Consider the following 281,860-nt stretch of genomic DNA (forward strand, 5'->3'; position numbering starts at 1 on the left):
GGAAGAACTTTTAACTATAGTATGACAAAGACAGAAATAAGTACTCAAAAGGAGAATCCTGCCCTAAAAAAAAAAAAAAAAAACGCAACTTGTCACATTTCCTTCTTTGGGTTAAAAACCAGGTTTTTCAGGACTTAAGCTTTGCTGCTGCATGCCTTGACTGTAGCCTCCGTTGGTATTTAAACACAAAAGCTCTGCCAATTTTGTAAATCCATTGTCACAAGGCTGCAAAATCAGACATTTCATTCTGTATAAAATTTAAACAGGCTAATGTCTGCCAACTTACACACGTCACCTTTTGACACTGACAGTAGCTACACACAGTACTGGCTAAGTCTCCAGAGGCACATGTCAAGGTTTCAGTGACCTATGAAAAATTAAGCAGTAAATCAGCACAGGCAGCAGCAACTGGGATTTTCTCTTGCTTGGAAGACAAGTCAGATCATCCCTCTAGGAAAAGGGAAAGAGACAAGTGTTAATCCAACAATTTGTAAATCAGCAACATCATTAACAAATACCATTGTGTTCTTCAGATACACGGAAGACCAACCTTGTTAAGTCTTCACTTCTTTTAAGAACTAAAGCTACCACTGTCCATGACCAACAAGTAATCAGATTTAATAAAGATTATATCATTTTCTTGATATACGGAGCTCATTCTGGGTAGCAGTCTTACCTTTCTCCCTGCAAGGTAACACTTATTAACACACATGCCTCACATAAAACAATCTTCTGATCAAAGACCAGAAGCATTCACATGCCTATAACATAAAAATTGGTCAAAGACCCTAGAGACCCTCAGATGTACGTCTGAACTCCACAGATGGTATGAAGAGTAATAAGTCACCCTGTCCTGAATTATGAAGGCATCAAACGAACACAACAGAAAAAAGAGCTCATTGAGAAACACTCATGCTTTTTGGCTCTCTGAAAGTGCCATAAGCAATGCTAGGCAAAAAGTAGCCTCTTAACTAGTGAATTTTATATATTCATAGATTCAAATTACAAAGTAAACTTTCATATTCATCATCCCCATGGCTCAGGTCTGCCAAGTCTGTTTGGGCTTCACCTGAGAATACTTGAACTCACTGCAAGTGTTTTGTGTTTCTGACCACATGAATATAATGAAGTTTTCTCTTAACTTTTTAAGGAGCATTTTGTCTCTTGTTTCACTTACTAATATGGGGATGAGGTGGGGAAATAAGTCTTTTTTGTCATTGTAGTAGTGTACTTAAGCACAACATTGTGCTTGTTTCTTTTCAAAATAGGATGGAACAATAACATTGGATCTAGACTCCTATCCATGCAGTTTAAGAATGGAACAGCTGTATCCACACTGGTGAAGCAGGAGAAAAAAGGATAGCAAGGTAAGCCTTTTGAAGAAGGGACAGCACAAAATGCACTTTGTGGACAGACATTGGAGGGACTCTCATCTGAAAAGCACAATTCTGCCTAAGGGCAGAAAGACCACACCACATTGACAGGACTCACTCAAAGAAACTTCAAATTATAAACAAATTTTTGTCACGTACCTGTTAAGAAAGGTTTCTGACATCCAGTCCTTCTTCCCCCGTTTCCCTGACAGCTGACATCCTGCACAGGCAGTCAGCCCAAAAGCTGAGCCTCTCCTAACTGGGCACTACCATCCCTTCTTAGTCCTGGATAGCTCTCAGCAGCTGCACACAGCACAATGATGGTCTGATCCTTGCAGTTAGGACACCCTCACACATTTAGAGCATTGAGACTTCATAGCCTCTCAGAACTAGCTATATTTTCAGACTGCTCTGCAGGCACTGCTGCTTCCATTCAACTCCAAAAGCCTCCTAGTATTTCTTATTCTTACCTGAACTCCCTTTTACCTCTTCCACATTATCTATCATCACTCTGACCACATCCAGCCAGCAACCACTCTCACCTCAGTTTACCCCTCATAACATCTCCCTGCTCTTTTCCACAGCCCCTGTGCAGTGGTTCCCTACATACGGTATTTCCAACACAGATTCTTCAGCTGTGGCTGAAGGAAAGCACTCAGATCCTGACTTACCTGGATCAGACACACTTGAGACCAAAGAACCTTCAGCAATTTAAAACATTCAGGTACGAACTCCCCTTAGGCTTCTCCCCTTGGCCACAATCCTCCCCCCAGGGTCAGCTGCTGAAGAGCACCCTGTGGGAAGCCAGTGCTGGGGCAGCTAACAGCCTCCCACCAAGGAGAGCCTGTGCCAACATTTACAGCCATTTACACCAGCTGGGCAGAGCTCTCCAGGCCCAGAAGGAAGTGAGCTGGGACTGAGGAGCCTGGTGGGTGTGAGAGCCCCAGCAGCCTTCCCAGGACACAGACCTGTGGAGCCAGGCTCTGCTGCTGCCCTGTCTGCCAGCAGAGGCACATCACCAACTCCTGGCTCTCCATCCTCATCCCTGGAGCTACAAAAGCAGCCACAGCTGTGCAGGACAGGCTGGCCATGCTGTCTGGCTGGGGAGAGGGGATCCTGCTGCATCATCCTGCTTTTCTCATCGCTGCCACCACCACAGGCTAGGCAGGGCTGTCTGGTTTGGCCCCAGTGTGGTCACAGACCTTTCCCCATGTCCCTTCCCAACAAAACGCTGTGGTCCCCAATCTACAATGGGAAATGGGCATGGGGTTGGATGTACAGCACCTTTTTCTGAGGTCAAACACACACAGCTCTTTCCTAGGAACTGAAAGGATGATCTGATGCACTGACCAAGAGAAACTGGGATGTTTCTGAATGCAGTCTAAGAACCCCAGCACACAAAGCACTAAGATATTACTGTCCCAGGAGATTTGTTCCTGTAACAGAGCATTACAGCACAACATCATGGGCGTCACAACATCACGGAGCCATTAAGGGTGGAAAAGACACCCCCCGGGTCACCTGGCCCACCCTTGGCCCAGCCCGGCCGCCTGGGTTCAGCTCGCTCCCTGCTGTCCCCAGCTGGCAGCAGCTCTGTCCCCTGCGGTGTCCCCCTGCACTCAGATCCGCTGCGGGTGGGTTCAGCGAAAACGTGCCAGGAGCAGTGACAACTATGGAAATGGTGCAGCTGCTGGGTGTCGGTGTAATCTGGATGTGTTTCTGCCCATGGGCACCAATTCCTAGTTCCCCATCCACCTGGATCTCTGGATTAATGCTTGCTTTTTGCCACGAGAGGGAACCCTTCGCCTCACAACACTGCATTTCCCCAAGGCAAAGCTGGTCTTGAAATTACACGCATTAAAGGAGCTCGCAGGGAGAGGAGCCGTGAAGGCAGAGCCGTCTGGCAAAGGTCAATCACAGCTGCCCGTGAAAGGCACAGGGCAGCAGAGCACAGGATGCACCGAGTGTGGATAGGGGTGGAAGCAGCACAAATACTGACTTTTCAGATTTTTTGTTGGTGCAATTCCTAAGGCACAAGACCGAGAGGCTCACAGAAGAAGCATGCAATGCTGCTTGGCTTTTATTTTCCATTCACATTTTGGGCTATTTTCAAAGCTCTTGCCCTGTGTTGTGCCAAATGCTGGCTGATGGGGGCAGCTGGACTCCTGAGGGAACCGTTTATTCTAAGAGTGCTAGATATTCACTTTCCTACTACGAAGTGTCCAGCAAATTTGTAAAAAAAAAAAAAAAAAAACCACAAACTATTTAAATATTTATATCCTGGTCATGTTTATATCCTACTTGGATATTAGGTGAAATTTCCTTATTGTAAGGGTTGTGCAGCATTGCAATATGCTGCCCAGGGAAGTGATCACCATCCCTGGAGATCTTCAAGAAATGTGTAGATGTAGAACTTAGTAGCATGGTTTAACGGTGGACTCGTCCCTATTAGGTTGAAGGTTGGATGAGATCATCTTAGGGAGCTTTTACAATCGGAATGATTCTATAGTTCTGTGAGATGTGGTAGACAAGGAAATGAGACACTTTAAAAGGGAGGTTTTTAACCTAATTTTATGATCTATAGCACTGTTTTGGTATCTTGCTTGGCATTTTTCCTCACTGACGATGTTCCCATTTCCCAGTGAGAATCTCACTGGAGCTGTGCTCACTGTTTGCTATACACATGTGGCAGGAATATCACAAAGGCAGTGAAGAAGCTGCCTTGGTCTGTTCCTGAGTCACCAATACAGGCAGCCTGCAGGTTGCAGAGTCCGAGGAACCCATGCAAACTGGCTGTCACAGCTGGTGGCTGTGCAGTAAAACAGGAGCTAAACTGCAGCAGCTGTTTGTACAAGCTGCTGAATGGGCATCGCCTTGCCTCCAATCAATTTAAACAGTTTGTTTGACATTCAGTCCTAGTAAAGGCAGAGGAATACGTTCCACTGAATTTAATGAAGGATGGAGTGAGACCACATTCAGCTGCTTTTGTTTCCCTGCCTCACTGCAAGCTAGCTGCAGGTTTCCAGCATAGCTAAGTCTGTGGAGAGTGTTAACAGCTATACACTGCTGAAGAGGGAGCAGACTATGAGCACTTCAGGCTGTGCACTTCAAGCTAGTACTACTTAGCAGTATCAAAAAGCAGATTTTCTTTTTGGGGACTAGATGAACACTAAACATTATATATATGCATGGGCACACACATCTCACAGCAATTGTTGTTATAAGCCACCCTCCAAAAAAAAACCCCAAAACACGTCCCATCATTTTGATAGTATTTTTTTATTTATAAACTTTTCCCATTTTATGCATAAGTACTTAAATAGGTTTTAAATGCAGAAAGAAAACCAATATGATAGATTTAAGGAAGTCAGCAATTAGATAAATTTATATGTAGAATTTCAGTTGCTTACAAAGCAATTATACAAGTTCTTTAACTCAGAGTTTAGATAAATAAACTGACAGTTCAATACATTCTCTTCTTATAATGACATTCCTTACAGCAGTCCAGATTCTTCATTCTGAATTGTACTTGTTGTCCACATGTTTCAGAAGAGACAGAGAAGAGGGGCTATCCGTGGGACAGAGCCACTTTTCGTGCAGCTCAGTCTCTTGCTCAGATACACTACAGCAAAATCTATGCATTTGCTGCTGAATATTTTTCTCAAATCTTTTCCAATTTATACAGGGCCCACATACTTCAGCTCATTTCATTTCTAGGGCTGTATGCACAGGACCTGTAAGTTGAAGAAAAAGAAGAAGCTGAGTCGATGCAACATAAACATTTTTTGAACTAAGTCAAAATGTCTTTAATACAGAAGTACTTCAGACACCAGCTCAGAGTCAATGAAGTTACACTGTCATAAAAAAGAGAAACAAAGGCTGGGGGGGGGCTTAACAGTGTGCCAGAAATGGCAAGAGATTGGAAGGAGTCAGTTAAGATCATTACACTGTGCTTAGTGCTGCAAATTGCACTTTATTATTATTATTATTTTTATTTGGGGTCAGTAGAAAATGGGTTTTGACATTCATTTTTTGGGTCTGCTACAGATTTCTAGTTACTATCTCTTTGAATTCATTCTCTCCTCAACATTCCTGTACACCATTTGTACACCATTCTTCCCCTTACCACAGGGCACTAACAACAACCCCCCCCCCCTTTTTTTTTTTTGGTGCAGGACAAAACTCTACTTTTGCCACTAGAGAACTCATCCAGGGCTGGGTAGATGGAAGTGCCTTTCCCCATCTCCCACACGAGAGCAGAGATACAGGTAAGCACTCAGGACACGCAGACAGCAGAGTGAAAGAGAAAATCGTGAGGTGTCTGCTACTTACATCTAGTTTTCTGCGCAAGTGATGAATTTTCATCACAGCCTCACAGCTGCCCCTTCAGGCCTTGTGGAGAAGCAGGACACTGGCTACTAAGTTGTCATACAGCCCAGGTACTGCCCTCATTTGGTTGGCATCCCTGCAAGGAGTTTGGCATTTCTGTTCGGATTTTTCTTAGTCACTCCTTTTCAGCCTCCACCAGCTTTACTCACTTCCTTTGCCATTATATTTATCAGTGCCAGCACCGACCTTGTCTGCAGCATGCAAGGAGGTGGAACAGATGCCTCAGACAACACTCACCCTGCCTTCTCCTATGAGAAGGACCAGGAAACAGGGGCTAAATATCTCCCCCAGTGTGTGGGGAACAGACACAGAAGTGACCCAGCACAGGCTCTCTGAGAAGCATCTTGTTTTCTTTCTCCCCAACTCCAGGCATAAATGTGGCTGGATGACTTCAGAAAAAAACTTCTCTTGGGCCTCAGAACTAAATTCTGCTTCTATTAAAAGAATCTGGGCAGTGTTTGGGAAGAAGCTTGTCACTGTTTAAGAACTGCTGACTAAGAAAACACCTGTACTGGCCTTGATAAGTGAAAGAGATAAGGGTACCTTTGCACAGTGAATTTCTCTACCACGGGGCTCACTGATGACTGAGTAATCTGGAAGCTGAATTGTTGAGGCTAGTCACATTTATTTAACAAATTGAATTTAGTATGAATTTCCTGCATCACCTGGTAATCAGAATCAGCTGTTGGAGGGAGAATTAACCTCGGTGCATCAGAGTTTTGAGTTCATACATTTGGGTGGATGCAGGGTAAATGTGCAAGATTCTCACACTGAATGAGAAAACAGACAGACTGATACGTACAGAATCCCAGGGATTTCAGGCAGGTCAGATTCAGCCAAAGCTCTCATCCTTTCCCCTTGCCTTGAGCGCAGTTGAGTCTTGTAGTGAGTGATAAAAGAGCAAAGGCCAGAGAACAGCCGGAGCCTTGCAAGTGGCCAAACTTACAGCCTTAGAATGAGGGTGTTTGTAGTCCAGTTCTGAACCTGATGAGTTTGGCCTCTTTTCCCCTGTGCCTGTTTGCATTAAAAACACTGCTCAGGGCTGTCGAGGTCACTCTTACACTAACCTGGCCTCAGAGTCACTCTGACTGGGCAGACAGGGTGTTTCCCTGCCCAGCAGGGGCTGTCTGTCTCCTGAGGCTGTCTGTTCCTTCTGGAGGTGACAGCAGGATCCTGGCAACCTACTCCTGACTGGGGGAAGCAGCACCAAGCAGATGTGCATGCTGTGCTCTGCTGTGCATGAAATGGGATTGGGTTTCTGGTACAACCCTCTCTCCGTGACTCTCACCCAGATACTGGGGTTGTGTGAGGAAACATTCCCTTCCTCACTCCCAAATTAGTCCCCATCTGTCAAGCCTAAGGTCAGGTCTGCATCTTGGCAAGGAAATGGACTAGGATGGGTTCTTCTGTCCTTACATTCAGGATTTCACAGGTCCCATACGCAGTGAAAACCAGCCGAGCTCCTCTTTTTCTCGCACTACTCAATAAGCTGCCTCTGAACAGCCGTGGCTTTCCCCCGCTGCACTCCCCACGGGCTTTGTGGCAGAGTGAAGGATTTTTATCTTTATTTGACGCTCAGTTAGAGCTCAAGTCTTGAGAGATTTAAGGCCCCTGGAGAATTTTGCATTCTCTCAAGAGACTTGTGTATAGGTTTGTGTTTAGACACCTCTGACAGTTCAATGATTTGCCTTCTTTCAGACAGCAGAAAGTGAGGGAAAGCTCAGAAAATTGAAGCCAGTCTTCTCGGCTGCATGGAAGCATGCTGCCATAAATTCATCCTTCTTTCTCATTTCTTGCAAGGTGGCACAACAATGGCACTTTGTATCCTTGAGTTCTCTATGGCTGAGTGCTGTAGGGCAACTATCTTTCTTCCTGGCATGGCAACGAGCATTTGTGATTTGCTTCTTCACTTCTTAAACTAGGGCTAAATGAGCAGGAATAAATCAAGAGCCTCAGATGCACACACCTGAGTGTGTCTGCTGTTGAACATACAGTTTCATTTTTCACTGCTTAAGTGGCTGCACGGCCGTGCTCAGATAAATGGTTTAAATGGTTGTGGTGCTTTCTAAGTGTGTAAGATCTTTTGAGATTAAAAGCCAAGGAAAATGGATTGACACTACATTATGGTTAACATTTTCTGCATGGTACAGTTTTAGGGACAGAGGGGAGGCAGTAATCATGACATGGAATGCAGCGTGAGTAAAATGAGACAATTCCTTCCAAAGGTGGAAAGGAAGGAGGAGGTTGTGCAGAGGGCAGACATGAAGAGGTGAAATTAATGACAAAAATTTAACGTTGTGGAAAGCTTAAAAAACCTGTTTTTAAATTAGATCCAGCTCTCTATTCACTATCATGTTTCCAGTTCCCCTGGAAATTGGGATAACCTGGGGCTTACTAAAAAGTCTCATTTATGAGAAAGGGATTCTCTGATCTGTGTTGCAGTAAAAGAACCTCAAAGTGAAATACGATGCTGAAAAGAGGGAAGCATCTTTTCATAAAGACCTCATGAAAATTCCACATGGCAAGAAAAAAGTGATATTTTCTCCAAGCTTCATACATCAAAGTCCTATTTCTCTGCATCCTTTGAAACGCGTCACCTTCTCGCAAGAGGTAAGATCAAAATTAACTTTATGGGTAAAAGACTGCCTCTTGAAAGTAAGCAGATAAAAGACATGAGCTTTGCTCAAAAGGAGAAAGTGTATTTAAATGGAAAACTTGATTTGTGAAGACAACCCCATGCTTGGGCACTCTCACGTGCAAGAATGCTTTCTTTTTGTTCCATGTCGTGATGGAGTTGGATTTAACTAGGAGCCTTCGGCCTCTCCTCAGTAATAACTAACATCCCTCTAGCAGGCAGTGATCAAAACCCAAGGGAAGCCTGGAGCAGCTCCCTGTGCTGCAGATGAGGCGCACCTGCAAAGCTCGGACACAAATACTAATCCTTAAGGCCCCGAGCACCTGCCTGCGTGCAGATTGTGGGCTAACTGGGAAGGATGTGCAGTGTGGCCGTGCCTGAGGCAAATTCTCCTTCAGGCTTATGTTGTGAGCACATGCATTTGTAATCCTGAAAGTCAAAACCCATCTTTCTTGAACTATCATGTCCTTATGGTATGTGGACCTTGGTCACCTTGAGGTGGGAGACCTTTAGACCATGCAGAGTTTCTGGAGGGACTGGGCCAGTGGGGAAGCAGTCAAAAGCATCTTTTCACTTTGTAAGTCAGAGTCCCCTTTCTTGTTTCCTTCTTGTAATCAGAGGTTAGAGATAAGAGCCTGATTGTGTGCATTGTGTGCAAATTCACACCAGACAGAGAGTTGCGGTTTCAGAGTAAACTAGCCTGCACAGCAGCCACAAGGTGGCTAATTATGTTCTTCCAAGTCTGTGATTCCTTGTTTGCCCCACTAATGTTGCATGACAATCTGTTTTGGGGATAGTGAGACATCAGTAAGATTTCCCTCAGTGTTCAGGTGCATCCTTTTGCAGAACTCCTCAGTGTTAGATCACTGTGACTTCTGATACAGGGGGACTTCGGGCTGGTTGGTGGGAGCTGGCACAAAGCTACTGAAATAAGGTGAGCTCCTGGTCCACACAAGTCAAGGGTAAACTGTGGCTGACCTCCCTTAGCCAGTATTTCATTGATGCACAGCAGCTGAGAAGTGGCAAATGTAATTTTTTTAAAGCTTATCTGATGTTCTTTGCAGAGCCAAAAGCCATTACCCTTACCAAGGCTGCTGGCCAACTGCATCAAAAGCCAGAATGAATATTCCAATTAAATTATTGGGCTGATAGCAGCAGGCATGGCTGCTTAATTATCTAGTAAGTCACTAGGGAAGTAAATTACCGAATCACAGCATGGTTTGGGCTGGAAGGGACATTAAAGCCCATCCAGCTCCACCTTGCTTGCCATGGGCAGGAACACCTCCCACCAGACCAGGTTGCTCAAAGCCCCATCCAGCCTGGCCTTGAACATTTCCAGGGATGGGGCATCCACAGCTCTTTGGGGCAGCCTGTGCCAAGTGCCTCACCACCCTCAAGGGGAAGAATTTTTCTTATATCTAATCTGGAGGTACCTCCCCCTTCCCAGGAGAGGGCAAGAGGCCAAGCGTGGCCCTTGGTGCACCTGCCCTGAAGCATTTAGAGCGGGGTGCTCTTGCTAGGCCAAGTTGTGCTGTGCAGGGAGTTGTACTGTGCGTACCGTGGTTTTGGTTTCTTTCCAGAGTTTCTTTTCCATAGTTTTGTAGTAAAACATTTCTATAACTGAAGCCAAATGTCTTGTATTGGAGTGGACATGTGGGTTCTTCTGTTACCCTAACCTGGGGACACCTCCCAGCTGCCCAGAGAACAGAACTGGTGACAAGAAAACTCTCCTTGTTTCCTGGGGACAGAGCAGACCGGAGCCCTTGCTTCCCTTTGCATGCATTCCCAGGGGGGCAGTGGTCAGCTGTCTGCTCTCATTTGCTTTTGTGGAACCACTGAGCCTCCCCCAACTTTCTGTAACTTCATTCAGTAGGAGAGGCAGAGACAGGCATCTGCACAGTGGGTATAGCCCATGAGCTTCTCAGCTGCTGCCTCCTATGTGGCCAACTCAAGAAGGACAACGCTGTAGCTAGCCCACCACCACCATCCTTCTCTGGGGAAAGTCAGAAGCGCATCCTGCTGGGACCTCCCGACTTCCTTTCGTAGCTGTGTGCTGTATGCAGTTACAGGAATTGCTTCCCTCCGTGGTTTTAACACAACAGCCTCAGGTTCTGTCCACACCAAGAAAGCAATTAGGGTGGCCTCATTCTTCTGAGGAACTGCAGGGTGTCACCACAATTTCTGCACTATTTTTGTAGGCTGGAGTCAAAACTCGGTGAAACCAATGGACAGAAACCCACTGACACCTTTGGGCCTTGGATCAGGTCCAATAACCTTTGCAGCTTATTACTGTCATACTAGCTAACCTTTAACTGAATCCATAGTACCCACTCCCCAGCCACTGTGTACTTTGCTCTATAAACACAATCTCTGTTTGGATTGCCTTTGCAAACGAGCACTTGAGACGTACATGTATGCATATCTGGAGTGCTGAACACAGAATGCAAAGAAAACTTCAAGGTTCTTAGAAAGACCTGGGTACAACACAGAACAAAGGAGTTTTCATGTAAAAAGTGATTTTATTTTATATTTTCTCCAGAGTTCATAGTGAAAGTTTCCCATTACTGAAAGGAAACAAATACAAATTAGGCAAGCTTATACATCAGTAGTGAAACATGCCCTTCACAGTGTTGCTGCAACCTGTCCTTGTGAACTTGCCCACAGTCCCAGCATTTCATCTTCGCAACGACAGTGAAAAATGCATTGTTTGAAGAGCGTTGGGAGGAAAATATGAAAAGGACAGGATGGCCACAGATATAAAATAAATTAAAAGTATCTGTAAAGTTTCTTTCCATATACAAAATAACTTTTCTTTTTTTTTTGTACTTTTAATTTTTTTTTTTAAATTGACATTGTCTGTACAAACATTAACTTTTAAACAAAAATCATTTACAAAGGCTGTTTTTACAAGGAGAAATGGGTTGCTAAACAAAATGTCAGTCTCCTGCAAACCACTGAGCATCTCCTCGAAGATGAGCATCCTATAAGCTTTTGGACCGGTCCAGCACTGGAGCAGAGGGATTCACAACCCCAGGGGTGCATGGCACATCACGAAATGTACTCGGCTCCTGGCAAGCTCAGGGTCCCCGAACAAATGAAAGAACGTTGCCCACTTTGTAACCCTGTGTCACTGATTCCAATGGACAACTCTCCTGGGTCCAGGTATCCGCACTGCAGGGTGAATACGTTTTATTTTGCAGCCCGTTTTTTGCACACTTACTGCCAGATTCTGTATTCAGCCTGAAAGAAGGGGATTTTCAAGAGCTTTCTGCAGAGGCTTGCTCACAGTCTGCTCCTCACAGGGGACTTTGCTCCCAGAGTCCTTGGCAGACTGAGGCAGTGCTGAATCTTTCAGGACAGCCTATCTGAGGAGAGTGTTTGAGGAGCTTGAGACATTCTCTTGGCATCTTTTGAGCCAGCCATAAAAATAACGCGCAGGCATTAGATACTATATAATTAGATGGGAAGCAGAGCCATTTATCAATTAATACTATTTAAAAAAACAACAGGTGGCAAAAGCCCCCCATGCTGATTTAAGACTAAAATGGTGATTAATAACATTAGCTGGAAGTTATTCTGAAGACCCTAGTAATACAAAGTTATATACAGAAATCATTGCTTATGTGATTAATACATTACTGATGCTAGACATGGCTTTACTTAGAAAGTTGCATGTAAAAATAAAAATGCAAAAACAAATCCTGTGCATAAAATGTCTCACGTACATAGTTAATTGAAGGTAACACTCAGTACAAAGTTGGAAAAGGCAGATCAAATTTTACTTGGAAGATTGTACTTGTTCAAACATGACAAGGTTAATGACAAAGACCGGCTTTATCGCAGTGAAAACCGAGCATAGCATATTGATGCTCCAAAAAGAAAACAGGTGATGCTTTTCAGGTTAACTCCAGGCTGCCTCATAACAGCAGTGTAAAGCATTGCCTATAGTCTTGAACTCATCTTCAGTCCCAGAGAGTGACTCAGAGCACTGCTGCGCAGGAGAAACTCCTATATTTAGGTTGCGCCTCTGTTTTGGAGTGCAGAAGCCAGGAAGCTTGGCTGCCAACACCCTCTTCTGTTCTGGGAAACTCCTGCCATCCAAGGGGCGGGCCCAGGTGCGTCTGATCTCTGCGGAGCCCAGTTCCTGGCACTGCTTGTGCCAGGCACTGTTCACACACCCAGCTGAGCCCAGCCCTGGCCTTCTGCCCAAGAGCCAGCAGCTCCAAATCCTCCCTCCCCCTTGCAAACAGGACACTGGGGCTTGGACAGCATTCCCTGGGGGACTGACTGCCACTCTCAGAGGCAGTGGTCTCTTTTGCAGTGTGAGGACCCATCCCATGAGGATTTAGAAGGCTGCAAGGTACTTTTTCTGCTGCGTTTGGGACGATGTAGACTGGTGCTGTTCTGAGACAGGAACATGCTGTCATCCTAAAGCAAGGTGATGTGAGAAATCCAGCCCTCAAGTGCTGCTGAGCTGCACCCACCTTTCTATGGAAAACAAGACATGCACCTTGAGAGCCTTCAGCCTGTACTGAACAGCAAAAATTACTGTAAAGGAAAGGATTTTGGCAATAAACTATTACTCATCACCAGCTACCTCACCCTGGACAAAGAAATGGGACATTCTGGCACAAAGCCGAGGTTGCCTTGTCAAGCTGCATGAAATCTGTTTTGCAACAAGCTCTCTACAAATAGAAGATTCGATTGGGTTAGGTTTATTGCTTGAGCTTGCGCACTGTTTAGCAGTAGCCATCACCGTGCAGAGCCACATAAACAAGGCATTTATCCATGCAGCTATTGCAGAAGGCAGCTAGGGGAAGCCCCTAACTCTGCTCGTGCTTGCAGGGCCTGCTGTCTGAGGGCCGGAGCCACCTTCCAGCTTAGCACCCCATGTGCCCTGGTGACAGTGGGCCCTGCAGCAGAGCGGGGGGTTCACAGGTGAGCCCCGCAGGACGGGCAGCCTGGTGCACATCGCTGCTCCTGACCATCCTGAAAGCCACCACCAGAGTCCCCACAGCTCAGCAGCACAGACAGGCTCATTTTCACCACCGAGACACAGCAGTGAAAAGCTCTGCTGTCTGCACCTGTCTGTCATTTCAGCCAGAAGAAAAGCACAGCTTTTTTACTCCAGTTTTTAAGTCAAGCTGATTCGCACACTGAATGTCTAACTTTTTCTCCAACATATGGAAGTGGATCAAAAGAGCCTTGATCTAAATGCACACAGCTGCACACTTACGGCTTACTTTTGATGGAAATTTTGCTCCTATATGATGAAGATGGCACTTTAAAAATGGAGACTTTTTTCTTGCAGTTCCAGGGAACTAATTCTTCAAGGCAATATCCTGCTACAGAGCTCTTGGAATCCTAACATAGGACAATTGAATCTGATAGCTGTGCTAATTACTGTTGCTTAATTGCAGACAGTAAGAAGGTATCAGATTGTGATTTGGGGAAATCTGACTGCATGGGTATGCTGTTGAAGCAAGATAAGGGAAGGACTGAAAACCTAACTTGCATCTGGGACTCATCTTTTTCTTCCACCCCGCCCTTTTTTTTTTTTTTTTTTTTTTTGAAGCAAAACTCCTGTCAGCTTCCACTGAGACTCTGTGCACTAAAAAGTCATTGCTGAAAGGATCCCTAAGTTGTGTGTTCCACACCTCTCACACCTACGCACATGCAAATTACTCAGGTTGGTAAGCATGATAGCACTGCTGACCAAATACAAAAATCAATCATTGACTGTTTAAATTAGCTTCAAATAGTCAAGAAACTGCAAGAAGGTATTTACATAGGAAAACTGTTATCACCTTCAATACACCAAGGAATCACTGACTCCAAAGTAGAGAACTGAACTCTCTTGACCATGGGGAATTAATTTATTCCCTATGAATATTTGCCCTGTAAGTACACTACTTCACACAGGCAGTTATGTAGATTACTTATCAAAAAGGTGGTTCAATGTTTACTCTTAGCACAAACTACAACATTGTTCTTGACAGTCAGAAGTGCTTTAAAAAGCTTCATCTCCTACAGAGGATATTGCTAGAAACAAAGCCTGAAGTTTCTCTGACATTGACCCAATAACAGATACAACTTTTCGCTGATGTGTATATGATTCATTAAATCACTTCTTTCCTGCTTGTAGTTTTGCACAAAAATTTTCCAGGTGGAATGCATGCTTTGTATTTTTGTTGTGCAAAACCTGCTAGCAATAAACCTTAAACTGACAGAACAGGTACAGCAAACTTGATTTTCCGAGTAGAAGCATAGAGAAAATAAAAGCTGCTATTTGATTAACGTGACAATCAAACCTCACCAACCAGAGCTGGTTTTGATAAAATAACTCTAGTGAAGGTCTACGGGTAATAATTTCACGTTTGGAATCAACTACAATAATTTACTCATAGATTATTTGCAAATATGTTCTCGAATATTTGTTATCAACAAGTCACTCAGCCACTTCACTGAGCATGATACTTTCAAACCCTTAGCCTGCTGAGTTTCTACAGTGGCAAGAAAGAAAAGTCTTTGCTTTTGAGATACCACAATTTCCCATGCAGCAGTAATGTGTTTTGTGTTCTTCACACCAAGGGCACTGACATCTAGTAATATGTTAACAAAAATGAGTACACACATGCAGTCAGTGACATGTCATACCAAGGGAATATATGTTTAAGTTGGATTATCTAAGGCTCTTAGAATGTCAGATATTTTTTTTTTTTCTTGCTGCACTACTCAGTAACCTAAGGCAGAAAGCTTAGCTTTAAAATGATTAATAGTATGTTTCTAATCTCCCTCCCCATTAGTCACCAGAAGAACGGAGACAAAAATTAACAGCTACTGCTGTTTCCAGAATCATGTACAAAAATAGATTAGTATGTCCTTGTGACAGTTTAAGAAATCTTGAAGAGTCTTCGGTAAATTCCTCTTTCATCTCTGTATTTCTACAGAAACAGTCAGTCCCCATTGCTGTGAGTTACGTCTTGGTCAAATTCAAAGATTTATGAAGTTCATGTTCCCTTTCATTGGGACTGCTCTTCAGAATCCATGTCATTTCCATCCTTTTAGTTTGGATAGATTCATTTTTTTTTTTTTTCCTTCTCCCCTCTTCCCCCTCCCCCCCAAAGGAAATGCATTGGCAGTGCAAACAAAAAGTAGAAATCATAAAAAGAACCTCACAGAATAGCAAGTGATCACCTTAGCACTTCAAAAGGGTCTTCTGAGATGTTATCTGCATGCACAGGATTCCACTGTCATGTTGGGGTACACCTTAAGAACCACATTCTTATTTTCATCGAAGAACAAGATGCTGAGAGAAGACATTTTGTCCGGAACACAGCAAGGCTCAGGAATGCCCGGGACTACTCCAACTGCTCTCACTATACTCTGGATGGTGGCATGGTTGGATGGCTTCAAGGCCTGCAAGAGAAAGATAAAAGCAGAAAATATAATTTCACGTATGTTAAAAGGGACCTGTATACTCCAGAACAAAGCTTGTTTCTTTAAGAAGGGCCCTGTGGCCGACACACTGTAAAATCTGTCTTTTACTCGACTATTCCCAGTTGTCACCGCACACGCCCCGAGCCAGAAGCAGGGAATATGACTCCGGCCTGGTTCTGCTGGCCACTGGATGTCACTGCTGCTCCACTGCTTTCAGCTAGAGCATCCTGCTCAGGACAGGGGCCTCTTGCTCTCGGTGGGACATCCTTCCCAGGAAAATGCCCAGGCAGCAGACTTTGCACCAAGGTCAAGGTCAAGGCAGTCTCTTCTGATGTAAATTAAGTTTCATGTGGGCTGCAATTTAGTCATAAACTTGTACAGCTGGGAGTGAGGCAGTCAACACGTTAGCAGGCTGATTCATTAGGGGAGCAAAATAAATACACCTTCTATGATAGGAAGTCAGGCTGGTAGAATATGAGTACATCAGGGGAAAAAAAAAAAAAAAAAAAAAAAAGGATAAAACATATACAGAGAAGAGTATGGAAATACTTCAGGTCACAATGCTAACTGCTCCAGTTTGCTGTCTTCCAAGCTTAGGTTGTTTTGCTAATTCTTCCATGCCAAATCACTTCTCATCTGTAATATACATCATCGGTGACACTGCTGAATAACTGAGCCTTCAAATCCCATGTCACTTGTGCCTTATATTATGGGGACATATTGCTCTAAAGGACTAAATTACCTGGATTAATACTCATACAATTTGAAACAAATTTTGGTTTAATACAAATGAAAAGCAAATCTGAGCAGTGAAATAGTTATTTCGCTACATTTGTACAAAACAAACAAACAAAAACAAACAAAAAACCAACCACCCCAACAATCCAACCAACCAAATAAAATATGAGTTCATTCACAAAATGAAAAGTCAATATATTCAGAAAAGTGAAAACTAAATATCCTAAATTTTACTTCCAATGCCCTCAAACCCTTCCAGATCCAAATAGCTGTAGCAGATGAGCATGAAACATGCACAAGACAGATTTTAGCCAGAGACTTATTTTTGTAATAGAGAAATTTTAACAATGCATCTTAGAGCTCATCTTGCATCCAGAATCTGGGAATCACATGGTTAAGTTCGCTCAGTCAGGTGTCACTGAGAAATATATGGAACAAGATCAGGCGGGCCAAATTTGCAGTTTGCGGTTTTGTTGGGATAAGAGATGATTTGTGTTGCGATAAATCAGTCTTGAGGCTTAGATATCTACCTACCTCATCTGCAAGTCCTAATGACCTTTCACGCAAAAATCAGAGGAATAGCTGTGAGGTAGCGGCTCGTCAAATCGCTTGTGCATAACGTTTGTACATTTAGAGGTATCTGCTTCCAGTTCAGCTGGCTATGGATGCCTAACCTGTCCCTTTTAAGGAAGGGATAGCTCATGACTCTGCATTTTTCCTCTATTCTCACAGGGACAGATGTTCCTTGAATTCCAATAGAAGTGAATCAGAACGGACTTTTTCCATACCCCATCGCTGAAAGCAATCTCAAGTGAGAACTGGAACCACTTGACAGAGAATTGGAAAGGATTCACTGGGGAGCACTCAGCCTTTCTTTAGGTACATGTTAAACATAATCTTTTTTTTTTTTTTTTTTTTTTTTTTTTCCTTCTATTGAGGAGCCTATTTTGCATGCAGAAAGGCGGAGCAACAAATGATCCCAGTCCTGCATGCCTCTTGCTTCTGTTTACAGTCTGACACTCCAAATTTTCTCATGTATACTCAGGATCCAAGTCCATTTTAAACACAAAGGTTGTATAAACCCTGATCTTTTTTTCCCTTTGCTGTTTCAGTCAAAGTTTATCAGGTGAGTGAGATGGAGACATGCAATGATGCTCTGCTTAAAATACAAAAGCAAAACTTCTTGAAGCATCCTCTTATTGGCTACAGATCTCCCAGCATTGTTACAAACACATTGCTCTCAATCTAGCTGGCAGATCTTAAGAAAGACATTTTTGTTCATGTTTGCTTTTAATTCAAGGGCACCTATGTTCCTCAGCAGTAGTTTAAGTATATAATTCACATTTTTCTATAATTTCTCTCTGCAAGAGGATGTGAAAGCTCCAGAAGCATCCAGGCCTGGTCCTTTACTCAGCTCCAGTGCAGCATTCTCCACAAACGTCACTGGGAGCCCAACACATTTCCTAGGCCTGCTGATCAGATGCAAAGAGGTAAAATATCTAAATATTTTAGTGAGTGCTTTTCAGAAAACTGAAACGCCCCTCTGGGTACTGAACAGGCATTACGCCCTGCACAAGAAGGGGTATTTTGGCCACTGCCTGTGGGCTGCTGGCGCTCTGTCCAGCTCATGCTAATGAAAAGCAGGCAAAGATTTTCTTTTAGGAGGTGAGGCCATAAGGAGCAGTGGGAGGGAAAAATGCTGAGCCAACTCCTCACTGCCAAATCTGTGAATAAGTACAGCTGTGGCTAAGGCTGCACCTGCTAAGCTGCTTGCATCCTTGGGAGACTCGGTGCCCTGTTGAATTTCATTAGAGATGTATTAGGAGCGGGGCGCATGATGTCAGTTACGAGCTTTCATTCCTGACCTGGGAGAGGGTCTCCCTGGCCTGCACACTCGGTGGTGTTCTGCAAGCCCAACACACGTGGGGTTGAGAGCAGTCAAGCCAGCTAATTGAAATCAGGGAAAGGGTAGGGCCAGAAAGTTTGGAGGTGGAGAAGGAAGGGGGGGGGGGGGGGGGGGGAAGAAACACATCTGTTCTTAATTACCAAACAGGTTGTCAACTTTAGGAGTTCACCCTCAGCAAGGGAACATTATATACCCATAGGCACAGATTAGTTTGTTATTGCCTGATGGTTACAGTATCACTTTGCAAACACAGTCTTATTAGCAACACCAGATATTAGGTATGCCCAAGAATAACACATGGCTCTAGAAGATGCTTGCTTCACCTTTATATTAATTCTGCTTTTCATTTGCCTTGGAAAACAAGGTCATTTTGTTTTATGTGATTAAAAAAAAATGCACAAGAGGAACTATTTGATATCTAATACAGACAGATGTCTGCCAGTTGCTCCCAGGGAATCAGTCTCAGCATGAGGTTTCAGTTACCTGCTCTCTCAACAAACGCTCTCTCTGCAGTACATGGCAGCAAACACTCATAGTCACGGTGTCCGTGTACCTAAAATGCTCTGATTCTATATTCCTCACCCAACTGAGTCTAGGCAGTTTTGCACAGATAAGCCAGATCAGGCCTTTTGTTAGAATTTGGGGAAGAAAACTGATGTCCTGATTACGGTGGTGTAGGCTTGAACTACATGGCTAGCTCATGGCAATCAGACCCACTTCGCGTCAGAGAAGTCATTCAAACGCCGCTTTACTTGCCCACTCACCTCTCCTGTTTATTTCTCACCTTTCTTCTACTGTAAGATTTTTGAGGACAAGGACCACTTCTGATTTTGGGTACATGCCTGTCCCAGGTGGACTGCAGAGGTGAAGAGGAGGGGGAAGAATACGCCCTTGAGACTGCTGGACTTAGCTATGGCGACAGTAGTAGCTGCAAGTCTACTTATTTGGGTGGATGGGGTTAAAACACAACATACCAGAGGCCAATGCTATTATTTGCTGGAAAGTAGATCCTGATTTTGGCTAAAATACTTTTGGCTCTGTATGACAGAAAATCTTTTTATATGAAGTGCAATACGTCAGGGGAATTAGCTGAAGACAGACGACTCGTAGATAAAGATGGAACTCATCTTTCACCCAGGCCATATCTGTTAACTTCCCTTCAGTGGTGCGCACTGTTAATACCTCCCTGTCATGCCCCAGAGTGCCAAACAGAAGTTCAAATAACAATTAAACTTCACTTTGTCTCTTCAGAACCGTTGGTTACTAAACTCATCTCAGGCATTTTACTTGCCAGGAGCATTCTTATAGCTTTTTTTTTTTTTTTTTTTTTTCCTCTCTCCTTTTTCTTCTTCTCCCCAGAGGTTTGCAGTTACTCTGGGTATTAAGCCCTGAGTTTGTGAAGCATGTCTGGGATTTTCTGGTTGCAGGTATTAAAAGAGGCTCTGCATACAGAAAATGAACCTTTTTATTATGTTGCTTCTTTATTATTACTCTGCTTTTTGTTTCTGGTGGTTTATGTATCTATCTGAAGATAGCTGGTGCTTCTTTGCTACTGCTCTCCATGTTCTCCAAGTCTGATCTTGACTCTTTCTTGTATTCTTGTCTTAAATTAGTATTTAGTATGAAATTAGTATTTAGACTTGTATTCTGTCTTAAATTAGGTATTTCCCATCAACCCGAGGTAGGATTAGATTTCAGTAGGAGCACAGAATCACAGAATCACAGAATTTTCTAGGTTGGAAGAGACCTCAAGGTCATCGAGTCCAACCTCCAACCTAACGCTAACAGCCCTCCACTAAACCATATCCCTAAGCTCTACATCTAAGCGTCTTTTGAAGACTTCCAGGGATGGTGACTCCACCACTTCCCTGGGCAGCCTGTTCCAGTGCCTCACAACCCTTTCAGTGAAGAAGTTCTTCCTAACATCTAACCTAAAACTCCCCTGGCTCAACTTAAACCCATTCCCCCTCGTCCTGTCACCAGGCACGTGGGAGAACAGGCCAACCCCCACCTCGCTACAGCCTCCCTTGAGGTACCTAAAAGGAGCGATAAGGTCGCCCCTGAGCCTCCTTTTCTCCAGGCTGAACAAGCCCAGCTCCCTCAGCCGCTCCTCGTAGGACTTGTTCTCCAGGCCCCTCACCAGCTTCGTCGCCCTTCTCTGCACCCGCTCAAGCACCTCGATGTCCTTCTTGTAGCGAGGGGCCCAAAACTGAACACAGTACTCGAGGTGCGGCCTCACCAGAGCTGAGTACAGGGGGATGATCACCTCCCTAGCCCTGCTGGTCACGCTGTTCCTGATACAAGCCAGGATGCCGTTGGCCTTCTTGGCCACCTGAGCACACTGCTGGCTCCTATTCAGCTGACTGTCCACCATCACTCCCAGGTCCTTCTCTGCCTGGCAGCTTTCCAACCATTCCTCTCCCAGCCTGTAGCTCTGCTTGGGGTTATTGCGCCCCAGGTGCAGGACCCGGCACTTGGCCTTGTTAAACTTCATGCAGTTGACCTCAGCCCATCGGTGCAGCCTATCCAGATCCTCCTGCAGAGCTTTCCTACCCTCAAGCAGATCAACACACGCACCTAACTTGGTGTCATCTGCGAACTTACTGAGGGTGCACTCGATGCCCTCGTCCAGATCATCGATGAAGATATTAAAGAGGACCGGCCCCAGCACCAAGCCCTGGGGGACGCCACTAGTGACTGGCCTCCAACTGGACTTGGCTCCATTCACCACGACTCTTTGGGCCCGGCTATCCAGCCAGTTTCTAACCCAACGAAGCGTGCGCCAGTCCAAGCCAAGAGCAGCCAGTTTCCCGAGGAGAATGCTGTGGGAGACGGTGTCAAAAGCCTTGCTGAAGTCAAGGTAGACCACATCCACAGCCTTTCCCTCATCCACCCAGCGCGTCACTCTGTCATAGAAGGAGATCAGGTTCGTCAGGCATGACCTGCCTTTCATAAAGCCATGCTGACTGGGCCTGATCGCCTGCTTCCCCTGCAAGTGCTGCATGATGACTCTCAGGAGGATCTGCTCCATGAGCTTTCCTGGCACTGAGGTCAAACTGACAGGCCTGTAGTTTCCCGGGTCTGCCCTCCGGCCCTTCTTGTAGATGGGCGTCACGTTTGCTAGCCGCCAGTCGATTGGGACCTCCCCCGATAGCCAGGACTGTTGATAAATGATGGACAGTGGCTTGGCCAGTTCCTCTGCCAGTTCCCTCAGTACCCTTGGGTGGATCCCATCCGGCCCCATCGACTTGTGCACATCTAAGTGCCGTAGCAGGTCACCAACCAGTTCTTCATGGATAATGAGGGCCACATCCTGCTCCCCATCCCCTTCCACCAGCTCAGGGTACTGAGTATCCAGAGAACATCCGGTATTGCCGCTAAAGACTGAGGCAAAGAAGGCATTGAGCACCTCCGCCTTTTTCCTCATCTCTTGTAACTAAGTTTCCCCCCGCATCCAGTAAAGGATGGAGATTCTCCTTAGTCCTCCTTTTTGTGTGATGTATTTATAGAAACGTTTTTTTGTTATCTTTAACGGCAGTAGCCAGATTGAGCTCCAGATGAGCTTTGGCCTTCCTAATTTTATCCCTGCACAGCCTCGCTACTTCTTTAAAGTCCTCCTTAGTGGCCTGCCCACTTTTCCAAAGCTTATAAACTCTCTTTTTCCTCCTAAGATCAAGCCACAATTCTCTGTTGAGCCAGGCCGGTCTTCTTCCCCGCCAGCTCGTCTTTGGGCACGTGGGTACAGACCGTTCCTGCACCATTAAGACTTCCCTCTTGAAGAGCGCCCAGCCTTCCTGGACCCCTCTGCCCTTCAGAACCACCTCCCAAGGGACTCCACCAACTAGTGTCCTGAGCAGCTCAAAGTCAGCCCTCCGAAAGTCCAATACAGCGGTTTTACTGGTCCCCTTCCTGGCCTCGCCAAGAATAGTGAACTCCACCATTGCATGGTCACTCTGCCCAAGACAGCTCCCGACGATCACGTCCTCCACCAGTCCTTCTCTGTTTGTGAAGAGAAGGTCTAGCGGGGCACCACCCCTGGTAGGTGAGCAGGGAGAGACCAGTAACAAATTCTTCTAAAACCACTACCTTCAGAACTGTTTCGGTGAAAGCCTTGTTTGTTTTTGAACATGCACGTTATCGAGCATTCTTAGGTTTGATCTATACCTCATAGAGACAGAAGAGGCACTAACCCTGAAATATATGGTATGTATTGACTATTGAAAGAAAGCTTTTCTTAAGGCCATTGCTGCCTCAGGAGGTAGAAGCCTATTTTATGTCTGCCAAATGAAAAAAATAAATACACACACACAAAATCTAATGAGTGGGCTGAAATGGTTATTCTCTAACAAATGCTAGATCATGGGTGTTCATAAGCATCTCAGCTATGATTTACTCGCCTGAAAATGGAAAGAGCCAGAGCTGATAACTTTATGGAACAGGAACCTAAATACTTTTGGGCTTAACGTGAGACAACTTCAGGCCTTTCTAAGAGGCTACTGAACATTCTTGTCCTAAATTATCATCAGAAATAGAAGAACTTGACTGAAAGTGACCTCCAGTAGAATCACTAACTCTCTGAACCATACTTCACGTTTGCTTTGTGTCTTTGCAACTCTGATGGTAGCCCACAGCAAGTAGCTCATTTTAAGTGAAGAATATTTTAGAGGCCAGGATCAGCTGAAGACTTTGTGTTTGTGTGAACTCTTTTGAATTAAAATACTTTAGCTTTTCTGGTTTAACTGTCATGTACCATTTTCTGCTAAACGGAAGACCACACAGCACTCTTTTACGGTTGGGATAAAGTTCTTATAACAAAAGCTGCATCTGGAAATGTTAACCCACTTTTAAGTAGATGGTTACAGTGGACAGTGAAAAATTTGTCTGTCCTCTAGAAGTTCAAGACCACTGATTTTAAAATTTCTAACCTGTATATTGAGTAAAGCACGGTTCCCATCAACAATAAGTTAAAGGCACAATGCCATTGATGCACAGGTAGTGACTGTATCTCTTCCTATTCCCTTTCATTTTTTCCCCTTAGATCCAAAACCTGAAAGTTTGCCATTGCAGTTTGAGGTAGTCAGACAAATCATCTCCTTCAAACAGAGACTCCTTCCTCAGCTTGTTTTATTTGGGCTCCATCATCTTTGGTAAAATTCGCCACCTGTCATTTTCAAAAGGTGGCTCCCTTGACTCCTTAAGCCTCTGAGATTCCACATGAATTTTGAAGCAGACTGCCAAGGTTTCATAGCATCAGGAATAGGCACTCTTGAACATGAGGTTTCAGTGAGACCAGATGTCCTACCTTCACTGAAATTTCCTGTAGGTGTTATTTGAGTGTACCCCTCATTTTATGCCAGCCTTCAATACTGCATCTCACTTTTAGGTCTTGGTAGACTTCAGGGGGAAGCACACTGCTAATAATGACATTGGGCATTTGATTTTCAGGAGCTGACTTCATCTACCAAAGTCATGGCGCTTCTTGCTACCCACATGCAATCTCATCAAAAGCAAAGGATACTGCAAAAGGCAGTCTGTTGGGAACCATTTCTTCTGGATCCACTCTGTCACAGAAGTGAGTCATTGGGATCTTTGGCTTACATGCAGAGCATCCCAACTGCTCCTGTAGCTCCACATACTCTCTGTCACTCTGACAGTAATGCCTCATGAGGCACACATTTTTCCTAGAGGATGCTGTAATGACTGACCCCACTGCAGGCCTGGCAGCAGAGACTTCTGCATGGTATAACTCCTACTGTCTAATAAGTGATTTTCTGTGTCTGGCCTGTATTATGTTTATTAAACAGGTTAATAACAAGTTCACACATCATTAGCACTATTCAGGAAATGTTTTATGTCAATTTGGGCTCTGGACAAAAAAACTAATACCATGTAATATTTTTTTAATTATCTTTACAAGCCTGTTTTTTTACTAGCTGTTTTAACCACTACTCCTAGCAGTACAAGACAAAGATATCAGTTATTTACTGTATCCCAATACATAATAGGTGACCAGCTGCATTCTACTCATAGAGAAAAAAGAAAAAAAAAAAGAAGTGCATAGTTTACAATAACAGAAAGTGCAAAAAGATCAGTAAAAACAGTACCTTAGGAATTGGGAACTGACATTCCCCAGAGCAGTAATAGGCATCAAAGGATTTAGGGGAAATAATCCACTCGCTCCAGCCAATATCTGCAAAATCCACCTTGAGATAGCGCCGGGCGCAATACCTTGGCTCATTCCATTGCTTCCTCCTCGCCTTCTTCAAGGTTTGCTCATCGAACTGCAGAGTCTGGCTCTTCTGGTGATGATTCTTCCTCTGCTTTTTCTTACTCTTTGCCCTCTCTGCCAAACGTGGCTGGAATGTTTTGTATGATTTTCTGTCTTCCCATCTCTCATCCTCATTGTACTGGTACTCAGCTCCTGGAAGCTCATTGTTCTGCAATGGCAACAGGACATTTGTAGAGCGTTTCCGCCGCCGCTTCCCACTGCTGCTCCTTACATGGCTTTCTGGCCTAGGAAAGACCCTTGTCAGAGGATTACGGTGCCCTTGCAAACTAGAGACAACGCTCTCTGGCTCTGAAATAGCAGAGTCGTTGGCATATATCAGAATGTAAGGTTCGTAGTAAGAAGGTGCCCTTTTCCATGGGTGATGGCTTGTCAAATCCATTTTGACACCAATCAGAAGTTCATTGTTTTGTTTTGCTTTGTGCAGGACCTGAGTGATATCCTTCCACTGCCAGGAAAGGACATCCCCGTAAGCACTGGAGACATTTATTAGGAAACGTCCCAGACTCTGGGTCTGGTTCCCAATAGAAGGAAAGGTCCACACTGAAAGATGTACTTGAATTTCAGGTTTTCTGTGCCCATGAGAACAGCCTCTGGATTGTGAACAGTTCCACTTAGCGTTCAGCAGATCACCAATATAGTAATACACCGAAGCTGACAAGATATTTTCAGACTTGGTGAGTGAAGTCAAGTTAAAAACATATGGCTCCTGGCTTTCAGGGCTCCCTAGAAAAAACAAATATTTAGATAAGAATATGAGCAATTCCAAATGTTATGGAAACCAAAAGGACCAAACCATATTACCTTCTAGGTTATACATTAAGTTCGTGGAAAATTTTTATGCAGTGCTTTGGGAAAAGGTTAAGGCCACTGTTCAGAATAATGACCAGCTGGTAAACTGGTGACCTTAACGTCACATACTTTCTGTCTGGCTTCCTCGTAATGTGTATCTCAGTCCAGAAAAACTCATACATGTGCTACCACTCCTTTGATTCCAGGAAACAAACCAGGTCATAGGAACACAGGTGATAAGAGATGCACTGAAGGCTGTATCTATCATCCAGAAACTTGAGCAATATCATAGTAAGGTTTTGCTCTCCCTCCCTCCCTCCCTCCCTCTCTCTCTCTAAACATTCTTCCCTCCTTGTAAAAACACCTTAGGTAACATTGCTCTGTCCTGCCTACAAGTCTGTCTTTCTCTCTCCAAGACAAATGGGACATCAACAGCACTGAGCCGTGCCTTAACCAAGACACAGCTGAAGCTGGAGAATGGCTCCACTGGCTTCACCAGGCACTGGATTGTCTGTACTCTTCAATCATACTGATGAGCCAAAGCCCCCTTGCTAGAAAGACAAGATTTGCTTCCTTCGTGATAGAGGCTGAATGTGGCTGTGAGGAAGACAAAAATCCTGGATTGAAATGGGGCAATGATTCTCATTGCTGCCCCAGGCTTTAAAGTATGCTTCTAAGTAAGCCATTTGAGCTTTGATCACTGAGCTGTTCAGTGCCAAAAAGCCTAGCTGGTTCCCTTACACCTCCCACTCTGCCCCTCTGTGATCTGGGCTTCACCTACAAAATGGGAACTTTGGGACCTGGGTGGCAGCTTCTAAATTGTCAGTGGCTATTAAAGAGGGACTCAAATACATGTAATGTTTGGTACAGCTACATATAGGATGCTAAACTGCCAGGCAGAAGTACTACATATTTCAAAAACTAAACCAAAAGACAAGTTGAAATCCTGTGCTACAAAGGATGCTTCCTCTCAACGTTAACCATTCCTCCATGACCAATTTAGTGGCCTCTTTGTATGTATAAATGACACAGAGCCCTTCACAACTACAAGGGTAGAACTGAGCACAGAAGCAAGCATTAACACCAGTCTTGCACACAAAGAAGGAATGCAGCTTGCCTCTAAAGACGTGGCAGGGAGAAACACCAGGCTAGAAGCACTGTTTTCATTTTTAAGGCTCAGAAGTCAACTGTGGAGACACAGGCAATTCACAATTTGTAAAGGGCTAAAAATACTCAAGCTTGTATGACTTCCTTTTGGCTAAGTCGGACACTAATCACAACAAAAATTTCCCTCTAGAATAATCTGGATCAGGGTCACTTCAATTACACGGATAAATTCAGTCATTCCCCCTAGGACATTTCATCAATTTCATGAGAAACCAAGTAACAAATATTTACTATGTAGCTGGAGCTAAGTGGACAGTACTTGAGCAACCCTAATAACCAAATGAAGCCAAACCAAGCTGTCTTTCTGTGCAGGGTGGGAGGAGGATGGGCAGTGGTGGCAAAATGCACCCACTAGCCTCTGTGCAGACAGAAACAAGCTAAGGACAATACATCTTCATGGTCAGGGTATTACTGTGTCATTTAGGAGGGATGTGGTGCAAAGCGGGGTTTCCACATTTCCACATGTGAAATTAGAGAAGTCAATTTAACCACAGGTATCTTGCACAAACCCAGAGACACACTCCTAACACAGGAGTGAAAACATATAGCTGACTACTTTAATCTCCTGCAGGGTGTGACAGAAAGGCTTGGAGGTGAGCTTAATTTTTGTTACAAGATTCCTGGTTGACGTGCTGTTATGTCTGTCCTTCAGAGTGGGAGAAATATAGATCCAAACGTTAAAGTGTTATCGAGACCTGTAAAAACAAGCTGTATCGAAAAGTCAAATATAGTCATGCAAAGGTATGCTCTACAGCCCCCCAGAGGGCTGGAAACAACCCAATACGTAAGGAAAATGAGGCAACATGGAGTTAAATGCTTCTTTGACACCATAGCATGTCAAAACCCTCTCTAGTGGCTGGAGAGAAGTTTTAAACTCCAGAGTTTTTCCAAGAGTTGTGTTTTATCCTAGAAAAGAGAAGCACAGAGGACGCGCCTGTGGAGTAGGGAGGAACAGCCTCTCTGCTTCCACCCTCAAAACACTGTATTAAGCCCTCTGCCAAAGCAGTGAGACCAAATAATTTCCAATACTGAACTTTCAAAAATTTTGGCAGCTTTATGCTCCGGGTGATGTTTTGGGTGACAATCTGCGCTTCCAGGCACAGATATCATAACTGCTATTGTCATTCAGAGTCCAGGGCATGACAGTATTTTCCCTCTGTCTGCCCATCCCAACCAGATAAGTGGCCTCTTTTTCTAACTTTTTTTTTTTTTTTTCCTAATCAATATTTAAAGAAGATATTAAAAGAGGAGAAATCAGCCTCAGTAGAAAGACAGAGACTTTCTCCCCAGTATGTCACATGTATTGCTTCAAGAAATTAGGGGAAAAAAATTCTCAGTGAAACAGGGGGAAAAAATGCCAAATCATTTGTGGAAGACACCATAGATTACACACTCAGCCCAACCTGACAGTGGATCACATAAGGTTCTGGTAGGTAAATTCTTAATATCTGAAAACTAATGTACCAAATCCATCCAATTTCTGGCTATCACTTATGCCTGGGATTTTCCTTGATTTTGATAATTTTTTTTTAAATTCCTGAAGGCCAAACCCAGCTACTCATTATGTTTGTACTAAGCTCACATGTGCACTTGACCTCTGCGTGGTTTGTAATCACTAATATTATAAGCTTAATATGTAATCTGGCAGAGGACTATGCATATCAGTCTTAGGATACAGAATTTATGGTGTCTCATGCATGTTTGTTAAAGAAGTTATTATTTGAACCCCTGTTTAATGTTAAATGACAAGTTTTGATTTTATTTTTTAATAAGAATTCCGTTTAACAAATACTGCTTGTTCTAAATTGGCATATTGTAGCAAAACACAAAACAAGCTGCTTTTGTTTATAAAGAAACTCTATCTGGTGTGAAACAGACACAGGAGGAACATATACTTTGATTAAAAGCAAAGCCTAAGAAGCCACTCTTAACTCTAGACCAAAGACTTGCAGTAGGTGGTGCTATTTTCTCACTGAACGACCTCTGAGCTCAAGCTATTAAGAGGTTTCAGATAATTCAGTTCACAAAATCATCTACAAGCAGGTTATTAGCATCCAGCACAGATGCCTATGGCTTTGCTGGCTCTCAGCTCAAAAAAACTCAGCTGTGTGGCCCAGGTTTCTGTCACAACTTAGGAACACCGTGTCAAATCCATCCTTTGTGTGACAATGATACCTGAGTGCGATGTGAGCACTGCACTCAAATAAGCATACTGCAGGCCAGTAATTACCCTTATGAGTGACAGATATATAAAGGAAGATTCAGCTTTAAAGTATCTACAAATGCACCTTTTCCTCAGGAAAATTAAATTTGCCTTAAATGAAACTTCATCCTCCATCCCAGACAACAGAAACCTCTGAGGATCTGTCCCCACAATAACATAATTTCAACTACTAACCAAGGACAGGAGGTACTGAATAGCATCTAACAACATTTTACTGTGAGGCATGAACCTTTCTGAAAGCCTCAGCCAGCTTGCTTTAGTTATGCTGTCTGATGTGAGCTGAAGCTTAGGTTTTATAATTAATATTTTTAAGCCCCCAAACTTAAACCAAACCTACCTAGGGCTTCAGCAACTCCAATAACTTATAGATGTTCATTATAACCAATATCTCCTAGGACGCTAGTATCCATTTAAAACAGAGAGGGGAAGGGAGCCAAACCATAGGGCCCAGCACCAACAGATTAGCAGCCAGCGGGGAAACACGGACTGTCTTAGCCCAGTAGAGGTCTCTGGCCAGTTTATCTGCTATAAAAAGAGCTTTAAGGTCTCAAAGATAACAAAATCTAGTAAGACTAACAGAGAGCTTTGTTGCTAGAAGCATGAAGTCAGCTTTGCAAGTTGAAGGAAGAAAAGCAGGCCCAGAAACCTATGCCCTGGGAGGTCATGACATTGCAATAGCTTTTTTCTTATGTTTTCAGTATCAGACAAAAATGAAAACACCAAACATTTGGAGAAACTAGTTGCCCAGAAGTGAAATGGTCTGTTGCAGCAATCGATGTTCTCCTTGAAGTATCTCATACTGAAACATGACACTTGAGAGAGATGCTGGTACCAGGTCTCCCTCCAGCAGATGGCTGCTGGAGCAAGCCCACAGCAGGGACCACCACCTTGCTGCCTGGCAAGGTTCTGCCACACATCTCTGAGCAGCTGTACTTGGTAACCTCGCACTCATACACAGCAGCACACAATGTGATGCAATTACAACTCAGTCATTATTACTTGAACAGCAGTAACTTGGGGGGCTCACTTCTACTTCCCAGCACTGCAAGCAGCAGAATTCTATCAGAGCAGTATTAGCTGAGCTAGTCTTTTGTCTAAGTCTTCTAGGACTTACTTGAAGAGAGTTGTACTAACTCAGCTTTGCTCTTCTGTAGTACCACACAGGAAGCACAGACAACTTCCCTGCAATAAAGTCAACAGCGAAGATTTAAGAGGAAAGGAGCAGAGGAAAAAATATGGGGAATGAAAAGAACTCCATGCAAGGAATACCCTGCTACCTTCCAGATACTCTGAGGCTAGGCTTTAATGGCAATCTCTGCTCCCCTTAAAGGGATTACCATGTTGCTGGCAGCCTGATGAGGAATTTCTGAAGACCAAGCTCTGCATGACATAGCTCTTCCAAACTGCAGCAGGTAAGACACAGCATCAGTGCACTTTCAGTATCTTATCAGATACTTATCGGATACTTATCAGATACTTTCAGTATCATTTGCATGTACCATGTAGAGCTTTGGAACAGCAGCCATGAGCTGGGCAGGAAAGTACTTCACAGCGAGAACACCTCATTGCTTGTATTCCTGTGGAATATAACTCCTGAGGTAAAGGCAGGTACATGGATAGGCTACAAAGTTATTGGCCTCCTCAGCCCAACTGCAAATCACTACTCACCTCTATGTTCTTCTGTTTCGAAAGAAACCCAGAACCCAGAGAAAGCTCCCCATGGCAGGGGAAAAGGGGAGATACATTATCTCCAGGCCTAAAGCAGAAATGCCTTAACATTTTCATACAGGTGGCTGTCATACAAGTCAGGCTGTGCTCACTCACTGGGCTGCCAATAGTTACTGGCAGCTAAAACCAGCAAGCAACCCACCTCCTAGTGCTACAGCTGAAGTACTTGTAGCCACTCAATCTTCAGAGGCATGGCCTGTGCTTCCTCACCTTGCAATAACCCGCAGCTGTTTGTATTGCCTGTTACTGTTACTGGCATTAAAAAGGTATTTTAAGAAAGAGCAGTAGGTCTGTGGAGACTGACATCACCAGCAGAAACATATTCATGTTACAAGGGGCATTTGCAGGCATCAATAAGCTGGAACAAATCCACCAACATGTGGTGTGTTTACCTTTATAGAGGATGCACTGACATTTTTATGGACTGCCAAATCTATCCCATGGGTGAAAAAGGATGCAATAATGAGGGCTGTTTAGTTATATAGTCGTCATTAGCCATCATTTAAATGAGATATTAAAGTGGTGCCCTTGTGCCAGTGCACAGTTAAGAACATATCAGTGTTTCCGTTGTAAAACCTTGTTTTCATGGGTTCATAGGCCAGCTACGAAAGTTCACTCAGAGCTGGAAATGGGAAAAAGTTTCACACAGATTTGGAAGCCAGATTTCTTCTTGTCTCCAACCTTTTGCTGTTACTTGATTGCCATTTCCCCCCTTACTGGTTTGCGTATTTTGCAAAGGAAAAATAGAGGATCCCATTCTGCTTTTTTAAAGGGCGTACAGCTTGGTGCCAAACTGGCTTAATTATTTCTATCAAAGCAGGCAAGGTTGTAGCAGCTAGGAACTTGACACACAAAAGTAAAAAAACCATCACTCTGATTAAAGCTAAATAATCCCATTTAAGTTTAATCATTTTGATTAAACTTAAAGAACGTTGAGATGCAGTAATGGTACAATAATTAGGATCTAACTTACATGCCTATTTTGTGATATGAAGTGCATGAATATGCACATTGCACATCACAAATGTGCTGCACAGCATGTGAATCGTCTCCCTACTACATGTTTTGAGCAGAAAGACCAGGTCTGTAAACTAAACATAACAACAAATCCCAAACTAGCACATAATAAACAAGCAAGCAGGTAGCATCAATAAAACACAAAAAGCTGTGAAGGAGAATGCAAAAGGCTGGTTCTCCTCCTTCTCAGTCATAATTCACTTCAGTTGGTAGAAGTAGGTCTGCTGTATGAAAACAAAGGTGCACGCACCGTCTCCTCAAGGCTGTAAATCTTCACGTTGGAACTTAGGTGCTCTAGAAACTGTGCCTGACTGAGGACTGGAGGCTAGTTCATCCACTCGGACGACAGCACAGTGAGACAGGTGGTAACAGAAGCCAGAAAACCCAGATCCCAGGTCTGGTCCTGACAGGCCAAATCTACCGATCCTGCCCATTTGCCTCAGCAAATTTGCAGATTTGGGCCCAGTTCCTTCTGCCTAAGAAGTATCACAGTGCTAAGAAGAATGCTGTTGATTGCATTTTATTTATAGGGGCACAGAACCTCTCTCCCTCTAACCCACAAAAAAAAACCAAACAAACAAACAAACAAAAAACTTCAACAAAAAACAACCCCCAGCCCCCCTGCCATGGTCTTCTGCCTGAATGTTTTTAAAGCTCTTATCAGAGACGACCTTACTGTTACCAGCGCTGCAGAGGCTAGCATTGGGCCCCTGCTGATTTTCCCAGTCTGACAGCAGCCGGTGGCTCGCTGGCTTCCCCGTGCAGTACTTGGTTTCCCTCTTTGCGTGGGCATTTCACACCGCAACAAAGGAAAGAAAAGCATTTGAAAGAGGAGGAGAACATAGTTCTTAAACCACAAGAATTGGCCCAGGGGCAGGTGTAATACCTAAAATTACTTGAAATTCAGTCAATAAAAAAGAGTTTAAAGTAATTTCTGCCTGTATAGCTTTACTATAACATCATTACAGGGACCCTCCAATTAAAGTTAGAGTTTTTCAAATGACTCATTTGCAAGACATGTTCCTTTAGCGATGCTATGATTACAAATACTTTCAAAAGCAAACTGAACGCCTTGTGTTCAAGGCTTTTATCTTTCCACTCTCTGCATTTATTCCAGGTTGTGACTTTCCTCCAGGTCCAAAGCCTCAGAAGCTGCAGATCAGCACAGCTCTGTGGAAAGCACTGGGGGCAAACAGATTTGTATCAGCCCAAGGGCTGGTCACTTGGTGGTTTTGCTAAGGGGCAGGAGAAAAGAAGATTTGTGTGCAGAAACTGATGCACAGACAGTTTAAGATTACGCTCACCCTAACTGTTAAAGCATTCACCTGTAGCTCACATATCACCCTGTCCTCCCCACAGCTTCCAGTTTAGTCCCAAGGGATGGAAAACCACCCACTGCTGTGAGACCTGCAGAGAACTGGGGAAGGCTCTGGCTCAGGATTTCTGTTTAGGCAGAGCTTGCCATGCTGCCTGGTCTAAGTAAGATGAGGGCCACTAGCACCATCCCATAAATATCCCACAACACTGCACTTGTAGCCTGACAGCTTCCCAGAAATCATGGGCTGACCATCCTTTGACTGAATATGTAAAGGTAAACAAGGGCAGTTCAATCCACAAAAAATGGTGCTGGGATGGGACTGCATGTTCTGTAGATGATGTAAATCCTTACTGCTCCGAAAATGGATTTGGGGCTTGGGGCTTTTTCAGCTTTGTCACGGGCATCACAGGTTATTTTTCTGAGCAACTCAAACTGGACAATTCTGTTCTGAGATAACTTGGTGGGAGAGATGAAAACCAAATTTGCCAGAATACAAGAGCACGTGAACAGTCATCAAAATTAAAGGCCCAGAATCACAGAGCGAGCAACAAACCACCAATTATCCAGCCTGGCTGTGCAATCTGGTGTGTGGAGGATTGCGGGGCAGCATCAGATGGACCCTTGAGAGGTGACCACACAGGGTAGAAGCTCTCACCCTGTCCCCTTGGAGGACTGAACCACATAAAGGAAAACTTGCATTGTGCTGTTGTTAAGGCGTTTTTTTTCAGTAACCACATATTGGGTTTTCTTTGGGCCTGTCTCCTGCAAGACTGCAGCTCTGACAGACAGCACCACTTTTCTTGGACTAGAAACAGGGAAGAGTTTCAACAGATCCTACCAGTTCTTGATCTCATTGCGCACCACGCTATCTTTTAGGGTCCCCAAAATTTGCCTGGTGGGTTACCTGCAGGAGCTGGGAAAGGCTTTCCTCATGCTGCCAAAGACCCAGAAGTCCTTTAGGGGAAAAACATGGACAGAAAGGTTTCTTAGCTCTATTCGAGCGGCGTGTTTTTGAAAAGGAGTTGTTTATCTCCTGAAAATACATGGTTAAATTGCCAAATATATGCTCAAAATGCACATGAAGTCACCAAAGTTTTCCTTCACGGCCTCTTGCTGCAAATGCAGGAGAAAACAGTGGATTCTTAGGGGAGTTCTGCTCATCGTATATCAAAAGCTGTCTCCTGAAGGGGTTAGCAGCAGGGAGGGTCTAATGTGTGAAGGAGTAAGGGCAACAGAACTGACTAACAACTGGTACAGCCACGTTATGGCCGGGGGAAGCCACTGGGAGACTGAAATCTGCAGCTGAGGAGCCCGGCGGTCAAAGCAGAGATCTGGAAACGAACTGTCTGCAGAAGGAAATACTGTGGAGGTGCCGTTTGCATCGCAGGGCTGGCCAGGCAGTCGGGTGCAAGGAAGAAGCCAGAAACCAGAAGTCTTTTAATGTTCCCCCAATGCCACCCCAAAGAACATTTGATCTAAGGTTTTTTTACGGAAATGCACTCGGATGCCATCAATAACCATACAAACGAGCTGCTGCTGCCTACGGGGAGAGACAGACAACAGCCAATTGGTTAAATATTTTGCATAAATACTTATAAAAGTGTCAAAAAACTTATAACCACTTCCAATTTATTGCTTTGGCACTTGAACTGTGAAAGTATTGGAGGAGGAGGAAAGGGATTAGTGAATAGTGTGTTTATAGGACTGCTGCCACCCAACGTCAAGTGAGAGTATAAATATAATCAGAAAGACCACAGAGATGGGATTTCAACCAAAGGCCTTCTAGGTTTAGAACAATAAATATCTTTAATCAGATATGCTTAAAGGAGAAAATACACTCTGTTTGGATTATACCTTTCCCCCTTTTTTTGTTTTGGATTATACCTTACTCTTTTTCAGTGAGGGCAACACTTAACTCAGAACAAAGGAACATATATTGGATTTATATTTCAAAAACTGGTTACTTTATAAAGACAAGAGAGTACCTTCTACATAAGATCTCCATGGGGACAGCAAACCAAGAGTCCCACCTATCCATCCTCTAAAATGAACATATTTAAGTCTCTAGCCTCTAAATCCTCTCTTGCGGACAGAAACACTTGCGGTAACATATGACGGAGAGTGTTTGTAGCACAGAATCCTAACATGCCAAAGCCATTCAATTATTCACGGTATTTGATCTCTGTGCAGAGCTATCCTGTAATAGACATTGTTGCCTTTGAAGAATCAGCAGTAATGACTCCCAAATAAACCTTAGCAAAGTCTGGCACCCAGCTCTCAGCAAGTTTTCTGGGAGACAAAGGAATCAGTGTAGGTCACAAACTCCCAGACAGAACTCGGTTTTACAGCTGGGTCAACCCTTCAGTGTGATGAAAACCAAGAGACTGTCAAAGCAGGCTGCTCTGGATGGCCCAACAGTTGTCAAACAGCAAGTTTCCAGGATTCAGTGGATTTGGGAAGTTTGTTACAGTGAGAGTCACATTAGGGTTGTGGCATTTCCATTGAGCCCTGACAGAGGTCAGATGCATTATGGAGCAGAGCAGTGGAGTCCAGAGATGCAGTGCTAAGACAGTGCTGCCTTCTCTTTCTGCTAGGACATGGTTCCTCTGCAATACTGCTATGTTATACACGTCTCCCCCACCAGAAATATCCTTTTGTGAAAAGTGACTTCACATTTTCAGAAATCTACCTGTGCACAGCAGTCTGTAATCAGGACAGAGATCTACCTGCCGCTGCCAAAGATGCTGAAGTACAGCACTTGCCACGCACAGACTATCCTTGAGCTCAACTCATTCCCTATTGCCCCAAACTGCCGCTACTGTCAGCAACATCTCAAACTGTTCTGTGGATAGTCTAAAGGACCGCCAGCACATGCTACTGCTCTCTCACATGCAAATCAACCCGTGATTTCAACAGAAGCTATGCATGCAAAATACTGATAAAAGGAGGCTCCGGAGAGGATATATTAATTAGTCCACTTCCCTCATATGGTACTCAGATATCATCCAGCAGAGACACCGCGTACCGAGCTGAGCAGATAACCCGGTAATTAAAACACACGGGACAATGTAAGCACCGTGTCCCAAACCACAAGCGTGGCTGCAGGCAGCGCTGCTTTCCTCATCTCTCTTCTCGCCCCCTCCCCTCCACGCTGGGGCTCCCCTGGGAGGGCGCTGGGGTCTCACCTGCAGCCAGCGGCCGAAAGCCGCGCACGGTGTTGCCCCGGCGGAGGGACGGAGCCGGCAGCCCCGGCGGGTCCTGGGGCCGCGCTGCTGCCGCCTGCCCACCGCTGTACTGGTCGTAGAGCCGCAGCATGTGCTCCGACACCTTGTCCCCTGGCTGCAGCCGCTCTGCCCGCCGCTGTCCCGGGCTGTAGTCACCTGCCACGGCTCTGGCTCGGCCGCCCTGAGCTCCTGCCAGGGCAGCTCGTCGCCGCAGCCCAAGCCGGCGAGCCTTGGGCACGTCCCCCAGCGCCAGGCACAGGCAGCCCCAGCCCAGGCACAGGCACAGGCACAGCACCCAGCGGGCCGATGCTGCCATCCCGCTGCCGAGTCGCCCTTCTGGCCGGCACCGGGCGACACGGCACCGGCACCCCCGCTGAAGTTGGCTTCGGACAGATGCAGCCCCCGACAGCGGGAGGAGAAGCGGGGCTGTGCTCAAAACCGGAGACGGGGTTTCCTCTTGTTGGTAAAAAGAAAAAGAAAAAAAAAAAAAAAAAAGAAAAAGAAAAATAAGTGGGGTGGAGGAAAGCGCTGCCGTGTAAACTGCCCGTCCTTCCCAGTGCTGGCAGTGAAGGTGTTTATTTCCCTCGCTGTGCAGGTTGATTTTTGGCGAGAGGTGGAGGTGTTGCTCTCCGTGCGGCCGGATGCTCCTTCCCCACTTGGACTGGTGCGGGCGCAGCCCGGGTGAGTTTTTGTGGGGTGTGTGTGGTGTGCGGGTGTGTGTGTGTGTGTGTGTGTGTGAGTGAGTGAGTGAGTGAGGGTGTGCGAGCGTGAGCCCCGGCTCTCGGGGCTGATCTGTGTAATCAGCAGCCAATCGCACCGCCTTCTGCTTCGGCTCTGGCTGCAAGCGAGAGGCAAAGCAAAGGGGAAACCACCACCCAAAGAAAAACGCGCACACACACACACACGCAGAGACAGAGGTGACTGGAAATTCAATCACTAGTACTAACTGTGTCCCTGAGGGCAGCGGGGGAATAGGCTGGTGGGATGTTCCCTTTTCACCTCCACCCAGCTTCTCCCAAAGGCAGAAAAACAACATGATTGCAACAAAACAAAAATCCTGAGTCAAAGTGTACTCAGCCATCTCCCCTCAGATATCTCAGGGCTTGGCTGGGCTCTGCACCCTCCGGGGCAGGCAGGTGGAAAGGACTGTAACCGGATTGTGTAGCCCCCCTCTCCCAGAGGTCACCCAGACTTGCTGGCATCCTGCTTCCTCCTCTGTCACCCTCAAACCCAGACAGGGCTGCCCAAAGTGTCCCCAGCAGCCTGGAGCTGGGAAGGGACGTGTACTATGCCTAGGTGAAGGCAGACGAGTGCTCTCATGCATGGGAAGCCTTCTGCAGGCTGCATGGGCTCAGGCAGGGAAACTGCACATCAGGACTCGTCCAGCACAGCAGGGTGCAGCAAGGTGTTCTATGCACAGCTGAGAGAATTTCACATACCTCCTGCCTGGGCTGCTTTTCACAACCAAAAGGACATAAAGCTTTCACCCCCTTGCCAGCGCCACAGCATCAGACAGGACCCCAGATGTGTAACACTGTCCTTTCCAAAATATGCTCTGCAACACAAAGATTGTCTTACCTCATCCACCCGGTGGGGGAAAGCACAGCAGGTGGAAGAGAAGCTTCTTGACATTTTCATGGTGTGTAAATATATGGGTTTACCTTTGGAGAATGACTTGGTTTCTAACCTGAAGAAGGGGAATAAGAAAAATGAGCTTACACTTTACTATATAGAGCTTAGCACACATTATTTCCAGCATGGGGCATTCACATTTTCAGTGGGTGACAGTCAAGTGTGTGATTATCACAATGTAAATGTATCAACTAAAATACATCATGTACTGGAAAGTGAGTTTGCTTTTCAAATTCCAATGAATTTAGGACCTAGATACTAAACATCCCTAAGCAGCTTTAAACAGCTTGTCTGTAACTACAAGAAGCAAGTGCCTGCTGGCAGGTAAGAAGGAAAGAATGACTTTTAAAAGCAGACTAATGATTTTTGTATGCATCTATATTTAAGTGCTCAAATACAAGATAAGTCAGTGTCTTATTTTCAAAGAGGTTTGAGACATCCAATTTGCCATGCATATCTAAAAATATTGTACATAAATGTACACACACACAATTTCAGTATTAATGCCAATACTAACTATACTTTTCATTTCATTCTCTATATAAGAAACTTACATTACTGCAACATGAAAATTGTGCATTTGAGCACAGCTAAGAAATTCAGAGCAAACAGCAATTTCTGGCTTATACCCATGGCAAAACTGTGCATCTCAAGGAGGAATTCTTAGGCAACTGAAACGCTGGAAGTGGTATTGTAACTTCAGCAATGTTACAGGTACCTTAAAGGAGGCTGTAGGGGTACCTTAAAAGTGGGGGTTGGTCTATTCTCCCATGTGCCTGGTAACAGGACAAGGGGGAATGTTGCACCAGGGGAGGTTTAGGTTGGATATTAGGAAAAACTTCTTTACTGAAAGGGTTGTGAGGCATTGGAATGGGCTGCCCAGGGAAGTGGTGGAGGCACCATCCCTGGAGGTCTTTAAAAAACGTTTAGATGTAGAGCTTAGTGATATGGTTTAGTGGAGGACTTTTTAGTGTTAGGTCAGAGGTTGGACTTGGTGATTTTGGAGGTCTCTTCCAACCTAAATGATTCTTTGATTCTGTATACCTGCTGATGGCAAGAGATGTGAGTTAAAAACAAACAAACAAACAAACAAACAAAACCAAATCAAACATAACTAAACTCTCTTTTAAACCTACAGTGCCAAACCACTGGCCATATGACTGCATGACTGTGATCTTTTGCATAACCAACACATCTTCCAAACTGTGGCCTGACTGTTGAGATTGGACCACTGTAAATCAAGAATTATTTCAGTCAAAACGAAATACTCCAAGACAGTATACTTCTCATGCACACTCTACTCAAGCAAAGGAGGATTTGACAATAACTAACTGAGGTTCAGCATAGAAGCTCAAGCACCCTATTGCTTAGCCCTTATTTAAAATCGCTTAAGTGTTAGCAAAAGCACTGTTTATGCAAAATTAATTCAGAATCTGGCTCCCAGAGCCTTGCACCTCCACTTGACTGCAGTTGTTTAAACTAGGTGTCTAAAATAGAAAGTTTGCCCTATACAATCATATTACAGTGAGCGAAGAGAGAGAAAGAGGACACCTGGTGTGAGGCAGAAAGGAAAAAATGACTTCTCGGGCCATTAAGTACTTTCTCTGATTCCTCTTTTTAGACTGCTGTTGCATTTTTTTGAGAATGCTGCAGATGCACATACTCATTTCAAGCACCACTCCCTTTATAGACCGTCCCTGTAATGTGGTGGGACATGCAGTTCCTGAGCTCCTGAAGTTACAAAAGTTATCCTTAGCTCAAGCTGGACACGTGATTTTAAATGCCTGAGCACTGTGACTGCACAAACCAAACTGACCTAGCACATATAAGCAGTTACTCCTCATTAGTAAATAATGGCTGGCAAACTCTCAGACCTGACTTTTGAGATATAACTCCTTTGCGTCTCTCTACTAATTCTCTTCCATTCCTTCCGTGCAAGTATTGTGAATCACTAGCCAGTTGTTCAGAGAACAAAACTCTGACCGTGTCCCAGACACCTTATAGTTCAACCTCATGGGTTTCAGTAGAGTTATGCTGATTGAAGAGAGAAGAGGCCCTCCGAGCTTTGTAACTGTACTGGTAGTGTGTGCAGTGGTGACGCTGTGCTCCTAGCCTTGACAGAGAGGCATAGTGCTTCCATCATGAATATCATGGAGGTAAAGGCACCCACAGGTTCATCCTCAAAACAGCGGTTCTGACAACGAACCTTTTTAATTGCCAACATGACCGCGTGCCACTGAAAACACCCTTTCCTCTTACAGATGCACTATTTCCAACCAGGAAGTGCACTCTGCTTTGGTAAAATAATCTCACAGATCAAATTCAATGGGTTATTTAGACAACGGTCAGTTTCCAGCTGCTTCTACAACTGTATAATAATGTGTTTTCATATAGCATTTATGGGACGGGAGGAGAAGTGGAAAGAAGTAATTTACAAGTGGATTGGGACAGTGATGTAACAGGCAAAGGATATACTATGATTAACGTCCATGCTCACCCAGCACAGTTAGGCTAAAGGCTCAGGTGAAAGGACCGTGCAAGCAGTACTGCAAAATGAGTGTGTGTGACACTGCAGGCATGCCAAATCTGAGTAGATTTGAGAGAGAACGGAAAGAGACGGAAAAAGACCCAACAGCAGTTAAAATGGACCACAAACATTAAGAATGAGACACAACTTCCAACTCGATCTTTCTCCAAATTCACCATTAATGAGTGATAGCTCAATGACTCCTGATCTCTGCATGGTTTTGGGTGGGGATATACTAATATACTTGACCTTGCTTTGCATCTTTTGGTTATGCCCCACTCCTAACTGACAGCACGACAGCCCTGAGTCAGCATTGACTTGCTGAGGCTCTGGTAGGAGGGGAGGGGGCAGGGAAGTCCCCTGAGGCACCATACAAGCAGGGGAGCTGCTCCTCCCAGCCCTGCCAGCTGCCCTTCCTGCAGGCAATCCTCCACCTGCTGCCTGAGCTCCACCGCTCAATGCTGCTTTTGGGGTGTGCTGAGGGGCAGATGAAGAACTTGCCTTCACTATGGTCTTCTGAAGGCCAGACCTGAGGTACAGATGTGCTGGGGGCAGTGGTTAACACACCTGCAGCCTGTCACAGAAGTGTTTTCATAGTGGATGAGATACTCCCTTGAGCAGTATTCCTGTCCCCATGAAACCCAGCAGGATGGTTTAACACTAATATCAGTATAAGCAGACTCCAGGCTTGTAATTCCATCATACTGCCTCATGCGTGCTAAAATTACTCTATAATTCTACTAATAATAAATATCAGGCTTACTGTACAGTACTTCAGCAATGTACTATGCCAAACCAGAGCTTACTCTGAATTGAAAGGACCATCTCTCTGGGATGGTTTCTTCTTCGTGGCCTCTCCAGTCAGTGAGCTTTCTGCCATGGCTGACCAGCAAGAAACCAGCTCATCCCAGCTGTCAAGGTCACTTTGCTGGCATGATTGCCTCAGAACTGGGAACAGTCTCAGTATTACTGTTTCTTACAGGACAGCATGCTACAGATGTCAGCTTGCACAGTGATGCTGCACTGAAAGGACCCTGTCTACGCAATGCCCTCAGCCCACACCAGTCTGCCCAAAAGGCTAGGAAGCATGTGGCCTACCGGTCCTCATCTAGCAAGTAAATCAAGTCTTGGCAGGAAAAAGCTGTGTTTAATTTAAAACTAAACAGCTCAGAACCACTGAGAGTGATTTCCTATCCATCTTGTTGCATTTTTTAAGCATGCATTAAACATGCACTCAGCACTCAACAGAAAATATTCATGGCTAGAAGCTCGCATTGCATACTCTTAGTTCACACAGCCGGTACAGTGCAAAGATACCGGGAAGTGCCAGCCTTCAGCGTAAGTCCAGGCATTGCACGAGTGGGATTAGATGGTTTTTCAAAGCTCCCCTGAACTGCGAAAGCAGAAGTGTGGGGTGACGTGCCAAAATCAGTCAGTGAACCTGCTACTTTCAGCCACTTAGGTACATCTGAAATTCAAATGGGGGACCATTGCAAATATATGCTATTATGAAGGGTGCATACTGGTGGAGACTGACACCTAACTGCAGGTGGCTGGTCTAGCTGGGTGTCCCCTTCTAACCGATGGAGGGAGAGGAACCTGAAGAGATGCTTCAGCTCACCCAACAGCAGACACTTGGTCAGCTGGTTTGCTGTCCATGCCAACGTGAAGATACTCTTGGAGTTTCACTGCTGTGACTTTCAACTTCAAAGCCATATTATTGAGCTAGATCGTGAGCCCCCTGGATAATTCTGTACCTTTTCCCTTCAGTGACAGCCATGTGGATACTTGGAAAAGACGCTCCGCAGATCAGTGCGCACTTTTGAAAAATATAGATCTTGGCACACAAACAACAGTCTCTGCATCTGAAAGCAGCATCCGAATTTGCTGATTGTGGGGGGAAATTCTTCTTTCATCAATTGATGAATATTCATCACTGCTGGTTTGCACACTTAATGGCCTTTGATGAGCTGGCAGAAGCTACCGTGCTATCCTGTCAGCCATGGTTTGTTTTCTTTCTCTCTATCAATGTTTATTGCTAAGATATGGATGTATTAAAACATTGAGAGGTAGGCAAAGGGATCTGGCAAAGTGGGAAAATGGTTTCCTTTAAAATGAAATATTTTGGTTTAAATAAATTGTGGTTGGTTAGTTTGGATTCTGACTACCTCCCATCTGAAATTCTCCACGGGCATCTTTTCAGCTCAGTTTCTTAAATAACATTTTACAAACAGCAATGAGGGCCATGGAAAGAACCTGTGGTTTGGTTTTCAGTAGATATTTTGACACTGGCGCTACTTCCAGAATGGAAATGTAGTTCTGCAGTTTTTCTTAATATATTTTGTGGCCTGAGTTCTGCTCCAAGTGAAGCAGATGGGTCTCTAGCCTGGTTGCACTGATGGGCCAAGTTTCATAGGGCCAATATACTATACTTAATTACACAATGATTACACATGTCAGCATTTACTGATATGGTTTTGCTACATTTCATTCTCTGACACAATTAGTACTAATTTTTAATTAAGGCAGCAATTTCTCCTGCTTCCAGATTAGCTCGCAGTTAAAAAAAGAACAAGTTAAATGTCTATCTTCCAAAAAGCAAACGGCGAGCCCCTTGAAAGAAACTCTGCTAGCTCTGCTTTGGAAAGAAGGAAGAAATATGAAGGCCATGGTGCTGCTCTGACATTTTAAACTTTTCTATAAAAAAGGCCAAATGAAAAGTTCAGATCTGAATCTCTTCCCAGAAAAATGGGCAAGTCCTGGCTCAGTTTCACCCTATGATGACCTCTAAGCAACCGATCCCCAAGTACTAGAAGCTAAGCACTGTTGCCTATCAGCATAAAGAAGCTCTCTAACAGCTGAACTGTGCTCTTGTATAGGAAAGACAGGGGACTGTCGGGGTGTGGGAGACAGAAGTCTCCTCCAGTACACCTGTCAGAACTCCATTGTCAAGAGGAGGTGCACCAACAGGTACTTTTTTGTTGACTGAACTGACAGTCTCAATTCAGTGTCTGGGGAAACATGGAACACGTCCTCTTGGGACATGTTTCTGGGCACATGAGGGAGAAAAACATGTCTGGGAACGGTCAGCATTGGATTTGCCGAGGGTGAGTCATGCCTGACCCACCTGATTGCTTTTTGTGATAAATTGACTGGATAAGGGGCACCAGTGGACAACATTTAGCTGACTTCAGCCAGGATTCTGCCACTGTCTCACAACAGTACTGTATTCAAGTTAGCGTACTACCACCTGGATGGGTGATAAAAACATTTGAACAACTGGGCTCAAGGGTCAGTGTTAATTGGACATACTCTACCTGGAGGTCAGTAATAGGTGGAGTACTGCAGAAGTCCACCTTAGGGCTCGATCCTGTGCTTCTCTGACACATCTCTTGGCAACGCATATGAGCCAAAAGCTGTTGTTTGCTTTGTGTCAATACACAAGCAAATCCTGAGGCCTTTTCTCTGGGCCAGATCCTCAGTGGACACAAACTACAGTGATTCACTCATTTCCACAATATATAGCCAAGATTCACTGTATTTTAGTAGCCATGCTTGAAAGACTGGCAGTTTTGTGCATGTGTGTTTTTTTTTTCCCTCCGAGACTCAACTGCTATTCCTTCACTGATTTAAGCTGCAATGATTTTCATCAAGTAAGCCTTTGACCTAGGAAGGGCAACAACTGTCAATAAGTTCTTCAGTTTAACACCTCCACTCTGCTCTCAGCTTTTCAGCTGCCTGCAGAACTGATCCCAGTTATGCCTGAAGAGAAGAAACTCAGAGTAATGGAGCACCTTAACTTGTCTGTCAATCTGGGTCCACCCGGCTAACAGGCACACTGATCGGCTCTTCACATTTTCTACTGATAGAGGCTCATCCATAGAGGCTCATTCAGAAGGCTAAGAAGGGTTAAAGAATGCTTTGGGCCTTGACGTTGATGCAACAGCAGTAAAAATGATTTGTGCAGAATGAGTCTGAACTTGGTGCAGAAACACTACGTATTTTGCATTTTTAATGGAGATGACTAAATGTGGTGTTAATTTCTTATTTTTCTCCCTCCCCCTTTTTTTCTGTCTTGGTTTGCCAAACGTAGCAGCTCAATGGCATAATCATCAAAGCAACAGAGTGGAATAAAAGCTTACCTGCCTTTCCTGTGTTTATAAAAACAAGGCAAACATTTCAGTATGATATACTGACAGGCTCCAAATCTCAAAACACTGTCCAACTTCCTAAATCACTTCTTCTGGAATATCCAAATAAACTCATCTGCCTTTCTGCACAGAACACAAATCATTCTGGTACAAATGTACAGATCAGGTCTTAGTCAGTCTGGAGGGCAGGTCTCTACAAAAAACAGCTGTAGGGGCATGAAAAGCTACAGAACATGCAGGCAGACAAAAAGAATAACCATCACCACATGGGACAAATTCTGCGCACACACTGGTGTGATTATGAAGTGACTCCATCCTATCCAGCATGGTCACTCTAGACTTCCATCTGTGGAGCTGAGATAGCCATTTGGACAGCTACAGGTAATCTAGTACTATTTTTTTTTCTTACCCTGCTCCCCAGTCAGAAAAAACTGGGAAGACGTGAAGGGGTCAAATAATGCTGCTCCAGAAGTAGGCACCGAACGCCAGCTGGTGCGTGTAAGCTTGCGTCTACAGATGCACTTGCAGACAGACATCTGAGGCAGAATCGAGTTGAAACTATGTGAAATGCTGGCTATGCATAAGACAGCCTGACTTCCTTTTTCTTCCCTTTAGTAATTACAGAAGTTACTTGCCTTTCAGTTGGGCAGGACTGGACTTTCCAAGCTGATCACCCACTTGTGCTTGTTCTACCTATGGTACTACAGAAAGGGAGGGTCAGTGCATGCTTCTCATTTGCTCTCTCCTGCATTGCTGAGGACTACAGCAGGTTATCTACAGCAGGTTATCTACATGTGTCAATCAGCCTTCCGAGCTACAGCTCTGTTCCAGTGTGCAGATCCTGCTCCTTCCCTGCTGGGCCTTGGCAGCTCTTTGCTACCGCAACTCCAATCTGATCCACCATGGAGACTCTGGTGTGCGCTTCATACACATTACTGTACAGTAGCTGAACTTGTAAGCAACCTAGCCTATTTATTCCTTAGCCCCAGGCACCTCGTAGGCCTCAATCTTAATTAACTTTATTTAAATGATGAGCAACTTTTGTGCCACTGTCAGAGCCAACCTCACCATCCCCCAGCAGCCCCTTTCAAAAGTGCTGTTTAAAACCTCCACCAAAAACGTCCAGGTTCCCACCTTTTCAGAGCTTGCCATGTAACGCACATACCTGGTAACTTCACAGTTATTTGTTCCCTCCGCACAAGCATTCGGAAGTCCCGGGGAAGAGGAAACCACAAATACTCTTTCTGGGGGAAATGAAATAATTACATATTTGCATAACAAAGTGATATTAGCAAAATCTGTTCTGCATGTGAAGGCCAATCCCACATTTGCGTTTATTAGTTGCCTGGCTTTCAGGCTTCCCAGAATTTACTTACAAAAGCAGTTTCCACTGCTGTGGCTCCTACATCCACTTCTCCTCAGTGTCATCTGGTGAATAGCCCCTGCAGCTTCACCTCAGCTTGCTCACACCAGCCCTCTGCACCATCTGTTTGCCTCTCTCAGGTGGGCTCCTGCCACCACGTCCGTGGGTCAGTGACACCAGCTTTGCTCCCAGCAGCATGTGTCCAACCCCCCTAAGCCAGCCCCACTCTTAATAAACCCAGAAGGTCTGACTAAGGTGCTCCCTCTGTGCCCCAAAAGCCATCACTCTGCAGCAGCCTTGTCTCTTTTCACTGGATTTGGTCCATGACCCAGTCAGCAGACTCCACTGCTGTCAGCTCTGATGGACTCACTGATCCCAAGCCAAATCATTCCCCTACATCCCCTATACGCACGTTTCCATGTGCAATGCCATAAAGTTCGTAACCAGCGCAGGAGAACACTAAACAGCACATCAGCAAGCTGTGTTTGGAACTGCACTACACCAACTGCAAAATGACAAACTGTCTCTCCTTTCTTTAACTGGGGAACAACGTGGTGCTCTCTCCCATTACGCCTCCTAGCTCTTGGTCTTAGAGATGCGTACCAAAGAAATCATCTTTCTCTAGGCAGTGTCATTGGGAGAAACTTTAACCAAAGCACTCCTGTGTACAGCCATTACATATATCCATTTTGCTCGCTTTTTTATGCTCTCTAGGCTGGGTGTTTGCTCAGGTGGCCAGCATCAGCCTTCCCGTTGGAGGTGCCTTCCCAGCATAATTTCTTCTCTAGGGCCCGGAGATCACATGTTTCTCTCATCACAGAGAACTTCTGCTGTGGGATCTATAATAACTCTGCTTGGAGTCGAGCTGAAATAAAACATGCCTCAAGCGAACAATAGCCAAATAACAAGAATGATGTTTTTTCTTCTTGTAAAGAGCATGTACTGCACACAGGGCTAATCTGCATGGCTTCAGTACATTCAGCACCTGTGTTTTTGTTTTCTTTGCAGTGGGAACAGTGGCTTGGCCTGCACTGCTTGTCCCTGCCTGCCTCGCAGAGAATTGCCCAAAGGTTTTATTCATTTTTAATCTGATTTCTTTTCTGTACGTGGGGAGTTGGAGTTAATGGAGGATTTTCCCCTACAACTTCTTTCACTGATGGCCAAAAGGAGAACAGCTAACAAACAAGTTGTATGCTCCTTGGAGGTCTTGTTGTTCTTTACGTGAGATAGGGGTCAGCTACTGAGGTGGTACTGGCATCATCTGTTTCCTTCTTTCAGCTGTGAAGAGACAACTGGATTGGCAAGACTGCAGCTGGAATCACGAATTTCAGAGTTCAGGCAGTGCCACTGCATTTTCAGATACCTTATTAAATAGCCATAAAATTTAAGTGTGGGGCTTAACTACCTGCATTGCTTGGGTTCCTCATACAGTTGGCCTTCCATGAAACCACTTTTGGTCTGAGAATGAAAAGCTGCTGAGGCCTCTCCACACCAAACTCAACAGACTTTCATTTAACGTAATACAAGACATTTCCAACTATGTCAAACCATGCTGTTGTTATAGTTTAAGGGCAACAAACTTCAGATCTTGGTTTAAAATGACATTTCAAAGCACAGTATTTAATACTAAATAATAGCCCTTCCTGCGATTCTGTCTGTAGCTCAGGATGGAGCTGTTCATCACCAATCTCTATTTTTCAGCTTCACTTTAATATCCAGAATAACAACAACAAAAATGTTACGAACCTGCAAAGAAGACCAAAGATCCATGCTCTACATAAAAAGAACAGGGCTACAATTTTGGCAGGGGGGATAAAGCAATATAAAAGAATCCAAAACATATACAGGCTAATAGTATCTGTTGTCCATTAACTCATTTATGGAGTTTAAACATGCTTGAAAAAAAACACACATTGGTATAAAGCCCTGAGTTCAGTGGGTCCTTTGCAAGGATGCACTTTCTCATCAATGCCTAAAATCAGTTATCTTATGGCAGCGTGCCCACTCTGTCCCTGCAGTAAATGTCATGATCAGCAATGATACAGGGTTTCTTTTCAGAACAAAATACAGAAATTTCCAGTCCCCTTGCATTTATAGCAGGCAATAATTTCAGGCTGGACAGTTTGTATTTGTTTCTGCTGAAGAGTCACAGAGCATAGGAGCATATTCAGGGAGCTTTCATGTGGTTATCAGTCCTTGGAAAGCTTTCCTCTTGATTACCATGTGTTTGGCATGTCCACTTTGCAATGTGTCTACCCAAAGTTGAACAGTGACAAGATGCTGGGAAAACCACCACTGTCATTTTAGGGAAACTGCACTTAGCTGGTTTTAGGCACTATTCTGTTTGTCTAAGGAAATGAACCTTTTCTTTAAAAACACAAGCCAGACTACAGAAGTGTTTGGGGACACATTTTCACTTACAGCAGAGGCTAGGTTCAGTCCTTCGGACTGGCAAAGGACTATGACACGTAATTCACGAGCTTTCATTTGTGATAATGCTCTGGGGTCCTGTGTTTTGAACATCAGAAGAGACAGGACACCAGGAGGTTAGCTCACAGGCAAGGATGGCTGGGAAGAAATCTAATGAGTTTACCGAGCAGTTGGTAATTCTGTAAGCTCAATGAGTGTTATTCTTCTTTATCAGACACTACAGTTTAACTTTTGTCTCAAAAGAGGTTTATCACTCCAGTCAGAAATTGCATGAAATTACAATTCCAAAGCACCAATCGCAAAAGATGAGGCTTCATATATCTTTACAGCCTTCCAGTTACCCATCTTTAAGGATATACAGTCCACTGCTGTATTCACTGGCCTGAAAACACATAAAGCCCATTTGGTCGTAATTCCCTTCCTTTTTCCTACAGATGTACACAGCACTCTGTTAGACTCCTGGTTCTTCAACAGGATCAATAATATTAACCAATAAGATACAAACAAAGGAAGTTTAATACATGGAAACAACTTCTAAAGTCAAAAAAATTCTTCTGCTATGTTTTACGTCACTAATTCTTTCCCCCTTTTTTTATATTACTACTATTATGACACTGAGATAATGCTCTCGAAACTCCAGGGACCACTTTCCAACTGAGGTTTTTAAAAATCATGTTGAAAACTGATTAGATTGAGGAAAATAATGGCAGTTCATTTGTTGAGAAGAATTAAAAATATAATTTTCTACCAATTGTCCCTTCTATCAGTCTTCACAATGAGCATTTCTTCCTCTCCAGTGTTCAAGAAAGGCAAAAACTAATATTTTCAGAATGACTCAGGCTCTCTAATTTAGTCTCGTGAAAAACAGATCCCAAATTCTAAGCCGTGCTATCAAGGCAATTTTGCTTTAATGCTATGAAAATATTTAGTAAGTCAATCTCTAGCCCTTCCCTTGAGCTGCCTCAAGATACAGGGGCTGCAAATCAAGACTGAGGCAACCACAGAGCCTAGTTTTCCGATGCAATGCAAGGAATGATGGACATCTTCATGTTTGGTACTGTTAAATGAAGAAAACACCTAGAAGCACCAAGGTCAGAAGTCTGCCCTAACAGAGCATGGTATTCCCTCTAAAGATGTACGTCTCCCATACACAGTCCTCCCCAAAACCAGAGTTACCCAAGTCTTGGATTTTTGTCTTTCCATCACCAGCGCTGGGAAGAGACACAATTTGTCTTTGCCTGTTTGCTCTCCCAGCAGCCTTTTCCCTTGGTGTATTTCCAGTGCCTCTGATGTGTAGGGCTGCAGTGGGTGCCCGCCGCGGGCAGGGAACCTTCTCCTGCTGGCATCTGCTTCGTCTACACTAGGGGGCTCTGCTGACCCGGCGATGGAGGCAGAGGCCGAGGCCCCGTGGTGGAGGCGAGGCCCAAAACCTTGAGCAGCCTCGCCATGCTCCCGGAGCTTCGTCTGCAACCCCACTGCGGTTCAGAGACGAGCACACCAACCTCCAGCCTGTCCGGGTGCTACGGGACGGAGCGCTCTGTGTAAAAGCAAGACGTTACAGTAAAAGATTTTATTATATTTGGGAAATGGCAGAAGTTCATAACATTGAAAGTTTTATGGGAACGAAAACAAGGCTTCTAAGTCTCTCCCAAATTATTGCAGCTTTGAAGTAACAACTTTCACTTTGTAATTGTTGGAACACTCCCTTCTCCTTGCAGTAAAGGGATATTTAATGCGCCAACTGCTAAGACCAAGGCTCTCAGCCTTTTCCAAAGGGAACATGCTTGTGATGAGGCTGGTAGATAAACCCCACCCTATGGTAAGCCTAGCAGCATTGCTACCATCTTTTTTTCTTGTCTGATTCCCTCCCTTGTCCTTTTCACAAAAAGTGAAAAGTGCTAAGGCCAGCAAAGATGATGAAAATCATCCAGTCCCTCAAACAACGTCCAGGGAATTTTATCCAGCCCCTTTCTGCCTTTGTTTCCTCTGCTTTCACCTCCACATCCTTCTTCTTTTCTCTGTAATTATTTCTTTTGTTTCCTGCAAGTTCTTTCTGCCACTTAGCTTTGTGCCATTTTCCAGTAAGAAGACTTGAACCACATTGGTGGTTCTACCAGCTGGGTCATGTAAGTATGGGCAACGTACCCAAGTGCCCTGGGAAGGTAGGAGAGTCCCTTGGGCCATTACACTGCTGCCTGAACTTCTGGCAAGCTGGTACTAGAACAGTAGCAAGAGCAGGAATGGATGAAAAGTGGCCTTCAAGGAACCACTCATCAAAGTGCTGCAGATTTCTTTATATTTACCAGTCCAGTGGAGTGATTTCCCTCCACTACCATGTGAATGACTTGGTCCATATTTAATGGTGTTAGCTGCTCGACACAAATCCAGGTCTGCCTGAAAAAGAGACTCCCAGGAGGAATTTAAAATACCTTATTGTTGGAGAACTACAGGACAGTAGCTTCTTCTTTACTCCAGGAAAGAATGCAGCACCTCCATCTGTCCTGGTCACCCTGCAGCCTCAGTAGCAGTGGGAACGTTGGCTCCAAATCTATCTTCCCTCTAGGTGATTCTGCAATTCACACACCCTGTGGGACTTCACACAGGGCAAGCAAGGGAGCCAGATACATGGACTATACAGCAGTGTGGAGTCTTCTTTCCATGTTACTTCCCTTGAGCTAGGCAAAAAACAACACTAAACCAGCACAAAAATCCCATTCCTTCCCCTAAACACAAGGCAAAGGTCTTTCTGTTTATTTTTATTTTTTTTTAACCTGTTTATTTTTCTTCCAAATGACTTTAAAGTAGCTAAAGGAATCACTGGGAGGAAAAGAGACCTTAGGGTTCTCTTCCAACGATATGGTCGTAGATAACCATGTGGAGATAGAGATTTGTTTTAACAGGTGTCCGTGTTGTGTTGTCTCCTGGGTAGACCTGAAACAGAGAATATTACAGAGAGGCAGTCAGAAGAGTCAAGGCATATTTCTGTCATTTCATCAGTCTGCTTGTTCCCTTGGAACATAAAGTTCAATAAGTGCAACTAGGCTTGAGGATGGGGATTTCTCAATGGAAATTGATGTTCAGGTGCTAGACAGTCTTATTTCTCTCTCTTGCACTGGCTTGCATCAGAAGCAGTGTGGCCAGCAGGGCTAGGGAAGTGATTGTCCCCCTGTACTCAGCTCTGGTGAGGCCGCACCTCGAGTACTGTGTTCAGTTTTGGGCCCCTCGCTACAAGAAGGACATCGAGGTGCTTGAGCGGGTGCAGAGAAGGGCGACGAAGCTGGTGAGGGGCCTGGAGAACAAGTCCTACGAGGAGCGGCTGAGGGAGCTGGGCTTGTTCAGCCTGGAGAAAAGGAGGCTCAGGGGTGACCTTATCGCTCTTTTTAGGTACCTCAAGGGAGGCTGTAGCGAGGTGGGGGTTGGCCTGTTCTCCCACGTGCCTGGTGACAGGACGAGGGGGAATGGGCTGAAGTTGCGCTAGGGGAGGTTTAGGTTGGATGTTAGGAAGAACTTATTTACTGAAAGGGTTGTGAGGCATTGGGATGGGCTGCCCAGGGAAGTGGTTGGGTCACCATCCCTGGAGGTCTTCACAAGACATTAAAAGACATTTAGATGTAGAGCTTAGTGATATGGTTTAGTGGAGGACTTTTTAGTGTTAGGTCAGAGGTTGGTCTAGATGATCTTGGAGGTCTCCTCCAACCTAGATGATTCTGTGAAAGAGAGTAATAGAGTTCTTTTAGCTACGTGCAACTAGGAACAACTGGACCATCATCTGTTTGGTCAAAGAGAAAGTCCAGTTGCAAAGATCAGGCAGCTGGCACTAAGTCTGGTCAAGCTGAAACCAGCACAAGAGAGAAGTCCTACTCATTTCAGTTTGTCCTGCACTTTGTCAAAAGCTTTGTCTGCTTAAGCAAGTACTAAAGAAGCGCCAAAACCAGATGGATCTCTAAGGCAGTCACAGGTTCGTGCCATGCAACCTGTGGGGGACACAATGTACACACACAAATGCTTCCTAGCCTGGCTGTTGGCATGCGAGGATCTTTCACATAGACAGTCAAGAGCTGCTTATTTGTTACAGATGTTCTGCAGCTGCAGGAAGTTAGATTGGTGGCCCACTTTCAATGCAACCAAACACATTTTTAGGTATGCATTTTTGAATTTCTAGCAAACCAATGCACTTATTCTGAAATGCATATAATTTGATATTTTGTACTGTTACTATTCATATGCGACCATCTTTCATGGGAAGCACATCAAAGAAACCATCATCCTAGGATCTGTTCTGTACAAACCCAAACAAATTATTGCCCAGCTTAGTTCATGTTGGTTTTGAGAGTAACCAAATCCTGGGTGTGTTTGTCACATTCAATCTACAGTCCAAAAACTTCAGTTGTAAAGTTTAAAGAAGTGCAGTTAGCACCAAAGAACACAGACGGTTTCTTACAGAAGGAAGTTGTCTATAGTGATACTACCCATTCAGCTCTCAACAGAAAAGATACAAGTAAGTGTCATGATTTGATCAGTTTTCACCTATGGCTGAGAAAGGGATGTCTGGGTATGACTTCAGCATGTGAGAGCATTTGCTTTGTTTGTATTCAACTGTGACAATCTCAGTCTGCTACAAGAACAAAATAAATGGGACCACTTTCCTCAGGACTTCCCAAATCTTTTGTATTAAGGAAGAAGAGTAATGATGGTTCATACTGGGAATTCTGCTGGCTTCCATTCACCTCTGTGAAAGTGCTGGTGTGCAAGATGGCCCGTGCTTCAACTGATTCTGCTTTCTGGATTTGCTGGTGTTCAGAGGGCCCTGCCAGGATTTGGGATATTACAGGTGCTGCAAGCTGCAGCTTTTGTTTCAGAGCAGCTCCATTTTTATTTACTTTTACCCGCCTGCAGGCACTCTTCATAACAGAGGTTTGATTTTTAAGAGGAGGTTAATATAGGGACCACCAGCCCCAGTTTGCTTTGCCAACATTTTAACAGCTTTTCCCTTCAGCTAGAGGCATGTGTGACCCTCTGAGTAAAACACAGTGTCTTCTCACACCAGACGTACCTGCTGATATAATTCCATGCTCCAGTCCTCACATCTTCCAACCAGTCCTGCTTTTCCTCCTCTGTCTGCTCACTCTCCCAATGTTTCCCCCCTCCGTAGCACTTCCAGGCAAGGCACTTAATAGAACACAGCCCCAGTGTGCAGCCTACCCTGGCAGTGATGGCAACACTTTGTAGTTCTGATTGGAAGAAAGGCCAAGGTAAGGGAGAAGGTAGAAGAGAAACCCAGCTTTGAAGACATTTCACTTGTACAAGTCAGTTTAACTTCTGGTTTCCTTTACAAGGGAAAGACCTACTCAGTCATAAACACGGTAAGTGGAGGTTATCCTTACAGGGACCAAAGCAGCTGTGTTAACAAGGGGAATAGCATGTCTGGGTAAGCCTGAAATATTAGCTGCATATTGATAAAGAAACTATTTGCAATCAGACTCAACAGTTTAGCAGTCAAACTCCATTGCATAAGGGAAATCCAGAATACTGCAAAAAAAGACATTTACCTTGGGATTTACATTTATTATTTTCCCATCCATTTTGTTCTTGAAGAGTAGTCCACAGGCATTTTCTGCAATCACTTCGTAATTTGGGCTGGGGTTTGAAGAGACGACATTTTTATTCCAGTTGTAAAAGCTGTGAAAATGCGAAATAGAAATGCTGTAGTTTTAAGGGATGTCATTCTTCCCACTTAAAGGACAGATTCTGACCTCCTCATTCACGTTGAGTAGTTACTGATTCCACAACAGCCCCTCTGAAAGCCAAACAGATTTACTGAGGAGTACAAGTCTACTGAATATTAGAAAACCTGTCCAAATGTTGCCCTATGTATCTGATCTCTGGCAAACCAAAACTGAGGCCCCTAGCTGTCTCCTCATCTATTCAGTACTAGTGTTACTAAAAGATTCAGCGCCTGGGTTATACCTAGAGGGAAGTGGTAGTGCTTGAGAACTACTACTGTGACGGAAACAGCTCTGGAGACCACCTGAAAGTGCTTCCCGGACCACCACAGATCTGCAAACCAGATGTGGAAACCGACAGTTTCCCCTTTGGATCTCGCTGTAACTCTCTTGCTGCCTTACTGTTTTTCTTTCTCTTGTTTTTAATGTAATTCTGGTAGTCAAGTTTGTGGATGTCTCCTCATGGGCCAGATATGGCAGGATGAGCTGACCTGCAGTTCCCCAGGGAAAATCCCTGCTCCCCAAAGAGCTGTGGGTGTCAGTCTGTGATTGATTCCAGAGCAAACCACTCCATCAGAAGGACTGGGTCTCTAGCTTCTGACATGTCCAGTGCTAAACACAGAGTAGGAAGGAAACATCAGTTCACTATGTCAAATACAAAACGGACACGAAATTACTTCAGCAGCTAATTGGCCTTAGTTATAGGTTGGAGGTGCTGGAAGTCCACAGGACTTCTCTCAGTTTTGAGTGCTGACTTCTCCAACTTTTTATCTCCTGGCCTCAGCCCTTTTGAGTTTTGTACTTGGCACCCACCCAACTAACAGGCTGAAATTCACACATTCATTGCTATTGCTTATTTCTATATATATTTTTTTAAATCTCAGATGTAACTGCAGATTGCATGATGTGATGCTGCTGCTACTCATCCCTCACTGAGATACCCATTTGATCACTGAAATGGCACATTACCTTTCTGCTAGTGGTCAGAGACGTGTGTCTTTCGCAAAAGGAGGTGGAGATGGGAATAAATCAGGAAATCTCTCTGGGTATAGGGAGGATTTAAAAAACTTAGAATATTCAGTGCCTTTTATTCTAGTGCCTTCTGCAAGAATATTCCATTCCAGCTAGAGAGAGCTTTAAAAGTGCCTTGAATTCTTCCTCACTCTGAAAGACTGTAAAAAGGTAGGCCTCACTGTTACATATAACGCTGAGCCTTTTTACATCCTGAATACCTCGGGTAGGAACAGACCAATGTACAATGACATGGAGAGGAATTTACAGCACCCTTGTGGAATTCATCCTGGCATCAGTGAAGTCAGGGGTTGATTTGCCACTGAAGTCAATGGCCCTGGATTACAGCCAGGTAATGTAAAATGGACTTTGAGGTGTGCTCAGCACAAAGCTATGTCCTTGAGGCAGTAGGTTAATGCAAGTAGGAGCTGCCCTCTGGAACTCTGTGCAGCCTAACACTTGGATGTCTGCAAAAAATGAACAAAAGGTGGGTGGATGTAATTCGTGTTCAGCTTGGTGGTAATAACTGTTTTGCTTTAACACAGTAGTTGGTCAAATTAGTTCATTCTCTATATAATTATTTTATGTTCTCGAGTCCCCACGTTAAGTAGTTAGATTTTTTCACTGTGTAAATCTAAGATTATGGAAAGAATTATATACAAATTATTTGTGAAAATTCTTTTCTCTCTCTACTCAGTTACATCATTTCATCCATGCATCTTTTCCCTGTCTCCCCCAGGACACAACTCTGTTAATAAGACCAATTGCACAAATAGAGATTGTTCTGCTGGAAAACCACTACCAGATTAGGAAGGATTTGCTGTACATTAGCTAAGGAGGTGGGGGGAAATGTCTCTCTGCAAAGACTTCCCCACAGTCATTAAAATGAAATTAAATGTCTGAAGGAGGAAATAGTCAATTAGCTACCAGATAATAACTTCCTGCATTTTGCCAAGTTTCCAACACTACTCCTACAATACTTCCACATTTAAGTCACTGGGAACTTTGGATGTCCACTGAAAACAAGGTCAGGGCTCAGACAGGCTGTGTGCTGGGGAATAAATGTCTAACACAAACAGTTTTGTTGGGGACTTTTGCACAATGATGAATTAGTTTCTGTCATGTGCTTAGATGTTCAAGAGGAACCCACTGGCCATCGGCAAAGTGAGGTGGAACCCCCAGAACTCGGTACTGATGAGAAAGAGAATGGGGCAATGCCCTGCAAAACTCTCTGGCTGCCCCTCCCACACATACGCATGTGGCAGTGCTGCACCCTGCACCGCCTGGCATTCCTGTGTCCTCTAAAACAAAGAGCAACAGATAACCTGGAGGCTGCTGCTATGAGGAAGACTTTGGAGATGTCTGGCCACAGACAGGAATTTCCCCCTACATTCCTTTACTCAGGTTCTTCACTGAGAAGTGACGCAAGTGATGACATCAAGATTCAAGTAATCCTTGCACCCAGCTTCAGCTGGAAAGATGTTAAGGGCTACTGCTGCTAGAGGGCAGCATTGCAGGAAGGTCAAAGCAATACGTGAAAGATGGAAATGCATCTAGCCAGGAGATCAGAAGAATTTTGATCAGAGGAACAAGGGATTGGAGAAGGCTCCTCTGGAGCAGCCTCTCCCCTGCCAGTTAATGTTGTGGCGAAATTTGGTCGTCAGAATCAATGCATTCTACCAGGAGGATGTTGCAATAAAAGGAGAGTGGAAATAGGGAGCTAGGCAATCTCATCTCATCCTTATTTCTTTCTGTAGAATAAATTCTAAACAAGCTTCAGTAGGAAGCTCTATTTATGAGTTGCTATAATTCCAATCTAACCAAACTGATTTTAGTAGCAGAACTACATGTGGCTTTAAATATTTAAATTATCCTCAGATGAAAACATGGTATCAGATGAACAGGATCAAATGCCAAAGACAAAATTTGCAGTGTGCATTTTTTCTATTACTATTTTGTTTGATTTCCATGTGTTTTGGAACAAATGTAGCAGTTCTCAGCACGGTACTTAAGCATGTGGAGTATGAAAGACTTAACAGTGCCCACAGTCCAGCTGCAAGAAGAATGTATCTTTTTTTTTCTTTTTTTTTTTTTAAACAATGACTTGTCAGTGCAGTGGTATAGAACAAGTAGCACACTGTTTGGGAATACAGACAAATATGCAAGCCTTTTTTTGTTTTGTTTTGTTTTTTTCATTCATCAGCTAATTTCTGGTCTGAGCAGATTTTCATTCTGCAGACAGGCAAATGCCCTCCCAAAACACAAGAATATGAATACAGGTTTTTGTATCCTTAAAGTTATCCTTCGGGTACCAAGATGGCAGCACATCAAACCACATGGTGCTTACACAATGTCTTTCATCCAAAAATCTCTGGGTCCTTCTGTAAACACGCATTAAACCACTTGACATTCTTGCGAGATGTAAGGCAGGCTTTATTACAGCTCATCAGTGGCTGGGGGAGCCAGGGCACAGCAAACAGCGGAGATTCTTCCCTGGGACACGTGTGCTGAAGGCAGAGCGGTGAGGAACCTCAGGTGCCAGCCCTAGCCAGGAGATGGGATGCTTTGGTGGGAGTCCTGTGGCCGCTCACATTCAGGGAGCTGCCCAACTGCTTTCCTACAGCCAAATCCCAGGCAAGAAAAGGTTCCCTTTTTCTCCCCTTAGTCTGTAGTGGGAAACCAGCTGTGATGTTAAAAGGACTTACACAGCCTTATTCTAGGGGTGGAAGTGCAATGCTTGGTGCATCAGGCCTGGACAGACTGGAGAGGGTTTTAGACACAGAACAGAGTGAGGGTTGCCAATCACCATCTGACCAAAAGAAGAGGTGTGTATCTCCAGGGTAAGTGCTTTGTTGTCCCAGCTTAGTATTTACTATTTAAATCAGCAAACTCAGGGAGCGAGAACATAGTGCAAAGGTGTTTATGTCTGTGTTGGCCCACCTTTGATCCCATGGGGTTAAGTTATACTACCCAGCTCTTTCTTCCCCTCAGGATAAGGATTGGTTCCTTGATTCAGTTCTCTACTTTTCTCTTCCCACCCACACATACACTAAGATAAAACCATTCCCTATAGCAGACTGGGACTTCAGTCAAAAACTAATTATAAACAATGATGGCTCAACAGCTTTTTTCAGTTTGTGGTTCTACGAATTTGCGATGCAAACTATCTGGCTCCAGACCCCCTCCTGGTAATTTACAGACCAGCTCTCTGTAGTTGGGCAGCAGCAGAAGGCTGCAGACAAGGGTGATAGGGGGATGCAGGACAACAAAGAAGAGCAGAAATAGAAATAAAACAAGGCAGCAGCTCCTTTATCCTGACATCCTCCTCCTTTCTGCCCTCCAGAAGGAGTGCACTGCTAATCTTCCCAGTAAGGCTGAAAACTGGCATCCTGCATGGTGCTAAACACGACAAAATAGCAACATACTTGGATAGGACTTGGGCTGTCCGTCCTTCCAGAGCTTTCTGGTGTGAACAAGGTCAATGCCTCAGTGGGACATGACTCCACACCAACCATGGTTTTGTAATAAGATGCATGTCACAGACCCCTGGTTACACAAGAACAAGCTACTTTTTCCACCTAAGAAATTTTAAGATGCCCAATATTGCTTTCCCTTTTCATCTCGAAGCAGCTTGGATTGAAATAATTGCATTTACCAAACAATTGCTGAGGTAGGGTGAAATTTATTATAGTACTTTGGGAAACCAAGGCAGTTTGATTTGTCCACAGCTACTGTGCACAGCAGCTAGTTTTGGTGGTTTCTTTTCCTGCTGACATGCTATATTGTCAGTACTGGATTAAAACCTGCTAACACTTAGCTAAACTCACATGGCCAATCTTCCAACCTGGTTGTATGTCCGGAGTTACTCCAGTGAACTCTTGTATTCAATTGGAGAAACAAAGGTCTGGTCTGTAGGACCTGTTCATGCCTTGGTTTCCTTCTGCTCTGCCTGCAGTTACAAAGCAGCAGTCACCACAGCAGATACTGTCTGACAAGTCCTGTTTATGCTACTGGCACAGGAGGTAACGGGGTCCTCTGCCTCTAATCTGTGACAGGCTCCCCTGCTCAGAACTGCTATGCCAGAAAGAATCCTTTTGGCCTTGCCTTTAGCCATGCAGTTCCCTGCATCTCATTACTGGCCTTGGCAAACAGCCCCATCAGCACTGGGGGCAGCAGGTATCTTGGTTCCAGGGGTGAGCACCGTGCCAGTCGGCGCTGACCTAGCAGAGGTGCAGCTTCTGGACAGCTCCTGCAGCAGCGCTCTGCTGCCAGCGCCAGCACCTTCTCCCTGCAGGTCCCAAACACATCCTCACCCTCCAACCTTTCCCAGGCAGCAGCAGCAACCCTGCAATCCCACTCAGCAGAGGCCAGCGGCTCACCCGGTGTGTTCAACCATCCAGTGCACCCCTGTGGGTCACTGGGATCACATCTACTCCATGTCAAGGAAGCTTATGAATAGCAAGAGTTTGAAAATGTCTCACAGAGCTTGACTCCCCTTTTCTACCGCATGGCGTAAAAAACATGATTTCTTTCCTGATCCTGACCTGATGCCGCGAAATCAGTGCTGTGAGGACATGCAGCCAGCCAAGCACTCTGCACAGGAGACCCTGCCATATGAGCGATGATGAACATTAAGCACAGGGAATATGAGGAGGTTTCCATGGGGCACACAGACTGGCTTTGGGGCTGCTTTCATTTAACACTGTCGGTGGTATGCTGGAGCAGCTTTGAGATCTCAAGGCTTCAGAGCTCCTCTTGGCCCTGTAACCCCTAGATCCTACCCGCTCCTTCTGATAAGCCATCTGGCTGCTCCACCTCCCATATGGGATCTGCCCCTAAAACTGCTCAATTTTCCCTGCATAAGGGGGGAAGGAGTGTGATATGCACGACAATGAGCACCTGCAGCTTCCACTGATCCCATTTGTAAGAACTGCCTCTCAGCAGCCTGTCAGTCATCTCTGATGAGCCGATGAGCATACCATGAAAAGCAATGGACTGAAGGGAGGTGGAGATAAATGCAAGGTGGATACTAAGAGGTGTGCACTGTTGGCAAGATTCACTGAACTATAAACCTGCTTTGCCCTGGAAACCTACACCCAGGCTGGACTAGAGCATAATACAAATCTTAACCCAAGAGTTATGCTGGATGCAGTTCAGAGTTGCACAGGAATTGGCAATTCAAAGCTGTGCCGTTAGAGACTGGCAAGTAAAGAGCTCACAAAAGCATTGGGCAAAAGGATTCTAGAAGAGAAACCTCTCCAAAGTCATGAGTTTTCTTGACTTGAAACAACTGAAGCCCTGTATGAGATGATTCTGCAACAAGCAGGCTAAATCCACTTCCCTACAAAAAAAGGCAGACACTTTTGAGGAGGGAGGAAAGAGGGAGAAAGGCCTTTCAAACACTTTTGACTGGCAAACCAACTCAACTAAGATGGCACATTATCACGTACGCCAAGGCCATACTATGGCTTATCATGGCTTGGCATGTTTCTCAGTCAGAAGAGCAGCAACATAAAGAGGACTTGGAAAGCAATTCTGTTACACAAGAGTTAGATGCCAAAAGCCAAAAAGATACCACAGCCAAAAGATGCTATCATCCCACAATTCAAATTTTCAGCCTTTTTCTTGACAGAATAAGAAGAACCCCTAATCTTCATATGAAATAGTCATTTTATATTGGAGAACACAACTATGTTCTCAGCTACAGCCAGTACATACCTCTTCTGCCTGTGCTCCTCAGCAGCTGCTGCACAGTCCATCTTGTTAGTCTGTCTGCCAGCATCTAAGGCAGTTACATTTTCATCTTCTGTTTCACACACGTGCACGTACTCACAGCCACAAATGCTGAACACTGTGCTGCACAAAGCCTGCTCATCAGATAAGTTTTCTTCTGCTCATGAATTATCTATGAATCAAAGATGATTTCAAATATGTGTAACACGGATGGAACACATGATACATCTACTCTATCTACAAACACTCCCCCCCCACCATGGGTATCGTACATACAGCAATGGGATCCAGATGATATTCCCGTGCATCTCTGCTATCTTGCAACCTGCCCACTCTATCCTGTCATCCTGTTATGCCGCAAGCCATTGCACTTCACCTTCTATCAAATGTAGAGGTTTGATAAATTTCAGTCCTTATAGTTTGCATGCATCAGGTTTGCTCCCTCAGAAGGATGTCATTAAAGTCACCAAAATCCTGACTGGTACATGAACTTTTCATTTCCAAATTCTTCCCAAACACTCCTCATCTCTGGGTACAACTGTTCTTTCTGGGACCTGAACAAGTGCAAAGAAATGTTTCTACATTCAGCTGTGAACACAAGGACACTATGTTTGCTTCCAGGACAAGAAATACGGATTTTAACAATTTGTCATTGATAAGACAGAGCATATCATTGCCTAAATGTACTTCTGAGTGCAAAATATTTCCTTTCCTTTGTTGAGTTTGGACTGACAAGTAGAAGTAGGAAATGAAACGAGAGATCACTACCTACATTTTAAAAGTCATGAAAATAACCCAGAGACTATGTCACTGCCTTTCTGGGATGACCTGTGGAATTCAGATGCTGTTTCAGAACTCGGAAATGGTTTCCTCAAACTCTGGCAGAACTTCCACTGACAACTGTTCCTGCATGTATCTATAACATACCTCCAGACACTGGACTGCTGCCATACACTGGAGTTTAAAGAAGTGATTCTCCCAGGCTGTATACTGCTATATTCTTCTGTGCAAATAGGTAACATAACCAAACCAAAAACCAACCAAAAAGTCTTTCCTCAGACAGAAAACATGAGCTGCATTGGAACCCATTAGCTGTGTAGCTCCATCTCTTAAACTCATTCCCAATTCTGAGAGTCCTGAGTCTCACAAGTCCAAGCAGAGGCTTGCAAGGCTGATATCTTTTTCTTCACCACTGACAACAGGGGCTTTTTCTACCTCTGTGTCCCAAGTATGCAATGCCCCACCTCCAGCAGCAGCCTACAGCAGGGCCATAGCCATCAGCCTGCTCAGCTTACAATAAGCAGCCTTTAGTGCTGGCAGGAAGGCACAGGTGGCTGTGGGGCACGATGGTCCAAACCGAAGCATGCCTGGTGCCTGAGCTGCACTCAGGTCATCCTTTCTGTAACGCACCCTGGCTCGCTGTCACTGGCATCACACTCCAACGTGTAGGTCCAGGAGCTATCGCTTTCAGTAGATGTTAGCAGACATCCCCAGCATTGGAGCACTTCAAAATATTTCTGGTAGCCAAGATGTTTTACAAGAAATCTGCTCAGTACTCACAGCATTGTTTGAACTTCAGCTGCATATGGATTTTGCATTTCAGGATGAAGGCTAGGAAAAAGAAAAGAAATAAAAGCAATGAAAGGAGAAGAAATTCAAGTCCTCAGGGTTATAGGCTCAATCCCAAGAAATGATGAAACTACTGTCAGATCCAGAAGCTGTGCAGTAATCACTCGGAATTTATTATCTTATTAGTTTTCTCCATCTTTAAAAGAATAAAACCTCCCAACACATTAGGATTTATGGCCAAAGAAAAGAAAAAGCTTTATCTTGAAGCTACAACGAAGAAGATAAAAAAGAGGCATGTAATTGTTGAAAGAACAACAGGATGAATAGCTTATACATATTGTGCAATTAATAATCACTGAAGGCCTGTTGGAAGTTGCATATAACTGACAGATCAACATACAAAACCCAAGTCCTTGTTCTTCTGTGTACCAGTAACAGTGATTGCATTAAAGTCAGCCACCCAGGAAAGTTTTTTTTTCTTCTTTTTTTTTTTCCTAATATGCCTTTTCAAAACATTTTGAGATGGGAGCAAAAAAGACACCAAGCACCACCATATAAGAATATCTGTCATAAAAGTTTCTCTCGTAGACAGTCCTTAGTGTCAAACAGAACACAAACAAAAAAACAACGTATGCAAAACATGCACGCATGGGTCACTCTGTCCCACTTCCTCACCATGTGCTGTGGCCAGCTGAGGTTCTGAAGGTGGCTCTGGAGAACAAGGGACTTCAATTTCATTCACTATGGACTTCGTGAATCCAGTTCCTCACCACGGTAGACACAGGAGTACCTAATTACCAGCAGTGAGATGGCAGAAGTGATAACAATCTTTCTCAGCAAATAATCAAGTTTAAGGGAAAGGTTTGGACTAATTATCTGAGGTGAATTTCTAAGGCTGACATAGAAATGATGAACGTTTCACAGTTGAACATTTGTCTGATTGTCACGTAGGTTCACTTACAAGCTTTCATCTTCCCTTAACGAAAAGCCGGAGTATGATGAACAACTGAAGCCTTGTTCCATCATTCAGCTAGTTTCTTCAGGTGCCAAAGATGCAGGTAAATGCCAAGACAGATTTCCAAAGCCTGACAATTTCTTGCCTGATGGTTTCTTGTAGTAGGTGGTGTGCACCGCAGGGAGCTTCCATGGGGTTTTGAAAATCCCCCATGGCACCTGTCTTCCTCAATAACACTTCTAAGAACAGCACCTTTAGATGTATGCCCAAATTGCACCGAAAACAATACTTAAGTGCTTTGTAGAATCAGAGTCATGATAAGCCAAGATGCGCAGGAAAGTCTGGAGGAACTAAATAACAACTAGACAGGAAGGCGAGCTAGAGAAGTAAATGTCAAATTATTATTGCATATCGATTCGGATACATGCATTTGTGGAGCTGGGCCAGCTACTCCAACGTTTTCCCTTTTGAAGGAAGCAGGTTTAACATCCATAAATTACCTTCTTGATCAAAGTTTGATTAAGCATCTGAGAAGAAATGATGGATTTTTCGAAAGGCATGTATTCAAAGCATGCTTAATATATGCATGTATCTCTGTCTTTCTTCCTGTGGTTTCTTTCAAAGGGTCTTCTTCCTTTCCAACTGTAATCTCCTTAGGCAAAAAGTTGAGTCCCGAAAGAATTCATCTATAAAACCATGTGCTAAAACTTCTAATTATCAGCCGAACTGATGAAAAATAATACTCTTATGAAAAATCAATGCTTTTTCCACCCCCCTAGTATTTTAGTTTAGTGGTGTGAGGTAAAGCCAGGGGAGACAGCCAACCTTCAAGGCTTGGGAAGCATTCTTTCCTCCTTCCCAGGCCTCACTAATACAAACCCTTTGAAATCCCAGTGGCCTGGGGACCAAAGGAAACCTCAGAGCAACTCATCTGATGAATGAGGCTGCAGTTTCCAAGTGACCTGGTGACATCCAGATGCACCTTCACTGCCAGCACTGGACAACGGCATGCTGAAGATCCCAGCCCTCAAGGAGAGTTCGGTTCCCCTCACACCTCAGTCCAGAAGACTGAAATCGCTGGGGGCAGCTCAGGCACTGGGGAGGTGGGGCACCGGCTGTGCTGCTGCTTTCTGCAAGCTGCTGCATAACAAGTCTCATATCTTCCAAACTTGGACAACTACATACACATTCTGAATACAGTTCTTTAGGCACCTTTTCAAAATATTGCTCTACAATTGCCTTCTGCATCCCCTTCTACCTTTCTGCCATTCCCTCAGGACTTTATCTGCATCCCAGTGACCTCAGCTTTTAAACACGCAGCAACAGGAGAGCTTAGAATGCATCACTAATTTCAATCATAATGAGTAGCAAAAATGCCAGCTTTTCAGGAAAGGGCAAACCTGCCTTGAGGAAAAAGCTCTTTGGGAGAGTCACTCCTAAGCTGATGAGATCCAAAGGGCTGTTATGAAACACAGCCTGAGAAAAGCTCTGGATTACAAACCCTGGCTTCAGGATGCAAAAATTGCTGCAGATTGCTGGGACGTGGGTTTTGCAGTTTCCAGCTCGCCAATACTAGTTAAGTGATGATTTTTGCCAGGATTCAGTTGGACAAAAGCACCCAGGGTGCTGCTAAATCTGGGGACAGTTACTAACAGCCAGTAATGTAAAAACTTTTTTTTTTTTTTTTTTTAAAGCACTACTTATTTAGTTACCTAAAAAACAAGGTTTAACTTCAGGCACCTCACTCTTGCCAACGCCAGCTGTTGTATGATCAGTTAAGTCTCTTACAGTTGAATGTTTGGTACAGAAAAAGGCACTGTCTGGTTTATTTGCTGCTAAAGGTTTAATAAAACTCATTACTAAATGAGTTTTCACTCATTTCCACTATTGGTGTGATACACATCAACATACAGTTTGAGTGGCTCAAATCAGCTTAATGATTGAGAACAGATTTTTTTTTTTTTTAAGCGTTTACAAAACACATTACTATTGATCTGGGAATCTGACACAATTAATTTAAATGTACGTTTAGCAACAGAGCAAAGAGATGACAGGGCATCAGGCAGATCAGGCAGGCAACCTTTATATTTCAGTGCAAACAAGGCGGCAGAGCTGTGATACGAATAAAGCAAAATGGCATACAGAGTATTCACATTCCTTATCTCTTCTCCACAATAGAGCCATAGCTTGTAATCTGACTGCAAAGCCCAAGCACATGAGACACACATGTAGAACTAGATAGTCAAATGCTGTCATCTACTGTCACATTAAAATGAGAAACAGTCTATAACCAGAACCTCTTTGAAATCTGGAGGGATAAAAAGGATGTAGGCCCCAGTTCCCAAAACTACATTAAACACATTGAATACAATGGGACTACACAGCGCACTGCAAGCTGTGCATATGCTTGGGTCAGAAAAACCATTCCAGGAAGAGGCTGTATGAATTGGAAGAGGGTGTACGTGTTCCAATAGGCAGCGAGAGAAGGAAAAAGAGGCTCAAGCTGCAAGAGAACTTCATGTGTTTGAAGGCTGCCGGGTACGTGAATAAACAGGGCAAGCAGTCTGAAAGCATCTGCTGGGTCTTGCAGGTGAGGGGACAGATCACGGATCTGATGTGATGGAGGGAGGGAGCCAATAAAAAGAGCCACAGAGTGAGTGAGCTGGCCTTGGTAACTGTTACTCACATTAGCTGCAAACCACCCGAGGTTATTTGAATCACAGGAAACGAACAAAGAAAGTACAAGTCCTTACAAAGAATGAGAGCACATTCTCCCAACAGGATAAAACCAATACTTTTGACTACTGAGGCTAAACTTTTCAAATCTGTTCCAAAAAAGACATCTTAGATAAACACCTGACAGCATGAATGTTACACATTTCTCTAAGGTTTGAGGAATCAGATACCCAGAAGGTGTATGCTTAACAAGGTAGTTTCAAAGACTGCATAATCCTCAGCTCCTTAAAAAACAGGCCTACTGAACAAGCTAAAGCAGTGAGAATCACTCCTTGCTCACCTTCAATATGCAGATGTAGAGAGGATATTACTGCCATACTACAGGTAAAGAAGAACCACAACAACCTCCTCAGAAAGCTACATCTTAGAAGCAATGTTTTTCTTGCTTATATTCACAAACAGCTTACCTTTCTACTCACAGAGCACAGAAGGGGTGTGCTTGACTCTTTTTGCATACATCCATCAAAATGTAGGAATACACAGGATTGAGAGTATCATAATACTGAAAGTCTGAAACTACAGAAATCATTCAATACAAAAAGAACAGTGGCGCTAGATGGCTAAGATGCCCTAAATCCTACACAACTTTAATTGGACATTGCTATATGACTGTGTTGACTTTCAAAATCATTTACTGCTTAATTTCACTACATTTCTGACAGAGCATCAGCTTGGAACTCTGTAAAATCATATCTTTTACAGGAGATATTCACCCTAGAATAAGACATCAGAAGATAATCACAAGTTATAACAAAAAAAATCAACTTCAGTTTCCAGTTTTGCTTCAGTTTGAAGCAATTTGCTTCAAAAACCTGCTGTGGCTGATAGCATCAAGTTGGCTTGTGTTGAGGCTGTACACCTAATCCCCCTGAAATCAAGGGGACATCTTCTCCCAGGGCTGCTGTGCTGCACAGCTCCTCATTAAGGTCTGACACAACTTCAAGAGATGATGGAGAGTTCTTTCCCTACAGTCTCTTGCATACTGCTGATGCTTACAGTTTCCTGAAACACAAAACTTTAAACATATTTTTTTGAAAAATAAAATGGCAATTATCATCATAAATGGCTACTAATGCTCATAAAAAAAAAAAAAAAAGAAAAAAAAAAGAACAATTTAACTGATGGATATGGGAGACTAGCTCTGTTTCCTCATCAGTTTGATAATACAAAGAGATTGATATTTATAATTTTTGTCCCATGTTTATCACTTTTCCATTTTTCAATAAACACTCTAAAGGCCAGAGTGGATTGGTTTTGCACCATTCAGAGAACAGGAGTGAATCCCATCTCCTGTGAGTCCTCCAACACCAAGATGCTTTCACGTTTGGAAAAGACTGCAATTCTAAGAGAAAGAAAATCAAAAATGAAACAACCTTGGTCTCTGTCAGGTCGAGGACAAAGCTCCAGCAAGAGCAGCCTCAAATGCTGCTTACAAGTCTGCACCTAACATGCACAAAACTCTCCTCTTTGCCTTTTTGACCAAAGCATTTTTCTTCCTTTATAAAAGAATATTCAGAATGGCCTTTTTGCAAATCTGGGAAGTTCTCTCTCACGTGGAAGCAATGCAAGAAGTCTCATGCAAGTATTTGTTGTTCCACAGCATAAAAACAGACAGCAAAGTCTTTTCTGTAATTCACAAAAGAACACATCCATAAAGTTCCTTGAGAGCTACAGTAAGATTATTTTGTTTTTAACTAACCGGTAGGTAACGACATTCGTAAGGCTGCAAGAAAACACAAAAACTGTCATCCAACACAAAAGGGGATTAAGCAACAAGGAGAATAGCCAAAAGGTTACAATGATGTTGCATTCTCCTGCCAAGCAGAACAGGCAGCTACGTTACAAACTGTGATAGACAAAAGAGAGAGACCAGAACTTGGCAAAACAATGATTAAAAAAAAAAAAAAAAAAAAAAAAAAAGAAAAAGTTTTCAAGGAACATCTCTCTTTGAAGACAGTATATGTGGGGTGTACACATGGAAAAAAAAAAAGATTAATTGTTCCCTAAAACACCGCAATAGCACAATGGTTTTACAGTGGAAAAATTTGATTTATAGCAGATTAATTACCTTCTAGCAGTTTAAAATTAAAAAGGATAGATAAGTTGTTCCCCTCCTTAATGTTTTGAGCTAGATTCTCAAATATTATGATTTATAACTGATGTAATCATTGTTTTTCCACATCTGCTCTGCGGAGTTGAATATCTTAGAGTACTGGAATTATGTTTGTGCTGCATATAGAACAGAATATTGTCATGTCCAACAGCAAGAAAAAGGATTACTCTCAACTGCAGTTTGACAATACATTCAGGTTCCTATGCACTCAACCAGATCTATATGCTACCACAGCTCCTGCCTCTTACACATGTTTTAAGAATTTTTACCAGTCCTCTTCAAGACAGAATTTCACAAGTCCAGTGCACAAAGAAATCCATGCTATGCTTCACTTTTTTTTTTGTTCTGTAAAACTTTCATTTTACAATAACCACTGCCACACGCATCTCTTGACGTGCATGCCTTTCCAGGCATGTATCCATATTTAAATGCAAATGCAAGCATAGTGGAAAATCACCGTACAATTACAGACAGAATCCTACCAACACCCACCCACTGAACACACGCAAAGGCTCTCAGGGGAAACTGCAGGCGCCCTGGCTAATTGCAGCCCGGAGCAGCAGCAGCCTCAGCTGACTGCAACCAAACCCTGTCCCAGCCCCAAGTGTCCCCATGTCCCACTGCTGGCTCAAGGATGTCCCTGTTCCCCTGCCTGCTGATTAGGGAAGGGACTTCCATGGCTAAGGCCCCCACCACAGTGCTCTGCCCGTCCTTCCCTGTCTGTCCACAGGGTCATCGTAGGCAATGCCCGTGAGACAAATGCAGCAGCGGCACGTGCAGACTGTGCCTCTCCTCTCAAACATGTAGGTCTGAAGCCACACAGGAAATCACAGATCAAAACTAGCACTCCCACCCTTTATCCCTGCCTCGCTACTCATTATCAAGACATTGTCTGCTTACCTGAGAGGTCTGATTAATCATTTGTGGGTTTGCCATATGAAGTATCAATTGTGAAAATTCTGACTTTTCTCTATGAGTTTCAGGCTGAAAACATCAGGATTATATGTTGTAACATCATATGATGTGGGATTGTATGATGTGAGAAATCTTTTGAACGTTCCCTTCCAACAGAATGTGTCTCTCCTTATCTAACTCTACTACGTGTTTTGAGCAGTTTTGATTAGCTCCTGGGAGCATTAAGAACAGAAGAATTACCTTTCCTTCCCCACCTTAACTGCTGGCCCATGTTTCTCCCAGCCCTTCTCCTGCTGTTCTTCAGGAAATATTTTCAGTGTGGTTACAACATGTGTGATCTGCCTGTGCGGAGAAGGCCATAAATCCATATTACCAAATGTTTATCCGAGCTTTTGAACATCTTGGAGAGTGTGGTATCAGTATACCGCAAACCTCAGGGTATACCAGCGCAGGAGAGCGAGCTGGCCAGATACCATGTCATTACAAAGAACATTTTGATCTGGGGATGTAATGAGAAGCAGGTCTGCAGGAAGGTTTCCTCGGTGGCAGCTCCAGTGTGTAGGCGCAGGTGCACTACCCAGACAGAGCGCTGAAACAATGCATTTCTGGCATAGCAAGGACTCCAGCTTGGCTCGACGCTTGCAGCTTTCACATCCAAACCTTGTTACTAGATCAGCCTGGAATGTCATTCTAAATCCATGGTCTCCAGGCATTAATCAAGAAAGGAGGCCGGCAGGAGGGGGGATAGCCTATTTAAGGCTTGTAGTAAGGGAAAAACATGTCCTCCAAAAATGCCGTATCAGTGAAAGGAATTAAGTCACTTTCCTAGCTCGTGGTCATTTTCAGAGACATAATAAATATAACCTGGGGGACCCATACAGTACCTGCAGTTAAGTTGTCATCATGTGCAGATGGATGGTATCTTTGCTATAGCAGTGCATTACATTATTTCCTTAAATTGCTCTCACACTGCAGCCCCTGGAAAAGCACCAAAAGAATTTACTGGGGCTGGGAGACTCAGATTGCACTCAACAAGCCCCAGTGGGCTCACTTGGAAAAAGCATGGGAACTCCCTGCCACTTGGCCATTAAGCCCAGGATAAAAGGGAAGGAGAAAAGCTGTGAGCACTGCGCCGGGCGGCCGCCGCGACCCAAGCCGCAAGCTCTGCAGCCAGGGAGGGCTGCACCGAAAGGACACCGCAGCACCCCTGCTGCGGTTCGGCATCAGGGAGCGCATGAGGGGGCCTTGACCTTGGAGGGTCTGGTTCCCGTGGAAAGCACGATGCAAGGAGGTGTTACAGGGCTTCCCGGGGGAATGACCAGTTCTGAGAGCTCCTGGGAAGCATCTGGGAGAGAGAGGGGAAAAGGAGACAGGGAGATGCCAGGAAATTCAGAGAGCACCAAGACTGGGATGAGATTTAAACAAAACTAAAAAGGAGGACAACAAAGTCAGACACTTCCTACATGGAGGAACAGACAGGAGGTGCACTGGATGATAGAAAAAAATAATAATAAAATAAAAAGCTTGCCACAAAGGACATGACACTCCTTTTAGTGCCCACAGCTCTCTGCATCTGAGGCCTGTTATTCCTCCTTAGAATATCCCCTGCTGGCACAAAGCAAGCTGCCCTGTCTCAAAGCGGATGAGGCCTGAGCACAGCACTCGAGCTTTCTCGTGAAGGCTGGTGGACTCATCAACCAGACTTCCATCTGCTCTCTGTAAACACCGGTGCCTTAGGGATATTTTGAAAATACAGTCACTATTGTGTGCCCTATAAAGATTTTCACAGACATAAATATGGACCCTGTAGTGCAAACAAACAAAAAAAGATTGTTCCCCCCCTTATTTATTTTTTTGAAAGAAATCAACAGACCCACAGAGAAATACAATATTTATCCACACAAATGTCTGCTACAGGCCAGAAATTTGGTTTCTTTACCTTCCCAATACCCCTCGAGAGATAACAGCTTTAAAGCTAAGAAGTGCTGCAATTCAATGGCAAGCCAAGTGGTACAGGCAGTGTGTGCTGCTTTTTATGTATTCCTTTTTAAGAATAGTTGCAGAAGCAAAAAGATTAACTGGCATCTTGCAGGAGAAAAGACAGGTATGTTGCATCTTGGTAATCCAGAAATAAGGGAGAACATAGTGACACTGAACAACAACTTTTAACTGGAAATACTTTTTTGTACGCGATAAAATTACTTGCAGACCTCAGCCGCAGCACAGGAGATAAGTAGGTTCAGTGTAGGGTACTGAGGAATTTTTCAGCCAAATGTTTATTTCAAGACCCTGATTGCTCCGACCTCACCAAGGATGTGGGAAATCCAGTTGCATATCCATCCTTCATCAGATATTTAATTACTGGCATAACTCTGACAGGAGAGCTTGAAAAACGCAGCCGCAAAAGCCAATAATGACTGAGTTATTCGGAGCTCGTTAGGGGTTGTCTCTCCCTGTTCCTTTCCCCCTCTCTTTTTCCCTCCTGAACATTTTAAATACACTAGGTCTTTCCCAAAGCAGAGTTTTGGAAGTTTTAGGGCAAGCTTTTTCCAAGGAGGTAAAATAGGTGCTTCGACAGATCCCCCCTTTGGTATTAGTTCTGGTTCCTGGAGATGACCATTAAGAAATGACCTCAGGTCTCCTAGGCCTAGGCACAGGTATGGGCTGTCCATCACAGGCTGAGGATTCATGCCACTGAGCAGCAGGAGAAACAGTGCTTATGGTGAGACTCAGCAAGCAGCAAGCTGGACTTTGCCCTTGCCAGCCACAAATGCTCAGCTTTACCTACAGCAGCTAGCAGCCCCGGCGATACCTGTTAGTTATTAATGCAGCACAGAAGGGTTTTACCGTACTTTTCACTAGGGCATAGGTGGCAAAGAAAGCACTAAAGAAAGTACAAGTTATTCCTTACAACCACCCATTAAGAAATCTGGACATACCAACTTCAGCCACAGCTATTTCCTTGTCTAACTAAAAGGAAAAAGTGGTTTCTCAGACACCGATGCATGGCAAAAATCACACACTGCCTCATGATCGCTGCATGGTGCTTGGGTTGACATTTACAGGACATCTGGCCGAAAGCACCAGGTTTCCAGAAGAGTACTCACAGAACGTGAAGGCCCAACCTGTTGCTTTGGGTTGGTGAAATGCTGCGCTTCTTTCTGGGCTGCCTGACTCTTCTCCCTCTCCCACTACGCTTCATGTAATCTGCTTTCATGCATAATTTTCCAATAAGCGATACAACTAATGGCACACACAGCAGTTATCTTAAACGCTTCCTAATATTTTACGTGCAAACACATTCAGTAATAATTGCAGCCCCAACAGAGATGCCTTAGTCAGTTTTCCTTCTTACGAAAACATGTAAATGTATTCTTTAAAAGTTTTTCTAATAAGTACCGAAGTGAATGCCTGATCGTGCCCTTTACTCAGGACCTAACCCACCAGCTGTTATTGTTCCTACAATTACTAATTACACCGCTGTCATGCCAGGGAACCCATTCTGGTGGGCACCTTGGAGGGGCCCTTTGAAAGGCAGCCCGAAAGGGCTAGGCACGTTTCCATGCATGAGACGTGGTTGGGTTGCGGCACGCTGGCTGGCAGATTTTAAGCAAACAACGGAACGATTTAGAAGAGCTTGATAAAAACCAGCCCGACAGCACCAGCACATATCTATTGTCAGCATCGCAAAGATTAATTCAGTATCATTTCTGGTCCACATTAAGAGAGAACTGAGGCTTGTGGGAAGATACATGGCTATCTGGTGAGGCAAGATATATGGTATTGGATCTCGTGACCTACAGAGCTCCCTTTGAATGAGTGAATACACAGAGGAGTGCTGCAAGATTGTTCCCTTCATTTTCAGAAAATCAGCAAGAGGCAAAGAGCTATCGTGTTTAGGTCTGATCTCCTTATGCATCTGTCTGTGCATCATAACACTGTCTTCATGCAAGTAAACAGCCGTGAATCATTTCTGCCTCTCAGATTACACACGGAAGCTTTAACCCAAATCACTTTCCAAACAAGCACGTGGCCAATTTTTGTTTTCCAAGTGAGTTTTCCTACTCTTCCCTTCTTTCGGGTGATAGGATGACTGCATGGACAAAGAAAGCAAGACAGCCCTTCCCAACCACTGAAAATTTTTCTTTCCAAGATTTTATTAATTTGCATTTTCCATTTCCTATTTCAAAGGAAAGGTAACCTGCTCAAAGCTGTAAAAAGCCAACCTTTCCCTTAAGAGACTTCATCTTTCTTAAGGGACTAAAATTTCAACTGAAAAAAAAGAAAAAGGGGGAGAAATTAAAAGTGAAAGAAGCAATATTTGGCAATATTTGATGTATTTAAGTATAAGCCAGATGTGGAAGTATATATCTCCAAATTAAACATTTACTGAGTTGGCAGTGATAGAATTTTCTTCTCACACATGCAAACGTCAAGTGTGAATGTAGTCTAATTTATACCTGTGTGTCCACCTGCCACTTGCTACCCAATGCCTCGTATCGCTAAGCAGCAGTTAAGATTTGCCCCCTATACTTCTGCACAGCCCCCTCTCCTCTTGGCACAATAGCATCATTTTATCTCTAAACGGTTTAAGGCTGTGATGAAACATCCTAACTGTGAGACAGCAACATGCATGAATTGGATTCAATGGGGTGACTGGTTTTCTGAAGCCCTGGGAGGAACATAAAGACTACTAAAAGCAACAATAGTTGTAGGTACTGAAAATCTTGGGAAAAAAAATCAGACCATGCAATTTGTGAGTCATAATATAAAGACACAAACATGATGAACACTGTTACACAAGGAAAGGACTCAAGAGTTGCAGATAAACACTGGGGCGAACACTTTTCCCCCATGTGGCTAGAGGGCTCCAGCTGCCATGTCTGTGGTGACGAGTTCATTTTGATTTGGTCTCCCTACTTTCACACCCCTTGCCATTCATTTTCCCATAATATCAACAGCATTTGGCTTAGTATTACCTAGAAAGTGGGCAATCAACACAGAAAGCAGTTGTAACCAAAGAAGTAGATGGGTCTGTAAGAATGAAGTACGGTGACGAAGAGCTGAACCCCCCCCCAATTATCTACTTTTTATGAAGGACAAAACAAAGTATTGCTCTCATCAAATTCTTTAAGATGAGTGTCTCTTTTCTAAGGGATCCAGCAGAATTTATTCTATCAGTCAGCAACGTCCTTACAAAAATGGAATGCCAAAGTGATTTTTTTTTCCAACCTTGAGTTATTTTACACTCTAAAATCACTAGCAGTATGGTAATCCCTGCTAATCAGGGGCCTAATTCTAATCCTTTTTGAGATTGGTGACTGTACATTTTGGAAACTCAGGATGTTTTCACCTGTTTTCCCCAAACAAAATTTGGATTTAACTCGTGGTCAATATCCATGGCACTCAATCATTAGTGACACTAACGAGCTTCTGATTTGCAGGCTTCCAACACTATTGAGAACCTGACATCTTTTGTGTTATCTATGATAGCTGGAGAGTGGCATGCCAAATGCAATGAATGGGGCCAGCAGACATACACCAGGAATGGGTTACCAAAAGGCTTCCCTTTCAGAGCCACCTGAAGTAAAAACACCACGGGGCAATCATAGACATGTCTGACTGTGGATCTTTAAATTCAAGGACAACCTCCTGTTTTATTTGGAAAACAAAACAAAAAGCACCAAAACAAACATACTCAAGCCCTCACCAAGAAAACACCCAAATAAATACAGCCTGTTTTCCTCCTGTATCCATTCAACATCCTGCTCCCCAAAGGTGGAAGGATATGCACAAGAAGAGGTGTCACCAAGGACAGTGCCCACTACCTGCTGTATGTGACCTGCTCCTAACTCAAGCTGCTTTAATCAATCATTTTGCAGGCAGCCTGAGACTGCAGCCTCAGAGCACGTCCTGGCTGGGGAGAAACAACAGCCAGCGGCATCAGGCTGTATTCTGGGATTACCACAGCCCCTGCATGCAGGTCCCCAACTGGGGTGCAGCAGGAGTTTGGCTCTGCCTTGCCACCTGCTCCCCAAGGCAGGAGAAGCTTTAAACATCTTCTGCCTGGCACCACAGGACTGCCCATGGTGGAAGGTGTGAAGTGCACCTCCCTCCCTCTCCGCTCTTGCCAGGGTAAGAAGGGTTGAAGCTGCACTCCTCTGTAAACTGCACTCAGATCTGTGGGGTATGGCAGCGAAGGGAGACGTTGCCTCATGCCCCGTGCTTGGGAACGTCTTGCTGGCCATGATCTGGCTTACAGGTCTTTACAGATTAACAGATGGTATCTTGGTATATACCTGACAATAAAATGGGAGGGAATTCCAACCCCAGCTAATGTTTGGCTGCCAAATGCTACGCCTACTCGTAGCCAAAACAGACCACAGTTGAACTGCAAGAAAAGAAGGGCAGAAGCTGATGGGATGGTTCTTGCCAATAGCAAAGAACAACACGCCGTGTCTGAAAGTACCGGTGTGTCATGATGCACTCCTATCGCAGGCGAGGTGTATCACCACAAAGCCCTGAATGCCGGACCTCCCAGGCTCAGGCTGGTGCGTGCTGGGGCCAAAACCAAACAAGTTTCACTTCTGATGAGATAAGTAAGTGATTTCAGACCATTACTTCAGGGAAAAATCTAGGACCCTTGTTCTACAATAAATGGCTCCTTACTCGGATCTGTTTTAGAAAAGACTGAGTGAACTAGCAAGAAGAAATGAAAACACTGCAACCACAAGCTAGACGTGAAGATAAAACACTAGAGAATACAGTACCATACATACCATATTTATCACACCGCCACAGAAAATTAACAAAAACCCAGGGCAGAAGTTCACACAAAATCAGAATAGCACAACTCTACTGCAAGACATGAATTTCATCCTCCTTCACAAACAGAACTGAGAGGGATGCTCAAAGTACAGTTGAACAGACAAAAGGCAGCTCAAACTTTGTCTTTTGCTGTGCTTCTTCATTCAGCAGACTTTTTTTGGTACTGTTCCATGGAGCGAACATTCTCCATTTTCTTTGAACAAATTGTATTACACTTGTTTCTCATCAGATTACATAAATTAGCTGAGAAGGAATGGATTCAATTACAGTGCAGATTCCAGACCTCTTAAGAACTTACTGCCTAACACATTCCTTTCATTTAATAAACTGGAACCAAATGAGGATTATATCATATAAATAATACTCCCTTGATAGGGCAATGCAATAAAATGGCAAAAATACTCGGAGGAACCACGTAGATCAAATACAAGAGCCTCTGATATTACCCACCGGATTTAAAATATGAACCTCACATAAACCTAATTGTTCAGTATTTTTAAGCTGTATTGCGAGCAAGAACCTGATTCAGGGGATACCTAAGACTGAGCTTAATATCTTCTGACAGTTAATATCTTCTGACAGCATCAAACAGCTAATTAAAAAACGTGTTGCAGCAAAGTATTGATTTCTGTATTTAAAAGATAATTTGATAGCTTTGCACAAGGTACTAGCCTCTCCTGCAAAATCCAAGATTTACATGTCAATCTCCCAAGTGACTAAAAGTAAATACAACCAAGAGCAAGGGCTTTGGAAAGGTCTGAGTGAGGCAATTTCCCAAACTGAATCATTCTTTAAGAAGGAAGGCAGCATTTTGGAACAACTTAAGCTGATACAATGAATTTAGGAACAACCCTTCTCAACTGAAACACTCATCCATTCTTTCAGCTTGGGAAATAAATGTGCCCTCTACACTAGGACATTTTTATATCTGCCTAAATGTGTAAGTATCTGGGGAAGGAAAATGTGATGAAAAGAGCTAGATTTGAAGCTCGTTAAGAGACTCAAAGGCTGAGGTCACAGAGTATGCATACAGTCAAATTATCTCCATCCACAAACAGCATCTGACACATTTTGAAGAAGCATGGAGGAAAATAAAGAGGCAGAGGAACAAGGCTGCCAAGACAAGAATAACCATTAAATGTACAATTAGCTGCAAGAAAATTCTTTATAGATCATTGAAGAATGGCTGAAGACAGTTTTGATGACAGCCTATGTAATCACAGCTTGTCTAACCCTAAAGCTGTATTTAATCTGGCATACAAGTACAAATACAGCACCCAGCAGGTGAAGTTCCAATTTAGACTTATAGCAAGAAACAAGACATATTTATCTATTCAGTAAAAAGTTTTACAGGGGACATGGTAAATTCTCTGCCAACAGGAATTTTTAAATCATAACCATATACCTTTCTAAACTAGGTGTCAATTATCCAGCTATGTAGTGTATTCAAGACTTGCTAAACTTTATGGCATAAGTTCTGCAGGAGACCAGCTTGCAGAGTCCTTGCAGTTCTTCCTGGGCTTAAAATCTAGAAAACTTTAGACTGAGAAGAATTATAGGCTGTGCAATACACCGAATGGATAATGCAGAACATATCAGTCACACAACAAAATATAAAGTCTGTTAACTAAAAAACAATATTCCAACCAGAAAGAAAAGATTATAGAGAAGGCATGGGAATAGAAGGCACTGTTTGTGAAGAAATTTTTACCATTTTGCTTCAGAGAATGCATGCAAATTTAGGCCCTTCTCTGTTGCTGTGGTTTGGAAAACAATCCAAACTTTTTATTTAAATTTTAGAGGGATCCAGGTTGGCATGCACTTTCATTACTATTACCACGGACAGCCTTGCATTTCAAAGCCTAGGTCAAAAATTGACCAATTTTTATATGGCATGCACAACACAGGCTAACAAACGAGAATAGCCTGCAGCATAGAGCTCAAGTTCAGCAAAGTTTAATCTTCTATTTAAACTTTTTCAGGGTCAAGTCAAAGTTAGAGGCCTCCACTTCTTCTGCCCATTGTTCTTCCAAAGGAAGCTGCTGGCCACCTAATGGCTAGGTGGGCCTCAACATACCCACATGGATCCCTGCCTCTGCCTACCATCTTTGTCAATGAGGAATGAACGAGAAACAAGACAATATGCCAGCACCCTCAGCCTGCCCATTTCAGCTTATTTGACACCTCCAGAAAAGCCATCATCAAAATGTGTCTTGTAATACACAAATTACAAATTAGCAGGAGACTTCAGCTTGGTGGCCAGGGAAGGTGGGCCTTTTGTCACATTCTGTACCACCCGCTGGGACCCTCCTGAGTTTGTGGACCTAAGAACTCTCCTCACATGCGTGCTGAACTGTGACAGGCCAGGGGCACTCGTTCACAAGGGTTTGCAAATGTCTCTGACAAGAGCTCTGCACTCATTAGTTGAGTTTACGTCAACTAGGTGGGGAATAGTGCTTAAAGGGAATTCACCTGTTTCAAACTTCTACAGTACCAGCTAAATCTTTTGTCCTGGGCTTCCTGATACCTGTTCTCTGTCTGGCTGATAACATTCACAATGATAATCACAAGAGACATGGCAGGAAAAAAGGTCCTACTCTGAAGATACTGAACTGGTGCAAAATGGGATGCTCAACAACACCTGTGAGCTACAGAAATGCATATCACTGTTTGAGATGTTCTCTGACAGGGCGAGGCCTGTATGAAAAGCCATGTGTAGGATGCATCTAGAATCACATTGTCTAACCATAAAGGTTTTTTCTTTGGCCAGTGTACCAATGTGCCAACACGTCGTGATCTGTGGGTATACTTATATGTAGAGTTACACATTTGTATATGAACCTTGTTAACTAGGTTTCATACATTCATATCAATATATAAATTAAACAAAGTGGTCTTCCTGGCAATGTGCATGCTTTATCTGAACTTCCCTCTACCTTCAACTGGTAAATTCAGATGCAGTTTTCCACATGTTATATATAAGGCTGTTCAACTAGAATATAAGTTATGCCTTAACCTCCCCACCCCCAGCACACGCTTTATTTTTTTTTTTTAACAGTAAAGTAAAATGAAGCTATATTCTACCCTTAGAGGGAATGAAAATACAAAACTGTCTATGAAGAGTTTGTAGTAGTTTTGACACAAGGGAGGAAAAAAGAGGTTGAAGCTTATATCAAAAGAGACTTTTTCAATATAGAATAAACAGGACTAAGCACAGCTCCTGGATATCACTGACATCTCTTTTTGCGTATGGTGATAACTTAAAATGCTTATTTATGAGCCTCTAATAATATCCTAATATGTAGACAGGTCATAACATGCAAAGCAGACACAACGGTGTGTTCACTCTTGTTCTTAACTCGGTTATGAACACCAACCGACTGTTCATCTCTGTGATTTAGAAGTGTAAAATTTGGAATTTTGCTTCACATCTCAGGCAATGCTGAGAAATTTGTGTGCTTCTTTGCCTCATTACTGACATCTGCTGTACTTTAAATGAATGGCACAACCTCACCAATCCACTTGTTCCCTCCAACACTCTATCCTGAACACCAGAATTTGACTTGAACAGCATGCGCAGTGATTTGCATTGCTTCCAAAGAAATAATTTGCATTACAGAAAACCACTCTCAGAAATTTGAGAAAATGCAGTAATTCCTTCGTACTGGGCACCTTTTCACCAGGAGATAAGTAACAGCATATGGCATGGCAGCGAGCTGTTCACAGGTCTTACATTCTAGCACATGGGAAGAGAAGACTTCCATACTAATTCACAGCACCAGCTGAAATTTTTACGATTTCTTCCCCCGTTGCCAATGACACCTGCTGCCTCACACACAGCTTTGGTGCCCAGGCCCCAGGCAGACCTCAGCTTTGCCACACCTCTTAAAATTGGCCTTCACGTACAGACGCATGCAAGCATCTCTCACGCGTATATCTCTTGGCACAATGTCACAGGATATATCTTAAAGAAAATATATTCTTCTGTTTAACAGCTTACTGATGGACTTTATCACTGATCATAGGCAACACCACCATAAGACTTGTGCACGTGACCCGCTTTCAAAGCGAAGCATCCTCCCAAAGACCTCATGGAGAGCGGGGAAAGCTAGAGATGGCTACTGCCACATCTCAAGAAGTATGCTCTTACCCATTAAAGCACATCACTATTTATAGGCTCCTCAGGGTACTGAAAGATGCAGAGACAGGCAATGGCTGTATCGTCCTTTTTAAGTTTTATTCTCTGAACTAAACAAATCTGACAGTATCCTTCCTTTAAGCTGTTCTCTATAACTGATTCTGATCCAGTGCAAAACACTTTCACAGGCTCTCTTCTCACCCAAAATCATTTAAATCTCTCTCTTTCTCTCGCCTAAAAGCAAGTAAGTGGAAACAAAGTCAAGACAAATACCTCAAATCTGTTTTCCGAGGCAAAAGTCTCTTCTTTCCACTGAAGTAAGCTTCAAAATCATCTGTTGTCAGTCTGTATGCATAGTCGATGTATGCAGACACCTCCTGGTGATGAGAATTATAGTCACGAATGTAGATTATGGACTGAAAAATACAAAGAAGGCCACAAATGAAGGGTGGAGACATACATATGCATTCAGATTTCTGTGTAAAAACACTTAGAAATGATATAAATATTTTCAGTTTCACCTGGGCCAGACTTCTGTTGAGACACTCCTGTTACAACATATTATGGCATATTCTTAAGAGAAGCCAAGCAGTGTTGAAATAAAAATAAACAGAGATGCAGTATCATGCAATGTGCCCTTGTGTGTTCCCAGTGCCTTCTGCTGCCACTCTGTGAGGGTGAAGATTTTCCATAGGTCCCTGGGCCACATCTGCCAGCCCTATGCAGGCAACCCTAACACAGCTGAATGCCACAGGACACCTACTTTTCAGCAACAGAACTGAACGAAGGGTGTTTTTGTGTGACCACACTTCGGTGCTACTGTGCATGCCCTAATTACAGGATCAAAGCAGGTGAGAATGGTACTTATTTTGGGTTGTGACTCTACAGCCATGAAAAGGCTTTGCTTATTCAACTTAATATTCACAATGGATTTGTAGCTTTTCAGAAAGACAACAGACTGGAAACAGGTTACCACACATACACCTCTCCCACGGTATGATCAGGGAACAGAGCAGATCCCGTCAGCCCCCTCTCCTGCAAGACCACGCCTGTGCCGTTTCACTCTTGACAACTGATGAGTAGCAGAGCAAAAATGTGAGCATTCAAATACATGCAAACAAACAGCGCTGCAAAATCCATGCCTAGAAATACAGCCAACCAAAGCAGGATGGCTACAAGTAGGAGAACACAAAAAGAACAGATTTACCAGTCATAAAGTCACGCCTCTGTAAATTACCCAATTAGCTTTTGCACCTACACATGTCACCGCTGAATTAAAGGTGGCAGTAGGGCACCTGGAAGACAGCAACACATTCAGCAGCAGTTCTGGCGTGTTAGGGTCATAACACGTGGAAGAATATAGTACATCGGCTCTCATGCTGCTGCTGAAATGCATGTCACGGGCAGAGGCACTGATGGGACGGCTTTCCACTGGCGGAAAACCTTGTTTCCTATTTTCTCTGCACTCCTTCTGTGCTCCTTTACCTTTTAATTGCATTATTTTCCAGTGAAACTGAGAACAGCTTGGTAGAAGGCAATTCTTCTTTGCACACGTCCACAATGCAAAAAGCAAAGAAATGATAGGATGAGTGCGGACTTGAAAGACAGAAGAGTTCATGCATCCTGGGACCCACATAAGAAAAAGTAAATGCTGAGAGGAAAGGTTAGTAGGTAGGTGTACAATAAAAGTATTTCTTAGCTCTGTGCCTGTTTGTTTTTACTCAGCTGAAATCAGGTGATATTTCTTTTTTGAATACAGGGGAAATGGAAACAATACCACATGGAACTCTTTCAAAAAGCATTCTTTATTTTAACAGCAGCAGATTTCTAGAGTGTAATGGTTTATCTGGCAAGCTGTTGTTATACTAAGACATACTTCCTTTTCCAATTTCACATTTAATTCCATCAAAACATGTGTTACTCATTTTGCAGTTTTGTACCATCGATGTTGTTGATATAAAGAGCCAGAAGAATCTCCTGCAATACATCTGACCATCTTGAAACATGTCTCCTCCCCTATTCTCAGCACGCCCCATTTTGAACAACCAATTTGTGTGTCTGGACAGCCTGGTAAGGACAGAGATAAGGCAATGAGAAAAAAAGACTGTCTACCACACCGCAAGGTGACCGCACGTTGTACCCACGTTTCTGTAACAAAACTAGGGGCATGCTGTACATCTAAAGAACAGGATTCATCATCCTTCAGAAAAGTTAGTTTTATATGAATACCTTGACTTGCATAGTATGATCCAATCATTTGAAGAGCTGACAGATGTTACAGTATTTTTTGCAATATTAAAAACAGGGTTATCTTTCAAGGCTCTTCTGCTTATAAAATTTATCTCCTGAAGTAATGTTCACATATTATCAGCTATAAATCAACACCAAACTACAGGCAAGCATACAGACTATCATCAAAATTGCTTTATGAACTCTAAGAAACCAACCAAAATATCTAAACAAAAATGTTTTATGTTAAAGGTATGCTTTTGAGGCCTCTTTCTTAGAACTAAAGGCCTTTGATCCTTCTCATCCATCAACATGGTTTCTCTTCTTTCCTCATCCATGATTCATTTCTAACCACCTATAAGCATTCATTCATTAAACTATGAATCAGCTTGAATTTTCTTAAGATACTCTAAACTTGTCACGTCACACCTTTTTGCCCCAGAGAAGACTTGCACAAATTCACACTCTTCTCCCAAAATGATAAAGCTCTTAACTTAAAAATAACTCAAAGAGAAAATAAAAAGTAACATTAAATCCATGAAGAGGAAAATCTTCTAAAAGTCATACCGATCCTCTTCTGATTTGTCTCTAACACAACAAGCTAAGTGTGGAGCTTGTGCTTTACATCCATCTGTAAGCTTTCAAGAACATATTGTATGGTGAAAGGTGGAACAGCTTTAATTTAAGATGAGGTTTGAAAGCTACACTTACGTATAGCTTTTGGGCCTAAAAGCAGAACGTGTTTACAACTGGGGTAAACTGACTTATGATTACAACAGTTTGGAACAAATTAGCAACACAGAGTTCCTTTTACTGCTTTTCTGACGAGAAACTAGAGGGGTACAGAAGTGCTGTTTCTAGTTGCACAAAGGACCAAGGAGTTCCTGTAGTTTCAATGGGCTGGGGAGCAGACCTAATGCTGCCTTCAGCACTAGCACACAGGTGGGACTTTGCTCAAAGCCACACAGTTGTGCCTAATTCAGCCATAAATTTGGCTGGCAAGAGCCTGCACATCCCTACAGGAAACAATCAGTGCTACTGATGCTTTTGAGAGAGCCACAGATAATTCTGGACACAGATAATGCTGGACACGAATGAAACCTGCATTTCACTAGTGAGGAAATGCACATGAGGGCATGTTCCTTTGCCATATGCAAGGGGGACACAAACCAATGGATTCAGAAAGCTTTGTCAGTATTCAGGGACTGTGACTCTGCCAGGAGAACAAACAATACATATTTCCTTCCGAAATTTAGGCATGTCTCAAAAATGTTGCCACTCCACATAGAGTGAGTTCAGATGTTACACTCCCTCCAGTGCTGATGCTGGAAGAGGCAGCGGGAGAAGGGCTACTGGAAAGGCTCTGACAGCTGCCTCTCACCAGCGAGGGTTTTACCATGGAAAGGGAAATGCAATTTGCATCCTGCATATCTAAGTTCAAGGAGATTGTAAGAAAAAAAGCTCTGACCTTTTTCAGGTGACATGAAGAGAAGTCTAAACCCATAGAAAAGGGAGATGCAATATTTACAGAGGATAAGTATAAATCTCTCCATACATTTATATAAATATACTTGTAATAATTTTCCATATTCATTTATTATACTTCATACATGTATATAAATATAACCCTCTCCCTGGTAGAGATGCTGAGGAGGTAGACAAAGTTCAGGATTGGGAAACCATGATTTGGAACAAAATAGCACCTTACATTTCTTTGCTTATCCTTTTTGCTTCTATCTTCAGTTGTGTATTTTTACACTAAACAAATACTCTGTGATGCCAATGCTCTGATTATTCCAAAACCTCTTGCATCTGCTGCTTCCTATTGACAAAGGCTGAAAATTCACAAGGCTAATTCACTTGGCTATGCTAAATACAGGGCCACATTCTTCAGGAGCATAGGTATGTGATCCTTGGAAAAGGCTAATACCAACTTGTCATATTTCAAACCAGTTTAACAAACAAACAAACAACAAGCCACTGTGAATAACCAGTTCATTCAAGTATTTATTGATCTTTTCAACTACATGGACCATTTTTCCAATGCTATCTCCAATTAGGAGATAGCATTGGAAATTGGGGAACTGATTCCAGTTCCCCTGGCCTGAAATCAGGTCCTGTGCTGCCAGTTCAAAGCACTGCAAGTAGAGCCATTAGATGGGGATAAAGATGTAATTAAAATCTACTTCTGGGTATTTCAAGCACAGGCGGAAACTCCAAGTAGTACAAATCCTACAGTGTTTAATTTTCAGTTCCATGTCTGTTCGTTTCCCCCCAAATTCTAGAGACTCAGTTCATTTCAATAATTCTTTTGGATTTTTTTTCTGTACCAAACCTAAACTACAAAACTTTTGCAAGTTGTACACTGTGGTACACACTGCTTCCTATAAATCCGTATACTGACAACTATTGCACGTACTGGGCAGGCCGCCTTGCTCATGGCACGCACCTGATTAATCACAAAGATCCTCTCCAGCCTCCTGCACACACTTTAATTTGAATAGCACCCTCAGGGCTGTTTCATCCAACTCATTTAAACCAATGAAACAGAACTGTGTGATCTTTGTGTCATGCTCCAGGTTCATGAAAGAAAAAAGGAAGAATAGAAAAACTGTCCAGGCAAGAAAAATAAAAGAAAAATTTCCTTTGGCTGCCATATCGATAAACACTGGGGACTCAATTCTCACATACATTAATATCATTACATACTGTTCAGGGAGTATAAAAGCATTTCGAAAAAGGCACAGACTACATTTACCCCTTGCTTACAGTTGGCTTATGCTTTGCTAGCACTCGTGTGGTTAAGAGTCAGGCCCACAACTGTGATGACTTCTGTGCCGAGTTTTTCTGGGTTTTGAAGCATGTTCTTCAAACTGCTTCAAAAGCTACTGAAATGTTCTGGTTAAAAGGCAGGATCATGCAGCCATGAAGGCCTTCTGCCTTTGTCTCTAGAGGAAACAAACTGCTCCATGCAGAATTTCCATGCAAAATCTGAGAAAATATTGTATGCTTGGGTCCAGTACCATTTGCAAGTTTTCAAGTTATAAGAAAAAAAATAATAAAAAAACACCTGCCAATGATTCATTCCTATATACATTACTTCATGCACTGGAACGTGTCTCCTGAAACTGGTTTTGATTCCCAGCAAGACTTCATCATGGACACCGAAATGCCAGGACTTGCCCATTATTTGGGGTATATTTATATGCACTAGGAGACAGGTTCAATGTTCAGAAAAGACAGCACACCTGCTTCCACTGACATCTGCGAGCACTGATCAGACTTGCAGGGTCTGAGGAGAGTTTGTTTGCATTTTTTCCTACCTTGTAAACACTGCCAGTAAGAATTACATTCCTCAGACTAGGCTAAATCTTGGCTCTTTAAGATGTTCCAAACCTGAAGGATTATTTCTCCCTGGTTAGAACATCAGGCTGGGACCTGTGAGGAACAGGTACGAGTACCTGCCCCGGACTGCCATGCTGCAGGGACAGTCCAACCTGTGGTCTCAGTCCACTTTTAAGTAATGCTGCATATCAAAGAAGAGCTGAAAACCTCCTGAAAAGGGCCTCACCCCTGTGAGCGCTGCCCATGGACAAGAAAGCTGTCCATCACTGTTTTAAAGGTGAAGCAGCAAACGAGCTCTTTGTGCTAGCAAAGGTTATAGAAAGCGCCAACACTGTTCAGAAGACCAACTAAATTCCCAAGGAGGGGAGAAAAACGACAGGCAATTTTTAGGAATTAGAGCTAAAAGACAGACATTGGTTATCTTACAAGAACTTTTAGCTCTCCCTAAACCTTTCCTGTGTCCTTAAGGCAGAACACTGCTGCTCTTTAAGAGAACATTTTAATACAAGCTTTCTTTAAGCACTTCTCTAGCACATCCTAAAGGCTAACAACAGCAGGTTTCTAACTGCATCCCAGGGCTTTGCTGGCCTGGGACCTACAAGATGGCAAATTAAATGGAGCGTGCCATGATTCACCTTACTTTGGAACTTTTGCAATACAAATCCACTCACGCTGGAGTTCAATGTAGCTGAGCAGACAGAATATGTGGGAATATAAAGAGACCAGCCTGCTGTCTGGTGAAACAGTCTTGTAAGTGCTTTAAAAGCACGCCAACCTGAAGGTAGCTGACGGGAAAGTAAAGACAGACAATATTTAGGAGTCAATTACTAAGCCACTGAGGAAGCACTTTTCATGGGGACAATATAACAGGTGGGGACCCAGGGGCCCGAGCACAATTAGGCTGGAGGGGACAGGCATAAAACACATTACCAGTTAAAATATATTTTTAACGAGCAGCAATTTATTTTTGTTGTATCGTGTTTGGCCTTATTTGCCACCCGCAGATCATGTTACGTCTAATAGAAATACCAGCGGGCAACAGTAGTCGGAGAAAGGACCTCACCTCTGTATCTTTAAAACAGATGCTATTCTCATTTCTGCTTTGCAAGTAGGAATAAATTGCTGACCTGGTCTCTGGGCCAGCCGGGAGTGAAAACAGTGTAAAACATAAGCTTGTAGGTTGGGACTTTATCTCTTGCACAATTTGATTTTGGGTGGAGAGAAAGGGAGGGGGACTAGCGCAGAAATGTGTTTTCCTTTTAGCAGAGACATTGAGCCACCCCTAAAGCAAGCCTAGAATGTGCTGTGTGCACATTCCCACGTTTTCAGCTGGGAATACCATTGTCTTGCTGATGCTAATTTTGAAACGTTTCTAGAGCTTGCAATACATCTGAAATTACTTCAGTTTCCTTCTCCACTGCTCAAACACACCAAGCAGACTTTTGGAATACATGCACCTTTTACCTACCTGTTCCTGCAAAGAAAAAAATGTGCTTAAGAGAAAGCACTGAATCACAGCAGCCTTTAGTCTGCTTTCTCCTCATCTACCTAAAACAAGCATGATGTAGACTAAAGGTGAAAGTAAATAAATAAATAAATAAATAAGAAGTGATTTTAACAGACAGTCAATTGTCCTGGGACACCAGGACATGCAAAAGTACTCTTTGATATTTTATTTTGTTAGCAGAAACACTCAGACAACAACTTAGCTGTAATTGAAAGCAACTTGTACTCTACCTTGTGTCAAATGACAAAACTCTTGTGGTTCACAGGGACCTATTTCATACTGGTGTTGCAGGAGTAAGACAGAGAGCAGGCCCTACAGATGGCTAAAATTATTACTCAATACTGCAATTCTCAGACACAGTTTAGCTTTCACTGAGGGAAGCAGAAGACCACTATGCTGAAGGATTTCAGGTTTTTATTAGCAACCACCTGTATTCTGTGCATTTACATGCCAGGTGAAAGGTACCAGAGGCAGTACTTGGGATTTTCAGTGCCAAGACACCTGGTAAAGATCCTGAGAATGGGGCTGCTCAAGTCTAGATGCAACCCCAGCTCTCTGCACACAGCCTGCACTATTTTTCAGAGCTTAGCAGCCAGAGGACATCTTAAAAAAAAAAAAAAAAAAAAGAAGTAAAAAAAAAGGCCAACTTCTTATGATATTTAATTAGGAACTGAGGTCAGAAAAACACGGTTCTCCGTCTCAAGGGATGACTTCTTTGAGATGTTCAGACTGTGAGTGCTTAATATTTTCCCTTGGTACAAGTAGGCACCACCAGATTTATGCTCCGATAGCAAGCCTTGTCCACTGTCATCATTCTGCCAGCAGTAGCACTGCAGAGACAGCCAGAAGAGGGGCAGATCAGCAGTTGTGCTGCCCGAGGTGACTGTACTTTTACCTGGAAATGACCATGCTCTTGGAGGTGTACCCGAATTCTTGCATATGCAGGGTCCCACGAACCACGCTGCCGGGCACGCGGTACCACTGCACGGCAGGCGCTCGGACACGAGCCAACAGCCCCACTACAAAGTCTGCCTTGTTCCACAGCTCGCCGCGTTTCCCTCGTGTGCTTCTGGGCATATTTCAGAAACGCAGGCAGCGAGACGCATACACACACAATAACCTAACCAACGTTTTTTGAACCTGAGAAGCAGTGTTTGTGGGAAAGAATGGCTGGCCAAGAAGCAGATGTTCCAGCTTTCAACTCTTCAGAAAAAAAGAAGAAAAAAAAAAAAAGAGAGAGAAAAATCTGGTTACCCTTCAGAAGAAGAAATGTTTGCTATGTATGTGAAACATGTGCTTCCCAGTCCCTTACTGTTAAGTGCTCAGCAGCTGCTCCAACTGGAAGAAGCTCTGTGGACTGTGAATTTGCTTATCTATGTAAACAGGGTGTTGCCTCGGTTTGAAAACAATATTCTGGCTGAGAACAGGCTGCTGAGAGTGTGAGTTTAGATTAATTCTCTTAGCATTAAAATAAAGGAGCTTATTAAAACCAGAAATGCATGCTGAACCTAAAATTTGCCCAGACACGGCAAAAACACCAGCTCTAGCAGTGAGAAGGTTGCCACAGCTTTTGGGTTCAGCAAGTGCAGAACAATGCTTTTCCTGAAACAGGAGCACGAGCTCTCTGGTCAGCTGCTGCAGGTATTCTCGGAGCAGAATGGAGAGATACAAGGAGCAACAGAAAGAGAAGTAGAAAGGCAGTTGTGTATATGTAATAGGTGGAAAAAAAAAAAAAGGAAAAGAAAAGGAAAGCCAGTGCAGGACACTCCCATTCCACCTAAATTTATGTGTGTGTATGGGGGGGGAATGCTTTTAAATTGAAACGTATTGTAAAAGAGAACTGCAGGTATTTCACGAAACTCTTTTGGGGAAGCAAGTTTCTCTTTACAACTACTGAAGAACTACAAACCTCTCGGTAAATTCAGAAAACAAAAAAACAAAACAAAAAAAAATAATGAATCAGCCCACAAAGAGAGAGCTGAGAGAAGAAAACGCACGTTTCAGAACTGCTCACGCTCTCTTGAACACAGACCGTGTTGAACCACATTCTCCACCGAGGTGCTGGCTGCTTTGGAGAAAAGCACAGCTTCACCAAGCCTCACCGTACTCCACAGCAGGACAATGCATATCACCAGTCCAAGACCTGAACGATCCTACAGGAGGTGGAAAGGTTTTGTTCCAAACCTTTCCTTGCAGGGGAAAGGTTCGGAACCAAAGATTTGCAACAACAGGGAAAATTTGAAAAAGGAGCCTTTGTTGATCAAAACCTTCTACAATGTTTCATCGTTTTCAAAATAGCAGCCTTTAAAATCATTTTGGTAAATCAAACTGCCTTGAAGGTGATTCCCTAATGGTATCTACCAAAATTCCTGGACAGTCTCTCTGTTTTCTCAGTATTGGCCCCATAGCTGAGATTTGCTTGCAATGAACTTTCACCAGCTCTTCTTTTCCTCAGCTCAATGCCTTTTTTCCCTACAGCATTTCAGTGCCAATGTTCAGTTTAATATTGAAACAAATGTGAAGGAGAAAGGCACCATGACCTTTGCTTCTTGTTTCACTTAAAATACATCAGCTTAGAATGTGTTCAATAGCCACATCTTTTATTGTCAGTAGCAAGTAATCGCCTTTTGCATGTCAAGAATCATATTATATGCACACACTCCAGATTGCCAGTACAGCTAATGCAGCATCGTAACAGTAACAGTGATCTGGAGTCTCAAGCAACCCCAACAGAAAAAAAAAAGTCTCAGCTTGACGGCCACTGGAAGAAAGCCTGGCTGACTTGTGCCACCCAAATTTTCTTGAAGTTGTATGAGAAGTGTCCTTACTCCTGCGCCTGAAGCAATCTCCTACCAAACATGTACAAGCGCCAGACCTACAAGCACTCCATCCAACCCTAACAAGGACGCACAAAGGCAAAAACCTCACTTGTTGCAGGGGATTTGCTGCCTGATGGTAAAAGCAGTGATACGGTCCTGGGAAAGCTCTGTCCTCGGGTCACAAAAGCAGAAAACACTCAGACTAAAGTCCCTCAAAATCTCTTCCTGTCTCTGGAGGGACCAGCAACAGAGGCCTGGGAAAATGCGGAAGAAGAGGGCAGGTGTGTAACGCTGCTTCCCCACTGCAGCACCCTGAACCCCTCCAGCCAGCAGCTAAAGCATTTCCAGAACCAATGGTCTGTAAAAACTAGGCTGTTGTTTTTTTTTTTTTTTATTAAATCTTCCCCATGAGCTTGAGGATGCATGATGCATCAGACAACAGAAACTACTGCAAGAAACTGAAAATAAGGTTAGTTCAGCGTTTGCACGAGTATTCCTGGTTTTGCCACTCATCCTTGGTATCGTAGGAAATGAACGTGCAGAAAGAAACGTAGAAGTTGGAGTCACTTTTCCAAATTGATTCACTGAAAACACATTTCTGTTTACCTTGCTTAAGCGTGTAAAAACTGCGTAATAATTATACAGGTAAACCATGAGATAAATTAGCAAAAGATTCCAGCCTGGAAAGTATGTGAAAAGAAATGCAGCCTTTTTTCCAAGAATCTCAACTTTCAAAAGTCCATAAATATTGCTTAAGGGTTTAGGTTTTTTTTTTTTTTTCAGTACACTCTCCTGTACCTGCTCCATCAGAAGGGCATCAAAGTATTTTCCCTGGCAAACACCTAATTTATGAATAAATAAGTAGTGAGGCATGAGAAACTAGAATAATAAGGGTATGCCTTAAAGTCGGTGAAAGGGACGGCTCAAAGCCTGCCCAAATATCGTACTGACTCGATTTCCACGGGTGAGCCTGCCTCTGAGACAACAGCAGCGCCGCACAAAGGGCTCTTTTATTCCTATGCTGGTCATCCTTGTTCTTCCTCCGACAGAAACAAAAATAATAGATTTTCTATTAATTGGCCAAGAAACCCTCTGGGGCCCCAGACCTGTCCTGGTTGACTCGCTCAGCCCGCGCGCGCCTGGGCGGACACGCAGCCAGGAGAAGCCTACCCATCGCGCCCGGCCCCGCGGGCTGCTGTGGGATGAACAATCCCCCAGTGTTCGGCGGGCTCCAGGTGTCTCGGGGTGTCAGCTGCCCTCTGTTTATTATTGGTTTGCTGTGTACAGGGAGGCAGGCCAGGCCATCAGTAACAACTCTGTGCAAATGGGTCAGGGAAATGAAAATAAAGCCTGTGCAGCGGGAACCTTTAGGGGCTGGGGTTTTGCTGGCAAGGCCTGGCCTCATTCCTCTTTAGGTGCTACTTAAAAATTGCTACTTGTTTGACTTGGAAGCGACTTCACATAGCTGGGGCTGCGTGAGATATGCGTAGCAGGGAAACCAGCTGGAGGCAGGTGTGCTGCTTTTTTATTTCAAGTCGTACCGGAGGAACACTTCCTCTGCCCAGTTCTGAGGGGTTAGCTTTTTAGAAGTCTGTTTATATAATTTGTTTTCCAGTGGAGAAAAAATTACTGTAAAAATAGTGAAAGGATTTATTTGCATGACTTTGAAGTTGGGGGGCTTGTTTTGCTTTGTTTTGGTTTTTGGTTTGCTTTTCACAGAAAAAAAATGAAGAGAGAGAAAGACCTCTTACAATTGCATGAAGACTTATAAACAAATAACCTTTCAAATTCACAGTCTTTTCCTATTTTCCGCTGGCCTAGGAGTAAAACACAAACCATGCTGCTCATTCACTGCTGATACTGGTTGGAGAACCTCTTGCAGCTCCTTTTTTTCTTGGGATTAGAGAATGGGACTCACATGTAGCTTTGGGACTAGCCAGACAGCTCAAATGAGATGTGTCTGAAGCTGCTGTTTGGGACACAGCCGAGAGCGTGTGTGGGCAGCGTGAACAGAGCACAGACATGCTGGTCACGGGCCTGGGGATTGCAGCTGAGGGAAGGTCACTTACAAGGACTGTCAAAAACATCTCGGGGATTTAAATGAGGAAAACAGATCTTCCCGCTGACACCGCTGGCTGACCCCAGGCACCCTGGCTGGGTGCTGTGCAGGGCTCTCGCTACGCACTGCCCCTACCAAAACTCTTCCCCCAGCATCAAGGCTCTGTCCCACGATGCACAGAGTGCCTCTACACCTGCCAATCTACACAGCTCAGTGTTATGTTGTTTTCTACAGACATAAACTGTGCCCCCACTGGGATGTCCCGCTGCCTTGGGGAGCGCTGCTATGAGGATCCACAGCATCAGTCGCTGGGGCAAGCCAGCTTCTGTTGTGTCTTACCGTAAGGAGATTGTAAGGAGATGCATGCATGCGACGTACAACTCATGGTCCAGAATGGCCTCACTTTCTACCAGACTAATGAGAGACGTACCTTAAAGAAGGCAATGAGATATATAAAAGTTAGCAGCTTTCCTCTTCAAGGGCAGAGGCTGAAATGAATACGTCGCCCCCTCTGCTCTGGGGTTGTCTCTAGTTCCCTAATAACTTCAAGACAACAACCCTGTTGACACAAGTGTATGCTTCTCCAAAGCCCCTCCTTGGCCTTAAGGGCAGCTGGAAAACCAGCAGTGCCCGGCAGGTGCAGCAGGCTGAGCACGGCTAACGTCTACAGCAACTTCCTTCTCCTAAAGGAGCACAGCAAGCTCTTTCCTGACTTTTCTCAGACCAAGGTACACATGGGCACAGCTTCTGAAAACAGATACAATGCCACTTCTCTTGATGCCAGTTCCAAGGAAACCTGGGAGGGACAAGAGACGAGGACCAGAGCATGCAGAAATTAAAAGCCAAACCAAGCCAAAAAAAAAAACAACAACAAAAAAACAACACAAAAACCAAGAGTAACATACAAAACCCAACAGGGTTGGACTCTAGTTACAATGATGGGGGACTCTGGTAGCTGCTGTCAGCTTTATGAACATTTGCAATGCAATCACGTGCACACTTGAACTTTACCGAAGTTACGAGACCTGTAGGACCTTTGCAAAAACTCCTGCCAGATAGAATAAGCATCCACTGATGGCTCAAGATGGTTAAAAAAACAGCTTCACTGAGGTCATTCAAAACAAAGCTGAGGTTCCTGGCCCTACAGAGCTGCACAAAACTTAAAAAGCAGCTGAAACATCCACCAAAGTCCTTGAGTCTCTACAAAGGAACAAGACAAAATGAACAAAAAGGAGAAGGGGCAGGAAAGGAAATAAAGCAAAGCAGAGGAAAAGTGTTTTGCTTTTCATGTAAGAAAGTTTAGAGGCTTTTGATCATAATGAAAGCGTATTCGTCTTTTCCTGTCACAAGGCAGAAGGCAGTGGGGTCGTTCATCTCAAAATCCTAATTAAAACAGGTTTGATATGCATCTGCCTGACTGGCCATGGTGTGCTCAAGGCAAAACACTTCTCAAAGGCACCTCTGACTCTAGCACAGGGCAAGCCTGACCCAGCCAGTGCACCCACCTGCAGTGGTTCCCTTGCACCTGATGCTGCTTCTTGGGGGGGAGGGAGGAGACTTACACCCTAACAACTTTCTTCCCCCCTGCCTCCCCCAAACATCTTTTTTTTTTTTTTTTTTAAATTGAGTGACCTTTTTAAAAAAAAACACCCTTCTAAAGAACACTCTTTCCTGGTATTTGTCAAGCATATTTGAACAGATTTAACTGCAATGAATGTCACGCCTCCAACTATTGAGCTGAACATGTCGTTCCCAGAGGTTTTTATTTTTTATTTTTTTAAACGATGTTTACCGAAACATCCATAAAATCCACTTAGCAGCCAGAGCTCGAGTCTCAGCTGTATGCCCCGTGTGCCCCATACCACTGGTACTGCTGGGAGCGACCAGGGAGGATTCTTCATTTCTGCATAGGCTGGGTTATTTCTTTTCTGATTTCAAGGGAGGGGAAGAGGCCAGGTCCATGAGCTCGAGGTTCTGCACACATGTAATGTGGGGCAGTGTTAGGCTCTAGAAGGACTCAGGAGTTTGCAAATTCTTCAGGGTAGGGAGCTTTTAATAGCACCTATTGTTAAGTTGCACAAGGTGTTTACTTTGTTATTAATAAATATCAAATCGAGCACCCAGAGGAATGGTACACACAGCATCCTGTGTACTTTTCCTGCTATTTCACGTGGGCATAGCAACCAGATTCACTTCATATGTTCTGAAGAAGACATCTGCAAGCATAGCTTGCTTTCTACAAAGTTTATTTCTCTATTGCTATTCCTGCTAATAAGACTTTTCATCAGGTAAAGCCTATTTATTTAATTTAAGGAAAACACTTGAAGTACTTTCAACACCACTGAAATCCACCTGCTTCTATCACAGGAGGTGAGACACCAATCAATCCATCCAAAGGAAAATGAGCAAACGGGGGAGGTTCCTTGCAGAGAGCACAATCAGAGTATCAATATTCAACAAAAAGAGAAGAGAGAACCAGGATTAAAAAAAGGAAAAAGCATCCTAGACTGACCAAACACTTATCCCAAAAGTTCATGTTGGAAACAAAAACACAAGAAAAATCCCTGAACACAACCCACTTACTGTCAGCAGAAGATGAAGGTCTGGCTTCAGAGCTGATCCTGCCTGAATCGTGCTCTCTGGATGCCACTCAGCAGGGAAGCAGGACAGCATGGGATCTTATTTGGGAAATGTTGTTAAAACCGCAACAGCCATTTATAAGACACTCATCATGCTTAATGGTGCTTCTAGGGCAAGGTATAAGCCTTCTCTCAGTCCACAATTCCTAGTTTAAGTCTTCATTTTGTGGTTGAGCTGTTGCTTATGCACTCACCTGTGGCATCTGTAAACACTACATGCCATGGAAATTGCAACAAAAGCAAAACCTCATAACCCAATTGTCCCTGGTTTTGCTGTGAAGCTCACGAGAAAGCCTGCTCTTTGTGACAGATGTCAGGCCAAGCTGTAACACTTGCAGCTCTTCTCATGAAGTCTACACTATGCACAGAATTGGCACTGCAGTGACTGCTTTCCCACCCAGCCCCGTGTCGTGCATGTTTTTCTGTTTTGTTTTTGACGGAGGACATAATTACTATAGAAGAAACTCCTCGTATGGTGAGAGCAAAGCAGGCTTCCTCACTAAGCACTTTCCAACTGGTGCAGGGTGATTAATCCCCCTTGCAGCTCACACTTAGTCCCATCAGCGTGATGCCAGCGTGGCAAATCAATGTGCCCGGCATACAACATGAGCTGCAATGTAGCACAGCCACACCATGCGGATAGGCTCCATAAAGGTGATAAATCCTTGGCAAGCATAAAGCTTCAAATAGCAGCAGAGGCTGGATGGATGCCTGAACACTGACAGCCTTCTGCCAAGAGCTAGGTTAAGTTAGGGCAGCAGAGAGATGGGTGCCATTTGCAACAGCAGTGGTCAGTTTTAAATATGCCTCCAAGGCAAAAATAAACCTGAAGGGGCCGGTTGGCACAGCCTCCCTCATAAAGGCTTCAGGGGAAAGCTCTCATTTGAGCAGCCATTCCCTGAGGCCCTGCAGCAAGTGTCCTTCCCCACCTCTTAGTTTGTGGATTGGTTTCACCAAAGTCCCATTCCCTGGCTGGTTAGAAACAACGCGTCCCTCCCAGCGGTGCTCCCAAGAACGCCGTCAAGCCAAGCCACCAAGCCAAGCAAAATCACAGGACAGGGCTCCCTTCCCATGTAATTACAGGGCGGTGCCACTGGGCAGATGGCTCATGCAAAGCTTTGGCAGCCCGCAATTAAGCAGAAGAATCCTGCAGCAAATGTGGTTAGAAAGAAAGAAAGAAAAAGTTTGCCCAAGATTTGACAGAACTGCCTATAAATAGCTATAGGGCCCTGTCAAGCACATCTTTGCTGTAATTTCTCTTAAAATATCATTTCAGTGGGATTCAGTCCCATGTGTATGCTTTTTGTCAGAAAATAGCCGCACTAATGCATCTTAAAGATGTCTCCTTGCGCTCTGCCTACCATCTGGAAGGTATGCACGTGGATTTACAAGGCTTATATGAAGCATAAGTCAGTGGTTAATCCATTTGATTGTAAATCATGTGACTACGTACTGCGACCACATTAAAAGTCTGCCATGAATGAAAAAAGGGAAAACTACAGCTAACCTACAATTTTGGTCAACTGAATCAAGCCTATTCCATGGGCTCACAAGCACTTGGTCCCAGATCTGTCATAGAAAGGAGATGCTTGACAGTCACATCTCTAATGACTTACATGTGTAGCTCCTGGAGCTGATGGGCCGGGGACTTTTCCCCCTCAACACTTACTTAGTTGACGAAGGAAAAACAGACAAAACTGAACACTGGCATTTTGAAGGGTGCTGAAGTGGGAGAGACTTGTAGCACAGCTGCAGCCTTCGGCTAATGGTAGAAAACTAGTAACAAGGTTAAGGCTTAAACATCCACAACAAGACTTCAGGTGACTCCACACCCCAGGAAGGACCAACCTTACACTGATGGCAAAGCTAAAGCAAGCACATTGCCTTACTGCTTCTACTGTATGCTGACAGTCGCACACCTGTCAGCCCTGACCGAGGCAATCTGCTTACAGTTTTTACAGGCCTTGTGAGCATCTATTTACTCCCTCTGCAATCTAACCAGGCCATGCAAGGCTGCCCTTGAAACGCAGACCTTCCTGCCCTTGTGCACCATCACAGCTACTTCACGACCTGTGGGACAGCAGTGCTACTGAGATCACTTCCCACAGGCAAGTCACAGTTCCAAGAGGAAAAACCCACAGCTGGCATGTGGGGTGCAGTGCTGGGGTGCAGAGAGCACAGATCATTTGTGATTTGCATGGGGTTCAGGAGAGCCAACTCCAACCTTTCCACCCAGAGACCACAGCTGGACTCGCTCTCCTGCAGCAGACCAGTGCCTTACCAGTCACTGCCACCATGCTGGGCAAGCCCAGAGGGGCAGGCAGTGCCAAAACTGCTGAAAGCATCATCACACCTCGCTGCACTTGCAAGGGGAAGGCAGGTTTTCCTAGGGAAGACGCACACCACTGCAAGCCCGTCTTCATGCTGCTGCTCATCCAAGGTTCTTCACTGGCACTGCTGAACTGTCCCCTCGCGGCTGTCCAGGCTGAACACCACTCCTCTGACCCGAAGCCCTCTAGAAACTAAGGCTGTCATACATATCTCACGGCGTCACAAACTATTTACTTTCTGATATCTTGCCCCAGTCCAAATTTCAGCACTCCACCTCCCCAGAACATTTTCTTTTAGGCAAGCTATGATCAAAAACTGCAGCGTGTGTTGTGCTGCCAACTGGTTTTACTGCAGAAATGGAAAGTGAATTCCTATCTGGAAGGGAGGCGAGGAAGGCAGTGGGAAGTCCTCTCCAGAGGACTTGGTTCTAAGGGCTTCCCCTTCACATCTTGATGATTTCCTCAGAGGTTCTTCCAAAGACGGCAGTACTCCAACATCAAAGCTGGAGAAAACCGCACTGCTGTGCTTCTGTTTGGCTCCTTTATCAGAGCAGTAGAGCACTACAGAATACTCAAAGGCTTGCGTTAATTAAACATCAGTGTCACTAGGACAGAAAGCATTACCTAAGACTTTATTTATGGGAACTGCGTTGCTTCTACTCAGAAAAGATGTGCGACTGGAGGGGAAAGAAAGAAGGGAAGGAGAGAAGGCAAAGAGATGTTACCCTCCACTAGTTATTTAAAGACATGGAAATAAATCTTAAATCAATTTGGTCTCACCATCAAACATCTAACCTCCATTAGCTGAGAAGACAGGGGCTTCTTAGGGGGAAACAGGCTTCCAAGCACACAAAGAAACACCCCCGCCACCCCTTCTCACAAATTCCACCACAGCCTTCCTTTCAAATGCCTTTTATGATTCAGTCAAATATATCCTTTTCTTTTTTTTTTTCCAAACTCAATTAATAGTCATTACACATATGGCTGCACCGCCTCAGAGCGAAGCAAGGACATGCCTACGTTGTGTTAGACACTGCAGATCTATGCACAGTAGCAGAAAAGCACTGTTTTCTGATGACTTCTTCCAAGTTAATTTACTGATCTGATCCTCCCTTTCACGTCTCTGCCTTGTTTGAGAATCCCTCACTCTCCCCTCACTTCTCTTTCGCACTGTGGCTCCCGTTCTCTGCTGGTAGCATTTACTTGCAATTTCTAGTTATCCACTTACTCAAGAGTGCGGGAGATTGGATTGCAGCCCAACAGTGATATTTGCATAGCATTGTTCCCATTTTCTGACTTCTTTTCTAATTTTACAAATTTTCCGGGATCTTTTTACCGTTCACTGGAGACCTGGAAGGAGATACCATGTTGCCAGATTTCAAGATTTTGTGGTGAGCTCCGTGGTACTTCATGTTGCCCCAGTGCCTAGAGCAATGATTAATAAGGCTCTCCAATTTCATACAGAGAAACCAATATCCTTCATCCCTGGACAGGACAGCCTGGAAACTTGAACTAATGTTAGGGGTTCAGCAACAAACAGCTAAATTATGATTAGAAAATATCTCAGCACTTTCAAGTCAGTCTCAGGATTTAAGAATATTTGGGATTGGTAATTTCAGTAATTCTCTGATATTTGAAGTAATGGCTCGAATTCTGGAGGAAGGTGTATGTGAGGTAGGGAAACGTGCATTAGCTGTGACAAGCAGACTGTGCACACACATACTGCATGCCTTACAGCTTGATCCCTGCCCATGATTAGAGGGCAACCACATCCCTAAATCACAAGAGCAAAGCTTGATTGGACAGAAGCAGAAGTACCTTCTAGACAAAGTGGGGCTACAGGATTTAAACCCGTTGCAAAGGGAAAAGGAAAGAACTCAGAACTACTGAGATCCGTTTCATTCACCTGTCTTTGAATTTGCCTTGTCAGATGAACCTGTCCACGTGTCCTCAACAAGATGCATCAAGGTGCCTCCTCCCTGCACTGCCTGCATGACATGCTGCATTCAGCCTCTATGAACTCCACACACCTGACATCTTCCTAAATTCAATTGTGTGGTCTATCCCCTTACATAGAAAGGAAGCAGAAGTAGACCAGAAATCTTTTTGATAGAAGTATCTACCTACATTTCCAATGAAATAAAACCGGTAACTCCACTGAAGTCTCCCTTCTCAGGAGGGCTGCCAAGGCACACCCTGCTTGCTAATGTCAGTAAAACTCCCCAGTGATTAACTTCAGTGTGAGATTCAGCTTAAAATCAAAACTAAACATTTGAAATTACAAGCAGACAAAAGATATCCTGATGAACATAGGCTCCAGTTTAAAAAGGAACTGTTTTAATCAGAAATGATTTCAAATGTTTAATAGCTTATAGAAACACATCTGAAACCATATAGCTCACTTTCTGTGTGTCCTTTCCACTACCTAAAACCATTTGTTCCTGCTAGCTTCGTTTGACTTGTATTTCTCATCTGAAATCATCATCCACTTGTTGATTGGTGTGGACTGTAACTTCATGTGAGAAATAGAGCCTGTGAGGTTTTATCTGAAGAATCAGCAAAACCACTAAAAACTTTCATGTTTTTCATGTCAAGGGGCCTGCAGAGCAAGTGAAGAGACATGGGAGATAATAAATGTGATAAAGGGGGACAAAGTGGAAATCAGGCATATATCACCTATACAGGGGCTGATAGTTTTCGGAAGGGCCGTTACTCTGTAAATAAATGGGAACTATGTGTGGATCAAAGCTGCTTGATACTTCAGCATAAATATTCCCCAGAAAAGCTGAAACAGCCAGAAAGGGTAGAAAACTCTTTGGTTCAAACAGGTTTGGGGCCATTCAGCTGCAGATGCTGGAGCAAACCCCAACTGCTGCTGCAGCAGGCCCTGCTGTCAGATGGGGTTCTGCTTTCTGAAGGAAGTGGAGCAGCGTGGTTCATCCCGCTGATGGTCCCTAGCTCCTGGGAGGACAGGTCTGTGTGTGGTTTTGGGCACAGACAAATCTACCTTGCACCATGGGCTCGATGGGTACAGAGGCAGCAATGGGGCTGGTGAGATATGCCTGGAGGATAACTGAGCAAGTGAGGCAGGGCATGTGTGTGTGTGTCCAGGGTGGGAGACATGCCTCAGTACCTGCAGGGAATGGGGATGGCCGGTACCTCAACCTTCGCAGGAGCAGAGTGACTTGACTGTCTTGCTCTTGCTTACAGACCAGAAGAGTCTGCTTGGACAGCTGCTGTAGTGCTGCCACTGGACTTGAAAACCTCAAGCTAGCTTCCTTTCTGAAGGCTGTTTTCATGCCCTTATAATGATACGTTTGGTTCCAGCTCTTGTTTACAACAGAGCAGCCATTGCCACACAGGTACTGTAGGAGTCCAGAAAGCATCAAAACAATAGCTGAACTCAAATAAAAATAGATCAGATGGGGCTATCAGATCCCTAGGACTTCACAAAAACTGTTTTATTTAAGTAGAAGTCAAATTTCCTTAAATAAAAAAAAATCTAGTAAATACCCAGATGTTTCTTCAATTAACAAAACCAGTATGGCACCATTTCTGATTGCTTGAAAATTTGCCATGTTGATCCTAACAGAGTTAAATCAGAGCAACTTTTCCCTCATCCTAGTCTCCTTTGTTGTAAGAACCTCAATAACTCTTTGAGAAGTTCATCAGCTGCTGTACCTTGATAGTCACTCCCAGCAGTACAATAGACTAGGTGTAATCCTGTGGAGTAACAGCAGGAAATGCCTACTGTGGAATTACACATCGTGATGTTCTTGATGATGTTCTCTGATAGTGCCCTGGCACCTTCTGAATAGATTTTCACATCAAAGAATTGCTAATATAAACATACTTTGTTTACACTGCTCCTCAAAAAAGGTTGTTCAACATCTTCTAAACATCTATAAATCACTGATCAGGCCAACTTCTACAACTAACTCATCCTGATTCCAAGTTCAGAGTTAAAAACACGCTCTCTGATTCTAGCTAAATCACAAACCCTTAAATTGGTGCAATGCTCCAGCTGACACACCACTTGAGATTCTAACAAGAGAACTATAATAGTGATAAAAGGTTTGTAGTGAGGAAAAGGCCAAGCAGTTGGTTGCTCTTAAAAGTTCTGTGGAATAGAACTAGACTAAATAGCCCTTCAGCTTTGGAAATCATCCACACAACCTAGTGCATCTGATGTAAAAATTCTGATGTGAAACTAGCTCACTTAATAACAGGAAGAAGAAAAAAAAAAAAAAAGAGTGCAATGCAGCTCAGGTAAGAACACACAGAACTTTCTGAAACACAGACATAAAAATAAGGAAATTAAGTTAATACCCATCTTCTACCTCTCCATGATAACTACTATACATTATAGCCCACACATTTTGGTCCAATATTGTAATCATACCTCTTTAACAGATGATTTTCTTCCTCAACTTTACCGATTGCTTTTGATATTGCAGGTGCTTGTGTTGACAGAGGGTTGTTTGCTGGAAGATGGCAAGCAGAGCACTAGCTGCAGGGGACAAAAGAACAGCACCTCTGGGGGAGGAACTGAATATGTCACAGTCATGATACCTGGGTCACGGCGGTGTTATATATGGTCAGCAATGTACAGTACATATGGCAAAGACATACACATGGGGGCTGGGGAGCAGAAGGCCAACCACCATACAATAATTTATTCCAAGACTGTTTTTGTGCATAAGTGGCACTCAGTGCCTGCGAGCAAGATATTAGCTTCTCATACTTTTATTTCTTTGAATAAGTGTGCACATTTGTTGGTGGAAAGCATTTTCTCTGAATACACTGCAGTCCCTGACAATGCTGCTGCAGTAAGGTAAAAACATGGCTTTGGAGAGCAAAGTCACTACATATACTTCATCCTCCGTCAGGTATGACAGCATGGTGCCCCCAGCCCATCACACAAACGTATGAACCCCTGAGCTCAGAGAAGAGCATTTTGATTCAGGAAACAAGACTATTAAGCAAAGAAGTTATGATTATAACAGGAACGGTGGTTAAAAAGGACTCCTTGCCCAAATGCAAAACCCCCTCACACTCACCTTGTTAAGATCCCCTTTTGCTTTGCTAAATTATCTTTTTAGAAATGAAAGCAGGAACCTTCAGGGAAAATTCAGACAGAGCTCAGCACTAAATACGTCTTATGACAAAATTAAGGACAGAACCATTACAAAACCTCTCCTTCAGGCACAGTGAACAGAAACAGAAAACTAAGGAAATGAAGAAAGGCCCCACCAACTGCTCAGCTGGCCTCTTACTTTCTTGCTCGCTGGTCAATCAGTTTCAGACAAACACTAAAAAGGCTTTAGAACTCATTCTTAATCCAAATCTAAATATGGAATCTTTACCTGGCCCATCCATACTATAAATTCCATACTTGTAAGAAATGATATATTACTTTTTACATAAGTAGCATAGCAGCTAAGCTAAGTACTATATATAGCTGAGTTATTGCCCTCAAATTCATGAAAGTATAAACATTGACAGACAGATTACTTTTTTCCCATCATCATTTGACTTTGAAGCGAAGTCAAGCATGGCTCTTGATCAAGAACGCACTTGTACACCTGAGCATACGTGTGCACAGGCCCAGAGGAAATGTTAAACAGAGTTCAAATAGAAGCATGGGGATTTCCTTTTAGCTAACTCTGTTAGCCATGCTTACTTTTTTCAAGACTAATTTTCCAGAAGAACCAAAAGGGTTAGGTTGTCACTGAGCACCCAACCAATTCATGCAGCAGATTTAACACTTCTCTACACAAAGTTCCACTTGGGGTTCCTGCTGAAAAGCATCTTAAAACCAAGCAAAGAGCAGCAAAAGAGACAAGGCAAGTCAAGAGAACTGTAGAACTGCCTCATTGTGCCAGCTTGTTTCCTTGGCACTGCAAATTTGACACAAAAAAGGGTCATTCCTGCTGTCCTTCCCTAACTGCTGCTGCCCACGGGAGTGCAAGTGACGTTTCTACTTGGGAGGGTCAAGGAGAGAAAGCTGAGATGATTATTCTGATGGGTAGAAAAACAATCTGCAAAACCCTAGCACAAAGCTAAAGCTTTAGCATGAAGTTTAGCATTTTACCATGCCCCAGGCTGATGTGCAGCAGTTGTAGGAGTGGAACAGGTGGAAAAGAAATGGTTGGCAGAAGAAAAAGATCAGGTTTACAACCAAAATCAAGTTTTCTTGCACACTAACAGAGGTGTTTGCTGTTCCTTCGTATTATTAGTTTATTTATTTAAGAGAAAAGGCTGGCCACATATTTCAATGGCATGATATAAAACCACAACCTGCTACTTTCACCAGCAGGGACATGATACATTTTCTTTCTTTACAGGTTCTACCAGCTTCCCTGCACTGTGGGCAGTGCATTTCCTTTTTCTTTCTTTCTGAGTGTCACCTCACACAAGTAGAAGTCTGCACACTTCTGGTGGCTGTGTCTCTGCACTGGCTGCAGCTGCATTCAGTGACTGGTTATGGGCAGAGGCAGACAAACCCATGGTGCTGAGTCCAGCTCTGAAGGTCCATCCCCCGCTGCAGAAGCATCCTGGCTGCACCGCTTCCAAATGCAAATCCCACTCCTGCAGGAGCCATCCAACAGCCCCTGCCTGGTGTCTGAGTCCGCAGCAGTGAGCAATGCTCAGCTCAAATAACAGAGCTATGAGCCACCCCAATGCAACCTCAAATTGGGACATTTTCTTCTTTGCCTGACTTTTCTTAGTCAAACCATAACATGCTTCTTAGGGTCAAAACAAGAACAAACGCCTAATTTCCACATGAAGACAGAGAAATGCAAAGCTAAGTGCACACAAACTAAACTGAGAGCATCAGTCTGAATTTCCAAGGAATGGCCCAGGGATGCAAGAGGCCTCCTCGGGCATGCTTTCCTGGCACGCTGTCCATTTTCAGGGTGCAGCATCCCACCCAGCAGGTGTTCCAAGGGCCTTGATAAGGAAGCATAAGGAAGGCGACTGCAGAAACACCAGGATAATATACGCTTGTGGCTTTGCCCAGCATCAGCTGGAACTTGCCTTGTAGAAACCTCATTATCTCTTTGAATGTTTGTTAGCTGCTGCACTCAGTCATTCACACCAGCGTGACAGAGAGGTATAATCTCTTAAACAACAGCAGAAAATACCTACTGGAGAATTAAATGTGATGATTTCCTTTGATGATACCCTGCCACGCGATAGGATACGTTTTCACATCAAAGAATTCACACTCATTTCTCAGATATGGACTCCTCGGGCAGACAAGTCCTAAATCCCATTTGCAAAACAATTCTCGACCTTGAAACCAGCGATTCATTGAAAGGACGTGCATGTCCAAACGACTTTTTTGAAATGAAAAGTGGGTTCCTCAGTCTCTGCTAAGCAATGTGGTAATCCTGATTAGCAGTATTTTCCAAGTAATTACACTTAGAATAACAATGTTAATAAAAGCAGCAAATAAGAGGGCTCCTAGGATAGTTCCATCACACATAAGTTGAAATTCAAATAAAAGCTTCTGGAATTCATACTAGCATACAGTTTTTTGTTTTGTTTTTTAAAAAAAGTTAACTTGAATGTACTTCACAATTCAGCTAAATCAAAGCAAATCTTATTCCCCTGAAGCCTGATCCAATGTCAGTTGATGTAAATGAGCATTAGTTGAATGAGTAAATACCTAAGTGCATTCAGTCCTGGTGCCAAATTCACACATGGCATAACTTGTTGATGAATTTGCCTATATGGGTCATCAAGAAAATATTTTCTGATTCTTTGCAAGAATAACACAGGTGATTCATCTCCCAGGAAAAGTTATCTGTGAAACAATGATACTTACTCTACAGAATTTAATTCCTATTAATTTTCCTTGTCCTGACACATGTCACTGTTAGACAAAAGATCTGGCACAAAAGGTTTTCTGGGAAAGGCTGCAATTTATTTAGGTGAACATCATAGCCACCATTCCCAGTTGCACCGTCAGGAACATCTTTCACTCCCTTTGAACTGAAGTCCCCAGCTGGCTCAACCTTTTGTTTTGGCAGCCCTCTAAAGAAAGGTGATTTTTAGCTACCTTGATTGACTTGAATTTAATCCTGTAACTCATACTTCAGGGAAGTTTGTTTCTTTACAGTATTCCCTCAAACCTGTTGAATAAGCAAATGTCTCAAGACACACCAAGTATGTCTTGTTATCTCCGTGTGCTAGAGATAACCAAAATTTCTTTCTTTCCCTCCTTTTTTTACCCCTCCCCCCCCCCCCCCTTTTTTTTTTTTTCTTTTAGAGAGTCAAAACCCAGAGAGCCTCTCCAGCACAGACCTAGAGCCCAACCTGCACCGTGATTCCCCAGGAAGCCAAAGCCAAGAGTTTTCTTCACTGGGAACAATTACAAAACTCCATTCACCCTATGTATACATGGTTCTTTAATATCCAAGAAATTCACCTTATCTTTCGACTAGTCTCAAACCGCACCTACAATTATAACAAGCTGCCCTGATACGGATCTTTAGAGCTCGTGCTGCTGACGTGCATGCCATCGGGCGCGCACGCAGGGCAGAGGTAACCCAGCAGAGCAGCACCGAGTTAGAGGGCAGCCAAGGATTCAGTCGTTCGCTCTCCCCAGAGGCAGCCACATGCACGCTGTGCCTCACGCCATGCCCAGAAGAGATGAAGTGATAGCGGTCCTGACGGTTTCGCCTCCCTCGACAGCGCGTGTCTCAGTGGCTGACCCGGCGGCAGACGCGCTGCCAGCTGCAGCCCTCTGTTCCCGCCGCTCACCCAGAGAAAACATGCAAGAACCAGCAAGTCGGAGGCCTCCATCAAGTGCCCTGCCCAAAAGATAAGCTGAGGAGATTGAGGCATCCCTTTGGTATGCTTTGGCTGCTGGTGCTGCTGCCTGAGAAGGAGGGAGTGGGTGCCCAGCTGCCTCCCTCTGGGCCAGCGGGCAGCGATGGAGCAGCGATCCGATAGCGGGTTGGTGCCGGGCCAGGGTGAAGCATGGAGGTGCTGAGGGCAAGGAGAGTTAGATTCAATTTTCCTCCACATGTGCAGCCTTCACACAAATAACCAGCTAATGCCAAATGGCCAGCATTTGTATCCTCCTAGTAGCAGCAACTGCCCATGCCTATTTTTGAGTTTGTGTCTGACAATCCATGGCAGGGAGAGCTCTCCCTCTTGTCCTGCCTGTCCTCTGCCTTCCCCCACATCCTCTCGGCTGGACATTTATGCAGCTTGGTGCATTGCATGTTGATAGACTGTGCAGCCCACATACCTACACCTACAAGTTCATTCCTTACATCTCAACTTCTTTACCGAAAGGGTTGTTAGACACTGGAACAGGCTGCCCAGGGAAGTGGTGGAGTCACCATCCCTGGAAGTCTTTAAAAGACGTTTAGATGTAGAGCTTAGGGATATGGTTTAGTGGGGATTGTTAGTGTTAGGTCAGAGGTTGGACTCGATGATCCTGAGGTCTCTTCCAACCTAGAAATTCTGTGATTCTGTGATTCTGTGATCTCTTCAGGAAGAAACTTGGGGGATTCTGCATGTACCAGTTAAGGAAGGAAGGACGGAACAATGGGGTTAAGGGACAATTTTCTTCACTGCGTTAATTGCCCCACCTACCCTCATCCCCCTGCCCATAAGTATAACATGAACCTGCCATGCCAAATATTTAACTTCAGAATCACCTGAAACGCTTCTCACCCGATGAATGGTTTTGGAGATTTTCTGTCTGCACTAAATAACGATGCAGTTTCATCCTTTACAACATCAGCAAAGCTCCTGAAAGCAGTTTAGATCCCCAGTTAAGGTGAGAATATTCTATTAAACATTGCTACAACACTGACCCAGACAAACGCACATGTCCTTTTTGCCCTTGCCTGCTATGCAACAGCTACAGATCATGTGTTCACCCATACTAAGCATTTCAAAACATTTTTGTGATGGTCTTGACAATCTTCCAGTAAAAAGCAGCTGTCTAAATCTATCGTACAATAGACTAGCAGACCTCCTCCACACTGCTGCTATAATTAGGTGTTGGGTTTTGTATTTTTTTTTTTTGTCTTTAAAACAGCCTGCAGAGAATTTAATTTTCAGCTAAGCTAAATAAAATATTCAGAACACATCTAGTCCATAATTATATTTCAATTTGAGAAGAATGTGTTCTGCTCAAAAGAAAGAAAGCAGCAGTGTTGGTGGCAATTTGTTTTACCTTTCACAGTTTCTGAAAGCCAAACCCTCAGAGTAACTACAGCTCACAAAGTATGGAGGAATCTGGGACCTCTTTCCAACGTGAGTTCAGCATTCTCATGTCCCTTTTACAGCATTACTTTATAAGGTAGAGGCTCTGAAATGCCTACACTTCAACTTTCTTCTGACACTCTCTTGATTTCAGTTAAGTAGAGAATTCAACTCCACATCTCCGTGGACATGACAGGCAGAATTTACAGAAAAAAGGGTAGATCCCAATAGGGTCTTGCTGCTTGTGGTGCACTGCTTTTCTTTTTTGAGCTTCTCAATGCAAGCCTCTGAAGAACTTCATTTGCAAAATAAGGGTAACCTTCTTTAGCAGTCGTTTATCAGAAAGAGAAGGATGGTGATAAACCACAATCAAGTACTGTCATTGAGGACTGGCACTAGGGTCTTTCTCCATCCAGCCTCTCTTCACCCTTTCCTCCTCCAGTTCAGTCCACTTTCAGCTTACTGTGGCATCACTTCCTAATTGTCAACAGTACTTATTTTATTTATTTATTTTTACTAGGTTTACTTCTCCAGCAGTAGAGCTGTTGAAGTCACTAGCTTTTCTCCGCAGTACCAAGGCTCCAGGTAACTTCAGCTGGCTCCTCCAGCCGCTGACTCCTCCTCACATGAGGGATAGCAACGTGAGGGTAATGTCAACCCCAAACTGCAGTGCCTAAGTGCCTACCCCACAACTTCACTTCCTTTGAACAGAGCCTGTCATTTGCTGAGAGACCAAATATTTCAGTTTTCTCTGTTTGAAAGGAGACAGATGGACGACCAGTTCCTCCACCCTCACCCTTCCAAGGATATGCTGACTGCCCTAGCTCTTCTAGCAACACAGCAGTGCCAGAAAAGGATGACTAGTTGATTAGGAGAGAAGAAACAGAGCAAAATCAAGTGGTTCTTGTAACGGAGGAAAATCTGTGAGTTTTGCAGGGCTACATAAAGTGGTTGTAACAGCTGCTAAGGAGAGCAAGCTATTGAGCTAGCAGAAACATCCACTTCATAACTAATTTCTCTATTACTGGACCGGCTCAAAGATTTAACACCATTTTTCTTCAGCTCCCTCAGTCAGTCCTAGCCAAAATTCAGCCAGACCAGCCAGGTAGAGCCCCGTACTAGCAACAGACACCAGTGCAGCACTTGGTGGGGATCCACTGCATCATTTGTAACCGAGGCACCCAGCTGCCCTGAAGGGAGGCTGGGGAGAAGGCAGAGGGCACCCATGGCCGAGGACCAGCCTTGGTTGTCACTAAGGGGAAATTCTTGTGTTGTCTGAAAGAGGAAGATATAAAATTCTCTCTCTCTCTCTCTCTTTTTTTTTTTTTTTTAAAATCAGCGTAGCCCTCAACCTACAGGCATTTTATGCCTACGGAAATTGAGACACACACCAAGCCTAAAGTGCTCCGTTGACAAACTGGTACCCGTTCCAAGCTGAGACCTCAGGACTCACTCCAGCAATGGATACAGCACATGAGCAGAGCATGAAAATGGATGGAATCACATTGTCCAGCTCCGCTGCGGGAGCATAGCACCATTAGCATGGCTACGATTCCCTGGATTACAAGACAAAATACCACAGAATACCAGAGGACCAGGTCAAAAATCATCTCTCCTGTTTTCAAGGTGAACAGAAACTACAGCCTGGTCCTAATTTTTCACTGACTGAACCTGGATTTTTTTTCTGCCACTAAAACATGATAATTAACTTCAGAATTGGCAAGTATCGTGCATATGCATGTCAACATTCCTACTACCGGTTACTTTACAAAATAATTAAGGATTGAGTACTGACATTTTAATTAAGTTCCACTGAACCTAACAAGAAATTTACTTGAATACAGATGAAGTCCAACTGATTTAACGTATAGATTTCCCTAGCGGAAGCTCGAGTTGCTGTCTGGCACCTCCCTGTGCGCATGCATCAGGGCCAGTCCCCTGGCTTCACAGCGTGGCCCTGACTCAGCACAACACCCATGCAAGCGCATGAACACCACTGGTGCTCGGGGCAGCAGCACGGGTCGGGAGAGTCCTGTCAGCTGTTGTTTTCAAAGATGCTTAGGATTTAAGTGGCTTGAGAATCTGCAATTACTGAGCATGAAATGAGATCTTCACGCTCGGGCTATTACAAGGATTCCAGTCAGGTTCCAGGAAGTAAATGCTGGAAATGCAGGACTGGTTATGATGGCCTTCACACGCCATTTGTAGGGCCAAATTCACCCTTGTTATCATTCCGGTGACTACCCCAGAGATGACTTTGGTTCAGTGAATTCCATGGATGCATGAAATAGAAATTATTTTTATGCAAATGATGGCAATCGTGTTCTGTGTCTGTCTCTGGGCATTTTCCAAGTCCAGGAAGCCAGGAGCACATAGCGAAGCCTGCAAGGAGCGTTGCTAATCATGCATGCGGCAGAACACCTTGCCAGCTCTCATCTGCCCAGAGCGAGAGCAGAAAATGGAGCCCGGGAAGCTCGGAGCAGGGAGACAACAGAGGCTGCAGTGGTTATGGCTTCCCTACTGGCTGCCATTTCTGCTTGATAAAGGGGAAGCAAACCGCACATCTTTTACAGCAGCAAAACTCATTGTTTTAGTTTCTCTGCCAACTGGCTTTGATGCGCTACCAGTAACGGCAGGGAGAAGGTTCGTTTCCTTCAGGGAGTCCGGGGAGGGAGCTGCTGTCCCCATCTGCACAAGCCACCTCTGCCAGGTATGGGGGCCGAGTGGGTCCCTGTGCCACTCCAAACGCGTCTGCTGCGCGAGGGGGAAGTTAGCTGCCGGTAACTCACTTGGCACTGTCCTAAATGCAGATGAATGCAAATCTCTGACTTACAAGCAAAGTGCAAAGATGGGATAAGGCAGATTGCATGGATAGAGCACTTGGCTCAGGAGTCACACTGCTGCGTGGTGCACCAGAAGGCTTTAATTATGCAGATCTCTTTCAAGGTCTGGTTTGAAAGCGGACAAAAACTTATAGGCAGTTGGGAGGTATTCTTTTTCTGCAAAAAGCGTTGATAATATCTGAAGCAAGGAAAACATTTGAAATATAAATTAAACCAAAATTGCTAACCCCACAAGTTGGATCATTCCTTGCCTGTTCATTTATTTCCTAACCCTTTTCTTCCCCTTTGCATCTGCCTCTGACTCACCATTATCTGTTTACTTCCATAACATTTTTTATTTTTTTCCCTGGAGCTTTTCTTTCCACTGTTTTCCTTCACCTATTCTGTTCTTTGAAGAACAACAGCTCTTTACCTTAAATGATATGTTCTTGTTAGCGTAAGTCAGTGTCTTTCCAGATCTGAGCATCTGTTAGTTCTCCCCCCGTCTCTCTCCCACTTCCCCAGTCACAAACTCACTCAAGCCTCCCCTGCTCTGTGTCCTGACAACGAGATGGGCACAGCAGGACATGCAGGAGCTAGCAGGCATCTGAGGGAAAAGGGAACCCTCAGCTGCCCTTACCTGCTCTTACCATCACCGTCCAGTGTCTGCCGTAGAATTCTTTGACACAATGGCTGCAGCATACAATTACATCTCCGAAGCCAGGACTGCACCTTTTTCTCCGTTAGTCCTGACAACAGAAATAAAATGCACACTCCCAAACATCAGCAGCAGGTCCCTCATCCTCCTGTGGACCACCCATTGAGATATCTCTACATATACACATCAGTGGATTTGCTCATGCAAACCAAAGCCAAGCAATGCCTGATGAGTTATAGACATACATGGTATGGCAATCTTTGACTTACTCTGACTCTACAAGTCAAATAAACCTGTCACATTCAACAGGACTAACTTAAAGGATGATTTTGGAAATGCTCAGGCCTCAGCCCCTGGTGTATTGCAGCACTTCCTGCTACTTTGAATTTCTAATATATTGTCGTGGAGTATTATGGTTGGAAAAAGCACCTTGGGGCTGGCAGAAATGGTCTTGACTACAACATTAATAAATTAAGAAAAGCATCCCCAGCCAGAACCATCATCTACGTCTACAAGACGCAAATTCTTTCATAGAGTGCCAATGCACTCAACTGGCATAAACTGTAGTATTTGTTCTGTTGAGTCAGCGTGTTCATAAACTCCCAGTCAACTCACTTACTGGAATATTTTGATGTGTTCCAATAATAAAACTGCACATTGAAGCCTTCTCCTGCTCTTCTACATTTATTTACAAATAAGATACTCATGAAGTACGCTTCATTATGGGGAGCATACACTATGATTGCCCATAGCTTCTACCCCTGCTCATGGGCAAGCTCATCTCTCTTGTAGGTTGTGGTGCCAAATCACCAGGCAGCTGGAGGAAAAGGGGAAGAAGGTAGTTTCCCCACCAGCCAGCTGAGCAGAGCTCTTCAGAGTCAGGATCTAGAACAACTTGCTTACAAGCTTAGCCCTCCTTTCAGAAGTCCTCTCATCTTGAATGGAGTGCATCTACTTAACCTTACGGGAACTGCCTCCTCACTCTTTAGCATGTTTTAAAAAACAGATATATTTTCAGGGGACATCTGTTCTCTGAAACTGGAGAGCTGTCTCTGAAAGTTGGCAGACTTGATGGTAACCTTTTTCAATGAGTTATGTGAAAACATCCAAGATAATTTTTAAACTTAAGTCTGTCCTGGAGGAGACACCAATGGGCAGCTGCTGTTTTGAAATGTCTTGAAAGAGAGAGAAATGAGCAGTGATTTCCTGGAGGCAAAAAAAAAAAAAAAAAAGAAGAAAACTCAGAGCTTACTTTTGTGTTTGCATCCTCATGATCATGACCAGAGTTCTGCTTTCATGAGAACAGTCTAAATAAATATTTGGTTTAGACCTGGTTTCAAAGTCCCCTCATACTGTCAGGCTAAAGAGTATCCTAGACCAAGGATAAAATGCAGGTGCTTTTAGGTCTTGCAGACTGGCATGTAAGCTTGAAAGGAAGAGACTGCAAGGAAGGTAATAGCAGAAGGCAGGATGCTCTTTATGGATGAAATACCTCCTATCTGGCTGCATGGAGGCAGAATAGGAAAAAGATGGCTAGACCAATGTGTTCTTGGCCGCCTTCTTTACAGGCAAGACAAAAACAATCCAGCTCAAACCTTCTCTTTTCAAAATTACTGGATCTCATATGCTTCTCAAATAGTTTAATATTCTAGGGATGTTACAAAAAGCAGCCTCCTAACACTCAAGAAAACCAGAAATGCTGTAAAACAGCTGGTTAGCGGGTAGCCTGTTGCCAAAAATCACAGAGCAAGTTAAATGGAAAAAACACAAAACTTAGTAGCTGCAAAATAAAAATATCAGAGTGCGAATGACAGTCAGGTTTCCATCTATACGGAAGAAACAGAAGCTGGATTTGACGTTTCAGAGTGGAGTTTTGCTTATCTGTTCATTCATTATCTCCGAGAATGGATCACTACCAGTATGTTAATAATGCCATCTTTGAGTTATACTACAGCATCACCAGAAATTAACTTACATATGGTCCCTTATTCACCGAGTGAATAAGCAAAAAGCCTCTATTTTTCTCTTTTAAAACAGAGAAATCAAGTCTTAGCTAGTGTACTCCAAGAGCATTGGAAAATCACCTTACACAAGTTGAGCACGTGAGTCTGTTCCTAGAAAAGTCAAGAGCCATATCTGTTATTAGTATAAAAGTGCTTGTTTATAAAGGCACCTTTTCTATCTTGGGTTATGCTCTCTTACAGACACAGGTTTTTTTGTTTGTTTGTTTGTTTGTTTGTTTTTTTCCTCCCCACTGGAAACAGATACATAAGCACATGAAAAGGCCCATGTTATCAGACTTCAAAAAGGAAGTCCTGCAGAATGTTATTCCCTTCTGTTTTGGAAAAGGGCAATGGGGATGAACACAGTTGTCCTTTTTTGACTCAAAAAACAATAACAACAGAACTAAACAAACCCAAAACAACACAAAAAGCTTAAAACTTCTCCCGGATTTTTTTTTTTTAAACATTAATTTTTCCTCCACATTTGTATTGTGCATATTCAAAGTAAAGCAGAGGTAAAAAGTCATGCCTCCATGACAACAAGCCATCCTGAATGAAGTTCACATCAGTGAATTTGGCAGAAAGAGGTCCATGTAGCTGGACTAGCAGCAAGTGAGACCTCTGCTTCACTGCAGAACTTAGATAAAGTCTTTGGAACTTGGCATGAGGACAGGGTCCACAACTCCTGACCAATGCACACGTCAAAGAAGCACTGACAAACTGTATGATGAGACAAGAGTACTGATGATGGTGCTGTGCCTTAGATACATCCATGCCCTGCATTCATGTGTCATATCTGTCCATTTCTGATTCAAAAATAAGCTGTACCCAGATAGAGGAATATTTGGCTTTTACTCTGCTCAAAGTAGATATGGTATTTATCCTATATATATATATATATATATATTTATTAATTCCCCTAACAGAAGTTAACAAGTCTATGGGTTCAAGTTTGCATTCATGCCAACCTCTTAGATGTTATCTCTACAGCTCTAGCACAGCTGCTTGGCAGGAGCATCTGCCACAGGGAACTGCGATATATTTTCTATTGCAGGTGAGAGGGTTGACGTTAAATGTATTGGTAGTTATACTCCACAATAATTTATGTTCCTAAATCCCTAACTATGCGGTATACAGTTAAACACTGTCAATGTCTGCGCTTACTGTATGTGCACAGTACATTACAGTCATCTACTCTGGAGGAGATGAAGGAGGAACCGCTGAAAGATCACATCAAAAGAAAAGAATTGTCAGTCTTCCCAACAGGAAGATGGAGATAAGTGCTTCAGCAGACCACTTCCACAAGGAGCTTGGTGCTGACTGAGACCTCTGATCATGAACACATCAAAAGTAGCAATGCACATCCTCTACCGACGGTGGAGGTTTAATCCTCACCCATTCTTCTTTCAGCTTCCCCAGCCTGAACTCATTCGGGTTGGAACATGATGTCAGCTGCAGTCCAGCCTTGTTTCCTCATAAACAATGTGTCATTCATTCTACAGCAGCAGTGTAGATTTAAAAAAAAAAAAAAAAAAGACGTAGTACAAAAATAGACTTGGTTAATATCTGCAATTACTTAAAGCCTTAACCTTCAAAGACGTGAAAGAAATGAACTGAAATCATGTCCTGAGATGAGACTATCACAACTTATTACATATAAGACCAAAGCAATCTAGCTCTCTCAAACTTGGAAGAATGCAGCACTGAAATAGCACCCAGAGCTGCTCCTCTAGCCCCAGGATGTTAACAGGACCAGCTGCTTCCCAAAGCAGAGGAGCACCTCCAAAAAACAGATTTGACCTGACTGGGTCCAGCTCTGAGACTCAGAATCCCTAAAACAAAACATGAAGGAGAGGGCTTGCGCCATGGTGTTCAGGCAACGTAGTAAAACAGATCTGGAAGGACTCATCAACACTTCTGCAATTTCAAACTCAAATGGTAAATGCCATTATGCAACGTGGTTTGGCAAACTTCAAGCACCAATATTTAGGCAGGTTGGATTTTTATTAGAACCATTCACATGGCACTGAACCAAACCAGCATCTGAGTTTAGGGGCACTGTCACTCTTAAAACGTCCGAGGTTTTTGTGAGAAGAACCTAGGAAGGAACAGAAATTATCTGTCTGGATGCTTCTATCATTTTTGAACTCAACAGTTTTCTTCGCATAAAAGTGCATACTGCGTGGGGATGCTTGGGGTAAAGCAAGCATGGAGGGATGTGGCAGCAGCATCTTCTAGGACAGTAATGCTGCAGCACAAGGAACAGTCTTGGCTGTTTCACCTGGAAACAAAGTTCAGCTCTGCTTATCTTGACAGCAGTGAAGTAAGATGGGTAGGGACTGATAAGAAGTAAAAGGCATAACCTAGCTTCCTATCGATTTCCTTTCAGCATTCAAGGCTTTAATACTTGCTATTTCCCAACCGTGCTCAGGCTGAGAGTCCTTAGCCCTCACAAGATGGCTGTTTCCCTCCTCATTTTTTGTTGTTTTGAAACATATTCCAAGTTGTCACTGTAACTAGACACCCATTTTCTTGTGCTGACCACAGGAAGAGATGGACGAGTGCAGCAAGACAGCTCAAATGTCTTAATTGTAAACAGAATTCCGTTGTATTTTCATTTATATAAGACAGTTCCCACTATATCCCACTGTATGAAAACACCCAGTAGTACAGTGACCACCCAGAAGTGAAGGACTGAATTCCAAGAGGTTGTGGGGGGGAAACACAGCTTAGTTACACACGTGTTCTTGTTTATATAGTTCTTTAGAAAAATTAAATTGAGCTTTAGGAAAATAAAATTAAATATTGATGTCAACAAAATGCAAATTTCTAGAACATCTGTGTTAGAGAAATATAATCATGCTAATCAGCACACTGGATTAAGCTATAATTATAGTACTCAGATTTAAACAGAAAGGAGAATTTTAAATTATTATTTATTTTAAGTGGAAAGTCCTATAAGACATGCTACAGGAAGAAATAAAACGTATTGCTTTTAAGTAAGCCAAAACTACAGCGAAGTCTGATCTCATTACTCCAATCTACATACTCATTATCATTCCTCTGTGAAGAAGACAGATTTACTCTGAATTTACGCTGGAATATCTGAGCACAGAAGAGTTATTCCCTATTGTTTATACTACGGTGGTGTATTGAAAAGACCTCTTATACACAGATGTTTTTAAAATCTCATCAGCACAACTGAAAAGGTAAGTACAACTCATCCTATTTCACAGACAAAAGCAGCTACTTATTAGTATTTATAAGACTGCAAAAACTACAAGCTGATAGAGATTCACTAGCTTAAGTGCAATGCTTTCAAACCATATGACATGAGAAAAATCACCTTCATCAACTGCCATGAGAGAAATAGCAAACTATGTTAGAAATTACTGGCTGAGCCCTGCTATAATCCTGCTCACCTACAGGTGAGAGGATTTAGCTGGACATCAAGGCCAGATTTTTCTTCCCTGATTTGGTCCAGCATGTCTTTTAATTACATTAAAATGAGATAACACCAAAACCTTTATCTAGCCATTACTTAGTCAGACAAAAAAAAAAAATACCCCATTGGACTTTCCTGTCTCCTTGAACTCCTTGCTGTTGTCTGCAAAGAAGCTATTAGAGCAGACTTTGTTAATTTCCTCAGAGAAACTGAGAACTTCTTGTCACTTATTTGCAAAATCACCCTAGTAAAAGCTCACCTTAGGCAGAGACATTACTCATATCATCCCAGCCTGCTCTGGGATGGAAGGGCCCTTAAAGCCCACCTGGTTCCAGCCCCCTGAAATGGGCAGGGACACCTCCCACCGGCCCAAGCTGCCCACACCCCATTCAGCCTGGCCTTGGGCCCTGTCAGGGATAGGGCAGCCACAGCTTCTGTGGGCAGCCTGGCCCAGGGCCTCACTGCCCTCGTGGCAAGGAATTTCTTCCTTGTATCAGATCTAAATCCACCCTCTATTCTAAACCTACACTCTATTAACATCTCATTTTACAGAGTGGGAGAGCAGAACACAGCCCAGATTTCTGCCCCTAATCCTTTTACCCAGCTTGTCATTACTTGACACAAAATGCTGGAGAGGGGTCTCAATGCTTTTACAAGCTAGGAAATGAAAAGAAAATGAAATAATGACTGTACTGACATGCTTAAAAGCAGCATACAAGTTTCTATGAAATGTAACTTTGGTAAATGCTACTTTTCTTTTCAGCAATACCCAAGTGCTGGCTGTAGGAGATTACGGTGCTGGCGTAATCAATGGCAGAGTGGACCCATGTTTCTTGGCCTACCTGCAAAGTGATGATAAAACTGTCATCATTCACTCTTCAGATATGGGATTACTTGTGGATGCCCACCCTGGCCTCATCACCTTTCCTTCTCCACTCAGCTTCTTTCCCCTCATCAAGCCCTCAGATATTTCTATCCTGCTCGTCTCCAAGAGCAAGACTTCCAGCTAGTTAACCCACCCTGAAAGCCCTTGTATGTTCACAGCCTTGCTCTGTTTTCGCACAGCTTCCTCTGCTCAGCCACGCAAGCCTGTGTTTTCACAGCATACAGCTCCTGAGGGCCCCAGTAAACACAAACAAGAATCACGCCACCAGAGTTATTGACCCTAAACGCAAATCCAACCTGAGACGCTGTCCTCACATTCATGCTCCAGCCCACTGTTGGCAAATACGCCCTTTGCCTACAAGAGGGCCCTGCATGAGATTGCCACCTGTGAAGCCTTTGCTCCACACCAGCAGGTTGTGGCCAGCCGAGCTCACCCAGCCGTGCTGCAGCGGCAGGACCGCAGGTAATGCACTCAGGCCTGTGGAGACCTCAGGGGGTCGGTGAGCGCACTCAGCTCCTCCCCGACGCTCAGCACAGAAAACAGAGCGGTGGTTCTAATCCCACATTCAGGCAGCGTTCCCATTGACGTCAAACATAAATATTGGAGAGTTCAGCTGTGTAAGCCTTCTGCAGTGTTGAAAACAAGTATATTTTCAGTACTTAAATGCTTGGCATGTTCTTAAAGAGAGTTCAGATGAAGCCTACAAGGCAGGTCCTTCCACACAAGAACTTGCTGCCATACCAGCCTTCCAGGTGAACAATGTTCCTGCCCGTCTCAAGACACCGGGGTATTAGGCCAAGGCCCGATGCATTGACAATCTCGCCAGGCACATAACCCTTCTCTAGTTGGTTGCAGTATCAGAGTGCTCAGCTTTGTGGCACACAGCGGAGTAGTAATTACACATGCAAGCACATGCAAGTGGTATCAGAACACCGGGGGCATTACCGATGGGCTATCCTAGGTGCTCCACAGAAGGCTTAATTGCATGCTCTGCTTCTGCAGATTGCCTTAACTGCTACCTATTCTTACATGTCAAAGGGTACCACCACCATGAACACAACACACATCTCTCATGTACGCTGGCAAGTCCCAGGAAACTGCAGAATTTTTAAGCTGGGGCAAACTTGTTGTGTGTGAGCAGACCCTGCACCTCTGCCACATACTGAGCTCCGCATGTGTGTTCCATGCCAGGAACAACAGCCAACTAGGAAAAAAATGCTCCTTTAAGAGGAGTCGGTGTAGACTGTCAACCATGCACTACTATAGAAGTGCATTTTGTTTTTTATTTTCTCTGCTGGTTCTCAGTTTGAGGGGCTAAAATCCATAGCAGAGAAGGAACTCCTCCATGACAGCAGGAATTGCTGCTGTTGAGCGCATGTGCTGATTGGGACCGTGGTGCAGCTCAGCTTCTCCCTGGTGCAATGCAAGTAGTGGTAGGAGTGCACGTCTGTTCCAGCCAGGGCAGTTTATATTTATTAGTGCAGAAGTGTAAAAATATTTGGTGGTAAAATGAACCCAGCGGATGTTTTTGCTGGCAGGAGACGTGAGTGACAACTGTACTACTCATTGTGAAAGAGTAACAGCTGAGCATGTGTTGGAGTTGCTTTCGCATTGACAAAGAGGCATCCAGTACTCTGTGATTAATTGGATTATAGTGGCTTTCCACTTCCCACCCAGATCAATTGGCTTTTTACGTTGTTCACTTATCACCCTGGAGGGGGAAAGGTTGAAACGTCTAACTGTGATAATAGATCTTTTGCAAGAGTTTAGAAGCCTATTTCCCTCCCTCTCCCAGATCATGCCTTTTCTGCTTTGCTACACGTTCACTATGCTCAACTACAGCTCTACTTTTTCTTTGGCAAAAATGATCACTTGAAGTTATGTCCCAATGTTTTATTTTGCATGAATATAACTTTTTTTTTTTTTTTTCCCCCACAATAAAACAAAGCAAGCATTTTAAACTTCAGTTTATGTGAAATCAGAATGAACATGCTCCCATGAAACCAATTTCCCTTGTAACTAAAGGTAGCTTTTCAACAGTACCAATAAAATCAGCTCCATTCCACAGGTTCAGCCTAAAAAAGAGCCTTCCTGGAAAGGTGCTGTTCTGCCACTGCTGGGGGGTTCCTTACACATTTTGAAAGTAATAGTAAATAACCTTCAGCTTTCCCTTGTTTACTTTTTGCAAAAACTGTATGATGTCTTCTGATCAATTCATTTCCTTCTGATTCTTTTATGTACAAACCTCAGCTTGGTGCATTCATTATTATTTCAGAGGGCTGAGCTATAAAAGACAAGACCACAAACACCCCTAGAGTTAAGAAGCTTTTTCCAGAGGGCACCTAAGAGGTACAAGGAGAAACTATAAAACTTCTCTGCCTTCACATTACCCTAAGAAAACAAACAAACAGGACTTGCCCTGTGGCACTTACTGGCATTTGGAGTGAAGACATTTCTCGGAAGCCCAGAAGACCTCACTCACTGTGCAGAAACACAGCACAATTCATTTGCAAGCCAGAGGCTGAATGTGCTTTCTTGACTGGGGTGATAAAACAGACATCGGTGCTTCAGCACAATGAAACATCACTGAAATAAGCCTAAGTTCCAGTAACTAAAATGTTACTACTTTTTTTTTTTTCTTCCCACATATAAAGGAAGTACAAAAATAACACAAGGTTCACATTTTACCTCCCTTCCTATATAGAGGAAAGAAATGGAAGACAAAATGAGAACGAAGTGGTACCTGGGGATCACCACAAGAAATGAAGTGCCTGGTACTAAAACCTTCATCAAGAAAGCAAATGGTTTTCTATACGTTTCACAGCATACAATCTTTCTACCTCTAAACTATAAAACATCTAGAGTCACCAAGGCATTAACGATGAAAACTGCAATAAAAATAGATCAAGTGCATAGTAGCTGCTCTGCTGAGATGTCATGAAACTTCATAGCTTAATCGTGCGTGTGCTCTGTGGGTATAAAGTGCTAATAATCATTTTCATAAAACATAATGTATAGGATAAGCCAATCTTGACAAATGCTGTCATTTTGGCACACCAAAGAGTTAGTTTTTGAAATGGCAGCGTTGACGATCTGCTCTTTCATATTGCCAGCATGATCAAAGACACATTTTACTGGCTTGATCAATGTTTGGCATTTCATATGTAGCTGGTGCACAACCCTGTGCTGTCAGCACACAAAAGGAAGCTATCATCAAGGTATCTGAAGAATTAGCCTTAGCAGAGCTATTGTTTAGACATCCTCCGTGTTTCCTCTAACCTACTGGTACTATGCTAACACCACTTGGCTCCACTGAGTGATGAAACCACAACCTCTTGCCAATGTCATTCACTGAGGAGCCTCAGCTATTTAACATGACCAAACAAATCGCAGGCAAAGCAGCAAGTCAGCTGTACTGGGCTTAACAGTTCCAAACCCACAGAATGCAGAAAACAAAGGATATAATTAATGTTTACTCGGGTTTTGTTAATCTTACGGGACAGGTGCTCCCTTCCTGACTCCTACTAGTTGTGGCTGGATGCCAAGCGCACAAAGCCACAGGTGAAATCCAACTAATCTGCAGTTTCTGAAGCTCAACAACTGCGTTAGTGCTGCTGGGACTGCAGTTGGGCTGGAGACGCCAAGGATCATCCATCTCCAGCTGGATGTTGTACCATGAACTGCACAAAGCCAAGTGACACGCAGGGCAGGTACGCTCTGCCCATTCGAGCTCTGAATAAGCTGGCTGCAGCGACTTGTGCAACCACCACAACTCAGTATCTTAGCATGGCAGGAACCCAAGAGGACAGTGGTGGAAATTTGGAGCACAGCTACCTGTCCATGAGATAAATAATGTGCAGCTCAGCAGACAGCTATCTCTGCAAAACAATGGCAACCACTGAAAAAGCAAGATACTTTGTTTCGTTGAGAAGATGGAATTAATTATTTAGTCTCCTTTGATGCTCGCATCCACACTGTCTTGCACCCTAGTCAGTCAGACCACAAAGTGACAAATTTTTCTAACATGGTACCTTTTTTCCCCTTGGAAATTAAGCTCTCACACCAAGTGCTGAATGAGAAACTTCATCAGATGTCCATCACAATTTCACATCTCTTGTGCATATCCTTCTCTCAGTAGAGTTCTGCCTAAGAAAAAACAACGTACCTTAACTTTCAGCTCAGAACCCCAACAACATAACCCCAGAAATGGCCCTTCTCGTTGTCACCAGAAGCCACCTGTCAGAAGTTTAAGGCAGGATCTGTGCCTCCTCATTCATTTGTGAGACACCTTTTCCACAAAAATCCAACCAATTGCTTCAAAATTCTGAGATGCTATTCAGAACAGGTTCAGCAATTTCTGTGCTCTTTTGTCCACAAAAGGCAGCCCACAGAGCTGAGAAAAGAGAAAGAGTCAAGAACTAATTCCTCAATCAGCCTGGGATTGGCTGCATGTACTTTCCCTCGACTCAGCTGCAAGGTCCCAGCACAGGACCCTGCTTCTGCCCATTCCAGCACAGCCCATGAACACCAACCCTCAATTAGTAGCTCATCTTTCAATGCCTTTGGTACCATTTAGGAAAAATGCCGGACAGAAAGACCCACTTGCCCCCCACTTTTCACAACCTGAACAAACACAGGCAAGTTTCCAAGTGCAGTACCTTCTACACTTTCTCCAAGAACCCCAAACCTAGGAATTTCAAGTCTGTCTGCCGTTTCAGTGTGAGTGAGCAAAGCAAAAATCTCAACAAGCATTTGCATCAACTCAATTCATCCTCTTCCTTTCAGATGACAGTTCTGCAAGAATCAAACCTTTTGCCCAAGGGGGATAATCAGCTCTCTGGGTTTGAATGTCATGCTGGAAACAGTGGGGCTCCCATGAGGACTGTGTGCCCTTCTCCTTACTCTGTAACCAGCCGTATACTTACTCCGCTTTTAATAAAAACAAACAAACAAAAACTTGGCTTCTGCTTATATGGCTATTTTCCTGAACATTATATCAAGAAGCCTTAAAAAATCATTGTGAAAAATCAAAATCAATTACTCATTCTCAGTCAACTTTACCTACAATTCTATTAACTGAAATGTTTATGAGGCATGATTTTCCCCAGGAGAAGCCATCCAAGACTGATCCACCTGGAAACACTTAAATAAATGTTATTCCATACTATTCTACACTTGGTTAAAGCTTTGTTTATTTCTTCCATGCAGCTGAATGGTGTGCAACTCCCCAAATTTCTGTCTTGTGGCTCAAATAAGCCTGAAGTAAGCCTCAAAGTGAACGTTCTCAAGTTTGTTCACATTGCTTGTTCTTCTGCTTACGGGCCTTCTTAATGCTGTCAGATTTGAGTGAATCCACCTCATCTTGAGATACTTCTCTATTTCAGACTCGTACTTAAAACCAATTAATTGTAAAGAAACATGATAGTTTCATTAAGGGATCGTTCTTAACTGCTTCATCAGGCAAATTCCCATTGATTTACTGGAAGCTGTCGTTCCACATGAAGATAGGTGCATAATTTCATTCACTGAACTGGCTGACATCCTTGAGTCATAATTGAGCAGGGTGGGACTTTAATTAACTCAAGCTTTTCACCACTGCAAGTTTATACAAGTTTTGAACGAGCTGCCAAGCACTGGAAGTCTAGTTGTGGAAATCTCTTCCACTTGCTTGATCACCTAAATAGCCTTGAATGTTCCTAAATGACCATTACATCGCCTAGAAACCATGTCAGACAACTCAGAAATGCCAAACACGCACAATAGTCTGCAAAATCCAGTCATGCCGTGTCACCTGTTGATATTTCCAATCCACCCCCTCAGAAATGCAGACTATCACAGATGAAAATTCTTGGAGCAACAGCTCCTTGATATGCTATTGTTACTTCTCATTGCAAGATGATGTTTAATTGAAAAGGAGTTATGTAGCTGGTGTAAAAGTAAACAACTGAGTAATTGAATTATGACAGCATAAGTATTATGATCATTTAGATTTTTTCTATTGAGGAAAAGCAGTAGTGTTTAGGCATGCCTTCAGCATTTGCTTTCACCACAAAGTAAGCTCATTAACAGTATGTAAATACATTATTTTTTTTTGTTTGGCCTTAGGGATTTCAAACATGAATCCCAGCCATATAAGTATTTATTTATTTAGAAATTATTTATAAGTCAACTTAAAATTTAATTGTTTTTAATGATTTTTTGAAAACCATTATTATTGGCTTCTTACTTTATTTGTTCTTAATTTATTCATTACATTAAGTAAAATAATTTAATGTTCTGTATACATTATACAAACGGAACACATGTAAGAGCTGTATTAAAAGCTGTAATTATTAATAGCTTTTTCTATGTATCTAAATACTTATTAGACATCCACAGTTCTTTCAAGATCTTTTTCTATAAGGTGTTATATGATGGAAACCTGACCTCGAGATCTCACTGTAATTGCACCCAACAATACACAAGCTGCCACATTGGACCAGCCCAGTAATTCTTATACTACTTCTACTACAGAGGGGTTTCCCCTGAGAGACATCAAATTATAAGCTGTGACTTGTAAATTTACATCTCAAAATACTGATTGCTTTTCCTCCACAAATATGAAGCCTCGCTACACAAGTGGTGCATATTTACCTCTTGAGACACATGTGGAGAGCTCATAATAAGATCTGAATGCAGAACTGCAAAGCAAAGAACTCACAGATCAGATTTATACCCCAGAGTAACTTGAAAAGTTCAGGATTCGTCTGTAAATCACTCTATCAGAGCTTTCCAGGCAAAGCAGCAGCTGCTCAGGGAGAAAAGGAGAGGACTGTGCAGAAGGGAGAAGAGAACATTACAGATGCAATTGCCGAATAAGAATCTGATGGAAAGCACGCCTTCCCCACCTAGATCTGCTCTGAAAGTCACAAAAGCACTTTTTGAAGGCTGACATGCAAAGCCAGCTCCACAAGTCAGAGCAGGCAGCTTCTGGCTCCCCTTGAGTCTTTTCCCTTCAAGTGTACAGTCAACAAGGTTGTCAAGAAAACAGTTTCCTTTTAAAAGATATCCTGAGCCCCCCTGCTCATTTCATTTACAGCACTGCAGGGTGAAGAAGAGACCTTCAGACACTTCCAAAGTGCCACTATGTGATTGTGCCACCCTGCAAGAGCCCACCACCAGGTAATGAGAGGATGTGGCACAGAGGGAAGGCTGCAGGCAGGTTGGACCTTACTGTCCCCGAGTTTATTATCCTTGGGTTTGAAGTGCAAGTCCAGTGCAATGGCAACTCTGTGTACCACTGAGGATGGTTGGGAAGAAACCTCGACTCTGCAGGTGAACCTACCTGGGGCTGAGCTGCTCAGTGTCGATGGACTACTTTGGGGCTCTGGCAGCTCCAAAACTGATTTTTTGATTCAAACACAAGTTCTATCATGACCTTTTTGTTTGTTTTGTTTTGGCAAAACTGATGTTTGCATGTGAAACACTTGAGGTCTGACAAGGAACGATTGAACAGTTATGGTTAATGGGCAAAGAGCTCTATGTTAAGAATGCAGTTGTGACACTACTTTTAACAAAATATAGTCTCAAATCTTTGTACTGTAAGTTTATCTTCTGCAGATACATTCGAGAAGGTGTTTAACACAGCCAAGGGCTTTGCTCTTTCTCACAACAAATCATGGTGAAAACATGCCATGTCACGTCACAGATGGAGTTCAGCCCTTCGAGACAAGCTGTACTCAGCGAGCTGCATTTAAAATAATCATCCAAGTAGCAATGCTTCTGTCACTCAAACTAATGGTAAAAACAAGGTTAAATGCTTTTCTTTGTGTAATACAAAGAATAACTTGCTTACTGTCCTATTATGTTATTACAAGCCATTATCTGTTGTACTGTATAAGACAAACAATAATCTCTTATAGGAAGGACCAAAATTTACAAGGAAGTCCATAGCTCGCAGCTAAATTAATAAGCCATGACTTTGGTTGAGCAAGCTCTATCACTGGTAACAAAATATTCTTTGTTGTATTGTCAAAAGCTGTCAAACTGGCAATCAGACAAACTTGGGCCCTGCATTTAGTGGCTGGGCTGATGAAGAAGCCAGCCCTCCTCCTGACGTATGCCCAGCCATGCTCCCCACATGGGCTGGGGTCCTCGCTTTGGGAAGCAGAGCCATCATCTGATTTTCATAAGGATACAGCTTCCAGTTAAAGCAATTTCTCTACAAATAAAGATCTTAGCATCCTCGCCTGAAAAGAAACACAAACAAAACCACAATACAAAACCAACAAGCTAACAAGACTGTTCTGGAAAAGGAGCCAGACAAACTCTTCCAGAAATACTTTTCAAAGATTTTGAAGCACAATAGCTATACATACATTCATATCAAACCATAAACTTATGGGACACAAAGTTCTTCTTAGTTATCATTACAGCAGGCAGATGAGCTGGTATGATGCAATGCCTAAGATAACAGTTTTCTCCAAGCACTGTCTTCTTTTCTATCACAGAACTTAATAAAGTATTGATAATACCTAACTTGCATCAACAATAAAGACTGGATATACAAGTTGTTTCCTTGGCCACCTTTCCAGCAAGCAGGCTTGTGTCCTCTTCCCACCGGCAAGCTTGTGCCACAAGCGACAGTCCAGAGGCCAATCCACAGCTGGCGTGCAGCCTAAGCAGCACGACCAGGTGCTGGGTGATGGAGACTCAAAATTGGAGGAACTTCCCTCCCACTACAAGTGTGGGGACCATCAAATTTTCCCTCCTTACTGACTACTGACAATTCAGGAGTCTGAAAGCACCCTGCAAATGCCATGGTGATTATTTACGTAAGACAGTAAGCCCAGGCTGCCCAAAGAAGCTGTGGCTGCCCCATCCCTGGCAGTGCCTGAGGCCAGTTGGTTTGGGGCAGCCTAGTCAGGTGGGAGGGGTCCTGCCCATGACAGGGGGCTGGGACTGGGCGGGCTTTTAGGTCCCTTCCAACCCAAACCATACTGGGATTCTGTGATTTTAGCAGGCGCACAGGGATGCTCTGAGGCATGGTGGACTTTACCTGGGCAGTGCAAGAAACCTGCGAGAAACAGAGCACTTGGCTTGCTAGTGCCACTACTGATGCCTCCTTCATACATGCATATTTCCTACAGAAGATTTGAACTTAAAAACATAAACAAGAAGTCAACAAGCAATGCCACAAGAACGAATTAACACATTCCTATCAGAATTTTAACACAGCTACACAAACAAAACTGCTCATGGGCCAACTGCAATACTAAGACTTTTTAAAACCCAGAACAAACATCCCAGGGATTGTGTGACCAGCTGAGCTCTTGACACGGCCGTGTATTTGCTAACCATTTAAATGCTAGCTGAAGTCTTGGCAGTTGTCATCTACCTGAAATTGTGAAGAGAACTGTGAGTTCTTGTCCACAGGGGAATAAATGGTAGGACACACACACACACTCAGCAGGGTGCACATAATGGTCTGGCTGAGGGGTCCTGCTCTAAAAAGCTAGTCGGAGTGCCTGTGGCAGCTCTCCAGAGCAGCATGAAGATTTATGAGGGAAAATTGTGAAACCAAATCATTCCTTCAAGTCTTCTGCCTTTTCTGGCCCTTCTCCCATCAGATTAGCTGCTTCACAACTTCCTGCTCTGAGTGTCTGCGCGCCACACACCAGAGAGACACGGGGCTCTAACAGCCTTAGATGGGGACATTCCTGGGTAATCAAAGCCTTTTTAATGAGTATGTTACAAGAAGGAAACATGACGTGGAGGCTCTTCATGATAAATATAGCAAGATGCCTGCAAAGGGGAGATTTTGAAAATATAATAATGGAACAAAATCAATCAGATGTTATCAATTGTACTAGCATACATCATCCCCAAAAGATGTTGGCTTGCAGACAAAAATATGGTTGACAGCACTGAAAAAAAAAAAAAAAAAACCAACACAGAAATGCTAGATGTAGAATACAAAAACTTGTGCTGAGTTGTGTCTTCTGAATCACAAGGCACGTGAACCTAAAAATACAGCATAATGACTTGTCACTGTTTCCTTATCGCAGATGCAGCGACACAGTTTTATCATAGCAGCTGTAAAAAGAATGTGAGGATGAGGCAGGGAGGGAGCAAGCACACGGAAATGCCACTGATAAATCTTTCACATCCAACAGAAAACTTACGCAAAAAAACTTTAAGCCTGAAGACTTTCAAGCTTGGGAATGGCCAAACAGATACAGGTTACTCAAGGGGGATCACTGGAGTTTGAGCCATTTTTTTACCAGCCACCATCATGTGAGTCTCAACCCTGCCTAAATGCCCCAGGACACATTCAAGGGCCAGTGAACATTCAGTTTATGTTTACTTTTTCTTGTTTACATTTGTAAGACTTCAGATATTAGTCATGTTCATTTCACTGGTACCTTAATTAAATTTCATTGTGTGACATGGGTTTTAACAACCAGAGCTTTTAAATATTATTTAAAGTAGTGAACATAAACATAGTTTAATTATTAACACGGGGCGACAACAAACACTGATTTTCATGAGCAAAGTATTCGTGTATTTTTCCGCAAATACAAAACCGGGTGCATCTCCTTAAAGAGCAAAGATAGCTGTGCAGTAAGCCTAGCAAACAGTTTGGCCAGCTTTGGTTTTACAAAGACACAACAAGAAAGAAATTTTGAAGCTGGAAAACTGTTCTGCACGTTGGTACCTGCAATGAATATTGTAGTTACCCTCACACTGGGTGTTTTATGTAAGGGAAATTATTTTTCATGTTGAACATGACCATATTAATGCCAGCGTTGTAAACCACATTATCTATAATATCCAGCTTCCAGGGAGCTGACTGTCTGTCACTGGTCAGAAGCCCAAATCCTGCGGGCCAAGGCCAAAGGGGACCCAGGCAAACTGCTAAACAAGGGACAGTGTTTCCAGAAGTGCTTGGCACTGACTGACTTTGCTTGTGCCAAGTTAGCAGGACCTTCACACCAAGAAGCATGAGCCTTCTCCTGGTGTGGGCCAGTTGGTGAGTCTGTATTTGCTGGTGTTCTTAAAGCAAGATGTTTCTCTTTGCTTCAGGTGAGCTGCTCACTACATTAGCCCACTACAAGCACAGAAAAGACTAACATTTCAGTAACACATCTACTTGGAAGAGAAATTTTAACACCAAACACATACACCGCTTAAACATAGCAGTCTGGCAGAGCAGGGCAGGAGGCCACAAGAAAAGACTTAGAGCATCAAAATTGCTGAGTTAATTGGAAAAACAAACAAACAAAAACAACCAAGCAAAACACAAAACACCACAAGTACCTCAACATTACTGACCACTACTACAGTAACACGGTATTTTTTTTAGTAGAGCAGGTTACCTTCTCTTGGGGGATGACCCAAAACCCAGATGAAGTAGTCCCTTGCCCTCGTATTTCAAGCAGATGCTCCTGGCTGCCTGATCCCAGGAAATGACTAAGATGCACAGAAGGTGGTGTGGCATCCATCAGTCATAACTCTATGGAGTGCTAAAAGTGAGGGTTTCTGCGTTTTAACAGTTAGTGACTGCTTTCACAGTCAGTAACAAGTAAAACAGTTAACCTTAAAAACTCTTCAATAGCGGGGAAAAATAAAGGTAAAGAACAAAAGGAAATGAGACCCTGGTCAGATCTGCAGCACAAGCCACATGCTAACTGCTTGACTCAGAGAAAGAGACCTCAGGATAGAATCCGAACCATCACTTTTGTTTTTCCAAATGTTCTTCAATGAATTCATTTATCTTCTCTCCTTTCTAGTAATCATTCAGCCATGATACCTAACTGTGCTGTAGCTTCATTCAATGCAAACTGCACCTTTGTTTTTCTTGCACTTGTTTGTCCACCTTTTGCCAAGACAAGATCCAAACCCCATAAATCTCACCCAGCTCACCACAGTAACTACACAAATGGCAAATTCTGAGAGTGAACAGTCTCAGACACATCCATGGTTCTCTCTGTACCTCCTACCTGTCTATGTCTAGAGACTAACAGGCAAGTAGTCAAGGCAATTATGTCCATATTATCTGCAGGAGAAGATCAAGCCTCAGCTAATCCTCTCGTATGCCTGTATCCTTCTCTGGAAGTCAGGTGGCTCACTCCAGCTTTGGACCAACATGCAGACTTGCATTTAGGCTGTGTGAACAATCCTGAGCTTGATACCAAAAACAACTTAGGAAGAATAAATTCCCACAATGGAGGGAAAGAGAGGCATAAAAGAACATCCAGCATAGACAGAAGAAAGCCACCAGAAACAATGTCCATCAAGTGATGATCTTCTACTGAAGGATTTACAATCTAGTTTCCAAACTTCTTAATTCTACAGGAAATACTTGAGCCAACTCTCGGGTTTCCTCTGAGCAACCCCTCATGCCTGGGATAAAATGCCCGTTCTCTCATATCCCCTTCTGAAACTCAATATTTGCAATGTGTATAAATATTTTGAAAAGTGGAAGCTGCTTTGATGATGCCTGCCACTAATGCTGAGTGGTGATGCATCCAACTTGCCAGGCACTCCCCTCTACTTGGCATTTCTGCATCATGTAGTATACTTTATGGAAAGGCAAATAAATGAAATATGACTTAAATAGTGAGAGTAAACATTTGGAGACAGATAGAGGGGAAGGAACCCTCAAAAAATCTAACCAAGTTCATCATTATTTCATAAACCAAGTTGATTTCTGGAGACTGCTCAAAATGATGACAATACTGATACTACAAGGACAATTACGGGATCTTCAGGGAAACTGAAAGTTCAAGGTAAGCTCTGGATAAGTCACTGGGAAGGGTAGTGTATTCATACATTTTTACAGTGAAGTGTGGGGTTCATGCCTGACTGAACAATCATCTTGATAGCACATACATCAGATCCTGTAACATTTTCACGCAGAGAGAAAACACACAAAAAATAAAGGTTATTATCAAAGCAAGCTGATTGTTATGTCACTCACAAAAGATATTTTGCCTTCCACAGAGGAAGAACTCTCATCACCACAGGGCTAAAAACAGAGATCACTAAAAATAGAGGTAATAATACCATTATTATATTCCGTTTTCAGCAGAAAGGCACAGTTTTCTGACAAGACCAAGAGAGAAGACAGACAGTTGATTTTATTTTTGTAATAGGCAGGGTTGAAACAAAGTTGTTCGTTAACAGGCAGTATTTTGTGCTTCCTTGTACTGGATTGTCTAACCAGTTAACACAGTGAAATTTCAAGGAAGCCATATCTATAAAATAAAGTTTAAAACACTCATGTCCTAATCTCGGCTGATCAGGACATCTTCAAAACATCTGCAAATTTTGGTGCAGTGCCCAGGAATCATAATTATTTCTCAGAAGGAAAAATTGAGATTTATTGAGTAAGACAGGGCAATACCTGGAAAATTATGAATCTTAGGAAAGATATGCTATTGGTAATAGCATTTCAAAACTTGATGAGAGTCAGCACTGTGGAATGGTGAACTCCAGGCGTATTTTTAATGATGTTTGTGATTACACTCCATTTCAAAGAATCAGCTGTCAACACTGATCATTTCCTTTTGTATAATTCATAAAGTGGTTAATTTCAGAAGCAAAAATATTATGGGTTTGAGTAATTGGCTGTTGAAGCACAGTAGGTACTAGATCTCCACATCTGGTGACTGGGAGCACGTGCTTAGCCTGCTACATACTTGCTCCAAAACGTACTGCGTAAGGAATGTGCTTCCCCACACAGGCTTTCTGCATGAAGCTGGGGTAGCAGAAATCTCCCCAGTGAACACTGAGACCTTGCAATAAACATACTGTTCAGTATACAGCAAGTATGATGATCCTCACCTTTCTCTAGAGGTAATCTGTCTAGCCACGCTTTGACCAGGGTGCTCAAAGAGGTCATGTTGTGGTGAAAAAAACTATGGGTTCCAGTGCATGGGGGTTTTACTTATAGTGGTCCTGCACTATGCCACCCAAATGCAATAATGGTCTGTCAAGAATGTGAATCGGCCCTATTTTACTACAATTTTTATGCCATTGAACAATGCGGGATCTTAGACCTATGGTCTCTGGGGCTCTGCTTTTCAACTTTTTCTGAGCACCTAAGAATTTTCCAGAGGAGATGAAAAATTCACTTACACTCACAAACTGGCTTTCATTCTCACTCCATGGTTTGCAGATGTCGCTCTGAGGTCTCTACAGCCAAGCTGAGAGCCGTGGTGATTAAGATGAACAGTACTGCATTAGCATGCAGCCTCACATCTTCTGTCAGTTCTTCCCCCAAGCACCAATGGTGCAGAGCAGTGACAAATACAAATCCCAATAGTAAAACTCAAAGTAGGGCAGCCAGGCTCCCAACCTTTCAACCTCATAGCCAGGGCCTTCTCTCTGCTGACAACAAGTAGGGATAGCATAAGAACAAGCCTCCTATTGACTACGCCCCATTTATGCTATTAGAACATACCTGAATACTGATTCTTGATATTTAAACAAATATGCTTGCTTAAAAGCTTTGATTGCGGTGGTTGTGGCAGTTAGCATTCCTGACAAAGACCTGAACTACATTTTGATTCTTGCATAAATTTTTAAGTCTCTTGATCTCAGTTTCTGAATGCTGATGGTGATACAGCCAGATGACTATAAATGCACAGGGATTGTCAGTGGATCTTACATGGACTTGCCAGAGAGACATGACACCAGAAGCCAGAGAGCGCGAGCACACACACAAAACAAACAGATAAGCATCTAAGAGTCATTTCTAAATATACTTTGTGATTATTTGTTTGGAAATGTATTTTCATAATCACAGCAATTTGATAAATAAAGCTGCAATGTTATTATTTGTGGATTTCCTTTACGTTTGTATATTTATTCCACTATAAAGAAAAACATAAGAATGAATTCTAAACACAATAACTACAGTTTAATGAGGATAATACCTATATAATTCTCCTCTACATTTAAAAAAGAAAACTAACAACACAAGAACACATCATTTCAGGAATGTAATCTCTCTAATATAAGTGTTTCAGAATGGACTAGATTGGTCTTTTGCTAAATCTTTATCTGTAAATGATTTGAGGAAAAAACTTAGTAATAAAGGCAAATATTTTCCCATGCAGCAGTGGATCTTGCATCTTTGAAGTGAAATTTTGTTCGCACGTGCAATGTTCTCCATTTTTTAATGGGTACTTGTAAAAACAAGTACAGTTCCTAATTGCCAATCCTGCACATGTCTGGTGGGATCTGAAAATCAAACTGGGCCTTTTTCATTGATCACCAGCAAGAAGAATAAAGAAAGCAAACATGGCTCTGTGCAGTTTCAACTGCTTTTGAAAGATGGCTGGGATTAAGAGCAGAAGTCGGTGTTCCAAATGCAATTTAGTTAACAGTTCAGCTGGAGATCCGAGATATGGAATATTTTCCTAATCATTTTCTCACACAATGTCTTTGGAGGATTACAAATAAACGTTATTTAAAACTTACTTTAGTTATGACATGAAACAGATGGTACACCAAGTCCCTTCTTCTTACTATAAAAAGGGATTTTTCTTTTTTTTTTTTTTTTTTTTTTTTTTTTTAAAGAGTGCTTCAGCAACTCAAACTTGATATTTGACTTGATCTCTGGATTCAATTAAGCTCCTCACATATGCTACTTTCCCTGGTAATACTTTTGCATTGCCCGTAAGTTCCTACTTCAAGCCTAATTTTTCAAGTTTTTCATTCCACAAATATAAAGGAAACACCTTTCCTAGCAGTAACTCTGTGTGGGTGGGAAGTAGCTGCTTTCTGTAAAAAGGCTTAACATTGGTACATACACACTTGTTTCAGCTTAAAACTTTGACATATAAAATCACTGGGGAACCTATCTCAAATTTTCACTGAGATGATAATGATTATGGTTTGAAGCTCATTTGTTTTCAGTACATTTACTAACACACATCTATTTCTGTCTCTTTATGCAGTACACCACAGCCTTTACACTTAGCAGTATGGGCAGTAGCGTACGCTCTTTAGTAGACATAAATCACAGCGGTAGTAGTTTGGAGCCATGGCATTTCAGTGGCTGCTGCTCCATAATCACAGTATTGGGCCCTCAGTATGCAAGGAGACATAGCGGTGCTTCGCTTTATGAAGGGAGCAATTCCACTCATTTTAGTGATTTTTGTTCATTAAGTATGCTGTACACCTTCACAACATTTCAGTACAACTATTTTAACCAACAGAACCACCTAGTTATCCTTTCCATATCCTACCTGTTGGTAGTTCTTTAGACAGACCATACAATTACAACTCTTATGAGCCTTTAAGGCTGTCATAACTCAAATGCTTCCTTTCCTGCCATCACAAAAGAAAAAAGCAGAGTTACTGATGCCAAGTGGCAATGAGGAAATCAAGTTCCAGCAGAACTGCTGGCAGCCTACAGCTATATCCCAGAAGCAGACACCTGCAGCAAAAGAAAACATGGTGATACTTGAGACAGACAAGCCATCAGTTCCACATCAATACACAGCATTTCTCCAAGACTAGTTGTCCCTTAAGAATAGGGTGATTACAGCTACATTGACCAAAACTTGGATCATCACATTAAGGAACCTCACCATCTTTACAAGCAAAAGGAGTCATAAACAAAAACCGAACTCTCCAGCAAGATCCAGAGCCTTTGGAAAACACTGCAGAAAACACCAAGAGTTAGCAATGCACTACAGTATTTTGGGAACCAATTATTACTTTGTCCTGCTAATTAAAGGCCAGGGAGGAGGCATGCTGCCTTCACCATTTCAGGAATGTTTCATCTGCAGCCAGCCGTACCGCAGTGTTACACAGCTCTACTTGTTAGCAGCTCTATCAGTCCCAGATGCCATCATGCACCAGAGGTGAGACAAAGCCACAGAAATAAACAATTATAAGGAAATAAGTTGCAAACAGAATTGGAAAGACACACAGTTGTAGCCCCCAAATTATGCTTTTCTTGTCAAGTTTGAAAATTCTTTCACAAACAATATAGCCATCCAGCAATGCTGTCCTGGAACAAAAAAAAAGAGAAACTCCTCCAAAGGAGCAGCAACTTCTGGAGAAACAAGAATATCCTTTTGAAAGTGCTCCCTACTTCATACCCAGCTTGACTGACTTTCATGTGCCAAGAACACACACGCAGCTGCAACACAGGGCATCCTGAAATATCTTTAGAAAACAGAGCTCTGAGCACCTTTCCCAAGTGATACAGATCCTCAAGTTCTTTGGTCTAATAAAACATCAGTGAGGGAGGAATTATTGTTGTTTTATTCAAACAGGTGCCAAAAAACCTGTGACAGGCAAAAATCTGGAAACGCATGAGATGGGGAGAGAGGAAAGCAAGCAGGAGTAAGCCCCACACCACCCTTCTGAGATGATCGCCTCTCCCTCGGACGGCTTTGTGAGTCCTATTGCTTTTGGACTGCCTCCCACTGCACTCAGCATCTCTGTGGAGCAAGAATCGCTGTCAGCCCCTGAGCCAAGGAGACACTTTTGAAAGGAACAGCAGGGAAGCGCACATGTGTTTTCAGGAATCATTTTAAAAGCACAGGTTTCCAAGTTACTCAAGCCTGCATCAAAATATTACATGAAACAATATTTGAGCATTTCACTTTTCAAAGTGAACAGAGAGATTCACAGGAGCTTCAATACTTGCAGGGGCAGAAGGTGAGGGGATAGAGAACATCAGAGATTTTTAGTTGGATAAGTCAGCAAGGAGGATGAAACTCAAGGAAGAGTAAGCAGAAGTTGGGGTCCATGCTGCCTCTGGTATAAATTATACTCCAAGTAAATCAGCTGCCAGGATAACATTTTAAGTTGTCAGCCAGAATGTATGCAGAGAAAGCCACCCAATAAAAAAATATATCACGACACCAAGCAGCTCTTATTCTACAATGGCTCTCAGTGCAGAGGAGAGGAAAAAAAATATTCAGAACTCTAAGCGCAATTTCCAATAAGACCCCAACAACTTTTCAAAGACCTGTCACTGATTTTGCTAAGCTCCTGAAGCTAGCAGCATATTGGGTCAGGAGAGAAGTGGATTCCCCTTCTGCAGGTGCAATTTTGCATCTAGCAAATGAATTCCAGATGCAAACCAGAGTACTTGTCCACTGCTATAATGCAAAGCTAGAGCTGACTGGCGTTTGCTTGCTGAAATTCCCACCTGCAGTTCAACTGGGGGTTAAAAATGGGGGGAGCCTTCTTCTGAAAATCTGTACCAATCCATCTTTGTTGTGTCCCACTGCCACATATACGGTGATACGCTGGGACATAAAAACTAAATCTTGACCTTAAACTGTATGTCAGGCAAATAATTCATGTATGCCAATTATTTGTGGTAGATGAAAATATTTTTTCAATTATAAATTTAAGTTAAAGGAAAGAAAAACATCTGGAAAGGCCTTTTGTGTACTTGCAAACAGAATCATAGAATCACTTGGAATTTTGAAAAAGTATCAAGTCCTTGGGGATGTCAAACTCTTTTAAATTCTTGATAAATCACATTTCCAATTCCTTTTTTTTTTTTTTTTTTTTTTCTCCTGTAGGCACAGTGTTGGAATATGAGAAAAGCTCAAGATACAAAACTTTCCTAGAAGTAATCAAATGGCACAGCTGGCACTAAAACAATGTAGTGAGCTATTGAGGTTTTCTGCCTAGGATCACTTCAATTAGTTTACATCATTACTAACCATCTAACACTTTCTGAGTCAACATTCAGCATGAGGAGCTGGATCCCAACGTGGTGACACACTGAGCACCCTTTTCTGGGTACACACGTTGCCCTGGGGTAGATGTTTCAAGAAGCCACAACTGCCCTGATCCCAGCAGCCATGGTCCTAAGCAGGTTCTCCAGTCAGCCCTGTGCTCAGCCACGGGAGCTTGGAGGAACATTTTCTCCAAGAGGCTGAACTTCCCTATATAATTTTTCACACGATGAGGCCAAAAGAGGAAGCAGTAAGAGAAGATTGCTACTAGCACTCATAGCTGTGGTGGAGCAAATACAACTGACCTTCTGCTTTACATACAGAAGACTACCAAAAAGACGGGTAAATCATCATTTTATTTGCCAGTGCCTCCAAATGAATGGCACTCGGCAACAACAACAATCCCCTACAATTTATTAAGCCTCGCCAGCAATATTCTCCTGTCCTTCAGCGTAGCTGTGGGAGTAGAGGGAGCAACAGGTTTCTGCTCTGCAAAGGAGCGCTGCAGTCACCCCATCTCCACTCCAGCTTTGCTGAAATTTGTCCAGAGCAAGACAAAAAGGCAGCTAAAGCATTGCCAGCTCTATCATGCTGCTCAGGCTCTGCTCTGCCACAGGGTCTCAGCTTCCACAGAAGGAACACATCCAAGTCCCAGATGAGCTCAGCCCTAGCTTTCAGGGACTATGTCAAGTAACTCGGAAGGCAGCAGGCAATGCAAAAAACCAAAAACAAACAACAACAACAAACATTTCTGATGTTGGAGGGAAGCTTCAGAATTACAGACCTGAAAAAAGTGCAGGAAGAAGTTTCCAGCAGTTTCCCCCAATGGAAGCAGGTAGCTCTGACTGGCAGCCCAGAGTGCCTCAGTGGAGAGGACAGGGATGTCCGCTCAGGAAGCCCGAGCAAAAGGTGCAGGGGTAGCTGAAAAAGGTAAAACAAGAACGGACACTGGGAACTCAGCAGATTTAACACATACTTTCCACCAAAACACCGCATGGCCAAAGAGACGGTGGGTGGAGGAGGTGCATATTGGGATTACAGAGGCTTTTGAGCCCACCAATACTGCTACAAATAAGAGGTTTCTGCTAACAATTATTCACTCCATTAACCGTAGAGCTTTTTGTGGACAAAAGGAAGCCATATCAGCAAATCTCATGCTTCCTGGCTTAACTCTGTGCTGATCAAACAGGCCCATGAGCAACGACATACCACTTGGCACTTTATTACTGGCAGCAAGGTTCCTTCGCCTGAAGCTGACAGAAGACAGTTATCTCACACAGCTTTGATAGCTCCATACCTCTTCTTACTCCTCCAAAAGGATTAGGAATCACACAGTGCGGTGGCAGCAACGTACATTTAAATGATGATCTCAGGGCTGGCTGCAGTGGTGATGTGTCACCAGAGGGAAAGAGGAGAGAGGAAGGAGGCAGTGACTGCACTCAGCACTGGATGTTCTCCCATGCAAACAGGTAAAGGATGAGTGAGCGATGCTAACAGGGGGGATACAACTACTCAGGCTCCCAGTGAAGCTGCTTGGGGGCACAGGGATTCAACACAAAGTCTGAAAAAAGAGATCACTTAAGAATCATCAATTTCTGCAGATGCTATGGTTACCAGGCAAGAATATCTGCACTATCCTGGGAGCCATTCTGCAGTAGCTCTTGGCAAGTAGAAACTTCTTAAAAACAAAACTCTCACAAATAGATGGTATTGAAAGTGGCATCCATCTTATTTGTTATTAGCAAGTGCCTGTATTTTTATTATTTTACAGGCAGTAGACTTGGATATTCTCATCTTTTTCATCAACTTCAGGCTGTAAAGTAACTTGAGGTCTTTGTGCATGAGCTTGCTTAGGGATGGTAAAGCCAGCAGTATAATATTTACTCAACATTTTAATGCAGTATGTATGAAGTTGGTGTGCAGTAAATGCTAGGGTATTTTGCAGTCTCTGAAATTCTTGGGTGCTAGGTCTTCTCGAGCTTGAGAAAGATAGCTGAGAAACTGAGGACAGGAGAGGATCGCCCACGCCACCAAGTCCAGCTCCTTGTGACTAGCAAGAAGCCTACGCAGTCTGAGATAACTGCCAGGGCAGCTGCCTCGCTGTGGTGAGGGCATACGGCTGCCATGTAACCTCTTGGCTTCTGCAGGGAAACATCCAGCTGCAGCTGGAAGTAAGCCAGGAAAAGCTGCCGAGTTTGATCTCCCAGGCTGAGCTCTGCCAGCAGAGCCATCGGATGCTTCACCAGCTCTTACCAGCGCTGAGTTTGTTGGCTCCAGCTCTATGAAGACCTTGTGCCACACCTCACAGACCCAGGAGGGCTGGCAATACCCAAACATGAATTCACTGGGAAGTACATTCCCGTTCCCTGCACCACCACCTCTAAGTGCCTGTGGGTTCTCCTGCCCCTCCTTGCCAACCCTGGCCATGTCCAGCAGAGAAAAGGGGATGAAACAGGGAACCCTAGCACTCTGTCCCCAAGCTCTGCAGCCCTAGGGGTGGCTGCTCTCCAACCCACACAACCACAGCTGCCTCTCGGTGAGATGGGGTGGAGATGGGCTGGGGAGTGCTGCAGTCACGCCCCAGCGGGGAGGCTACACATACCTGGGAACTGACCTAGATTGGGACTTCAGATGCAACCCCATGTCCTCCGGCTTTGCTGCAGCATTTAAGGTGCATGGTTCAAAAGATGGGTGCCTCAAAATACCCACAGCGTACCACCCAAGGAGACCAGGGGATACCAAGGGTATTTCCAGCGCGGTCAGAGCATGTGCTGGCTGCACGGAGACTTGTAAAGACCAGGTAGCGTTTCCTGCACTGCATGCACTCATCAACAGAGAAGCCACAATCTTAATACAATGCATATTTATACACTAATGAGACTAATGCTGAAAGCTCCTGACCCAAACTCTTAGGTCTTTAATGGCTGGGGCTGAAGGGAAAGCTCCAGTTTTCCAAAGCACAGCTACATTCTTTCCAAAGCGCATCCAGCCAATTAAAAGCAATTTTCAAAAATCTCCTAGGCCTATTTCTGGTTAAAAAAGAAAAGATCAACATGGAAAGCCCACCTCCAATTGACAGTAATAGGATCAAGATGGATCCCTGAAATGCTGCAGTCAGTGACAGCAGAGCTGAAGCCCACAGACACAAAACAAGTCAATTAGCAACTCTCATTTACAGCGAGTTCTTAAAATACACAACAGATTCACAAGCTTTTAAGGATACAAATCAGGAATAACAACCCTTTGTCTTTAGATAAAGAGTGACAAAGTAGCATTAGATCAAAGCCAACATCTGAAAGCAGGGTGATTATTTTTAATAGTCTGTAACACTAAAATAGCACGAACATTTAAAGACATATAATTTGCTTTAAGTGTAGCAATTTTCGAGCCAAATCAATTTTTCAAGCTGAAGTTCTTGAAATGGTGATTGGGGGGCACCTTCACTCTAAAGCAACTACTGCTTGTCACAGCGTGCCCATCTGATTTCAGTGACACCGGTCACTTCTTACTCATGGTCTTTGGTTCCAAACAAGAGAACACGACACAGCTGTCTCTATTTTCTGTTTAACTGCCCTTACTGCTTTTGGAAAGTGCACATTTCTGGCAAGATTTCCCTAGATATGAATTTAAATCAACACTGGCAGATGTCTCAGGCAAAATCTGTTAACAAAATATCTCCCATATAGTGGATTTCAACAGGATACTTTCTTCACTCAGTGGTGCTGATGGTAAAAACCAATTTTCAAAGCACATCGTGTCACTGGCTGTCAGAGAGTCTCTCATCCCTTCTCTGCCCTGGCTCAGCTCAGGAGATGTCCTCGAAGGTCAGTGCTTTGCCGCTTTTTGTCTACTGGCAGCTCAGAGATACAAAAACAAAAACTGTAACAGCTACACCAAGACTCCCTCAAAAGAAAAGCATATTTCTGGTGAAGACAGTTTAGTGGTATCAAGTGCTTTCATACTCATTCAAATAGAATAAGGTATCACAGGAAGAGAAAAGAATATCTGCTGAGCTTGGGAAGCTTCTCAGCAGTAGGTCAATTAACATTATTGCCTTTTATTCTAAGTGAGCTTAGATTAATGAAGATGCAAGGCAGAAATTCACACAGCTGTCAGCTGGGAATGGCAGTGCCAGACATACCCAGAGGACATCTCAAGGGGGAGCCCAGCACAGTCTGGCAGATCAAAGAAAGGCTTTCTGGGAAAAGCGAGAGCAAGCCGGGAGCCACCGCTCACTCCAAGTGCCTGCGTGCTTTAAACCACGCGCTCTGCGGGCGACAGCATTCACATCGATTCCTCTCATCAGACACTGAGCTTTACTGCTGGCTGAAAGCAAGGCTTCCTTGCTGCCCTGGAGCTTCCTACCTGGTGGGGACCAAGAGCCAGCGCTGAAGCCTGTGAGCACAGGGACACCCATGTCGCTGGGGTGACTGCAGCATGGTGCGTGGCTGCAGGGAAAGTTTTGACAGCGTGAGCACACAGGGCAAGCCACGGCTCAAGGGCATCAGTAAAAAAAAAGCCTGCAGAATACACTGATTAGGAAGACATGGAAATGGGTCCAAGTCCAGGACAAAGCCCAGCACTAAACATGCTGCCTTCCTAACCAAAAGGGAACAAAGAAGTCCCTCAGGAAAACTTTGGGGGATTTTTAAGTACAGGACAGACACAGAAAGAGGAACAGGTAATAAATCAGATGTCTAGAAGCAGTTCTAAATACTGTTGTGCTATCAAAAACATGGATACCCTACTGATTTTTGTACAGAACCGTCACTGAATGAAGCCACGCTCACAAATGGCCAGCTGTTCCCCGACTCGCTGCAGTCCAAAGCCACTTGCCCTGGGCAGGGGAACAACAGATGGCGTTTGGTCAGCACCCAGCTTGCCCAGCATGTGCTGCTGACAAAGCACAGCATGCAGAAACAGGGGGCTTGTGCTGCCTTGGATAAAGGCAGAATCTCCTACGGAACTACCCCCAGACGGAGCCAAGCAGCCAAGTGGTCAGCCGTGCTGAGCAGGGATCAGCAGGTCCCTCTCGGCCACTGCCATCTCCCTCCTGCCTGGAAGCTCCCCCTGCAAGCCCACTGCATGGATGTAACTCATTTTTAAGGATCTAACGACAGCTTTTTGTGATTCACCCAAGACAACAAGGTATCTGTGGCAGAACAGGAAAACCATATCTGAGCTTTTATGTCTCGAGCTTCTGACTAATACATCCCTCGTATTCTCCCAGCCTCACCTCCCTGCTGTCACCCTGAAGCCTGCAGAGCAGCCAGATGTTCAAACCACAGCAGGCTTCACCACTGCAAACTCACTAGGAAAAATTGCTCAGTTACAAAACAGAGTTTTATTTGATTTGAGATTGTGGACGGGACCACAATCTGTGTTTTCGATTGTAGTTGTTTTGTTTTCTTTTTTTGAGTTCCCTATGCACAATGTGTAAACAGTGTAGTTTTCTGGCAAATTCCTTAAACAATTGTGTAAACTGTGTCTTTCCAACAGTAAACATCATTAAATCTGATAGCACCTGTTTCTCTCACCAGAACTTTATATACTTCTTTGAGAAAAAGACTTCACCACAAAAGTTTTCAGCAACTGAAGGTAAATTGCAAGCTCTCATCTGCACCAACAAATCTCTTCAACTTCAACCTCCCCCGACTAAATGAAGCTTCAAAATCAGCAGCTGGCAGGAGCACACTGTACATTCAGATGGGCACACTAGAAGTAATTTCACTGTAACTCACAGCCCACACCCAAATTCATACCAGAGAGAAGTTTACTCCAGGCATGCAGATGTGTTAGCCACTACCCAACAGCTTTTCTTCCCTTCCCTTCAGGCCCTCATGAGAACATCCCCAAGAGCTGTTCAGAGATGATGTGAAGCATGGCACATCGTCCCTTGCTGTGAACTCCAACCTGACATAAGGTAGCCACAGCACCTCCCTCACTCTAAAACACCGACTGCTCCTGCTGATGTGAGCCAGCAAGCCAGCAGATGTGGGTTTGTGTGCTGTCACAAGGGGACAGCTAGAGGAATAGAGAGCTCAGCACAACAGCAGGGACTCGGGGTTACACAGAGCTCCTGGTTCCAAGGGAAACGAGCGTTGCTAATGTTAGATGAGCCTTTTTTCCTTTCACTTCACAGCAGACAAGAAGTGAAGTGGTAACCTGCTGGAGGGGAAGCCCCAAAGGCTGCAGGAGAGGGATGTGGATGGGATGGGGGAGTGGCGGACTTCACGTAGCTCACAGCGTGATGCCCCTTCAGTGAGCTGCAAACCAGCCCTGCCCTGCAGATGGAGAGCACTGCAGGCTCTCAGGAAGAATTCACACAGCTTTCAGAGCATTTCACTGCTTCTCTGGGTTCCTATGTGAGTGATGAGACCATGCAAGTCCAACCTCTTCTTAAATCACAGCCGATGGTAGCCATCTTGCTGGAAATTCATCTAGTTTCTTATTCCCCCCTCAGAGAGGAATTCCGGCATAAGCAACTTTTAAACCTGTAGTTTTTACTTTATTTTCAAGAATTTAGCATCTCATGAAACACTATGCTATGTAAACAAAGGAATTATTCCTAACTATTAAACATAAAGTCCCTTGTTTTTTTAAAGAAATACCAAAGCCAAGTACCAAGTCCCTAGATACGCCTGCAGGATATCCAAAGCAATTAACCCCTTTGTCAGACTTTTCTGACCTCCAAGATGGATCAGCCACATTTTGTGCAAGCATTTCTTCAGATGTTCTGGCAATACTAACGGTCTGTTCTTACCTGCTGGAGCTGAGTTCTCTGTTCCAGGACAGGTATGTGCAGGTTAGAAGCCAGGATAATAAATTGCCCTTCGGCCTTGGTCAAGTCATATTACTTGTCTCAATGCTACCCACCTGCTAGAGATACCAACACTGACCACATCTATTTTATATGCACATTTTTAAAGATCCTTTAGAAGCAAGCCCTGGTTGCAGTTCCCAGCCCAGCTCTCAGCACAGTCATTCTGAAATGTTGCATATAAAAGGCATTATTCAGGAAGCCTGGAAAAGACCTCAGAAACTGAGCATAATAAAGACCCCAGTTCCTTCCCAAATACAAATAATACGAAGCATGTAAGAGAAATCTTGGACTTTCCCTTTGGATAAAGAATTGCTGAAAATTGTATAGACTACATTTTTGATCAGGGAAATATTTATATTCATACTACTTTGAAGCCTAAGACAGCAACGCCTTCAGGCTAAGAAAATGTGATCTAAAACTCACATCTTGGCAGATAACAAGATAAGGGGGACCACACCCTCAGACAATATAAATCAGCATAGCTTCTGGGCTACAGCTTCCAGGTTTTAAACATATCTGCAGATTTTAAACCCCACTTCCTTCTTTGTGGCTGAGAGAAATGTGTGCACAGCCTCAAATCTAGAACTGCATGCGGCAACCCTGCTTGTAAACGATTGTCAGAAACTAACAGTAACATTCAGCTGGACAGCAGCACTCCTGAATGGCGGCATCCATGACAAATACTGAATGAATACTGCACAGGCGAGCAGCTCTGCTCGTCCTGGTGGTTTTTACCTTTGCTAATACTCAGGTAACATTCATCATTCCCATAGGTTATATGGCAGCTGAGAGCCAGTGATTAAAACCAACTGAGAAAACTTTGCAGACCTTGATGATCAGTTCTACTTCTGGTGTGTGGCAAAAAGCAGATGGCCTAAAGCATTTCAGAAAGAAACAAGCTTCAAAGATAATTTCAGCACAAAACTAATATAGGACTGAACTGAACTCTTGCCTCCAGCCAAAGCTGCAGTAACTTCCCCAATAGCTCAGCCTGGGCTTGCGAATTCAGAATCTATCTCATGTTGTGGGCACTTTCTCCTGTACCTTGCAGTCTAACAACTTCATCCAGTACTATAAAAGGTCTTGCATGTAGATAACCGGTCCTGAATGCTAGTCCAGATTTTGCAGCTACATTACGCTCTTTGTGAGGCTCCACATTACTAAACCATCAGCGAAAACAATGGAAACGCATGTAACAAGTCACACCACTGAAAATCAATACAGGAAGATAAATCATTCTCCTGTCAGGCTGCAGCAATCTGTTTGCCAGGATTCTGAGCTCTGCTGAACGAGTTTTTCCACGTTAACAAGCTCTTCACTCTTGGTGACCATGAAACCCTCTGGGGCTTGACTTATGCTTATTAACTTGCGATATTCAACAAGTCTTAAATAAATAAATAAAGGCAGAAGGCTGCCTTTAAGCTACAAGCTACATTACAGGAGTCAGGAAAAAAAACAGGAAGATGTGCAGGCAGTAAGGAAAAGCATTAACGTAACTCCAGAGATCACCCTGCAAGAAGCGATCAGAGTTTGAGCTAATCTTCTGGCGAGCTGGCCTTTACATAGTCACTTAACAGAAACATCCAAACCATATTGTTATTTAGCTATAAGACTTGTTAACTTGTAGGTGGCTATTTTCAGTCTTTGGCAGTATGTAGCAGGTGACACCCACACTGCTGCTTTCAAGGAGTGTTACAGAGAATGTTTTTATCCCACAGAGACACCAAACAAAACTAGTATGTGTCAGAGAAACTGAGACAGACCTGAGGTGAGGGTTGATGCCTCCCCCTGCTCTTCTGTTTGTAACTAAGGTATCCTTTTCTGGTAGACCAGCTGCAGTAACCTACAGGTCTGAGGACACGTTCACCATAACCTCTTACTGTATAGCATATGTGTGTTTGGCCCGTTTGAAAGCAGTGGTTTTGAGACGTCTTCCACAATACTAGTGTGAAGGAGGTGCAATTTCACGTTTGGATTTGGCAATAAATCCTGACTAGTACAACTGTCTGGTCTCCATGAGAACAATGCAGAAAAAAAAAGTTTGGCTCCTAAATCAGACTTCAGCTCAGCGGTAGTCAAATCATGTAAGCCCCAAAAGGCTCCACAGCCAAGACCATGGAAATCTGGCTTTTGTGTCTGCTCAGACTTCTAAATTAAAGAATGTATTTGCAGACCAGCCATGGCAGAAATGCACAAGGAGGGTCTCTCACCCAATTAGTAACTGTTCCTCAAGAAGAGGGGGGAAAAAATGTTGAGAGAGATAGGATGCACGAGGAACGTGCATGCAAGACCAAGCAAGCTGTAGGCAAGACATTAAGAATGATACGGAAAATGTATTTCTGAAATAACTCATTTCTTATCATTCTGGGCAGATGAAAATAACTTCCAAGCAAGGCATGTTCCTCTGTCTAGTGGTCACATGGAGACAACAGCTACCAAACTCTAACTGTTAAGAGCTGAAGCTTGAGCATTTGCTGTCAGCCGTTTTTATCTTAAAATACCAATTAAATATCATTCTCATTTTGCAAAGAGTAATTTACTCTCCCAACCAGCAAGCAGAAACTGGCAACTACACTGTACACCTGTTATTATGCATTACAATGAAATTAAAATATTTAGAGAATTTGGCAAGTCTACGCTGCTAAAACTATGCTGGTAGTTGTAACTGTGAACTGCGTAGACGAACGCTGTTCCTGCTTGGTAGAAAAATATTGCTGCACAAAAAGCTACTGGTGGCCAGCAGCTGGCCTTTCAAGATAAGTATCAAAAACATGCACTTTGTGACATTTGGTCAGATGGCACGGGTGCTGAGGCTCTTGTTATTCAGCAGAAGCAGTAGGGAAAGAACCGAAGAATGCCCCCCTTGCAAGCCACGTGCAGTGACCTCAATGGGTGAAGTGCAGAGCACTATTTATTCAGGTGCAACAATACAAATCTTTGTGGGTTGTTCTGCAATGATAAAACAAAGAGGATTCCAAAGAATGCGCTCCATGTGTGACTTCCCGAGCTCCACTATAAGCACACTGTATTTGCAATATCAAGTGACAGCCAGAAGCAAAATTATTGTCGTTTGGGGCCGCTGAGTGCAGAACTTGAGCAGCTTTTCAAAATGGAAAAGTTTTATGGAGCTGCAGAGCATAATTGGGATGTGGGGAATAACACAGGGACCCGATGGAGATCGGTCTTTTCTCCCCCAAGTATTTATTTCAGCTGTCCAAGCCTTTTCATGTGAAAATAAGTGGTACAAGCTGGTAATAAAATGCAATTTATGTGCATTTCTTTTGTCTCCATGAGCCGGTTGCACTATTAGAGTATGGGGAACTGTGTGCAACCCAGTACAGTCAGTCACCATAGCTTTTATAATTAATTACTGTTTTTGTTTAAAATTTATACTCAATATGAAGCACCACAAGCACATGACAGTTAAAGTTGCAGTAACTTGAGGAAATGCATTTCTCATCACAAATAACAGAAGCAATGCAGATACCTCAGCATCAGAGATCCTCAGTATTTGAAAGTTAGCCTAAATGTAAGCTCCACAACGCGTGGGGACATCACCACAGATGCACAGCTGACGCTACCTTTACACAATCAATCATTCTTGCATTTCTGACATGACCAACTGACTGCTGTCTACAGTGTTATTAGGTTATTTTAACCTCATCCACATGTTGAATAACATCCTCGTCCCAGGATTTTCAAAAGAAAATACCTAAAGGACCTGTGGTTTCCAAACAACACAGTGGTTGTTTCAGAAAGAATATGTAAACTGAATCTTAACTGACCATTTTAGGAGAAAATTGTATTCAGTAATCTTTGGCAGTTTTTCTATAAATAGATCAGGGAACTTTATACAGGATGCATGTAAGCTGTTGAGCTACACCTGGGCTATGTCAAGAACACAGACAGAGGAAGTGAAGGCAAGCCACCTGCAGGTATCCTCACCCAATGCCCTCCCAGGAGTTGAGCAGGAGGGATTCTCCGGGTGCTCACACCTCGATTCCAGATTCTGGAAACTGCACATTGCTGGCTTCCCAAACCATGCCATTTCTGCTCTTTCTGCCCACATCACAACCTTTTCATACCCCATGGTATCAAGGATGTGGTAACAGATTGTTCAGCCTGAGCCAGGTACTGAGCAGAACCTGTGTAACTCTCAGAAACAGGAAATATGAACTGAAGAGTCAAGGTTTATTAAAGGTGTGCAGTGCATGATCCCTACTCAGAGCAAATAAGCATTTCTGCAATGTCTGGACAATTCTACTTCCACAGCTATGCATATAAAACCAGCCAAGATCCATACCGAAAGTAAATTCTATCAATGCTGTTTCCTGATCCTGATGGTTTTGGATGCCACCTGCCAGCTTGGCACTTCCTTTTCTTAGGGATTCAGTTAGTTATAACCCCAAAATACTACTGACAAAACCTGGCTCCTTCAGATCACAGCTGTTCCCACAGGATCCAAATGCTTTCCTATGTGCTCTACTCTGTTTTTGACTCTTTTCCTGCAGGACACTCATCTCCCACTACTTACAGCACATCCCGACTCCTGCCACAACATTGGTGTACATCTCTGATTCAGTGGGTATCTTATTCCTCCTTGTCAATACTTGTCACCTGCTTTTAACACCTCTATGCACACTCTTCTCAGCCACAATAAATATCTCTAGGATTAGTAGCAAAGACTCAGCCTAAGACATGCACTACTTGCAAAAACATTCACTACTTACAAATAGAAAAGGGAAATTTCATGTTTCATTCTTCCTTTCTCTCCTGGAAATGTGCACACATCCTAACCCATAGGTTTCTTCAGCAGTCTCTTCTGTCCAGCAACACTAAGCCAAGGAAACATTGCCATCTCAACTGTGAGTGGCCGATTCTTTCCAACCCTGCTAAGAACAGGATGAAGAACAGAAGAGCTTTCCTTCAAAGTGAAAAGGAAAAGCTGAACTGGGAGTCTTTCCTGGTTCATTTAAAGGGCCTGTGCAAGCGCCTGTGATCCTCAAAGGGCTGAGGATCAAAGGAGGAACAACAGATGAACCATCTTCTGCCATTAACTTTTCTTTCAGCAGAGAGAGAAATTCAGGCCAAAGGAATCCTAACCTAGCTGTTGGCCAGAGCAGACTCCTTAAATCCATTTTCAACTGTAATGAATACCAGTTAACTATCCACTCTCCCTCTGCCCTCCAAGAACATACTTATCCCTTATAATACCACATCTTTTCCATCTGTGTGATTTAAGTAAGGTAGAGAAAGACCCAGCCGTGGGAATCCATTCTGCCACTGCTTTTTCTTCTCCTCAGGAACAGAGGTCATTTCGCCTTGGATTTTAGCTTCTTCAACTGAAGGCAAACAGGAAGCCAAAGAAGAGCTGATGCTGTGATTCCCTATGCATCCCTCTGAACTGAACAGTCAAAACCTGGCCCTTGAACAAGCAAGCAAGCACAGTACTTGTGAAAGCATGAAGGCCAAGAAGGATGTTGTTGGTGTTTGGGTAATGGATCACTACTCTGGAAGTGAACAGGTAGTTCAGAAAAGAAAAAAAAAAGACATTGTCTTAAGTTTTTTTTGCTGTTTTACAGAGATTATGTTTTTAAATTAGTGGGAAATGAGTAAAACAGAAAACTACTTCTCAGGACTGCAGAGGCACTTGGCCCGCTTGAGTTTAATGCCTGGTTAAATTCATCTGGCTCCAACAGCCAGCTCCGTCTGAATGCAGAAGCAAAGCATCAGGATCCTGATCAGAGATCTTTTGGACCATGTGCTGCTTAGCCAACATCTGTTTTTCTAGAAATGCTACAGCATAAGCTAGCAAGTAATGCATACCTTTGTTCTGCTATATATTTACCCAGACATTGCAACTCACTTTTGCAGATTTCTTTTTTTTTTTTTTTTAATGGAGGTCAGGCTTTTCAGTTTGGTTTGTCCCCTTCAAGCTCTGCTTGAACTGCCTTCACACAAAGTTCAACAGAATGCTATTTGCCCTGTAATTTTGTTTCAAGTTTGAGGTGTGAGGAAATAAATAGGTACAATATCAATTACATTATGGTTTTTTGTTTGTTTGTTTTTTCAGAAATTGCTAGGAATGGGACTTAGAGAAAATAAATAACGTTAACTCAATGTGGAGTTCTCTTCTTCGGGTAACATGTTAACAAAGAGTTGTACTAAGATCCCTGCACTCCATTAAAAAAGCCAACTGAAACAGACAATTTTATGAGAACTAATTCTTTTGAGTAGCCCTCTGAAAGAAGAGCTATCAGCCCTCCACGTACACATGCTTGGCAGTTTGAACAGTATTCGATGACAGTACCTGAAAAAACATGATCAATGCCCTTTGTGTGTGGAGCCAGTATGCTCATTTAACTGGTAGACCATCAGGAGTTGAAAGTCACTCCATTAGCTCAGGAGGAAAAGGACCAGGTTGCTTCTTATTTACGCATTCATTGCACTTAATGAAGACCTGAAGAAGGTTTTTTTGCATAGATGGAGCTTCCCCATCCATAGATTCACAAACAAATGCCAGATACAAAATATCTGGCATGTTTTCACAGCACGTTTTCAGCTACAGACCTATTGTGTTTCTAAGAATGGAGTTTAGACTCACCAATCTATCACACTGTGAAAGAAAACTGCAGGGACATCAGGCACAGAAGGACACTGATCTTGTTTTTGGGACAGAGTTTGTGGAAAAGCTGTCAGATGAACTGGGTGTTCCTTTGTCAGAGCTGAGAAGCTTCAGTACCAGGAACAGATGTTCCCAGCTGGAAACCTTTAAGCAAGTTTAAGTCTCCTCCTGCCTTATCTTCTCGACGGCTGAAAGAAGTAAGGGCATTGGAAGAGAAGCACGATAGACTGCTCATCTCCAATTTGAGGAATTTGTGAAGCAATCAACATGATTCTTCCATTGGAAAGCATTCCTGTTTTGCTTACTCCACTACCAACCTAGGTCATGAACACTAACAAGGGTAAAGAAATCTCAGGATGCGGCTTGAGGTACCGTTCTGTGACAAACATTCCTGAGCTGCTTCTCATGTGCAATGATGGCTTGGAAAGTTACACCTATCCTCTTGATGGACTCTGAATTAAGCCATCAAATTAAATATGTCCATGTCTAAAAGATTAAAACAAAAATGAATAATGGAATTGATGAAGGCAGTTTCAAAATACACTTGGAACTTAACAGATTTAAATGAACTTCTCATAAAACAAGGTTCTCTTGAAAACACAGCTCTTTGGTTATCATTGTTTTGTTCAATAAAGAAGCAGCAGCAGAGGCCCAAACCCAACGCTTACAGTGGTGAAAAAAAGAGTGAAGTGAGTCTGAAATCTAATTCTGTTTAATTTACACTGAATGATCAACTGTATACAAATGTTCATTACCTGTCTGTTCATTACATCACTGTTTAGACGGCAAATGTGTACACACACTTGAGAATATCCATCAAGATAAATAATGCTAATAAAAGGCCACAACAAGGTACGTTCTGAAAGAGAAGAAACTGTATACATCTTCCTGCGTAAATCATACAGACGTTGTGAAAAGATGACGGGAGTTGTCTGCTACGAATCCAAGATACAGACATTTTAATAACAGTTTAGTCAAAGTTTACCTGACAGGAGTATTTAGATGTTATGTCATTAAACTGTAGCATGTTTATAAGAGAAAATACAAAGATGAAGAAAACTTCAGAGCTGGCAGAATTCAGTGGCTGAATATTACAACCTCATAGCACTACTAGTCCATGTGGAAGGTGCTTTCCCTACATCTGGATATATGAGGAGAGGTAAATCACAAAGCTAAAATACCTTCCCATTGATGGTTGGAATAAATGCAACCAATGTCAACCTGAACACATATTCTATCTTCATTAAGTTCATTGGCCTATGTATAAGTTACCAATTACAGTAAATTAAAAGCACTTGCATTGCTGGCTCTCACCTCATTGCTCAGTTTTTAGTTCTTTTAATAACCACACTGAGTGAATTTGACAGAAATAAAACTAGAGATTCCACTCTATTAAAAACACATCCTTTTGCCTAAGAAAATGACAGCTTCTTATGAAGTGTATTGTCTTTGCTCAAAGAAAACAAAAAGGGCAAGGTGCTCTGAGCAGAGTAATCTTCACTAGTGTCCTTAGCTGCTTCCTTGTGACTGTAGGCGACTGGGTGGAAAGTCTGATTGTAAAGAACTACAGACAAATGCAAATTGCATTTCAAGCTCATTGTTTTGTACATGTCTGCTGGTGACTAACACATCCTGGGAAGTGATTAAAAATATCAATTGGGATTTCAATGCTTCTTTTGTTTGTTCTTATAAAATGTATATATATGTATATGTATACTCAGTATCAATCTTGCAGGAATGAGTTTTTGCTCCTGACAAACCACAAGGAAGCACAGCTCACAGCAGAGAGATGAGGGTATGAGCTGGTGCCAGCCAAGCCAGCAGTTCTGTAGCTGAGAGGGGAGAGCTGGTGTAAGTACAGCACACAAGGCAAGTGACTGACTAACAGGCAGCAAAGCAGAATGGTTTCTCACTCAATAGCTGCAACATCACAACCACAGCACCTGTCTCTACCTTAACATATTAAAAAAGAAGAGATCAGTGGAACACAGCACACCCAGCTCAGAGCCTGGACAGTACAATCAGGAAATTAAAGGCTGGACTACAGGTGTGTTGTTGGATCAGCCACAAGTTACCATCTGCAACACCAAATTCAGAATGAGGCTCGGACAATGAGTGACTCAGAGCTCAAACAGACAATAAAACAAGCTCTAGAAAGGGAAAAGGAGCTTGAAACACAAACAGGTGAAGTAGATATTCAGGCAAACTAGACTTTTTTTTTTTTTTTTTTTTTTTTTTAAAGAGGGAGGGGCATAAGATAGGGTAGCAACTTAATTTGAAAAAGAAAAAGCAGAAAGGTTTTCCCATCCCCACTACATCCATCAGCTCAGTAATGCATGCTATTGCATTGATTTTGTACTAAAAGTAACTATTGCTATCAGACAGAATCAAAAGGGCATTTTTTTTGACATTCAACTAGTAACATCCTTAATTTTGGATATCATACAGTACCTCCATGTCTGTTAGTGTGCATTTTAGATTGAACTGCTCTAGTGGATATTGTTAAGGATACATTTTATTCTGGCTACACATCTCTGCAAGCTTATTTTGCATTTCACCCACAGAGATCAAATTTGATGATTTTTTGTACTGTCACCAGAGGACTACAGTTATCTCCTTGTGAAACTGGTTTTCTTACCATATAGTAAAACCACACCTATTTTCCACAAGCCCTTTGCATATGTCTATGATTTTGCTAAGTGGATGAATGACAGTTCAGTTCCCAACTATGCTAACTACTGTAACTTAGCTCATTTAGACAATTCAGACCCATTTTGTAAAGCAACCTTGCTATTTTTAACAATTCCAAACCCCATGACTGACTCCCAGATGAGCACTGAGGAGGGATCAATGATGTTTTGTGCAAGCATTAGTGTAATTCCTGGCATTATGCTACAGCTGCTTCAACAGCAAAAGAGCCCATAAATATTTGGAACAAGGAGAGAAAAGATGAACAGAAATGCAAGAGAAGCAGTATACTCTATTGATTTGGATATGTTAACATTTACTAAGAGTACAAAAACCTCTTAATGAGGTTCAAACTCTTGAGTATGAAAACCTCTTAACTTGTCATTAAGCCAAACCGCAACACTGTCTATTAAGGCTCAATGTGTGAAAACATTTCTCGGAACATTAATTTTGAAGTCTTGCTCCAGATTTTCTGTCAATAACCATCAAAGCCCCAGAACAAACCCCAAAACTGTGACAGCCTGCCTTAGCACGTCGCAGCCTGAGAGCAGCCGAGGAGAGACCGCAGGGGGGCTGGGAGTGGCGGGGGTTCAAAGCTTTAATGATCTGCAGGGTGAACATTGCAATCCTCCCTTTGCACCAGGGAAGGACGCAATTGGCCAAACACAACAAACCATAAACTTGCTTCAAAACAAAGCCGCCAATCTGTGTAAGGCCTCTTGGGCCACAAAGAAGCAGTTCCATCGTGAAGCCTACAACCTCTTCTGTTGCTCTGGCACAATCACTCTCCTGATGCTGGGTCACAGCTTTCAAGCACTGATGCCGAAGTTGCTGTCTCCGCAGCTCAGGCTTGTACTGCACAGCCATCCAGCTCCTAGCGGAGCTGCTCCTATGTCACCAGAGGGATTGAGTGCAGCAGAGCCTGCACTGTCTTACTCTATGCACTGGCACTCCATGAGAAAGCCTTACTACCTAAAACCATCATATAAAGAACAAGATGCAAAAAGCAAATGTCACTGCCTTCAAGTGGGAGCAGAACCAGGTTCAGCCAAAGAACCTGCTGCCACTTCAGTACCAATTCAACGCTTCCCTGAAATATTTTCCTCAACAAAATAGTATCAAAAGGACTTCTGATAGGTAGAGAAAATAGAGGGAAATATTTGTTGAGCTAAACGGATATGAAGGAATTCAAGCATTATAGTATGTCTGCCTAAATACATCAATAAATAAAGATTAATCTAAAACTAACCCCTTCTGCCCCCTAGAAATGCAAGGCCATCATTTTGCTGTGGTGTAACAAACTTTGGCTTTGGCCTCATGTACATATGGTTCAAATTAGCACCTGCATACCTCAGTTATTAAACAAAAAACTGCTCTCTCTCCATGACCTGGAGAGTTTTTGTATACAAGAACTTATCCAACAGCATTATGTCTTCCCTTATCAGATGTGTGTGGTATGACATAATGAATGTAGCACTGCAGCACGACTGGCACCAGTCCAATTCCCCAGCACTGGGTCACATTTCCCACTGCATTGTTTTAAAGCAGACAGTATGTCCTTGCTTGCTAAAGGATGGAGCCCTGGAATTTTACCTCAGATCCTTCCAATTTAACCTAAGTCTGATGAACTAAACTCAATCTCTAGGGAAAAATGCATCTGTCTAAACCACCGCTTGCAGCTGAATTGAGAGGTATGCACCAGCAATTTTTATCTTGATTTGTTGCATATAAGTTAAGGTGTCTGCTGCGTGAGCAGGATTTCAAATGAAAAGTTGCTGTTCTAGATACTTCTCTGAAACAGTGCTTGGGGATTTGGATAGTGGAAAACAAATTGTCTTAACGTGCATATCTCAATGTTAAGGAGACCTAGCTTCTATTTCTGACTATACCAAGTGTGCCACATGAGCCAACACAACTTGTTTACTTTCTCTAGGTCTCACCTTTAACCTCATGTACTCGTGCTCATCCAAACAGACTTACACCAGCTGAGGATAACTGCTGATTCCTTGCTGCTCTTGTATACATACAAACCATCACCTAAAACATACAGGTATATTTATACATTTTTTATTTTATATTGTATATTATTTATACATTTAGTTGCCTACTGAAGTGCTCTTAGTTCTTCCTTTCAATAACTGTTGATTTTCAAACATTTCTTCAGTCTTTTAAGAGACTGCTGCCGTAGGCTACTGCTTGACAGATTTTCCCAAAGACCAACCCTATTTCACAATGAGAGCACCGTGGAAGTAGATTCACAGCTTAGACCCACCTCACTACCTCCTCCCCTTCTGAAGGCATACAGCACAACAGGCTACAGTGAAGCTGCTCCAAGCAGAAGGTAACTGAGCAGATTAAAAGGAACAGCATAATAACAACTGTCAGTAACCTGAGTGCCGATCTAGTAGTTGGTTCAAGTCTCATGCCTGCACAAGCTAGATGGTGACCACCATGCTGAGCTGTGAACTCACTTCTATCAGATCTGAACTTCCTTCATGCCTTGAGCTATCAGAACTGACCAAATATAAAAGCTTTGGATCTCATTTTCAAGCATTTCATGGGTCTGAAGTCCTGGTCCAAACCACTGTTAACAGCAACAAGTTAAAGCGGGCCAGGATTTAATTCCCAGGGCTGAATTTCCTCAGGGACTGCTCTGATTTATACTTATATGCAATTCTGAAAAATATTATTTTTCCTACTTATGTAGTCTATGGTAAACAGCTCTTTAAAATATGCCTCAAGAGCTCCCTAGCAATAATCATTCTCAAAAGGTCAGTCAGTGTCAAACCGTAACATTAATTTGTTCTGCACTTGCTATAAGGCTGTATAAAAGAAAACTTTCAAGTGCAAACACTGAGACATCCAAGAAGATTAGATTAAGTGTCTCCCTTTTCATCTCAGCTGAACACTGGCCAGTAAATACTCAAAATGGTGTTGGACAACTTTGTGCAGCTGTTCATTAGAGCAGACAAGAGGAAATCATTAAAGATAGAAACTTCCAGCCACTTGACTTCCACACCAAAATAGAAGAACAAGTGGTACAGGTCCATGACCTGATTTGCATGCTCACAAGCCAACTGCCAAGCATAGCCCTGCCTTGTAACGCAAACCAGTATTTTTCTACAGCGTAATTGAGAGCTTTCCAGTTCTGTCCTCCTGGGCTCCCATGCTTGCAAATCCAGTAGCTGGAATTTACATAATTGCAATTTCACTTCACAAATATTGTTGGGCTCTTTTTATGCCTGATTTTCTGGACAGCTGCTTCTTGGAGTTGAAGTCTTCACTAATTATTTGAAACATTTAACGGAAAAAATGCAAACCATATTTGAGACAATTATTACCAGAAAAAAAAAAAAAAAAAAAAAGCAAGAAATTCTCATGGTTTTGATGACGAGGGGACTAAAGGTTTTTGTGTGTTTTTTTTTTTGTTTGTTTTGTTTTTCCCCCTTTCGTTCTCCTTTGCTCTTTAAGAACAGCACATGCAAAACATTTGTGAAGCCAACACAGCTGCAGGGTCCGCTCACCAGACCAGTACTGTCTACTCAGTATCCTTTCTAGCTTTTTATAGATACAAGTTAAAAACACCGTGAAATTTATTTCCTGTAATAATGATCCCCAAATATTTTCTTTAAAAGTCAACGTTTCAGCAAAACTCTCCCAAGGATGTGGAGTTATGCAGCACCATTGTGTTAACCCAGCCCTTCCCTGCCCCACGTCCTTCACCATCACCTCTGCAGCCACCCGTAGGTGCTTTCTTTTGCCTGCCAGAGTCTTCGTGGTCAAGGAGCCCAGGCTGGCTATGTATGGAGGTGCTGATGCCTTCTGAAACCCACCACATCACACACTACAGTGGAGGCACAGTCCAGTATATGGAATATACAGGCACTAAGAGGCTCTTTTCCCAATTTTCTCTTTTTCCTATTATAAATTCCTGGGCAGATAACTTTATAGCTCATTTTCCTCCTCTCTATTTGCTGCAGGCTGCTTCTGGTCTCCACCTCTGCATTTTCAGTGCCTAGCCTAGCCTCAGGAAGGAGCTCTAGAAGCTGTTATAATGTAAATATTATTATTTTAAGCTAATAAATATAAGATCTCCTGGCCTGAATACACAACCCATTCCAGCACACTGATATCATTTCCTTACACAGCACTTGTTCTTTTAACAATTATACAGACTTCCTTCCATAACAGCAGCCCTCTTCACAGTGGAGCAGATAAAAGCAACACACACCACTTCTTAAGCCGCAGTCTCCATTCCATGCTGTTCATGAGACCCTCTGACCTTACGTAGGGCCACTGGAAAGCTGTACAAGTCCACGGGGACAAGGAGATTACCATAGGATGTTGCTCAGAGGACATCACGTGTGCAGGTCTGGTTCCAGAAGCCAAAGGAAGTTGGGGGGCACTGCTAAGAACTGCTCAGTCTGTCAAACGGCGCGGCCTGCTCCTATAGCAGTTTCACTTGCTCACTACAGCAAAGCAGCTCTGAATTTTGGTACAGAGCATCTGGATACTGAACATGCCACAAAGCAGCAGAAGAGAGAAGAATAGTCTGCATGTCTGAAAACTCACTCTTTTATTCAAAATACTTCAAATCAGTTTAATAAGAGAAACCGCATCCTTGCTACAGTTAGATCCTTACCCCACTGTGATTATGACAACAGAAGGAAACAAAATAAAAACGCTCCCTGCTATACAAAGCCTCGCTTCTCTTTGCAACCTCAGAGCTGCAGAGTGAAAACATTCACAGCATACGCATGAACCCAACATGCACCAAAGGAGCTCCCATTCCTCAGCCAAGTGCACATCCAGGTAGGGAAGGACTTCAGGCACAAAGGTAGTTGGATGGAGTGAACGAAGAGAACATAAGAAATGCAGCAGCTAACATCAGTTCCAGCATTTTTTCTCCTTGGAGGACTTTGCAACATTGGAGGCACCCTTTTAAAATACAGTTTCCCTACTGTACTTATAGGTAGCAACACTGTGGTTCAATAGCTGTAGTTATCTAGGGGTCCACAAAGAAATACGCCCAGGTCCTTGGGGCTGCATACCCCTAGAACCGACGACTCAAGCACTTGGGACATCAGGCCTAAGATACTTTGCTCAGATTTCAGGTGATTTTTTTTTTTTTTGTTTGGTTTGGTTTGTGGCACAAGCAGATCATTATTTGTATTTTGCTGGTAAATGTGCTAAGCACACTCAAAGAGGACGAAAAACATATCACAAAGCATTCCTAAGCACACTCAAAGAGGACGAAAAACATATCACAAAGCATTCACAGTATATCTTTAACAACAGAACACAGAAGTAATAATACCTGACCTCAAATAAATGGCAAGTCATTCAGAGAACTGAAGCAGGTTGAGTTGAAAAATATAAACTATTTCTGTTTCCTCTGTACTCTGCACCAGAAAAACTACTCAAAGATGGTTGAGACTGCCTAATCTAGACAATTTAATTGCTTTCATTTCATATAGTCACAGTGTTACTGTAAAATCTTTCTCTATAAAAGGTTAGAGCATCACTAACGGATCTTTGCAAACCCAGGTAAGACTAGGTAAGGGTCTGGGGTTTATTCAATTAAAAAAATATAGGTTGTGAAGGGTTTCAAGTCACCTTCTCTTCATGCTCACCCAAAACATTCAGATTTGTTTTTTCCACAAAAGCAGGTGGTCAACTTTTGCTCACATACTTGCCACTGAAGTCGGAAGCTATACACCCTTGAGGGAAGTGACTACAATATCAGGGCAGCACAGGTTTCTGGAATAGTGCCATGCCTGCCTTTTCAAATTCCTTCTCAACTGTGGCTAGTTGAGACGCTTGCTAGGGAGACGAAGGAATAGGAGAGAAGAAATAAATTACCTATTGTAATTTATTTCACCCACTGATATTTAGGATCTGCAGTGAAAAGCCATTTGTCATTTTGATCTGCCCATTTTTCTATTCTTACCCCATTTAGTTCCCATCTTATAAAATGGTTGCTATAAATTTATTCTGCATATTTTGGTGTGACAGTAATGTTTATACCTGTGATATGCAAAAAAAAAATCCTGGAAAATTTTACAAATAACTTTGGAACTGGAGTTTAAAAGTGGTCACCTATATCAGCTTATTACTCTCCTGTCTATTGGCAGCTTCCAAGAAAACTCCCAGGAAAAGAGTCATGAAGCTTGAGAGGACAGAACTATTTGCTGACCCAAGACTGTGTTTTGATCCCTTATATTTATACTTCTGAGCTGTGTTTTGAACCATGTGGCAACCATCTCCTGCATGATTTTCTATGCAATAGATAGGGCTGACTTGACACCTCGGGTGGCATTACCCAACCCATCAAGCTGCTGTGATCAACCATCTTTGACATTCTGCATCAACGGAGTCCTGAACAAGGTGGTGTTTACTACCAGCAATACTCATGAGGAAGGACATTAACCTGGCAGCACTGCTAATCTTTAGACCCAACAGGGCTTTTGTAAAATATTTGACCTGAATCTGTGCTGGATGCTAGATTTATAGATGCTGGATAGAAAAGAAGGCAACAGAGCATGCAGGGTCAAGGAACAAGCATACTCTAATTCAAGGGACACAGCTTGATAGTCTTTGCTTAACACCCAAGTCAATGCAATTTACTTTGGCAATATCTACTAGTTAGGTTTATAACTTCATTAAGTTCCAGCTCTGTTCAGAGCCAAAAGAAAGGGAATCAGCCAGTATGATGAAAAATGAGTGACCCAAGGAATATTATAAACAGATCTATCATTTTTGTGTGTCAAATAACAGAGAAAGAGAAGTTTATTTTATCCCACCTTATTTTGACAACTCTATCTGTCAACACTAGCTCGGTGTAGTATGATAAACAATATTTTTGTATCAGTTGCCTGCAAGTGCCAGTTGAAGAAAAAACATCTTAAAACTGTTACAGTTTTGCATGGAAAACAGAAGTTGCTTTGTTTGCAGTCATATCCTTTTACTAAGGCTGATGCCTAAAAGCAAGAGTCAGTTCCCAACGCATTCAAAATGGTTAGTGATCCCTGCTGTTAAACAAAAGGGGGCTGGTTACCAGGAAGCACCGAATATGTTATGGAAATCCCCTTTGAGGAAACTCAAGGGGAAAGCCCTCAAAGGGAGGCTCCCAAAGGCATGTGCTGCCTGTGCATCTGTCAGTCTTGTGACTGGAATAAGCGCAGCACTTTTCAAAGTTACGACTAAGAGGGTGCAGTGTTACTGCTGTTTATGTTTTCTAATATCTTTACCCTCCATCTTGTTCTCCACAGTAGACCTAGAGTAATTAACTGATGTGAGAGTAGAATAACTCACAACTAGTCATCAAATTAAATTGAACACAGGTGGTCAGGAATAGTTACGGAGCACTGAAACCATGGTGGAAGCATTTCCAAGCTGACTAAATATCCCATCTGTATGAAGCATATCCAATCCTCTCTTTTTTCTTTTATTTCACAAATATTGCATGGGATGAAGGAATGTTAGGGCTGAACTCTCCAATACAGATGTAGAACACATGTATTTGCATCAGTTTAAAGTAAGATTACAGACAATGGAAAGCAGTTGTGGTTTGGCACTAGAAATCTTCCATTTTAATTAACTTACGGTCCAAATGATTTCTAGAAAGTCTTCCTTGCATTGCAGGAGTGGAATTACATCTATCAGGACAGGTTTACCAAACAGATTTTCCTAGGAGAAAACTATGAGAAACAATTACTTTGACTCAACCAACTCAGTATTAGACAATGGTTCAACTCACAAATAAGCCAGCTGAACGAGTTATGCCACAGGTTATGCCAGCAATAATCTCAAAAGTATGTCTATGACTGAAGCCCACAGCATATTACCCACCGCATACAGACCACAGTCAGGTGTGCTTCAAGGGGATCTTTCTGTATGCTCCAATTTTCCTATATTGCTATAGGAATTTCTCTTTTCCTGTATATATTGTGCATTTCTTCCTAGCTCAGCTCAAGAGGAATTGGCTTAAGGTGTGTTCAACTCAGTTAACGGATAACTGTTCCATTAAGTCTCTCATCAGGATTATCATCAGGTACTAGGAAAGGATTTTAATCAAATATTTGAACACAGAACAGGATGAATTCAACTAACCTAATTTTTAAGAGTCATGAGATTGAATTCTTGAAGGTCCTGAATGATCTATCCTTAAGATCAAATCCATTATTACGCTCCTGGATATAGGAGCGCACAAAGTCCCTTTACTATTGTACACTAACAAGAGTAGTCAGTTGCATTCAAATTAATTCCACTGAACACAGAATAATTCACATCTCATAGATATTCTATTATCGATAAACCTCTATTCTAAACAAAATTCTCTGCATATTAACATTTCCACACCAGGAAGACTGAACACAGGGTTAATAAGCTGAGGTTTCAGATAGGTGATATTTTGCTCCATTCAAGAAGAAAAAATAGTATGAAAGACTCAAGTAAGAAATAAAGAACTATCTAATCATTGAAGACTCTGTATTGTACTCAAAGGACTGTTTCTGTTACTGGTGGTAGAACTCATGCTTAGGTACCACTAAAATGTCATTTAACTGATGGATTTCATTTGGATTTTTCTTGTTTAAAAATAAACTATTGTAATCATGAAAACAATATTTAAACGTGACTTATCCAATCAAATTTCATGTTTCAGAATAAGCAGTGAAAAACAAGATTTTTTTAATAACTGTTTTAAAATTATTATATACTAAAAATGCTGGTATCTTCTTTCCTTTTTCTAATTGTATTTAACCATTTCATGGTTTATTAAAATTATCATTGCAGCTAGAGCTAATGCATTTCTTTCTTCAAAGTGCAAATAACTCTTGATTTCTTGATGTATCACAATGAACATCACACATGCAAGAAACATATAGCTATGGAAGAAGGCTAGAAAAAGACCAGTCCTAAACCTATTTGAAATTAAAGGTCAGTTTTGGAAACATGAGCAAACTGCTTACAAAAAAAAAACAACCCTTTGGAAAGCCATCAGAAATGCAACTCCCCTTGAACTACACGCATGATGTAGTTAAAGCCAGTGGGCTTACATTGCCTGCTCCTTTTTCAGATATGCAATGAGGAATGACAAAATCTGCCTGAGTCACAAATTCACACTTAAAGGAGGGTGAGAATTTCAGAAGTTCCTGAATGGAGTGATACACTCAACTGCCACTCCGAATCAACTCTTTTCCAATATATTATATCCACTAAACAATAAAAATCCTGCTTATGAGTGTGTGCAATGTCAGACACCCACGCCTAGGCTGTCACGCCTTTGTCTCTCAGCTGTCTTATGAACCCCAGACACCTGAAGTCTAAAGTACACCAGAAAACGCTCATGTGGGGTAACCTTGATGGGCCAAGAGTTCATGGGGCTGGCCAAAACAAACAAACAAACAAAAAAAAAAAAAAAAAAAAAAAAGATGAAGAATGTTGGGTCCATTTTAATTACATGTAAACAATCACAACAATCACTATTAAATATTCCAAAAAACTTCAGTGAGAATGCTGTACTTCCAAAACCAAGTAGGTCACACAAAAAACTGCAAAGCATTCATAAAATGCAAGCTGAAATAATACCGTGGCCTGATATTTTGCTACTGACATTTTCCATTCCATTAATTCCACTCAATTATGCAGACTGCATATAAACACTCTCAAAGGCTGGCAAAAGCTGTGCTATGAATTTATAGGAGAAATGGTTAATGTGAACACTTCCATTGACATGTGAGATAGGGATGCAATACGGTGTCATCACTTTTTGATGTCTGTATCCCCTTCCCCCCTTTTTCTTTCCCACCCTCCAGTAAATAGACTGAGCTACAAGATCCCTCTGGCAGGATAAAGCAAATTCTCCAAATACAACATGCTATGCTATCAGAGGATGCTATACAACCTCTAAAACAAGTTTACCCTGATGTCAGCAGCACTTCCATAAACCCATAGTAGAGCAAGGAACTCCCTAATAAACATATAGTAATCTAATTTTTCAAGAATTGAGAAAATGTACCTACAGCCTCAGCCACAGTGAGAGACAGTTGCAGGAGGCAGGGATACCTGTGGTTGTTGCAAGTCTGATGGAAAAACTGTAATACATTTACATCCCATTCATTATAAAAAGACCCTGAGTTCTTTCCAGCACAAATTCGGCATGGTCTGATAAGTTTTTCAGGCACTGAATCATCTCCCCTCCTGTGTGGCTGATGGTTCTTCCATTCTACAGCACTAAGGGAACCTCTGTGTAACCTTGAACACTGTGGAGCATTCCTGCCCCCTCTTGTCACAGCTTCATTACTACCACACTGTTTTGATTTCCAAAGGTAATTTCACCTCTAGCTGATAGATATTCTGTCTGGTTTCACCCTACAAACTTCAGTTGCGTGGCTCTCTGAGCTTTCTTAGGGATCTTTCCCTTCCCATACTTCTAATTGCAGGTGTCCCTTCTTTGGTTTTCCACTCATAACAGTTTGTGCAGCCTCTCCATCTGCTGTGTGCAGTGAATTCATGCATTATTCCCAAGAAACAGAAAATGAGATTTTTATGACTGTTCTTTTTAATGCTAATAGTTCAGGTATCTTTTCTCTTTCTAACTGGATGAATTCCTCAAATCTGTGTAACACCAGAAGAAAATCTGTGTCCTTGCAAGCAAAGCCACTCTGCAGGCTGTGTCACCTTGCTCACAGACAGCCTGAGGTGGTATGTGGCACTGCCCTGGCCTGACAGGGACTAAAGAGGGGATGGCAAATTGAGCTGTGACAACATGCTAATGAACATGCCTAAACCTTAGCAGGTTGCCCTGGAAATGAATTAGCTCATGTCTAAAAAATGGCACAAAACTTGCTGCAGGAAAAGGCCATTTGTGCTGAACCCTGCTGAAAGGCTTTCTCTGCTACAAGACCTATGCTATGTTTCCTTTTTTTTTTTTTTTTTTTTTTTTTTTAATACGCACAACGTCTACTACATGTGCAATAGTACCAACTTGCAAGTGCAGCCCTATCAAGTCAGGCTCTGAAAGTCCTGGTGGCTTCCCCTTATCCTCAGGAATAACCAAATATGTGGGCATCTCCATAAACCACATCTCTCCTTCTCTTACCAGTAGTAGTCTTTTTGCTGTTGTTCGTTTGTTTCCTTTCATTTTTGTGGTGTTGTTTTTTTGGTTTATTTTATTTTTCTTCTCCTTTGTCCCATTTCTTTAATAACTAGTGCAATTTTTTTTTTTTTTCTGTGAATAATTGTGTTTGAAAAAAACAAACCTTGTTTCTACCCATAAAACAGCATCTTCCTTTACACCTCAAGTCTCTTCCCTGCTCCAATGGCACCGTTTAGATGAATTTTACTCATGAAAATCATTCTGGGAGTCATCTGCTCAGAATTTGGCTATTTCTGCAGAAGAAACATACTAGCAGCAGGACAACTCCCAGACACAGGGATGCTCACATTCTCACACTATGTTGGATGTGTTCTAAGACCCAGTGCATCTCTAGTACAACAACTTTTAGCAAAGCCCAGCCTCACCTCAAACCCAGAGGCCCAAGGACTTGACTTATACATGATGTCCATGCCCTCCAGCCTCTGCCAGCCTGGCACTGGCACCTGTAAGTGGTGACACAGCTCAGAAGGGCCACCTGTTGATGCGGACAAGGCTCAGCTGCAATTCTCATCTGTTTCTCAGGTCTAGCACTACAAAGTTTCCTTCACTGGGGTACTTTTCTTCACCCGACTCAGTAACAGACCTCCCAGCTCTCAATATAATACAGGGTAATAACCAAAATGAGGCTTTCCCTCATATCTTTAAGAAGAAAAATACATTTTTTTGAGAAAGATAAGTTAAAAAACATATCTCAAGAAAACCCATTAGTGCCCAATATATCTATTAAACAGTTTCCAGTGATGACATTACAGCTTTTAGAACTGAGAAATTAAGACAAAATACAAGTTTACAACAGACCTCAGATTCAGAATGAAACTTTGAAGAGGAAAATGAGAGGATCAGATGAAGGATCAAATCCCTAATTATGTGACATTTAGTACTTGGTCACCTGAGAGGTGAGTCTGCACTCTCTCTATTTTCAGAGTTACCTTACAAGATTTAAGACAGTGCAAATCAACCTCTCCTTCTGCCTTTGGTGCTCGTGACAAGGGCAAATGGTTGGACAGTAGAAGTTTCTACCTGCAGCTGAAACACAATAGTGCTGGGAATTCTTTTTTTTTTTTTGCTTTAAACTTGATCTTTCAGCTGCATGACTGACCAGGTTATTACCTCTGCTAAGCAAGGTCTGCTCGACGCTGACCGCCCTGGCTGTACAAACCAGAGACAAACGCTGCCATTGTGTGGTGTGTCAAGGAAATGGAGAGGCATTGACAACCATTGGTTTCCAAAGCTGAGGAAAGAAAATGCTTGTCTATCAATTCCGCTTGTTACTGTACATTATACTGTATCTATTACCAGCTGCTGACAATGACTTGTTAACATTTCCAGTTTGATTAGTTGAAGTAAAAAGCAAGTAAGAGTCCATTTTTGTTCTCCTGATGCCTACTGTGGTATTCCTGTCCCAGAAAGCAGAAGAACTTTCCATTAGCATTACTTTTATAAGGCTCCATGTTTTTTTCACTCTTACAATCTGTCAATTTTGACATGTCCTAATGCTGTACAAAGCTTGTGGTGCCACGATCGTGCTGATAGCAAACTCCTCATTTCTAACTCGGAAGAGCAGATTCATCACAGAAACACCACAGAAAAGAAGCTAGAGTCTCTTACCAGAAATGACCTGCAAATCAGCAAAAAAAGCTCTGTACCTTCCTGCTGCCTCTCCCATAGAAACCTAACTTTGTCCTTTCCACCTATCTTCTCGCTCAACTGCAAGGCAATCTGATTTCCCCCTGATCACAGAATCACAGAATTGTAGGGGTTGGAAGGGACCTCAAGAGACTATCAGGCCCAATCCCCCTGCCAAAGCAGGTTCCCTAGAGCAGGTTGCCCAGGTAAACTTGTGCCAATGACTTCTGCCAATATCCAACGATCTCGCACCACCTAACCACGTCCTCTCTGCCCAGCCTGCCGCATCCCTTCCCCTGCAGCGGCTGTCCCACATGAGCAGTGCAGCATGTGCCAATGCACTGGCTCGGGTACCTCAAGTAGGAGCCGATCAGCCTCCTGCTCTAGCGGCCCTCTTGAGAAAAGAGGGGATGTAAACACAACCTATGCTCTACAATCTTATTCCACTTGTAGCACCTAACCTGAACAGTTCTCACAAGTTACATTCCTCTTTTACTCCACTGTGCAAGTCCGTGAGCTAGGCCAAGACCTGAGCATACAGTAGTGTGACCGCTGGAGATGTAATTTCTGATCTAATAAGGAAAGTATTATCACCTCTCCAAACAGAAAATCTGTGTTCCCTGTTACAACTGATTCCTTCTTTAGCTTACTTAGCATTCCGGCTGTGAATAAGTGATTGTTCTAAGGAATATACCGAGTTATTCCACAAGCAGAAACTTGTTTGTAATTACAGAGAAAGGAAATGCAGGAAGGAAAGAATCAATATGCCTGATTATATCTCCCCAGATATTAAGCTCAAGAGCCTGTGACATTGTTCATTTGTTACATCCTCAGCATCAATCTTCAGGAACAGAAGGTTACTCAGAATTAAGTATCAATCAGTGATGTTTCCATAAAAAACAACAAAGGGGAAGAGACCTCATATTTTAAAGGGGGAATAAGAAACAACTAATGACACTCATAATAGGTTTGCTATACTCTTACAAGAAATAGAAAGGCTATGGTCTTAAAGTGAGAAATTACATGAAATGAAATCTGAGAAACTGCAGTGACCTGAAAACAGTTCATAGTTACCCATATACACAAGCCTCAGTAAGAGCCACAATTAATAGAATTCCCAATCCCTGTCCCACTAAGTTGACAGGAAACCACACTGGACTACAGTTTGTCCAACAGGGACAAATTCGTTCCTTTTCCATGTAAGTATCTGTCAGTAAATGTAGCCAAACATTTATACCCCATTCCCTTTCTTATTTACAACTCTCCTCCTGCCAGAAAACACAAGCACGGCAAGCTAGCATCGTACCAATTTCTGGCTCCTCTTTGTTCAAAAAGACAGCAAAATTTTTGTTGGAGATAAGGATTTCTGGCAGCCACAGGACAGGATACCCTCTGTAATACCCATCACCTATCTACAAATCAGCACAATGCCTATGCACATACCTGTCTTTGAACACACATACAGAGCTGCTACGTACAAAGCTCTTTGTGTGCTTATAATTAAACATGCTTTCTAGGTTCTCTGCTTAATTTGTCTTTCAAGTGAAATACACAAAATCTTTGGTCACAGGAAACCAGAGACTTTCCACAAGCTTTGATAAATGTTACTATTTATAGAATTTACAGTATTCTTTCGGTGTACAAAAGGTTTCACCCTTTCTCCTTTGTTCACAGATACTTTCCATAAAAGCAAACCTCACTGCTCTGCAATTAATGGATGGGTTCCGAGGGAAAAATGTAAATGAAAAAATAACAGCCCCTAAGGCTAAATCAAAGGAAGGGGAAGTGTTTCTGCCATGTTCCATGCAATAGAAGACAGCCCATCATACTGATGAAGCTCTAGAATTTCTTTACAGACACCAGTGACCCCAATAAACCTATCCCTCTTTGAGTTACATCGTTTATCTTTCAACTGTTCCAGTCCTTATTTTATTTTCATTTGCTAATAGGCAAAAAGCTTATCCAATAGCTACTGGTGAAAAAGCAATGCAAAGTTCATTTTATTTTGCCTGAGTCTGATGTGCAGTCACAAAAACAAATAGGCCTTCCAACAAATGTTGTTCTTGTTTCTCAGTAACACAAAGTTTTCAAACGGCCACTGAAAGTGCCCAGTGGTCTTTAAGTTCAACTCTCATGAGAAAACACTAAAGGATTGTAGAACATATTGTTAATGTAAACCTTGCCTGTTTGATTCTGACATGTTAGCTAATTTAGCAAATCAAATACTGTAAGTGCATGCCATGGATTGACTTGTTGTGTTTAAGAATAAGACAAGAAATCCAACAGAAAACAAAAACACAAGGGTAAGAACTTGTGGCTGATGTAAAGCAGCTGAATAGGGTGCTTCTCTTTGCTGGAAAGACTTTAAGAAATGTGGTTTGCCCCACAGTGATCTGAAATTTTGCATGCTCTGCTTGAACTGCATTTGCCCCTACCTGCCGATGTATTGTGCACATTGTGCAGAAGATGTTTGGACAGCTCTTGAAAAATCTCCCACTGCTACACATAACTCTTAAGTTCTTCAGAGTCATCACTTTATTAGTTCTTGCTGACAACAGCTATCTAATACTCGATCAATGATTTTAAACAGGATCGGAGTTTCACAGACAAGGCAACAGAAAGCCTGACAATTTTCTTTAGCTTGTTTTTGGCAGACAACCCGACGTTATTACAGCTAAAAGTTGTATAAAGTCACAAAGCATTTTCCTCCAGTTAAGGAACACATTTCTGTGCAAACAATGCACATAAACACAACTCTTAAATCACACAAAATGCAGCCAAAACTAAGCCAACGCCAGGCAGGTCAGGACTAGTATGTCCTCACTGCCTCCAAGTCACACTTCCCTGGCCTGCTGATTCAGAGTTTAAGCTCCTACTAAATGACTCAAGAGAACTATTCCTTAGTTTTTAGCTCTATAATTGCTCCAGCTGCATCCGCCACCCTGTCAAGGAGCTCCAAGCCGGCCTGCCAGAAGTGGCGCCCTCCATGAGCCTGCTGATGGGAGATGCCTCAGGGTGCGCTGAGTCAGCACAAGCTCACTGGCAAAGCAACAGCAGACATGATGGATGCTCGTGGCTTTGGCAATTGAAAAAAAAAAAAAAAAGACTTAAATATTTACAAAGGAGACAAAGGAGACTGGAGAAAAAGCAGGCAGGAAGAAAATGAGACACAGATAACATTTCTAAACAATAGAAATCTTCAGAAAACATTCAGCTCAGCCAAGCTTTCATTCAGCTTCATCTTTCTACTAACAGCAACACTGAGAAAGTGTCTTGGGGTTAAATCCAACAAATCTCAACCATGCTGTGTATCAGAAGCAATTTTCTCTTCAGTGACCAGGATTTCACTTGCTGTGTTACCAGCAACAGGACAGTTCCCCTTGCAATTCTCTCCTTACACAGCTAAGACAACATGTTGATCTCAACTTCCTTTTTCGCCTCATTCTGTAATTACTTGAAACAACAATGCCTGTTACTCCAACTTAGTTGAGGCATGCCTGATCTACTTAAATTAGTTCCTCTATCAAAACTCTAAATCCTCTCTATTAATCTAGTTATAGACATATTTGACAGGGTTTTTCTGAACAGAAGAAAAACTTAGTAAGCAGAATCATGGGTTAAAATCTTAGTCACTATTTTCCATAAAAGACACGTGTTTTAGCATCCTACTTGAAAACAAGAATTATGCAGAGTCCTGCCAACACTCCCATTTCAAAACTTCTTTGAAGGAAAATACATGGGTTCACAAGAAGAGAAGAAGCCTCCTTAAGTATCCTGAAACGCTACAGATGTGGCCAAGATATACTGAGATATAAGTGAAGAAAATGAAAAGCAAAACAAAGACGCAGACATTAGCCTGGAAACAAGACAGGTGAGCGCTAAGGCAAGTCAGAGAGATCATGGTGAAGTGTAACACAGGAGGACAGGAGAACCATCAAAACAAAATGGCAAGAACTGATGAAAGATGTCAAGACCACTTGGTGAATTAAAAACTTGGCTCATTGTTTCCCTAACACTGCCCTTTTCTAAGGAATTGTGCTGACAATAGGAAAATATAGCTAGACACAAAGTATTTTGATTTGTGGAGTATCTCCAGCTTTCCATGATAAACTTATCATTTTGTGCATGTGCGAGCCCAGCAAAACACACTCCACATCCCAAACAACTTTCACTCTGAGGAGGCAAATGAAAAGAGAGATGAGACATGTAGAAGAAAATGCCCCCAAGGAGTATTCTGAGGACATGGCGGTCTCTTCACCAGCAATAATTTTTAACACATCTTGACATACTTTCATGAGGGGACTAAGACCTCAACCTTCTATAACTTGAAAAGACAAGTGGGAAAAAAATCAAGAAAAAATAAGAAAGATCATCTTTTGTCTTTCTACTAACAGCAACACTAAGAAAGCATCTTGGAGTTAAAACCAAGAAGAAGCAGTGACCTTCTGCTACTACATATCAGTATTGCACCTTCACAGGACCCTGACAGAAAGAGCGCCAAGACTCTAGCCTTGTTCAGGCACTAGGGGCTCCCCACAACAGCTCAGTTTGGATGGTAGCACTGCCAGACTGCCACCTGCCAGACATGCACTGTGAGCCTGCCCATGCAAATTCTGCAACTAGCTCCTACGCATCTCCCAGCACCTCTGGCTTGGCCATTTTTGTTCTTTATTCACCACTTGTTTCCCAGTCTTTCGCCTTTTCCTCTTTCCATCCCTGCCTCCCTGAATACAGGAGTATGAATGAATCCTCAGGATCTGGGATATTAATGTTGCATCACAGACAAACATATTCACGTACTAACTCTAACTACTTTCTCCATTCTGTCACCCTCTTCCCTGTAAAAATCAGCGAGCAGTTAAGTCACACAGACTACGTATTCATAGGTGAACTCCCAACACACATTTCACATACAGCGAAGAGCAAAGCCCCTCTGTGGTCCTCGAAAGCCGGCTACTATAAGCGCTCAAACAGAAAAAAAAAGTAAAGTGAACCAACAAAATTATGACTAAACACACCAAAAATCCTGTTGGCCAGCCTGTCTGGTGCATGAGTGCAGACCTAACAGGCACCAGCACAGACCTTGGGTGAAAAGCTGCGCGCGTTGCTATGTCCTTTGTATGGCGTGCACCATAACATCTCTGTGGACTGCAGAGGGAATTGGTATTTTCTCCATGTAGCTTTTCATGTTTTTCTGCTTCACTTCGCCAGTACATTGAAGCAAGTATTCAAACTGCTCTATTAATGTTGCTCTCTCTTGGTCAACTACACACAGAAGTTCCTTGTATGTAAAAATCCCTTTGGTAAGACTACAGTTAATGGAGAGAACTGGTTTATGTAGAACAGAACAAATGCACTCCTATGTGATAACTGGAGCAGTGATTATGAACTCAGACTTTTGGTTTGCTTCAGAGCTGCAGGATATCTTTTTCCCTGTTAATGCTGGAATTCCAGGGCTCATTTCCCCAGCTGGTTTGCTTTCCCTGTGAAGCAGCCATGCTGCGGCTGACACTGACTTCCATCGTAGGGATAGATGACAGATACTTTTCAGAAAACCCCTTACAAACAAATGCTTTCAGGAACTTCCCAAAACACTGATTCATAAACCCAGGTCTGCAGATTTAGTTAAAGTCTCCTCATACCTGCCTGCTTTCTAAACCAACTTAAAAGCACTGTAATACAACACAGTTAGACACCGCAACACTTGACTATCTGATACCTAAGCCTACAGATATCTGTAAACTCATTATTTGTAGATCAGTTCTCCTGTGTTCCCCTCTCTACCTTGGTGGCTCAGTTTGTGAAATCAATCATTTCAGAACAGGGCACGTACATCACTGCCAACCGGACATTTTACCTCTTCCCAACAACTATACCCTGACTCGATCAGCCCCTTTCAGTCCGAGCACTATCTTTCAAATCATCAGTGGGGCTAAACAAGACTCTTGCAAGGCCCCAGACCCGTGTGCTCCCACAGGCGGGCAGGTGATGGAGAGGGGAGTCAGGGAGCCAGCCCCAAAGCAGGCCCTGCAGGGCGCCTGGCCAGAGCCCAGCTCCCAGGCAGCCAGCCTCATGCAGCTCTGAACCTTGACCATCTTCCCAGCTCCCAGCACAGGTGTGAACTGCACCTGGTAAAGCATTAACTTTGTTCTCTCTCTGTGTTCACAAAATAGGAGCTGCTCGGGTGCACCTGCTCACACGAGGTTGCTGGCACCGCACAGCTATCAGCGTATACTTAAGACAGCCCAACTGTGCTAAGGGGCGAATTCTAGGCTGCTAATGCAGTTGAGTGAAATAATGCAGGGAGTCCAATTTTCTCATGTCAGCTAACCTTTGTTGTGGTGGATTTCTTCTTGCAACACCCGAGATCCCTTGCTTGGTTCAATTTGCAGTCCCTGGTGTTATGTGTTATCTCTTAGACTATTAAGTTTAACTTTTCAAATGCTTTTGAAGCTTCAATTTTTCTTTGTCTTGTATTTCTTGTACAAATCCTCAAGTCCCCAGAAACTGATCTCGATTTTACCTCACTATGTGAGAAGTCAGTGCAATACCTGCTGACTCCTTTTGGAAAGCTGTGATTTACTTCGTGGTTATCCACACATTCTTCTCAAAACAAAATTTGCATAAATTTCAGCTCAAGTTGAAGCAAATACGAACAAACAGTACTGCAGTTAAAAAAAGGTGACCAAATCTTAAACCAAATCTTAAGGGACTAGTACCAACTCCCATCTCAAACAGAAGAAGTAAATATCTGAAATTTATCTATCTTCTCATGCACAGGAAGAAAAAACAGCCCAAAAAGATTGTAAGAAATGCTATAGACTTAGCTACTTTTCCTTAATCAAAATTAAGTCAAAATATTTATTTTAAAGGTCAAAGTATGGATCTTCAACTGAAATGTTACTTACGCCTTAATACATAGGAAGGTAAAACATGGAAATCTGTCCGAGAAGCAAACGCACTGAAGATGTGCCTCTGAAAGGAGAGGCTTCAGAAGAAATCTAACCTTTTGTATTAAATAGATCCATGTTAAAAACCTGGAAAAAATCAACAACTACTATCTCATAAGTCACCCAGTAAATACATAAGTACTTCCAGCCTGCATTAAGAACAAAGACAGATCCTTGGCAGGAGGGCTCGCAGGCACTTGGTGCAGTACCTGAGGGAAGTACAAAACACCCACGTTCCTGTCTTCAGAAGCGGGATGCTTGGGAGTTTAATGGAAATACAGACAACACACAAGGAATGGTGCAGGACTGCCATGAATGGCAGAGCCTTGTTTGTACCTAAAATAACTTCTGATGGTACAGGATGGACTCTGATGGAAAACTTATTCTTTATGCTTAAGTGCTGGCAGAGGGATTAGATATTACCACGTGCCTAATTACACAGGCATGCGTGCACCACTCCTGCCTGCTCTTCTGGTATGGGTGACATCTCTCATTTTTACCCCTGGATAATGAAAAAGAAGCTATTAAATGTAGCTCTAAAGAAAGTGAGAGCATTCAGTGGTTTCTATGGCAGGACATACCTCCGTGTAATTCCTTTGTACAATGACAGAATGATGGAGTAATAAGAACATGTATTACTGACAGGTGTAATTTCACCCCTGCTTGAAAGGCCATGACTTAAAAAGGAGATGAAAGTCTCAAACTGATGAATGGGGATGGAAAAAAACTGACAGGAATAACATTCACCATCTCAGGGGAGCTGAGTCACATGGGTCATGCGGTTTTCCGTTTGGCTAAGGAGCCGTCCTGATTTATAACATGCTCTGAAAGGACCTGCTGGACGTTTGTTCTCATCTGCCAGTGGATGGCTGCTAGAATGCATCGGGACATGCACAAACACGAACAGGGGCACTTCAGGGGATTCCTCAGCAGGTGTGTGCCTCTCCGGCCATCAACAGCAGCTACTATTAAGAAATTCTTTTCAATTCATCTCATGCTAGCCACCATTAACCGGATCTCACTGCAGTCAATGACAGTTTCATAACCAACTTCTGCTGAACCACATTCAGCTGGAACTGACCATGAATGCTGACTTTTAGATGTTATTATCTCTTTTCATTTCCATGATGACAGTCAGCTCCTGCCAGGGCCCTGTCACACAAGACATTGCACAGTTACCTCAAAAAAAAGGTGCTGCCAAGGCAATGCACTGCAAAGGCAATCCCTTGCTTGAAGAAAAAGGCAGGAACCACATCTCAGCACATAGGTTTGCACTCTGGAACTGAAGGCAGCTGGTTCAGTGAAAGCAATGGAGAACAGGACAAAGGCAGGAACCAAGCCTGAGAAGAAGGAGCGTATTTGGTAAGAGTAATATGCAAGGGCAGGAGAGGGAAAGCAGAGAGGCTACCCAACAGAGACCACGCACCCATCTTTCCCTCTCAGACAATGCAGAAAAGGAGCTGAAGCATCTCATGGCAGTTACTCATGGCACCAGGGGGCTGAAAAAAAGACAGCTTTCTGGAAGGGAAACAAAACGCTCACAGCATCAGCCTCGAGCTGTCTGAACACAGGCTCTAAGCAAGAAGTACTCCATACTTAACTGTTAGACAACAAAAAACACTAATCTACAGAGCGTATACTATTTTTGTATTATTCCTGAATAACAGAGAATAATCATCTCCAGTAGTTCAGATTATGCTCTTTGACTGGAGTTGTTTATTTGATCATCTGGTGGCAGCCACTGAGCCATTCCTCAAGCACAGCAGGCACCCAGTGATCCCACGATCAACATGTTGAAAAGAAGTTCGTTCCCAGCACTACTGCAGAGTGCTTATGGCATGTCGAGAGAATTTTCTTCTCAAGGGAAAATGCATCACTTCTCCTTATTTACAGGATGCTGGTCAAAATCTAAGATCTCTTCTAACTGTGCAAGGCCTAGTACAAGGGGCTTCTGGTTAGGTCCGGCAATGCTGTTTTACGTACAGATATTTACAAGCATTGTCATAACTTAGATTCATTTCCTTTTAAAGTTGATCATGAGACTGAATGTTGTCATATTTCTCAGGGTTTTCTTGCAGATAGCTCATTGCACTATGTATTTATGTGACTTTGCTCTTCACAGAGAAAATCATTTCCTAGATAAAGACGACAGATTGGAGATTTGCAAAGTATGTTTTCTTTTCTTCCTTTTTTTTTTTTTTCTTTTCCCCCCGGCGAGCTGTTCAAAACTTATGAAGTGGTGGAACAAACAGTCTTGGCTGTCTAGTGAGGTACACTTTAAGTTTCAAACAGTTGAAGTGGTGTTTTGTAACTTTACCACTTTGAGATGCTTACATCTAACAAGCCTATATAGCATTATTTATCTACAAGCAACACAAATTTTAGTTCAAAACAAACACAGATCAAAATAAATTTCTAAAATACTCACAAATGCTAATCTCTCTCACTTGCTTTTTCACTTGCTTTGAGATAAATACTTGGTACTCTCCCAGATTATTGAAGGGAAAGCATTTAATTTTCACACAAAAGCAGCCTGCCTGCCAGAGAGAAGAGCTGTTTTCAGGACTGCCAGCCTTGCTGTGAGTTTTCAGTTTCAGGAAACACACCCAGAACCTAGATCTCATGAAACAGCTATGTTCCCATCCTCCTCAAAGACTTTGCGTGCCCCGGCACCACTGTGTCTGGCTTTTTTTCCTAAGACATGTTCCCTGATCTTGTGGGTCAACCCTCAGCACAGCCCCAAGGGCAGGTGTCTCCTTCCGACAAGCAGCAGTGGCACCAAACGGGCACGATGGCAGTCCTAAGCTCTTCAAGGACAGCCAGCTGGCTATGAATGCTCTCTGAAGATCATTCGGGCATCACAAAGCCTGAAAGAGTTCATGCTACAACATGGTCATAGCAATGAGTGCTGTGCACATCTTCCAAGCGTACAACCTCAACAGCCACAGAACAGTAAAGAAAAAAGGAATCAAAGGAGGGTGCTTTGTGAGCAGGGACTCAACACATTTCCTGGTACCATCTCTGAGTTCATCTGCAGGATCCATGCTGAAAACCTGCTTCTGGAATACCTGAGAGTTGACACATGCATCATGTTGGCTAGGAAAAAAAAAAAGGCAACAAAAAAACGTCCCATTGCTTTCCATACCCCTTGGATACATAGCAGGCACAGTAACAGATCCCATTAAACTTCATCCCTTTGAAAGGGCACAATGATTAATCCTTATGAACATTACACAGCACAGCAGCAGTAGCCTATTTCTGCTCTCAGTGAATTGCCCAAAATACTCATCAGATTTCCTACAAATTTGCCCAGGAACAGGACAGATTTCCAACTTTGGTCTTTAAAAGAAAGAAATCTCATTATATAAAATGCCTCACTGGCTCTTCAGTAGTGCTCCATTACCATACATAGCTGTGAAAAAAAAAAATCTTACAAATTTTAAGTAAAACTGTGTAACTCTTAGAATGAAAATGAGACTGTAAGAGGTCTGAAATTAAAAATCATTCTTACGCTCCTGTTTTGCAAACAAATAAAGAAATTGTGTCTGAATGCAACACTGAGACCTTTGGTCAAATACCAGGTGTGAAATGCCCATATTATAAACTGAGCTTTTAAAAAACGTTTTTCTCTCAAAAATAAAACCACTCTTCCTGAAAACACAAATTCACTAATATATTACGCATTGGTTTTCCATATTGTTTTGTTTCAGTAAAAATCAATGACATGTCAAGCTGATTTTATATCATGTTGCAAGCAGACCAGCTATTAGCTGATATGAAATTATACAAGATAAAAAAAATCTAATCTGATTGTATGTCTACCTTCCTCTTCAACACGCTGAATAGCTCCAGTCCTGCTAGCACTGATAGACATCACCCATACTGCCATGAATAGCACCACTGAAATGTGCAGCTTTTTTCATTAAAGCTTTCACTACAGTCAGTGGGACTGCTCTAGGTAGTACATTTAAGCAGTATGCATAAATATTTGCAAGATTAGGGACAAAGTCCTATATTTAAGATTTCTGTGTTAGGCAAGAAATAGCAATTTTGTTCCTATACCAGAAAAAAAAATGTTGAAACTACAGAGGAAATAAGCTTAGAGGTGAATTTTGGCCTACAGTGAGAATGGGAGCATGCCTTGCATGTCATTGTTCCTTTTGGTGAGAGCAGAGCACTCCCTTAACCCTTCTGGAAATCTGGAATAGAAAACACATTCCACTGCTTGACAAGTATTAATCTGTGAGTTCATATCCCAGTTCCGATGAAACTTCCTACAACCTCTTAAAAATGGCAAACAATAGTTCCCAAAGTGATCATATAAGCTATTAATTCTGAATTATTTAGAACATATTCTATTGCAACTGTATCAGTATAATTGCCACGCAAAATGGAACATTTCCCACATACTGCAATGCCCCCACATTTCAAGTTCCTGTGAGATAAAACCCATCTATGTTGTCTTTTCATTCATGAGGGTTTCAGTTGATGCATGTGGTTGACCTCAATTGTTTTCTAGGTTTGAAAGGAATGACTTGTAGGCGTACATTACACATGTGCTGGGGTCATTTATTACTCTGAAATTCAAAGAACATATACCATAATGAAAGCATATGCTGTTATTGACTAGTTCTGGGATGGTTTGAATTAGGAGGGCACTGGGCACTTTTTATAATCTGAAGATTCTTAAAATCAATTCTTGTAGATTCAAAATCATATCAGATGGCTCTGGCAGTAAACATTCATTCTCAGCAATCAGTTTGTCAATGAGCAACAATTTCCCCTTCAGTAATTTATCTCCAACGAGGTCCAACAGTCCACAAGTGTGTACAAAGTACAGCTATCATGATGCTCAGGTTAACAGGCAAGGTGGCCAAGAACATCACTCAAATGCTAAGAAGGAAAGTATTTAGGAATATTGCGTACAATGCAGAGAAAGCCCTTAAAACATATTATCTCTCCTTCCTGCTGTCTTGTTATGCTTCTGTCAGTAATGCTTTGAATGTCCTTTCTTACAGCTGGGTTTCACTGAGTCTCACTTATCAGATCATTAGTTAATTTGAGCAAATGAAAAGATCTGTTGACAGAATAGCTGTTTATTTCATTCATTTCCACTAAAAGCTTTCATGCATCACCTCTTTCCACCTTTCTCTATTGCTGCTTTTAGAGGTAATCATTTATAATGTGAAAATCATTGTTTGGTAACATTAGGCAGCCAGATGGTTGGGTTTTGTTCTCTCTAGCTAGGAAAAGATAAATACTCCTACTGTAAAGGTTCAAGAGCTGAAAATACTAATAAATAAATGTGGGCACTAATGGTTTTTAAATGTCAGTGATTGAAACAGACAAAAATAAACTGTTTTTTGGAAATACCACATTTTTTCTATCAGTACCATCATATTTCATTAAGCTTGCCCAGATACCTTTTTATCACCCTGCTTATTTGTTTTACACTACCAGGTAAAACAAACACAACCTGAAATATGATGACTAAGTGCAAACACTAAAAGGTTCTTAAAACATGTGCACGCTATTTAAGAGAATAGCTTTTCCAATTAAATCATGTGTTATTACTTATTTCCTGAGAACTGACAACTTGTTCAACAGAAGCATTCACAAAGGTTCGTGGGTATGCAGGAATGATCAAGAACTTTCTCTTGAGTCAAACAGACCAATTGTGATTTCGTGTGTAATCAGTTTTAATTTCTGTAATATCGACCAGGCTTGCATTTACACCTATGGAAAATTACTGCTGAGAGTGTGAAGTAGATTAAAGATCAAATTCCTTGCACATGATGATTTCAAATCATTTTCCTGCTTTTTTTTTTTTTCTTGCGGTAGCCATACCATCATTGCAGGAATGGGTTAGAGTTGTCCTTCTGTCAAATCAGCACTTTCACCCCCATCAGTCATTCTCACCAAAATCCCTCCAGCCCCCAGGTACAGGGAAATCCAAGGGCCACCATGGAAGGTCAATCACACATTTGAATCACTAAGAGCCACTAAAACTTTCAGAAGACAAAATAAACTGGAAAGGCACCACATCTGAACTCTGCTGCTGTTCCTAGAAAGGGTAAGACAATGACTCCCATGCCCTTCCCACAGAAGAAGGCCACTGCAGACATCCCCATCCCAAAACAGCCAACACAATGCAATACCTGCTTGGACTCACTTTTCATGTGCCTAGATAATGTCTGACAACAAACTCGTGTAACACTACCTGAACCCTCCAATTCATCATTTACTTTCCCTCGAGGAAAACCCATCCCAATAATTTTCAATGGCCCTTTTCAATCTCTTGGAGAAGTAGGAGCACTGCAACACACTGATTCAAGACTAGGAAACAAACCAAGTTCTTCTGTGAGGTAGGAAGACATTTAGCACATCTTTTCCCCATTTTAGTCAATGATTTAACCAAAATACATCGAGTCTAAAAACATATTTTCTAATTAATGCATTTCTGTAGACACTTACATTTCCTTTCTTATCCTTTGTTTAATACACAATTTGAGAAGAAAGTAAATAAATCCATCAACAACATATGCGAGCAGCTCATTGTTTCAAAATGAAAGAAAATCTTTAGAAATGTTTCTTATGTGGTTGTTAAATTGTATTCATACAACTTTCCTGATGTTGAGAATCAGTCTTCTCAGTCAGCAAACTACAGCTACTGTAGGAAAACAAAATGGCAGGTTTTGTTTAATTTACTTATAGTCTATGATGGCCTGCTTGACTGTGTTTGAGGAATACCCTTTGATGATCCAGAAACGCATTACCCACTTCAAGGAACCCTCTGACTTGGACATTTTATTTCTTCAATCTGATAGGCCACAATGGAAGTTTTCCATTGCATGTGCTAGCGTTTAGCACATTCTACCACCACAAATGCAGGAGGCTCAACTGCAACATACACTTGCTCTATTTATAGCTGTGTTTGTAACACTACCTATTTCCATACTATGATTACTATTCTTTACTGGTTTTCATGTATTTCAGAGAAAGCAAGTACCTTACACTAATCTAGGTCCTATGCAGCAGAGACCTCAGGCCATGGACAGTCACACAACAGCAGGTCTTTAGGAGTGAAAAACTTCCAGCCAAAGACCCGGCATTGTATGTGTTTTGAGGGAGTTGCTTCACTGTAACTCTAATCTGATCCCAAGAACTGGCTATCTGCAAGAGACTAAGTGCCCCTAGAGCCTAACTTCCTGTTTCTCCTTCTCTCCCAATTAAAGCCATTAGTGCATTCCAAGATTGTTCTGCAATGCAAAATCAACGCATGTTAAGTGTGGCCTCCTGAGAGACTTATTTCAAAATTTCTCTCCTGACCCAAACTCAAAAGCCAATGTAGACACACCCTCATGGATATGTAAGCCATCTTTCACCAGGCCCTTCCGAGCTGTCTTCATACAGAATCAAAAACTCCTGCTGAGACAAACAAAACCAATTATAAGGTCTTTAAAGGAACTTAATTGGTCTTAAATTAATAGCCATTAAAAAAAAATTATGCATGTTGATCGAAATTGTACATGAGCCTCGAGGTCTTCTGATGACAGTTCGAAACCTTCAAATAATATGCCTGATGCCTTGCTGTCAGCTGGTCTGAAACTTGACCACTTGACACAGCATGAGTAACTTGCAGTCATTCACTGCTGCTGTGACAGTAAAATGACACAACTGATGCATTATAGAACATGTATTTTGCTTACCTGACTTGTGTTTCGCTATTGATACATTACAGCAAACAATGAAGAAATAAAAGATGCTCTATATTGCTCTTCTTTTGCCATGTTCTTTTCTACATGGTGTCTTAGCTTTGCAGACTTCCCATGGAAAACATATTATACCTAATCACGCATTTTTAAGCATTTAAAACAACCCATAATCCATGTATTTCAGTTAGTCTAGAACAGTTTTTCCATTATACTGTACCTACAACTTACAGAGAAGGAATCTTGCCAAAAACAAAATATCATTTTATTAAGTGGTCATTATCAGATATATTTCTCTAGAATAGTTTAGACAAAAATAAGGAAAAAACACCGTGAATTTAAGAGCTGCCTCAGTGTGCTGTATACATTTTCAAATAACACTTGCCATTTTCTGTTACCAGAATTTGATCATCCTAAGAGTGAAATAATATAAGTAAAATTACACCCTAAGTGTACTGCCAGCACCCCAACAATTGCTTTTGGGGTTCAGAGGACACCGTATCCCATTGGCACAGTTCCAGGTGCTTTTATGCTCCTTTACACCTGTTGCCACCACGCCTCAGCACTATATACTATGCAAACAATGGCAGAAAATGATGTCTATGATTTCTGGAGCTAAGGAAAAAAGGCTTCTGCTTGTCATCTGCACAATAAATCTGAACAAGGAGCATGACTTCCACTCATCCCTACCCCTTTTAAATGGGGAGAAGACATACTAAGCCTCAGACAGCTGCTGGACAAAGAATACATCTGCATCCAGGAAACAGAGTTACATTTCCTTCATACTATTCTCTTTCCAATGGAATGGAATTTGACATGTATTTTTATATTTCAAGGGCATAAGTGACTGATTGAAATTAAGTTATGATTACCTGCACGACTCATGCAATTTCCATGGGGACTTATTAAACAGACAAACTGGTTCAATTAAAAGGGAAATAAACATTTATAAAACACCATCTTTTTCTTGACAGGGAACCCTTCGTAGATCTTAGGAAACAGTAAAGGGAAACAAGATCATGTCAGCGCAATATTGTTGGTCATATATAACGCAATCTTATGTTTCATCCAGTTTTCAACACAGGAAACGTGCATTAGAAACTGCTGAATTCACAGGTTTTTCTGAGTCAGAGTTTCTTCGAATTGCTGCAAGGAACAAAATGTAACCAGTGCTTTTATACAGCTTCAATAATACACATTGCAAAGACAAAAAGGCCCAGCCACCAAACTGTTTACACAGCCAACACTCAGTGGGGAGAAAAATCAACAAGTTCCATTCTACTAGGCATGAATGTCATCTGATCTCCTGGTTGTAGCTCTCACAATACTAAGACAAGAACTTCATTTATTTATTTTCCTATTAGTAGAACTGGGAGGAAGGGATGAATTCTCAGATTTCTAATGTCCCTATTTTCCATGAACACATTCTATCTAATTATTTGAATCAGCTAAACATTCCTGATGTGGACACCAATGAAAACTTTAGAAGAAAAACAATGAGAACTTTAACTGCAACTTGTTCAGATCTCCGTAGAAGCCAAATCCATGCTTACAGGGTCCATCTCTCTACAGATACATCAGGTTAGCTGTAGTCTCTCTCTACCCCTTTACTCTAAGCCTCTTCCAAAAGATCAGCCTCAAGATAATCAAACACTAACTGTGAGACTTGCTGCTCTAGGACACAAAAAAGGTGTTCTTGGGCATGGTATAATATCCTACAGCTTTTGTAAAAACAAACTAGAACATCCACAGAGCCCTTTATCACCTTGAATAAACAAGCAATATTTAATGCATACCAGAGTACAGGTGAAGGTTAGACAGGGTAAACATACACCTGTGTAAAGAAGTTGAGATCTGTCTGCCTGCTGAGTAAGTCTGATCATAAGACTTGCATTGGATTTCAGGTGAACTCATACCTAAGAATGTGGAGAATTCACCAGTAAGTTAAAAAATCTGTGAGTAGTTAGTTCTTACCTCACCCTGCACACCTCACTTGTTTTTTAAAACCATTTTGTGGTTTTTAGTTCTTATTTTCTCTTACCAACTATTCTGCATCAGACTTTTCAATGGAATTGGTTAAAAGCAAGTACATGCAGTGCATATTTCGAGACAGGCTCATTTCAGAAAATTATCTTCCCATATGAACTTGACACATGCATAACCTGGAAAAGCTGATAAAACAGAGAGGAAATAGGGAACTCAGCTGAGGAAGCCCCTCAGGATGACTGAGCAGAGCTGAGAGAGACTTCTTCCAGGTAGAGGCCTTCGCAGTTTTCACAACTGGATGTTTTTCATCCTCCTCTCAGAGGAAAGGAGAAGAGGAATAGGATGGGCTGGCTACATATCTAGAAAAGGCATGTAGGAAATCATCTTCAGGCAGAGGCTGATTTCTAAGGGTCTGGAAACACCCTCAGAGCTCCTGCCAGCAAATGCAAGCAAGATCACTGACAATGCTTGCTGTATCAGGAACTTGTCTCCCAGATGTAATATCCCTGTCACCGTGATGTGCAGGACAAGCGCTGCTGACCCTTAAATAAAGGGCTAAGCCTTGTTGCGGAGAGCGCTAAAGCCAACTAACCATTACAAAAATTTTTGTGAGGTTCACATTTATGCAGCTTTGGAACAAGAACTTTCCTTTTCTTTTTCAGCTCCCATTCCTTCAGCAGCCCTGAAATCTAGCTCTAAAGCAGGCAGCCCCGCCAAGCAGCATTAAATCCTGCCTTTGCTGAAGACCACCAGCAATCACAGCAGGTAACCTCCTTATGGCAATGTCATCACACGTGTGGTGACTTTTTGAGGTAGTCCACAAAGCCTTGTTTAGCCTTATCCAGATGGACTAAGAAAAGTTAGTTTTATGTTGAATAGTCTTTAGGAAGGAAACCCAAGGATTTAATGAAATTGTTCATTAGCTCAGAGAGACCTTCAATGCTATTGTCACACAGTCGCATTCAAAGGAGGATGGAAAGCCATTTGATAACTCCCTGCCATGTCTCTCATTTTTATTAGACCTACTTGGATGAGTGGGAATTAAGTCCCACAACTTGCAGAGCTTTCATCTCAAAAGGAGCAGGTGCAGGATATCACTTTCTGAACAGAGAAGCACACAAACAATATAATTCCTGCAATTTCAATGCTGTCTCAATGCTGTTTCAATGGCAGGCAGTGGCTTCAGCTTTCCCAATAGGCAGTGTTTTCTTTGGGTAGGCTGGTCTGCTCAGCAGCCAGCGTACATAGTCTTAGAGACCAAGCATAACCCCCAAAACCATACAAAATGGTGTAACACTGCAGCAGGAATGCAGGTGGCACTGTGAAGATGAAGAGAAATAGTTTCATAAGGGAATATCTTTTCTCTGTTGGATGATTGAATACATAATAGTAAAAACCATAAATATATTTTGTGCTTCTATAAGGCCACCAACAGATTTATGTTCTAAATCACTTGGAAATGCATTTGCACATTGAAGTTTATTAGGAAAACATTACAGGGTTATCTGTAAAGCAACAAACTGCAGTAGAGTCAGAGTTGAAATTTCAGATGTGATATATTTCATTATATCTAGGTACGTACTGAATAGCCTGCAATAATACTCACTGTTCCAAAAACTTTTGATATATATCACCAGAGGCTGGTTTGAGGGCCTAGAATTCATACCACTGCAGGCTTGGAAACTTGGAAAATGAGATCAGCTGTCAGCATTTTCATGGGATACTTACCCGCTTACTGTTTCCCTGTTAATTTTTTTTTTTTTTTTTTTTTTTTTTTTTTTTTTTTAACTTTTAAAGGCTAGCCTTTAAAATATCATAATATAAGGTTCATCTACCTTGTATTCTAGAGCCCTTTATTTGGGTGTATAATTGGGGTTTAGTAAACCCAATGAGTCCCCAAACTACACTGGATGCAATTTCAGGTCCTTAATGAATGCTACCGCACTGTATCCCCAAGACTGAGAAGCCTATTGCTGATCTCAACTTTTCCAGTGCCCTCCTTAGGAGCCCTGTTGTCACAGAAGAAAACATTTCATCTCACATTGCTAAATGTATTCGGCACCCCATGAGCAGAGAGACAGAGCTGAGGTTTTCCTCCTTTTTGTCTATGTTCTGGGCATCCTGGAATTGATTCGTAGGGAGGTCTTGGCCAGTCCAAAGGGCTGGGCTCAACCCTGCTGCCTTTACGTAAGGCCAGAAGAATCTGTTAATATAAACTGTTAGCCCTCTTCTGCTCTGAGAAGGGCTCTGTGCAACTCAGTAGTGTCCCCATCTGTAAAATGAAGAAATTACAGTTCTGATATAGCATGCTCTGAAAACGAGAGCCAGAAAGTGAAATACAAGAGGAAAGTGCTACAACTAATTGAATCTTTCTTTTTTTCTTTGCTTTTTTTTTTTTTTTTTTTTTCCCCTAACATGATGGTAAACATGTGAAGTAAGTCACAGAGTGCTTCTAAACCCTCACAGCTTTGTTCCATCCTATCTCATTTCTGTCACACATTTAACCTTTTGTGTCATATTTCTCCTAGAGAAATCCTTAACTATGCCAAGAAGCACAATTCCCAGGAGATTTGTCAGCCAGCTGAAACCACAAGGTGTTTGAAGCTTCACAAGAAAGCTTGCTCACATATGTTGTAGAACCACACATCAGGCAGCATTTCCTCTGCAAATTCTCGAGGTTAATTAACTAGCCATAAAAGAATAAATATCATCCCTAGAATTATAGGGGGGAGGGAAGGAGTGGTGCTATTCTTTTTCTTCATTAGTAGAAGGAAAACAAAAATATCATTAGTTTATACCTGATCAACTTTCTAAGCAAGAAGAACCAGGAAATAAGATCACAATCACTTTCAACTTCCAAAACGCCCAGTGCTGCCTTTGCAGTCTCTTTTATCACTGTTCTTTAATACGAGAGGCAATCTAACAGACAGAAATCCAGACTTCTGTATATGGACTAAAGAAGGCAAGAAACAGCAGCACTGTATCTAAACAGAACAGCTGGACCAGGATGGCCACTTCTGACTCTTTTTCAGTTGTGTTACAAAGTTTAAATGAAAGCAGATTGACTTCAACTCACAGAATATCCTGAGTTGGAAGGATTTCATTTATGAAGACACTGAAGAGAGCTGGCCCTACAATGGAGCCCTGGGGAATCCCACTAGTGACTGGCCACCAGCCTGATGTAACCCCACTTACTGTAAGCCTTCGAGGCCAACCAACCAGCCAGTTGTTCACCCATCACATTATGGGTTTGTCTAGCTGTACAGTGGACATTTTGTCCAGAAGGATACTGTGATAAACAGTATTGAAAAGATTCCCATGTGGCCTCCCAGCCAGCATCATTCCAGGTGAGGAAAACACCAGCAAGCACAGCAACCGGACAAGTTACCACACACGAGCCAACTGAGTTGGGAGGCACATTGCAGTGTTCATAAAACTTTCCTGTGTCAGGTTCAACATCGCAAGCATCACCCACAGAAACTGCTACAATTCTGATGTTCATGAGCTGCAAACACATTCTCTTAAGTCGCATCTTCCTCTATGTAAAACAAAACTGGGAATCAATTTTCTGTGATAGGAATCTAGAAGTTTTTATGAAACCAAAATATACCCCTCTAGACATTTTTCCTCTTGCATCTTTCAGCTTGTCACTTACCTGCTTGTAGATTTCTGGGCAGCTTCTTCACATATTTTGCTTTTTAAAAAAAGTTAACATCAACAAAATACTAGGTTTCAGTGAATCTTTCCTAAATCAAATAATCTATTGTAAACTTTCTGCAGTAATTTTTCATGTAAAAAGCGTCATTTTTCCAAATCATTTTTAAGCTATTAAAAAGACTGTGATCTCACAGGTACTCACAGAAAGCTTTCCATCACGGTTTGCTTCTTCTCTTTCCGCCAGGGCCTGCAAAAAGTTATCTTTGAGTTCTTTTCCCGTGCTTGCTAGCAACCTAGAAAACAATGGTACAATTATTACTATTAATTATTGCCATTGGCATGGGGTTCACTGTTGGGTTAAACGTTCTGTAAATACAAAGAGACAGTCCTCACCCTATCATAGCTGATTTGTCTGTTGCTTGTTCTGATTTTACATACCATAAAAACATTCATCAAAATTAATCACTATTGCAGATGTACAGTATAATAGTAGTTTATCACAAGTTGACTTCTACTTTCATGCATTTTCAATTATAAAAAATAGGCATTTAAATTATTTCTGCTGTATCTACAGAATTATGGCCAAGGTCATGTTTACATAAGAATACCAAATTTACAGTGTGTACAAATATAAACTTCAACAGATTCCATACTTTACTCTTCCACCAGCAACTAATCAAATTAACTACTACATACTTAGGTTGCTGGTGCAGTAGGATCTTTATACTTTCTCTATCCTTAAGTACAAAACATATAAAAGAAAACTTATTTTGCTCCACAAAAACTAGCAAAACAAAAATCACAAAAAAGGATGGCGTACTCTAAAAAAAATCGCTCCTTAACTTTGGAACATACCATGCTACAACTAAAACAGTACTTAAAAACAGAAAACATGTACCACTTCTGTCTGTTGACAAAACACCATGATTATTGTTGTCTGTAAGGTTCTTAGCCTAATCCCAAGCCCTTCTGCACCTACAGCAGTCATTGCACTCACTCCAGCATGCTTTGCACAGATGAGGAGAAAATGGACACTGAGATTTTGCACTCTAGCAGCTTCAGCAGGAACTTTTTTCCCTCTAATGCTTAAGTCAGTGAATGATCATCAGAGTTTTTCTTTTTAAGCAACCAAAGGCACACCAGTGCCTCCGAGTTCAGCACATGTCTACCTGAAAGGGGAAGGATTGTGAACATCCCCCACTCTCTTGACAGGAATATTTCAATAAAAAGCAGCAGCAAACATCAATCTAAGTAGGTGGAATACAGCATCAGGAAAGATCTTTGTTTCAAGTGTGTACTTTATCAGGTTTCAAATGAAAGTGCCATAAAAAAAAAAAAAAAAGGAAAACTCCCTTTGGTATTTTTTTTTTTTTTTTTAATATAGTCATGCATAGTAATGTCCTTTAATGGAGTGAAAAGCCTGTATCTAAGATCCGAAACTCTGATGTAGAGCTATTAGGTCAATCTCTGGCCACCTCACCAGCTGTTATCCAGAAATACATTAGTTTGAAACTGTTACGGAAGTGCATCTGCTGCACTGTAAAGATAAAACAAATCAAAGGCTAACATATGGATTAAAACACCTCAATTAATTAGATATAAAAGAAGAATAAGAAATGGAGTATCAAATTTTCCTTTTCCTGCCCAGTTAAGAATTCCAGATTTCCAGACTTCATTTGTCTGGCAGATTTTAATACTAAATGGATAGTAAATCCATGTTTAACAACTGTTACAGCCTCAAGTTTGTTACTCATATTTCAAGCCAGAAGTATTTGAGTGCCTGAAAGATTGTGTTTTCACATACTTAAATCTACCTGTCCAATTAGAGACTTCAGTTTTCCTTAAAAAATAAATAAAAATATTCCTCTAATCCTTCAACTGCCAGCAAAATACTACCTTTAAGTTACGTTAGAAAGCACTGATCCACCTTCAGAGCATTACAATGTATATTTATTATTTTTTTTTTTGTTTTAGACATAGTTACTAAGTGCATCGTTACTTCTGCATTAGAACAAATGGATACCTCCATCTTTTTCACAAATAGTGCGGCTTAATTTCAAACATGGATCACTGGGTGGCCTCACCTATGTCAAAAATCACAGAGTGTTAAAACACAGAGCTACAATTTCACAGGTGCATCACAGGTGTAAGGTGGGAGCTTTTCACAATCCTTGAACTAATTCCAAGGGGCATTATTGTGCCTTACTTGCTGTGTTGACTACTCAGGTTCTATATCTGAAAGTCTAACCTCCAAAGGACATAAGATGAGAAAAAGCAATCATCTGAAAAATATATTTTCTCTACGCTATTCTCAGTGACATTCCCGACTTCCTCTGTGGAAGATGCTTCTACTTCAGTTAAAGAATAATAATAAAAAAAAAGTTTTCTTAGGTTTACTAAAATAACTTTGTTCTACTATGGTCCAAAAGGAAAATAATTGACATTACAGGTGAACAAAACATTAGGAATGCAACAGATTGTGGTTTAAGTGGCACAGAACCAAGATCACATAGAGCAGTGCTTATATTTTAATAAAAAGAGGTGAGAAAGAAGGACCAAAAAAAAAAAAAAAGCAAAATTTTTGAGTTATATCTGAGAAATGCATAAAAAACATGTATCTAGTAAAATATTTCTAGAAAAAAAAATAAATAATCATTTTACCCTCACAACAAGGTCCTAATGGATGAAAAGTAAAAACAAACAAACAAACATGTTTGTGGGACCAGCGAGTGCAGAAACCAAACATGAGGTGTGTTCTCTACATTGGACTGAGACTCTCTGAAATCCCCTGCCTTTAAACACATTTTACTGGATAAATAACAGAGGTATCACTGTTAAATCTGAATCACAAGAAAGCAGAAATAATCTGGGGTACACCTTTATAATTTAGAAAACAGAAGAGCGTCAAAGAAAAAGAGGAGCTTAACACTTAAAAAGCCTGAATTCTAAAACTCCAGGACCTTGAAGGATCCCACAACATCTAAACAAGCATTCATCTTTTCTGAGGTAGAAACAAACAACTAGTTGGTAAACTTTCCACTTTATTTCCTGCTTGTATGTGTATGTTGTTTCTGTGAGTCTTGTTCGTTTTCACTTCTTTAACCCTTACGATGTGTATCCTCTGCCTCTCTGTGCCAGCTGGGAGTTCCTTCTCTCTTCTTGGGGCCTGCCCACACAGGAGAAGCGCACTCATTTTCCTTACAGGAGACTTTAAGCTGGCATAGTTCAAACAGTACAAAAGGTCACACGAATATTTTTAAGACTCACTTAAGTCAGGCTCATTTCAATACCAAACAAATCAGTCAGGAACTGACCTGAGATGCCCACAATGAATTGCAAGCTTCTACAGACAGTGAGGTGTTTCAAAATAAACAAGCAAAAACCTTCTGGTTTGACTTCAATAATCTATACATAAAGGACTGCAAGCCTCCAAGGACTTTCGTTTGAAATGAACTGGTTTAAAAACAGTTTAAGTTGCCATCATACATGGATCTTGTGTGAGTAAAGAGTAGGACGATGCAGCTTTTACAGGAACATTTTATGAGCACTTGTTACTTGCCAGTCTTCAAGAAAAAAAAAAATTAACTTTTGTCCCCTTGCCACAGATGCATGCACTTTTTAGCACCCTAGTACAAGAGAAAAGAAAAGATCAAGGCATTCCACTCCACAGAAGTTCCCCCACACATAAACAGGCCGAAATGCTGGGGTGTGACTGGTTAGGAATTCAGAGGCAACGTGAACGCTTGTTCCATCTTCCTGCCAGACTGGATGAGGGAGTTCTCTGGGCAGGGAGGAGCGGCAAGGAATTCTCTAGCACCCCCTTAACACCGCTGCTGTCTAATGAGGTTATCTAACTTGCAGTGACCCCAAAATTGTTGTTTAAATGTATCAAAATAAAATAATAAATTAAAAAGCTATTCCCTCAAAACTCTGGATTAGGTCCTCCACAAATCTAGAGGACTACAAATCATATAGCAGTAAAGAAGAGATGCCAAAGATACCTTTGCTTTCTCATAGAAACTTGCAGGCTGCTGCAGCTCTTGCAAAGGAGACCAGAGAATGTTTCATTATCAGCATGAAACTGCATCTCTGCAGCATCACACATGTAATTGTAACAGGTAATGAGCTTAGCATGCACTGCCTAATTACTGCCACCACTCAATTCCTGCCTCAGCATACTTGCAGAGGATGACTTGGAGGGAACACCCTATTTACAAGGCAGCGTTATCTCTTGATGAGGTATCCTGATGGTAGCTGCAGCCCCCTGAACACGACTCTGCTGGAACTCCCAGTGTACCTGACAGATGTCTGAAATTATTACCTGACTTCAGGGGTAGCAGCACACATGAAGAGCAGGATGTTGGTGTGCTGGTCGCTGCACAGCCCTCCTGTCCTGCTGGGCCAGGAGCCAGCCAGAAACAGCAGGCTGGTGGAAAAATTAATGCACAGGAGAAAGTTACTATTCACTTATTTCGAAGGGTCATCTGAGAGGCACAAAGATTAAGCATCATATCCAGGTACAACACAATGTCTCTCCAGATGTGTTGTTACTGTTACCAACCTGCAAATGTTCCGTAATTAGTTCTTGTATTAAATACTAATTTCTATATTTTTTCTATATTCTAATGGTTTCTATATTCTAACTTCTCCCCTTCTAAAGATCTGCTTTACCTGCAGGTAAATAAGAGTAAATGTTAACCATGACTAATACTCCTGATCATACTGTCTGTCAATGAAAGCAATAGTGAAATTAAGTATTACAGCTTTGCAGACATTAAAAAGGACACTTTTCTCAAGGAACTGGTTTGGATACAGGAAGTCCTAGTGATGTTAACCCTATTAACTGTTGGTTGTTGGTTTTCATTCCATAAATCAAACTCTTTTATATGATGCTCTAACTTTCCCCTTGCATTGTCACACCACCTTGCTCCTCTCTTCCAAGGGCTCCTAGGACCTCCCACCAGCCCACAGGCCCCTCTCAGGTTCCCAGTTCAGATGCATTTTGCTTGCAGCGCGCTTCTCAGGTCCTCACTGATACACATTAGTGCAGCAGAAAGAAGGAAATCTCCTTCCTAACCTGAGTTCGGGGTCCTCAATTCTTATTTTGACAGGCTACAATGTCCCCCTGCCTGTTCTGCCCCCCCCCCCCTTTTTTTTTTTTAATGGTTCCCTAGGGTTTTGTTTACTTGATTTTATTCCATCTTTTACCATGTGGGCTTTTACCAAGAGTGCTGTGGAGTCACAGTTGGAAACAGAACAATGCAGTTTAACTTTTAGAGAGCCCTGTTGACCTGGAGAATGCTTTTTATCAAACTGAGATAATGGGAAGAACATCTAACAGTCACACTGTTATTCTTTTAACAGTACGCTGCATGTTCCAGTTTAGCAGAAAGCTGGACAGGAATGCACATTCTCACCTAACTTCTGCAAAGCAGCTGTGTTTTGCAAACACCTGCCCCAGGATTAGTGTGGAGATAGGCGTAAGAACTCAGTCCCAAAGTTACTCCCTCATCTCAAGACACGTAATTTGTATTTTGAAACTTCTGAAGTTTCAACCTCTCTGTGCCATGCACTTACAGCATTGTGTCCTGAGGCAGGACTATTACTTGAGTGCTGTTCCAAGACATCAGATGCCTATTTGTTTTCTTTACACCAAGTATGCATGCTTGAAAGAGGAGAGAGAGACTGCAGTACAAGATTATGCCTTAAAGACCAAGGTGTAAGGCTGGGACTGGAAAGACTGAAGTTCATTATCTTGCTCTGTCAAATACGTGACACAAGCGTGGCCATTGGATCAGTTTTCTTGTCCCAACTTTTTACACTGGAAAGCAGGCACAACTACTTCTCCAGGTTAAAGTGGCCCAACACAGCAAGGCTATCTGACCCTGCATGAGGAATAGGGCTCGACAAATAAACAGGGAAGCATTAAGACACTGTGGTAACGCAGAATGGAGATTCATTCATGTCTGTTCAGTCATAAGGACCGGAAACTTCATCAAATAGCTTGATCCACTTCTCATCTGCAGGTCTCCCCTGCAAGGATATGATCAAGCACACTTCCTCCACAGCAACACTTGGTGTTCATCAGATTTGAGTGTGGCTGTGGCACAGTAAGGCAGGATGTTAATGCCGACCTCACGGGAAGGCAGCATATAGAGGGGCAGAACCGGCTCTGGTTCCAAGAGTTCCTTCAGCACTTCTGGAGATCTCTGCAGCCCAAACCCACTCCTGTCTAAGCCCTCTGCAAAGCTCCCACCGGGCCTCCCAAACACTACATCTTGATCTAATAGTTTCAGGGCATGCTGGCATTGACATTCATATGTACAACTTCATTAATTGTGAAACTTCAATTTCGAAATGTGTCTGTGCTAAAAAAGAACCATTCCTGACAACAAGGAGTTGGATTAAGAAGTTATGTAGGAAGAGAATATTAAATTTCCAACTGATCTGACATTTTTTGGCATATAATCATTTGTAAAATCTGCTGTAAAAGTTGTGATTGATGGTTACAGAATTTGACATAGAGGAAATACTTTTCTAAGGACCTTAATACCACACATTTCATTGTTTAATAAAATGAACAACAAACTATAACAAGTACACTTACTACATATTTATAACTTCATGAAATAAGCAAATTTTTAAAAACCATTTGAGTTGCTTACACACTTCTCTGGAACAATCTGCACAGCTATCACGGGCTTGGCTTGAGCCAAGGAGCCCACACCTGGCAAAACACTGGCACCAATGTTTCAAACGGTCTGAGCTACCAGCAACGTGACCCTGTCACCTATCCAAGTCACAAGCTTGGAAGAAAAAAAAAAGTTCCTTTATCAGCTCTGGTTAAGGTCCAGGAATGCACTGCTGCCGATGACAAACAAGGAAGGAGGGAACTTTGAGAGATTTTTCCCTATGCAGCTATCACAGCTCACCCTCTATTAAAAGAAAAATCCTTGTCCTATATGTTAAACCTTACATATGGATGTTTGTAATAAGAAAAAGGTGAGGGAACTTGTCCACATATACCATTATGTCATGCACACAGGCTACCAGAAGGGTTTTGATAGCCTTCTATTTACTGAAGTATTTATTTATTAAGAGTCAAGATACTGACTCCAAGAACTCTGCAACATATAGTGCAATCCCCAGGCCAAGTCAAGTCCTTCATGGGATATCAATTTATAATTTATAGTCTAACAACAAAGTTGCTGATGACTGTCCAGCAAGATTCCCGCACCTAAGCTTTCAGCCTGATGTGTAGCTAAGTACTGGCCAAATCCATAAAACGTTCACCACCTCTTCCATTTCAAAGAGGAGACAGCCTGGAGAGCACACAGAGGAGCCGAGTGGCTACAGGCATTCAGGAAAGTGCCCAGGGACTTGTCAGGAGCTGGGGAACCCTTGGGCACAGTGATGTGTCATTGGCACACCACCCTACTGATATCCCTTTAACGCTCCCAGCGCTTGTGTGTGTGAACCTTCCCACCCTACAGACAAGGCTGGGAATGAAGCAGTAGAGCAGCCAGCTGGGAGATGCCCAGCACTCAACGATTCCCCCTAAGACAGAAAAATTTTCCAGAAGACGGACAGCCCAGCCTCCAGGCTAATGTCACATTGCCAAAGTGGCAGTGAAAACCTGTCCAACCCACCAGTGACTACTGAGAGGGTCACTAATGACACGGGGCTGAGGGAATCACCTGCACCCGCCATGCTTGTGCTGTGGCTTTCGGGTCATTTGTGGAAAGACAGACATTCTGTTTAACAAAATATGTCTAGAGGTGGTTCTGGGACATCTCATCTCAAAAAAATTACTGTTTCACAAGTGACTAGGAAAAGAGAGCTAGGACAGAACTAGGCAATTCAGGCATCAAACAAACAAAAAAAAAATCTGACCAGGCTATGTCAAGCATTCACTGAAACATTTACCTCTTTTGGTCACAAAAGGACTTCAATCTGTTAAAAAGAAAATAAAGCACCTCTAATTGTTAAGCATTTTTACTGTATCTGCCTACATTTTTGGCAACACAAAAGATCTTGGCATTGGGATGTAATTAGTAATGGAGAAACTTATTTATGATGATAAATACACTTATCAAAATCTGGAGATCGTTCACTGAAGAGGCCAACAATGTAGATTCACAAGAAACCCCGACACGCTTGCAACCTTTCTCCTACAAAGATGGATTATTTGATTGCCTTCAACTGTGAAAACTGAGCCTCAAAGTTGCAGTTCTTAGACAAGACTCTTACTTCCAGCTCTCAAAAACATCCACTTCTTATATCACCTTTTTTCCTTCTGTATCACTGTCGGTCAAAGCTTTGGTTTCCAGCTGAGGAAAGTGGAGCAGAACAAGCTACTGCCACGCAGCAGGAGCCACATGGTGCCCAGTGACAGCCACCCAGCTCCCTCAGGCTCCCACTCACCTCATTGATGGCAGAGCCTCCACGGAGGAGGGGAGCTCCTGGGACACGTGTGGGCGTAGGATAAATAGTTTGCCTAAGCACACAGATGGATCAGGGTCAAAGCAGTCAAGATTTGCTAGCCATTTGCCAAGAAAGGGTTGGCTTTTATAATTGATTTCATGAGAACATATTGACCTTTTACTAACAGGTGCAACAGTGTGGGTGCAAGTCAGATAATCCCTGTTTCCAGTACAACACAGCATTTGCTATAACAACAGAATGAAAACTCTGTTTTCTGGGTAAGAAAAATCTTTAAAAGAAACTGCTTCCACTCAGCACCTGGCCCCGCACTCTCTCCAGCTTGTGCCATGTCAGAAGTGCCCAGACATGAGGCGTGACTCTCCTCTGATGTATGCTGGTTTGCCCAACCTATTCTCCGTGCCTGCTGTAGTGACTGAGAGCACCTCCGCCAATGCCTCCTTTAAATGAGAATTTCCCTGTTAAAAGCCTTGCAAGCTGAAGCCATTCGGCCCCAGAACAAGTCACTGCTTTAACACAGCACAGGCCAAGCTCTCCTCCTTGCTTCCATTCTTCCTTCCCTGTCTCCCCCTGAACTACAGCAACTAAAACCAGCTGCTTTGAGGCAGGAGGTGTCACTGAGGAGAAGAATGGGGGAGCAAGGAGAAAGGGGTCAGGAGACACGAACACGGACCAGAAGCTGCTCCATTTTCCCCAGAGTAACTGGCACAAACAGAGGCTACTGCTGGACGAACAGCCTGGAGCTGACGGACACAAACACTTAGCAAAAGCAGATTCAGGTGGAACAGAGAGAGCCAGCACACACCTGTTTGCTCCACCTCATGAATGCTCCATTCTCCATGTCCAACTTTGCTGAGGGGAAAAAAAATATGTATACTTCTAAAGCAGAAAGATTTAAGGCAGCACACTTCAATGAGGTGCTCTTATCTTTTTTGTGCTTGGCTGGCTGACCACTCTCCACTTCAATGACTTGGCTGCTATTATGCAAATGAGAAGGAAGCCAGAAGTCATGCACCTGTGTTTGCCCCTGCATTTGGGACGGCTGTGAGGTCTGTGAGCCCTGTTATGTGGTCAGCAGGCAGGTGGGATTGCTCCGCTCAGGTTACAGCCGGGCAAGTGAAGGGCTTTTGGGGCTCAAACAACTGTTACCAAGAATTCAAGACAACACAGTGGTTAGACTGGGTTTTACAGCCAAGGAGAACAAAAACTTTGGATATTTCTGAAAGCACAGCATTTAATACAGCTGCAGATCTGCACCCAGATGCTTTCTACGTGAGAAAAGAATAAGGCTCCGACCCAGCAGGGCATCCCTCCAACACAACGCACGAGTCAGTCCCACTAGCTCAGATGCTGAACAAAGCTTATGTGCGGCACCGCTGGCAGCACTGGGGCTTTACACATTTTCTAGTACAGGTCGTAATGACAAGAGAAACTTTCTTCTTGCTTTTGGGGAGATCTGCTTCACTGCCAACGTCGTCTCAAGTCCAAACCCTAGCTGTTTTGGTTTACTGACCGTTAACAGTAGCTTCCATCTCAACAGAACCTGTCTTTTCAGCAGGCTCCCCAACGCACACTGCTTTTGCCCGGTGCATGCAAGCTGTTCTGTATAGACCTGAAAGTCTCCAGTAATAACATCACGAACTGGTGGCAACAGTGAGCAGCATATAAACACCAGTACATGTATTTGAATGTTTAGCTTCTGAAACAGTGATTAGCAGACTAGCAGATCTACAGACTAACCTTACAAGTTACCACTTTCAATGGGGAGGGAAAAAAAAAAAAAAAAAAAAAAAAGCCTACCTGGAGTTCCAAAGGATTATCAACCCGACTCTCCAATTTGGTGAAAACAAAAACTATTGAAGACTCACTACTACTCTGAATTGAACAGGCAGGTCTAAACAAAACATCTGGTGCACCAGTGCTCTGTCATATAGTATACTGAAGAGAAAATGAGAATAAAAGAACATCTTTTAAAGAATGGCTGTGCTGTGCTTCTGAGCAGGTTGATGAGTATGGGCACAAAGTCACAGAGAAAGCAGCAGTGCCCTGGAAAGAGAGGAAGAACTCAGGTTGAGGTCGTACAAGAAGTACCCAGTTCAAAAAGACTGGCCCTAACCAGCAGATGCAAATGGCCAGCTTGCACGTGTGCAGCAAACACATACCCCTTCAGCTATCCCACCAGGCCGTTAAGAGGGCTTTGGGGGAAGAGAGGAGACAGTCTGTGGAGTCTGAGAATCTACCTGAAAACTTCACAGCAAAAAAAAAAAAAAAAAAAAAAAAAGAGCAGAAGCATAACCACAAACAAGCAGCATGTCAGCTTTTCTGGGCACTCAGGAAGTTGGGCAGCTCTGCTTGGCTACAGAACTTTCAAATGATTTTCTGAGTGCTGGTGCCAGGGCAGAGGGAAGGAGGAATTATTTTCTACTAGCCGATAATTATTCCTTTAGCTGCTTGGTTTCCTTCAAGCTTAATTAAATAAACATGTTGTTTCTACAAGAATTCTTACCTCTGAATTATGAGTATTTTGCCTCAACTTTCACCTACATAAAATCGTTTGGCTGTGAATCTGACAAATGGGAGACTCCTTCAAGTCTAGCAATGGAGAACATGAGGAAGAGGCCTCTGGAGAGAGGGAGAAAGACACGGGGTTTAGCCCACACTTCACGTAAACATTTCTTAACATCGACAAATATCTCCTAGCAAGACTAAGCTGAGTTTCAGCTAAGTGTTGTGAACATTTCGCAGGACCTTATTTGCTTGCAGATTCCAACTTCCATTGCTCTGAACAACTTTATTTTGCTGGAACTTGCTGATGCTTTCACCAAGACCACCTGCTTTCATAACCATTTCGGTAGAGAGGATTTAAGTTGTCAAAGCTGGTTAATATTTCACATACTGTTGCACTGATTTATTGGTGAGTTGATATTTTGCTATTGGTACTATTAAGAAAAAAAAGAAACCACTAACATTTGGGATAAAAAATAAACACGGCAGTGAAACACTGCTGTGTACTGAAAAACCCCAAATCCTGACCTTTTCAAGTAAGCTCCCCCCTCCTGCTCCCTTCCTAATTGCCAAGGAAAGCAAGCTGTTTCTAGACTCAGCAAAGCCACTGGTTGAAGTCCAGCTAAGGTCCTCAACGCACGGTAACTACCTCACCAGCACTGAGGGATTTATAAATTTGATTTAAAATCTATCAGCAAAGTTGGTAGGAAGGTTATTGTCTGGGGAACAGGGAGCCATCCCTTTCTCTTCTCTGTGCTTTTTCATGGAATGTGTTTTTTTTTTTTTTTTTTTTGTTTTTTTTTTTTTGATGATTCTGCCAAAGAAAACCTCCACAAAACTGCAATTACAATATATTTTAGGTGTGGGAATGGGAAGGGAATATTGTATGACCATGTTTGCAGCAAGAAGAACCAAATGAAAAGTTCAGATCGGTAACAGATCTGGATTCCATCCTTTTCCTCCTCACTTCTGACAGGGAAACTTACAGAGCTAGCTGAACTCTCGGCATGAGGAATGAACAGAACTGGCTAGGGCCAAATGCTCTGGGAAACAGATGCTACACAACATTTCCATGTGTCATGCCCCGCACCTCTGCTGCTTCAAGTCTTGCCATCCATGCTGGAGGCTGGCTGCTGCCCCCGTGTGCCCCCAGCATCTCCACGGCTGGTATTTAACAGCAGATATTAACCACCCCAAAAAATTATTGCCAATGCAACAGGGTGAAATGCAACTGCTTCAGCGCTGAGTGAGGCCAGACTGTGGTTATGCCCAAGTAGGAAAGTGGTCTGAAGAACTGTGTGCTTGTTTCCAAGCAGTCACCCAGTTGTGCATCTGAAAAACACCCAACAGGCTGACTTGAAGATGGATGGAGAAAGGCACAGGTGTGTTTCTTTACAGATAAACAAGCTTAATTATGGGCAGTGTAGAACAAAATAATTTTTAAGGACTTGCTAGCTGATGAAAAAGACAGAGCTTGCAGGTCATCCAAGATAAAAAAAAAAAAATCCCAGGAGAATTAATTGCTCAGGAGAGAAGAAAACAGACAAGGATGGTAATCTGACTCCAGCAGAACATTCCCCACCTGCTCCCAGACAAATGCACCTGCCAACAGCCATTTAGACGTCTCACTTCCAAACTTCTGTGTTAAGCCAACAAATTATGAAGTTTCAGTCTTCGAGCATCTGAGATTTGGCCTCAGTTACTGCCATATTGAGCAAAAGAAAACAAAGGTCAACTCGAGTCTCTAGACTGAGATTTTAGCAGCATCTGCTAGATTTACTACCTGACCTCATATATTATCACTCTCTTTATATAAAAGACTCATTCCCAACACCATGTTGTGGTACAAAATGCTTTGGCTTTTCCTACCATGGTGCAATATTTAGATTTAAGCGAAAAGACCAGGCATCACCTGCATGCGTTTGTACAAAATTAAAGCACTTGGGCTATCTTCTGTAGCTGTAACTCACCCTCTCAGTGTCCCCGAGAACCTGCCTCCCCTGTGACCTAATGTTAAAGTCATTGCCCTGCTCATCCACAGTGGCTGCAAGGTTTCACGCCATGATGCCCAAAGCAGTAACAAACCTTGGCAGAATGTTTGAAGTCATCTGCAAACTCTAGTAGGACACTGTCATAACCATGGATCCCATAAGCACTAAGAAACAAACACTGATGTTGATTTAGAATCCTAAAATAGTACACAGGAAAGTTATCTGTGCACCACCTGCATGGCTCCTTCCCCAAAAGCATCAGCAGTGCTTGCTATCCTCAGGTGGAAGAACACACTGCCCCTGTGGTGAGCCTCATGTTTGGGCTTTGCACAGGGACTTAGAGTTTTAAATAATCTTCTGCAGCACATGACATGTGTGCTTATATATGCCCTATTCCCCCTTCCCAAGCTACATCCCCAGGATAATAGAGGAAAATGAAAACAATAATCAAATAAATTTCCCTATGTTACTGACTTGCGTCATGTTTTGCTTGGGATTTTCAAAGATTATGCATTTGTAGGAATTGGCCTGTGTTTCCTTGGAACCAAAATCATCTTGACAGAGCTGAAAGGGGTGGTGATGTCCATTTTGGAGTGGACTTAGCAGCCACCTTAGTATCTACCCTTGAGTAAAAAGAAGAGAGTTTCATTCTGCAATGCTGACGCTCACGTTAATCAAACCAAAGAAACTCAGTGAAAACACATAGTTCTTACCTCACTGTAAGCACCTGTTTATAAAAAACAGAATTTATGGATGTGAAAATAAACAGTAACAGAAATTGTACCTTTATATCAAGCTGCAGAAAGTGGATTAAGTGCAAGCAAACCCTAAGTATCTGGGGGACAGAAGGAACTCTAGAATAGCTTCGTTGAATCCTACTGACATACTCAATTATTTGTAAAGCTTTAGCAAGCATACTAGTAAAAAAAGAGACTGAAAAAAGCCTGAAAGCAAGACATCACATACATATAATTTTCTAAAATAACTGGTAGAATTGTGTTCACTTGTGCAGAAGTTCCATTTATTTAAATCCTGTGGGATTTGCAAGGGGAGTATATGATTTTAGCTCATTTATAATACACCTGCTATTTTTATTTCCTTATTTCATAAGCATTAGCATATGCCATTCTTTTTTTTCCAGTAGCGTGCAGTATTACAAAAGATCTAGGTAACCTTGTTATGAAGCTCTAAACTGAACTTTTTGGGGGATCCTTGCAGATACTTACTACCTCCAAGAAAAGCTACTACAGAAACTGTCACAGTTAATTAATAAGCTCATTTTGCATGTTCTGTCCAAAGCTCCAAGCTATTCCATAAGCAAAGGTTAAGAACAAATACCCTCAGAGGCTGCACAGGAAAGAGGAGGCACTTCTGAAGAGCATTCATTTCTGACCAACAATAGGAAATAAAATGAAAGCGAGAGCAGAAATCCCACTTTAAGAGACCGTCCATCAGCAGCCTACATGCCTGAAGCAAAATACATTATATTTTGCTTTGGATAATCTAACCTTTGCTTCGGCCTCGCGCAATTCAACCATGACTCAAGCACCCAATTACAGGAAGTCCCTCTGGGCCAGCACAGCGATGTTTCTGATAACAGCAATTGAGGAAATGGAAAGCACTGTGCACAAGGAGATGTTTTTATATAAAAAGCCTGGTCTGAGCAGGCTTGCAAGCTGTGAACAATTGTTGCTGATAACATTACATGAGCTGACTTTAAAATCTAAATAACACTGCTGCAATTAAAAACAACCTGTCTAGTTACCTTTCTGCAACCCGCTTGGATTAAAAGCTAGAACAGACAACATAATGTTATTTATTTCCTTCAGTGACTATAGATTAAGTTAACTCAAGTTGCCTCTTTTCAAGTGACCCTGATTTTCAACAAGTACTGAGCATTCACCATGTAAAAATTAAGACCCATGGCCCAAGACATAAATTCTTCTAAAAATGGCCTTTTTTTTTTTTTTTTTTTTAAGTGGCTAAGCCCATTCACAAAATGGCACTCAACCCATTCATCCCCACAGCTTCTCAAGGCCAAGATCTACACAATCAAATCACAGCCAAAATAAACATAGAGACAATAAATTGTTCTAACCAGCACCAGGCACGTCAATCTTGATTATTCCACAAAACGGGTATTTAGGATGGGTTTTGTGCAGATTACTAGGTTATCTCTTGACTTAACCCTATATTTCATTTCTATAATCCATCAACACTGCAAGAAATCTGTCTTGTTACAGAAAATGGACAGAAGATATCAGATGTCCTTTCCTATCACACTGAAATAATTTGCTATTTGGAAAATGTTTCTCTTCCAAAGTGATAGAAAAAAAAATAATCTGATCTTTTCTGTTTTGGATCAGAATGCTGCATATTTGCTACTGGTTTAGCACTAAATAAATAACTCAGTCATACAGCACTGGAGCCTCTCTGCCACCTATGGAGAAGGGTGCAGTGAGCCCTGCTTCCCAACATCCGTGGTCTTGATGGCTCTTTGTCCATGAGCAAAATGAGAGACTGCTGACAACACACAAAAGTATTGGAGCCGCGCCAGTCTTCCCTTTCCTCCCAACATCATTTGTCCTCTTGGAAAAGACGGGCTTTCAGATTGTAAAGAATTTCATGTTTTCATTCCAAGCCCTAAGGCAGATGGAAAGTGCAATGGCCTAGAGGCTGAAATAGTAACATTTTGACCCATGAAGCGGAGCAGAAATATGCTCAAACACTGTGAATAGCGAGAAAACAAGGTGCTGAAAAGCATCAAGCCAGAAGTGGTGGCAGGAAAAGCTGAACAGCAGAGAGCCGAGGCACCAGCAGGAAGCAGCCCTGGTGCTGAGGGGCCTGGTACTGAGCTCTAAGCAGGACAAATGCCCAGAGCAGCAAGGGGTGATGGCTGCAGCACAAAACCACCACGTCCCAGCAGGCAGCTATACCATGCTGCACAGCACCACTGATCCCATGCAGAGTTATAGAGCAGCTCAGTGCATCCAACCTACCTCCTGGGATGCCTTCCTGGATCAGTGTACCTCCAGAAGACCTTCAAGTCTTGGGGGGAAACCAAGGACCAGCCCAACATTTTAACAACAGGACAATCAAATTTCTGTGCCAGCATCCAGGCTTGGCATGGCTTCATCAATTAGACAAGTGCTAATCATGGAACCTCAACCAAATCTGGTGTCTTGAGACAGGAGGATGTGGACACCAGCTCGGGCTGCCAAAAGGCAGCAGAGCAGCACCAGTGCAGAGGGATCCATTTCTGGAACACAGAAACAGCCCTCATATATGCTGGCATCCCCTCAAAACACCAAGGGTGCACCCTCAGAGCACTGCCTCCCTACATGGATGTTTGTACAGACAAAGGTTTCTTTGATGAATTCTGACCTGCCCCAAATTCTTCTATGGCCAGTGGGCACTCTGACATAGATAAGTTACAGCATTCAGGTGGTAGCAAGTAAAAGCATTTAGAGTTTTTTAGAAATGATCAGGACACCTTTAAGGGTGGGTCAAATGAGCCTGAGATGTTTGAGAGAAAATAATTGCAGCTATTTGCAATCTGCTGAGCGGGGAAAAGCAAGGACACCCTCAGCACAAGGACGTAACACCGTAATGGCAAAACAGCTTATTCATGTTGGATAGCGGGCTAAATCCTGATCCCGTTCACAAATAACTCCATGCTACATTAACATTTTAGGACTATGAATAATGAGAGATTTTTCAAGAGGCCTTTCAGTTAGCAGTTAAAGAATTAAAGGAAAAAAGGAGAACAGAGGAAAAAGTGGTAAGACCTCTGCTGCAGGAGTGGATGGAGAAGGAACTGAAAATTGCGAGCTACAACTTGATATAATTACCACCTCTACTTGAGGCTCACAGCTGCTGCCTAAGATGTTCCAGAAATTTCTGAAAGCTTTGAGACTGCTGCCAAAGCAAATGCTGTACACTGCATGGCCAGAGAGAGGATTTCTAGGCAGGATACCTATCATTATAAGGGAATTCAGAGCAGCTTGAGGTTTGGGGTTTTTTGCTAATCTTTTTGTTTAGATCTGAATTCCAAGGTACAAAAGAAAAAGCTTTTGGCACAAACTGACTGACAAGAATATTTCTGTTCATGTATTTAAGAGAGTAAGTTTTTGCCCAATGAGAGTGACTTAGCTAGTATACAGAAAAGGTTTTCTTCTAATTCCCAGCAAATACTGTGTTTACAGTAAAATTAGACTAGGTATTTTCTCTTCTGCCGAGCTATCGAATCCCATCTTTCGGTTAACTCTGCCACGTTCCCAAGAGATAAAAATCCCATCACAAGTAAAACATAGTGAAGTTAGACCAACTTGGAATTGTTGCAGTAAAGCTCTGCACGAGCAATTACCCTGTCCAAGCTAACAAACGAGCAGGAGTCATATTTGTATCAGAGCCTACAGAAATCTTACTTCAGGTATAAAAGCCAATGAATTATCCACAGAATTTAGGTTTGCAGGGGAAAGAAAGGCTGATTTGTTTACTCAATGGCAGAATGAATTTAAAGGTAAGAAAATAAATATATATTATCAGAATTGACAAGGTATGAAAAACAATTATGTTGCTACACTTTAAAGGAAACATGGACAAAGAGTTTTTGCAAACATGTCCACACATACTGAAAAAGATTTTTAGTAGCTAACTGCAAGGAAGATACAGAGCATAAGAATAATTTTCTAAATAAATTAGCAGTATTCTATCAAACATGTTAATATCTTAATCCCGAGATAATCGACTCCTTAACCTTTGGCACTTGAGTTTACTTAACTGGAGATACAATAATTATTTCATTACGAGGAAACACCCCGGTTGCAACTCAGAATCATTAAAATGCTTGCAGTCCTAACCATACATGCCGGAAGAACATGAGCTGTACTTACGCAAAGAAGAACAAGCCACATTTCCAGCTCACATACACAGCCATACATAGACATGTCATGCAGCTTAGTAAAACTTCATTAACTTCACTAGAGCTATACAGATGACAGCAGTTGTGGGTCTGGCCCAACATCTTAAATATATAACAATAATAATAATATATAAAAAAACATTAAACTAAAATTCTATTATTAGGAGCTTACATGCTATTACATGTGTGCTTGCAAGCATAAAATAGTAGTTTTATTATGTCTGATGAAAGGTAGCATGGTACTCGGCTCCCATACATATCCCCAAACAAGCTCCCTGGCAATTGGTTAATCCAAGAATCTGAAATTCTGCCAAGAAGCAAATCTTGCTCTAATATAATACTTCATACCTCATCCATCTTACTAGGGCCATAGTTCTGAATTGCTAAATGGTAGCGAGAAGTGCTTCGTAATTTAGAAAACCTGCAGCATTCTTAAAAGGGAAATACAAGTTAGAAGTTAAGGGTTTGTAGCATCTGGTTCCTGTTTACAGATCCTCAGTCTTCCTGAATGCATTTACAAGAATCATAAGGAGGTTAAAATGTTTAAGCGGAAAACAAACAAATAAACATTGCCCAGACAGGCAACGTTCTGCTGTGTTGTATTCTTAGATGGCTTTCTTTCAAAGCCTAACCTGGTATTGGGAATTGTACGATTTTATGACAAAATCTGGGACATTCATGCTCTGAGAGGCACACAGATGCAAACACAGCGACTGTCTGCTGGTTTCTAATTTCTATGACCTTTCTCAATAGACTGGTTGCAAAGGAAAGACAGGTTTCTACTGTGATAAAACCACACGAGGAACCAAGGAGTCAGTCATAATTCTAGAGCCTCATTGTTGATTGCAAAGCACATAAGCACTTTCTCCTATGACAATGGAACTCCTGTGCTCACTGAGTTCTGTAGCAAGTAGGTTTTACACCAACAACCCCTCATGGTACCTTGGCACTGTACAGGGATTTTTAAAAGAAGGGTTTACTACCTCAGAAAGCCTGAAAATCAGCAGCTGAAAATAAGATTTGAAGTTAGAAACTACTTATGCCTAATTATTTATGCCTTCCCATATTTATCTTTAAGGGCTAGGGAAAAAAATCAGTTTTAGGTACCAGTAGGAACTTGTATCAGCGATTAATCAGCTCTTCAAAGCATTCAACTGATATGTGAATTAGACCTTGGCATTAACAAATAAATAATTACTGGATTACCGGCTGATAACGGGCTGAAATAAATTAAAAGCACAATGCTATCTGAAAAGCAATTACTCATTTAATCAGTCACTGAAAAATTGGGGCTTTTTTCCTTCAAGCACAATACTTAATATATGTGTGCTGAATCATTGCCTATTTTTGACAGGATATTTGTATTGCATTTTCATTTTAAATTTCAGTATCACTAGACAACACGCACAAATCCGCATTGTATATCAAACTATGACTTACTACTGTGAGCTGTTTCTTTGCTTCATTCCACTTATGGGCACAACTGACTTCAGTGCACCCCTTCTAAATCTAGAAGGGTCTGCCTTTTCATAATACGAAATGGAAAATTACTTGCTGCTCAATGTACTTTATCTGGGAAAAACAAAACAAAACAAAACAAAAACAAACAAACAAACAAAAAAAAAACAGTAAGAAACAAATGATAAGTGAGACATTCTCGAGTAAAACCTAAGTACAAGCTGAGCACTACTGAGGAGAAGCAATAAGGAATTTTAACAGAAACCCGGAGTAAGAAACACACTGTCTAGCGAGCAGAAAGAGAACTCAGAGCACCTTATGTTGTTGATTGGTGTTGATGAAACTCTTTCTTTAGTATTCAAACACAGCCACAAGAATAAAATCCATCTGAAAAGCGTTCAATGTCAGTTTCTATCACAACCATGGTTTCTTTGCTTCTAAAACCACACCACTACAAAGTCCAGTTTAGTGATTATAGCATTAAAATCCAAGTAAATGACAAATACTTGAGAAGATTAAGGGAGGCAAGACTAGATAAAAACAGCAAAGCCTTTCAGGTAACTGCATTTCTGGGAGACTCTTGAGAAGTGTGTACTGCCTGAAGGTATGTAACATCATGGAAAGCCATTTGGTTCAAAGTAAACTCAAAGCATAAACATGCTTTCTGCCCCACCGTATGTCCATACAAGGCCTCCTGAAATTCCTGCTTCATGTAACATGGAACAGGAGATGACAAAAGTTGTCATGCTTTCAGTTAGGGTGAGGACCCCCACTACAACAAACAGACTTGCATTCAGTCTGGCTTCAGTTCCAGCACTTAGTCTCTTGATTTTGCCTTTCACTGGATGCTGTTCAAGCTGCGCACACTTATTCCTGCACAGACCTTCACAGAGAGAGAGATGTGTTCAACAAGAATGTATGCTGACAAGTCTATAAAAGGGAGCAAGGAATTAAATAACAGAGCTAAAGAGTGCAAACAAACCTGGAACAAAAAAGAAACCTACCTACAGTGGGCATGATGGGCTGGGTGGGCAACACTGGCTTCAAGGGGATGAAGGAAACCTCTTTGGAAGAAGCATTAACAAAAGATCCAGACATACAGCAGCAAGAGCAGGGGGAATTAGCTCATCACCAAAGCCACCTTGTGACCTAATAGAGTTTTGCCAGTTTTGGTGATTACAACCAACTTGTTTTGCTTTATAAAAGTCTGTAAACATCCCCTGCAAAGTACTTGATCAAATACCTGAAAACTAATGGTTCTATATACTATCTGCAACAGGACACAACATATTTACCAGAACCTTCCAGACATGAGAGTAACAAGAGATAATTTTATCTTCAGAAAATAATCAAGTGAAAATACAGACATAAGATTGTAATTTTACAGTTGGTTTGAGCTATGAAGTTTCATGTATCTAAACGCATCTTGGAAACTTTCATTCCTTTTCGATTTGAAAAGCTATCCAACAAAAACTAATTAAATGAAAGATGCAATTTGAAGACAAAGAAAAATCTTACATCTTGTTCTTACAATAGTGTGCAGTTTGTACTTCCCAAACGTCTTGTGAAAATTAAATAAAAATCAAATCAATAATTTTGTTGGCTTTCATTACATTATTAACTATGAAAAAAAGATGAATGATTTTTGAATTTTCCAAATAATTCATTTAAGCTTTTCCTTTGAAGACCTTTTGAAATAAGTCTGATATTTGCTTTCCTGAAGTGTTTTGTTAAACACACCACTCTTTTTTCCTATGTATTTTAAAGTAAGGTAGAGTTGAAATTAAGGAGTAAATATGAAGACTTATTGAAAATCTGGAAAGTATAGACAGGAGAAAGAAAAGATTTATTTAATGGTGAAATAATGACTTTATTTGGGGGAAAGCAGTACCACAACTTAGGCTGCAAATCCCTGTCCATTAATGCATTTAGTTAAGGCCACTGAGATTTGCAACTATTTTATTTATAAAATGTGCTATGCAGCTAGAAGTCCATGACTACAAAGAGTCTGCATTTCAACTGGAGTTGCTAACATAATTCAAGTGGTGAACCTTGACCTTTGAGTGTGAGTATTGGTTCAGAAAACAGTTCATCAGGTCATAAATAATTGGAGGGACATTTTATTCTATGTGGAATAATATTAATTACATTCCTTAGAGAAGTACTGTTGCAGATGTTAATATCAGCAGATCAGCTACAGCGTACTAAATATTTTTGGAAGAAATGAGGAAAATCTGCCAGTTGTAGTATGTACAGTTTGTTTACTTCACTTCATTTTTCAAAATACCTTAAAATCAGAACTAGAATGGAACCGTTGCAAATTGCAGAACCTTCCAAAGTTTTGGTAATTCACCTAAGAAATTATGATGTAGGTGTAAATTCGGATTTTATATTGCCATGGTGATGAATTTCAACGAGTGAGAATATCTGAGTTAATCTTTCCATAGCCTATCTCTTGTTCTCACACTCAGCCCTCTGTGTGCTTAAACTGCAGAAAGGACTGCATCACAAAAAAGCATTTTTGACAGTTTCGTGTCTCAGTATAGTATTTCATGTGCATATAATCCCCCACCCCTTTTTCTCCTCTTTATTTTTTTTTAAAGACACGTGCATTATACCTTTCACAATTTAAAATGCATTTTAAAAGTGAGATCTCTTCAGCTGTACAGTCCCATTGGATCCCAAGCTCAAGCTTTACAAATCTAAATAAACAAAAAAAAATAAATAAAGAAAAGAATGATCATCTTCCAATGGTTCCTTATATTTTTATACATTTGGATATTAACAACAGCTGTAGGGACTGGTTAGAATGCTTAGTTATGCCTAACACTTTCTACTACGTGCCTTCTTTTCAACAGCATAAACATTTCACAAACAACTTCATTAGCTGTATACCTGCTGTTTTCTCCTTCAAGATCAGTTTTTCAGGACGTTTGACTCAAACAGATTTGGTTGTTTTCAATAAAAAAGTTTCTGAGAAAGAGGAAAGCTTTCTTGGTTGAGGATTTGCTTACTTGAACAAATGCAGTGGAGGTTCCACCAAGGGAGAAGCACTATCAGAATAAGTGCATTGTACTGCTTTTACATCCCTATTACTCTGAAGTGCATTGCACTTAAAAGAACATGGGGTGCCCTGCAGAAAGTTTCTGGGAAGAGGATTTCTGACCTAAAATCCTTCTGTTCTTGCAAGGTAAGACAGATTAACAAACACTCCAATATTTAAAAGCTGCACAAAAATATAGAGATCTCGACTGGGAAATACGTGTGCACACAGCCTTTATGTCTTGAGTGGAAGAATAGTTTGAAATGCACCTAGATGATGCAGACCTTGGTCAAGGAGAGGACTCCTTTCCTTCCTAATCCTTTGCTATGGTTTTCAGAGGATCAGTTTGTAGTTGTACAAGCGAAAAAGAGGCTCTTGATATCAATACAGTCACTGAACATTAGATCTTACAACTTGTCCTCATTACTGAGAAGCTATTTTCTTCCTGTGTACTGGCAAGGGGCAACTTTTTGATTAGTGCTTCCTGCACGACTACAGGTACTGGGCATGTGCAGATGAGCAGCATCAGGGCTGAGCTGTGATCTCACTTCTCCCATCAGCTGTGCTCCCAGGACAGAGCTGGCTGCCTTGTATTTAGCGAGTGGTGGGAAAGTGCTTGTGTAACCTGCTCAAGTCACTCCTGGTGTGAAGTTTTACAAGGAGCAGGAGCCAGAACCAACACAAGGAAATTTTACACCTCAACTGCAACATGTGGTGACTGCAGCACAGACAGACGCACTGGGAACGGGTCCCAGCTGCACCACCAGCTACCTCAGCACCAACGTGCAAAACGTCACAGCATCTTGGGGTGTACAAGATATCATCACACTCAAGAGCTCCACTAGGTGTCTTTACAGAACAGACAATGCCAGCTGTATTAAACCACGTCAAGCCACGTGGTGATGATTTGGGGACAACTTCTAGTGATGGTGAAGACCAAATTCTGGTCAAACTACACTTACAGCAAAATTGCAGCAATTTTGTTCTGCATCGCATTGCGAAATTTCATGTAATGAGATATATATATAAAAAAAAAGTGTGAAAACTAGGCAGAAATCATTTATTTTATATCCTGAGTCTACCATCAGAAACCCAGCCCAGGAACGTACTTGGATTTAAGCACAGGCTAAATTAACTGTTTTCCTAATCTGAAACTGCACTGCTGGAGATGCCATGCTGGAAGACTGGGCAGCACACAGCTGTGGTGTGGAAGAGCACGGTTCAGTTTCTATTTTGCTTCCTTGACCAAAAAGCATCGTTTCTGAACCACATTCACTCATTCTGGCTGAACATCCTTGATCTTTCTACAATTGCTCACTAATCACTACTTTTACTTGACATTTTCTACATAAAACAATCTACAACAGTCACCATACATGTGAAAGCCTTCTCAAAAACAAGACAAAACAAAACAAACAAACAACATCAAGAAATGCTTCCTCCAAGTTAAGCAAGCAAGTCACTCCCTGGCAGGAAGGAGAATAGGACCAGGCTCTGAAGTGCTGAAGATGGATGCTTACACACCAAGCAAGTATAACATGGAAGCCTCAAAGCAATGTTACGGTGAAATCTAGCATCCCTAAAGCAGTTTTGGGACTCAGCATGGAACAAGCTACACAATCACCTCTCTTCTCCTCCCATCCCTTCAAATGTGAGCTGAGAACCACATTCAGCATCCAAAAAAGTATAAATAAAGGGACTTTAAACAAATACCCTCCCAAAAAGGGAATTTTACTATATTGCACAAAACATTTTTAAAGGCCCAGAATGGATAAGGGTTACAATGCTGAATAAGAAACCAAAGTCCTGACAGAAATTCACAAAAATTTACCATCTACTCATGTAAATGAGTACTGCGTAAGTAAACTTCAAACTAGAGGTGGCTTTTTTGCCAGTTGTGATTAAATTCTCAAATTTTAACATCCACAGAAACTTTACTTCGTCGTTTAAAAATGAAATTATATAGCTGACAATAACAGAACACTATTTCATGGAACATTACAAAACCAATTATGTCAGCTCGTTTTCCCCAAAAACACTGAAATTTTATGCTGTTTTCTAAGCTATCTACAGAGAGAAATGAAGGAGCCATGTGTATCAGCTTCCCTGTATTTCAGCCTACGTCAGCCAAAGGAATTACCAAAAAAGTGTTAACATAGGAAATTCTATTTACTTCCTAGTGTGGGCCATATAGTAGCAAGATGCTTACTAACCAAGTACATGTAAAACTGGTAGTCAGTGTCTTCCTGAATACCATGAGATGAATAGAATTTATATATAACAAAATAATTAGCAATTCCCCAAAGTTGCTCATATTTACCTTAAGTACTCTTAAGGGTTTGATTCTAACTTTCATGGAAACTTCACTATTGAACATGTTGCATAAATCAACATGTTCAACCAACAACAAGATGAACCCCGATACTTTTTTCCTGCTCTTTTTGAGAAACCATCATTAACAAATAGCATCACCATATAGTGCAGGCCAGCTGCTTTGTGGTATATCTTCCACCCCACTCTTTGCCACCAGGAAATACACACTACTGATCCGACTTACTCTGCAATTGCTGAGAGCTAAAATTTACTATCGAACTATTTTAACTCATAAAAAATTATTAGCAGCTCTATCAGAGCATTTGTGCATACATACTTTAGCATATATGGTTATAACGTTAAATACCTCTTGTGTACCTGAAGTGATTACTAAAGAGATCAAATTTTATCATAAATAAATGAAACTGCTCATTCTGGATTTTGCTCAGCTGACAGTCAGTTTTGTGTTTTGACTAACAAAACCTCTTAGCTTTGCATGGCTTAGTTTCTTCACAAAGTAAGGGCTCCACAGCTGATTGTGCATTGCTTAATTACAGAGTCCAAAATCTTAATGATGAACACCCCCAGACACAACCTGCAATAGCCCATCCTAGTAAATAAAGGGTGACACTTGCTAAAGCACCACAAATGAAAACTAAGATTAAGAAATTATTTCATACTGAAAAGTATGTCATAGAAGAAAACAAATGTTTTCCAAGTGTGTATTCTGTGTTTAGTTACATTTCTGATTTCACATGAAAATATGTAGTACTCACCTTTCCCCTAGGTATTTCTATTGCTGCAACTCCTGAATACTTTGCACACCAGACTTCTGGTAACCACAAAAGCTCTGGCAGACCACACAGTCTTGGACTCAAGTATCTTATTTTTCAGTTTGTAATGCGATTATACCTAAACAGAGGTATAAACAGAGGTACGGTGCCATTTTAGATATCCTGGAGCATCTAACAGACATGAGGCTGTGAGATACGACACAAGCCTTCAGGAACCTTGAACCTGGGAGTGGCAGCAGCTGGATTCCAGGCAGGTGTACGTGGTGGTGGGAACTTGCTCTTACAGGGCTCTGTCAGCCAGCTTCAAAACATTCTGCAAAATACTGCCTAGTTCCTTCCCAGAGCAATCCAAATGTTTGCAGGATAAAAACAGATTAGTATTTTGTTAATATCTGTGAATTATGCAAAAGTGCTGGAGCCCACCAAAGTCAGGAGCATCCTTTTTAAGAGCAAACAACATGCAGGTGGAGTGGCACTTAGCTTGTCAAGAACTGGGAACAAGCCTGGTTTAGTTTGTAACAAACAAACTTCTCTGCTGGTTTATCACTGAAATGATTTCTAGACCTGTTATTACTACACAATAACAGAGACAGCCGATCAGCTACTGAGAACAACAGAAAACAACTGCATAAGTCAATGCCTGTTATTTCCATACCAATAACAAACGTGTTCCACCTTCTGCCTATGTGACAAATGACTAGGGAGGCCATCCCATGCCAAACAGCACAAGGCACTGAATAAAAAAAGGGGCTGATTTTAGGAAAGAAGTAATTATTTAACCTTCAGTGGTGATCGCTATATGGAGTACTAACATTTTTGTAGAAATACTGTGAACTTTTTTTTTTTTTTTTTATTTTTTTTTTTTTAAAAAAAAAAAAAAAAAATAATAAGAAAAAAAAAAAAAAAACACCTTTGGGAGCTTTTACCTGAAACATACACTACAGGCCGTTGCTGTTCCAGAGACAGACAGATTTACCCCAAGCCCCAGGGGCTGTCTATGAAGCAGGCACCCCGAGGCGAGCAGAGGACCCAGCAAACCTGTGAACAAGTGGGGAATGCCGTTCTCCAGTGCAGAAGCACAGGAGACTGCCAGCACGGTTTGTGCAGGCACAGTGATCAACACAAGTTCACCAGGAGATACCAGGCCAGATTTCTCTGCAGTCACTGCAGCATGCTCAAACTGCATTCCCTCAGTAGGGCAAAATCTGCTAGCACCATAGTTAACTGGCTGCTGCTCCCAGCCTCTTACCTCTGCTTTCCATATTTCTGTGGGCTAAACTTCTACATTCCTTCAGCAGAGCATTTTCAATATTCCCATGTGTACTGTAAACAGAAGTGGACAGCTGCAGTATCATTAGTAGTTTTCCTGTTTTCTTTAAAGTCATCAAGATCCATTTTCATTTGGTTTTTCAAAAAAAAATAAAAAAAATAAAAAAAAAATAAAGAAGGCTTGAAAAAGGAGCTCCAAACCTAATGCACCATAATGGGCATGTGGGCGGGTTGGCGGGAAAAATAAAGGGGGCTGGGATGGGGCCTCAATTGCTTCCTGTGGTTAAGATGTTAAAATCCATTCCAGAAGAGAAGGGCTTGATACTGTGGGTTTTGCTGGTATCTTATTTATGAACATCGGAAATAAACTTGCATGTGTGCCCCGCTTTCGGTAGAAAGCACGTGTGAAACAGATGGAACTCGGTTATATTTCCATCAAATACAATTGAAGACTCATATTGAAGATGCTGCCAGATGCCACAAAAACTAAACAGTTTCCAGAAGAACAGAATCTGCTGTTGCAGTGACAGCAGTTTCCAGCAAAATAACAGGCTATGCTAAAAAACTGAATGAATTCAGCTTATCCACAAAGATAGTTCTCTTGCTCAAGTCGTATATAACTTCTTTTGAAAGACCAAACACCCATTTATTTCAATTCATTTAGAGCAGATAGATTAACAATCCGGTATACACTATTCCAGATTTAGGGCTCCTTTACACACTTCCATGAATTCTTTCATGCAAGAACAGCCAAAACATACTCAGGCTTGGGCAGTCTGTTCACGCTAACCGAGTCTGTGCTGTACACCTGTTACCTGGGCACATGTCTGCCTGCGTTATGGTCCAATGGAAACGTTCCACATCTGGCCTTTGATGCAATGAACAGCTTAATCTCAGCTTGTTTCATTTCTCATTCTCTCCTGACACCAATGAAAACAGTCAAATACCACGCATTTTTCACAAAAAAAAAAAAAAAAAAAAAAAAAGAATATTTTAGAGGTTTCATATAGATACAAATGGAACAAAAGCAGCCCTCACTGAAAGGAACTGGAGAAAACAGTTTACTCCAGAATTACGAATGCATTGTGATAAGACACAACGTGATGTTCATGAACACTGTGAAAAAAGACAGTAAAATGAGTGTCACCACTTGTCAGGTCACTGCCTCCTCATAGAGGTGTGTGGGCAGGGGAAAGGCCTGACAAAGAACCTGGCTTGTAGCGAACAAGACCCTGCTTCCTCTGAGCACAAGCATCTCTGTCTGCTAGACCTCAGAGCTGTAAATGCACTGTAAACACTGTTTCACTCAGGTTTTTGACAGGAGGGAAAATGGGTGGAAGATGTGGCTGGAGATGAGAATGTAAAACGTGAGACAGTTTTTTACCCTTAGAAAAAGGGCAATCATTATTACATATATTGGGATTAGACCTCTATTCCACGCTTGATAAGTACTGTATTCTCGTATTTTATAATATTATAAAAGCACCTGCACTGGGGGAGACCAAGGGACCTGCGTAAGCATATAAAACAGCCCAGCACTGTTACTAACTACACAACATTTGAGAGAACTGAATGAGTGAAGGCCCCTGAAAGCCTCCATGCTACCTCCCTCCCCTTAACACCCACTGGCAATTAGCAATGGACAAGCCTATCTCACTGTGCTGCCAAACTAGGAAGCATATGCCTTGAAGATGTACTTCAAAGACTGGTACGTGGGTACGGTTGGAAGCGCTTATCATAAAGATGAAGAGGTGACTAAGTTATAAATATCTTCATGTGGAGAAAATACCGGATATTTTCAAGCTCATTAATTTAGCAGGAGGGCCGTGCCAAAACCAATGCCTAGCAGCTGAGGCCAGACAAAGCCAACAGCTTTTTTGAAAGTACAGCAAAACATCTCACCAAAGCCAGTCAAATCACTCCCATTTATGGATTTAGATGCAGAGCCAGTTGTTCTAGTGCAGTGCATTTAACTATGGTTTTAACAGGTAAGTCAGTATTCTCCCTTTGAAAAGACTCACATGTTCTTCCATGAAGCAGAGGGCTCACGTGCACAAAGACAGAAGGCAGATCCTCTGACAAGTCACGGTATTTTTCACCACAGAGACAAGAATTCCTGAACTCACCAAGGAGAAAGAGATTCCATGTCTGCAGGCTTAATGCAAACATCATTCAATTACTGCAGTCAGCATTGAGTTCATACCACGTTCAGTACGATGGTAACAAACTCTTTGTGAGAATAACCGCAATCGCATATCAGCACTGATATTTAACAACAAATTACTAGGGCAGATGAGTGAATACGAAGTGGGAGATTTGACTTAGGCAGCTGCCAGTCCAAAGTGACGTTTGCCAGCCTTTGAAATGCCACTACCTTCCAGGCTGTGAAATGGCAACAGTCACTTGAAAAAGCAATTTGCTGAATCACTGAAAAAGCAAAACGCACTTGTATTGCACCAGAAAGTAAATGCTGAAGATCCATGTGTGCAAACATCCCTCAGTCTTACAGCTCATCTATTAATCAGAGTTCCATTATTCCATCGGATTGGCATGCTGAGTTCTCTGTAGTACCAGACAGAAAAATCATCGTTAATCAAGTCTAATGATCAAAACACGAAGTTAATGGACAGGAGGACTACATGAAAATAAAATTGTTAAAAATCTTTTTGTTGCTATGGTGTTTGCAATTCTAGCTGAAATGTTTCAGGGAAAAAGAAAAAGCCTGCCTAAAGTATGTGTAGTTTAACTCTCTTTTTCTATGCAGAAAGAGTGGTAAAGTGCCCATATTCCCTTCCCCATTTATTTTCTCTTTACTTAATTATTTCCTCTTAGTAAAAGAACAGGGAAAAGTTAAAAAGGAAAAGTGACACTTTACAGAGTGCTATTTTTCACTTTTTAAAAATAACTTTTCACCTCTAGGCGTTAACTGAGCACTCAGAAGCCAGATGAACACACCCCCACAGCACTTGCAGCACAACAAAGTGGGTGCCATCGCAGAAGTCCAACTGCTGTGGCAAAGCCACAGAGGACATGCAGTCACCTCGAGCAACCTAAGGGGTACGTTGGGAAATCCTCACCTGCAGTGTGCCAAGAGGTGAGTGAGGAGTGTTCTCCTAAGCATGAGAGGATAAAAACTGAACTCACAATCTCTGTCACATGGAAACACTCCAAGATTTCTGACAAATTTAAGAACATGCTTATTTAGATGGCCAATTCACAATCAGGAACAAATTTTATTGCAAACTGAAGGCAGGACAGTGCCTTGTGTGGTGCCCTCACCCATTAGCTCACCGGGGGCTGCCTCTGCTTTCACCTTATTTGTGCCTCATGGCCATATATCCCAAACCCACAAATTTAGGGAGAACAGTCAGGGGAACTAGGGAATCTGCTGAGAGCATCTGTGGCCAGCAGGCCCTGTGCACAAGGACGCCCACCTGCACCCCGGGCACCTAAGGCCCAGTCACCATGGGCTGTCAGTGCCCTCTTCACCTTGCTGAGCACCGTGCTCCATGCACACAAGAGGTACGTGGACAGAATTGCACGCCTGCCACACCAGGAAACTGGCATGAAAGCTAATACAACACCAGGCATATCTCTGCTGTAGAAAATATCCTTTTGCCATTAAAACTGAATTTGGTAAAGCACATGGAAGATCTTAATTTTGCTTTATGTGAAAATTGTCTTATGTGTTATGCTATAGCCTGCTTAGAAAACCCAGGCCAAACCCAATAACTCGGTATCAGGTGCTGTGGTCATGAAATAAGACTTCTTGGTAGAAAGGAACCGTGCCTTTTGATCAGAGGTAAAACATACTAAAAGCAAGTGTTAGAATGTGAATAAGAATTTAATATTTTTACATTGCCTTTAAGCTTCTATGAGGGAAAAGGTGAAATCTCTGATTAACTGAAGCCATTTGGGGGATTACACTACAACGAGTGGCTAGAGTTACACAGAGTACATATATTGTATCTATGCAGTTTTGGAGATTTGCCACCACAAGAATTCAAATCCAAGCCACCTGGCCATAAAGTGCAAGTGCAAACCTCTTGAAATTCAAATACTTAATCTTTGTCTCCAAATAAATACAACAGAAATGCTTTTAAAAATGTACAACCATCACTTGGTCTCTTATTATTACTGCAAAACCTTTAAATAAAAGATTTGATTTTATGATGTTTAGAGATTGTGTGATCAGTTACTTGCCTCTTGACTTTGCACAACCAGGTGGCAATGCACACCATGTGAAATAACCCAAATTAGGAAAGGGACATTCTAGGGATAAGCCAAGAGAGTAAATTACTAACAGCTCCTTAGGGCTGAGAAGCAAAAGGGAGGAACTGAACGTGGTTTGCGATATGCAAAGACAGGCATATATTTGACTTGACCAGTTAACAGAGACCATTTCAACAGCAGATAAGAGCTAATAGCGAGTGGATGGATGCTTGCCCTTTGCAGACTGATCAATAATAAGAAGCCTAGAAGATTTTCCTTAGAGAAGGAAAATCTGTCATTTTCTTCAATGGTCAGATCTTTTGCTGGCTCCACAATTTTCACCAGAAGAAATGGAAAATACTTCTGATGCCTGTGGCCAGCTGAGCAAATAAGGCACCTGCATAGCAAACACAGCCTCATACGAGCTGTTGCAATGCTCACCAAGTCAAAATTTCACCAGTAAATTGATAACACTGGTCTCTCATAGCTGACAAACTAAAATCAAATAAGAAAGATATCAGGGCTATATTCTACCTCCTCTTTATCAAAATGAATCACAGAGGACCAGGAGGTGGGTTCTGTCTTCAGAAATTGAGCGCCCTGTACTCAAGTGTAGCCTGTAAATACACACCCTATCTAGAGAAAGCATCAAACTAAGTGCAGCAAGGAATTACATTCTTTAACATATTCCCTGTTCAGTAATTAACAGTCACACATGTTATGATCAGCTTCGTCCCCAAATAAAACCCAAATCCTCATCTTCTCCCCAGACACATCTCAGTAAACCTTTCCCTCTGCAAGCAGGCTCCTCTACAACCTTTCCCTCATCATTTCTGCCAAGGAAATACAGACTGAGATATCGAGACCATAGGTCTCTCAAGCCTGCACCTCACTACTTTTCCTCATGGTTTTGTCTTATTAATTTGTACTTAATAAGGGCTTAATAAGGGCTTACTTAAGTGTTTCTGTGATTCTTACATACATCTCCAAAAGCTTGCCTGTAAAGAAAAGGGAGATGCTAGAAAACCCCTGGGGAGCTAGAAGGCAACTGTGTTCCTTAAGTAATAAAATCCTGAAGTGAAGGTGTAGAACTGTATTCAGGTATCTTTGCCTGTATGTCATGCACTCTCACACAGAGAGTCTTACATGTCATTGAAACTGGAAACATCCAAGGATTTCAGGTGACAACAGCTACTGCACTACAGTATCCTCCTCTCTCTTTTTTTTCAGCAAGCCTACGCATCAGATGGCAAGCACCATACACCAATGACAGGTTTGATTTTATATCTTCCTCACAACTACATCGCATGCTATGCCTTATCCTCTAAAACTCCGCCAATGCTCAAGTGTAACGCGCTTACTGTCCCTCACACCCACTGACTGGTGGGCAGCTCACCCTGCCTTTACAGCCCTTCTTCATTGTGGCAGAAAGGCTTCAAAGCTAACAATTTCCAACTACATACTGGTCAGTTTTTCAAAAGAGAAGAGAAGAGGTGATGTCATCCTCAAAGATGCAAGGATAGGAATTTTTGTGGTTTGCTTAATATTAATACATGGATTTCTGCCACAGAAACCAAGGCAATCATCAAAGCAAATAATCCCAGTTAACACTCGGGAAAAAATGGGCATTAAAAATATTGTAAAAGAACCACTCTTCAAACTGATGTAACTGCTCCCACTTTACTAATAGAATTAATTCATAGTAGTACTTCATCCTTACAACAGCTGAAGGTAAAATCCTGGGCTATCTCTTCACAGACAGCATTGCTTACAAAACCTCTGTATGTTTTTGCACATATGCACAAGCTTCAAAACAGCAGCTTTTGTGGTACGACACGCCTGTTGCTGCATGATTAGTTACAGCTTCCTGATGGTTTTAAAACAAATAGCTGCAGTGACAGTTTGCTCTGTTTGATTTAAATTAACGTACAATAGCAAGTGTGTTGACCTTGGTTATCCAAATGACAGCTTGCAACCCACTCCTGAACAATATCTGAAACGTTTCTTTGCTGCCATCCGTTACATTTTCAGTGAAATTCAAGCTTATGCTTTTGCAAGGTGCCAAGCAAACTTCCCATTTCTGTTCAGTTTGGTTTGAGTTCAGTTCAGTTTGTTTAAGCTTCTCAGGAAGCTGATGTTCCTTAGCTTTTCATAGAGCTTTTGACTGCAAATGAAATTCCTAAATTCTCCAGTTGAACGATGACTCTCTCCTTCCCTTCACAGGATCCAGTTTTAGAGCAAAAAAGCGTCGCATGTCTGTGTTTATCAGTTGTTCCTTCTTTGTCTAGATTTCCTTCCTCACTGCTTCACTTCTACATGGCTGTTCCAATATTCACCTTAGCAGGATCATTTTGCTACATTGGGAGGTTTCAATACACATTTTCATTGACCTTACAGACTTTCAGTATTATCCTGTGCCAATAAAACACTTCTGAACTAGTGCTAGCCCAAAGAAATCCTGTTCAGTGCAGCAGAGACGTACAGATTTTATTTCTGTCGATTACAGCTGTATTTCAAATTTCCAGCAAAATCCAGGAAAAAGAAATCTACAAATAGGGGACCTAAGTGAAAACTGTAGATGATACTTCAGCTGAGATACCTGGCATAGCCAGCTTCAGTGCAGGTCTATCCCATCTGTAAATCTAATAAAAAGTGGAGGTGGACATCTTCAGATAAGGAGGAGGAAAACAAACAAACAAACAAAAAAACAAAACACAACCCTCACCCATAAAACATGGGGCAGATTTCACATAGCTTTTTTTTTTTACATTCTTTCTGTCTCTTGGCTGCTTGATTATCAGCTACAAACTTATGCTACATTTTGACACAGCTGCTAGCCCATCCATGATAAAATAAATAAATAAAAAGTCCAACACACTTTGCAGGAGCCTGAATCATCAGGCTTAACCAGTCTGGCATAAGCTGAGCACCATTTTTAGTGACATGCAATCACTTATTACTGTCCCAGGACACCAAAGATCACCAAATCCACATTTGGCCTGAGTTCACCAAATGCATGAAAAGATGAGAACTGCCATCATAAGCAACTGTGACAGGCCAAAGACTGCAATCTCTGTCCAAGAAGCAGAGGTAAGCAGCAGTCCCATGGCAGGTAAGATCAGTGGAAACACAGTTCAGAAAAAGGGTTAATGAAGCAAACAAGTTGTCTGAACAAACAGAAGCTACTAGGTGTTTACATTTTCTTCAGTTATTCAATGTACTGTATCAGCTACTAGAGCTTCAAACAGAACAATTAAAACACATCTGAGAAGCCTTACAGAGTACTGGTGCCCCACACAATTATCTCCACAGCAAAACTCGGGGCTAATGTGTTGCAATACGCCATTCAAGCACCAAACACTTCCTTTCCTGTGATAGAAGATAATCCAGGAATTTAATTTGTGAACTCCCAGGTGGCTGTCTTCCACATTACACATGCCTGAGGGCAAATGAATCCTTTAATATTTTTTGCACCCTCGGGTGAATGTTCCAGACATGTTCCAAGAGGAGCTCCCCTTCATGTAACCACATCACACAACAACAAGCAAGGATTCATCCTGAAGCCAAGCTAAGATTTTATTAAAAGTTACCTAGAAACATTATTGTTTCAATATTTTACTTGCATGTCGTACTCTGACTTCCATTTCTTCAGAGTATATCTGAAAACGTCAGCTGAGTGAATTCTGCAATCCCTTCCTACATAATGGATGCTTCTGCAGTCAGGAATGAAGCACTTCAAAGGAAACTGGAGCCAACCCTTGCTGTTTGAGAGAAACTTAAGTGGCACAAAGTACATTAACAGGAGGGATTCTGTGCCTGTAAGGTTAGCATCCTTTTGGGTCCTTGAATACACCAGCTCTCATCTAATACCACAAGTGCAAAGGATGCTCCAAAGTTTATCACCTAGCTTTAAGGAAACCATGAAGTCCAGTCTGGCCAAAAGGTCTTGACACTGGTCCAAAAGCAAGCAAACACAGCCGCTGATACTGAATGAAAAAATAACCTGAGCAATCAAGAGTACTAAGGTACAGAATCATGTCTTCACAGGAGATCAAAAGGCTCCTTAAGTCATTAAAGCCCACTTGAAGAACCATCAAATGCACAAGGCCTTCCTTTGGTTATTTCATTTAAAAAAAAAATCACTGTGGAAGTAAACGATGCCACAATTTTAAAGTGATCCTTTATACATCATTGACAGAACTCCAGATAGTGGTTTGGGGTTGAGAAGGGGTGTTGATGGTTTGGTTATTTTTTTTGTTTTTCTTTTCCCCCAGTGTTCAGAGTGCAGGCCCTTTATTTTTCCCCTGTAATACAATTGTATTTAAACTTCATATAGTTTTTAAACACACACCCATTCATCCTCTAAAAATAGATATACCCAGGAAAGCTACTCTGCTGTTCATACTAACGCACGTACTTACCATGCTCACACAATTACTCATGGCTGCAAAATGAAGGCTTGCACAGCTGGGCGTAACATCGGTACTCAAAGGAGCAAAGAGGGTACGTGGAGATCTGTGCTAGAAGTTTTAGCTAGGGGCAGCTGCTGACCTTCCAGAAGAGCAACGACAAAAATGAATTTTTCATGTGAATTTCATAGGTAAAATGCAGTCGAAGCGTCCATTTGCTGCTACATATGCACTGTGCCTAAGCGTGCTGGACAGAGCTCGCTTGGCTGGCCCAGAGTTTCCCAGATGCTTCAGAAGCATCACCCACCTTAAGGGTCAACACCAGGAGGGCGAGAGGGAACCTGCACAGCGCTCCCTGTACCCTGAGGGAACATTCTGCAGGGACACAACCTGGGACAGCATCCTCTACGGGAGCCGTTGCACTGGGAGAGCCTTGAGGAACACGGCTGGGCTAAAGCAGTGCTGCTGGCGGAGCTCACCAGTGCAAAGAGGTGCCTCGTAACACTGATTGCTTATGCATAGCACCCAAAGCCAGATTTTCCTCTGCAGGGAAGGAGAGAAGAGAAATAAAATGGTGGCAAGGCTAGTTAGGATGACACAGACAATAGAGACGTCAGTGGCTATTAACCAGTGCCCAGTAATGAAATAGGGACAGCACAGCAATGTCATACCAGGCATGATTTGATGGTGCCCACCTTCATACTGCTTTTGTGATCTTCAAGGGACAAGGTATCACTGCAAAAAAAGTAACAGTTCTTATTAGACAAATTGAGACATTAGCTTGGACGAGAGCTTGAAAACTTGCCTCATTTCTGCAAGAACATCAGCTGGTCTAATAAATTTTTCTCTCTTGGAACTCTTAAACTTTGACAGGCATTTGGCATGAGAAATACAAACTCTTCTCTCCAGCATGGCTTCAACACAATGATGCACACTTTGGTAAATGAGATCAGCTTATTACAGTGTTTCCTGTGAGGGCTAAGACTTTAGAGCAACCAGAAATTGAAACTGGAAGAGACTGATAATTAATGTATGAGTATGAAGTGGTCATTTTCAACTTTGAAACCATCTACTCTTTAGCTCACTAAAGTCCAGGTTTATAAAACTGACATCTTCCCATTGTTTTTCAAGGGCTGATTAAGAAAACATGGGATTTTAGTAACATACTGGGTCAGAACTCAGTTTATATCATTGTTCGGAAAATGTAGAGTACCAAAACCCATCCTGGGTGACTACGACTGACATTTAGGAAGACAGATGAAAGAAAGCAAGTGGAAATTAAAAGTTATCCCATGAATGCAGCTTGTCAAACACTTTTGCCTTTTTTTTTTTTTTTTTTAATCACCAAGCCAGTGAATGCCAAACAACCAAACCATAGGCCTCATATATTTCAACAAATTTATTTCAACAAATCTTTGTCTTTCCTACTCCCACTTTCTCAATTCCAACAGTACATTTCTGTCTCTCATTTTTACAGTTTTACAATCACAATGTAGAGATTCTGAAAGCACTCTGGAGAGCAGACAAGAAGGACCCTGATAAGCAGTAAAACAGGGCACTCAGACCAGTTGTTTTTCCTCTTAAACGCTGCAAACTCTGACATGGAAGATCTCTATTGATCTTTTGGCTTGAGTAAACCGTAAGGACTGTTGACAAAACAACTCTTTTCAGTGGTTTGTGGGGACGGAACAAGGGGCAATGGCCACAAAACGGAGCACAGAAAGTTCTGCACCAACATGTGCAAGAACTTCTTCACAGTGAGGTTGAGGGAGCACTGGAACAGGCTGCCCAGGGAAGTTGCAGAGTCTCCTTCTATGGAAATTTTCAAGACCCATCTGGATGCCTACCTGGGCAACCTGCTCTAGGGAACCTGCTTTGGCAGCAGGGTTGGACCCAGTGGTCTCTCGAGGTCCCTTCCAACCCTTACAATCCTGTGATTATAAAGAAACAAAGCTTTTTTCTTCTAAGTTGCAAACAGGGGCATACAGGATACAAAATGACAGCCTTTAGGTCTGGTGGGATGTAATGTTTGAAACTAATCTTTCATTCCAAGTCTGAACGTGAAAGTTTCCCACTGAAAGAACTGAATTAAAAACAATATAAAAGCTAACTTTAAATCCTGCAGTCCAGGAGCTCTGGTCACATGTTCTGTTTCTAAGCTGTTTTACCAGTTTTTTAGTTGTTTTCTGGGAATTAAATAACACCTGCCCATCTGCAATTGATATTTGAACAGATATTTTCTTGCACCTCTGAATAAGTTAGACTGGAAAAAAAACAAACAACAACAGTACACCGCTGCTAAGTAATAACCAATACTAAATACTTAATGAATTAAGCTTTGACAAAACAGACAGCACCAAAATTATACCCACATTACAAACATCTATCTTTTTTGAAGTATACAGTCTTGAAGCTACTTGTGATAAAATAATTTTGTCAGCAAGCATTTGTTGTTGTTGTTTTGTTGTTGGTTAGTTGGTTGGTTTGTTGTTTGTCTGCTTTTTTAAATGCAAATGAAAGCTTAAATTGTGAGGTTCATCTTTGCTGGTATAGTCTTCAGGTGAAATCGTAGCCGTGAAAATCAACAAGGTCATTATTTCACTCTAAAAACTCAAAGTCAAGTCCTTTCCAGGATTCCATCTTGAAAGCAGTTCCAGGGTCAGGCAAGGACAAAGTTAAGGAGGACTATGAAAAAAATATGGAAGATGGACTTGGAAAGTAATAGAAGCATTCATTTATGACAGGAAAAAAAAAAAAAAAAAAAAAAAAGACTGCCAAACTGTTACATATGCTGCTCTCAGGACCTTACTGTATGGCATGGCTATGAAAAATCAAACAATAATCATTTACAATCTTTTATTTCAAGAACATGCAGGTAATGTATAGGTTTAAGTAATCCGTGTTGTGCAGAATCTGCATGCGACAAATCTCATACAGATTGTATCCCAAAAAGAGATTTAGAACCTTCTGAAAAATCATTTTCCTATTTCAAATTTTACTTAAACACTACACAAGAAGCTTACTTTTACTAACCTGAAAAGATCCTAGATGATGACATCTCTAAGGATGAACCTTGCTCCTCAGGTTAGACTAAGCACCCAGTACTTCAACAATCACTGAATTATTAAAATGAGAAGAAACAGATCAATTTAACAAATGATAAAACAGTCATATGCAGAACTCATCTTTTCACAAATACAAACCAAAATACAGCTTTTCTCATGAAGCTCAGTGGAGCAATCTCAACTTTCAAGCCCTTCAGGTGAGAATTGCTGATTCTGTATTAAAGTTTCAGGACAAAAAATGCTTTGGACTGTAAATGGGCAAAAAACTAGACTGGCAAGGAATTTTGCACGTATCAGAAACCCCTTCCAGTAGATACATGACTAAATTTAAACAGTAGAAAGAGGATTTTTTTCCAGTTCCCTTACTTTGAGCAATATATTGACAACACCACACTTCTCTAACTCACAGCACAACAGTGCATAAAGCCACAATACCACCATCTGTGCCCTCAGAAAGGATTATGTTTGCACTATTTTCGGAAATTACTCAAGAGCCAAGAGCTGGATCTGCAATAGCTCATTCCACATAACCAGAGGACAGCCGGAACAAAGGTTTTGTATTCCTGTCTGGACTTTCTGTACCCACAAGAGCTACACTTGGTGAACACCGCAGAATGTGATTACGTCTTGGCTGACTTTATTCTCACACAAGCATACGCCTGGCATTGTTCAGCAGTAACAAGTTCAGTATTTGCTGCAGGCTGCTGCAGACTCACCACCTGCTTCACAGCTCAGCACACGTGCTTCTGCAGAAAACCATTCCCCATGCTACAAGCTAGCCAGAGGCCTTTCTGACACCACTGCAGGACCCAGCTAGAGTTAAGCAAGAATGTCCACACGCACTCAGCTACTGATTGATCGAATGACAGGCTGAGAAAGAGATTGAATCAAAGCTAGAAATCTCTGAGAGGACAGGGAAAAAAAAAATACACAAACATTCTGCATGTTTGTTTTGCCTGCAGCAAACCTGTTCCTAAGCAGCACCAGTTAGAAAAAAAAATCAGCGTGTTTCTGCCGTTAAACCATAAGCACAAATAGTCTGGCACAGCTGGCTGGAGCTGTAGGAAAGAGCCTGGAAATGGCCGCTGACAGATGGCTGACAAGGACCCGCAGCCCACACAGACTTGTGCACGCAGACTGCCCACCGCTGCCCGCAGCCCAGTCTGGCCACGTCAACAGCACGCACACTGCCAGCAGTCCAACGTCGGCGTTCGAGAGGGGCCAGCTGAGGGGCTGCTACTGCTGAAGGTGCAGTCGGACTCTGCAATGAAAGGACAGGCAGGGGAATCCTGACCAGTTCTGCCACAGGATCTATAAAGACCCTGGGTCCCAATAGCCCGAGCACCCACTCACATGAGGACCTGCAGTGACAGTGAATCAGTGCCACTTAAACGCACACAAGTCTGTGGCACTATTTTTGGGAGGAAGGAGCAGAGAGAGATTGAAATCTGCTCTGTTGGTAGCTGCACAAAAGGAAAAAGCTATGCAACTCACATCAACACAATTTGTTTTGTCTTATCCGTCAAGCTCACTGTGGCAGCAACGCAAACACAAGAACACAACGTGAAACCCTCAGAGCCAGACAGCCAAGTCATGAAGACAAACACAGCTGCCCTTTCTAAAGAGCCTGAAATCCAATAGGAAAAAGACCCTGAAACAGGTCAAGTGGTAGACTGAAAATACTGACTATGAAGGATGAGGACAGAGACAGCCACCACTTACTGTTTTACTGAAAGGTGTTTTCCTCTTTCATGTCCTCACTCGGTGAGGCAGCCATGCCTCACCCATGCTGGAGGAGCAAGGACAACAGCAGCCTGAGGAACGGCCAAAGCCATGAGCACTTGCATTCTTCAGAGCAAGGCCAGAAACAGGAAAGGCAATTCCCCTTTAGACAGAGCCCCACAGTCCACCACCTCTAAAAGCCCCAGCACATCCTCCTGCTGCATAGCCACTCTATCTCCCAACACACAAAAACAAGGGGAGTGGTGGTTCAGGGCAGCTGTTCTGCTGGACTCTCCTGTTTCATAAACCTTTTCTTTTTTTCAGCTGATAAGGAAGAAGATTCAACCCATCTGTATTTCTTTTTCTGCCTATTTATAAGATCTTATAAATTTTATCTCTCTCTCTACATCAACATGACAAATGTTGGAAGAAAAAAAAAAAAAAAAAACCACAAAGGTTGTCCAACAGAATTAACAGACAAAAAAGCACCATTTGAAGAGAAATAAAAACGTTTAGGACTAGTCATAAGGCATAATTCATTCCAGGTCATGATTTCAAGAGACAGTTGTATCACTTTTCTGATGTGAGTGTTCAGCAAGTTAATTTATATTACCTTCCAAAATGAAAAGTCCTAAATCACTAGGGTTTAACTGTGTTTGCTAGCAAAAACACAGGCAGAGTGTTTCTCACCACAGCTGCAGTCAAACCAAAAACTGGGTGTGAAAGGTGGCCGTGGGGCCAGGCTCTGCCAAGGGTGCCAGTAAAACACAGGTGTCACAGGACTTAGTGCACCTGACTTCAGACTGTCACTGTGCTTTTTAAATTCAGCTGAGGGAGGGAGGGAGACCAGGCCATAAAGGAAAAGTTCATGTTTCTGCAAATGTTCAACACAAATCGTTTAATGACCCTTGACTTAAGTAACCCTTTGTTCACATTCTGCCTCTCACATTTTGGGTGCTCATAAGTATAAATAAGAAGGAGGTAATGAGATGGACAGGGAAAGGGCAATGAAGTTCAAGGCTTCTCTGCCACAGATTGACTTTCATACAGCTACTCCTTGGAATTTAACATGGGCTCATTTCCTCTGGGAATAGAAACTAGTACCTGTGCCTGCTTACTGTTTAGAAACCAACTTTCCTGTACATTAAGAAACATAAAACTTGGAAAAGTGGTCTGTACATGCATACAGACCTTACACGTGTAACCTGCAAGAACCTGTGGAACAGATTCTACACACCTGAGCCAATCAAAGCACCACAAATGAGCAATTGCCATCTTTATTAGCATGTGCACACGGACTGTGGTTTATGGTTTGCACTCCAAACCTTCAGCAGGAATAAACTGATGTCATTGGACAGAAGTCTGGGGATGATGATGGCCTGCTGACTCTGCACCTTTCCCCATAAGGCAAGCACTGGCTCCATCAGCAGCCCTTGCCACAATTTGCAAGCCGTGATGAGGAACAGGCTCTCAGAGCAATAAGCCTACTTCCCTGGACAGCAGAAGGGGTGATATAATTCTCTTTCATCTCCACAGATAAGGATCAGACCTTAGGCAAATGGAGTACTGCACACTAAGTAAATTCAGCTGAAACGGGCAGCAGCTGAGAGCTACGGCCAGTCCCTGCTTCTTTTTATTGGAAGACAAAGCTACGTAGGCAAAAGCTGGCTCCCTATGTGCTTTAGAAGTCAGGCTGCACACTTAAAAAAGGAAAAAATAAAAAATAAAAACAACAAAAAAGTATGTGATACAAAGACCAAAAGTAAGAACTGAGAAATTTTCTGGTTTGGGGGTTTTATTTCCACACAACTATTAACCTTGAGCCCTCTCTTTCCCATGGCAGAAGTCAGTGCCTGGATTCAGATGAAATCCTGACCCACCGAACAACCTACATTTCACTGACATGTTTCAGAATGGATTTCGGTAAAAGTAAACCGCATAGAGGAGTATAGAAGGAAAGAAAGGTGGTCTACTAGCACTTCTGCACTTAGAGCAGTTACTTTATTTATCCCTTTGTATTCAGAGTTACAAGCACTAGACTATTCTGGTTCCTTTATTAATTAAGCAAACCTTCCATTAGGTTACAAATATTTAAGCATTATTCCATGTGTAAATAAAAATATCTAAGGAAGTCTAGGCTTTATTATACACAGTTGACCTGCAAAAAAATCATTTTTAAGAGCAAAACTATTCTGAAATTAGAATAGCACACACAACAAAAAGGACCCAGTTACAGCCAGGTGACTGTTGGTTTTGGTTGGCTTCATGTAACAAGCAAATTGATTTTTGACATGATTCTACTATATAAAAGCATGTGCATGATCATTGAAACCTGAAAATACATGCCAGGTTAGACTTTAGAGCAAGTTCAATGGCTAACTTCTAAGTCCCCAGAAAAGCCCATGTACGAGATGGAACTGACTCTATCTTAACTCCATTCCTGCTGTCACTTATTGGCCTTATGAGATGCATCTCAGAGATAGCATTCACATAAAGCTATATAATTTCAGATGTGTGGGTGAATATTTCCTCCAATTCCTTAATTGTTTTATCTAGGAGTGATTAAAATGGGGGATAGTTATTAACATCAGAAGGTATAACACTAAGAAGGGGGAAAAGCTGGACCTAGCTACAGTATCATGATGTATTTCAGACAAAGATTAACAGCCAGTTTAACTCTTTAGAGGTTTTCCATATATTTTCTTCAACAAAATACTTGGCTTTGTTGTGTGTTTTTATTATTATTCCATCACTGGAAGAAGAGAAAGACATTTGCTTGTATCTCGAAGCATGACTGTTAAGACGACCATGACCTGCAGAATCTCACGCTATGGAAAGCTAGATCCTGGACTTGGAAATGCAATTCACCTGAAAAAAAAAAAAAAAGTGTTTCTCTTTTGTGTAAGCTCAAGCCAGAGAGAAAAGTTAGGGAGAGAAAAATATTCCATCTGCCTTGTGGACAAGCCTACAAATGTTGTGATAACTGGAGTGTCTATGTAGGAACTAGCAGGTCTATCCTGCATCTTTTCAGAAATCCTCATGGCTTTTTATCCCCCTAAGATTAGCATAATGTGATGAATCAGGCAATTATTTAAAGAAAACAATGTTATTTCAGAGGTAATGAATCTTATTTTAATACACGTTAACAAATGAGCTTAACTGTGGCAACTATAGAATCTTTTGCAGCAAGTCCTGCTCTACAGTGGAAAAGACTGTGTTGCTACCAGGTTCAGCTCTGGTATAACACAAAGTATTTCATTCACTGTAACTGAGTTAGTCAAAGTGAAAAGCTCTTCTGACATTTCTAGAGACAAAGCTCTTTAAGTCACTCTTGGGAAGTCACACTGTCACGTACCAATCATGGTCATGGGCCAGTATTTCATTCTAAAATTAAGAGACTAAAAACAAACACAGACGACACAGCTTCTTACAGGAAGGAGGGCAGGAATGGGACCACGGAAACTCAGGAGGACCTGTAATGGGAAGAGCTCTAACTTTCTTCACCCATTAATAAGACCACTTCAATTTTATTTTAAATACAAACTGAATCTTCATAATGATTTCTCTCCGAGTCATCATGCCAACTTTATTCATCCATAAATTTAATATACACCTATCACACCGATGCAGTATTATCGCTGTTTAAAGCTACAAGAAGCAATGAAGAGTGGCAGAGGCTTCTGTTAGGTTTATAACACAGAAGAAAAACCTTGTCCCAGGAAAAAAGATTTTATTAGTCTTAAATATAAAATCCCTGGAAGTATTATCAGAACTTAATGTCAGCAAAATTAGCATTTACAGTGTGTGGTGTGGAAGCGTTGCCCAACACCTGCCTACACTATGCTCACTCACTAGAAGCCAGGGCTATTTTTCTTTCAAGGTTCAGTGAAATACTCAGATCAGAACTATGACAAATCCTGAAGCAACCTGGCCAAAGTGTCAGGTTAATTGCTTCCCATAGCTCACCACCACAATTAGCAAAATGACTTCACTTGTCTTAGCAGCTGTCATCTTGCCTCCATTTGTTTTCTCATTTCAGCTGGGAAAGCAGTCAGAGCAGAACTTCTATCAGTGGACAGAGGTATTCTGCACGTCAGTCATTGCACCCAGGCTTTGCAGCCACGCAATGGCTTTTCTCACTCAACAGCAACAATTTCTTGCCAGCTTTAGTCTAATGCTTAGTGGACAAGGTTTTTGTTCCTTAGTTGCTCTTACAAAATGGCAGTCGTGCCTGCCCATCATGCCACTCATCACCATCCTCTTCAGGACATGCCTTCCCTTCCTGTGCCAACTTCTGGTTGCCACTTGTTCAGGAGACACTGGGACAATGCCCTCAGGAATAAGCTTCATCTCCTGGTTCTCCTCAAAGAGGTCAGGCAGTTGGACTAGATAGTTTGTGGAAGGAGCCCCCAATCTTCTTGCATCTTCGCTGATGACCTCCAGTGAGCAAGAAACAAATTCATAAGGGAGAACTGCCTCCAGTTCTCTTCTTTTGCTATTGGACATGTGAAGTGCCTTCGCATTACAAAAACGTCAACTGCCCAGATCCTGTAATTTGATTGTTTTCATGTTACTTGTAACAATAACCAAGACCTATTTGGCACACAACTGCACTGATGCTTGCTGTCGAACAATTCAGGCACTTTTAGGTGTACTGGCCTGTCATTCAGGGGCCTCTGGAACATTTAAGTGAGTAATCAGTGATTTCTGAGATCATCTTCCAAAAACAGCACAGGACTGCAGATATCACATACATGATACATTGTCCTCATTTAAAACAAATTCCCATACTACTGCACAAGTCTTCAGTTTACAGGGACTCTTCTTTAACCAAAGCTTAATGTGCCATTGCTAGCAATACAAATTTCACATTAAGAGTATTTTTTTCAGTTGTATTCTTGAATGACTTCATTTCTGGGCAGAAGACACAGCCACCCAAACCACCAAGCACAGATTTCCAACCTATCTGGAATAGAGCTGTGCCAGCTTTGAACCATGATCTAAAGTTTCTGTAACTGCCTGACAACCTCCAACTTGTCAAGTTCCACAGCCTTGCATTACTTACCTCTGGTGCCTGTGTTCTTTCAGGTCCAACATAAATCAGACGTAAGTCCCTTTCTGCATATTCCAATTCCTGGGAATCTTCGTGGATAAAGTTACACACCACTTGCTTCATAAGCTACAGGAGAAGCATATTTTACTGTTTTTTTCTTGTTTTGTTTTCCAGTTCAGCTCTGGAGTGGACACTTGCAACACACTTGTCAGAATGTGTACTTGGTTATACATCATACATGCCGCAAAAGGAAAAAGATGATTCGTTCCTGTGGTCCTACAGATTGCTAGCCAAATTGACTACAGTATTGGCTTGTTTCTCATCCAGCATTTGTGATTTATTCCAATTTAACCTACAGCTTGGCTAGTTCTCTCTTTTTCCGCATCTTTAGTTGTTAAAAAAATTATCTGCCAATGGTCTTTCCTCATATTGGGGCTTAAACTACTATTAAATTCAGTGTCTCCAGACAGATTTCGTAGTTTCTTCACTTTCTTCATTGACCGCTTTTTCCTTACTCAACATACATGGTACTGCTGTGTGGTGTTCCCTGGCATTTCTTCGAGAAGAGTACCACAATAGATTTTAATAACTACCTGAAAATGATGAAGTTGTGTTCTGGGATTTGTATTGACAATTGAGATACACTCAGTGAGACAATGCTCTTCCTACATTTCAGTCTACAAGCATCCCTTATGAACAAAAGGTTTTGCTTCTCAGTTCAGATGCAACACCTCATTTCCATTAGGAAAAGAAAAATCCATTTATTTTCTTCTCTCTGCTCAGTAAGGGGGGGAGGGGGAGGGTAAGTCTGACACTTCTCTTCCCATCCAACCAAGCATCCAAGTGGTATTTTCAGTATTAAAATACAAAGAAAATTATTTCAAGATAATATCTACTAGCTCTTTACAGCCCTATTTATAACATCAGAACTCTTCACATCCTTTCTTAAATCAGAATCTTTAAGTTACGAGAGGGATACTTTCTTTCAATCAAACAGAAGGAACTATCTTCCTCAAATGAGGAAAACAACAGGTAGCAAGACATACCCTGAAAAGTTATTCAAAACATAAATCTGTTAACAGTTTGTAAGGACATGAAGTTAAGTTCAAAATCTGCACTTTAGAAAAACGTATTTCTAAGAACAGATGATAAAGTTTGTCCTTACTAACCTTATGTTCTTAGAAATTGCTGCATAGCCCTTTTTGTACAAAAAAAAAAAAAAAGACATTTTAGGAAAGATTAGCATTTACCGGTATCACCCCAATCACCCCAGGCTTTTCTAGTAACCCAAATTTACAGATTTATCTGAGAGCAAATCATCTGCAGAACAACAAAATAGTCAAGTCTACATACTTTGTCTGAACCCCCCAACTCACATAAGGCCCAGAGCTACCACACTGGAAGAGATGTGTAACGTACTTGGCAGAACTCTACTACAAGTGTTTTCTTTTAAAATAAGATACTTAGTACATCTGGCAACATGGTTAAAATAAATAAATGTACTGACAATCCTCTGGGGAAAGCTTTTCAGGGGAGAAAATAGCAGTTTCAGTGGCTCAGCTTGATATGTTTTCAGTAACAGTCCAGCTTTTACAACCCTCCAAGAAGATCCATTGTAAAGAATCGGATCCTTTCAGTGACACAAAAAGCAGAAGTCAATCGAAAAAGAAAAGATAAAGAAGAAAGTTTACAGTGGAAAAGTAGGATAACACAAATACATAAGCATTGGACAATCTATCACACTACGAAACGGGGAGACAGTGTCACTGCTTTATTTTAAAATAAAATATTTATATCATCATAGAAAAAGCAAAGGCCAACAGAATGGAATCCACTGAAGACAGCTAAGACTAAATAAGTCTTGGATTTGGAACTTCTAATAAAAACTATTTCTTCCTGCATTGACACCCAGCACAGTCTAAATCAGTATCCTTACTTCTATTAATTTCTTACCTCTCGGTTTTCAAATCTTTTTGGGGGACTCTGCACCTACTGCTCTTTTCCTATTGCAGTGCTATGGTATCATAACGCATCAAGATTTTGGCTTGAACTCATGGTCTCAAGGCAGACTTTGTAAGAAACTGTTCTGCTTTTCAGTGCATTAGCCATGACATTTTCTCCGTAAAATAAATATTTTCCATAGTGAAATGCAGGTGCAAGAGAGAAAGTCAAGTACAACACAGGAATCTTTTTCAAATTAAGGACAAATGTAAATCTTAAGTTTTAGGTCATATTCTAGTGAATCAAAAATGTTTGGGGGCTGTGGAAATGAAAATGCTTTATTCCTCTGACAAGTCTGTCTTTATCAGAGGGAGTCACAGCTATAAACCTGCAAATCCAACCTGTCCATTTTGGCTCTGAACTCAGCAACATAGAAACCACACTGCCAGTATGAAACAACTTCGTTGTTTTTGTGGCCCTGGGAACCAGAAAGCAAGGTCCTTTCAGCAGCATAGCGTTACACCTGCACAGGCAAGGTGCAGCATGTCCTGCCAATGCACAAACACCCGTACTTCAAACAGCTGGTTCACACTGTACTATCAGAGGTCACCAGCTTTTATATCTTCAGGTTCCCACAGCACAGGAAGCAAAATTTTAGTCTGAGGTCTCAATTCAGATTCAAGAGGAACTTAAATTCTTTCCCTGGTGCAACACTCCAAAAGCAAGAATGCCCACAGAAATGATGCTCCTGCAGCCACTCTGAATTAACATGCAAGATCTGGTACAAAATCCTTCTGCCTTACTGGAAGGAGGCGACAGCCCCGAGCAGCACAGATAATCTGGTTATAGGTTATACAGCTCTCTAACCCAAGTCAGTCGTGCTGATGAAATCAGGCTCTGTTCCTCAGATACTGCCATAGTATGTCCTTCTTTACAGTACTACCGATTTACACGCCTGTCAGGATTCATCCGTGAGAACTGGCATGCCAATATCCTAACCATTCCAACTTCAATGCAAATGAACTATTAACCTTCTTGACTTCTTTCTGTAGTGCAATTAACTAGACAAAGCTTTTTATCACCCAGTATATTTATCAAATAAAGTGCAGCTTCAAATCAGCCTTTTGGTTTTAGGTCCAAGAAGAGCAAGGCTGTGCCCAGGAATCAAACACAGATGCATGGACCGCTGTCAGCTCATACTGGCAATTAACTCAATCTCTGGCACAATATAAACACAACAATAAAAAAAAAAATCTGGTCTGAAGATCTCATTAAAACAGCGCAAAACCTATTTAATGCTGTTTCTGAAAGTCTTTAGATCATTACTTAAAGGTGCAATTCAAATAAAAAGTAAGAATGATAACACCTGTAGATAAAAAGTCTGTTTTGTTGTTGTTGCTGTTTGTTTCTTGTGTTTAAAGAAAAGAACAACTATCTGAAATATGTTTCTGCAACTCACATGGGTTGAACCTGCCAGCTGTTTTGGAAAATGAATCAAGCAAAGTCAGTGTTCTATGATGTGACAAGCAGTACAGTAGAGAGGTGAGAAAATACTGTTTTCAGGACAGGTTTCAGCCAGAAGAACAGCAAAACCTTAAAACTAAACCACTAAGTTATTCCAAATGTTGCTTAAAAATAATAGTTGACTACATCCTTTAAGTGTGTTCAGTTAGTCCTAGCACAGTAACCAATAACTTCGCTAGGTTAACTCTTCCACACATCAATCCACTTCCATCTTGCTCTCCAAGCAGTAACATACTTAAAGCTGCAGCACAAAGCATCAATCTAAGCTCAGGCCAATACCAAGTCCTGCTGCCGCCCTAGGACCTCTTCAGCACTCTGAGTGTTCAGCACTCTGAATGCTGTGCTTCTCGTAGCCAAATTAAAAAGTGGGTTTTAAATTCCAGATATTTGAATTACATCCAGATGGCATATTTGTAAAAATACATTTGTTATAAGATCTACTTTTCTTTCTCAATAATTTAATTTTTAAGAATGATATATGGATGCAGTCAAAAACAAACCTTCTTTAATCCATTTACAAATAACAATCCTGCACCTCACCTTCATTTTTCTACACTGACAACATAATGCTTTGATGCACTGATTACAGAATTAGGCAACTCTTCAACTTTTGTTAAAATCTTTGACCTTTAATGTAGTATACCCACAGTGTTTTTCTTTTAACTAGAGGAAAAAAAAATAACACACTGGTAAAAAGTTACAAAAAGAAATCAAAATCATATTCAGAAATGTATCTAATGTTTGAGGTCTGAAGTAGATGCCAAGCTTCCACACGGCTAGTCACACTTCTCCCTTGGCATGTAAGCCTTGTGTTTAAATCACCTTGTGGTGATTCCTGCAGGCAGCCCCTTCAGAGATGCTCATATCACCCATGCCCCTTCCCAAACCTTCCATGTGTTTGCCCAACCACAGAGACATCACTGCACCACAGCTCTCCAAGTGCATTTAAGCCCTTGACATGAGTTAACACTGTTGCAAGAACCACGGACATCAGCTATCAATGCAAAACACGGCAGCTAAAGACTCATCTGTCCTGTTCGCTAACCAAAGACTCTCTTCTCTCCAACACCAGTGACTCAGCATTCAGTACCACTAGTTCTCATGCACATGCTTAATTTAAGCACTTAACTCTGAAGCATTTAATTAACTCTGTGGGAGGGCTTGCTGGGCCTGAAGTCTAATGCTGTGAAGTGGCACGCACACTGAGTATTTCACTTTGTGTCTACACAAACCATTACGCCGCTATGGAATGCGTTCTTCTAGAAAACCCACCCATGACAGTAGTTACACATCTGACAAAAATGCAGTAAGTTACCTCAATTCCCATTAATTATCCATTTTCTCTCACCACATCCTTAACCTTTCCAGAAAAAAAGAAAAAAACTCCACAGCTGTTGGAGTCATTCTTGGAAGTACATTAAAACACCCTTCCCTCAGAACACACGAGGGTGAGCACTGAGGGCACGACACAGCTCCTGCCCAAACCCACACATCGTGGCCCTAAAAATACGACAGTGTTTGAGCTGGGTGAACACAGCCAACACCACCTCCGTGAACAACTGCACGTAGCGGAGCACTAGCGCTGCTTGCTCCTGACAAACAGCGGAGTGACTCACCACGTGTTTCCCTCTAACACACCCCAGCAAAGTCTGGTCAGGAGAGCTGCCTCCAGCAACACGAGCATCCCAGCAGTGACATGACTTCCAGCAGCACCAGGCAGAAAGAGGACTGGTCCTGTCTGCATGCAGGGTGCTGCCGTAGCTCCAATGCATCTCTACAACAGAGCTGACTAACTTCCACGTGGCAGTCAGCAAAATAATCAACAGTAATGCCACACACAGCCTTTCGGCTCTCATTAGAGAGACCTGACTGATGACTAAAATGAAAACAGCCCCTTGAGTTTAGTGATAGCCTTCCACAGCAGCAGAGGCTGACTCAGCTATCTGTAAACATCCTTTAAATATCTCCAACACCTGCAGCTTTGGGGTAACAGTCAAGTTGTTTTAGGAATTGTTTGTACCCTTTTCCCTCAGAAAGCAATTTATTTACATCTATGTCGGCACAGAGCCCTTCCCTTGATTCTATCTGGCATCCTCTACTGACACTCAGAACCTTTTGTGAGTGCAGGTGTATAAGCAGAATAGCTTCAATTAATTGCAGTGTTGCCCACAGCATGTTTCTGATCAGTGGCTGCTGTGCACCTGCAGCAATAAAATACCAAGAGAGATAATGTACTGAATTTTAATCACATGTTGCTGCGTTACATATTACACTGTTTAAAAACATTTCCTTTATTCCTGAGCTGTTTGTAAAAGGGTGTTACCAATTAAGCACGAATAGCCTGGGGAGTGATATTACAGTTCAGACAATTTGGTTACAGTGACTAAGTGGAGAAGAGCAGCTTGATAGCAGCTGGTATTTTTCTTATATGGATAACATCATAATGGGACATTTATTCACCCATATTTGCGAGAGGAAGGGAGCTGGAGTAGTTTAAACACTCTTGCCACACTATAATGTGCTATTACTGTGTAGCCCAAAATGATTCACAGTTCAATACAGCAGCTAAAATGAAAACAATCAGTATGGAGGAATAAAAAACAAAATTAAGAGGCACATGAGTGGCAAAATGTTCCCAGAAAAACACTTGATTTCAGTTATACTTCTCTATATACTCAGGGAGACAGCCTGCGCCACCATACACATAAATTGTAAGAACACGTAAAAGGCAAAACTGCACACTGGCTTTGAAAGCACAGCCTCTGAAATACCACCCCATTGCTGAGAACACTTTTTTCACATCCATGACAACACCACCAAACAATTTTAGGGCAATTTGAGTGTGCGCTAAAGGCCTTTGCTGAAAATGACGTGCAGGACAAGAAAAGAACATTCCTTAGCATCTGGCCATATATAACAGAGATCCCAAGCTCCACACATCCTGTCAGTTTCTTGGTTTACTTATGAAACCACAGTGCACCCCTGAGGAACGGTACAGCTGATTTTGTCATGCTCTGGCAACTTTGCAGACTGGGATCGGAGGTTGGGATGAGAGATTTAGCGCTAGCTCCCCAACATCAGGAGGAATTGCTATTGCCAGCAGCCTGTGCAGGAATATACTCAAGAGCAAACTCCCAGCATCCCATTTTACTCTTTCACTGCCACAAAAGGAGGATCATTACTTACATCCCTTCTGTTTGGTTAACCTGCAAATCAGTGTGAAAAGAAACACAGTGCCTCTCTTGCTTTTCTGCATTCACATGGCCAGCAGGTACAAGCTGCAATCCCCAAATGGATCCACGCAACACTTGTCAGATGCACTGAAGTAAAATCAAGTCCGAATAATCCAAACGAAAGAGATTCTCCTGCTTGCAAGACTAGAACGTAATTAACAGCAGCCAAATGCATGAGACAGTGTCGTCTTGAACTACTGGAGTGCCAAATGGAACACAATTCCAAACAGGTCCCCATGCCTCGCATCTTCCTCCATTACAGCATAATTGATAAATGCAGCCTTATTTCTAAACCTGCAACAGGTAAATACCCTTAAAAGGGTTTTCCCTTTGATAATTAGGTCATAAACACAAAAATAGAAGATATTTGATCAGAACAATCCACCCGGGCAGTAATTCTTGAGCCACAGAAGGTGCTTACTACAAAGCATGATAACAAGGGGGAAACATTCACAGGTGTGTGCTTCTATCCCTGTGCACAGACAGATGTGAAAACAAGCTATAGCTATTCACTTCCTTACACTGCTGCCAAAATATGCTAAATGGGGAAAAATAAACAAGTAAAGCTAAGAGAAAGGTGAGATACATTTAAAGTGCACTTGATTTCCTCTTCCGGGGGCTTCTGAAGATGCAAAACCAAACTTAACAACTAGGAAAGCATGTTAAAAATGATCCTGCAAGCGGAAAAGGATAGCAAATACTGGTAGCAATAAAAGGAAAGACTTCAGAAAATGGCAAAAGAAATAGGAAGAGATTAAAACAGCAAACCAGCAGAGAGAAAGCCACATAAACCAGGTGTCAAGTCAAAAATGCACCCACATGGTCAATCAGGCAATAATGACAGAAGGCTCTCAAGGACACACTTCTCATAATGAAATTTCCTGACTATGTCTGCAGTGCAATGACAACTCGGGGGAACAAAAGCACTTGCAAATTAGCAGCCTGTTTGATTAACAGTGAGTTGGGTGGGATTTGAGCTACAACTCTAACAGTGTTGTAGAAATAGCTGCTAATAATACATCATAACCTTACATTCACCAGAAACTGGGAAACTTTGAAAGTTTTAAGTTTCTACTAGATACGCATCATGTATAGCACTTGATCACAACCCGAGACTGGCTTATTTGTCCCTGGTCCCCCTGGATGGAAGGCAAGACCACGCAGTAGAAAGGACACTATCAGAAACACCAAGAATCATCAGCCCAACAGGCTAGGAAGGATCACTAAATACAATATCAAGTAGGTCCACCACAGTTCTTCATTCTCGCTCACTCTTGCCCTTATGGTTACTAGGTTTGTCATCTTATTTTCTGGGCCAGTGTGCACATTACTGACATTGAATTACTTCCTAAATTGATCCAATCCTTTAATATACATCTGCCACAGCAGCTCTCAAGTTAGGTCATACAGACAGTTACTTCCATTCATACAAAAGACATAGTGCTGCTCTTTAGAGTTCACTGAGGCACAAGGTAGTAAAACAAACTCATTTTACCAACAAAGGTTTTAACTTCTTTTTCATCTTTTCAGCAACCAGCTAGAACTCTCTCCCTTTAAGGGCACATAATGTTACTCCACAATATGGGAAAGCACCACTCTAAAGCACCAACAATATCCCAAGTAATGCCTTTTTACTCACATAATCTGTACAGCAATGTCACGTAATGAATGGATTTTAGTCACAATGCAGTTCATTGCACAATCTCATGGATCTATGGACAACTCACTCCTTAGACCAGGGCTTATCAATACATATGGCAATGAAAACTCTTTACTACTTCATTTTCTCTTCTTCTTCTTTCGGGACTTCAGAACTATTTCTGCTGCTGTCAGCAAATTTGCATTTTTCCACACTGAATTTCACTAGTCACCATGGTACTAATCCATATAGTTTAGTTAAATTCCTCAGAAGTATTTTAACCTTCTCTGAAATTAACAGATAAATAATGTGGATGTGAGGACGGAGGACTGAGCCACCATGCTGTTAGTCCTCTGACAAGATGAAAGACTCTTACACCTTGGGGTTTTTAAGCTGGTTTGATGCACACCAGGACAGTCACTTACTTCACTAACCCAGGGGACAATTACTGTCAAAGCCATTTGGAAGGTTTAAGCACATTGTGTCAGACTGTTTGTCATCATTCCCTCTTAGCAATGTGTTTGAAGAGTGGCAAGAGATTAAGGAAACACAACTTTTCCTTTGCCAAAACCACCTTATCATGATTCTCCAGGTGTTATTTATTTTGTGACCAATTAAACACTTTGCAACATAAACACTCACTAATATGCAATTCTCTCCCTTCAAACATTTCTAAAAAAACACCGTATTTACTATTCCCCATGGAGGCAGGACAAAAGCAGCTTAATAGATGTCATAAGCTCCTTCACCTCATTACTAACTGCTCTTAGACCCTGGGGAGCCCAGGGACTGGACTTGATGATATTGTTTGGTAACTTGTGTCACTTGTTTCCAGCACATTTTTCAATATCACTGCCCATTTTAACTGTCAGAAAAAGAACCCAACTATCCCACTGCATTCTGTAGTGAAACATCAATGAGAAAGCATCATTTGGTGCCTGAAAATGATGCTTTTACCTCGATCTTCAACTTTTATTCACTCTTCTTTAGGCTAATTTTTTCCATACACCAATAAAGCACGTTTGCCTTTGGCTATTCTCTTTTTAAGTCCTACCAGCCTTCCTCCAACATAATGCTGATAACTGAAGCTTCAGCTCTTCAGAGGATTCCCCCTACACTGAACAAGCCATCAGATAACAAAAACTGGCTTTGCAGCTACTTCAAGCCAGAGCATTGCAAGTCCAGGGTCTTCTCTAGCTGCTACTGGTAAGTACTGATGGATTCCCAAAAGAGCCAAGCACCACCACACCTTCCCCAGGCTTCTTCATCTTTTCCTCACTTTCAAGTACACCCCAAAGGTAGGTTATCACAGGTAACTGGAGCGGGAGATTTATCCTTGGCAAAAAGGCCAACTGCAAAACAGATTGCTCTTCAGTATGGATCAGAAAAAAGACCTGTAAATTATTAAGCACTGGTTTCTCAGTGCAAGGTTACCATACCGATCAACTGTACTTACATATACACTCAACAGCCTTCTTGTGCCACTTAATACAGCGACATGTACCCAAGAGAATTCCTGAAATATCTGACCAAATAGCAACTAGCAGCATTGTGAATATAAGTAAATAATCTGTATTAACCAACATTGCCACAGCAATGCTCGTGCTGCTTTAAAGGATACATTTCTGTATTAACACCAGTGGGTCAATTATTAGCTCCCAGACCACTGGGAAGGAAGGGCAGCACTGCACATGGGCGAGTTCATATTGTATTTTTTGGGTGTCCAACCTAGAGAAATAACGAAGAAATTTGAGAAATATCAAAGGAGCCACTGCAACTAGGTAGTTGCTGACTAGTTCTCTCAGGCAAACACTTCCGACACCTATGCAGGACACCAGGCAGTGTTGTTTCAATCACAACAGAACAGGAGCAAGGTCAGAGGATTGCAAGCAGTAAAAAAAAAAAAAAAAAAAATTCTCTTATCTCAGCCAGTAGACAACATCTAGTAATACATGCACAAACTCATATCCCTCAGCAATGAGGAGCAATCCTTAATTAGAACAGATAGCTTTCCCCCCAAGACTTAAAGATAAGTTCCATGAATGGACTAACTTTCATCTGTGATAGCCATGCTAAGACTCTGCCCACTCTCTCAGACTTTCGGATAGAACTACTCCCTGCCATTAAGCATAGCTTGTGAGATCATCTAGCAGCTGCAAAGAAACACTGTGAAGAGCTGAGAGAGAAGAGGAAACATTGACAATACCTACACACTACAGAATTACAGTCATGGAAACACCGAGCTACAGAAAAGCCTTCTTGCTCTCATCCCTGGTTCCATAACCCAGGGAAATCATACGGAAATGATATGTGACTGGCAGATAACTGCATTGTGAAAGGTAGGGTGGTGTGACAAGAGAGTATAGACATCTGCATGTGGAGAAAGCAGGAACAACACGGGACGTGCCAGGAAGATGCTGCACATAAAGGCATCCAGTAACAAGGGTGAAGTCAGGCCACGTGTCAAATCACACCAAGTAAACTCTCAGCCTCTTCACATAGAGCAGCATCCTTTCAAATCTGACTTCCCATGCATCTCTGCCGCCTCATTTGGATGCTTCTTGCACTGACCTGTAAGTAAAATCACCCACAGTTGTCTTCATTCAGGGTTCCTAAAGTGCTGTCAACCCTGTCACTGAGCACGCTAGGCATTAAGAAGCTCTTGACAGTTCAGAGAATTCCAGACCTGGGAGCATCATTATCTAAGCTGCAGCCAAAAGCTGTTCAACTCATTTCCTGAAATCCAACATATTCCCCATGGAAGTACTCAAATTATAGCATCCTGACAGTTCCTTAGCTGTCCTCAGATACTGGTCACCAGTGTTGCGACCAAAGGAGACACAGAAAGCACCGGGCCTGGAACTTACAGACTGAAGGCAGGACAATACAAAGGCAACCGAGTTCATTTGTCCGTCATGTGCCGCTCTGCAATGAGACGCATGAACTAGAAGTGAAAATAAACACACTTACTGTTTGTATTAAAAATTCCCTTCATCTCATTAGGTGATTATTTAACAGGCAATTCCCACGAGCTCCATCAGAATGGTTGCCTCTTGTAAGATGCTTGGCAAAAAGCCTGAACATGGACATATCCTGCTCCATAACTGGTGATCAAAAGCTGCTATAATAATCCACTGGGAATAAGAGGCTAAAAACTGAATTCAGAGAGAGGCCTCCTCCAAGCTAAGGAGTGGTAGAAATTTCAGTCTAACAAGTACTTCCTTGGGCTTTGAAAACCAATGCAAGCAAAATGAAGGCACACAAGGTTAAGTGCTTTTAGAAAATTGTACTGTTTTAAAACCAGCATTGAGTAGACGCAGCAATAAAGTCGACTGATGGGAAGCACTTACAGCCAAGTGCCAAGACACAGAAAAGCAGGCAAAGATCTCTGGCTAAGAACTAGAACACACTCGTGCACTTGTCCTCAAATCTTTTCTTTTCCAATCTATTTGAGAAGAACCAGTACAACTCCTTTGAGGGGAATCCTGCCTTACAAACCTCTTGGAGTCCTCTGAAGCAGTGGACATGCAAAAAGATGATCTGGTTGACACAGTCTACTTGGATGTTTGAAAGCTGACTACTGAAGACTTTCTAAGGAAACAATCTAGCAGTGGAATAAGAGAAAAGGCCCTTTCCAGGCTAAATGTTGCAAAAACTTAATTGTTTACTTCCATCCTTTATTTTCTATCTTTTAAACCAAGGGACATCAGTGGAGCGCTTGTTGGAGGTGTGCTCTTAAGCCTGGGGAAAACAGAAAGAGCAATTAGGAGAAAAAGCTTGATGATTATATGAAATCATTCAGCCTAAGGGAGAATCAACACCCTAACTAGCTATACAATGACTTCATGAGGTTTTGTGAGCAGGCAGTTGAAGGACAAAGTACAGCCAATACAGAAAAATATAAACAGATATCTACGGGGAAAAAAAATAAAAATCCTGTCTACCTATACAGATGAAATAAGCTTCAAGCAGATGACCATCATTCAGCAGTGAGACTTCTGGCTTATGATGTATAGTCTGGGCTGTTGCAACTACCTCCAAGTCAGTCCTGTTTTATTGTTTTCATACAAATTTTGGATTGTTATTCCTAAGCCAGCTTAAAACAAAGAACTAGCTGGCTGTTGTGGAGCAGTACCACATCCTTAACAATCTAAAGAATGTGCAAGTCAGCCATTTACAAGTGTATTATCCTGATGTAACGTGGGCATTCATGGCCCACTGCTTCCCAGTGACCAAACAGACCAAACAGAAGTGTAATTTACAGAGAAACATACAAGTTCAACATACCTTAAATACCATAAAGAAAAATGACAAATGCAGAAGAAATAGCAAGCTAAAAACCCTTTGCAATTTAAGTTACAAAACAGAGTTCAATGTCTTGCTAGAAAACAAGCATAGCAATAATGCTACAGACAGCTTCATAACTTTATTTAGAAAAAAAGTTAATAGGGAACATCGCTTTTCTACTGCAATTCGAAAAAAAAAAAAGCTTGGAAATGAAAGATTTCATTTATCCCAAGACTTAACACCCTCAAATACCTCATGAATTTCACAGAATTTCACAGAATTTTCACAGAATTTTCTAGGTTGGAAGAGACCTCAAGATCATCGAGTCCAACCTCCAACCTAACACTAGCAGTCCCCACTAAACCATTTCCCTAAGCTCTACATCTAAATGTCTTTTGAAGACTTCCAGGGATGGTGACTCCACCACTTCCCTGGGCAGCCTGTTCCAGTGCCTCACAACCCTTTCAGTGAAGAAGTTCTTCCTAACATCTAACCTAAAACTCCCCTGGCTCAAATTAAGCCCATTCCCCCTCGTCCTGTCACCAGGCATGTGGGAGAACAGGCCAACCCCCACCTCGCTACAGCCTCCCTTGAGGTACCCATAGAGAGTGATAAGGTCACCCCTGAGCCTCCTCTTCTCCAGGCTGAACAAACCCAGCTCCCTCAGCCGCTCCTCGTAGGACTTGTTCTCCAGGCCCCTCACCAGCTTCGTCGCCCTTCTCTGAACCCGCTCAAGCACCTCGATGTCCTTGTAGCGAGGGACCCAAAACTGAACACAGTACTCGAGGTGTGGCCTCACCAGAGCTGAGTACAGCTCATTGAGTACAATTCATTGAAAAAGATGCATGGAGATCCCAAGCTAACACACCACCACACAGAAACTACTTTTAATATACAATTGTTGCCTGGATTTAAAGATAAAATAAATAAAAACACAAAACAATATTGGCAAGACAATTGAAAGCAACATGACTAGACATGATTCAGCTGAAGAACGAATGAGAGAATGCGTGAGGAGGAAGACTTCTGCTGTAATGAATGCCCTGGTGCTGAGCTCTCTCCCTTGATTTGGGAGGAAACTGATGGCTGCCACCTGTGCTCTGGGCAAGATGCTAGGTGTGCCAGCATGCAAACAGCAGCAAACACCCTGCAGGAGCATTACAGAGAATTTCTGAGCACCACAATTTAAAAAGCAAAACAAGATTTAGCCATCAAAGCACTAGAAGAAAATTCCTCTCACATGGTTCTGCATGGAAAACCACACAAAACTGAAGATATAGTGGCTGCTATATAATCTACTACCAGCTCTTGTCTACTACTGTCAAAGGGTTTCACACATACTCCAGCTGCTTTTTTCCTGTTTGTTTTTATTCCAAGTCGTTTTAACAGCAAGTTTGGGGGTTTGGGGTTTTGTTTTTAATAGTTCATCCTAGTTCTTTTACTAAGTTTAAATGTAAGAAACCACATGCTACTTCCAAACATGATGCTTACTTGTAAAAGGACTGAAACACAGCTAGAACTCAGATATGCAGACATTATTACTATTTGCCTTTTAGAAACTGACGTAGTGAATTCTGTGAGGGTTTAGTACATCAGTTGGAGTGTAAAAAGTGACATTATCTGAAAATAGGCTGCCTTGGTGGGGCACATGTCCCAAGTTCCTAGGAAAAGTCATGCAAAGAAGTCTCTATTTTGATGTTAGTTCGTAATTCAGCATACGTATCTTGTGAGGCAGCCCAAGCTGACAGCTGATGCTGCTCCCACTAACTCTGCAGCCCTCTCCAGGGATACACACCAGAGAAGATGTTGGCCTTGTTCCTGTGCCACTCACACACGGAGTGTGAAGAAAAGCACACCAGAACATCACATAGCAGAAACAGATCCTAGAAGATGAACTAGACAAACATGTTGCATGTTTCCAAAAGCACGCAGAGTTACACTATAAGATGCTCTCTACCTGTCGGGAAGACTCATGAAAATGCAACACAGTTCCTCTTCCAGTAGGTGGCCCTAAGAAAGGGGCTGAATTCTCAGCTGAGGCAGCACTGCCCAGCCTCAGTGCTGCAACTGCTCAGTAAGAACTGAGCGAGGCTGGCTCTTACAACTTCACACAGATGGGCACCAAGCGAGCATCAGCTCCACCACAGGAAGGATGCAAAGAAACCAACAAGCTTTACGCATCAAAAACTCTTAACTTGAAACACTGAGCTGCCTGTGATCCTCAAGCAGGTTTGCACTCCAAAGGAATTCAGGCTTTGAGCAGTCAAGACAGCCAGACATGGAAATGTTTAGGCAAGTAGCTTTGGCCAGACCTTCAGCTTCTGTACAGGTGAAATGCATACATTTGTGAAAGCTGCTTCCTTACCACAACAGAGCTCCTGCCAGTACCTTTTTCACCACTCGCCGTTCACTATGTAGGAGGTGGCCAGGAAGAAAATTCAGTCTAGTCCTTGGCGTGGGCCTGCAGCTCTCCTTTTACTTTGTTGCAGAGGAGTATTTCAGCTCAACACTACGGTTTTGCAAAAGATTGAAATGCTTGATATACTTCAGAGGAGGAAAGTTCCTTTGTTTTTCAGTTAATACAGAGTGGCTGAATTTCAGCTCTTTGAAGATGCATGCTCACATGGCACGTTAGCTGAAAGAAGATGCAGACATTTCAGCATCCCTGCCTTAGGCAAAGTTATGCCAAAAGGAAATAGGTATCAAATTCTTCATCAACAATTTCTCTTTTCTAGATATTTAGCACATCTTAACTAGGGTTTTTTTCTATTTATCTTGTCCAAAAGAAATCTGAACCAGCAGATTATGAGCTGCAGAAATCCACAGGCAAATCCATTTCCTGGACTCCGGTTTCTTTTGCCTGAAGATCACTTGCAAAATAACAAACCATCCCTCTGAAAAGGAAACATTTTCCAGCACCTACTTAAACACATTTCATTTATTTATTCCAAATATTTTCCCCAAACTATCCACAATTTATAAAGAAAAAAAAAAAAAAAAGGACCAATTTATTCTTAAGCAAAGAATGTTGATTACTCTGACATACTTCCAGGTGAAAAAACATTCCTGTTATTGTAACAAGTTCACTGCCTAGAGTAGAAAACCACCCAAACACACCTGGACCTCTTCAAAAAAAACATTTGATATTGTATTCAGGACATAAAGGACATAACACTTAGAATTATCAAAAACTGCTCAGGTGTGTGAGCAATTGAGGGACAGCTCTCAAGTGCTGCAAACTGAATGGTCCCCAGATACAGTAAAAGTTGTGATGACATTTATTTCCTTCCTTACCAGGACATACAGGAAAGGGAAAAAAAAGGCAATAGAGATACATGATCATTTACAGATTTATAGTTATTTGCCTGAAAGTGAAGACTGAAAGTAGGTGAAATAGGCTTTATTTTTCTAGAGAAATTGAGCTTTAAAGAGGGTGGAAAACCTCTAGACAAGAGACTAGTGTAGGTGACAAGATAAAGCAGGAAATGCAGAACAATTTTAAGCCTCATAAGGGATAGAGACCACAGCCATCAGCACCTAGCACTGATGCTACCAACTAGCACAGTTCTTAGACACAACCAACCAACTCATCTCCCACTATTTAATTTTACTTTGTGCTTAAGAAGCAAGGGTGAAATAACACTCAAGCCCACTCCTTTCTATGGCTGGAACTCAGAAATTTCAAATCATGACAGAAGCACAAATTGCTACCAGACATCTGTATCCTCAACAAAAACCATCAAAGAGTTGGTTTTCTAAAAAACAGAGTAGGAGTTGCACTTGTCTCCTTCCTTCATTAGTCTGAGAAAGCACGCTGCTTTGTACTGAATGGCTAAGAAAAGGATGCTGCTGCTGTTACAACAGCAAAACAAGTAATAAAAAACGTAAAGAGAAAGCTGTGGTCTCCATCCTGCTATCAGGTTTAGAGTCAGGAATGGGTCATCCTCCCCTTCCCACTAAGGTACTGGTTTAACAATCTCTAAAGGAGCGGGTGGAGAAGGAGAAGAAACATGGAAAGAGCATAAAGATGTCCAAAAAAGATATTTTGCCTGGGCCAGAAGGGCCACCATGAAATATTCATAAGGCTGTTCCAGATTGCTCTGTTTACCCGATCTTGAATTACTGAGACATGTGTGAGCTTCAAAAAACTTCAGCTCCGAGAAGCCTTCCAACACTGATATCAATCTAAATGTTATCTATGCATTATGGGCTTATAAAAAGGAGGAAGAACAGAAGAGGCCTAAGATACTCCTGCCATGGATTTTCTTGCACGTTCTCCAGTTCTTACTCACTCTGGTTGAGCCAAGAAGCAGAATGTCAGCCACGTGACTGAAGCCATCCAGCCTCTAGTTCCAGCAAGTGCTAGGAGCGCAGAGGCATGTTGATAGGAAATATAATGAACCATACTTTTTCCATAACATCACAGAAAAAAATCAGAGCTTAGTAATGGCTCTGGGGGAGATTTGTCGGTGGACAAAAGCAGGAGCGGCTCTGCGTCTGCAGGCCTAGGCTCTGCAAAGCCTCCATGGAACTTCTGTGGTTGATTCAAGGCAAAGGGGGGCACCTAGCTGCCTTCCACCATTTCAGCCTAGGAATGAGTAGGCTCCTTCCATACTTTTAATGCCAACTAAAAAGCCAGAAGTGTTTAAAACTGTTGTCCCTCAATCTAGCCTGTGCCATAAGACACTAGCCACCCCAGCAATCTAAGAGCATCACATATCCCCTGTGTCCTTCCACTAAGGCAATTGGATGCACTCGCTAGCACAGTCCCTACCTTTGTCCTTTGTCTCTCCCCAGTGAAGGCACTGTCCCTGTCCAAGCCCATATTCATTTATGAGCCACAATGGAAAAGGCAGGGACCTGTGTTCACACCTTCCCAAATCACACCGCTTTCCTCTAAAATCCCCGAATGTATTCAGAGGTCACTTCCTGTGTTCCTCTATGAATCAACAGATCCATCCCTTTTCACTTTTTCTGTCTGAAGGAGCATCTATGCGATACTCAGCAACAGTTTGAATCATAGAAGGAAAGTGCTCTGGAAGGAATTTTAACAGAGAGGTTGTCATTTAGCTCTTCAGTCTCTTCTTGGCAGCCACAGCTGATTCTACAAGGCTTGCACTGCGCAGAGTCACTCTAGCACGAGAAGGAGAAAGAAGGTTTGAAAGAGTCAAACTCCAGATTTGAAATCTGGGCACTGAACAAAGATTTGCTTTTGACAGATTGCTCTTTTGCCTTTTTGTTTGCAAGAAGAGCCGTTAGAACACTGGCACACACGTGGAAGTCCCTAACCAACAATTTTGTTTTGAAGATGTTGCACTTAACGGTAACTTAATACTTCTAATGTATTTCAATGCCTGGCGATGTGGGAAATGCCAAATCCCCAAATGACTAGATATGTATGATGTTAAGTACAAAGTCCTGAAGTTTACTATTTCCATTGAATTTCAGAACACTGAGGAACACTTTAAAAAAAAAGAGAGGACAGCTGCAGCCCTACTATTGACCCATGTACAGAAACACTCACTTTCCAGCCTGTTTGTAGTAGGAACAGATTTTAATTAGATCTGTTTGTTTTCTTAAGAGGAAGATCCCTATGCACGAGTACCTGTTCTGTGGACAGAGGTGTTTCTGAGTCCAAACCCCCTGAGTGAAGGAACAGAGGAGTAGCACAAAGGGATCAGGCACCTAAAGGAAAGGTTAAATGAACTGTGCTCAGCAGGACGCTTGCTGAACATGTGAAAGCAAACTGCTCTACAACTGTCTCAGGCTGAGAGCCTGCAGAAATGAAGCGAGCTCCCCCTTCTGCTCTGTTTCCTGCTTCCTATGATAAATGCTAAGGTACCTCCTGAATCAGGTAGGGCACAAGGCAAAAGAGGAGAAGGTAACATCTGTCATGCAATAGCCTAACACACAGCTTGGGAACAGCTGGCTGCAAGGTTTCATTTCCTCCTCAGGAGGATGAAGCTTAAAGCTTTCTATCACCCAGGAGCATAGCTGAGCTCAGTCATTTGCTGCTGTGCCCCCAAGCTCCAAGGCTACCCTGCAGGCTATTTGCACAGAAGGAACATTTCTGGGTTCACCTCCCTGCTCCAAAGGCCAGTGCTTGTGTTTTAAGCCACAGAATAGCAGCTCTGGGAGAAATGCTGCTATCCAGGACACTCTCCCCTTCCCAGGCAAGCATCTAGACTGAGGGGCTACTAAATCACTCTCATGCTCTTCTCAAGAGGGGAGGGGGAAAAAAAAAAAAAAAAAAAAAAAATGAAAGGTACGCATGAAAAGGATCCATTTCAGAGGACAGAGATCCAGCAATCCATTCCAGAGCAGCCTGTACCTAGACACTATTTTTGCATTTCTCTGGTCAGGGATGTAAATATCCCTGCCCAGAGGTAGCCATGTGGCACTTCTAACACCCTGCCTGAGTTTTTCAGCACTAATACTCTGAACAGAAGTAGCAGCCTTTCCTTCCACGAAAAAAATTAACAAAGATAGTTCCAGTTGTTTGTTCCTCCCACCTCCTCCTTGTCAGAGGACATTCATACCACTAAACTGTCAGCCGAAGCTCGAGTGCTGTGAATCTTAAGTGGAGGGAGGCCCCTCCTGGCTACATCGAGCAAGGCACCCAAACCCTGCAGCAGAGAGATGCAGGATTCCTGTCAAAAACATCTTCCTAGTTTCAGCCACTGCTTCTCGGCCAGTTTCGGTAGCTCCACGCACAGAGGACAGGGAACAGAGACAACTCAAAGCTATGCAATCCACCCCACGAGCAGGAGCACTGTCAAAGACACCTTTCCAATATGGACATGGGTAGAGCAGGAGTTGAAACGGAAGCAATTTGCAGTTTTATTTGTGCTGTTTAAAACTAAATCGTAGAGGTAGTGAAGACTCAGGTGCAATTCCAAAGTCACTTCATATACATGTGAAAGCAGAGCAGCCCCCACATAAGCAGAAGCATTAATCCCACGTTAAAATGTGGCTAAGGATGTCATGTAGCGGGATCCAGGCTTCAAAACAAAAAAGTAGTTGCAACCTATTGCTGCAACAGTGTCTTCAGTAAGAAGAGGGATTTAAAGCACTGGGAGGCAAAACCGTATGTACAGTTGAGAGGAGTAACAGTTTTTTCCTGTCCTTTCTTCATTTAAACAGACATGCACTGATGTCAGCCAGAGTTTTATTTATCTTATGACTTTCCAGATGAAACACATAGCTCCTCTCTAACATCAATATCACAGAAGTTACAGGAAAGTTTTCAGGAACATGAGATTGTCCTGAATGACAGAGGTGGGATAACAGAAAGAACCACCAAGAACCTCACCCACATTTAGAGATGGTCTAATAAAAAATAAAAAGGAAAAGAAGTATCACAAAATCCATTCTTGTTTCCAGTTTGCTGGTGTTAAAGAAAAACAAACCCTAGGGCTCAGCCCTCTTCAATTCAGATGCTAAAGGAACACATGTACACCGTTGTTGCTAAGTACAGAAGGCATTTTCTGCTTCTGAGTCTCAAGGTCTGCAGTTCACTTTTTATTATCCTGATCCTTTGTTCTTAACAGAAACACACCCAAGCCTAACACTGTGACCATGTCCACTTTTACTGGAAAAAGGGCAAAGGATTTTAAAGGAACTGATCTTTTACAGACAGCCTCCCCCCACCAGCCCACCCAAATCCATTTTCTGCAACTTGTACGCATCTTATTTTCACCATTTGTAACAGAAGTCCTATCAACGCTACCAAGCATGTGCCTTAGCTGATGAGGCTATTTAACTAAGCAAGAGGTTTTTGGAAAGCTGAGGTAAAGATTCAGTAGAAAACAGCATCAGCAGTGAAAACACTTGAGGGAACACATTGGCTCTTCTGATCAGGACAGCTTCGCAATACAGTAATAACATGTCGCTACACCAAAGCTGCTTTTTCTACTGTTAGTCAAGACACAAAAATGCAGCCCTTGAGCAAACCGTGACCATTACATTTAAGCAAAAACCAGAAAAAGAGAAGCGCCCAAAAAATGACCACCTTCTTTATGCTTAAGTTGGCTAGTATTTGAAATCATCTGTTGATTTCTGTCTTGTTAGGTTCTTGCTATTCCACAGGTTCTAGGCTTAGAGGTCATTTGTTGCAATTTAGAGTTTCCCTGTTACTAAATTTAGTTTAAGGCAACCCCAGTTCCAAAAAATAAGTTTATGATTATTTAGTGTTACAGCTGCAGAAGCAGGAGGCACAACAGTAAGTCTGCCAACTAATGCAGCCTGCACAAAGTGTTTCGAACCACAGAGAGAGGAACTCCTAAAGTAAAAGAGGAGTTATGGAAGCCCACTGCAGACAGAGCATCTGAGAGTTCTGGTTTTAGTTCTTCCCTCTGCCAATGCAATCTCTGTAAGACTAATACCCATCAGGAGTTTGGAAGCATGCTTTACAAGAACATTACAAGACCAACAAGTCAGCTGTTGGAGCTTAGTGTTTTCTCTCCTGATGTCATCAACCCAACACTGTCACCATCAGCTTCATTTGGCTGCACACAAACTGAGTACCAGCCACACGCAGTTGGAAGTTTAAACATGTAGGACACAAAATAAATCCTTTATGTCTGTATTCAGATAATTAAGCCTTCAATTCTGCAAAATGAGTTTCCCCATATAATGAAACAACAGTCAATTATTTGAAAAAAGCTTAAGTTATGCCTGAAATAGAAATTGTTACAGGACTGTACATGAAGTATGGTGTTAGCATAACTACTCTGTACATATGTTCTTAGCCCACAAACACTATGAAAGGCACTTGATTAATGCTGCTAAATTAGTAAGTGATAATTTTACTATAGTATGAAAGCAGAAGAGCACCACAGGAGGAAAAGATTGCTCAGCAGCTCTACTATTCACCCAGCCTCTTGATAAAGTACGCATTATTACAATGGTATACATGTATAATTACTTACAGCAAAGCACCAAAAAAGTTGGCTATTTGGAAAAGGGAAGAGGTGTTTTTTTGTGGATTTTATTGTTCTTTTTTCTTTTTTTCCTTCTCTCAAGAGGTATACAAACGGAGAAAACAGAAGAGAAAACAGTTAAATGTGTTAACACTTACAGACTGGCTAAACAGAGTGAAAAAAGGCTACATAAAATGCACGGTGGAGGGAACCAGCCCCAAGATATGATGAAGTTGCTCTGCAAAGCACTGAGTTCTCAGAGCAATTTGAGTTTTCTTGGAAAGCATGTGCTGTAGCTACACATGCTGTAACAAGTATGAGATGGCAAAAGCCAAAAGGAAAAAACAGCCTAGAAACCTACCATATGCATTGCTTGAACTTCCTTTGTTAGAGACTTTTGGAGATTACATCTACACTCTTTTCAAGGGCTTGGAAGAATGGAAGAGAAATAGCTGCCATAAAAGAGCAGACACCTTGTAATGATACCAACCAGGCCCTCCTCCTAAGACGATTAAGACTTCCCAAGTGCTCATTCTCATAAGCCTAAGAGTGATATGTTTCAGCTACACTACGTTAAACACGCAGTCCCACGGCAACTTCAGTCTCCCTGATCTCAAGGAAACACTAGCAAGGGTCCAGGACTAGCTTACCTATTGCTGTTGACAGGAAAAGGACTGTAGGCTACACAACTCAATCCTCAAAGTCTAACAATGGCCCAGGAAAGAAAAGGTTTTCCCCTTCTCATATACTACCTCTTTCCCATCAGTACGTTCACCGTACTGTAAATATTAATCCCAGAAATCTGAGGTGTTCGAAAATTGCTATATCTTGGCTGCAGCTCCAGAAAGACAATCTGCCTATCAAAGCATGTTACTCTGTTCCCAAGCAGCAATATTTCGGTGTCTCAAACATACCTATCACCTTCAAACCATAGAATGGGCTGAGTTGGGAGGGCCCCACAAGGATCACCAAGCCCAACTCCCAAGCAATGTAGCTGCCTCATTCCTCCTGCACATCCCTGACAGGTATTGGGAAGCAAGGGGAAGGGTGTGGAGACACAATACAATCCCTGCCACAAAGGAGGCCTGACAGACAGGACTCTGCTTTTGGGGATGACTTTGTTTGAGGGAGAGAGTGGAAGGAATTCAGTAAGGGTGAAAGAACTTCCAGAAAGCTCCAGGGCAGGTGCCCAGTGAGGAGCACCACGGGCACACACTTACTTCTGAGAGGTTGATGCCATGAGTGCCGCTGCCGCTGCCTGCTGGGCCTCAAACTCCTCCCGCTGCAGCACATCCTTGGAGCCGATGAAGCCGAGCCTCGCCAGCTGCCGTGCCACCTCCTCACTCTGCGGGAGGAAGAGGGATGTGGTTAGGGAGCAGGTTCAGTGCTGGACCCCAGCTGCCCCCACTGACAACTTGAGCTGCAGGGACACAGCTCTGCTCTGCACCCAGAGGAACCACCTCCCAGCAGGCCCCCACACTACCCTGCAGATATTCTGGCAAGCAGAGGAGGGCTCCTGGGCCCTTCCTTAGCTAGATAAAGTAATAGGGCAAAGCTGAAGGCAATCTGCCCAATACACCTGTGAAATCAGCTGCACCAAGGCAGGCAGGGCCGCAGGTAACCTGTGGGCTGTGCATCACTGGAGCCTAAGGCAGACCCAAAGCTACAGCTCTGCACCACCTCACCAAGAGGCCTTAGGCACTCTGTGTTGAATGCCACCACAGATGCTGGCAGATCCAAGACACATCGGTCAGCAGCAAAGGAAGCACAGCAGCTGAAGGCCCGCAGGTTCCTTCCTGCATTGTTCCTTCCTGCACCTCACCTCAGGAAAGAACACGTGTCTTGCTTTTTATATGTCTGGCTGGAAAATGATTCCTGAGGTTAATTTAACCTCCACACAGCAGAGTAGCACTGATGAGTTCAGTGCTCAGGCAGTGAGGTATTTCCTCTCCAGGCTGGGGCACCTGATAAGCTCTGACAGGCAAAATGCCACAGGAAATACCTCCTGCCACTTCCACCCATCCAGGAGCTCTGGCCAACTTTTCAGGAGCTGCAGGAAAGCTGCCAGAAGAGGTCCGGGTTTCTTAAAGCCAAAAGAGGATAGACAGGCCCTTTCTGAAAGCAAACCAGTAGGCAACGGTGACTGTTTTCAATACCTGCTGCCTCTAAGCCTGTGACAGAAAACCTTTTGTGACTTAACCCAAAGTGTTTTCCACTGAGCAATGGGCACTGTCATTTTTAGAGACCAAATATTCAGCGGTCAGCACCAGCTGAGTATCACCATGATGTGACTTGTTCAACCACGCGCATCCCTCACTATGATTCAGGCTCAAAGTCATGCTTCATAAGCAGTGGACACAGCAAGATCTTCCCTGTTTTGGCTAAAAAAACAGTGCAGCAATGGCTCAAAGGCAGCACTGCACATCAGAGCCAGGCCCATTGCATTCGCCTCATGTTGTGCTTCTAGACAGAGGGGCGTTTCCTGCTGTCTTTGGCTGCTCTGGGTGGACCTCAGCTACCAAACTGCTGCTCACACAACAGGCTTCCTGGCCATGACCTGCAACTTGAGGCTTGCTTCTGAGCTCCCAGAGCTTCTGGCCAGCCCTGCTGCACCGTGAGCTCTGCTGCCACGTCCCATGCTCCGCTTCAGACTGAATTCAGCCCAGTTTGGGGGCTTACCTGCACACAGCAACCACACCACCTGCAAATGGCTCACGCTGAGAGGAGCGTAGCAGTTACCAGACACCAAGCACTTCACCCAGCAGCATTTTGCCAGCCCACCTCCCCTCAGGAGCCGAGCGCGGCTCCTCCACACCCCACCCACCCCCCGGGACCCCTCTGCCCGCTCCCGGCGCCTACCTCCAGGTAGTAGAGGTCCCTCGGCGTCACCTGCGTCTCCAGGTACTGCTCGTAGGAGCCGAAGGGCTGCTCCGCCGGCTGCTCCTCCGGCTCCTCCGGCTCCTCCGGCGGCTCCTCCGGTGGCTGCTCCGGCGGCCCCTCAGCCATCGCGCCCTTCCCGCCCGCCGCTGTGGTAACGGCCGGCGCGAGGACGCCCCAACGGCCGACGGTCAGCGGGCGCCCGGCGGGAACGGAAGGGACTCTACATTCTTTTATTTTGGGTCTTTTTCCCCCCTTTTTTTTTTTTTTTTGTTTGTCTTTGTTTTTTACCTCTTTTTTCGCCTTTTTTTTTTTATTTGCATTTTTCTTGCTTCTTTTTGCTGTTTTTCCCTTGTTTGCTTTTTTTTTTTTGCCTTTTGCTTTTTCCTTTTTTTGCTTTTTTTTTCTGCTTCTTCCTATTATTATTTTTTTTTTACTTTTTCACCTTTTCTCCCTCCATTGCTCTTTTTGCCCTTTTCCCCTTTTTCTTGCCTTTTCTTTGTCCTATTCCTTACTTTTTTGCCTTTTTCCTCTTTTCTTCCCCCCTTTTTTTTTTGCTTTCTGCCCTACTTTTGTGTTTTTCCTTTATTTTTACTTGTCCTTTTCCTTTATTTTCCTTTGCCTTTTTGCTTTATTTTTTCTTTCTTTCGCTTTTTTTTTTTCCCCATTTCAGTTTTTTCAGCACTTGTTAGCATCACGCTTTGAGCTGACATTCGCGAGCGCCGCGCCTCTCTCCATGCAGTTCCGTGCCTAATCAGTGTCTGAAGCCTTTTTATATCTGCAAAGGCTGCGGTAAAAGATGACTCAGAAAGCAAAGGGAAGAGGAGAAAAAAAAATTAAAAAATCGAGTTTTAGGAGTCGGTGCACATTGTGCAATAGCACTGTCTGCAGCCTTGCTGACAAAGAGCTCGAGGCATCATGCAAGAGTCCTGCAGCGGGTGAGGTGCAGCAGGGCACATGTCCCGGTGCCCTTTGCAGGGCTGCCTGCAGCAAGCCTGCTCATTAACCCCCGGCCTTGGAGGCCAGGCAGCTCTGTGCCCCTCCCAAAGGGTTCAGATGCAATTGCCAGCTGCAAACAAAAGCACAGCAAGGCTGACAAGGCTTGTGAAACGCAAGAAGGTTGACACACTCAAAAAGTTACCTTTATTGCTTAAAACTCTCTCAAGTCAGCTACAGACTGCTTTTAGTTTAACAGAGGTATTTACCCATTTATTTTCACCTTGTCAGCCTCCTTCTGACCAGCAAACCCGTTTGGGACCAGGAGGGGTTTTCGGCCCATCCTGCTCACATTAACCTGCAACAGCTTCGCTGCCAGTGCTGCCACACCACGCTCTTCCTTACAATACCACCACCACATTTAAATTAATGAATGAAGTGCAGGGTGAGGCCCTGGTAGGAGAGCAGAGGTTTTATGGTTCCCCACAGGTTCAGCATAAATGTTTTCCAGGTGTGTGCAGACCAACTCTGATCAGTGTATCCACGGGGCTGCACATCTGCAAATGGCCGTCCTCCCCCTAACAGCCTTTACAAAGAGATATATTATTGCCAACACAGTTCCAAAACCCTCTGGCACTTGAGAGTTACTGGACGTAACTCTTGTACGAAAATGATTGTCGACAGCATCACCAGCGAAAACGGTGCAAGAAAACACGTCCGAGGCGGAGGCCCCTCATGGCTTCCCTCAGCAGCAGCAGAGCAACGCCTGCGCCTCACTCCCCATCCACAGCAGCAGCTCCCGCTCCGCTCCGCCAGTGCCCCCACATCCATCCCATCTGGGAATGGGGAGGGGTACCAGGCTCTGCTCCTCCCCAAAAATCCCCTGCAGCCTCCTCTTGGCACGGCTACCCGAAGCGAAACTTGAGGCGGTACTTGACAGGGCCATGGCTGTGCCGCGGCAGGGTGGCCGCTGCCGTTTTCTTTGGTGGTGGTGGTGGAGGAGGTGGTGGCGGCTTCTTCTCGGGCCGGGTGACAGTGAAGGCCAGCTGCGGCGGGGGGGGCTGTCGGAAACGGGGCAAGAAGTGCGTGGAGACGTGCTGGGGGCGGGCGCGGGGGCTGCAGCCCCGCTTGGCTTTGCCCCGCTTGTTGAGGGCCACGTACCACTCGCGACCCGAGCGGCGGCCGCGGTGCACGGCCGAGGCGTAGGTGTTGTAGCTGTTCTCCTGGAAGCGCTCCCGGAACTGGCACTCGGATGTGAAATGCGCCTGTGGAAAGCAAGGGGGGGGACACAAAGATGGGTTAGCACTGCCGTTGCTCTCCCAAACCGCTCCAAGTACAGTGGACACCCCGCAATTTTGGCCTCTGGCCCGAGGACCCCAAAGCCCACTCCATCTCCTTGCACACATCACTCTGGCACCAAACCTGTGTCTGATAGCCTACATGGGCAGCTGGCATGCAGGTTGTAATTGCATTGGAGTTATTTATAACCTCCATTTTCTTCTGAAATCAACTAGGGTCATTCTGCCCCCTGCTATCTGTAAAACAATCACAGCATCGCCCCCTGTAAATGGGGCTGCACAGTCCCCCAGCGCTGGGGTTTTGGGAATAAGGCAGCCCACCGCCATGAACCATCAGCTCTACTCCCTGCCATCCCAACAAAATGAAGCATTTCTCATGCAAGTTGGCAAAGCAGCAGGTTTAGGGGCTGCCAGGTGAGCAGGCACAGGGGTAAGGTGTTTGACTGCAGCCACATCTCCAGAAGAAAATGCAAGGCACATCAAGCAGGTCCTGACCCCAATGAGAGCATGTAACGCCAGCTATCCATCACCTACAACCACCATGGGGCTGGGACGGATTTTCAACTCCTAATTGAACCAGAAAAGTTGAACCTTACAATGCAAGGCACAGAATCCCTAGCATGCAGTACATTTTTTCCCTCGTAACACCTTGAATTAAGACTCTTTGCATCGAAGAAATGTGATCCTGGCAACTTTTGGTTGCTTTCCCTTCTTTTTATAACCCATGGTGCTGCACCGCTCATGTACAACCATCCCCCTTCTGGACACAGCTTTGCTCACACCAGCTGCTCTGTGATGCCCTGACAGCCACAGCGATGCTCAGGCGAGATAACTGCATTGCCCACACCACAGGGAGGTTTTAGGTCTGACCCAGGCACTTCTCCTGGGAAGCTGCGAACCCAGAGAGCAATTTTCAGAGCAGCCCAGAGGCCCGCAGGCATGGTGTGATCCGCAGCACAGCACAACGGCACCGGAGCGGCTCCTGCATCAAAGCGCAGCCGTGAGTGACGGGCGCAGGGCGCGCTTTGTGCTGCTGCGCACTCATTAGGCCATGAAATAACTTTATCCCGCCGAGGCAGGGAGGAACAACAGATGCAGGCTTTGCATTATCGGTGTTATTCAGCCCAGCCATCTTCAGGCGTTTGGGTCAAGTTTCTACAAATTGACAGCTTTCATCAGAGTAGAGCATCGTGTGCCCTCGTCCCGCTGCTCGTTGCCCTCACCAAGGTCGCTTCCACGCTGCCCTGTCTACAGCAGCGATTAACCATGCATGGATGGGGTTTGATTTAATTTCTGCCTGCACCATGGCACGCCTCAAGATGTCGAGGGGAACAATGGGGCCATTATGAACTGCAGGGGAGGGTTGGGGACCATACTCGGCGATGCTTCCATCTCATTTCATGTTTGCTTTGGTCTCATCTCATGTTTTCACTGTGTGTTTTGCCTGCTCCTCTCTACCTACACTGCTCCTGCTGTGCTCATTTTTCCCTGTTTTACCTTCACCCAGACATTCCCACTTTCCCCAGCCTCTCCGTCCAGTTCGCAGAAATCAGCAGCGACGCGCTCACCATTTCTGTATCATTAGGTTCCAGGAGCAATGCTCCAACAAAACCCGAGGGAGTTTTGCAAGCACATAAATACCGCTTTATGTCAACTTGTGGGCTTGTGCAGCCCGAGCACATCGCTAACACCCACATCTCGGCCGTGAGGCTGGGCTCACCCCCACAGGGCAGGCAGCCACACTTCCCGCAAGCCATTGCCCTCAGCCCTGCAGAGCCCTCCCGGCAGCCGCAGGTGCCCCGGAGCAACGCTGCTGCACACACGTGTGTGTGCAGCTGTCGCAACGCCGTCAATACGCAGTATGTACTGATAATCGGGGGTTTACTTACACTTGCATGGAGTTTTCCTTTTTTTGACATCGCTAAAAATTTGTTGCTGAAAACTCCTCGTATTCCTACAATCCCCTGAGACACAGCAAATATTTCCAAAATACCTAGGATGACAGAAATCCCAAAATAAATCACAGTTCTCTCCACATCAGCGTGACAAAATTAATAGTAAAAATAAAAAATAAAAAGCTCACGTTTGCATTTCACCTCCAAAAGACCCTGCTCCTCAGTAACCTGCCTCTGTGCAACACAGCTGCTTGTTCACTCATAAAAACCTGCATTTACTCCAGTACTGCTATCGGTTTTGTCCTATTATTATTATTTTTAGCTGGCGGGAGCTGTGTCCTAAGCTACAAGCCCGTGATGAACAAAGCAAAGGGCTTTCAGGCTGAGGATGCTTTTTTGCAAATAACCAGGGGTGCCTTGTTTCCCAGCCAGCCCCATGGCTTCACAAGTTGTGCCAGTGCTGCTGGGCCCTCACGGGATCCACAGCACCAGGAAAAACTCTTTTTCCCTCTCAGATTTCTCACTTGTTTCAGAGCCAAGTACAGCCACACAATTTGGTCTTGCCTGCGCTGGTGCTGGGGGGTTTGCAAGGAGCTGTGGTTTAAGGGGTGATTTCGGCCTCAGCTGTGACAGAACAAGCTCCCACCTGGGGAAATCCCTCCTTTTGGGTGCTGGCCACCAAGGCTTGACTGCCACAGCTCAGATCTCCAAAATCTGGGCAGTGGGCAAGGGCGAGAAAGGAAGCCACAGGAGCATGGAGCCCTGCATTTCTGCAGCCAGCCTGCTGCCACCCACCTCACCCCAACTCCTCACAAACCTGGATGTAGAAGTGCATGCCAGATTTGGGGCTGAAGCTACCACCAACACCAGTTTTTTCCTGAAGCTCCCCACCCTAGGAGTGCACGTGGGACCCATAGCTCATCCCACAGCAGGGCCAAGCATCACTCCTCACCGCCACTGCCACGTTTCGCACCCCTGCACAGTGTCATTGTCCCCTTGGCACAGGTGTCCCAGCATGTCCCCACCACCCGATGTCCCCTCCTGTCCTCTTACCGACACCACAGCTCCTCGGGGCACACAGCGGCTGCTCCCAGGGCTCTGTTTTCCCCCTGGGACAAAGTGGCCCCGGAGGAAGGAGTGCAGGGATTAACATGCCGAGAGAAAACACGACGCCACACTTAAGCCCCCGGCCCCGCGGTATCGGATCTCCGCCACTTCCCATGTTTATTTTAAGGAGGAAGTGAGGCTCCCACAGGCCCCACACACCACGGGGCACCTGCTGGGGGGTCGGTAGCGTTGTCCCCATGCCCATGGGGCTGCACCTCGATGCCACGAAGTGCCATCAGTGGCACATGCCTGCGACCCACATCCCACGGCGCGGGCCCGAAGGCCACAAGTGGCTGGCTCCCACGGCTCCGCCAGCTACGGGGCAAGGGTGGGAGAGTGGCCAGGTGGAAAAAGGGGGCTTGGGGGGCGAGCGCGGCGCGGCACCCCCCCGTCCCCTGCACTCACTGAGCGGGCTGGCGTCGTGGGCGCCGTCCACCCGGCCGTCGGGGTGCAGCTGCAGGTGGAAGCCGATGCCCACCCGGCAGTACAGCCGGCCCCGCCGCCGCCCCGGGCGGCTCCGAGGGAAGCGGCTCGGCCCCGCGGCCCAGGAGGAAGAGGAGGAAGAGGAGGAGGTAGAGGAGGAGGAAGAAGAAGGAGCGGGGGCGCTGCGTCCCGCCTGCGCCCCGCCGGGCAGCCGCTCCCGCCGGGCTCGGGCAGGCAGGAGGAGGAGGAGGAGGAGGAGGAGGAAGGCCGGGCTCATGCTGCCGGCGGGAGGGAGGTGGAGGAGGAGGAGGAGGAGGAAGGGCGGGAGGAGGGCGCCGCATCCCCGCTCCGCCGCCCAGCACCGGCGGCAGGGGGCCGCCCCTCCCGCCCGCTGTGTGCGCCCGGGGGGGCACCGCACCTGTGCGGAGCCCCGAGCCCCCAGCCCGGGCTCGAGGGGTGCGGGGCCGCCCCCCATAGACCCACGCCCTCCTCCGTGGACCACCCCAACCCACCCCACCCCCCCCAGCCGGGGCTGCGCCTCGGGTTACGGGGGGGGAGCGGCTGCGAGCCCCGGGGCTCCTCCGGGGCACGGCGGCGTTGGGTTGCAGCCCCGCCGGGAGATGACAGCCGGCAGCTGCGCCTCCGCCAGGGCTGGGGGCTGCCAGAGAAGCCCCCTCCCCTCCCTTCGCCTCCCTTCCCCTCCCTCCTGTCTCATCCCACACCAGGCCCTGAGGCTGAGCCCGGCGCTGGGCAGCATCCCCGGGGGGCTCGCAGAGAGCCCCTCGCCCCCAAGAGCATCCTCGTTGGCACTGCCCGTGTCAGCACCCAGCAGCCCTCCCTTCCCAATTCCCAGAATTTGGGAACAGCATCCACATGGCCTCCCACTGACAGTGCTGTGACCTCAAGACATGCCCCAAACCCAAGACTGACCCCGTGCCCCACCAGCCAGACTTCTTCCCAGCAGAAAGGCATCCATCGCTGGTGCCAACATCCCCCTTTCTCCCTCTCCAGATTCCCCAAAAATCTTTCTTTCATCCCCAAAAAGCTATCAGGAAAATCTTGCCTCCACACAAGCCAACACCTCCGTACCTTCCCTGCCTCATCACTCACATAAATCAGCATTTTTCCAACCAAATACCCCCCAAATCCTGCCTGGAGCCATCAGCGGGGTTTGGGTTCGTCAGGAAGGAGGCTGAGCCTCCGGCATGCCTCGCGAGGAAGCTGAAGGTCGCACACGGCACGGGCTGGTGTGGGCGGGCAGCTCAGGATATAATATATTTATATGCCCGTACGGATACGCGTGTTTATATATATACACATGTGGATAAATATAGATGCCCCTAAATATAGATGCACATACCTGAAGGAAGGTCAAAAGCTCATTTACTCCTTCCAGCTGCAGCAGTCGGCCCCAGAAAGCACACGGCCTGCACTCACTGACCCACCGTGGGCCCATGGGGGCTGTGAGCATCCTTTTGGGGTCCAGGGGGTACACGGACCCCACAGGGAGCTGTCGGATGGAGATTTACCCTTGCGAGCATTTCTGTGAGGCCGAGCGGTGCCCATGCAGTGGAGAGAAAAAAAAAAAAAAAAGGGAAAAAAAAAAAAAAAAAGGAAGGCTTGAATCTAAATAAATAAATAACCCTAATAGCTCACTTCCTGGAATAATCCAATTTAATTGCCTTTGGCAGTTGCAGCCCTTCCACACACACACACACCAGCAGCCTCTGAAAGCTGACGCGATGCTACCTAAATTATTCAAGGCTCAGTTACAGAGCAAACTGGAAGCAAACGGAGGGGATAACAGGGTGCTGGTGCAAGCTGCGGTGCCTGGAGAGGAGGGCTCTTGGTTAAAAGTAAGGCAAAAGTCTTTAGAAATGAGCAGGAGCCTCTGCTGGAAAACAGACAGGTGCACTACAGCAGTTATCAGAGCAGCGCTGAGCTCGACAGCAGCTTTCCCCATTGGCCTGGTGCTTGGTGCACGCTTATTGTACGCCCGCTGCCGGTACCTCAGGAATATTTCCCCCTCCCCGAGCGAGACGTTTGCAATTTCCCTGCCAAAGCAGGAGCACGCCGAGCATCCAGCGAACCGCACGGCTCGCCCCTTCTTATGTACTCAGAGCTACAGGGCTTGCATTTGGGGAGCTGGCTGCTACGAGGGGGGCTCCGTACCCGATTTTCCACCACCACCGGCGTGCCCAGCGCCAGCCTGGCAGCCACGCGTGGTTCTTCTACCAGCCGGAGCCCGGAGAGGGCAGGGGACAGCCTCAACGGGCAGAAAGTGGGCGCTTATCCCGCTCCTGGGAAGGCCAGAGGAGGGAGGCCAGAGGAGAGAGGCTGAAGAAGGCCCCTCCTCATCCTCGGGGCTGCCCGGGGCTGGAGGAGAGGCTGGAGCCCCGCTAGGTGGCAGTGCCCGCCCGTGAGCGGCCCCGGGAGCATCCGGACATCCCAAATCCCCCCCCAGCACCTCCAGCAACGGGAAAGCCCCCCTGAGCGGCTTGGCGCTCATTAGGGAGTGCTGAGGAGCCGCGGTAATTAAAGCGCAATTAAGCGCGGGGAGGTGGGGCTGGGCGCGCTCCCGGGATGGACGCGTCCGGCGGGGCCGGAGGTTTGGGAAAAAAGGAGGAAAAAGCAAAAAAAAGCAATCAAAATACACTTCATGGGACAAAAAAGTCCCTCTCGCCCTGGAGGGAGTCTCCCAGCCCCCCAGAGCCCCACACACCCCAGCCGAGCCCCCAGGGCGACCGCCCAGCTCCCACACCTGCGTACCCGGGGTCTGGGCACCGCCGGGGGGAGAAGGGTCCCGGTGGGGCGAGGTGCGGGGTGGGACGGAGCTATGGGGGCTGGCGGTGTGGGAAGGGCTGGGAAGGAAAAGGGAAGGAGAAAGGGGAAAGGGAAAAGCCGAAAGAACGGAGAAAGGAAAAGGGAGAGAAGACACAGGAAAACGAAAAAGCGAAAAGCACAGCGGGGAAAGGGGAAAGTAAAAACGGAATAGAAAAAGAAAAAGAAAAAGAAAAAGAAAAAGAAAAAGAAAAAGAAAAAGAAAAAGAAAAAGAAAAAGAAAAAGAAAAAGAAAAAGAGGAAAGGAAAAGAGGAAAGGAAAAGAGGAAAGGAAAAGGGAGAAAGAAGAAATTAAATAAAATTAAAAATATGAAAAAAACGTAGAAAGGAAAAAGTAGAAAGGAGAAATCAAAAGAAAAAATAAAGGAGAAGAGAAAGCGAAAAGGGAAAAGAGAGAAAGGAGAAAAGAGAAATTAAAAGAATAAGGGGAAAAGGAAAAGGAGAAATGAAAAGGAGAAAAGAAAAAGGAAAAGGAGAAAGGAAAAGGAGGAAAGGAAAAGGAGAAAGGAAAGGGGAAAGGCAAATGAAAGGAAAAGGGAGACAGGAAAAGAAGAAAGGAAAAATTAAAAGAAAACGGAGAAAGGAAAATGGAAGGAAAAATAAAAATACGTAACGGAAGGAAGTGATAGAATATTCTTTCTATATATAAAGAAGAATATAAAGACAGTAGAGAGAGAAAAGAGGAAAACGGGAGCGGTGGAAGAGAGAGAAGAAAAGGAAAACAGAGAAAATGGATGGAAAAAAGGAAAGAGAGAGGAAATAAAGAGAAATAAAAAATGGAAAAATAGAATGATTTTTTTTTTAATGAAAGAAAAAATGAAAGAAAGAAAGAAAAAAGAAAGAAAGAAAGAAAATTAAAGAAATAAAGAGAGGAGGAAAGGAAGAATGCGGTTCAGACCGAAACGAAGGAGCGGGCAGGCACGGCAGGACCGAGAGGGGAAGCAGTGAGCGGCGAGCGCGGGGCGGTGCGGGGCAGCCGCGGGGCTGCGGGGGGCAAGGACCTGGACCGGGACGGGGACCACGACCCCAGCACCACGACCCCAGCACCATTCCCCCACCACCATCACCACCATCACCACCACCCCGGCGCCGAGTAACGTGCAGCCGCGTTGAAGAAAATAAAGTCATTTATTGTCAAAGCATCCAACATACCCAGATAAACTATAAAGTTTAATAAATCTTTTCCAGGGGTGCGTGTGGCGGGGGAAGAGGGGATGAAAAGAAACACGGAACTATTGAGACTCCATTTCACGGGCACGAAGTTACACGCGGGGGCGGGCGGCGGGGGCGAAGGGGGCGGCGGGCGGGCGGCGGAGCCCGGTGCAAGCGGAGCCCGGTGTGAACGGACCCGGTGCAAGCGGGGTCCGGTGCAAGAGGACTCGGTGCAAACGGAGCCCGGTGCAAGCGGAGCCCGGCGCAGACGGCGCCCGCCCCGCCGCCCCCCGTAGCTTCATATCTAAAATAAAAATTTACCCTGACATAGAATTATTCTTACACCTAAACCATAAGTGCTCAATAATTTAAGTAGAAACGTATGACAAATGCATCAATATGTTGCAATATATGACATTTTAAACAATGTACTCGTAAGCCGCCGCCTCCGCCGCCCCCCGCCGTGCCCCCCGCCGTGCCCCCCGGCTAGTTGTGCGAGGTCATGTGGCGGGAGAGGTGGTGCCGCTCTCGGAAGGACTCGTTGCAGATCGGGCACTTGAGCTTCTCCTCGCGGCGCCGCTTGACCAGGGGCTCCAGCGCGTACTCCTTCTTGTGGTGGGAGCGCATGTGGTACACCAGGTCCGAGGTCATGCGGAAGGAGGCGTTGCACTTGGCGCACCAGTTCTGCGCCGGCAGGCACAGCGACGTGAACGACGGCGGCAGCAGCGTCAGCGCCGACGGCAGCTGCAGCTGCAGGGGCCCCGCCGCCGCCGCCGCCACCGCCGCCGCCGCCGAGCTCTTGGGCCAGAAGGCGGTGGCGTAGAGGAAGGGGCTCTGCTTGGGCAGCCCCCCGCCGCCCCCCGGGCCGCCCCCCGGGCCTCCCCCGGGGCCGCCGCCGCCGCCCGCCGCCCCCTCGCCGCCGCCGCCGGGCAGCTTGACGGCCAGCGCCTCGGCGGCGTACAGGCGGCCGGGGGCGGCGGAGGAGCCGTCGGGGCACGGCTCGCCCAGGCCGCCCAGCTTCTGGCCCAGCACCAGCGGCGGCCCGTGAGGGAAGGAGCGGGCGGGCTGCGAGAAGGCGCTCTTGCGCTCCTCCGCCCCGCCGGGGCCGCCGCCGGGGCCGCCGCCGAGCTGCGGCACGGTGCTGAAGGCGCTGCCCCGCGCCGGGCTGCCCCCCTCCAGCCGGGCGCCCAGGGGGCCCCCGGAGCCGCGGGGGCACAGCCCCGGCTCCCCCCCGCCGGGCCCGGGTCCCCCCGTGCCCGTCCCCGGGGGAGAAGCGCGCTCCTGGCCCTCCTCGGCCGCGCCGTCGGGCTCGGGGCCGCGGGCCGCCTTCTTCACCTCGACGAAGGCGCTGCGCTTGGCCTCGCCCGTCTCGGGGCTGGGGGGCGCGAAGAGGCGGCCCCCCTCCTCCAGGCCGCAGTAGGAGCCGGCCGCCCGGTACTGCTGCTGCTGCTGCGGGGTGCACACCAGCTCCTCCTTGGGCGCCGACGGCAGCCCCGGCCGCTCCGTGGGGAAGCGGCCCCGCTCCTCTTCCTCGGGGTAGCGCCGCTTCGCCTTGCCCCCGGCCGCCTCGGGGGCGCCGTCGGGGGGCGCCGGCCTCCCCGGGGAGCCTCCGGAGCCGGGGGCGCCGCGGGAGTTTTCCAGCTCCCTCGCCAGGTTGTGGAAGTCCGTGGAGGGCTTGGTGGCGGCGGTGCCGTCGGGGAAGGGGTGGTGGAGCGGCCCGGCCGGCTTGCAGAACTTGGCGGCCTCCGGCTCCTTGCCCGCGGCCTCTTTGCCTCCGTGGGGCTCGGCGGGGCCGGTGCCGGCGCCGTGCAGCCTCTTGGGGCAGCGGAACCGCAGGTGGGCGGCGAAGGGCAGCTCGAACTGGAAGCGCTGGCTGCACTCGGGGCACGCGTAGGGCGGCGAGCCTGAGCGGGGACACGGGGGGACGGGGAAGGGACACGGGGGACTGTCAGCGCGGCCGCCCCTTTGGGGCCGCGGGGGACGAGGAGGGGAGCCTCTCCTCCCGGCCCCGCTGTCCCCTCGCCTCCCGCCGTCGGGAAAAGGGGCAGAGAGGGGAAACTGGAGGGTTTCGGGGGGGGACACCCACCGTTGGCGCGGGCGGGGGCCCGGGCGGGGCCGAGCAGCAGCAGCTCGGTGAGCTCCTTGCCGTACCACACCAGCAGCTCCTCGTCCTTGGCGATGCGGCGCAGGGAGCGGTAGAAGAGCTGCCCGCTCTTGATGTAGGCCTCCAGGTTCTGCTCCTCCCGCTCCCGGGCCGACTGCACCAGCCGCAGCCACATCAGCCCCTCGGCCGAGCCGTTGGCCGCCGACGTGTCCACCTGCAAGGCGCCGCCGTAGGGAGCCAGCCCGCCTCGACGGCGCGCACCGGGCCGGGCCGGGCCGGGCCAGCCCCCGCCGGGCACCGGAGCCCCCGGGGGGAGCGGGCTGGGGGCCGCCCCCGAGCCGGGAGCGGAGCTTACCCGAAAGATGTAGGGCACGGTGCGCTTGTCGGTGGATTTGAGGGCGATGAAGGCGATGCTGTCGTAGAGCGACGTGTGGCTCAGGACGCAGGGGCCGAAAATGGCATTTTCCGGGATGTCGCAGGTGGTGTAAACGCTGGTGAAAATGTCAGTCAAGCACTGCTGCACCGTCTTGGCGTCCCCGTCCCACAGCCCCCTCTGCACGCCGGCGTCCTCCATCCCTGCGGGCGGAGAGAGGGGCGAGGCGGGCGCGTTAGCGGCGGCGCCGGGGGGATAAAAACAAAAGGGTGGGGGGAAAACAAAACCAAACCGATCCCCCCCCCAAAAAAAAAAAACCCACAAAACACAAAACACCACCAGCACAACAACAAAAGGACAAAAAGGAGGTAGTTGTGTTTGCCTTTCGGGGTTTCGATAGGAAAAGCAGCAGCGCTGGAAAAGGAGAAAATAACGGAGCTCAGGGGAGGCTGCGCCGTGATTTATGGTTCCGGGGGGAACCGGGGGAGAGAAAACCCCGAGAAAACCCTGAGAAATCCTCCCGCGGACCCCAGCCCCGGCACGGAGCGGGGCAAGGGGGTTTCAGGGGTCGTCATTGCCGGCGCTGGCATACCCGCTGCCCTCCCGGGCCGCTCTGCGAGGGGGACGCGTGGCTGCTCATTACCATAATCCGGCACTTTCCCTCCGAGACTTTAATTAAAAGCAGCAAGCAGAGGTAATTATTTTTACCTCGCCGCGGTTATTTATGGAGGAGGGGGAGCCCCGGCTCCCGAGATGCGAGGGGACGGAGCCGGGCGGAGGAGCCGGGGGAAGGAGCCGGGCACCGGCAAATGGGAACCGGGCACCGAGCACCGGCGCTCCCCGCAGGGCTGCGGGTGCCCTTTCCCTTCGCAACCCGATTAGTTTTCATGCCGCCTTCCCCCCGCCCCATCTGCCATCCAATTTGGTCCTTTCGAGGCTGCTCGGGAGCAAGCTGCCCGCTCTTCCCCACCGCCCGCTTCTCTCCGCCGCCTTCCCCCTCCGGTTTTCGGGGTCCAGCCCCGGCACCCCCCGACCTTTTCGCCCCCCCGGTTGCCAGCCCCCAGCCGGGAAAGGGGGCCGGGGGGGGCCCTTCTCGCCGCCTCCCCGTTGCGGCGCAGCCCGGGGAAGGGGGGGGCGTTATTCCCCGCAACGAAACGAGCGGCGGGCAGCGACCCCCGCCAAACTTTCCTGCAGCCCCCCCCGGCCACCCCCCGGCTGCTTCCCCCCGGCCCCCTCCCGACCACCCCCGGCCGCTGCCTTTGTCCGGGCCGGGGCCGCTCCCGCAGGGTCTGGGGGTGCGGGCAGGGCCGTCCGTGCCCCCCCCCGGCATCGCTCCCCCCGGCCGGGGGGTACTCACCAGGGAGCGGGGGGGACCCTCCTCGCCCCGGCGAGCGGCACAAAGGCCTCCGCTGCCTCCGGCCTCCTCTGCCTCCGCTGCCGGCGGCCTCAGCGCCGCTCCATGGCCCGGGGAAGGGGAGGGAAGGGTTGGAGGCAGGGCTGGAGCCGGGTGGCGAGCCGAGCAACCGGCCCCGGTGCAGTGAGCGAGCGGCGGGCAGCCCCACACTTTTTGTTTGCCGCACATAAGCTGCCCAATGACGCGTGACAGCCCACGTCCCCTCCCTTTAACCCCTTCGGGGGCAGCCCGCTCGCTGCCGGCCCGCCCGGCCCTCACCTGGCCCCGCCGAGCGGAGGAAAAGGGGGGGCGATAGGGAGACCCCCCCGCATCCTTTTCCCAGCGGATCGGGGCTGGGGGCTCCTTCCCCGACGGCTCTCCTCCCCCCCCCCCGACGGCTCTGCCCCCCGGATCCGCGGTCCCATAGGGGCAGCGCCCCCCGACGGGGCGGCCCCGGGGGTCCCCGGCAGCCCCCGGCCCTCCCCCGGCCCCCCGGTACCCCCTCTCCGCCCAGCCGGGGGGCTCGGGGAGCCTCGGCCGCTTCCCCCCCTCCCCGCCTGGCGTTTCGGGCTTCAGAAACCACCCAGCGACCGCGAGCGGACGAAACAAAACCCCAAACGCCCCCAAATTAAAATAGAAAATAAAAAGCCCGTGCTGAACAAAAGAAGGCACAAAGCCGTTCCCAGCGGCGAACGGAGCGCTGCTTGCAATCAGAGAGTGGGCTGATGTTTGGCTTTCAAATTCACTTATCCTCGACATAATTACGATTTTCCTTGCATTAGGATTAAAGGCTGCCTATAATATGCTTTCAACGTTTATCTTATTAATTCAACAAAACCCAGCGTCTCCCAAAACGGAGACGGACAAAACATTAAAAATACGGGAGTCTGTAAAATTCCTGTAAAATTTGGATTTAATTCCTGCTTCAGAGGCGGATTTTTTTTTTCCTTTTTCCCGTTTTTTTTTTTTTTTTTTTTTTTTTCCCTCTCTCTCTTATTTTTTCTTTTAAATGCTGCAGCCCTCGCTTCGTGACATAAATTGTCCAATTGTCTCTCATTAGCAGGGGGAAAGAAAACGGACCCGTTATTTCCATCGGCGACAATTTTAAGGGCCACCACGGCACACGAAGCACTGGGCAGCCGCTGCGACACGGCGTCGGATACCGAAAATCCCCGAGACTAACGAGGACGGCCGGGGCACTTTGGGGCACTGAGGCAGCCTCGGATGCTGCCAGAAATTGGGTGCCGGGCACGGGTGCCGCTGAGCCTCGCAGAACGATGCCTTTACACGCACACCCCGCTGCCTGTGGGGTCGCCTCCCGTTTAGCCACGCTGGGGGAGCGCAGCCGGAGCCCCGCTCGCTGGAGGAGCCCAGAGCCTTTGTCTGGAGCACGGGGAGAAGCCCAAGGGCAACACGAGCAGCGCCGAAACGCAGGGATGTGGGGGCACCCGCTGCGTCTGGCTCACCCAGGGGACTCCCCAGGATTTATGGAGAGGGGGGACAGCATAAAGGATGCTTGGAGCTGCACTGTCCCAGGCTGCACGGCCACGAAGCAGCCCCCAGGGGTGCCCACATGTATGGGACTGAACCAAAGCTCTCCGGATGCCTGGAGAAACGCGTGCAGAGCGGCTGCCTTCCCCCAGGCAGCCACCGCAGCTAGGCCTCTGGCAGCACAGGCCCTTCCCCAGGGCTCCCAGGAGGGCCCCACCACCCTTGCCCCCCAGCATCTCCTGCCACCCTCCAGCCCCATCTCCCAGTTTTGGGTGCCCCCTGCGCCAATCCCCAGCTTTCTGCAGGACGCAGCTCCGTGCCCGGCTGGGGGATGCCACCGGCTCCCCGGCTGAACTTCCCCTGAACTTCTTCCTGAGCCAACACAGGACCTGCTTCCATGTATTAATGGATATTCAGCAGCGTGCTTCGGATTATTATTTTCTTTTCCCCTAGCTGGCTATGAATTCCTTCTGACTTTGTACCTCACCATTTTGCCTCTCGGCACAGTGTTTCCCCTCCTCACCCTACTTGGCAGCAGTGCCAGGGCTCGTGTAAACCCCACAAAGCTTTCACCTGGTTTTACCTTCTCAGGGCAGGGGAGAGGAAAATGGGGGGACTGAGACCAGCTCCCCATCTCCAGGGGATGTGGGGTCTGGGCGTTAGGGTGTCTCTATGGCTGTTCAAGGGGATTGTGTGACATTCATGGTGCTGAGCCCCTCCAGGGGGTGGCTGCCCCCTGGTCAGGCCTGAGCGAGAGCCCCCCAAAGTTTGGTGGGTGCAGGGAGAGCACCAGAAAGCAGGACAGACAGAGGGCAGGGCGGACGGAAAGAAGGATGTGGAGGATTTCGGCTCCATCCCTGCCACGGCGGCTTAACACAGGGTGTGTGAAGGAGCCTGCAACTTAGAAAGATTTATTTTCTCTCGTCATAAATCTCATCCCGTTGTTCCTCTGACCAACCAAGCATGATAAAGTCCTTTTCCATAAAGTATTCAGTATTAAAGCCACAAAGCTCACCCAATCAGTAGCCATCTGCTTCTCCCATAACTGCTGCTCCAGAAGCAGGGAAAAGCAGCCAGAAGAGAAAGGGCACCACTGTTAGGGCTCCGGGACAAATGAGGAGGCGCTGAATAGCGGCCGAAACCTTTAGTTTGCCTTGTATATCTGTATCTATAGAGACAGAGGAAGAAAGGAAGCATTATATTGATACAACAATTGTAAAACAAAAAAAGGAAGAGGCATCTAAAGGGCAATACAGCCGGCAGCGGCGGGCCCCACGTGAAGGGGATGCGAACAGATTTACAGAAACCTTTAATCGCGCGCTGATCGGGGGACGGAGGAGGCCGGGGAAAAGCCGCGAAGGGGCGGCAGAACACCCTGCCTTCCTCCTCCTCCTCCTCCTCCTCCTCCCGGGCGGCAGGAGGGCAGGCTGCTTGGGGGTGCGGGGATCGGGCCCCGCTCGGGCCCCCCCGGCCGCAGCATCCCCGCGCAGGGTGAAGGCTCCCTTCCTTCCGATGGAGGGCAGGAGAGGAAAGACGAAGGCGAGGATGCTGCCGGCGGCCCCGCCGCCGTCCCGGGCAGCAAACGGCTGCAGGCTGAGCCCGAGGGGGGGGACACGGCCCCCCATGGGATGGGGCGAGGAGGAAAATCCTTGGCAGCACCACGCGTGGGCTGGGAACCCGGCCGGAGGCAGGCGGGAGGGCTGAGAGGTGCCCACAAGGATGCGCATTATTATTATTGTTGGTATTATTTTCCATGCTTTTAGGGTTTTTATCGGGAGGTAAAGCCCACAGCTGGGAGGCAGCTGCAGCCCCCATTCCCTAGGCAGCCCTGCTGGGGCTCGTCTTTCTCCCCAGACTCTTCCTCGCCTCCTTTTCCCTGTGCTCGACCTGGCGGGCACTGCTTCTGCCACCGTGGTGGCAGAGCTGGCAGCAAGTGGACTCCCTCCTCCCTCTTCCCCCCCTCATTAATTCCATAAAATTGCAGCCACTTAATGATGTTTGAACTGGGGACAGTGCTCCCTTCCCAGTGGGACCATGCAGCACCTTCCTGTCTGAGCTCAATGAGAGCACCCATCACCCCAGACGCATTTCTCTTCTCTCAGTCCCTTTTCTCCCCCTTCCCACTGTGTTAAACCAGCAGGGAAGTAGGAGCTTTTCAGCCACAATTTTTTGTGCCCTCACATCTCCTCCCTCGCAGGCCTGAGGTGCTCACCGTGCCTCACCCATGCCTCCTAACACACAACGCCCAGGCCCTGGAGCTGCAGGATTGGGAGGGAAAAAGCATCTTTTATAGCCCCTTCTCACAACAAAACCCCATTTATCTCAGTGCAAGGCTGTATTTGTTGGCCCGTTGTGCTTGCAGCCGTGTTCCCCTTCATTTCCAAGGTGTTCCTCTCATCACCCATCAAAGCCGTGCTCCCCGTTGCTATTTTCGGGCAGTGAGGTGGGAGAGGAGAGCGCTCCCGCTGCTCCTGCATGTGCGGCTTCCGCTCCCTGAGGGCTTCAAGCACAAAATGAAGCACCAGCCTCGGTACTTTTTGGAACAGAGAGCATCTCTTCGAGCTGCCCCTCCATCCAAAACCACTTCATCTGCAGGGCTCTGTCTCTGAACTCTTTGCTTTAAGCACGAGCAAATCTCCTGCTGCAGCCGTACAAAGCCGTGTCACGCTGCCTGATACATTTCTTGGCACGTGCACATCCTAATTTCCAATACTATCATTTCTTTCCTTTTTTTTTTTTTTTTTTTTTTTTAAAGTTTGCTTTTCTTCGGTCGCAATGTATTATGTTTTACTGTATGTACTACTACATGCTGCTTGCACAATGTTTTGCATGATCTAATATTCTTTGTTCAAAACTGCAAAAAAATCTAAATAAAGACTATAGTGTGTCGCATCAGTATAGGCATCAGCTCGCGTTTTCTACGGCATATGGTACTTCAGAAGCCATATGTACCACTGTTTAGTGATTCTGGCAAAGAGGCGCAGAATGGTGAAATCCAACTGCCAGGATTTCTGAAAACAAATATGTAAATGCTCCAGTGCTTTTGTTATTCATAACATACCTCTAACACAGCACATACAATATGCTGTTCATTCTGTAACTAGTATACTACTAAGCTATATTTGCTTCAGTCCTCGCTTTTAAAGATTTCTCTGCTCTGTACAATTCCTCTATCCTTTCCATCCGTTAAATGAGCACTTCGAAAAGGGATTTTTTCCTATTTTATAAGATGCGCTTTTGGGGTGGGGGGCATCATATATCCATGCAAGAATCTACATGGGAACAAAGAAGCGTGTTAGTGCAGCGTCCCCTCCTTACAGCCCGTGAAACAGAGGCAAGGGAAGGGCTTGGGAACGGGCTCTGGGAAACAATAGCTGCCAGGGAAGGAAGGATTTGGGTTGAAGCATCCCTGGCAGTGCTGCCCCATCGTTCCCCTCCCAGCCACAGAAAAGCCCCTGCCCCAAGGACCTGCTCTCCCCATCCCCAAAATGGAATTTGGGGCTTGCCTTCTCCACGCAGCCCGGAGCAGAAGCAGGGACCTGTTTGTCCTCTGGTCTGTGCCAGCCAGCAGGGGGTACACGGGCTGTAAACCAAAACTTCTTGTGACAACTTGAGCAATACCTGGATTAGGAAAGGAGAAAAGTCCAGTGCTAAGTAGCAAAAAGCTCCTAGGAATCCAACAAGATTTCACAGTGCACTGGGAGCTGCCAACTTTAACTCTTATCCAGGGGTACAGGTTTGCTCTGCCTGTTTTATTGAGCGGGCCACACAAATAAAAACAGGCACCTACCACATGTGCCAGGTGAGCAGCCCAGTCTGACGGACCGCAGACATCTCAAGGGTGGTTCAGAGCTCTCCTCTGCCATCTCCATGCCAGCACCACAAGAGCTGGACTGTTTTTAAGGGACCAACATCTCCATCCATGGAATAACCCCCTTAGACTTGCTTCCTCTCATCCACCCCCTTCCCCCTATGTTGGCTCAGAGGTGGGACACGTCCACACAGTACTGGGTCTCCAAAAACAGCCCTAACAGGGGGGTTGTGCTCAGGCCCTCACCTTCCCACGACACTCACCAGTGGCAGCATTGCCCCAGCCTCACTTCAGGATCACATTCATCCCCTGCTGGGATCAGTCATGGGATGCTCGGGCACCTACATCCTGGCTCCTGGTGGTGCCGTCCCCCTCCGCCTCACCTGGAAGCTCCCGTGGGAGCGCAGACGGGCTCCGCAGCGGCACGTTTTGGATCCAGCATCCCTGTGAGAAACTTCTGCCGTAATATTTGAGTCCTCAGATGTTCAGCCATTTGCACATACTGCGCGAGCGCCTTATTTGCATAGAATTTGTATTTGTTGGTATTCACATTTGTAGGAGAACGCATACATTAGATTAATGTCATCACAGTTTATGGAGATCATCTGTGCCACAGTAGCAGCTCGAGGTTCTGGCTGTGCTCAGGGGCCCGCAGTGGCTCCCAGGCGCTCCCACCTCCCAAAAAGGTGCGTCAGGGCCACAAGGGGCTGCAGCAAGCCACTGAGCTGAGCCCCAGCCTGCTCCACAAGGACCATCCCCTGCATGCTTTTAGCCTCATTTCACAGCAGAGCCTGGCACATCACTAGGAGGAACTCACCCCAGTGAATCAGTGTCTGTATGGGGCCACGTGGACCCATCCTCCTTGCTTCTTCAGTACCCTTTTCTACAAAGCTCCTCTCTGGGGACGCTCAGGGCTCACACCAGGTGCCTCCCTTCCTTCCTCCCACAGGGCTGTTATCGCACGCTCCTTGGCTCACCGTGGCACCTGGGTGCCTGCGCCTGCTCGACAGCTGGAAGCTGTCAGGAGCGATGCTGCTGGCACGGAGCGTTGCTGGGCTCAGTCAGATATTGTTTGTGTGGCAGATGGAAAGCCTCGCAAGAACAGTGCCGCAGCAACCGAGAGCTCATTTTCTGCGAGGAGATTTTTGTTATCCGGCCATGCTTTCATCAGGTGACTCCACATCCCAATGAGAAAGGCTTTGTTAAGACACTCCCCTTACCAAAATCATACAGTTAGGCTTTAAAGCCGAGTCACTCCTGGTGCCAGCATCACTTGGGCTTCCCCAGGAAGCCATCCAGGCCCCCAGCACGCAGAGACACTCCCCAAAAAAACACCGAGGAGGAGGATGGCACACTTCCTGATGTGCAAGGATGTGGTGACACCGGATGTCAGCCTGCACAAAACCACATCACTTCAGGGACTGAGACACTCACATGGCTCAGCTAGTGAGAGGGATGGGTTCCCAAAGGAAAAATGATGGCTTTACGCAGTTTCCTTTGTCACAACTACCACGCACAGCCCTGTGGTGCGACTGCCTTCTTTACACTACCTTGGAGAGGTTCTCGTGGCTCTTCACTGCCATTTTGTTCTCTCCTCCCTCCAAGTGGATGGCACAGCTCGGGATGCTCCCCCAAAACACAGCTGTGACCTGCTGCCTATGGGGGAAGGTGGAGGAGCTGCCCCAACCCACACCCCAGTTAAGTGTGAAAGGAAGGAGCTCAGGCTCAGCCACCACAAAAGCAGGGCTATCCCAGCACCCCACAAAGCCCCATCCCCACTGCATGCAACCCACACTGAATATGTGGTTAAAACTCCTTTAGTACAGCATCGTATCCAAGTTTAATGCTGGCTTTATTAGACATGCATTCATTGAAGTTTTACTCCTTACAAGCAAGGAGTCATATCTTGAAAAGGACTTCAGATGTTTGAGCACTTACATCCTGTTTTTCAGGGGATTTATGCACCTAGAAACCTGGAGAACAACTTCCACATCATATGTGAACTACATCATATGTGAACTCAGGCATTTCTGGAAGTGTCCTCAAAACTTCATCAACCTTGTGGCAAGCAGCTCCTTATTTTCCATTGTGCTGGTTCTTACTCTCGACCAACATCTGCCACTATGATTATGATCTCTAATGAGCTTCTAAATCACATCACAGCATTCTGCATTGATGAACTACATTCAGTAACTGTTTCCTTCTGCAAGATGTGAAACACTTCCTACAAGATGCTGAGTGCTCTCAATTCCCACAACACAAAAGGTGAGAAACTGTTTCTTAGCATGTCTTATTCAAGGAAACCTGGGGACTTGAAGAGATGCATAAGGAGATTTCAGCCTGCCTGCTTTACACGCAGGAAATTCTCAAGAATTGCACTGCAGGTGGATAAAACAAACATGGAAAAATGCCCCAGAGAAAATGCACGAGTAGCTGCAGACATTGCCTTAGCTACTGACCCCTTTCAGGTAAGTGAATCTGGGCAGACAACCAAGTGAGCCACAGATATTCAGGGCCCATCTCCCACAGCTGCCACCTTCACCTTTTCACCTTTAGGCTGGACATCAGGAAGAGGTTCTTCACCGAGAGGGTGGTCGCACACTGGAACAGGCTCCCCAGTGAAGTAGCCACTGCACCAAGCCTGTCTGAATTTAAGAAGCGATTGGACTTTTTTTTGACAGGATGTGATGTATGCAATTTTTCACAGGGTAGGGACTAAGGTGATGACTCCTCATGGAGGACTCAGCTTGGTCTTTCCCCTCCGTTCATCAAGATCCCTGCAGTTCCTGAAAGGAAGTGTCAGGAAGGTTGGGTTTATAGCCATGACTTCATAGGGATATTCTTTATTTCCTGCAGATAAGGATACGTACAGCTGGTGTCTGCTGCTGAGCAGTTGCCACATCACTCTGAGTAGCTGTGCTGCCCTCCTAGCCTGCCTTCTGCATCACATCTGCCATGTGACGCAGAATCCATTGGGATGAAGTGTGCTGTGCAAGGTAGAGGTGGGAGTTCTCCATCACCATGCTGCTCATGGCATGGCTGGGCTGCCGAACATTACTGTGCTGGCAGCAGGCATCCCACTAAACGCATGCACCTGCTTTGCTCCAGTCCAAGCATGAGCCAGGCTCTGCTGTCTGCAGAAAGATTTCAACCCATCCCAAAGCTGACACCCACTTTTGGTCAGGTACAACACACCTCAGTCTTCTCCATTGCCCAGGAAGATCAACTCATCATGGGTGCTGAGCATCTAGGACACATCCTCAGCAAGATGAAGCCACCCTCCACTCTTCAGCCCATGGGGATGCATGATGCGCCTCTCCTAGGCAAACCCTGTGGAGCTGATGGTCTGTTCAATTAGCTTCAGCCTTATGAAGTTGTGTCATACTAAGAAAAAAAAAAAAACAATATTGATAATGAAAACAGGTGTACAAAAGCTGCAGGGTCTTCCTGACACAGGTAAAAATCACTGTGGTCAGCGTAAAAAGGGGACAACTGAGACAGCAGAACAGACCACCCATCCCATGTGAACCCTGCTCAACTCTAACACCCTCCTGCTCCCACCCCAAATGTGAGACCCCCATTTCTTCAGGTCTGTGCACACCCAGCACCTACCCACCACCATGACACATTGCTGGGGTTGCAGCCATCTCCAAGGGTTCTCACCAGGTCAGGAGCAGGAAAGCCTAAATAAGCAAACAGAAAAACAAGGAGGAAAAAAAAAAGGCAATGCTCCCAAGCAGCAAGGGCAGGGCACACACACCATGGCATGCCAGTGCTGCGAGGCATCTCTGCTTACACCTGGGTGCACAGCCCAGGTGAGTGCCCTGTGACTCAGCACCACCCCAGGAAATGAGTTACGAGCGAGTTAGAGCCCATCTTGTTTGCACAGCCTCAGCACGCACCGAAGCGCCGCCCAGTCTCAGGGTGATTCATGAAAAACGTTCTTTGCTATGTGAGTCTTGTAGTAAAGAGGGAAAGCTGCTCCCATTCAATCAAGTCCACTTCGTACAAGTCCCAACCACCTCCCTCCAATCTGAAGACCAGCGGGGTATCACCAGCACTCACTTCTCCTCCTGACAGCCAGGGAGCTGCCACAGAAGCAGCCAGCATCGCTCCCACGGCAAAAGCCCCTGACCCAGCTGAAAAAGGTTCTCACAAGCCCGCTTCCTTCCCAGCCAGCTGCTGACGGTGGATGCAAAGGAAAGACTGACCACAGTAGAAACCCCAGCCTCTTTCGTAACCTTCAGTTTTCCTCAGGCACATCCTTTACAAGGCTTGACTACAGCTTCACACGAGCTAACGGACTCCTGGTTTCACTGAAAGAACTTCATTAACCTGAAAACAGTCCAGGCAGCACCATGTGCAGGTTCACGATTACATGCTTTGGCTATGCTTTTAAATGCCCCAAACTCCTCTAATCATTCAGGTAGGGGAAGGCCTTACACCACTGCTAGTCAGGCCTCCTGCTCCAAACCCGGTAAACACCCAATTCAGACCCAAACTCTGGACTTGGACCACTCAAACCTCAAATGCATCCACGGATGCAGATGGCACAGCCACTGTCCTGTCCCCACAGCAACCAGCCACCTCCACAGCTTCGTGCCATGGCTCTTCAAGGGAAGGAGCCCAGGCTGGAGCCACCACCCCTCCTCTCCTGTTCCATGGGATGCCAGCTCTTACCTACAAGCAGTGCTCCATAAAACCTCCACAAAAGGTCCAGTATCTCCCTGTTTGCTCCTCCTGGTGCTACACAGCCCAACCTCCTCCTCCTGCAGCTTTCTCTCCTCTGTCTTGACCACCACAGGGTCACATTCATTCCACACGAGGTATTCTTTGGGGCAGCGCAAGTCCCTCCAGCAGCAGCTTCTCCCCCTGCCACAGGGACAGCCACCGCCACCACCAGCTGAGCTGCAGGAGCATGGCTCTCTCCCCCTACCTGCAGCACACCCCCATGATGACACCCAGGTGCTCACATTTGGGCCCTTATAATGACAGGCCTGCAACCAGGGAACAGCCAGCAGCTGTTACGGGCTGCAGGTGTCCCCAGCAGCAAGCGATAGAAGGGACCTCCATGAGAGGACAACAGGCTCTGGATGAAAGGACAAACGAGCAAATCCTACAAGGGGCTGCAGGGGGCAGGAAGGGGAGAAATCATGAGAAAAAAAAAAAGAAAAAGAAAAAGTAATGCCAAAAAAATGCAAGATGCTTTCTTAAAACTGCACATGAGAAAAAAAATAAAATCAGAAAGTCCCTTCCAACCCTTTCAAAGCCCCTGCTTACACAAGGAGTTTGGGCATGCCGTGTTACACCACCGACCTGCAGGGCATCGCTTGCAAGTGCAGCGTGCTCCTGCTACAGGTCCGGCACCAGCTCACCTGCACTGGGCCATGTTTTTGAGGAGACTCACAGGACTCTGGGAACACACAGTGCTCGCACAGGGCTGAATTTCCCAAATGTGGGTGGCGGGAGAAGGCTTTCTGCATGCGGGCTGCTTGGTGGTGCCTGCCGCTGGCGCTCAGCTCAGGGCTCTCCGTGACTGCGGCTCGACAGTGATTGCATGCCGGAAGAGCGTTGCACAGATGACTTCACGAAACAAAATTAGGAGTCATACATAAGAGAGGACATTGCCACAGCTCTGGCGTAATTAGGAGCCATCATCATCAAGCACAGGAAATTGGCACATCTGCTTTTTCAGGCTGTTGGTCCGACGGTGGCTCGCGCGCGGTGTCAGGGGGAGCTCTGCTGCAGCCTGCGAGCCCTGCAAAGCTGTCTTTGCACAAATATTTGCACAGCCCCCTCCCTAAAACAGCAGTATAAGCAGTTCTTCCATCATTTATCCTTCCAGTTGTTATGTTCCCTTTCTCTCCCTAGGCCCTAGAAGGGAACATTGACTTCACAGTGTCATGTTCTCTTTCTCCTCTCCAGCCCTGAAGAGGTCAGGCTAGATAAACACCAGTCACTTTTTAATCAGGATAACCCCGAACAGAACAAAAGTTACATTCTTGTCTGGATGTTCTGCAGAAGGGGCTTGCTCCTTCCCCTTAGCATCAAGTGACGAAACCATAGCAAATTGGGTGGCTGCAGAACCAAGACACTTCACTTTTTCTTTTCTTTTCTCTCCCTTTGGGTACCTACCTGGGGATCTGTAGGATCCCATCCTTTGATGGGATACGCCCAGCTCCCCTCAGGGAGAACTGCTGCCTGCTTCATTCCCCGTCTCCTCCGGCTGTGCCGTTGTTTCCCGAGAAGACCAAACAGGGTCACTGCAACCCTAGAGTTGTGCTGAAATCCCATCCGAAGTGATCCTTTGGTGCTGCTCCAAGCCAGCGGCTGCTTCCAGCACTGAGTTTGGTGTTTTCCATCACGTGTTTTTTTTTTTTGCTGTACCAGGCCAGGGCTGACTTATTTTGACTCTGTGATGGTTTGCACCAGGACAACACACCTTTCTGTCTTTCTTCTCAGTCCCTCTGCTTGCCTGAGTGTAGTGGGAACAAAGAGCACTGGAGAAGGTGCCGTGTGTCCCAGTGCAGTGACAGCCAGCAGAGCATTGTGCTGAAAACCAGGAGAGCTTCTCTGCCTTTGCTGAGACCAGGAACGAGCACCGATTATCATTCCTGGCTCACCTGGGCAGCTAGAGGCCCCATGTGCAGATACTAGTTGCAGAGCTCTGTTCTCACATGTATAGCATCTCTTATCCACTGGATTGGTAACGTTCAGATTTCCTAGTTTTCAGAGTTTAAAGTTGTTGTTTTTCCTGTGTTTTTCAGTGTACTTTTGGTAGGTATCACAAATGGTTTCATTATGTCAGAAAGGAATGATTATTCAGGAATTCTGAGCTTGCATAATTCCCAGATTTGTCTAGACAGATATTTTCCATCTGGATGATACATGCAACACCGCACTAACATGAGTTCCTGTGTTACTTAATGCTGGCCTTTTTATTTATTCATTTATACACTAGCGTGCAGAACGCACACAGACCATTGGGCTACATCTGTACAGGGGAAAAAGGATTTGTTTGGCTAATCCTCCAGCAGGCAGCTCCTCTGTGACTACCACGGATTGTAGGAGTGCCGGACTCGCAGTGGCTTCTCTTTCCCTTTGCAAAGAGTGAGATGTGGTGTTGTCGGCCCATGGCAGCTCGAAGTACCTGGGAGAGCCCCCGACCGTGGCAGTGTGACAAATCCGGACCTCCATTGGAAAGTATATTTGATTAATCAGAACTGCAGCCACACACACACAAGTTTAATCTTTCCCAGACCGAATTTTGGCAGCCATTGAGCATCCTGCAGAAAGCAGCTCTGTCTCACAGAGGTTGTGCCGAGGTTCCCTGCTCCAGAATTGAACTTAATGAGCAGCAAAGTCCTGCCCACCCTTTGTCGTCTATAGGGAAGGCAGTGTGTGGGGTCACCAACCCTCTGCTTGACTTTGGCAGAGCCCGATGGCCCTCTCCCCTCCTGTTGGGCTCACCCAATTGGTGAATTATTTTCCACCATGGTAAATGCTTCTGAAACATGCCAAGCTCGGTTTGGCACAAACACGGCTCACCTGAGATCTTCCCAAGCAGCGTGGGGCAAAGAGAAGGTGTGGGTGGGTGGGCAGTAAGGGAGAACACACGGGGAACCTGTCTGCGAGTGCTGAGGAAAATGAAAGTGGACGAAGCAGCGCACAGAGCAAACAGGTGGCTCGCCTGGTGTCAGTACAGAGGTCTCCTGGTGCTGCCAAGAGCATCAGGGACCTCTCCCTGCTGCTACACCACCTTCTCCTCCACCTTGTCACAGGACTGAACTCCTGTCCAGCTCCCTGGGTATCAGCACAGATCTCCCCTGGCACCGGAGGCAGCAGCAGGAGGCTCCAGCTGAAGCCCTGTCTCCATGAGCCTGTTCTTTCTGGCGGCTCTGTATATAAACAGTTGTCTGGGCAGCCACATTTTTCTGCTCTGCGCTCCCTGCCCGAGTATTTGCATAGTGAGAAATGCGACGGGGTAAAGCACCCGACTGGATTTTGCTCAGCCCCTAAGGGTTCCTGTTGTGGTGGAGGAGGAAGGGTAAGAGGCAGGAGAGACACAGTGGTCTGATGAGTTCTGAGAATTGGGTGAGGAGGCCACATAAATCCAAATAAAGCCAAGGACATGTAAATATCCACAGGCTACTACCCTGTGCTTCCCTGCCTATCTCTGTCTCATCTAACCCTTCCAGCAAAACAGGCTTGATTTATCTGCAACTTCAGCACAAACCACAGACCAAAAGAGGAATTCACACACTTGGAAACTGGGAAAGAGCAAACCCTGGCTGTCACCCACCTCTGACTGGCAGGGTCGTTCTCTGTGCGAGCAGCTGGTCACATGCAGCTGAAATAAAATTTCCAACAGCTGGATAATGTGACACACACTCCTGTGGCTCAGGGCGGGCTCATGCAGATCTGGAAGCTGAAGCTCAGCCTTGTTTTG

The 281,860-nt window shown here is 43.8% G+C and overlaps 4 protein-coding genes across 4 annotated transcripts; all 4 read right to left on the reverse strand.

Annotated features, from left to right (window-relative positions):
• Positions 1–15,540: 15,540 nt before the first annotated feature.
• Positions 15,541–36,553, reverse strand: BMP3 (bone morphogenetic protein 3). Its single transcript, XM_032187033.1, has 3 exons — positions 36,199–36,553; positions 24,586–25,493; positions 15,541–15,816 (listed from the first exon to the last, which is right to left on the reverse strand). The coding sequence occupies exons 1-3, from the start codon at positions 36,551–36,553 to the stop codon at positions 15,625–15,627; spliced, it is 1,455 nt and encodes a 484-aa protein (XP_032042924.1). The 3' UTR covers positions 15,541–15,624.
• A 14,622-nt stretch (positions 36,554–51,175) lies between these two features.
• CFAP299 (cilia and flagella associated protein 299) lies at positions 51,176–185,366 on the reverse strand. The gene is made up of 5 exons (XM_032186317.1): positions 185,359–185,366; positions 185,168–185,258; positions 80,335–80,477; positions 53,890–54,019; positions 51,176–51,271 (listed from the first exon to the last, which is right to left on the reverse strand). Exons 1-5 carry the CDS (start codon positions 185,364–185,366, stop codon positions 51,176–51,178), a joined length of 468 nt encoding a protein of 155 aa, XP_032042208.1.
• A 70,372-nt stretch (positions 185,367–255,738) lies between these two features.
• Positions 255,739–260,587, reverse strand: FGF5 (fibroblast growth factor 5). Its single transcript, XM_032186802.1, is given in 4 exon segments — positions 255,739–256,788; positions 258,711–258,814; positions 260,229–260,538; positions 260,540–260,587. Coding segments are annotated over 4 exon segments (822 nt in total). The 3' UTR covers positions 255,739–256,428.
• Positions 260,588–264,196: 3,609 nt separating this feature from the next.
• On the reverse strand, positions 264,197–268,193 carry PRDM8 (PR/SET domain 8). Its single transcript, XM_032186801.1, has 4 exons — positions 268,074–268,193; positions 266,699–266,919; positions 266,326–266,557; positions 264,197–266,143 (listed from the first exon to the last, which is right to left on the reverse strand). Exons 2-4 carry the CDS (start codon positions 266,915–266,917, stop codon positions 264,726–264,728), a joined length of 1,869 nt encoding a protein of 622 aa, XP_032042692.1. The 5' UTR covers positions 266,918–266,919; positions 268,074–268,193; the 3' UTR covers positions 264,197–264,725.
• Positions 268,194–281,860: the final 13,667 nt, after the last annotated feature.

Source organism: Aythya fuligula, chromosome 4 (assembly GCF_009819795.1).
Source record: "Aythya fuligula isolate bAytFul2 chromosome 4, bAytFul2.pri, whole genome shotgun sequence".
NCBI classification, from domain to species: Eukaryota; Metazoa; Chordata; class Aves; order Anseriformes; family Anatidae; genus Aythya; species Aythya fuligula.

Coding starts and splice junctions, on each gene's coding strand:
- BMP3 (XM_032187033.1), bottom strand. CDS start 36,553: ATGGCAGCATCGGCCCGCTGGGTGCTGTGCCTGTGCCTGTGCCTGGGC. Junction 25,494..36,198: donor CTTTCGGCCGCTGGCTGCAG/GTGAGACCCCAG, acceptor TGTTTTTTCTAG/GGAGCCCTGAAAGCCAGGAG. Junction 15,817..24,585: donor GTCAGTTCCCAATTCCTAAG/GTACTGTTTTTA, acceptor TTTCTCTTGCAG/GCCTTGAAGCCATCCAACCA.
- PRDM8 (XM_032186801.1), bottom strand. CDS start 266,917: ATGGAGGACGCCGGCGTGCAGAGGGGGCTGTGGGACGGGGACGCCAAG. Junction 266,558..266,698: donor CCGTGCCCTACATCTTTCGG/GTAAGCTCCGCT, acceptor GGCGCCTTGCAG/GTGGACACGTCGGCGGCCAA. Junction 266,144..266,325: donor GGCCCCCGCCCGCGCCAACG/GTGGGTGTCCCC, acceptor GTCCCCGCTCAG/GCTCGCCGCCCTACGCGTGC.
- CFAP299 (XM_032186317.1), bottom strand. Junction 80,478..185,167: donor ACCGTGATGGAAAGCTTTCT/GTGAGTACCTGT, acceptor TGTATTTTTCAG/TCCATAATCTACATTCGTGA. Junction 51,272..53,889: donor TAATAAATGTAAATCCCAAG/GTAAATGTCTTT, acceptor TCTCTGTTTCAG/GTCTACCCAGGAGACAACAC.